At 42.1% G+C, this 288,358-nt stretch overlaps 1 protein-coding gene, 1 long non-coding RNA gene and 1 pseudogene across 4 annotated transcripts; 1 reads left to right on the forward strand and 2 right to left on the reverse strand.

Annotated features, from left to right (window-relative positions):
- Positions 1-33,236: 33,236 nt before the first annotated feature.
- On the reverse strand, positions 33,237-213,775 carry LOC148032093 (glutathione gamma-glutamylcysteinyltransferase 1-like). 3 transcript variants are annotated; one of them, XM_087682719.1, is made up of 8 exons: positions 213,211-213,476; positions 188,681-188,837; positions 188,437-188,606; positions 130,468-130,631; positions 130,308-130,359; positions 94,168-94,395; positions 34,290-34,787; positions 33,237-34,119 (listed from the first exon to the last, which is right to left on the reverse strand). In XM_087682719.1, exons 1-8 carry the CDS (start codon positions 213,340-213,342, stop codon positions 34,063-34,065), a joined length of 1,458 nt encoding a protein of 485 aa, XP_087538845.1. In that variant the 5' UTR covers positions 213,343-213,476; the 3' UTR covers positions 33,237-34,062. The 3 variants fall into 3 exon arrangements, with proteins under 3 accessions (XP_087538845.1, XP_087538842.1, XP_087538843.1); XM_087682716.1 differs by having other exon boundaries at positions 33,239-34,119; positions 188,368-188,606; positions 213,211-213,473; XM_087682717.1 differs by lacking the exon at positions 213,211-213,476 and adding an exon at positions 213,518-213,775 and having other exon boundaries at positions 33,240-34,119; positions 188,368-188,606.
- LOC148032094 (uncharacterized) lies at positions 55,120-68,609 on the reverse strand (annotated as a pseudogene).
- LOC148032095 (uncharacterized) lies at positions 112,372-130,140 on the forward strand. Its single transcript, XR_015691567.1, has 4 exons — positions 112,372-112,454; positions 129,471-129,628; positions 129,714-129,804; positions 129,902-130,140. It is a non-coding gene; the product is annotated as an uncharacterized LOC148032095 (long non-coding RNA).
- Positions 213,776-288,358: the final 74,583 nt, after the last annotated feature.

The following is a 288,358-nucleotide window of genomic DNA, read 5'->3' on the forward strand; positions in this document are numbered from 1 at the left end:
TCCGGTACCACGCTAGACGAGCATTCACCACTCGGGCTTCATTCTTCTTCACACGTAGGAACTGCCCCTTGCAGGAGAGAGAGGGAGGAGAGAGAAAGACTAAAAAATGAGATTTTTAAATCCTCCATTAAAACGGGCAAGTTTACAACCATCTTGTTCCTCTCTCTGCCCTGATCAAGAATCTCCCTCTCTCTCTCGAAAACAGGTTTTAATCAGAGAGGCAACGAGCAAGAATGAGGAGGCGCATTGAGGCTTCCCTCTGTTTGACAGTTTTTGCATTAGTTTCAAGGCTTTCATTAAGCCTAAGGTTTAAAACATTAAAATAACTGGTTCATCTTTTTGTGTTCACACTGTCCTGCAAGTGGATTTTTCAAATTTGAAGACCCAAACGAGCTCTGATTAGCAATCCGATTGGACAGGCGGCTTCGTGGCGTCGAACTCCATCAACCTGGCCTCTCCCATGCACTTTATGGCTTCCCGATCCGATAGTTGCTTTATAATGCTGAACCTTGTGGGGATTAAATGGAGGGTCAAACGACCTCCGATTGACAAATCGAGACTTGTTTTGGATTCCTGATGTTGAAATGCATCCAGGAAAACTCTAGCTTGGCCATCCGCCACCGTTTGATTTTTCATGAAAATTGGCTCTTTAACACCTCTCGGGCACTTTCCGGCTCCAAAACGAGCTTCAAAGCTTCAAGAATGGGTCCAGATCGGGTCCTAAAATCCAGCTCTCATTGGCGACCACGGCCTAGGGCAACTCAGCCCGTCGAATCCCACGAACGAATCTGCACATAAACACAACCACAAAGAGCATCAAGCTGATACAAAATAGATACACAACAAAACATATCACAGCTCTCACCCTACCCCCTTGTCAAAACCAAGGCATGAAATCCATGAGGAGTAGGCCTAGCATAATCTGACAGAAAGTCGAAAGCTAGTCACTAACCAACTACGCCAACACATCCAAGCTTACAAGATCTATCAAAGAGGTCATCCTCAGTGGTGGTCTGAACTACCTACCTAATTAAGGACAACTCAACTAGGAGCTCCTACTAGGTAAGGAATCCTATAGCCGGATCAACAAATATTATCTTTTAGCACAGTGGGTCTTTAGCCTCTTATTTTCCATACTCGGGTGTGTAAAAAGGAGGGAGCTGAGCATAGTGACCCAAGGAGAACGAGGCATCAGCCTTAGGTCCTGTCTGGGTACCCAAGAACCTACCAAGCCCTCACAAGGCGACACTTAATCCTTTTCTAACGCTCAATTTTATTTTCTCTCCAACCTTATTTTATTCTTATTTTTCTACTAGAAGCCACCCTAGGAAGACAAAGCATCGGCCTTGGGTCTTGTCTCGTCCCCAGGCACCTACCAGGCCTTCGCAAGGCGATAAACAACAGCTCAAGGATTTTCTTTCTTTCCATTTCTATTTTTATAGGGGTTGGAACCCCTTTTTACACACCTCTGTATATTTTTATCTTTCAGACATTCATGGTTCTTTTCCTTTTGGTTATTTTTAGCAGGCTTCTCTAACTGCCTCACAACTAACAAAAACTCCTAGAACGGCTGCCTAGCAGGTCAGTAGAACAGGGTCACTAGAATTTCCATCTAAAACAGTTCTTACAATGCCTGACAATTTCTTGCAGGAGGCAATGACTACTCAGACCTCCCCCAGACATACATAGCATAATCCTGGGACTTCATGCCTCGATTGCCGGTCCCCACCAAACTAAAGAAAGTAACCCTTACACGCACATATATCATTAATTGCTTAAGGAAAATGACTTGAAAAAAGGGACAAAACCACCTGGAATGGCCACAAGAAGCTCCTTCGCAGCAAAGGTTCCCTCCAGTGACTTCGTTAACCTGTATGATGCAATCACTACAACAAAAAACCATTAACTGTACCTGCACCAAACAAACTAGCTGGCCCTCTTGGCCTAAAGAAATAGCATATTTCACTGCAAACTAGCTGGCCCTCTTGGCCTAAAATGGATAGTTCATTCTAATCCATGCAATACATGGTCTCCTTGGCATATACAACACATCCTATCAAACTAATCAGGATACTAAGGATAGCATAAAATAGGAGGACTAGCCTCATGCTACTCATGCGAGTCAGCTAAAAGCTTGAGCTACGCTCTTTGTAGATCCACTAGCCCAAGCCTTTCTACTGATATCTCAGTAATAATGGCCATCTCTTCTTGGGTACTATGAGCTGAATGAATGACATTATTAGGTTGATATATCTCATCCCCTTGGTCGTCATTCAAATGGATCGCTTGTCCCAACTTTCCAGTAACTCCTCCTACAGGGAGAATCATGGATTTATGATCATTCAATTATCTAGTTGGACCATTACATATGTCAATGATATGATCCAAACTAGACAGAGCTTCAAGCCTAGACCCATTACATAGATGCATCTTAGGGCGGCAGTCCCTATTGTCGATGTTGCATTATGGCCTTTAGTTGCATCCTCTTGGGAATCCATCAAAGCATGTCCACATGCAATTCTTGGCCCTTCATTTGACACACCAACAATATTTTTAGGGGTTTTGGGCCTCCAAACCCATCTCATATTCCTTTTCATATTCTTAGATTGCCTCATCTGCCCACATTGGTCCAATGGACTCACTATGGATTTATCACCATTACCAGATGGCCTCATAGCCTTATGGCTTCTATTTAGTACAGGTGGACCTTTGGCATGCCGCATCTTCTCTACACGAGATGTCTTTACTTGCCTTTGTCCACTCTGCAACAATTGCTTAGCCATAGAAACCATGCTTTTACTAAAAGGAATAACATCTACTCGAAAGCATGATTCATCTATAAATTGGAAAGGTCTCTCAAGAGCCAAACTAGGAGCACAACTAGAACCACTCATAGAACACTCATATAAGCTTGTAGACCTAATGGTTCTATCAATTCCACCATCACAACTGCCTCTCATGGAAGTGTTGCAAGCCTTGATGGGACTTACCGGGCTTGGAATCTTTTTATCCCTAGGGGGTATATTATCCCTAATATTGCCATTTTCTGCTTGGAGATTTTGGCTACCAAGGTTCCTCTCATAGGCTGCCTTGGTATCAACAAGTGAGCTGTCCCCTTGTAGAAATGGTCGGAAGCTAGGATGCACTTGTACTGAGCGGGGAAAACTCCAAATGTTTTCCCAACATCTCTAAATATGTCCCTCATAATCAATGGTATGCATCTTTGCTTCCCTTAACAACTTAGGATTCCGCAGTCCCACTTGGATTTGCATGTTAATCTCTAAGCCACTCAAAAAGAGCTCACATAGCACATCACCTGGCAATGAAGTAGCTCTTCTTGGCCAAAGCCTCAGAATATCATCAAAGGCTCTAGCGTATTCTTTAACAAAAGGATAGGACTCTTGCCTAATTTGTATCAGCTGCCCTAAAACTTGGGTCATAGGCACCTTCTTCTCATATTCATCTAAAAATCCATCACTCAACTCCTCAAAGGATTTAATACATCCCCTTGGGAGGCTCCAATACCATTTTCTAGCCTCTCCCTTTAGGGTACTTGAGAATACAAGCATCCGATGAATATCATTGAACCCACTTGCAAGGCAAGTTAGGCCATATTCTCGTAAATGCACCATCAGATCCTCATAACCAGCCCATGAAACACTGGGAGATCCCTACAAAGAGGAGGGCATTTAGTCCTTTCCTTCGGGATCAGCACTGGGCCATTAAAATACTCATAATCATGGCCTAACCCTAGTGTCTTAGGGTCTCCAACCTTTTCCATTTCCACCTTTATTAGTGTAGGAAGGTTAATATTATCCTTAAAGTCCCTTTCTGCCAACTCATAAAGTGGTCTAGGGAGACCTATAGCTCTTAGCATGTCAATCCGATCCTTTCTTAGAGGATCTTCCATATCTTGCCCCTTCCTAGGCAGTTCCATGATGGGTTTATCTAGGAGCTTCTTCCCCTCATCAAAAGCAAACTTATCCTTAGCACTTAGGACTTGGGGACCGTGTCTTTTAACCAACGGTTTTCCCTTTACATCTAGGGCTTCTAACATCCTTGTGATACTTAAAATTTTGGCACGATGCCCCACCACATGGGATGTTTTAGCCATAACTGCACTCCACTGTGTGTCGAGTTTTTCCCATGGCACTATGGCTTTAGCATAATCACTTGTTGATGCCATGACTGCCATAGCCTCCAATATACTTATTCCATGCCCTCTAGGTTGATGGATGGTTATACATGATTTCTCTTGGGTAGAGACCACACCAAGGCAAACCTCAGCCCATGCCATCACATTAGAGGATAGGGTAACCACTAATTGGTTACTCTTCTCATCACCTAAATTATCTTCTGTAGAGGACTCATGCTCTACATAACTCACTAAGTCCGTCAGTAAGTTTTGTATAGGGAAAGCCAAGGTTTTCCATCCTTGAACAAACCCCATTTTATGGTTAGCTTAGCACACTCCTAATGGAAATTCTAAACTTAGGTCCCTTTACAACCTAGATTCACAGATCGCCACTTATAGGCAGCTCTCAGTAAATGCACCATTGGTGGGACCTAAAATGGACCGGCACTAGCTAAGGCACTAGCCAGACCTCATGCCCTCAACATACAACCCCACCTCACAGCCTCGCGGACCAGGAGCGTCTCTTGAGGGATAGACTATCCTAAACACTAATTACTTTGCGTTTATAGTTTGTAGTCCAACGAATGTCTCCCTTCCCCCGTTTCCTCAGAGGGAGATTATACATATATCGGCAATAAATGCCACATATTACACACACAAGGCACCCCACTGGCTGATTGCCGTGGCCTTACTGCAGCTCTCCTACATCTTGGAGATTGGCCCCTCGATGCGCTGCTTTCACACATAGATGCATTCGAAACAAACTCCCCTCTTAGTGCCAATATATTTAACGTTCCAAGAATGCACTTATCCTCACTTATGCGTCCCCTTTGACCCGCCATCTAAACCTATAGCTAGGTTGCTCACACTCTTCACGTGGGTCAAGTCCTAGAGAAACTAAGCGCTATGCATCTAGGAGCTTGTAATTGATACCATTTAACGATGCTTGATGTAAATGTGTGTATGATTAAGTGCTCAAACAATTGAAAAATAGCCTCGTGTATTGTGCAAATCCATTCTTTTCATGGTTCCATACACTAATGCCTAATTGCTGCGATGAGAGAAGACACTGAGCCTTACACTCGTGCTGTACTTCCCTTTATTTAACTTAACGTCATCCTATATGAATAATGCAGCAAATACATCAAATTTTGTATTATATTTCAACACTCAAACTTCCCTCCTCCCCCTACCATTTAAGGTTTTGTCTTGTTGCATAGGTAAAGGGGTGGTTTCATGTGTATTTCGCACGAAATAAGTAGTAAATACTCACAAAAATATATAAATGGGGATAACCTGAGGCAAACCCTCATACTTTATCCTCATCATATACTCACAGACACATCCATAATTTTCCATAATTTTCCTCATCCGTTCCCTATTTTTACCCCTTTTAAAAAATATTTTTCCTATTTTTTCTTATTTATCATCAATAAAAATGAAAGAAAATTAGAATTATTTCAGATCTGTGGCTCTTAATCTTTAAATAGCAACCATGTAGATTTTACTCGTGTTTTGTTTCATACTTTTCCGATTTTAAGCCTAAAAACCCAAATTTTACTCTAAAAACTATGCTTTTCGGGTTCTTTCCATATATTTCCCACACTTTAAGTGTATATTTTCTGAGTTCTTTATTATGAAAGACTAAAACCAATAGCAAACAACATGTCCATCAATTTGCAGCCCATATGAACATTGCTAACCTCATCAAATGCGAAAAAGAGCCATTTTCTTTGTAAAAATGTCATTACCGTGTATTTTTTATTATTTCGAGTTTTGCAACTTGTTGCGGGTCTGCAAACTAGGCCGCGTATGATGTTCAGCCCACCTTCACACTGCAATCTTCAGACCATCTTCAACTTGGAAGCAATCCGGTACCACGCTAGACGAGCATTCACCAGTCGGGCTTCATTCTTCTTCACACGTAGGAATTGCCCCCTGTAGGAGAGAGAGGGAGGAGAGAGAAATGCTAAAAAAATGAGTTTTTAAAATCCTCCATTAAAATGGGCAATCTTGTAGCCATCTTGTTCCTCTCTCTGCCCTGATCAAGAATCTCCCTCTCTCTCTCCAAAACGGGTTTTAATCGGAGAGGCAACGAGCAAAAATGAGGAGGCGTATTGATGCTTCCCTCAGTTCAACAATTTTTGCATTAGTTTCAAGGCTTTTATTAAGCCTAAGGTTTAAAACATTAAAATAACCGTTTTATCTTTTTGTGTTCACACTGTCCCGTAAGTGGATTTTTCAATTTTGAAGGCCCAAACAGATTTGCAATCCGATTGGATAGGCGGCTTTGTGGCTTCGAAATCCATCAAGTTGGCCTCTCTCATGCACTTTACGGCTCCGATAGCTGCTTTATAATGCCGAACCTTGTGGGGATTAAATGGAGGGTCAAACGACCTTCGATTGACAAACCGAGACTTGTGTTGGATTCCTGATGTTGAAATGCATCTAGGAAAACTCTAGCTCGGCCATCCGCCACCGTTTGATTTTTCATGAAAATTGGTTCTTTAACACCTCTTGGGCGCTTTCCGACTCCAAAACGAGTTTCAACGCTTCAAGAATGGGTCCAAGTCGTGTCCTAAAATCCAGCTCTCTCAAGAACTCTTGCAAGTACTTGCCATGTGGCTCCTTATATGGTGTCCAAGATTTAATGGTGGAAAATTGGAAAAAATATGTTTGAAATGAGAAAATCAAATGGATCAAAAGCCTATGCTTTGATATCACTTGTCAAGGAGAGAACTAAGAGATGAGAGAAAGAAGAGTAGAGAAGAGAGAAAGAAGTGATAAGGAGAGAGAAATACAAAAAAGTTAGGAAAGGAGAGAGAGAAGCCAAAGAAGCTATGAACAAGAAGGTGAGGTAAGAGACATAAATGTATTAATGTTCAAAAGATGTAAAAATTTACATGTCTCACCCCTTTTATACCTATGTTAGTGTGACAAGGTATTATTAATAATTCCAAACTAAACATATCTTCTTCCCAACTTCTTATACTCGTCCCTCTTCATTGATAATACTTTTTATTTTTTATTTGCAATTTAAACAACACAAGCATTTGGAAGGCTGTAAAATTTTCCTTCACCTGATCTCAATGGACTGACAAATTGGGATAAATCTGATGATGCAACCATCAAGAGCTTCAAGTTAAAGATAATCAAAGACATTAAAAGTTCAATGAAGATTGCAAGAATATCAAGAAGAGTTAGTTTATCTTGATTAATTTCAAATCATGTTTTTTTGATCTTTCAAGACACAGGTTTGAAAAGAATAAAAATAATGTGATTGGGTAGAAAAATCTCCTCCAATACATTAGTTAAACCTTTGAAGTAGATTGGAAGTCAATGGAGAACACACACTAGGGTGATCACTTTCTCTATAAAATTTTTGAGGATCTCATTACCTTGTCATGCAAGATTCCAAGGCAAACACTACATCTTGGTTTCCAGTATAGAAGATGTAAGGGTGCTTGGGTACCTTGGGACCATGGGGAATGCGACAACCACTTTCCTATGACTAACTACTTGGAGGATGAGGAGCCAAAGTGTTTATCATCATTGAACAAAAATTGAACTTTGGTAGATTTAAGGGAAGCTCTTAAAGTTCTCTCTATACAACCATGAATATGAGATCTCGATTCATGAATAATAGTGAATTGATTGGAAGAAGGGTAGAAAAAGCTTATACATGTAGTAAGATGCCCCAAGAGGGCATTCTAAGATTTTCAAAGGATTGGACTTACCATTTTTGCCAAAATTTTTCCATGTGCCTTGTTTTCAACTTCAATTCATTGAAAATTAGAATACTTGGAATGAAACATTCAATCATGCATCAATAAACTCATATTCTAAAAGATAAATGCAAATTCTCAAGATAACAAATGAATAAATTACAAAAAATCATTAAGCTTGTATTAATGTTTATTACAATATAAGATGTACAAATATAATGGCCTTCTTGCAAATTTTCCCTTAAACATTCCTAGCTGGGATGTTCTTGGTTGTTGTAGGAGATGATGCCCCAACCTATGCCTCCTTCCTTGGTGTCCTCCTAGGAGTCATTATAAGGGACACACGAAGCAAACTCTCCTTCTATGGGATCTTTTGTGGTGCCTTATGTGGGGTCTTTTTAGTTGTTCTGGAGTCTTATTTGGGGCCTCATGTGGTGTTTTATTTGGGGCTTGTTGTGGTGACCTCTAGGTGCTTTCTTAGCCCCTCTAATGGGTCTTCCTTGGGATCTTCCTTGGGCTTCTCCTTTGGGCTTCCTGCTTTAGAGTTTTCTATCCTTCCTTGTCTTATGCACCTTTTGAGCCAATTTTCTCATGGTGGTGGTTTTGTTTTTTATTGGCTTTTTCTTGATTGGTACCCCCATCTCATTAATGGCCCTGTTCCACATGTCTTTTGGAGCTATCATGCCTCCATTTGGCTTCTTGCTTGTAGAACATGCTTTTTTCTTGTGCTTGGCTTCTTACCTATACTAGCCTTTTTAGGTGCAATTGGATTATTGGTTGCAGGTGGCTTCTTAGTGGTACTAGGCTTCTTAGGTGCAATTAGCTTATTGGTTTTGTAGGTGGCTTTTGGGTTACAACAAGCTTCTCAGCTATAGCTAGTTTCTTAGTTGCAATAGCTCTTTACGTCTCTATTGAGGGACTTGAACACTAAAGACAACAATTTCCTTTTCCCTTTTCAATGAGGAAAAATTCTCCTCAAGAGTTGCTTAAGCTCTCTTTGAAAATTTGTTAAATCTATAAATGTCCATCATTGCTCTAGTTACGTAAAACTTCAAAATCATATAGGGCTGTTCCAAAATCACTGCGTATGAGGAATTATCTTGCACAAAGAAGTGTTGCTCTTCCTGTACATCACCAATTGTCACTTTTACATTAGGACATGCAGCATAGAGCTTCCCTGAAGAATTATTTACAGCCCTCATATGCCAACCATGATCAGTATCCACAGGCCATGCACCATTTTCATACAATCCCCGCTCAATGACATTTATCTTAGACCCATGGTCAAGTAAAGCAACACAAGGAGTTTCACGCTCCCCTATTTTCACTACCGTTTCAGTGGTAGCTCTAGTCCAATGATTTCTTGTGTAGTGACTTTGAGGAATAAATCCTAGAGTCTCTTCTCCATATTGTTGCATTTGCCTTACTCCACCATGCATATTGCTACAAGACAATGCATTTTCAGCCACTTTCTTCTCTTTTCCACATGCTGTCCATTGATTAGTAGCATCCTGCATAGACAATCCTGTACTTACTTCATGCTCATATTCAGCCCGAATACCCAACAAACCAGTTTCCTCTTCAAATTGCAGCAATGCACTAGTGGTATCACCAAGAAACTGATGCTTCCTTTCAAATATGTCAATGATCTCATCATGAAATTCTCACTTGGCAATGTCAAGCACCTCTCCCAATGTAAATTCCACCCGACTGTTTAAGATCCGTTCTTCAAGAACCTTCTTAAGATTTGTGGCTATCTCAATGTCAGATTGCAAATTATATCCTGGCTACTTGCCCTTCTTTTTGCCTTCTTGTTTGTTATCCTGTTTTTGCTTCTGACTGACCTCTTCCATAACATGCTTGGGAGGTGGCTAATTTGCAGCTTTAGGCTGATCCACACTTCTTATTGTCATTTTTTTAGATGTCCTTGCAATATCTTCATCTCTTTTTCGTTTTTCTTCCACAAGTACATCTGTGTTTTGTACCTTTGCTAAATATGCATACACTGAATATGCATCTACTGGTGATTCCCAACCAGTTATGCCACGAATGTCTTGCCCTGCATGAGACATTTCACTATCAGTGACCTTTGTCTTTTCAGCTGCATGTAAAGCATGTGTCCATATTTCAGCCTTGGGACCAACCATCACTTGGCCATGCATTCTATCCAATTGTAGACCAAAAGTAGAAGCACGTACCGCCGCATAAGCATTTCTGACAGTCAAGTCTTCCAACAATTTTTGCATACATCCCTTTCCAAAATTCAAAGCAAGAGGCAATCCCGTTTCTTGTGCATGGATCTTGCCATCTTTCGAAAAGATAAGCTGCCGTGCCAAGGCCTCCTGATAGGCAACACAATCCTTTCTCTCGTGCTGCAAACTGTCACACCATATACATCTTTTCCCAGGCTTAGGGGCTTGTAATATTTCAGATATTATTTTTTTCCTTTTCTCAGTGGCGCGTCGTGCTGGAAGGAGGGAAGGGGATAGAGGAGCCAGCAAGCTCCTCGCTGGAGCTTGCTCGGCTCCACGGGCATGCATAATGACACATAGGAGGGGGAGGATGAGGATTCCCTCCCCTCCCCTATATAAATGAGGGAGAGCCGCAGACTGACGGGATGATGGAGGAGGAAGGACAGAAGACGAATGCTGCCATCGGACTGAGGGATCTGCCATCGTTCTACCGTCGTGGAGTGGAGGAAGTTGCGCCAGCTGTGGCCGCCCGAAGCCAAAGTATGCCGCCAGCCAATGTGGAGGTGTCGAACCCCCCCTGCCACGTCAGAGAAGCTTCTTCTTAAGGGGGAGCTAATTAAGCCCCCTTTCACCCCCTCATACTCCTTTTTAACACCCCCCCCAATCCCCTTTTTATCCCCCCCGGCCCCATGTTTAACTTATCACCCCCTTCTTGTGTTTTTTACCCCCTTTCACCCTTCACCTTTCCCCTTGGGTTGGAACTTACCCTCGTGTGTCCAGAAAGCCCTTCAAGATCCCCTTTTTTTTTCCCCTTTCAAGGCCCTTCATATGTTTTTTTGAAACCACACTCACACACACCATTTCCCTCCCTTCCCCCCCGTGTATAAATCCCTATAGGGCTTTTTCTTTTAGGCTTTATAAACCTTTCCCTCTCTGAAGAAGCTAAGACCTAAAAGGTCTTATTACTCCCTTCTCGTGGTCAATCCCTTAACAGCTTCTTGCCTCGAAAGAGAGAAGAAGAGTATTGAAGCGGCGGTGGAATTTCGAAAAGGAGTGTAAAGCTGCCTTCACGTTTGAAGGATTACAACTGCGATGCCGCCTAAGAAAGTCCAAGGAGTAGCTACGGGAGGGTCATCTCCCGGTATCCATGTGGATATCTCACCCCAAAACCAGGTTTTTCCTTCTTGGTTTTATATCGGTTTTAATTCAATCATGCAAGATGAATTGTTAGGGACAAGATATATTTTGTCCTAGTTATTTACGATGAAGAAATTTAGTTTAATTGAACTTGCAAAATGGATAAAGTATAAAACATAGTTTTCCTTCAAATAGCATTATGCATTAAAGCGAATTACGAGCAAGATTATCTACCACTATAGTAGTATATTTCAGTTAAATCTTGAAGGCATAAAAACTGCATCTTGCACCATTAACCCCTATTTTTTTTTTACAACGAATCATCATAGAAGATGAAATTCATGAAAGGTTTCTTACGTTGCTTAAACTCTAGGAAGTTATCGTTGCTAACTGCAAGGAAAAGATTGTTTATTTGGCATGAGTTTCATTCGCAAGGAAAAAGGAAGATTAATTGAATTTATCTAACCTCAAAGCAATAAAGTTTAGGACTGAAAAATCAATTATCACAAAGATAACAAATAGTGCCGAGGTGATCTCAATATTACCTTCTAAAAGTTAACCAAATTAATATAAACTTAGAAATACCTATGCTGCGAAATATGCATTGGGAATGATTTAAATCCAAGAAACGTTTATACCTTAAATACTTGCCCACCTTTCCTGATTGTAGGGTCAATAAATCGTTAACGTAAAAGAACTAGGGTTTGTCCCTGGGGTTCTTAAAGAAAATAATAAAAGGAGACCCTAGGTCTGACAAACATCAGCTTAAAGAAACTGAAACGGATTGTTTCATCGCATATTATGATGCAGGACTTGTGCAGCAAGTACGAAGTCATACGGTCTTGTGATTGATTCACAAGAAGAAAGGTTAAATACCTCAACAAGGATGGCGGATCCTTATGCAAGTTATCTTGCAAAAGGATGTATTCTTTGATATCCTTCTAAGTAAGGAAGGTTAAAAATTGGAAACTAAAGTATCCAATGAGCTTTAGGGTTGACCAAGTTGGGTTAATAGGGTATGCCCTAATCCAGAATATAAAGGATCTTACCCCAGATCGAATGTTAAATATATTCAAAAGGAAATATTCCTTGCTTAGCAGTTTGCCAACAACAAGATTGGTTAATGGAAATGTTTGTGCTTGCTAGAGATTTTAGAGCATTGTTTGATTTATAAATTTCAAATTAAATGAATATCTATACTTCAGGTTGAAGACCTGAAGGGAGAGGCAGTTTCAGTTACCCCCGACTGCCTGCCTGACCCTAACCAAGGGGATTGTTGACCGCGCCGGGAACATGGACCGAACCCGCCGCGAGAGGTCTCTCTGTTGAGCTCTACTTGGAGCAAGAGGACACTTGGGTGCCGGGGGGGCTCTGGCCGTAAATCCCTTGCCTTCCGGGTCCTGCACAAGAGGCTAACGTGACTCGGGATTGGATCCCGAGGCCCGCATACTAGTCTACGGGCGGAAGCTTGGAATAGTGATCCCTGTGGATTACTGGATAGCCTTCGGGCGGATTATGGACAAGCCTACGGGCGGAACTCCTTGTATTTCAAAGATAAATATGATGATATGTTAATAAAGAACTTGTTTGATATTGTTTTTCTATGTCACGTGATAAGATTACGTGAAGGAACTAGTGCTTAACGGTTTAATTAAAGAAGTTGATTGTTACATGTCCAACTAACGTGTTAGATAATTACCTAACTAAAACAAACCGAGGAAAGTGGAGAGGATGGGCCATGGGTCCGTCCTACGGTTGGGTGGTCCCGGTTGGCCGTCGAGAACTTTTCTCAAATCTCGAAGAACAGCGGGATGATCGTCAAAGGACACGAACAATGAAAGCGATGACCTAGAGTTATGTCTTACCCGATTTACGCTGTTTTAGGGGAACGGAATGGGACTATGCCTTATGGCAGAGAGGTTGAGCTTTGCATCCCTCTCGTTTCCCATTCTCCTTGAACCAAGTACAGCGTGAATCCGCTTCGGACCTGGCGTTTCTGCGTAAAGTAGTTCGCTTAGGTCCGACGCTAGTTGCTGTTAGGTAATGACCCATCAGGAAAACCCTAATTCCAGTTGATCCTAAGTGGGAACGGCCAGAATACTTCCACTACGTGGCAGACGTGGGAAGGCCTAGATCGCAAATCCCATAACATTCCATGGGAGTGCCGGGCGGAGCTTTCTAGACATCCTTTCCGATGGAGTGCTAAGATGTGTCCTGGATGATGCTAGTGAACACATTATAGGGCTGCTGCCTGTCCCCTTTCCTCTTGTCCTTTTTCATCCAATTTTGCAACCTTCAATTGAAGATCCCGCATCCCTTTGACCAATTCATCTAAGACATTTTCCTTAACAGAGGGAACAATAGCAGGTACAGCCATAGGGTTAGCCACAAAAGTAGGTGGCTTACTGGATACATCAACTGTCTTGCCTGTAACAGTGGGCAAGCTAAAGACATGCAATCTTTCTCTTCTTCTATGCTTCTTCACAAGCGCAGTAACAACTTCTTTGACATGTCTCCACTCTGTTTTCAAACCTGTCTCTATAGTCTGATCCTCTAGCAAATCATCAAGCTTCTCTTGAAGCTCAAGATCAACTACATGTAGAAATAATTCAATTTTTTGACTTGCAAGAGCTTGTTGTTCTACAAGATCCAACTGCTCAAATCGACTTTCAAATTCTCTTAACAATTCCATAGCTACAAGACCCTTATTGGGTTGTATAATCCACTCCTGAAAAGTCTTGTGCGTAATCAAATTGGTGTCCTCAATGTAAAATTCTTCCCTGAGTGTCTTCTTGCATGCGGATTGAGCCACTCCAAAGAATTCCATCTTTTGAGCATAGGTATGTACATATGCAGATACATTCCTGCCATTGAATAACTTCACCTCACGCTCAACTGCTTGCAAAGCATTCATCACAACACTTTCTGTTTGAGCTGAAGCTTGCATCACCTGTTGATGTTGTTGTACCTACATAAGCATATTCATATTTTGCACCAACTGTTGCAAAACATCACTGGAGATTGTATTCAAAGGTTTTCCCATATTATCTTTCCTTCTTTTGTGATGACCTTTCACGTCGGATTCACCAATGTCGAAGGGGTTTTTGTCGAAAGGTCGAATCCACCGGGGATCAGAAGTAGAGATATGAGATGGAAGAGAAGATAGAGAATATCCAAGTGGTAAACATGACAAAAACAAATCACAATGAATTGATTCAATATGTATTGAAAGAACCTAGAATCTTTGCACTACTCAGAAGCAATCTCCAGGCATTAGTTCTCCTGGAGCTCCTTCGTAGACCAAAAACGTGGATCAGAAAAATCAGCTCTTTCTCTGCTACCCGAAGAAATCCAAATCTGATGGCTCCATTGGCTCCCAAAGGGGGGTAAAACTGCAGGACACCTGCTCACGGATCTCCCAGATCACTCCTTCTTCTTCTTTCAGTTCAATTTGCAGTTTTTAGCCTGTTTACAGCGATTGCGACGCGCGCGATTTCGTCAATCTGTCTTTTTTTATGAAAAATCTCCTAATTGGCTGAAAAAGCAACTAGCTTTTTGCATGCCATCCTAATCTAGAAGCTTTTTCTAACTTTTTCGGATTTTTACAATAAATAATATAAAAAATAGACTAAAATTATCCAAAAATCTAGTATTTTTGGATAATCCATGCAACTCACACTAGTACTAATGGCTCAGATCACATTGACTCTCTTGATTAATAAGAAGTCGGATGATGATGCATTCCATACTTTTTCACACTATGTCCTCATAACATCACGATAACGTCCTCTTGTAAGGGGCTCTTTCTCTTCATCTTGTTTCTTCCTACACTCCTCTTCAAGTCTCTTAGATTCTTCTTCCACCCTTTGCAGATCTCTATTTTCTTATGTGGTGGACTGGGTTCTCCTAATAGGGATTTTTGGTGCGATCTTTGTTCTTCCTCCTTGGCTTGACGGCTCTAATCCCTATTGTTTGTTGATGACTATCCTTTCACTTGTTGAGGCTTCTTGTTGTTGAGTGGTGTGGCTAGCTTCTTTCTCATTAGCAACTCATTATGCTTTCTCCCCCACTGATCTTTGTTGAATTCTTCCTCCCCCTCCTCTTCTATTGAGAATGAAATAGGAGGGCTCACTAGAGTGGGGGAGCGATGCTTCTCTTGGATTGGTGATGGTTTCCTCTACTACTTCTCTTTTCACCTCCTCCATGGCTTCTTCGATTATAGCTATTAGTACCCCTCCAAACCCTACGGTTGATGCCTTGGGATGCTAGTTTTTTCCTTTCTGACTCTATTGTTATATCCAGAGACTCTCCCCCTACTACCCTTGGTGTTGTTGCTAGCAGCTTTGTTGACACTTGGATTGTTGTTCAGATGTAGATATTCTAGTTCACCTCGTCCAATGTGTTTGGTGCAAGGCTCTCAAGCAATGGCACTCCTATTCTGTTCATGAGGGCATTGTATCTTTGGCTTGAGAAGAGGGTGTGGACCATCTTTGCTTGCAGTCTAATGGTAGGTTCAGGGATATCACCCAAGTTGATTTTGTCGTTCATGTAGAATTTTTTATTGTCCATTCCCAACATCCCATAAACATCTCTCTTTGGTCTCTTTTCTAGCTTGTCCACTAGTCCCAAGGCCTTCTCCACAATTTCTGGGCCAAGTTTAACTTCCACCCTTCTGGTGGCATCTCCTTGTCTAACTTTTACCGTGTCACTATTCTTTTGGGCATCAAAGGTCCTTAGGAACTTAGTGTATTTTCTATGGTCGATGTCCTGCCCCACCTTCTCCATGTACTTGGTAAGATAGGATTGTTCTACTATTTGCATGACTGCGTCTTCAGATGTCACTAGCCCCCCCAAGTTGTGGATGCTGTGGTAATTTAGTTAGTTGAATGCACGTATCTCCATGGCTAAGTTGTATTTTCTATGTTTCTCCTCAAAGATTGGGAGCCTATTAGCTTTATCTTATTGCCTTGCCATTTGGGTTCCTGTTATTGCATGACAACCCACAATTAGTTATCCTTAAAGGACATTTCTTGCATGGAATGTAAAGTGATTAGAAAAAACATTATCAAACAATGAAATATATAACTCAAAATGAGAATTTCCACATCAATTAATCAAGACATTTCACACAAGAACTTCATGGAGCATCTTTACTAAACAAAGGAAAAAATTCCATTCATTCTTTTCTTTGAAGTTCAACTCCTATTTCGAATTTTGTTTTCATTCACCTTCCACTTTACTCTCTTCCCATTGGAAATGATGAAAATCCTTCCTAGGATTGTGAAAGTCAAGGTGTAAGGCCTTCAGTGCATATATGGTGTGTCTTACTTTCTCAAGAGCTAATCGTAAAATGTTGGGTTATAGTCTAGTCTAGCATGATAGTCCATATCCTATGGACGAATAGCCACTTGTGTGATATGAGTCAATACATTAATCAAGAGATCACTTGAGTTAATATGGCTTGTAATGTGGAGTTCCTCCTCTATTAGAATCCTATCCAAGTATGGATGTAGCATGATATTGTCTTGTAATAGATTTCTTGTCAACTAATACTCTAAATGAAGTTGGGACCATATATATCAAGTCATACTCGAAAGTCTTGATGGCATGGTGTTGCTCTACATTGGTCATGATCCAATAACCTTATTGTATCCATTTAATGTGCATAGTATACCACTTGCGTAAGAAAGACTCAGACTCAACTAATCATTGAAGTTCATCAAGTTTGTGTGCTGGCATGGGAAATTTTCTTTTCTTGAAGGATGTGATTAGTCATTGAATTAAGGCTTGTTCTCTCAAAATCTCATTGGCAATCATCCCTTCTGCAATGATGGAGGCCTTAATGAAGATGAATTCGTATTCTTCCTAAGAACATGGCAAGGAACATACCTCGTTTGCTATGGGTTTGTCAAGCAGGCCTAGGCCTAAACTTTCATAACTTCTAGCAAACAATGTGAATCGGATGCATATTACTAAGTCATCCCCTATGTCCATGGCCATGTTCAAAGTCACTTCAAGAATGGATCGTCATTGCTGTTGCGATAGCGTAAGGCCCGTTGTTGGTAGCTTTGGTCTATTTGGACTGGACAAGTTGATATGTGGTATTTCCACTTTGGGATTCTCATTGGGTGTGGTAAGCCTAGTTTGAGAAGTTTGGAGTTTGGTTGACACTTTGTCATTAGATTTTGCAGTGGTGATCACATTAGGTGGGAGTCATTAATGAGTGGTCGCACATTGACAATTGGTCGACTTTTGGTCGATAAACCATTGGATCATTCATGGATTGAGCACCCTTCCTCTTGGTTTTTCTTCTCCCCTATTTTGATTTACGTTTTTGGGCCTTAGTTTTTTGAGCATGAGATTGAGGGTCATACATGCCACTTAAGAGTTTAGGCAGCCACACCAAGGTGTTACCTTCGTAGTAACCTTGCGCACGCAATAGGTTATTGGGAACCTAGTGCCTCTTAGCCACTTGTGAGTTATAGGAGTGCGAACTCCTTCGTTAGGTCTAGAGTGTGAGGCATGGAAAATATGAGTCCCGAAAGATCAACCTTTGTGAGGCTATGGCCTATGCTTAGGGACACACTTGATTGTTTGGATTGTATCCTTGGTTGTGATCTTTAGATGCTGGTGGAACTTCACCATGGATGTACGTTGTGGTGCACTATCCCCTTCCTTAGGGTTGACACTAGGTTTAACTACTGGTGGCACTACAGGCTCTTGGATGGCCATGGCACCCTTGTTGAAAGTTGTTACTATTCTAATATTTTCGATGGCAAGATGGATGCACCGTGACTCGTAGTCAACATTATAGTGAACTTGTTTTTTGAACATGCAACCCAACAATGATTCCTCATCAACACTTTGCTTGTTAGGTAGCACATAGAAAATGATGGGTAGGCTCTCAGGTCTCGATAGAAACATTAGTTTGCATTTTTTCAAGAGTGCATAGGACTGCCCCCCAAATGGGCTAAGTTTTGCATTGGTTGGTTGCAATTGGCTTGTCCCATAACAACCCAATGATCATATGTTAAGATATTAGAGTCAACTCCCTCATCAATTAGCACATCAAAGGTATATGCCTTTCAAGTGGTCATGGTTATTCACAGGTAGGCTAGTGCTATTGCTTCCTCATCCTCATCCTCTACTTTAGTGATGGTTGCAACACTCACATTCATTGGTGGTTGTATTAGTGGAGGTTCATGGAGTGGATGTGATGGAGGGTAATACTTTTTTATGTGACTTCTATTGAAAAAGCCTATGCCCTCCCCCTCTAGGGTTTCGAACTTGGCATTGCATATTTTGTTGATATTGCGATCCTTGAAAGGTCCCAATCCTCCTCTCAAGTTTTGAGTTCAGCATGGCCTATTCTACTGATATTGCAAACCTTGAAAGGTTCCAATCCCTTGAATTTCATCCTCTACTTGTGTCCTTTAACACAGTACAGTAAGACTAGGTTTCCTTGCTCGCAGTCTCATTGCTTGATGTATTTGTCAAACCAACAACTCTTGTGTCATGTCTTTTCACAGATTAGAGCATGGATTGCAATGAGATGAGTCTAAGATAGGCATTCTAGCTTTACCAACAACTAATTTATCTATGCTTCCTTGCTCTCCCATCTCTCCTGGGATGCTATTCTTAAGCTTGAAACAAAGAATTCTGCTGGTAGAATCGCTTCAGTCCCGTAGGTTAATTTGAATGGGGTCTGTCCTATTGGTCATTTTGTAGGCTGCCCTATATGACCGTAAAGCTACCATGAGCTTGTTATCCCAGTCAATGTGGAAAGTAAAGACTACATTTTTTAGGACATTTGCCAAGATCTTGTTTGTGGATTCATCTTGATAGTTAGCTTGAGGATAATATGGTGAGGACTTCCTGTGGATTATCAAGAAGGTGGATAACAAGTGAGCAATCACTTCATTGATGAAGTGTATGCCTTGGTCACTAACCAACTCTATGGGACAACCGAACTATGAGATTACTTGCTCCTAAAGGAACTTGGCGATGGTCCTAGCATCATTTTTGCGAGTCATTGAACTTACACCCACTTGGTGAGATAGTCTATGGGGGCAATAATGATATACTTGGCTTGTGAGTACTATGACATAGGACTAATTGGACCAATGAAGTCAATTTTCCATTTCTCAAATGGTTGGCATGTGATCATTGGGGTTAACTCCATTTTTTCCTTATAGATAGGGACATTGGTCCGTGGCACTCATCATAATGCTTCACAAACTTAGCTGCATCACGGAATAGTGTTGGCCACCATAATTGAGATTGGAGTACCTTGCATGCTGTGGTGTCTCTACTAAAATGTCCTCCACTAATCCCACCATGTGCTTCCATGAGCATATCGTGCATTTCATGTTTGCAGGCACATCTCTTGAAGAGTCCATCCTATCTTAATCGATACAATTGACCGATGATCAACTAATAGGGTTGGTTCTTCAAGACCAATCTTTTTAACTGAGCTTTTTCTATGGGTCATTCAAGCAATCCATTCCCTAGAATGTAGACAATATCATTTACCCAATATGGCACGAAGTCTGATCTAAACAAGTCTCATTCATTGGACATTCTAAAAAGATGTGCGTCCGATAGGTCATCCATGATGTCATGTCCAACTACTGTACCTGTGGTATGTGACATGTGATTTGCCATATAGTGCACCTTTGCACACTACCATAGAGAAGTAAAATTCAAAAAGTTGAAGTAACCACCATCAAGCAATACATCTTGTTACACATGATTTTTTCACAAGATAGAGCAATGCTTGATGATCCACGAAGAAGGTAAAGGGTGTCGCTCTAGAAGATACTATTACTATGGGTGATACCCGGTTCATGTGCTCTATCTCACAAATGAATCTTGCATTTAATAGTTTATTAATCTCTTCCTTTACTACATGTGCATGGTTAGGATTCATTGCATATTGTCATTGCTTAAGTGGTACTGCATTAGGGTCATAGGAATATTATGAGTCATGATACTCGAATCTATTCCTTTTAGCTCATCTTAGGACCATGCAAACATGTTGGAGAATTCCCTCAAGAGATTTATGAGGTCATTCTCCTCCTCCTTAGTTAGATTATTTGCTATATACATGTGTCAAGGCTTGTCCCCTTGCCTTGCCAAGTTGACTTCCTTAACTTTGGCTGCCCTTTTTATTTGGCTCGATGGGTTCACTTGCCTACCCTTTTTGTTTGGCTCCTACTAACATCACTATTCAATCACGCTTCTTGAACTTCGTGAAGCTCTTGGGAAAATCCTAGGGTTTCTTTTGTCACAATAAGCTTTTGTAGACTACTATCTCTAGGCATTCTAGCCAAGTTCAATTGCAATCTACCTTGATAACTCCTTTGTTCACTCTAAAAGTGTTGATCTCTTAGGGTTTTGAATATGCTATGATTGCTCAATCACTCTTCCATTTGTGTCATATTCTATGGTTTCCACTTCTTTTTCACTTTCCTCATTGATAAAATGACAGTCTTTGTATTCATCCTTGGAATCCTCATACTCAGACTTTGCATTGTTTTCAAGATTCCTGTTCTTAAGCTTTTTCTCACTTGTCAAGAGAGTCATTGTATGTGACATGTTTAAGTCATGTACCTTAGTCCATCACCACTCCTTACTCTCCATGATATCCTTAAGAGGATTTAGGTTTGCAGTTGGGTTGTCAGCTAGATCACTTGATAGGCACTCAAAGATCCTATAGAGTTCCAATTTGTTAGTTGGGACATGATAGGTGATTGGTGTTAGTCAGTTGATGGAACTCTTGGCCATCATGCATCGGGGCACTGTGGTGGGTAGGTTTGAGGTTGTGGCTTTGTTGGGTTTACTAGGTGAATCTACAACTTGCCTATATTCACTCTCATCCTCCAAGAATATGAGATCAATGGTTGCCAACACATGCATCTAGTCACGCTTATCCTCAAGGCAAGGAATGTACTTTGTTATAGGTCCATAATCGCTTTTGGCATTTGAGTCACAATTTAACATGGGAGAAATGGTATCTAGGTCCACAGGTGAGGTTTTCCAAGTGTCTATCTCTACTCAGACTACTTTTCATCTATTGCCTCTAAGAATATCAGAGGCCATTACCCAATCTTCTATCACTCAGGTATTCCTCATCCAAGGTTTGCCTACAAGGATATCGTAATCCACTCCCTTCATGACTATGAAGTTCATGGAGAATTCGATTCCCGCTATCTTTAAAGGCCAATACTTCAAGACTCTTAAGGGTCTAACCTTCATTCCATTCGGTAGAGTGACATTGAATTGTGAAGTTTCTATCATCGGGTTTCCCCAAGCTTACCATTTTTCCATTTTTCCCATGTGAACACGTCCTATCTCGGTCAAAACTGTGTTTTGACGTGATAGGGTTGTTGGAAGACTGCATGGCTAAGTATACTAACTCTTGCTCTTGTGTCTACTATCCCCTTTTGTGTACTATCTCTTAGGGAAATGATAAGTAAGACTGCATGCATCTTAGTGCCTTTCCAAAAGGCATTCACTTATGCAAACTTAGACATTGGATTCAACATTAGGCTTGGTATGTGCATCACAATGTCATGCTGGGCAAGTCTCGAGGTTCATATCTATCGGTTCATTCTACCCATTACTTCAACCCTTGCCACAGTGCGGGTTTTGCCTAAGCAATTCTCCCAATGGCAACATTACAGGAGTTGATATAAGTGTATTTAGCAAGTTGCCAACTATCTTTCCCTCCTCGGCTTCATGGATTTCCTACCAGTCCATGCTTTATCCATGCGGCTGTACATGTGGTGATGTTACCTCCCTTGCTCTCAAGTATGTGGGAGAGACTGGTGGGCTCATGCTTGAGAGTTCATTGATTTCATCCCTTAATGATAGGTTTAGCATCTCGCAAGTGAGCTCGTGCTTCTTTCATCCATTCCTCAATCTTATCCATAGGATTTAGTTGTTGGTTGGGGTCAGGGTACTCTCCAGCCTTTGCACTTTCCTTCTCCCTTGCCTTAGGGGCATATGTTTCTGCTTCTGCATCAGTAACCTGCTTTCCCTTTGTTAAAGTGTTCTCAATCTCTATCTTGAGTGTTATTTTTGCTTCACTCCTCTTTCTTTACCTTCACTAGCTCTTCTTTCCCATAGAGGATGCATCTAGGTTGCTAGGTCTAAGTAATGAGATATCGGGCTGCTTTTTTTGGCTCATGTCATGACATTTATGGAAATGGGTGTGGCATCATTGTTGGGTGACTTGACACAAAAGAGTCCGAGTGGCACAAACGATACAATTTCTGAGCTAGTGGAAGATTTCTGCGTAGGGAAAATTATGAAAAGATGTGTAACTTTGCATCCGGGACATCAAGTCGGCCTTCTCCCTATTTGCTTGCTCCTTTTCAGGGTAGTGGGATGAGATATGCCCTAGATGACCACAGATCCAACATGCTATGAACTCATGGTTCTGTCCTCCTTCTAGGTCTCTACCTCTTCCTTTGCCTAAAGCCATGACTGGCATAGGCCTAAAGTCCATTAACATGGGATTACTCTCCTCATTATAAGACTTGTAAGGGTTCACATATGAGTCTTCATCTAGTGGTTCCTCTACAAAGTGCATTGGAGCATTGCTTGGTGGATGGGTCACTATAGGCCCTGGTGGTCTAGGGATTCCTATTGGATTGATGTTGAGATCTTTGGAGTGACTACCTTTGAATCGTTAGGTGTGGATAGAGCCAAAGGGGCTCCTCTTCTGAAGTAAGGCAGCCTAACTCTTGTTGCTAGTATGGCAGTTGTCTTGGCAATCGGTAGTGCATAGCATCAAATGGCAAGCTATGGTTTCCAGCATTTCTTGTTAATTCAACATTTTCTATTAGTTCTGTGTTAATTTCCATTTAAGTGGAAATCTTCATTTCAAGCATGAACTGAGATGTCTCCCTACTCTTGCAAGCACCCAATGATAATATTTCCATCTTTACACATACATACTCACTCAATTAAGGAGGGTGGCAGGTTGTATCACAGCTGGGACTCAAAATCTACATAGGCATACCATGCAACCCATAAACTCATCCCACTTGTTTGGCTGAATATTAGGCCTTAGTGGGAAGAAAGTGAGTTGATTTAGTAAGGCAGTCAACAATAACAAAGATTACATCCCAACCATACTTTGCAGTTGGAAGTTCCATGGTAAAATCCTTTGATATGTCCATCCATGTGCCATATAGAATAGACAATGGCTACAACAATCCATCAAGCAAAAGAGAAGAATCTTTGTTTTGTGAAACAAAATCTTTCACATCTTTCCATAGCCCTTTCCAATAAAAGCTCATGTGAATGTTGTGTAAAGTCTTGAAAATACCCAAATGACTACCATTGGAGAATAATGCATCTCTTGAAGAATTTTCTGCTTGAAATTAGATAAAGGTGTCAAGTAAAATCAACCTTTGAACCATAAGAGACTATTATACCACTTATAATTTGGAAGTTTTGTATCATGGTCTTGTTGTAATTTTTGCAGAATCATAGTGGCATGTCGGTCCAACAAGTACCCTTCTTGGTTGTCATTGATCTAATCCTTATACATAGTGGATATGATTGATACTGTACATGCCCATATTAATGAAAGCACATCAACCACAACATTATCCCTACTCCAGCTATGTAAGAAATCTCGAAATCATAATTTTAAAGTGTGGTTAACCATCTTCTTTGCTTTGGAGAGAGTGTGGTCTATGAGAGGATCCATTGTAATACCTTGTTCACTAAATATAGAACCTAGGTACTCCATCTTTTTTGTCATGAAGATACGCTTTGACTCTTTTACAAACAATCTATGCTACCTCAAGAGCTCAAACACTCCTTTGACATGCTACAAATGGTCCTCTTTATTCTTACTATAGATCAAGATGTCATAAAAAAATACTAGGATGTTTTGTAGAGGAAAGGCTAAATATGTGATATATTAAAGCTTAGAGAGTGGCAAGAGCATTGGATAACCCAAAGGGCATCACTAAGAAAAGATAGAGGCATCTTTTCATGCAAAGGGTTGTTTTGTATTCATCCCCTTCTTTTATTCAAATTTGATGATACCCTAAAGGAAAAAATATATTGAGAAAGTCTTTGGTGTATTTAAGTTCATCCAAAAGGTTATCTTTGTAAGGGATGGGATATCACTCCTTGATCTTGCACTTATTGAGTTCTCTATAATCAACACATATATAGAAGGATCCATCTTTCTTCTTGACTAGAAGAATTGGTGAACTGAAAGGGGATTGACTTGGCTAAATAAACCCCATTTCTAGCTCTTGCACTATTGATAGGCTTAGTATCAAGAGCTAAGTCAATTGGGTGATCCAGTTCATGCTTTGGTGGTAGGGAAGGAGGAGGCTGAAAAACATCTCTATATTCTTCCAACAGTTTACAAAGACAAGGGTCCTTTGGAGGAGCTAGAATGCTATTTTTCATCCACTTTTAGCAATATAAGTGTGAAAATACATGATTTAGCATTTATATCCTTCTAAATCTTCTTTGGGCTAATTAGCTCCATGCTTTTCTTCTCAACACCATGCAATACTACTTGTTGTCCTCTCCACATAAATTTCATTTGCTACTTTTCTAAGTCCATTAAATACTTTCCAAGGTGTTTATGCTAATCATAGCCAAGCACTATATCAATAGGGCCCATTTGCAAAGCAATAAGGTTGACTTGAGTGGTACATGTTGACGATGACACAATGGGAATATTTGGACAAAAAATTTGTTTGTTGATTTTATAAGCCCCATTAGCTACTTGGACACACACGAAAACTCCATTTCATGAGGAAACAACTTTAGCCCTTCAAGAGATTTATAATTCACAAAGCTATGAGTGCTCCTCATATCTATGAGAATGTGAGTGACTCTTCCATTAATTAATCCCTTGAGTTCAAGTGTCTTGTCCCCTTTAGATCCTGTCCATAAATCGTGGAAAATTGAGCACAACCTTGGAGAATAGTGATCAACCTAAAGATCATCATAAAAAAGAAATCCATCCATGGAATCATAATACTCATCATGACTATCTACTTCATTACATCCCCTTCTTTACAAATTGTGCTATCCTCAATTTGAGTTGCATTGTCATGTGTCTCTTCTTCCCATTCCTCTTCAATGATCATACTTACTCTAGTGTTCTTTGCCTTGTATTTTGATTTATGATTGGAAGTCCACTTCTTTCCACATTTGAAGCACACCCATTTAGAAAACATTTTCTTCAACTTGTCATTTATAACATGCTTTCCTTGGGCATGGTAAAACTTTGGTGCCAAAATATGTCAATTTTTGCTCTACTTTTCCATCAACATTAGGTTTGAAATGTGGATCCTATTTTGATGCATATGCTGTAGGGAATGTGGATATTCTACTATATTTGTTTGGTGGCCTTCCATCATGCCTAGCTTCATTTTTTAGCTATCCAAATGGTGATACACTCCTTGTAAACTAATTAGGCTAATTTATACCCCTTATTTTGGGTTGAAAACTCATGTATGTCTGGCTATACCTCTTTGCATATTGAATCGCAACATTCACTGAAGTGGGTTGCATAGCTCCAACTTTCAATGAGAGGGAAGGATCAAGTCCGAATATATATTTGTTGAGTTTCACCACATGTGAAATACCATCAACATATATGGATTAAGAAATTGGTTAGAGTAGTCTCTAAGTAATAGTTCTCTTCGTTGAAGAGAGTACCAGTGTCTTTCCAAATTCTCTTTTTCCAATGGTGAAATGAAAACTTCAATTCTAGCTTTCTTCAATGCCTCCCAATTCAAGAAAACTTGTCCTATCTTTGCCATATACTGCCACCATATATACGCATACCCCTCCAAATGAAGGGCTACATAACAAACTTTTGCCTCCTCTTCATGTGGATACAAAGTAAAGTACATCTCCAACTTGTCAAACCACTCCTTTAAATCAATTGGTGAGGGATCATTACCCTTAAAATTAAGGATGTTGCTTACCAACTTGATCTACCTCCTAGCACACGCATTCACAATGTTTTTCATGTGTCTCAACTTAAGAAATATATTGGGCCTAACATACAAGTTCTTGAAGAATTACCTCCTCTTGATGAAGATGGTTTAATCATCTATGAGCCCAAAATAATTGTTGGCAAGAGAGAGAAGGTTCTAAGGAACCGTATTGTTATGGAATACCTTGTCGAGTGGAAGGGATTGCCTACGGAAGAATCATCTTGGCAACATGCTATTTATTTGGATCAGTTTCCATGGCTTCTTCAAGAAGATGGTTAGTTCATTGTATAGTGGACAACTTGCTATATTCATTTTCTGTCATGAAAATAATTGACCTATTAACATCAGAATTGGATTTTGATGATATGGATGGATACCTTATGAAGTATACTTCATTTTTATATCTCATATGTGACAATATGACATTTCTGTCCAAAGTTATGGGTCATTTACTATCACTACCCTGTTCAAGACAACATTCCAAATTTCCATTGTTTTGAGCTTACTTTGGGGATTTTTTTCAATGGAAGATTACCTTCTTCAATGGACAATTTCAACAAGGATATTCAACATTGGCCTCTCATTTCTTCACACTTATCATTCATATATCCTTTCACTCTTCAAAGTTTTGAGGACAAAACTTTTGGGCAAGGATGGATTCTAATAAAGCAATTTTCATGTTGCTTTAATTAAGAAATTAGTCTATTTTGGACTAGAGTACAAAAGGCAAGAGGGTGCCAATGTAAATCATCTTTGAATCATTTTAGATATCTCCACTTCTTGGAGCTTGAAGGTATTTCCTTCCCCACCATGGTAAGGGGTGAGTTCCTTGCAGCAGCCTTCATCAATTGATTCTCAAGCTTCCATGGCTTCAACATTTCTTGTAGTTCTTGGTTGTGAGACATCTTGAATTAAGAAATGGCAAGCTATGGTTTCCAGCATTTCTTGTTAATTCAACATTTCCTATTAGTCCTGTGTTAATTTCCATTTAAGTGGCAATCTTCATTTCAAGCATGAACTAAGATGTCTCCCTACTCTTGCAAGCACCCAATGATAATATTTCCATCTTTACACATACATACTCACTCAATTAGAGTGGCAGGTTGTACCACAGCTGAAACTCAAAATCTTTGCAAAGTATCTAGACCACCTATCCAACATACATTGTCAGTCAGCTGTTGATGAGCAAGAATATTAACTTCTAGTTTATCAATTCTTGGAACTAGTTCAATTGACTTTCTTTATTTAGGTGTCCCTACTACAAGCTAAAATCTTTTCAAAGGAGGAACTTCACTGTGTGGTGTTGAGAAAAATGAAAAAAGACTGATGCTTGGTTTGAATGGTATCCCTCACATGAGGTATATGATACCATCTAAGATGTGAATTGGTAGAGACTTACGTGCTTTGCCAATGCTTATGTAAGAAGAGGTGAGATCCCTAGCATCACTCATAAAAGAAGAATTAAACTACTCCCCAAGTCTTGGATTCAAGATAAACCAACACATGAAGGCCCCTCACATTCTAAATGTTATCTTTGTGCCTATAAGCAACAAGGGAGGATGGTACAATGTGCTAGGGGAGATTCCCCACATGATTAGATTAGAGGATAGAGTACAATGCACTTGCAGATATGGGGGAGGTGCATAATGCACAACTGCCATTCCCAACAACAAAGCACCAGGGTGCAAAGTGGTACATCTCGAAGTGTTGAATGATGGCCTAAAGCCTAAATGTGCATCAGAGACAATGTGTGCTAAGACTAGATAACCTATGGTAGGTCTAAAGTACGGTTCTAGAGTTAATGTAAATAAATGTATATGTTCATTGTGAAAGTGGGAGGAAAGATGAGAAAATGTGAGGATAAATCTAAAGTACCAAACTCATGCTCAAATGAAACAAAAGATAAAGGATTACCTTGTGGAACATCTATGTGATCAGAGAGTGTTCTTCAAATCCATATTAGTACCAAATTGGGTCTCCTAGATGACTTACAATTAGTCCCTACATAATTAAAGAAGCAGTATACATAATTAGATATGGGATAATCAAAGTACGTGCAGTGTGTCCTTAAACTCTAATGTGATTTGGGATAATCAAAGTAAGTGCAATAAACTTATATATGTGAGAAAATAAAAAAAGCCTAACCTTAACCAAGATGGAATGCCACATCATTCTCTATAAGTTTTATATGTTTCTTAGGAGGCTAGTTATGTTGAAGTTTTTCATATAGGTAGACAAGTATGTTGGTGCTTATTTTAGGACATTACCCTTATGGAAAAGAGGATCACCACCCCATAAAGCACATTCTGCGCCTACGGGCCACTAAAATTATCCAATAGAAGGTAACATTTCTTTTTTTTGTTTGTTTCTGGCATGCTCTAGTTCCTTGAGTCTTTCGACGCCAAACGCTTTAAGCATTGCGTCTGCTACGCGCCAATCGCTTGCCATCGCTGCATATTGCTTTGCCAGGCCAGACAATGCAGGTTCGTATCACAAATTAGAAGCTGATCCCAGATTTTTACTTTGCCTAGTATTGAGGAATATTCATAATGAGAACAGGGATTCTCCGAGAGGTATTGGAAGGGTTCTGCCAGAGGAAGGTTTTGTAAAAAGCATAGCGGAACACAAAGAAAATCAACAATATTTTTTAGATATAGGTCTTAAATACAGAGGTAGGAAGAGAAAAGCTTATATAACAGCTATCGAAACTTTTTCCGTATCGCAATCGATGTCTTCGTGTCGCACAACACCAACCGGGTAACCATAAGCTCTGACCAGCTTTTAATGCTGGGCTATCTTTTTATCACTTTTTGCAATGCAGATGCACTAGAAATGTGTGGAAGAAGATGCACAAATGGCACATAAAATATGTTCCTAATTTTCATAAGTATTGAGCTAGGTCACATAGTGCTCAATATTAAGTGTTGATCAATATAGTTACCTTCAATGGGCTTGCTCCACCACCAAATAATCTTTAGAGTAAGTAGAGGAGTTTTGCTAAATTTTGTAAAAAGGGATGAGAAGAAATGTTGTATTATTGAGTAACCACTTAATTTAAGTATAATTTGTTGGATGACCACTTTCCACAAATTATGTCTTGGTATGACTATTCGCAATCTCCCATAAAGTACATATTCTTGATGTGGATATTTCAAATTCCCTAGTATGAAATGCATGGAACTAAACTCCCTAGTTTTGGGGCCTACAATTCCCTATTATGCTAGGTGGGAAATGGATTCCCTATTTATATGACCTAGGAATACCTAGTTTAAGATGTGGGGAATAAAATTCCCTAGTTATAGATAAGGAAATCATAGGTGCATGCCTAGGATTCCCTATCATGAGATGTGGGGAATGTAATTCCCTATTTATACATAGGGAATCCATGTATACATACCCAGGAAAAACGAGAGAATTTCCTACATTTCATGAGTTTTCCTACATAGGAATTGTTCAAAAGCTCCTTGTCGATGAAGGAAAAGAACCTGGAGCTGTGAAGGACGATGATCCAAAGTTGTGGCGGGAGGAGAAACAACGGTCGATGCTTATTCACAGTTTGCTAATGTTTTTTTTGTTAGAAACCTTAGGTTCAATAGGGTTCAGTAACCCTACTAGGTGAGGGTTTAGGGTTTTAACCTTACTTGTCAAGGTCTCTTGTATGCCATGGAGAAACCAATCTATGGAGAGAGGTGATCAAATGCATTCCCCCCCTTCTTTTTCCCTCTATCCCTTCCTTAAATTTAAGTTCAATATAGGAAATTAAAAGGGGTCTACCTCTAATGTATACGCTTAAGTGTCCCCTTCCCAAAACCCCCCTCCCTTACACTCATGTGATACCATACAACATCTATAGTGAACCCCCCCGAAAATGGCCATCTATTGCTCACTTGCATGTGTTTAATTGCTTGGCATATGCATTGATGTAAGTGCAACAATACAAGAAATTGGATGACAAGGATGTGAAACACTCTTCAGCTTATACCCTCTGCCCTCATCTTAACGGGACTTCAAGGGTCACTATTCACTTTGCATGGCGTGTTTGATGCATTGAGCATCATGCATATTCACTCATTCACTATTCCTCTTTAATGTTCATTTTCTATGAGTTACCCTAACCCTAACTATGTTCTTTATCAATTTGTGCTTTGTCATACAATTGTGTTTGTTATCTATATACAAGTATTTCTTTACATGGTATTAGAGCTAGTTACTCACTAAATCTAGGCCCTGGATTGATAAGCTTGTCCTTAGAAATAGGAACTATAAAAGGGAAGATGACTTCAAACAGTTTGACACTTCTTCAATCTCTAGAAGGTCTTACATCGAGAACCAAGCAGGACATATTTATTGGTTACCATATTGAAAGCAAAGATTGTAAGTTATACCATCCACAAACTCAGTGTATTTTTGCCAGTTGTGATATCTTTGTGGAAGATGCTATTTAGCATTTACTTGAATCAAAGAGATAAATGTATGCCCAAGAGATATCTATAACACTTTATTGCCTATTTTCAATGGTGAATAACCACATATAGCACTAAATGAGATAGTTTTGAAGCGTATGTAAGTTTCTTGTGATTCTACAAATCAACCTATTTTGACATAGATGTGAATGATGCGCTTCTTGATAAGAAAGTAGAAATTGAGTAATCCAAGTCTATGTTGAAATGGATGGTGTAAATATAGATGATAATAAAATGGATGTACCTTTGTCTAGTTATATTTGTTTTGGTTCTCATATTACGTATTATGCACTGAATTGTTATGCATTTACTATTTCTAATCCATACGATGAGAATGGTTTTTTCATTTTTTTGTTTTTGAAAATGTGCAAAATTCAAAAAAATAGAATTGAGTTTTTAAGCTAATGTAAGTCACAATTCCACAAATGAGTTTATTTTGATGCAAATGTGAATGATGCTCTTCATCATGAGAGAGTAGAGATTGAGTTATCCAAGACTATGCCAAAACGGATGATGCAAACATGTGTGATAATATAATGGATGCACCTTTGTTTAGTAACACTTTATGCTTTCATGGTGCCTCTTATGCATCAAATTGTTATGCACTAGTTGTTTCTAGTCTATGTGATGAGGATGAACCCCCCCGCTCTTTTTTGAAATGTGAAAAATTAAGAAAAATTGAATGGCTACTATGCAATCACAATATAATGCTATTATTAAATAATAATACTTGGTTTTTATGTGACTTGTCTCTTCACCAAAAGGCCATTTGTACTAAGTGGATTTATAAGTAGAAGTGTAAGCTAGATGGTAGTGTTGATTGCTATTAGGCTAGACTTGTAACTAAGGGTTATTCTTAACACAAAAAGCCAAAATAAGTATAGATTGAAAAAGGTAATGAATGATCTAAAGTAAGTATTTGAGGCTTGGTATGTAAAACTATATATATACTAGAGTGCACATGGTTTTAAAAATAGTCCAACTAAGAGCATCTTATTTGTAAGACATAAGGGTGATGTACCTCTATTTCATGTTGTTTATATCAATGAAATGATATTTATTGGTCTGAGACACATATTGCTAATTTTAAGACTGACTTGTATTTAGCTTTGAGTAGATTTAGACCTATTGCATCATTATTTGGACAACGAGATCGAGCCATGTGATGAATGTATAACTTTGTGTTAAACAAAGTATACTGAGACATTATTTCAACGATTTGGTCTTAAGGATTGCAAGCCTATTCCTATTCTTGTGGAGACATGTTTCAAATCGAGCCTTCATGATGATAGATACTACTTTGATGCCTTTCTCTATGACCAAGCTATTGAATACTTGATTTATGTATGCATTAAAAGGCTTGACATTTAATTTGCAATATCATAGATAAGCAGGTTTACATATAGCCTAGGCATGAATAATTGGTAGGACAATAAAGTGTATCTTTTGCTATTTGATTAGTATTTAACACCTTGGATTATGTTATCCCAAGGGAAGATCATTATTGCAAAATTTACATCCTTTTTTGAATTCTAATTGGGCTAATTATTATAACATTTATATATACACAAGTGGTTTTTGCTTCATGCATGATAACTCATGCAAATCATGGTTGAGCAAGAAGCAATCCACTATGATCACTTTTTCTTTGTGAAGCTTAGTACAACATAGCTTTCATAGCTACGATTGAGTGTGTTTGGCTTAGACACCTCTTGACTGATTTATATGTTGACTAATCATATAGTATCATCATCTTCACTGATCAATGCATTGGCAGTTGCATGGAACCCAATGTTCCATGCTCATACTAAGTATATTACGGTGCATTATCATTATCCTAAAGAGAGATTCTCTACAAAAAAGACTAGATATGTGCCAAGATAGGACAACCTTGCAAATCTTTTCACAAAGGTCATCTCATGAGAAGTTTGAACCTTGCAAAGATTTGGACTTAGTTTCCTTTGTTGTGAATCGATCTTGCTTGGCAAATTTTCTATACACGAGTGCTAGCTCTTGTTCATCACATTACTCTCAAGGAAGATTTATTACCATATTTCACTAGTGACGTGTGCTATTACACTTACAATCACATTTTTTGCTTTGGGAGGTTTTTAAAACCATGGTCTTGTATACATATCTATTTACATTGGAGTATACTCAATCTTAAAAATATTTTTTATTGACATCACTCAATATAATGTGTTGTGTGCTCTCAAGCTACATCTTCAAGTTATGTACATCCCTATAATACTAAATCCAACATGTTTTCTAGTCTACCCAAAATCTTTAGCATAATAGATTTCATAAATATATGATTGAGTCAAGACATTGTACTAGGATATCAATTGATTTTTAGAATGCTTCTTATGGTATATCAACTTGTAAAAGATTTCTACTTACTAAAAGGTTTCAACTAATTACTTTTAGAATGCTAATTATGGAGTATTGTCTTGCAACATACTTTGTTTTGGCCTCATAAAGAAGTATATCAAGTAGATTCCAAAATGCTTGTTGTGAAGTATCAGTATATTGAAATATGCTTTAAGACTCTTGATTGATTCACAAAATGTATCCCACATTTGTCCAAGTGTTCAATTGGTCTAACATAACAAAGGTAGATCATGCCTTTTATGTAATCATTAGTGTTTACACCTTTTCTTTTATGTTCTTCATATACACATGTCACAAATATGGGGTGGCTCAGACCTTTACACATGGAAGCCCTATCTAGCCATGCATATACTTAAAAGTAGTTCAATTAACTTTTACAAACTTTCATTTAGGGTAGTACTTTATTATTATCAACGATCTAGGTCGAATATTGTTGTTGAGAGGTTTGTTTTAGTTTCTTGAGAGGGTGTTTGTTAAAAAGATGAAGCAAAAGCAATATTATAGAAGGCCAAGCACAAATAAAAGATGGAGCAAGTAAGAGAAGGTGTTGTAGTACAACTTGTGCATGGTGAAGATGCCTTATCACATAAATTAGAATGCCTTGAGGAGTCTTTAACGTGCTATTCTGATGCTTTGTTATCATGCAAATAAATCACATGACCACAATGCCTTGAAGAGCATATTGAGGGTGTTTGGGAGCTCCTCTCTGTCTCTGTCTCTGTCTGTCTGTCTGTCTGTGTTTTTGGTCACGTCCTTCACATTGTTAATGAAACTTGTGTCAACCTCTTTCCCAATTCATGTATATTCCCACATTTTTTGCTTGCATAAGCTGTATAACCACCACCATTCTGCTTGCAGAGGTTGCATAATCACGTGGACCTGACTGCAATTCATGAATGAATGCTTGCAATTTATGAATTAATGTCGAATGCATGCAGTACAGGTGAGAAGGATCTTCATGGCTGGTATACAGACATCAACTTGTGACGTTGCTTTGTAGCCAAGCTCATAACTATCGCTTTGCCCTCAATCCTCCTCCGCATCAGTGCAGACAACAGTTATCTGGTCAGAAAGGTGAGCTACCTATTCAAAACGAGTAACACTGTCGTTAGGAGAACTAATACCACTTTGCAAGTCTGTTAGATTGTGATAGATTCAAAGATCACATGCATGTAACGCAATTATGGCTGATTGAGTCTGAAACCCTTCAACAAAATGAGTTGCAGTTACTATGGTTATATGGTTGTTCTCACCTCCTCCTGCAAAATGTTCTGATGCTTATCAATGGAGAAGTGGTTGCATATATCCCACCGTAGATCCGAGTTAGGTATGTCTTCCCATATTGATTTCGGGAGAGCTAAGAGTAAAACTGTGAGTAAATCTTTACAGGAAGGATGAAGTGTATCTTGTTCTGGTTCCGTGCATTGACAAGATCTTTCAGCTGTTTCTGATACAGTTGGGACAAGGGCATCAATGGTTTGCTCACCTCCATTGATCGATACATTACTTGAGAGCAATGCAGCCCCCCCACTTGCACCAGAGCCGACATGAATTTTAGCAAAGTCTTTAGTACATGTGACTTCGGAGAGACATCGCGCTCCACAAAAAGAAGCAAGCCCTTGGCAGCACGCTTGCATGACCACATGAGGAAGGTTTTCAGTTTCCAAGGAACCTGCAGGACACATAGAACTCATGCACTTTGCCACTAGTGCATATGCTCTTGTGCTGCGTAGCTGCTGAAGAACGTTTCTCTGTTGACAATATATGTTAGCACGCCTCTCTCTCTCTCTCTCTCTCTCTCTCTCATGTGCGCAGTAGTTGAATAAGAAATTTGTTGATACCTTCTCACCAAAAAATCAACCAAAAAGACAGCCAGTAAACTACCCAACAATCCCAAAAGCTGCTAGCAAAAGGGAGGCACATCATGAATGTGGCCCAATAGGAGTGGAATGGTTAATGTCCAGCCATGGAGCAGCAACCTATCAAAGGAAAATAAAGGCAGAAACCAAACAACCTACTTGTTACAGCAACGATCCCATACCCAAGCAATATGACCATGGATGCCTGGAGCTGAATCAAATGTAAATACGTTTCAAGTCCCCCATGGGTTATGCCATGTTCTTCATGCTGTTTGAGATTCTTACTGAAAATAAGAATATCATCAACATATATTATACAAAAAGAAGAAATCTTTTCGTATACTCTATCAACCCATTGTTGGAATTCTTGTGGAGAATTCTTTAGGCCAAAGGCTAGAATTAGCCATTCATAATGACATTGTGGAGTTGAGAAGGCAATATATTCTATACTGTTTTCTTCCAGCTTGATCTGCCAGAAGCCACTCTTGCAGTCAAATTTAGAAAATATGTTCTTATTCTTGATTCTATCAATTGTTTATTAGGAAGATAATAACCATTAAACTTTTTATATTTATTCAAAGTCTTATAGTTAACTACCATCCTTGCTTTTGCTCTCTTTTGCTCACTATGATTTCTAACCATGAAAGCTGGAGAATTATGAGGACTTTTAGAGTGTCTTACCAAACCCATTTCTAATAATTCTACTAGCTGGATCTTGAATTCTTCTTGATCTACTTGTGAATAGATCATTGGTTTATTTCTTATTATTTTATCTTCTTTCAATTCAATTTTTGCATACGTTTTATGCTTATCCCAGAAAGCTAATGGATTGTCAGAATAACATTCTGCAAATTTAGCTTCCCATTCTTTGAATTGAAACTCAAATTGTGATCGAACAAATTCAACCTTTTCATTGAAGAATATTCGATTAATTCCATAATCAAGTCTTTTTGTCTCTATTATTGTATCACATTTGGTGACAAATGCTATAGTATTCTGTGTTTGTTTATATTCTTTGAAAAGATTTATGAAATCATTTTCAAGAATTATATCTACTCCAGTATTGTTATTTTGATACAATCTGGGTACATTTTTGTTATTCCATTATCAACAAACATAGTAAGATCAATTACTTGATTATCAATAATTATACGAACTTCTGCGGTCTCATCTACTATCCAATCAACATTAGTCCAATAATGTTTATAATGATGAACCTGATGAAGTTTTGTTTTAGCTAGATGTTCTACAACATCAGAGCTTATATAATTATAATGTGCTCCTGTGTCTATAAGGAATGTTGTTTCTTTCCAATGTTGGCCGTTGAAAAGTTGTCCTTTGATTTTAAAATGTGCTATTTTTTGTTGTTCTTGGGATTGGGTATTGTAGAAAACTACTAGCCTCCCCATTTTTTCTTTGATAGTCGGATTTCTGACAAGAATTCCAAACTCATCAATATGAAGTTTAGACTTTTGTTTTGTATCTTGGGCCACAGGTTTTGGATTAAGATCCAAATTCCAATTATCATTATCCAATAATAGAGATCGTTCTATTGTTGGCAATTCTATTTCTTCAAATGAAGAATAGATTTCATCAATCGCAATAATATCATGATCTTTGAATTTTAATGAATGTACACTATTAGTCAATGCATAACTAATAGCATAGTGTATATTAAAAGGCTTAGTACCTTCATTGAAGATATCATACTTATCAAAGTGGCAAGTTTATACTTCCTATTGCATTTGCGACATCAATAGATTGTTCTTTGGTTTTCAATCCATCGTATATCACATTCTGTCTATTGAACAATTTTGTCCAATTTTTAAGAATTTGTTTGTCAAAATCTTTATCAGAGGTACCTCTGATTTGATCTTTAGAAATTCTTTTGAACAAATTTTTATCAAAGATCAAATATCTTTCAAATTTATTTTGATCTTCTATTTCCTCTACTTCTAGAGGTTCTAGTTGATTTATTTCATTCATCACTAGAAAGTGATTCTTCTTCAACGATGACATAAACATCTATATCTTCTTCTGAAGAATAGTCTCTCACGTGTTCTTGATAGATTTGATTTAAATTTGTCCCTTTTTTCCTTTTAGGACATTCGTTGGCATAGTGCCCAATTTCTTGGCATAACCAACATCTACAAGTTTTTGGTTTTTTAGACCGTTTTCCTCTTTTGAGGATTCTCTTGTTTGTGTTTTTATATTTTTGAATATTTTATTTATTTATTCTTTTGGGATCAAACCTTCTTTTCCCAAAATATTTTCTTTTTCCTTTCCTCTGGAAGGAGTTTGATTTTTTATTTCTTCTTATATTTGAAGTAATGTCCCCAATTATAAGTTGAGAGCTATTTCTAGGACAACAGAGTCCATACTTAACATCTCATGTTATTATTATTTCTTGTTGTGCATTTCTATACCAAGTATTTACACTTTTTCTGGCAAATCTGATTCTTGCACCTAAAGTATCTGTTTTATCTTTTAACCATGCCCTATATCCTAAAGACAATCTAGGACCATAAGGATAAGGTATTTTTGAGAAATATAATTCTTTTGCATTGCTTAATCTTTCATCTCCTAAACCATCATAATAGTTTTGAAAGAATGAACATGTATATTCTTTAAATCCACACATGGATTTTAGTTTTATAGCTTGTAAGTTTTGATATGCTTCATCTCGAAGTAACTTTTGTTCTTCTTCTTTATGTGTATCCCATTCTTCTCCTAATAATTCTGTTCTTATGGCATTTTCAAATCTTCCTAGTATTTGTTTATGATTTACTGTTGAAATGATTGTGGATACACTTGGGTTTCCTGTTTTTATTTTATTTTTTATGGCATCAGTTTGTATTGACCACCATTGGGCTACATTTCCTTGAAAGGATGTTATTATAAAAGATGGAACATCTTCTATTTCTATTTTCTTGGTTACTAAAGCATGGTTCATGCTTTTCACCCATGTTTCTATAGCTTTATCGATATTCTTTTTGCAATCTAAATTTAACCATGTACTACTACTTGGCATCTCGGTCAAATTTTCGTAGCTATATTTCCAAGCTTCTCTTGGATCTCTTTATCTTGATCTATATGAAGCAACGCTTTCTAATCTACTTGTTCTATTTGGAATATATCATTGCAATCTGTTTGGATATATATCACTTAATTGTTCTATTGCTGAAAAAGTATCATTGGGATCCATTGATGTTAATATTGTAATTAGATCAGCTGGTGCAGCTGATGGTCTTGGTTTGCTAGACCCTATTCCCTCGTTCATCAAGGCTTTTTGTTTTTTATTATATTGAATTGAACTTTCACTTGTATATTCATCTTTATCGAGGTCTATCCCCCCGATTCCAATTGAAAGTTGTTCAATATATTTATTTGTATCGCTATCAGAAGTCCAATTCATTTATATAAATAATCTGGACCACCCTGGCATAAACAGATTTTTATAATTCATATATCTTGTTTTATATATTTCGTCATTGAATGCGACTTGTTTTATACGATTCAATGTTGATGGATCAATAAAATCTTGATTTCTCTAGAAATTGAGCCAAATAATGAATCATTCCAATATCATGTAATATATAAAACATGAGTTCTGTAGGAGGATCCCACGTGGTTATTACATCATTTCCGTATCTTTCAGATGCATAGATGAATGGATTGCCAATGAAAATTATCTTTTTGGAGAAGGGCATATAGTTCTTTGGAAGAATAAGCATGATTAGGAGTTGATGAATTAATCCAATTTAAGCATCCTAAGAGCTGTTGGAGCTGCTTAACATTGGTCAAAACTTTTGGCATATCAAGGATCTTGGTTAGCACATGGTCTTGTAGCTTGATTTGTCCTTGATAAATCTCTATTCCCAAAAATTCTATTGTTGTTTGGAACATTATGGATTTTGTTGGTGACAAAACCATTCCTGCATCTTCAACGGCTTTTGCAAATAGGGAGAGATATTTCAAGTGTTCTTGGATAGTTTCGGAGAACACCAATATGTCATCAACGTGGGTTAGATAGAAAGGAAATTTGCCAAAAATTGAGTCTCTCCATTCCTGAAGCTTAGTTGGAGCAATTTTGATTCCAAAGGACAAGACTGTCCATTGGTAGTGTCCTTGAGGCACACAAAAAGCTTGGTAGAGTTAGCTTGATCTTTTCCTTTCTTTGGACATTTGTTAGCCAAGTGTGAAGGACTTCCACATATGAAACATTTCAAGTCCTTGTTTTTTGAGTTTTTTTCATACTCTATTTTTGTCAAATTTATAATGAGATTTTCCTTTTCTGTTTCTATGTGAGTGTCTTAAAGGTCTATGTCCATGATTTTGTCTATTGAAGTAAGACCTTTGATTTGAGGGATGTCGATGTTGATGGTTATTGTGACTTCTTCTGTAGCAAGAAGGTTCACAATTGCATTTCTCACATCCGGAATCTGCATCAAACTTTGAGGCACGCTTACAGACAGATTGTGGGAATTTTTGGTTCAACTGTGTCATCTTTTGATGGTGCCACACTTCCTTGATTGTTTGCTTGATGGTCTGGATGATTTGGCCAACACTATCTGTGAAATCTCTGTTTTCATTTTTCATTCTTTGCTTACAATAAAATGGGATTGGTTCTAGGAAGGAACAATTTAAGTGTTCTTTCATAGAGTTATCATGTGCTCCCAATCCTTCATATAGAAAATCTCTCATATAAATTAAATATTCTTTGTACATTCTCGGATCACAAAATTTGGCTTTGAAGAAAACTTCACGTGCTTCTAGTACATCATCTAGCTTATTACCTACTAATTCACCTAGTAGTAGCTCAAAGAATATCTGTATGGGATTTGCATGTTGGGCTATGGCCATTTTGACTTGTGGGTGTATTGAAACACACCATTGTTTCAAATCACCTACAAAGCCATGTGTCATGCATTAAGGATGTCTACCTTGTTTGTCTGTGGTTTTTCCACCATTTTTTGGCCGACATAGGTTTACATCATATATATTAGGAGCTTGATCTCCTCTGGCGCTTTTCCATCAATAGACCAAAGTAGAAAAGAACCTACTCTTTCTCGGATTCCTATTTTCTTGTAGAAGCTATTGTAGGAAGGTTTAGATGTAGAGGCACTGGATGTGGCATTTACTGGCATGGCCATATTAATAGGAGATATTTCAAAAGATTTTTGAGATGACTTCTTACTTGAATGATGACGATGCTGATGATGGGAATTCATCTGTACTCGTAGTGTAGAAGTTAGTGATCTGCGGGATCTGTGAGGATTAATGGGAACAAATTCTTCCTCAATCACGCTTTCTCCGTCCTCATCTGATGAAGTGATGGCATAGGCTCGATTTTGCTTAAAGTAGGCCTGGTCATGGTAATACCATGCACGTAATTCCATGGGAGGATGATGAGGTGGATTTGTTCAATTTCACCCATGATTCTGGAATCCAGTCTCTTGTGAACATGTCTAGTTAGTTCATCATTATCTTTTTCATTTGGGTCAATCCTGAGAGGCATTTGATCTAGCACTTTGTTTTCTGCTCTCTGTCTCTGAATATGAGCAAGATCTCTATCATCAATTCGATCAAAGACTGTTTGATAGTCCTTCTCTGACCAGTCAGGAAACATGAGTTCTAAATACTTAGCTAATTCAGTAGCTATGTGACCTCGTTGTAGAGGTTTCTGGAAAAGACTGAGAGTTGTTTGATTGTCAATATCTGCTAGTATGCGGCAATAAATATACTGCATTTGTTGAAGCAGGTCTTTTGTATCTTCTTCATCTGTAAGATCCTCATAACAGTAAAGATCTTTTTGAGGAAGTGATGTAGTTGCAGAACTTGAACATCCTTCACCTATGGGTATGATTTCCTTGCCTTTACCCTTAGAAGAAACCATATGGTGTACATTCAATGTTCTTGAAGAAGGAGAAGTGAAATGTGAATTCCAACCCTTTTGAAGTCTTTTGTTTGAGAAGGTAGACTAGTCTGTGACAATACTTGTTGTAGGCACTAGAGAAGTATTTGCAGATAAAATAGGGACTCATCTTGTCATTGTAGACTTTTGGATCCATTGGCATAAGACAAGAAGTTGATCTGATATTTGTTGAAGTGACTCCATTTTCTCTATCAGCCCTGTTAGGGCGAGATGAGTCCAATTCATGGCTTGGATCTCTGCTGTCCATGAAGCATTATCTTCGGGATGTAGATATGGATCTGCTTTGTACTGATTGTGCTCATATTCAAAATCTTGAATTACATTCAGTACAGAAGAGGAAGAGGAAGCTTTTTCAATAAGCTTTTTACAGTGCTGGCACACTCCATGCACAACTTGTTGATGTGAGCAAGACTGTGTATGAAACTTTAGCCCTTTAGCCTTTGTGAAGGAGAAATCCTTAGTTGCAGCTATTCTGGTATTTTCTGTATTGCTTGTTCTGGTTTAGCAATATCTTTTAGCCAATTTTGGGGAAGAAACAAAGTTTTTCCTTTGATATTTTGGACTTTATGACCTTGGGAGATAGTAGTTCTTTTTCCTTTATGAAAGATATATCTAGCTGCCATTTATGAGGCATATCTATCTCTGACCAATTTACACAATGATGTAGAAACCTTTATGTAACCTCATCAGATTTCATTATGATGGTTTGTCCCTTATCCTGTGAAGAATTTACACCTTCTACTACTCTAGGAATGGCTAATGACATGCATCGGAATACCATTCTATACTGTATAGCTAGATGGGCGGAGGACACCTTCATCTGCAAACCCTTTGTCCTAATATGGAGCATAAGTAATTCAGGCAAATAGGGATCATCTATTGCTATTACATAATTTGGGCGTAGTTCGAAGAAGATTGGACCATTTGACAGGGGTGATACAGCAACACCTACTATCATATCATGTAGATTGAGATGGTGGGTATCTAAGATAGCAGCCATGCAAGATGCATTCAAGCCTTGGCGAGAGAGAGGAATGATACCTATAGCTATGTAGCCTAGATGGATATAAGGGTAATCATTTTTACTTTGATGTTTTTTTATTTTTGGGTACACAAGGGAAAGTAAGTTAACATGCTGATTTGCGGAGAGTGAGTCTCCTATAGTTAGTATACCTTGGTCTTCAATGTAAACAGTTGAAGCTTTGAACTTGAAGATTTGGTTCTCACCATAGATGTGGGATGCACCAATTTCGGGTAGAATCCATTTTGAACTGGGCTGAGCTTCTCGTCTACGATGATTGTCAAATTCCCAGGTGATTTGTAGCGTTCAGATAAAGTCTTGAGTGCAGAGGAAAACACGTTTCCACCTTGCTTGGAGGAAGCCATAGGGATTACTGGACTGAAGAGGATTGAAATGCTCAATCATGGCAAACACGGCACACACAAGCCTCACTGCCTAACACGAGCTGAACCTCTAAGCATCATTGACTACCTTGCTTCTCTCAAGCTGGTAAGTGTATTGGCTCTAATACCAGACACAGAGTGAACGCAACGGAAGTAGGAAAAACAGACGATAGATGCACATAGATATGGGAGTAAATGATCAAACAGAGTGAAGGTGCTGAACAAAGTGATGTGGATGCAGAGTGCTGAGTGAGAACAAGTAAGAAAGCTTCAATGAAGACAAGTAGTGGAGATGAAAACTCTCTCTGGAGTGAGTTGTATTAACTGTTCTTGGTTGCTCCTCCTGAATGATACAATATGGGGAGTATTCATGGCTTCTGCCATGGGAGATCTTGCAATAATGCAGCATATTCCTTGTGGGAGACAACCTATCAGAACCATCCAGATAAAGACCTTCCCTTGGTATGCAAGGTAGTCAGGTATGACTCGTCCAACATGTTCAGTTTGCAAATAACGTAAGTTTCTTACACAAACAAATTGCAAATACAATATGTCGATTTATACATTCATTAAAACTTATATAAGATTAACTTTGATTAGTACAATACATTAGAGATACCTAAAACATGTAACTCAAAAGATAAAAAGTTTGAACATTATGAGCTAGAAAATAGTTACAAGGTTAAAGTATAAAGACTCAAATCCCAAGAGCCATGTTCTATTTCAAAACGTGTCGTATTAAAAGACTCCAAAAAAGGCAAATTTCAACTTGCCATTGAGTCACAAACTCATCAGACTATGAAAAGACTCCAGAGTTCAAAAACATCACATCATGTAGAACTCGTTACTCATCTGCCTCAGGTTCAAATGTATAAGTAGGAAATGAGTTGGACTCCGTAAAAAAAGCCTCGAAAGGCTCAGCAAAACCATGATCACTGATGACATTCTCATCATAATCATACTCTGGTGACCAGAGCATGCTCTTGAACAAGAGCCATTGCACTAGGTGAGCTCCAAGACCCATGCCTCACATAGGTCCTAATGGCCGGTGTGGTGCTTGCAACTCAAGCAACAACTTAGTGTTCCTTACAAACATCAGACCGAGCAGTTTCTCTCTTTCAACTCCACATAGAACTTCCTGAAGTTCAGAAACATGACAACATATGGAATCCTCAGCCTTAGGCTTAGATAATTTAGTAGGAAACGGACTCACTAGAAGGAGCCTCACTAGCCACTGATGACATTTGTGTAATCGTTATACTCAGGTCACTAGAGCATCCTCTTGAATAAAAGCTGCTACAGCCTACATGTACTAGAGGAGCTGGTACGCAATACCCATCAATCTCTCTCTTCCAAATCCATATAGAGGTCCTTGAAGATGGCCTCTTGCTCCTCATTGCATTCTTTGATTACACTTTTTAGAGTTGCCTCAGACAACTTTAGTGTTTAAGGCAACTCTGAAAAGTGAACCAGAATACCTTGAAAAGGCATTCTTGTTCCTTGAAGAGGCCTCTTACTTCTCAATGGCTTCCTTCATGAAGTGAGTAAGAAGCCCCAAGGTGACACCCTACATAATTGTCATGTGCAACAACCTATACAAGGGGGTAATAACGAACAAAATGGGTCTTAGAGAGCTTCCTTAACTCCATATGATTGTATGCAAGGAAGATGACTGACACCTTACCTTCTTTGTGATGGTGTTAATACCAAGGCAAGCACCCCAACTATTTTCTTAACCCAATCTCACTTGACAACGTCTTCTAGAGCAAACCAATATGGTGAGAGACACATGGATCCATACAATGGACAGAAATTTGGCTTCTAGCAAGTGCCCCATCCTCCAACATTCAGAGGTGACACTTGCACCACAATGGCCACACCATCCTAGGTGGATAAAATAGAAGAGGTATAAGTAGACTCAAGATTAACAAGTATTATGAAATATGGAATAAACTCACCTTAATGATTGATCACCTTAGCAGCTCCTATTATTCTTTTTCTCCTTTAAATTTCCCTAAATCCATGCATGCAAGAAGAATATGCAAAAGAGGAGAAGAGACAAGGATATTGGTGATACTTCGTTTCTTCTGATCACTCTATCCATTGAAAAGTATAGAGCATCCATACTTTACCAATCTAGTGCACATGGGTTCAAGGGACATGTAGGCCTAAAGTTAACACCTAGCCTTCTCCAAAAGTGTAACAGAAATGATCTAAAATGTTCTATTTGTGCCAATGGGAAGTGGCTGCTGGCTGTGCTCTGATCCTAGTCATCTAAATCATCCTCCCTAGTCCAATAATGTAGCCAAAGAATGCTGTATATTGCATAGCCTATGAAGGAATGGATCCCTCCAAGCCCAATATCTAGGATCCCATTGTAATCTCTGACGGATCCTCCTCTAATAAGCCTACTGTCTCCATCCATCTGTCAAGTAGGTGGCTGGGTCCAGATTGATGTACCACTTCCTCTCAAAGTGTGCCACTACTTTGATCCTCTACCTGGAGCATCTTTTGAACTCTGTCTGATTCAAGTCCTCTCTTTGAAGGCATCCATTATCCTCCACCATGAAAGTTAGGTTCTATCTCTGCTAGTCACAATGATCCCAAGGATGATGTCTCCTCTAAAGAAGAGACCAATCCACGTTTCAGAAGTGGCTATATCTATCCTTTGCTTGGAGGGTACTCCCTCTATCATGCTCTCATATAGCTCTTGTATCCCTAAGGCCTTGTAGTCTCTACCTTTAGATCTCTTATGATAACTCCTATGATGCTAATCAGTCTTCAACTGAGGCAACAATCAATGTATAGAACCTCCATTAGGATAGGTAATGCCTCTGTCCAAGAGTATGGCTCGACTCTAATCACAAAAAGTGAATGAAGAGAAAAGGTTGTCTCCTCTTCTCTTCAACTATGGTCAGTGGTAGCTAGTGGAGGCCGGATGAAACACATCTCCACTCTGACGATAGTAGTTGAGAATCTAATCTCAAAACTCCTCTCTAAGTCTTTGGTCTTGATGTTTGAAAGATCCAGTGAAATACTAGGGTGCCATGGTTCTCTATAGGTGTTATAGACTGAAATCTCCACGAGAAGTTTCTTTCAATCTCTTCATCTGGAATGAGACATAGGACAATGAGCTTTAACCAATTAGGCTTTGCTTTGGCTAGCTAGGTCTATGATCTCCAAGCCTCCACAAGATCTAGTTTGCACTTTCACTTTGGCCCAGCTCTCGATTCCTAACCAAATAAAGTTCTTGATAAAGCATTTCACCTAGCCAATGCATGGTCTAGCACATGCCCAACAAGAAGAAGTGATGTACCACATGGATCCAAGAAGAACCTAGTTGGCAACCACCACTCTCCTTGCTAATGAAAGCCTCGTAGAGCTCCAATAAAGAAGCTTTTCTCTAATGCTCAAAAGAAGAAGTGCCAGCTCTTGCTTTGAAGTAATGCCAACCTCCACATGGTATCCAAGATATCTTGCTATGGGTCTCATGAGGTACCCCTGTGAAATCGTCACGTGATCACCACTTGGGCTGCCAAGTGTCACATAACCAAAATCCATGTGACTTGTGGCAACTCTACTTATTTTTATATTAAGGCACCCAATGCTTTGGAAAATAACTTGCATGGCTGCTACCAAGGCCCTAACATTGCTCTCATCCCTATCTAGAAAAATTGTTGTATCATCTATAAACTCCACATCAAGGAGCTCCTCAAGCTCAAGGATGGGCAACTGAACATATCTAATATGAGTGGATTTGTTTGCTAAGAAAGAACTCATGGCCTCTACTACAAACAGAAATAGGATGGGGGCTAGTGGGCATCCGTGTCTCATTGATCTCTAGATACTCAATGGTCCTTGGTGCCCTCCAAAAGCTTCCAATTCAAAGTTATATATTTTTAATTTCTATTCATGTAAGCATAAGAGACCTACAAAACATGTAGATTTATGGGCAAGTCCATCTGTTGTTTCAAATCTAGAAAGGTACGGATATGCAAGAGAGATAATTGGACACACACACACACACACACACACACACACACACACACACACACACACACACACACATATATATATATATATATATAGAGAGAGAGAGAGAGAGAGAGAGAGAGAGAGAGAGAGCATCCGCTTGCTTCGGCTCTTTCCAAGCGACGAATCTCCAATGGCACCTGTTTCTTTTGCACCACTACTATGGAATCTGCCCGCCACCGATTTATTTCTTGCCCCGTCGCTAAGAAAGTCTGGTTGTTTTTGTCGGCCGTTTGGCGAGGGGTGGTTGGGATCACACTGCGCCCCTTTGATTGGGTTTTGGGCCAGCCCAAATACCCTACTCCCGCACAGCCACATATGAAGCTCATGTACCACTTTCTTCGATACTGGGGCTGTTGGCATAACTGGACCATTCGGAATGCTTTTCTGTTTGACTCCGCCCATAATGTTCAGGGGCATATTGTGAGGCTTAAGGGCCTCTTGTATTGGCAGTTAGCTCTTCTCCATCGTTCTGATTTGCTCTCTACGGAGGACTTCCGTCCTTGGCATATGGCAATTTCCTCCGCATCTTTGCCATGAAATTGTAACTCGTAGTACTTAGCACCTCTTCACATGATGGCCTGGCTTGTCATCATGTATCTTGTAATCAAGTAATATTGTATTTTTTTCGTAATTAATACAATTACCTTTTACGAAAAAAAAAAGAAAAAAGAGAGAGAGAGAGCTTGCTTCTTGTTACATCCTTGGACATAAGGATGGGCGCTAGTAGTATTGGTCATAGTGGCAATGAAGTAAATTAGTGTGAATGCGTAAGGACACTTCAAGGTTAGGGAAGCCAAGTTCTATTCATAGGACTCAAGGCCCTATTTTGCACATGATTGTGTCATCACCACTCTTAGACTCTTGGCCCATAGGTGGATGTGTTTGTACATTGGAACAGTGTGGACTAGTGATACATGATACCGGCTCTTCAAATGTGGTCGTGACTCAATTTGCTGCTAACTTCTAGGCTCACGGGTGAGACGATTTGGCTCTATGACTGGGAGGTGAGTGTCACCATGTGGTGATACTTTTTATAGTTGCTTTTCTCATTTACTTACATAAATATTTTATTTTTCTTTTCTTTTGTTGCTGTTGCTTCTTACCCCCAGAGTTCTCTTGGAATAAGCCGGGATCTTTGTATGGCCAGAAGAGGCAGTCATTGGGACAAATTGGACTAATGGTTTGTCTGAGCCTTAGGACCAGTTCCATATTGAATGGGCACTAAAAAATAGAATGTCAGTGGTTTGGGATTGTGTGCTTAGCCATTGGAGATGGTACAGGACAATGAGCCTGACCAAGACAGAAGATGCACATGTAAGAATGCTCACGGAATAAAAGTCATCGTAATTGAGTCACATTACACTTTTTGATGTGGTCACAATGATAAAAGTTGCTCAGAACAACTTGAGGAATGCAAGGGTCACCATTCCTAAAATTTAGGGAGTTACTATTTTTGGACCCTAGAATTTGTTCACGTCATTATCTTCATTTTTGCATGAGGATTAATTCTCTGGTCTGTGCCGAGGTCAAATTTTGCACCGATCATAGAGAATTTCAGACTAGAAGGTTTAAACGGGAAAATTGTTACATGTATGCCATGTGGCACAAATTCCCGAGAGAGAGAGAGAGAGAGAGAGAGAGAGAGAGAGAGAGAGAGAGACATTAAAAAAAACGTAATAGGTATAAGGGGCAGATGGGAGAATGAAGTTTTGAGGAGTTGAGGGCAGATTGCTGTAAGAAAATCAGCCATGGAGAGTACTTCTATGTCTCTGACTCAAGTACGGAGGTAGAGCTTGCTCGCTTTGATCAACTCTCTCTCTATTCTCACAAGAAATGCTACGCATGATGGGCTGATTCCATCGAAGGTACAATTCCGTGTTTTCTCTGAAATTATGCACATGAATCATTGAGTATTGGTCACAGAAAATGCAGGACATGCTGAATAGTAAGAACAGTGAATTCTGCACATGCTGGATAGTAAGAAGAGTGAACTCTGGACATGTTGGACAGTAAGAACAGCGAATTCAAGACATGCTGGACAGTAAGAACAGTGAATTCAGAGATCTGCATACTGCAATTTATCACAGGAATCATTGAGTTTTGGTCACTGAAAATGCTTTCCTAAAAGGGATGTTGATCTGGACATGCTGTACTATTCTTATGTAGCAGGGTTTTACTCAGAAGAGATGAAAACCAACTGTTCACAGGTTATGTATTTTGGAACATTATCGTTTTTGTAAATTTCCATCTTTTAATTCATAAAGAAATACCGAGAGGGGCGCCGGTCTTTGGGGCCAATCTGGTGTTGAGTGAGGGAGTGAGGTCTCTGCTTATGTGTGTGTGTGTAAAGACCAGGTGTTAATTGAAGGAACTGCCGCTTTATGTGAGTCATAGACCGGATTCATGGTTCCATCCCCGGGATTTGAATTCTTTTCTGTAAGAATTTAAGCTCAGACAGGTTTGGGTGAAGAGGCCATACACAGGTTTTACAAAGATTACAGGACTAGAGAGATGGCAGACATGGATAAAGGCAAAGGAAAACTCCCTCATAAAGAAGAGAGTTCTTCTGCTTGTAGACACCGAAGAGAGAGTATTGGTGCACAGGTGTCAGCACCTTCTAGAACCGACATTGAACCACAGGATGAGGAGCAAGAACAGGAGGACTTGTTTATGGCACAACTCCTCAGTATGGCTGGCTCTTTCGAACAACTTGTAAAGAATCCTCGGATGCAAAAAATTTTGAAGTCGCATAATGAGGATTCTCAGGTTGAGTCATCACATTATACCATACAGCACTCAAAAAGGCAAACTTCTAATGTGCGTGAGCATGTGGAAAAGACACCAAACATGGAGACATGTCCAATGCAACAAGAAGCACGAGCATAGGACCAGGGAGTGAATGGTCAAGGCAGTAGTGCACAGGTGGCATAGCAGACTATTCCTTCTCAGTTTGCTACCTATCCTGGGTTTTTTTTTCCGATAAATGTGGCTGATTATATTACTCAAAAAAACTGATTACAACAGAGTGCTCATGCTCAATAAACTAGCTAAAGCTGATGCAAAGTCACAAATACATCATGAATACAAGCCTCTCAAGGCGGTCTGGGGGGGATGGGGGCAAGAAGCCATGGAGGGGGGGTGTATCACCATCTGGGGCTGCCTCCCTGCATCACGAAATACAGGTCTTGGCCACCCCAGGTATGCATGAAATGACTACGGAGTTCTTGACGAGCCCTGGACTTGCCGTGCACCTGATTCCAACGGCTGTGGAGGGAGTGGATGATGGAGGTCCAGAGCTTTGCTAAGATCACCTGTGCTGAAAGTCTCTCTCCGCCAAAAGTCTCCTGATACCACGCCTTCCAGATATGCCATCCAATAAGACTCTAAATGATCTCCCATACCTCGGAGCGGTTTGCTGTGGGCTCCAATATTACTTGGCGGATGGGTAGAGTCTCAAAGCTGAATACTGCGCATGACCCTGCCTCGATGATGAATATCGTGTCCTGCATCCCGGCCTCATACAGAAGGTGACGACCGTGGCTGACTGCCTGCCAGCAAAAAGCTCCTCATGAGATATATCCAAGGCTAGGTGCTCTACGGTGAAGGATGCGGCATGCTCCTCTCCACATGAGCTGTGCCTCCTTACATGACCAAAGGCAGTGCTTTGGGTTTTCAAGAGGCTGCTGCGTGTAGCGCTTACAACCTCCCTCCTTCTGCATCTAGACAAGCCAACTTCCCACCGCCAAGCCTCCATGTGCTACCAGCCATAAGAAATACGATACCCTCCTCGGCCTCCAACTATCCCATAGGCGGTGCCAGAAAGTCCGTCAGAACGGCTCCGTGATGCTGTGCTCCGCCCATTGTCTGCTACGCGACGACGCCCAATCCATGTCCTCCTGCATCAGTACGTGTTTGCCAATCCTAGCAATATACTCCAGGAACCTCGGTGGCTTATTGGCGACTGCAGTGGCCGGCCATAGCCACTCTCCTGGATTCCACTCCAGCTCATCAAGTCGTCTGTCCTCCCAAATCCAAAGGCGCCACTCCTTGAGCTCCCAGAAAACATAGGGGTCCAGTCGCCATGTCTTCCCCTGAAGGCCCACCACCCGAATCCTCCTCCACGAAAGAGCAACTATCCCCTCATTCTGCTGCCCTCTGTCAAGGGCCAGATGCCCCCCCCTCTTGGACGGTGAAGAAAGTTCCTTGCGGGGTGCCGCCCACTCTACCTACCACTTGTAGGGGGGTGCCTGCTGGTGAGAACCTAGCGGCCCATACCTCCCCGGGCTCTATCGGCACTCGTATCAGGGGAGCAAGCCACTCCAGAGGTATTGTTGCGCCTATCTCTCTTCACCTCAACTCCACTCCTCTTTGGCAGCCTAATACTCGCCGCAACAGCTCCTCGTCCGCCATCTTGTACACCTCTCGCCATGTCTTGATGCTCTGAGCTGGGCTGGCCTCCCAACCAGCCCACTGGATGTGGGGGCGCTTGCCAATCTGTGCCCCTTCCTGATCTTTGATTTGGGGGTTCTAGATCACCCACTGACGGTCTATCTCCTCCTAGCAGCCTGGGGGGCTTTGGATTAGGGCCTTACAGAGGCCCTGCCACATGCGGAGTAAGCTGCATAGGAAAGGTGATCTGGGGGGGGGGGGGGGTGATCTGGGATGACGTGAAGATCCATCTTAGGGACGGCCTCCACTCACTGCCAAGCCTCGGTCTACAATCCTGAAGACCCTCCTCCAGTAGGACCTTCCAGGTCTACCCTCTTGGTGTGAGGCCGCGGACAATTAGCTTGCCCAAGAGGGCCATACTCTGAAACTCTGGGTCTATGATCCCCAAACCTCCCTCTGACCGATGCTGTATGATGGTCGCCCATGCCACCTTGGCCCGGAATCCCTGGAGCTGTCAGACCTGGACCAAAGGAAGTTCCGCACTAGGCGACGAAGCTGCACTACGCAAGATGAGGAGAAGCACCGACACGAGGCGATGTACCAGGCCGTCGCTAGGAGGACCTGGTTAACCGCCAGGGCTTAGCCGGCTAGTGAGAGGCAAGCCGTGCTCCAGTAGGTCAGCTTCTTCCAAATAGAATCGAGGGCTGGAAGAAATTGTTGGGCTGGAGTGATGCCGAGTCCCACTTGGAATTCTAGGTACCGAACGGTCTATCTTCTGCTTAACCATCTAAATCCAAGATGGACACCTCACTCTGTGCTAGAGTTCGGGTCTGTGAGGAAACCAACCGACTTTCGCTAGTTGATTTTCGCTCCCGCCTACTGAATAGAACACCTCAAGAGCCAGCCTCACTCTCTCCAACATCAAATCATCGTCCTTTATGTAGAGTGCTGTATTGTCTACATACTCTGAGTCTAGCAACTTAGTCTCCTATCTCACTGGAAGTCAGAGGCCGCGTAATCCGCTCACACGGGACCTGAGGAAGTGAGACATCGCCTTTGCAAAGAGTAGGAACAAGTACGGGGCCAGGGGGCAGCCTTGCCGGATTGATCTCTCTAGCCGGAACTCCTCCCCATGCCTACCACCTATGAGAACCTTGTTGGTGGGCGATCTGTAAAGTGCGGAGACCTCGCGAATCCAAGCCTGGGGGAAACCCAACCTCGCCATGGTGCCCTCTAGGAAATCCCAATCCACCCTGTCATAAGCTTTCTTGAAATTCAAGAGAAGTATGACTAGTCTCTGCCCACTGTGTTGAGCCCACTCTGTCGCCTCAAAGAAGGTAAATACATTGTCTAGGATACTCCTATCCTGGACAAAGCTTGTCTGTGTGTCATGGATGATGTCTGGTAGCACGGGGCGTAGTCGCCTACCAATCATCTTTGCCAGTGCCTAATAGTCGATCTCCCCCTTTGAGAAGAAGATTGATAAGGCCTGCCAAAAGGCTCCCTGGCATCTGTCCTGAAGTGAAAATCTCCTAGAAGGCCATCAATAGGGGGGCCTTCACCACTTCCCAGTAGGTAGTAAAGAAGGCCTTAGAGAGGCCATCCTCTCCCAGGCATTTCTGCCCGCCGTTTTGTGTATGGAAAGCCTCTTCTAGTTCCTTCTCTGTGAAGGGGGCTAGGAGGGAGCGTCCCATCTCCTTTGTGACGAGGGACGGGATGTGATCCCAGACCTACTACCTACGTCGTTGTCCTCTAGCCGAGGCTGTCTCCTGCTAGAAAAGGCGACCGTAGTAGTTAGTAGCAATCTCCATCACCTCATCTGGGCTAGAACGAGTCCTCCCATACTAATCTCGAAGGCTGCGTATCTTCTCTCCTGAGGTGCGAGGCTTGTGCACTTGGAAAAACTCCTTGCACATCGTATCCCCCTTCTGCGCCTAGAAAGTTGTTAAGGTGGGGAAAGAGAACTTTGAGCGCCTGTCCTCTAGGCTCGCAATGGCTATTCACACTCGCACCTCCTGTGCGTGGAGGGTGGGATCCCCTGGTGCCTCCTGTAGTAATCTCTGCGTAGTTGCAAGGTCCCGTTGGAGGAATCCCCTGGTGCCTCCTGTAATAGTCTCTGCGTAGATGCAAGGTTCCGTCGAAGTGCTCTCTCCTCTTCCCAGCTCAACTACCTGGCCTGTATGACTGCCTCTTGGCACATTCTGCTCGATTCGGCAAGGACCTCTGTAACCTCCTTTGCGATCCGGTCCTTGCTCCACTCCCTAGTCCAAAGCTGCTCTATCTGTCTCGTCACCTCTTCCCTCCTATAGATCGAGTCAGGGATCCCACAGGATTGTGTGTCTAGAGCAGATGCTGGGGGATCTAGTGTTAGGAGAACCGGGTAATGATCGAGAACAATGTGGTGCCTGCCAACTACCCAATCTATCCGCCACGAGAGCCTCCCCACTCTCCCACATAAAACCTGTCCAACCGCTCCAGCAGGACTCCAGCTAGCCGCCTGTATCCCCAAGAGAAGTCCAACGACCTCTCCCTCCGGTGGAAGGCAGGGTCTCTCCAAGCATCGCATGCACCTACTGCCAGTAGAAATACCCCCCATGCCTCCTGCTCCTCCTCGGCCATGCCCTGGTAGTTTTTGCCTCTGCCCTGTTGGTCCTCCAGCGCCTTCATGTTGCTGAAGTCTCCTCCAACGATCCAGGAGTCTACCTCTGGGAGTCCATCTACGATCTCCACGCAGAACCTGCTGCGTGCCCTAACCTCCGTAGGGGCATAGACATTGAGGACTCCTAGGTACGAATCCCCAATGTCCAGTTTGATCCATAGAACCCTCCCTGCCACTATCGTCCCGTGGTCTCATACACAGGCGGTGAGACTGGGACCGATAGAGGTGCATACACCTCCACTCCTGCCATGGGCACCTATGGCGTGCTCCCAGTAAATGCGGGAGCTGCCCGGGAGTACCTTTCCTATCCGCTGGGCCTGGGTGGGCGCGAGCTTGTGCTCCAGTAGAAGTAGGATGTCAATCTGTCCGACAAGGGTAGACGGTAGCTCCTACCAAACAATCAACTTTCTAGAACCACGTGCCCCACTGTAGTGGAGACAGTTCACATTCCATGATGCAAGGTGTAAGCTCATGGGGAAACCTTGACTGACCGAATAGGCATCTATTCGGTGTGGAAGCTGCTGATGAGGAGGAGAAACTATGAGACATGCAAGTGCGCTTTGTTGCAGGTCTCGATGGTGAATTTCAATCCCCCTTGGTGGCCCTCGGCTGGCGGACCATAGGGGTAATAGATGCTCCAGGTGGTACTATCAATGCATCTATTAGCCATGCTGAGAGTCATGACTCTGTATACTGGTAGAAACGGGCCGCTTGTGCTAGGGGCCACTCGATCACATCTCGCAGAGCTCTTCACTGTGGAGGGGCTCGAAAGATGATGCTCACATACGGGACCTTAGCACCAGCCCACCAGTTAATGTCCATCATGCAACCATGCCATTGTTGCGCGAACAACGCTAGTCCTTCATCTCCCATTCACTGGGAGATGTGGTCCTCCACCTGACTCTTCAACTCCTCCTCTATCTATGTTGTCGTCCAAACCCCTCAGTGAGAGGACTGAAAGAAAAAGGCGTAGTTTGGTCCATCCGGTGGTGCTAGTAGATGGACCTTGCCCTTCCTTGACTTGCAAACCACGAAAATCCCCACCTCTAGAGGTAGTGGGAACTCTTCGCGCTCTGAAAATCTCAGGTAGAACCATGGGCCACTACGGAAGAAATCCTATGGCAACAGCTGTGCCTGTCTCAGGAAAGTGTGACGGGTGGCAGGGGCAGATGAGCTAGTGGCTGTGTGGGAGGGGGAGAACTGTTGGTGTGAGGAGGATGTAGACGTGTGTGGCTCATCGCCTCCTGTGGGAGGAGGGGGGGTGGTTTTGGGGGGGATCACTAGAACTGGGGGGCGGCGGATCGGGGTCGGGGGAGGGGGGTGCTTGATAAGGGAGGTGGTGGGGGGGAAGAAGATTGAGGGATGGTGGGATGGTCGGAGGTACATGGCGGGTGTGGGGGGGGGGGGGGGGGGGGGCGCTGGTGGCCCTAGAGGGGGGGGCATGGGCCCGGGTCTAGTGGGGGTTATGGGAGGTGAGGTGGGTGTGGGGGGTGTGGGCTCTCAGGTGAGGTAGTCTGTGGCGCGGGTGGTGGATGTGGGGGGCTGCGGCCCTGCCAGGTGGGGTGGGTGGGGGGGGGCTGTGGAGTGCTCTGCTAAGGTGGCGTCACTTGCCCTCTTGCTCCCTGCTGTTGAGGCTGTGTCTGTGGAGCTGGTTGTAGCCCCCCTTGCTTTCTTTCTCTCTATCATCTTAGGACCCGTGTGAAGCCGTCAGCATCCATCTATGGGCCTGTCGACGGAGCTGCCTTGGCTCCGAAGCGCGTACAGTCTGCTGCCTGATGCCCAAAGTCATGGCAATGCAAGCACTACCCTGGTTGCCCGGTCACAGTGACCTGTTGCCTAAAGGAGTAACCTCCTGTCTCTATCTCCAAGAACTTGGGTATACTCTTTGTGTCCTTCACGGCCACTTGTACCTTGGGGACTCCTGCAGCTATCACAGCATCCGTGAAGGAGGCAGGAAGAACTGTGCCGAAGAGCCGACTAAAGTCCTCCACTAACTGGAGGTACTCTACCGCCAATCTGGGAAAAAGTAAAGTGACTGGGTGTCTGAGAAGCCGTTTTACCAGGGAACCATGTGAATTACCCCCTTTGTGGAGGCATAGGGCGAGCTCTCCACTAACTCCCGAGCTGCGTCCGCAGAGGTGAGACGAACTATGAAGATTCCACGGCCCATGAGGACTACCTCCACGATCTGCATTGTGCTGATGCACAGCATGGAGTGGAGCCAATCCCGAAGCTGGGCCCTCGTTGGAGAATGTTCTAGCTCTGTGGCGTGAACGGCCAAGAGCTGTTCCTCAGAGAAGACAACGCGCAAGGTGTTTGACTAGGGGACACTCGCAGGATCCACCGGCATCTAACCAAAGGTTTCCATTGCACTTCCCTACTGAGAACCTACCAAACACATTGCTGTACTACCAGAGGGGGGGGAGCGAGGGCGATGGTGAGGGGGAGGGGGGGGGATTCTGTTTTCTGATGCTGATAGAGGCGCCGGGCGCCATGGATGACCGTGTGGGAGGCATGTAGGTAGGTGGCCGTAGGGTGGAGGAGATGGGAGAGAACGCGGGAGAGGTATTAGGGCGGGGGAGGGGGGCCAGGCATGTGGCCGGTACCAGGGCATGGAAGGTGATCAGGGCAGGGGGGAGGTGCCAGAGCAGGGGGGAGGTACTAGGCCGGGGGGGGAGGGGGCAGCTTTATGGCAGGAGCCACAGGGCGGGGGGGTGCACAGGTGGGGGGGGGGGGGGGGGCACAGCGTGATGGTGGGAGTCAGAGGGCGGGGGGCAGCGTGATGGCGATGGCGAGGAGGGGGAAGCGCAATGTGGTGGCAAGGAGGGGAGGCGCAGCGTTGATGACGAGCAAGGAGGGGGGGGGTCAGCATGATGGCAAGGAGGCAGGCGAGAGGGACGGGGGAGGTGCAATGGCCAGTCGCGGTGGGGGGAAATTCGACGAGGCACGGGGGCGAGGGCAGCGGCACGTTGGTAGGGAGCCGTTTTTTGACTACCTACCTATCCTGGTTACTTTGGTGGTGGGTCATATTTTCAAGCAATGGCTGGATTACCCACAGGTTATCAGGGATACTTGCTTAGAGGGCCACCAGGAATGATGCCTATTGAGGCAGTGAACCCACTTCATGCTAATATTGGCGGTTATCAAACTCTGCAGAGTTCTTATTTGATGCTTGGAGTACAAAATGCAGCCCCTGGTTTTTTCAGCCTAGTGGACATATGGCAGCTAAGACAGGTGAAATGAATGCTGATAATGCATGTAAGGGACTTCCCTTTTTACAGCCACCTGTCTATGACAACCTGACACCAAAAAGTGCAAAGCCTAAAGACTATAAAGAGGGTGGTCAGGCAATAAAGTTTGAAACCTTTAGTGGTATGTAAGATAAGCTGAAAGCTTTGACATTTATATAGCAGTTTGATGCAGCTTACATAGGAGGGAATTTTACTGAGGTTTCTAAGGTGCGGAAGGCTGCAACTTTTTTGAAAGGTAATGCTTTGCAGTGGTGGAACATATTATTGATGCAAGGATATGCACCTGCCACTTGGGTCCATTTTAAACAGTTGTTTGCAATCTCATGGTTAACTACCTTTGAAGTAGATGTCATGACTACATGGCATAAATTGGACGTAGCAAATTGTATAGATTTAGAAGAGTATAATAATAAAAATTTGGGAAGCACGTTTTCCCGTGAGTTCTTACAGGACAGTGCCTCTGTCATAACAAATTGAAAAGTACTGCTGCAGCTTGCCCGAAGCCATCAAGGATTATTGTACCAAGACTAGGGTTACAAATATGGTATAGTTAATTGAAAATGTTGGTGTGGCAAATGCATTGTTGAAAGGAAAAGTTGACAGCTTTAAAGGCACTGAAAAGAAGGATTCTCAGTTTAAGCAGGATTCTGGCAAGAAGAAGAAGCAATTTCCAGAAAAGACCAGCTTTACAAAGAAGTCTTTTTGGAAGAAAAGATTTCAGCAGCAACCTCAGACTTCTTTTAAATAGGGTAAAGGACAGAAGAGGCGACTTTTTGGAAAATCATTTGAAGAAAGAAAGGCTTTAATGATGGCTGGTAAATGCTTTATATGTGAACAGAAAGGCCATATTGCTTCCAAGTGCCCACAGCAATCTTCTAAAGATGCGGAGGATAAAGATGCGCCAAGTAAAAAGAAGCCCAGCATTGGCTTAGTGCCTGATATGGTGGGAGATCAATCAGCAAATGATGCTACAGAATTGTGCAGAGCTTGGGGAAACATAAGAGATTTCACAATGCTTATTTTCTTTGATCCTGGAGCTCGTGCAAACTTTATCTCACCGGCATTGGCAAGCTAAGCTGGGTATACGTCCTGAGGAAACGGGACCAGTTGGACAGGCTGATTTGGCATGCCCAGGACATACTGAACTTGTCACCCCCATTCTTCGCAAACTTCGTATGCATATATAGAGCTATGTGGACACAGAGGAGTTTCATATTATGCCTTTAGAGGGCTGTGATGTTCTGTTGGGTATCCCATGGTGCCATAGGAAGCACGCTATCTTGGATACTTACAATAGAACGATTACTCTTGTACATAGGGGCAAGACTCATGTGTTGGATGTGAAGCTTAAAGAGATTCTGTCCCAGTTGTTTCTACTTCTGCAATTACTTCTGTAATGAAAAATCATATTTTTGCGTACTTGGTTTTTGCAAAGCAAGTTAATGAAGTTGACAGTAATGTGTCTGTACTAGATGAAAGTAGAAGGGCTTTCTTGGATAAATTCAGTGACTATTACTCAGATTCGTTACTAGGAGAGTTACCCCCTAAGAGGCTTGAAGATTGTACCATAGATCTTATTCCAGGGACTAGTCTGCCCAATAGGCCACTGTATAGGGTTAGTGCGGTGGCGCAGCAAAAAGAGATTATGACACAAGTTAATGAGGTTTTAGAGAAGGGACTTATTTAGCCCAGTAGTTCTCCGTTTTGTTCACTTGTGTTGTTAGTTTAGAAAAAGGACGGCTCTTGGCAAATGTGTATTGACTATAGAGACTTGAATAAAACCACGATCAAGAATAGATTTGCGATTCCGAGGATAGATGACATTCTTGATCGATTACAGGAAGCACGAATGTTTGTCAGGATAGATTTGAAAAGTGGGTACCATCAAATCAAAATCAAGCCAGAGGATATCCATAAGACTGCTTTTAGAACGACATTTGGTCTCTATGAATTTTTAGTCATGCCGTTTGGATTGACCAATGCTTTTGCTACGTTTAACAGGATGATGGATAGAATTTTCCGCCCTTATCGAAGTTTCGTTGGCGCATTCTTTGATGATATGATTATCTTTTCAAAGAATGAAGAGGAGCATAGAAAACACCTAGTTGCAGTCTTTAATGAGCTTAAGCGTAATAGATTGCTCATTAATGGTAAGAAGAGTGAATTCTTTTTGGAAGAGATTCACTTCCTTGGGCACATAGTTTCTAAAGATTGTGTGAAGATGGATCCTGCAAAGATAGAAGCAATTGTCTCTTGGCCAGACTTGAAAACCGTTCATGATGTCCGCAGTTTTCTTGGCCTATGCTCTTACTACAGAAGATTTGTAAGACACTTTGCAGAGATTGCTTCTCCTTTACATGCACTTGAAGAAGCATATCAAATGGCAATGGACTGACAAAGAGAAATCAACATTTAGATGTTTGAAGGGGAAAATTACTATAGATCTAGTACTTATTTTGCCAGATCTGTCTAAGCCATTCGTAATGCAGTGTGATGCATGTGGAAACAACATTGGTGCTGTATTAATGCAAAATGGCCGAGTTGTGGCATACGAGAGTAGAGTACCTTCTGTCATTGAAAGGACTTACCAAATTTATGAGAAAGAATTATTGGCTATGATCCATGCACTCTCTAGTTGGAAGCACTATTTACTTGGTGCTGATTTTATAGTGCAAACAGATCATCAAACACTTAGATACTTTCTCACACAGGCTAAATTGTCAGAGAAACACGTGTTGGGCAAATTTCCTATCTATGTTTCATTTTCAGATAGTGCATGTGGAAGGCAAGAAGAATGTAGTTACAGGTGCTTTATCTCACAAACCACAGGTGTCAGTTGTTTCAATTCCTTATCACCAGGAATTGGATGATATGAATGAGCAGTATGCTGATGACGAAGATTTCTCTGAAATCTATGAATAGTTGATCAATGTCCAACATCATGATCATTATGTATTCAAAGAAGGCTTTATCATGATGCATGGAAGACTATGCATTACAAAACAATTAAGGCCAAAAGTTTTATTGGAAAGTCATGCTCCACTGTATGCAGGACATCGTGGTATTGATGCTACAGTCAAAGCGGTAGAGACTTTCTTCTATTGGCCAGCCTTGAGATCTAATGTTGATGCATATGCCAGATCTTGCCTTGTATGCCAAAAGGTCAAATTTGATAGACAGAAGGCACCAGGGTTATTGCAACCACTACCTATTCCAGAAAGGCCATGGGAAAGTATTGCCATGGATTTCATTTTTAATCTTCCAAGAACTTCTTCAGAGAATGATGGAATGGACTATCATTTGCAGATTCAACAAACAGGCACATTTCATTCTTGTAAGGAAAAAGATTAAGTCAGAACACCTGGTAAATATATTTATGCAAAATATCTTCAAGTACCATTGAAAGCCACGATCAATTGTGAGTGATAGAGACCCAAGAATGACTAGCTTGTTTTGGAAAGCATTGTTTGAAAACATTGGCACTACGCTGAAATTTTCATCTTCTTTCCATCCACAAATTGATGGACAGTCTGAAGAGCAAATTTGACTGTACTGAAGTGTTATGTTTCAGATCATAAGACTTCTTGGGAACACTACTTGCCTTTTCAAATTGTGGAAGATGGAAAGAAATTGCCTCCCATTTTGCAAACAAAAGATAATATCTTTGAAGCAGATAGTTATGTAAAAGATCGGGAAGAAGCGTATAAAAAGGTCAAGTATGCCCTAGAAAAGTCACAAGCTATATAGAAAAGAGTTGCTGATAGTCATCGTTGGGAGCTTTTGTTCAAAAAGGATGATTGGGTCTTATTGCGTTTTGAAAATGCACATTTGAGAAAATAGAAGGGCAAGGAACGTTTGTTTCCAAAGCTGAGTATGCGTTACTATGGCCCTTTTCAAGTCTCAGAGAAGATCAATGACGTAGCATATAGGCCGAAATTGCCAGAGAATTGGAAAATTCATAATGTATTCCATGTGAGCCTATTGAGGCCTTTTATTGGTGGAGTGCCAGAAGATATGGTTTAAGAGGAACAGCCTGAAGTAGAGGAATTAGATGAGATTCTAGCTCCTGAGCAGATCCTGGCACATAAGGATAGGAAAGTGAAAGGTAGAGTCATAAGAACATTTGGTGAAGTTCAAGAACTATTCACCAATGGATGCCAAATGGATGGAAGAGGCTGAATTGACAGATTCGCCTCAGTTATTGCAACTTTACCGAGAAGCTTTCTTACTGGAATCTACAATGACTTAGAATACTTTTTGAAGCAATGTACATTCTCTATTGTATAGTTGAATACTGCATCTCATTGAATAATGCGCAATGTATGGTTTACATTTAGCATTAACATGTGTATCATTGAATGAAATTGCAGTGCTTTGAAGTTGTATTTGTTACACTTCAGTTGAATGAATATGCATGTTGTGACACTAATAAATCGCACATACGTGCTATCGCCCTATGTTGTATATGAAAACATGTATATTAGAAAGGCTCCTAGTAATCATAGTTGGATACAAGATGTAATCCGTCACCTATGTGAGACTTGAACTTGCAATGACACAAATGGTAGTGGAAAAACTCCTACCATCGCCCCGTGTCATCTATTAGCAAGTGATACATGCAATGGCACTAATAATATGGAGAATCTTGTTATCGCCTTGTGTCATCCGTTAGCATGTATCGCATGCAATCGAGGTCGCTTGCTTCTTTCAAGAGGGGGGTATGTCACCAGGTGGTGATACTTTTTACAGTTGCTTTTCTTATTTACTAATATAAATATTTTAGTTTTCTTTTCTTTTGTTGCTGTTGCTTCTTACCCCCAAAGTTCTCTTAGAATAAGGCGGGATCTTTGCATGGCCAGAAGAGGCAGCCATTTGGACAAATTGGACTAATGGTTTGTCTAAGCCTTAGGATTGGTTCCATATTGAATGGGCATTGAAGAATAGAATGCCAATGGTTTGGGACTGTGTGCTTAGCGATTGGAGATGCTGCAGGACAATGAGCCTGGCCAAGACAGAAGATATGTGAGATGCTCACGGAATAAAACTCACCGTAACTGAGCCACATTACACTTTTTGATATGGTCACAATGATAAAAGTTGCTCAAAACAACTTGAGGAATGCAGGGGTCACCATCCCTAAAATTTAGGGAGTTACTATTTTTGGACCCCAGAATTTGTTCGCGTCATTATCTTCATTTTTGCACGAGAATTAATTGTCTGGTCTGTGCCGAGGTCAAATTTTGCACCGATCATGGAGAATTTTAGACCAGAAGGTTTAAATGGGAAAATTGTTACATGTATGCCATGTGGCACAAATTCCCAAAAGAGAGAGAGAGAGAGAGAGCATTAAAAAAAACGTAATAGGCATAAGGGGCAGATGGGAGAATGAAGTTTTGAGGAGCTGAGGGCAGATTGCTGCAAGAAAATCAACCATGGAGAGTGCTTCTACGTCTCTGACTCAAGTACGGAGGTAGAGCTTGCTCCCTCTGATCAACTCTCTCTCTATTCTCAGAGGAAATGCTTTGCATGTTGGGCTGATTCCATCGAAGGTACAATTCTGTGTTTTCTCTGAAATTATGCACATGAATCATTGAGTATTGGTCACAGAAAATGTAGGACATGCTGAACAGTAAGAACAATGAATTCTGCACATGCTGGACAGTAAGAACAGTGAACTCTGGACATGCTGGACAGTAAGAATAGTGAATTCAAGACATGCTGGATAGTAAGAACAATGAATTCGGAGATCTGCATACTACAATTCTGCACAAGAATCATTGAGTTTTGGTCACTAAAAATGCTTTCCTAAAAGGGATGTTGATCTGGACGTGCTGTACTGTTCTTATGCAGCTGGGATTTACTCAGAAGAGAGGAAAACCAACTATTCACAGGTTATGTATTTTGGAACATTATCATTTTTGTAATTTTCCATCTTTTAATTGATAAAGAAATACCGAGAGGGGCGCCAGTCTTCGGGGCCAATCTGGTGTTGAGCGAGGGAGTGAGGTCTCTGCTTATGTGTGTATGTGTAAAGACCAGGTGTTAATTGAAGGAACTACCGCTTTATGTGAGTCATAGATCCGTTTCAGTGAGTCCGATATCCATTCCTCTTATGTTTGTGGATACGGCTTGTGTTGTATCTCTTGTTTAGGTTGGATCCTAGGTCGATGTTTCACTTCTCTTATGTTCCTAGGTGGACGTTTCACTTCTCTTTTGTTCTTGTTCATGTTCTTCCTCTCATTCCCAAGTGATGTGTTTGGCTCCATTGCTTGCTTGAGAGAGAAAGAGAGTGAGGGAGGGAGGGACGGAGAGAGTGAGCCACCAAAAAGAAGCCGCCTCTTCTTCTCTATTGCTCTTCTTCTTCCTTGGCAGCATTGGAGAGACAAGATTAATGCAGATCAAGAATTGGCGAGCTTGAGGAAGCTATGTTTGAATTGTGAGACCATCAAGCTTCTTTTAGCAACAAGACTACAAATGAGAGGTGAGTTTAGTAAGTCTACTACAACCTTTGGATCTTTTATGCTTGCAATCATGGGGATTGAGTGGAGAGGCATAGGTGATTCGGAGCTCAAGTAAATGTAAGAGGCGGCCTAAAACCTTTTGCAGAAGGAAACTCTTGAAAGAATAAGAGTCTATGAAAGTCCCATCTAGTGTGCATAATCCCAACATGTAGGTAGTTTCAATCAAGGTGGGTTGGCCTCCATTGAGTGATCTCCAATCTATCCCTACTACCCTTGAGAATGAGATGGATTTATCCCTTAGATAGTCTCTCTGGCTACATCTCTTTGGCACCCACATCTACTATCCAAAAAGCATAGCTCTACCTTAGCAATAGCTTCCCATAGCATCACAATATCCTCTTTGCTCAAAGGTGATGCTTTTATAGCATGAGAAAATCTATTAACTATCCCATCGTGCTCTATGCATGTCCTATCTCATGAGGCTTCAATCTTTCCTTAAAAGTTGTCCTGCAAAACCTAGTAAATTTTATGCAAGGATCCTCACGAGGAGCAACTGAATCTCTAAGACTAGCATGGCTCTGTACTCTATGCCTATCTCTGCTATCCCCTAGAGTACACCTATCGCAAGCTTTCTATTTGCTACTTATGATGCCTTAGGCAAAGGGGGAAAATCCACAGAGTATGCATCTGAGTCATCCGTATGCTGCTCACTTTCTTATGGGGTAGACACACTCCCCACCAGCTAGGTGTTAGGGACTTGTGATGGAATTGAATCTAAGAACTAAGCCTGGTGACTAGAGGGTGTTGGAGATGCTATTGCAATAATAGCTTGTGGTATCTCCATTTCTTGGAGAGTTGCTTGTGTTTGGGCAGCCTTTGAGTCATTGCACTGTACCACCTTTGTCTGATGGGCTACTAGTACACCCTCTCCACGTCAAGCTTTTTTACTTGCATGAGTATTGTAGGTGACCCTATACCACCCCGCACATGGGCCAACTACACCTATGGCTTTGATAATCTTTTGCCACTAATCTACTTGAAACAAATGAAATGCAAGTTTGCAATCAATGATAGTGCATGTAATCTCTATTTCTACGTGCTTTTTTTGCCTCTCTTTGAGGAAAGACAAAGGATCAAAAATGCCTCCTAAAGCTTCTTATAGAGTGGATTGCCACTTGGGCCTACTGTTCCCAATGTTGGTGGTAGAGACCAAGGTCACTGAGGAAGAGGGACTAGGAGATTTGGGAGCATGTACTTCCACATTGAGGATAATAGCCTCCTCTTGAGCCTAAGCCATTCTTAGAGATACATTGTTGCATTGATTGGAGATGGGAGAGAGTACTACTTTGTTATCTCATTGGCTAAGGCTTGATGGGCCAGATTGTCCACCCATCTTGGACAAATCAATGAGAAGCCTAGTCACCCTACTTTTGTCGGACAATCCATAAAACTTGCGAGTCCATAGGCAACAATTAGACTTCCTTGCAAACTTCTCAAGGTTGGTGATGCACAATCCAAAAAATTCATGAAGAGGCTTGGGCGTTGTGGTAGCACGCTCACGAGAGAGAGAGAGAGAGAGAGAGAGAGAGAGAGAGAGAGAGAGAGAGAGAGAGAGAGAGAGAGAGAGAGTATATTAACGTCTCTAAAAGGCCAATGTGGCCTATGAGACCAAAGCAGTACATACAATGATGGTGTGTTTCTCATCTAGAACGAGAAAAAAGATGAAAAACATGCCTATAAGACTGAAAAGGAAATGAAATAGTGTCCCATAAAAGGGAAACATGTCACTGATCTGAAAGTGAGAGTAGAGAAAGGAAAACTCTCCATCAATGATATGTCTGTTCTCTAGGGAGGTGTATCTTTGCATAGCTGAGGCGTCTTGGCATCTGTCTCCTGTGGCGCTCAATGATGGCTTTAATTTGTTTGTGGTGTGGATGTCTAGGCCTTCGTCCGGGTGGACGTGGGCGCCTAGACCGGCTAAGTGCCACTGCTCTATCCAAAGGGACACCTACAGAAGATGAGGTCCAATGATGATGTACTCCTGTAGGCTGTGTGGCAGTAGTAGTGGTATTTGCCATACTTTGTCGTGTATCCATGAAAAAGTCAGTGACTGCTCTCTGTCTATGTGAGCCGAGCTGTGGGGGCCTCCTACTCCGTAGAATTGTTGCTCTGCCCCCTCTGGAGCTCCAAGAGGAAAAATCCCAAGCATCTCTGATCCTCATACTGCATGATCCGTCTCAGGGGTCCAAAACCCTCTCGAAACAGACAGTGGTATCTACCTCGTATGTCGTAATATACAGTGCATCGGCAAATGTAGTGTTCCTCTGTCTCTGGCTCTCTGTCGCATAGTGGGCATATGCGTTCTTCTGTCTGTATACCCTCCCATCTGCCTGTCTCAATCCTCAGGTGGTGGGATGAGGTGCGGATCTGACCAATAACTGTGCGTAGTCCATGAGGCAGTTGTGTGTCCATGTAATTGGGTCGGGTGATGAAACCATCCTCAGATACCTGGAGGAAGTGGGTCTGGTAGTGTGCCATCCTCGTGCCATGGGGCGAGGGGGGTCGGATCCAGGTCTTCTCCGTATCTAACTTCAGTATGTCTGCTCTGATCACATGGTTTAGCTCTGATCGGCTTAGGTCAAGTGTAGGGCAATCCAGGCTATAGTCAAAGGGGGGTAGTCTGTCAATCTGCAGACCATGTAGACGCATCCATGTACTCATTTGAGCATACCAACAGTGTCTGTCACCGTCTGCTGCTAGTTGTCTAGAAGAGGCCAGGGCTAGCCGTGGGTATCTATCTTGGGGGAGCTCCCATAGTCTATGTATGAAAGTCACTGCCTGAACCAAGGCCTCAGCCACCATGGGTGATGCCCCCAACTCAGCTCTGATAATCTCATGTGGGGTCGAGCTCTTCGCTCGTATCATGCGTGAGATCATCATGACCAGTGGTCTTTCCATATGCTCCCATCCATCATAGTATTCCTTCTCTGGTCCATCCTGGTCTCCCAAAGGCTGTCTCCTCGTGTGAAACAGACTCGGACCCCAAATAGCTGCCCCATATAGGAGTGTGGGTGTAACCAAGGTGTCAAAAAGCCACAGTTTGGTGCGCGGCTCATGAAATTGTATGTGAGCACATTGCCTCTCCAATGCCCCTAAGGCTGCATATGCTTTTGCCAAATGAGCCTCTGATGTCTCTCTCCAAGAGAACTGTGGTCCCTTCAATGTGACCCCCAAATAAACATACTGCCTAACCATCTCCACTGGCTCTCCGTCAAAAGTAAATTGGTGCTCAGCTCTTGTCACCCAAGCAGCTGAAGTGTTAAATACCATAACTTTAGTTTTCCCAAGGTTCACCTTAAGATCTCTATCTCTGCAAAAAGCTGATAATGCATCCAAGTGTCTATTTAGTCCCTCAGGTAAGTCAAATATAAGTACAATATCATCGGCATAAAGCAGTAATGGTATCTGCACTCCAGCTAGGCTGGCTCCGGCCCCACCCGTCCTATCCACATATTCTGAAATTTCATCTATATACAGCCCAAAAAGTGTCAGTGAAAGTGGACAGCCTTGTTTCACCCCAATGGTGCTATTGACTGTATCTGAGATGCCCTCAGGTGTTCGTACTCTGCCTGTCACTGTCTCATAGAGGGCATAGATAATCCACTGTATCTCTACGGGCACATCAATGTTTTGCATTCTTTTCATGAGTCTAGCACGTGGCACTGTGTCAAAGGCCTTGCGAAAGTCCACAAAACAGCAATAGATCTTTTTCTTGAATGCCTTGCCTTCTTCAATGATTGCCCTCAACGTAAAGATATGGTCTAGAGTTGTATATCCCCTCCTGAAGCCAGCCTGGCCTTTTGACCTCAGGCCATGCATCTCGGCCCATTCACTCAACGCTTGTTCCACGATAGAGCCATATATCTTGGCCAGCATGTGTCCAATCATGATAGTTCGGTAGTTACTAGGTAGCGCGGGGTCTCCACTCTTAAAGAGCGGCACAATAATATGGTCTGACCAATAGGTTGGAAATCCCTCACAAACTGCCCTATTAAAGATGTGAGCCAGCGTTGGTGCCAGAATATCATAGGCATGCGTGAAGTGTTCAGCCACTAAACCCTCATGGTCTTGGGCTCTTCCATTTTTCAGCTTCCATATGGCATTCCTCACTTTTTTTTCTGTGAAAAATCTGCAATTTGCTGGTCTTGAGGTTGAGGGGAGTGGCATAGGCTCTTGGCCAGGGATATCATAGAGTGTGCAAGCATATCCATGCCAATCATCCGGTCTAGTAATTTGTAGGGGTGGCTGGCTCTCATGCATCTTTTTCCATGCTCTCTTGCTGTCCTGCCCCAAGAACATGGAATACATTTCTGTTTCTAGTCTGCTCAGGTATTCCTGCTTCTTTTTGCGTACCAACCGTCTGAAGAGTGTTCGAGCATGCTTATGGGTGCATATACCAAGTGCCAGCTCTCGCTGGAAACGTGCTCGTGTCTCTCTGCACTCATCATCATACCAGCCATTCTGTGGAGCATTACCTCGTGGAGGTTTATCTGACGGTGTAGTGTGTGGGAAAGCGTATGCTGCTGAAGTGTGTATTATCTCGGCCAACTGTCCTGTAAACTCATCCAGAGAGGCCTGTGTGTCTAGCTCCCTCAATGCATCTCGCACAGTAATGCTGTATATGTGTGAGGTCGCTTCCACAAAATCATAGCGTGGTAATTTTGGTATATGTGACTATGCTTCCTGTATATGCCCATATTGCATTGTGAAAGCTAGAATAGCATGGTCTGCTACTAATCCAATTGGTCTGTTTGAGATTTCAAAACTTTTTATGTCAGGTAGCAAGTTGGGTGATCCAATCAAATAGTCCACTGTGCTTGACCCCTTCTTGTTATTCCAACATGTGAAGCCATTAGATCTTGGCCACTGTGGTAGCCCGTTAAGGATGGCCAAACCATGTGCACTTCCCAGTGCCAGTAGGTGTGTTCCATATTCTGTTATCTCTCTATCTTGGGCTGATCTAACTAATCCCACTTCATCTAATGCAATATCTCTGAACATCTCATCACTAGTGTCAAAGAAAGCAGATTGGTTGTTTCCTGTGCGTGCATTAAAGTCTCCTGCTAGTAGAACATCCCCAATTCTCATGTATCCCATTATGTCCTCATATAGTGGTGTATACGTGGATGCCTCTTTAGGGGCAAACTTAGAGTATGCAGGGGGAAAATAGCATATGGCAATATACATGTCGCGAGTTCTGCTTGTACGTAACCTGATCCACATGTATCTTGCCTCTACATCTCTATGTACCACTTGGACTGTATCTCGGAGCTCTTCTCTAAATAGAATTGCCACACCTCTTGATCCCCTCGTCCCTCCAGGCCGTCTAGGCTGAGGGTGATATACACTTTCCCATCTATATCCATATACATCAGGTAAACTGCTGTCTTTACATTGATGTGTCTCAGTATACATAGCAATGTCTATACCTTTGAAAGTATCCTCAAAATAACCTACATCTGTCTTAAGGGAGCCATTGCAATTCCACAGTGTGAACTTCAGGGTCTCATAGGCCGCGCACCGTCATGCCATCCTTTTCTTTGTGATGATGACTCTTCCATCTCTGTATATAGCCCATTTACCTGCTTTCCGTGCCTCTAGAACACGTGGCATATTTTCCCTCCTGTGGGCTAACTGGGCTGGGGTGAGGTCTTCATCTAGGTAGATCTTTTCTCCTTTGAGAGCGATCCTCTTAGAGAGGAAGGCTCTCTTCTTTTCCAGGTCTCCAAACTTCAAGATGAGGACTTTTGTTTTTGTGTCAGCCTTCCCGACTCGCCAAGCCCCAATGATGGGTACATTTGTAGCTCCAATTTTGGTGGCAAGAGCTGTAGCATCTTCAATTGGGGAGCTTTTCTCGTCTAGTCCAACCACTCTTACGTGGAGTGCGCGTACCCGCCTTTTTGCCTCTTCTTCCAAGGTGGCATTCATGACTTCCACTTTGTTGCCATGCATTCCTTTGTTCTTTTTTGCCACATCTATCCATTCTGCATTTTCTTTGACGGTATTCTCAACATTCTCCATTTTCTTTTGGGTGCCTTCCACCACACTTGCATAGGTGTGCATGTCCTTTTTTAAAACATCCATTTCTTTTTGTAGTTCCGGTGTGGTTTGTGGTTCCTTTTGTGTGTCCAGTTTCTTTTTGCATTCGTCTAGTTCTTCTTATAGATTAGAGATCAATGAGTCTTTCTCTGCCATGCGTGCATCCAAAGTTTGTTGCATCTCCTTTTTTAGTTCTTCCATCATTTCAGCTCGAACCTGCTCTTGTATGTCCTTTTCCATTTCCTTCCTCATGGTACGTATTTCAGCATGGAGTATGGTCAACATCTCCTCATATAGTGTTTCATTAATTTTGCGGGATGTCTTCCCATATCTACTCGACCCTGGAGAGACATTCCAATCTCGGGTTTTACGCCCATAGGTTTTGTATCTCGTGTTCTTTGGCGGTGTATGAAACATTGTCTCCATGGTTGGTTTTGTGATTCCTTCATTGTCAGTTTCTTCCATCGTAATTATAGTATGCGCTATAGCATAAAACTGTTTACAGTCTGGGTAGAGTAGTAAACCAGTGACATAAACTATCACTCTAGCATGAACTAGAGACAGTATATCATAGACCGTCAATGTGACTGCATCATAAGATATGACTGTAACATGAAATGTTAATGTGCGTCAGTCTGAGATCACGTAGGTTTCCAGTCCACACAGCATGCAAGGTTCACATCAGTCTGAGTACATCTGCAATCTCAGTGCATTCACAGCATCTGCATTCATGTCAGTCTAAGAGAGTGTCTGCAATCTGGGAGAGTGTATGCATACGTCACTGCTGCCACGATACATTCACAGTGTCTGCATTCATGTCAGTCTGAGAGAGTGTCTGCAATCTGGGAGAGTGTCTGCATTCGTCACTGCTGCCACAGTACATTCACAGTGCCTGCATTTATGTCAGTCTGAGAGAGTAAGTGCAATCTGAGAGTGTCTGCATTCGTCACTGCTGCCACAGTACATTCACCCAGGACACAGCAGACAAGCCAGCATTCATGTCATTCTAAGTACATTCGTGTCCTGCAGGACAGTGGTTGTCTCCCTGTGCAGAGACGTGACCTTGCAGAGCAGCTCCTTCGGGTCAGCACTCACGACAGTCCCGCCAGACTATTGTCACTACCCGTCACGTTAGAGCATACCCGTCACGTTAGAGCATCACACAGCAGCCATCACGTCAGCATCACACGTCACGCCAGGCACACGTCCTTCATGTCAGCATCACACGTCCTTCATGTCAGCGGTGAGAGAGAGAGAGAGAGAGAGTTAACAAAACAAAAAAAGAGAGAGTCAATGAGAGAGAGAGAGAGAGAGAGAGAGAGAGAGAGAGAGAGAGAGAGAGAGAGAAGGGTGTTCAACATAATCAGGAAGTCTTTTCTGACTCTGCACCTGACAATGTTTTGGAAGCCACCGTGGACCCAAAAACTGTCCTACGCTCCTTTTCGGTGTTTTATGATCGCGCTGTGATACTCTTCTTCACTGGTCGAATCCCGCTGCTTTCCCGCATTCGCCAATGGCTGCAGAGTCTGCTACAAGGGAAATGTGTTAAAGAGATTTTTGTTGGGTCCCGAGGTTTTTTTGAGGTCCTGTTGAAATCTGAGACGCACCGTGCTGCTCTCCTGTCTAAACTGCCTTTGTTTTTTGATCGCCGATTGGTTCATGTGGTTCCATGGAGCCCGATGGCAGATTTTCAGCGCCTGCTGCAACGTGAATGCCCTGTGTGGGTAGAAGTGGAAAATTGTCCGGCTGTTTATTGGCCACTATTGAAGGATGCTATGGCCGCTATGGGCACGGTTCTGGTCCCTCCCAGTCTCAGGGCTGTGAATCGCAACCGCTTGTGTATGTTATGGGACACTGCAAGGAAAAGGCCTGCTTGGTTACGCCTCAATTGCTCTGGCATGCATCCGTTACACTTTCGTTTGAAATGGGGCAATTTTGCAGGACATTGCTTTTCCTGTGGACAGTTGGGGCATTTTATGGCCGAATGCTCGGAGTAGCAACACACTTCAGATGTTGGCCATGTTGCGCCGCCCATGGAAGATATGGTGTGTGATGCTTCGTCGCTGGATACTATCCACCCGCCCCAAGTTCTGGCCACAGGTAAACAACAGGTTTCGGGTCTGGATTCCCGTGCCACTGATTGGGTTGAAGTACGTGCAAAAAAAGGCAACAGGGTTGTTGCTGACATGGAGAATACTGTGCCTACTACCTCACAAGATTCCATGCGTACATATATGCGCAGGAAGGAAATGTTGTCTTCGGAGCGCTCTGCTCCTGCTATGGTTTCCTCTGCCCCCCGTCCTCAGCCCGCCAGGAAAATGTATTCGGATCGTCCAAAGGGTCCACCTGCTAAGCTGGCTTTTGATACTAGAGGCAACGTCATTACCCCGTGGGACCGTCGTTATCCCCGTTCCAACCCCAAGCCAGCAGCTATTTCGTCTACTTCCAAATCTGGTCCTCAGAACTCTTTTGCGGTCTTGGCGGATTTCTTGGACGAGGGAGTCCTGGACATTCTCGCCGACAAAGTCAAATCGAAGGGAAAGAGAAAGAAACGGAGGTAGATTTCTGCACAAAGGGGAGAAAGTAGAGGGAGAGGAAGAAGGAGAGGGAGATAAAGTAGCACTAGAGAGAAGAGGTAGGCGTACATGTAGATGAAAGTGGAAGAGGGAGAGAGAGTAGGAGAGGAAGTGGTAGAGGTAGACTCAATAATCAAGAGGTGGATGAAGAGAAGTGTGAGGTCAAATGAAAGGAGACCCCCTTTTACAAGGGCTAAGCAAGGAGTTCAAACTTTAGAGTGGGCTGTTGCATTCAAAAGCCCCCAACAATGGGAACAAATTGGGCTAACAACTAATTTTTCAAATAGGGAATCAATGGTCACTCTTTAGGAGTTGGACAAGATAATCGTACTCAAACCATATGGAATGTGTAGGAATGTTCATATGGTAAAGATCCATTTTATTCATGCACCCACATGCAACACTTTTTTTCAAGAAAATAAAAATTTATTAATAACATAGGACCTTTGTAAAGAGTAGCCAAGTACATAAAAAATACAATGGTTGCATGAATAACCAATCCAGCGGGCTATAATGCCAAACCATCTGAGGGGTGGCATTGAAAAAAGTGCATGAGTCACACATCTGTAAGGAGGCCTCCCTTCTTCTCCTTGTCCTCTCAAAGCTGTCCTGCATCCTCTACCTTCTCCCATGGAGAGTATGGATGATCTCTTTCCAAATCCTCGATACAATCTCTACTATTGGTATGAAATCTCCCATTTCCATAAATTAAGCAATTTGTCTTGCCATTTAGCTTTACTCTCCCAAGAGGACTAAACCTTGTTCACTTTTTCCAATCTTTCATTTCTTATCCTCCATTTTCTGATAGACCTCATTAGCAAAGCATGTCAAAAAGTTCTTGCCATGCATGAAAGCTCCCTCCAACTAGGGGAATGAAATGAATCCTCTAATCTTGACAATAGAAAATTCTACTGAAAATTTTCCCCAATTTGATCCCAATCAATTTAATTCCTAAGAATTTGGAAGTACCGCTCAATATGGCAAAAGGAATCCTCGACTAACAAGGAACCACAACATTTTATATGGTCCTCAAACCCAACCTTGCCATCCTATTTACTTTATGAAGGAACAACCACCTTTTAGGCCAATCAAAAAATCTGAAGAAGACCAAAATTTTAGCACGGGGAGAATTTATACCTTGTCTAGCTAAAGAAGATGCCAAGAAGTGAAACACAAAATCTCTTGCAAAATGATGGTCAAGTGGAGGAGCAAAAGACAAAGTGGAGTGTTTGATTGCTTGTGCCAACTTTGGATATGCCACATGACACGTAAATTGGTAAAAAGCCATGAAAAGGCCCAACCTCCTCAATAAAATGTCCCACCCAAGGGTGTTGCCCCAACACATACTCTCTTTTTTTTTCGTGAAGATAATTGAATTAAGTAGCAATATTTACATCAAACCATCTGGTCAGCTAAGGAAAACAAACACAAATGAAAGGTTACCAAGACTCTAACACACAAATATCACACAGAAAGGACAGCTGGTGTAGAGCGAACAATATCCAACCAGGGAGCAGCAATGTCAGGAAGAACCAGATTAGCTGAAACCATAGAGGAGATCTGCCATAACACAAAACCACAAACACTGGCCACATGACCATGGATGCCCGCAACTGAATAAAAAATAAAGGCATTTCGAGTACGCCAAATATGCCACAGAGTTGTCCATCTAAGGAATGAAAGAGGCACGAATAATCTGATTGCAAAGTAGACATAGAAGTCATCCTTCCCATAAGCCATGAATGAGCTGATATCCGTTGCTTAGTCACCGAGGACCACACACGGGAAACAAAACTCCAAATCTATTGAGCAACAGGGCAAGAGACAAAGAGATGAAGCAATGCCTCATCACATGTAGTTGCAAAATACACAGCGACCACTGGAGATCTTGTGAGCACGCAACATGTCCCCAGTTGGAAGACCCACAATAAGCAACCTCCACATGAACACTTTACCTTGATAAGGAACCTTAGACTTCCAGAGTTGGATAAATCTTTCCTACCACTTCTTTTTGCTATCCCGAATATGCCATAATGTATTAGCCTTTTCAGTGACCCATCTCTTGGCCTTGACCATCTGATGATAGATTTGATTGGTTGACATTTTCTCAAAACCATCAAGAAAAAGCACAAACATCCAATCTTGCCAAGGAGATAATGGCTGTAAGGAACACAAAGAAGAGAACCTCAGAAGCATGTCCTGTATGGATGAACAAATATCATGATAGCCTTGAGGCACCCGAAAGTGCTAACAGATATGCTAGAAAGAATAAAGACGAGGCTGCCCAAGAATGACACCATCATGAATTGTTTGCAACCCCAAATGAGCCATCTGATTAAACTTACCTCGCTACAAATCCTTATCAAGCCAATCCAACAACCTAGAGGTAGCTAGCACTTCTCTTTGCAGCGAATTCTTCTTCTTACGAAGATCAAGAGGGTGCCAAACTGCAAAATGTAACATCTCCTACCAAGATGCAATCAAATGAGAAAGGAGAAAAGACTGGGAGACCTTAATAGGCCTTGTGGAATTAAGCACATGCCACCAAGAGACTTGAATAATTGTGCTACCATGAGAGATGCCGGTCTTTTCTATGAAAAATTTTGCAATATTTGACTAAGGATGACTCTCTACACATAGTGCTTGTAAAAGTACTAGTCTCAAAGCAGCCATATGCAAATTAACATCCAATAAAGCTGCTCTCTCCATCCTTGTAGGAGTAGTCACATGCTGCCACGAAATCCACACATGGCCCAAACGATTCTCTTTCTTTTCCCACAACATGAATCTGATAGGCTGAACCAATTCCAAAAGAGACTTCTTAGTCCAGGGAAGTAATGGGAGAAAAAACAAGATCATACTGATCATGATGCATTGAGCAACTTTAAGTCTCACATGAAGAGGCTAGCCTTGAGATTTCCAGTACATGAACCGATCATGAATACGGAATGACATCCAATCAAGCAAGGCATGGGGGGCTACATCCACACCAATAGGATAACCCAAGTGTCGAGTAATATCTCCTTTAGAAATCAAAACTCCATGCCAACCCAACAATTGCAAATCATTCTCCGTACAAGAGAAAAGTACAGATTTCTGAGCATCAATATGAAGTCTTGATGCTAAAGCAAAGAGATTCCACGTAACCATTGTCTGATTAGCATTAGTGCGATCAGCCTTAAGAAACATAAAGGAATTATTAGCCAAAGATTGGCCCAAAAGTTGGGCACCATTGGGAAGAGACAAACCAACAATCTCACCTTGATTAGCCAACTTATCCAACAATGAGAGCATCGAGTGAGTGACGAAAGCAAATAGCAAAGGGTTGAGAGAGCAACCTTGCTGAAGAGACCAAGACAAGGCAATTTCATCTGTGATCCCTCCATTAAGTGCAATATGAGCCACAACACCCTGACTAATGGTATCAACAAGAGAAATCATGTGAGGACCAAATCCCATGGTGGACATCAGTTGCCGCAAGAAAGACTAGCTGACATGATCAGATGCATTTTCAAGATCCAGCTGAAGCATAACAACCTAATGTCCTGAAGCTTTGGCATAATCAATCCCCAGTTGAGCATTCAAAATGTTATGTGTTATATTTTGTCCCTTAATGAAACCATATTGACGTGGATGAACCAAGTGCGGGAATACCTTTTGCAATCTGTTGGCAATGATTTTAGAGAAGATTTTATACAAAGAATTGTTGGGTATCTCACACGCCTTACTTACGCCTACGCTCATATGGGAGTGTGCGGGTGATCACTAGGACACTGGGGCACTTTTTACTCTCGGTAGGAGAGGTTTTTTCCCCCAGATTATGTGTACTATTTTGTATGTGCTTGTGGTGCACACTTACGGGCACTTACTGTGTTCGGGTGTGAACAACCCCTTATAACCCTAAGGTATAAGGGTTATCATTTGTACTTTCAGCTGACACTCTATTCAGTACTATTGCATTGGGTATCGTGCTCAACTCTGTCTCTCACTCTCACACTGTCTACTGCACTTCAGCTGCACCTCGATCCTCTCCCATCTGACATTTGGTATCAGAGCTCAGCTCAGAGCAGTCTTCAGTCTGCAGTCTGCAGCCCCCGCCAGTTCTGCCCCAGCCGCCTGTTCCTGCCCAGTCCTGCCTGCGCCTGTCAGTCCGTCAGCGCGCAGCACCAGACGACTCCTCTGCCCAGCGTGCAGCTCCAACAATCAGCGCGCAGCACCACCCTGCCCAGCGCGCCACCTGTACCTGCGTGCTGCCACCTCTGCCCAGTGTGTCCTCTGCCCTGTGTCTGCCCAGCGTGCCCCTTCGCCTGTCAGTCTGCCTGCGCAGCCTCCCTGCGCTGAGCTAGCCTGTGCCGTCAGCTCCAGCTGCCAGCGCGCCACCTGTCTCCACCAGCCAGTCCTGGGTGCCGCCTCCTCTGCCCAGCGCGCGCCCAGTCCTGCCTGCGCGTGTCACTGGACCTGCACGCCTGTACCTGTGCGTCAGTCCGACTGTACCCAGCAGTCATTACCTCGGGAATCGTGCCCGTCGTCAACACGCAGAGGTAACATTCTGCACTTTTCTTTTACACAGGAGTTCCTGCAACAGGTTCAGGTTCAGCATTGGGAAACGTGCTGAACAGCAGGTTCAGTTTTCAGCATTGGGAAACGTGCTGTGTCTGTCTGTGACACATTGAATGCACATTTTGGGGCTTTTGTAACAGACATTTGTGACATAAATTTTGGGCAGAAAATTTTGGGGCTTTTGATGTTTTAGTGCTGCTGAGCACTAATTGCACCTTGGGAAGCGTGCATCAGTGACAGTTTTTTGACAGAGTACCCTTTGCACATTAATTGCAGACTTGTGTTTGCTGCAATTTCTAGAAATTTGCAGATTTCCAGCCCGTACTGCATTGACATTGCTCTATTGCCTTTTGGGAAATAATGGCAAATCAGGGAGGAGATGTATTCACCTATGTGTCCAAGGAAGACCGATTGGATGGGAACAATTATTCCCTTTGGTCTTTCATGATGAAGAATGTATTAGTGGCCAAAAATTTGTGGGATTATGTCAGTGGAGAGGAAGCACGACCGGGAGTTGTGGCTCCCGCTACTCCTCCAGGAGGACGTGCAAGAGGGCAACCTCAGCCCCCTCCACCTCAGCCCGCTCAGCCACTTCCCCCAAGAACTGCAGCTCAGAAAGCTTGGGATACACGGGATGCACAGGCTATGTCGCTGATTGCATTGGCAGTTCAGCGTTCTATCATTCCTCATATTCGTTCAGCAGCTTCTTCACAAGAAGCTTGGTTGACATTGGAGCAGATGTTTGCAGGAAAGAATGAGACTCGCATCTCTTTCTTGAAGAAAGAGCTAGAGACTCTAAAGATGAATGAGGGTGATTCTATGCAGGATCATCTCAACAAAATTCAGGACTTGCGGGAGCAACTCATGAATGTGGATGAGTACTACTCAGATGCGCAGCTGATTTCTACGACATTGAATTCACTGCCTCCCTCTTACTTGGCTTTTCATACTGCCTTGAACCTCACTATGAGGATTTCGAAAGAGCCCATCACTTTCATTCAGCTTGTCAGTTTGCTTCTAGAGGAGGAGCAAACTAGACGGAACAGTGGTGTGGATGGTATAGCCTCTGAGCAGGCTTTTATGTCAAGGCAGAAGGGTAAAAACAGCCAAGGGAAAAATGCTTCGCAGAGTTCTAGTAGTAGTAGCACTTCACAGACAAGTCAGAAACAGGGGGGCACGCAAGCCAAAAAAGGAAAATGCCATTACTGCAAGAAGCCTGGCCACTATATCACTGAGTGCAGGAAGCGCATCGCCAAAGAGAAGAAGAAGGAGTCAGGGATGTCTGTTTCTGCAGCTCCTTCCACTGCTAGTGAGTCCGCGTCCTTTGTTGCAGACAGGGACTATTGTTTTTACACTTGCAGTTATGATGTCTCTTGGGCTGATAGAGCATTTAGCTCTACAGAAGATGCTGACACTTGGTTCTTTGACAGTGGTGCTTCACGGCATATCACATCTCGTAGAGATTTGTTTGCTTCTCTTGGTGCACCTCCCGTTGGGAAGTCTGTTCAGTGTGCTAATAATGCATCATACCCTGTTCGTGGTATTGGGGAGATTCAGCTTACAGCCATTGATGGCTCTATTCTCCGCCTACAGGATGCTTTGTATGTGCCTGGCATTAAGAAGAATCTGCTTTCCATTTCTTCTATGGCACGTTGTGGTTTGCAGGTCACCTTTGATGATGACCGTTGCATGGTCCGTGACAAGGAACACATGACATTGGTCTTGACAGGTTCTCTGTGTCATGGGTTATATGAGTTGGATGCTCTTTCGGTAGATCAGTCTGCATATTTGACATCCACTCTTACTCCTGCTATGTTAGAGGCAGAGTTATGGCATGCTCGTTTGGGGCATGTAAACTATGGCAGCTTGATGCTATTACAGCGTACTAAGATGTTGGATGGATTACCTCTCTTGGAGAGACCTCCTGAGCATTTATGCGAGGGTTGCATTTTGGGGAAAATGCATCGTTTCTCTTTTCCCCGTGATGTTGCTTTTAGAGCAACAGCCAGATTGCAGCTTGTGCATTCGGATGTTTGTGGGCCCATGCAGACACAGTCATTGGGTGGTTGTTACTATTTTGTAACATTTATTGATGACTTTACACGTTTTTGCTGGGTCTACTGCTTGAAAAAGAAGTCAGAAGTGTATGATGCATTTTTGGCTTTCAGTGCACTTGTGGAAACTCAGTCTGGTTGCAAGATTAAGACTCTCCGTTCGGACCGAGGGGGGGAATACATGTCCTCTATGCTGAATTCTTATTTGCAGCAGAAGGGCATTATCCATCAGTACACTACTGCATATACTCCACAGCAGAATGGGGTAGCAGAGAGGAAAAATCGGTCACTCATGGAGATGGCCAGATGTATGCTGAAGGCAAAGAGTTTGCCTCATAGTTTTTGGATGGAAGCCGTCATGAGCGCTTGCCACATTTTGAACAGATGCCCTACCAAGGCCTTGAAAACCGTCACACCTTTTGAGGCTTGGCACAGCCGCAAACCTTCTGTTGGCCACTTCCGTACTTTTGGGTGTCTTGCATATGCCCATATTCCACAGGTACTTCGAAAGAAGTTGGACAACAAGGCTGTAAAATGCATCTTTATGGGATATAGCAGCAAAAGCAAAGGCTACAGACTCTATGATCCCGTGACCAAGAAGGTTTTTGTCAGCAGGGATGTTGTATTTGATGAAAAATCAGAATTATCCTTGGCTGGTTTTGATACATATCAGGCTGCCCGTGATGTCTTTGAAGGGCTGCTGCCCATCACATTTGGTGATTCAGCTGGTACTTCAGCAAATGAACCTAATGTTCAGCCAGCTGCTCCTATGGAACATGCAGTAAATCAGCACATTGCTGAAACTGAAATTCAGCAGGAACTTGTACACAGTCAGGAAGCAAGACAGGTGCCTAGATGGTACACGCAGACTATGAGAGATAGTCATTTGGAAACACCCTTGGCTGGTCGTACTCGAAGGCAAACTCGACTGCATGATTCAGCACATTCCATGGAGTTTGTTATGGCAGCATGTACTCATGATAATGAGGAGCCTGAATGTTTTGAGGATGCACGACATAGTGTGCATTGGATGGCAGCCATGCAAGCTGAATTGGATTCTATTCATAAGAATCATACTTGGGATTTGGTGTCTTTGCCAGTTGGCAAGCGTGCCATTGGTACGAAATGGGTCTACAAATTGAAAAGGAATGCAGATGGATCCATAGATAAGTACAAGGCACGGCTGGTAGCTAAAGGCTACACACAGAAAAAGGGCATTGACTATGAGGAGACCTTTGCTCCTACCTCCCGTATGACGACCATTCGGTCTATGATTGCCTTGGCTGCACATTTTGGTTGGAAAGTGCATCAACTGGATATAAAGACTGCATTCTTACATGGGGAACTTCAGGAAGAAGTGTATGTACAGCAGCCCATTGGTTTTGCAGTTGAAGGCTCAGAAAATTTAGTATGCAAGCTGAAAAAAGCTCTATATGGTTTGAAACAAGCTCCACGAGCTTGGTACGCAAAGATAGATGCTTTCTTGCTTAGTCAGGGGTTTGTAAACAGCCCATCTGAGTCTACCCTTTATGTACATAAAGAAGGGGGATCCATGCTGATTTTGTGTCTATATGTAGATGACCTTTTGCTCACTGGAACACATGCTGATCAGATTTCAGCATTCAAAAATAATTTACAGCAAACTTTTGACATGTCTGACTTGGGTATTTTGCATTATTACTTGGGCATCCAGTTTGTACATGATGCTAGAGGCATTGGATTATGTCAGTCAAGGTACATTGGGCAACTTCTTGAGAAGTTTGGCTTACAGGATTGCAAGCCAGTTTGTACACCCATGGAACCTGGGCTCAAACTGTCATTACATGATGACAGTGATTTGTTTGATATCCATACTTATGCTCCAGCAGTGGGATGTCTCATCTATCTATGCCACACTCGGCCAGACATACAGTTTGCCGTTTCAGTTTTGAGCAGGTACATGCATCAGCCTCGTATGTCGCATTGGCAAGCTGTGAAGCGTGTGTTTCGTTACTTGCAGGGTACTAGAGCTCTTGGATTGCTTTATGCCAAGGGGGGACCACTGCAGTTACATGCTTACAGTGACTCTGATTGGGCTGGTGATTTTGATACTCGTCACTCCACTAGTGGCAATTGTTTCTTTCTTGGCTCGTCATGCATTTCTTGGGTTAGCAAGAAACAATCCACAGTTGCCACGTCGTCATGTGAAGCTGAGTACAAGGCAGCCTTCACTACTGCAGTTGAGTGCGTATGGCTTAGACGCTTACTTGCTGATTTGGATGTATCTGTTACGGAGCCTACTCCTTTATATACTGACAGTCAGAGTGCCATTGCAGTGGCACGGAACCCTGTGTTTCATGCTCGCACGAAACACATAGAGATTCACTACCACTTTGTCAGAGAGAGGCTACATGCAGGTGATATCAGCCTTGTCTACTGTCCTACCACCAGCAATGTGGCAGACATCTTCACCAAAGCTCTTCCACGAGACAAATTTGAAGCATTTCGCGATGCTTTGAATTTGACGCCCTTTGGTGGCGGATGATCCTTGTACACTTGATCACTCTTCACTCCAGGGGGGTTTGTTGGGTATCTCACACGCCTTACTTACGCCTACGCTCATATGGGAGTGTGCGGGTGATCACTAGGATACTGGGGCACTTTTTACTCTCGGTAGGAGAGGTTTTTTCCCCCAGATTATGTGTACTATTTTGTATGTGCTTGTGGTGCACACTTACGGGCACTTACTGTGTTCGGGTGTGAACAACCCCTTATAACCCTAAGGTATAAGGGTTATCATTTGTACTTTCAGCTGACACTCTATTCAGTACTATTGCATTGGGTATCGTGCTCAACTCTGTCTCTCACTCTCACACTGTCTACTGCACTTCAGCTGCACCTCGATCCTCTCCCATCTGACAAGAATCCATAACAGAAATGGGTCTCCATTGTTTCAAAGAGGTTGGAGAGGGAACCTTAGGCAATAACCGAATCACAGCAATCTTCCAGTCTAAAGGCATCCTATCAAAATTCCACACTTGTTGACATAGGCAAGTTAATGGGTCCTTAAATTGCTAAAACATGAGTTGAGAATAGCTCATTAGGAAGCCCATCCTAGCCAGGGCTTTTCCTTCATGGTAAATGGGACAGCACATCCTCCACTTCATCCTCTGAGATATCAGCCTCCATCAAATCAACCCATTCAAGCTTAACCTGATTACTAACCAAATTGCAAATGTATCGACGAGCAAAGTGAACAGCATAAAAAAGAATCTCCTGTGGATCCAACAAAGATTTATAAAATTCAACGCACATTTGAATGATGGAAGCAGGATTAGTCACCATAACATCTTGCTCATCTAACAAATGCATAATATTTTTCCGAGTGTATTTCTAGTGTAAACGAACAGCAATTTGTATTTACCATATTCCTCCTCTTGAAGAGATTGAACTCTGCATTTCAACCATTCAATGCATGTGACCAGGTCATCAGTAGTATCTTCTGATTGATACAGAGACAAGAAGTGGGCCAACAAAGATTGCGAATGTTGTAGTTCGGTAGTATCCCCTGATTGATACAGAGACAACAAGTGGGCCAACAAAGATTGCGAATGCTGCAATTCAGCTGAAAAGAAGAAGCATGCTGAATACCATACTGTTGAGACAACACTCATGCATTATCCCTAAAAACAGCCCATGCTTCCATCCCTCCAGATAGGACCCTCCAGCTAAAAGAAGCAATCAATTGTTGAATACATTACAAAAACTGATTTTGTAGCAAAAAAGACTGGTTGAAATGTAGAGGCAAACAAGCAAGGAGAGCCTTAAAGGCATGAACAGGCATGTGGGTCAAATCCAAAACCAAAGGATAGTGATTTGACAAGACATGTTGTTGCTCCACCCACACATCAATGATTGTAGGAAGAAAAGAATCACTTTGACAAATATAGATCCTATCAAGTTTGTCCCAAGTATTTGGATGCTGAAAAGAACAATAAGTATATCACAACTGTGAAGGATGCATCCAAGACCACATGTCCTATTTCAAAGACACAGCTGCCACAGCATCCCAAGCCTGCAGCTCAAGACCATCCATGAGTGAGTGTGGTGAAGTCGCCTGATCCGTAGATACACATGCATTAAAATCTCCCATAACAAAACCTTGACGAGCCATGGAAAGGCAATATAAGTCATCCCAAAGCTCACGGCGTTCCTGAGCAGTAGAAGAAGCAACATATATGATTTCCAGCATTAGAAACTTGCTGCGAGGGTCCTGAGAAACCAAGGATGGTAGCAGGGAAGATCTAACAGCCAACATAACTCCAGATTTATGTGGAACCCGACTACTAAAAAAAACTGTATAATCCTTATATACATATGAAGATCCTGCCAAAGCATGCTGTTTGTGCTTTAAAGCACAAAAAAATCCCAATTACTAGCTAACACAACTTTCCACAACCAATACTGCTTGTTGCCTGAAGAAATGCCTTTAACATTCCATAAAGCAAGTCTCATGACTAACCACAGGAGAGAAAACTAATGAATCACCACTTTCCCTTTCCCTTTAACATCAGTAGCTTTAGCTTCCTGAAATCTCTCCATCTCACTACAGATCACATCAACAAGACCCACCGTCTGCAAACTAGCAATCAAAGCACGAGAAGGGAATTGTTGTTGCTAAGAACGGAAAACATCCCAAGGAGGCACAAGCCTCCCACGTGCGTCAAAGTGCGAAGCAGAATCAGAAGCCCTTTTATCATCCACTTCACCCTCTACATTGAAAAGTCTGAGTAATAGGGTGTGAAGAGTCGGAACGAGGTTCCTATCTAGCATTACATCTAACCATAGTGACCCAAGAATCATCCTAAGGAGGCAAATTCCGACTAGCCCAAAGATGCACGCTCAATACCAACTTGGGAGACATCCTTCTTTCCATCATCATGTCCATGCAGGATGAGGCACAGGATCAACATCTTGTTGCTGAGCCCTCGGCTGGGGATCATGATCTTGCATATCCATGTCAGGATCCAAAGAACATTGCAATATCTCAGGGCTTCTATCACATTCTAAAATAAAATGGCCCACTTGGCCACATCTAAAACATTGTCCAAAAAATGTGCCCCCTCGAAGACCAACGTTTGCAACCCAAGGACCTCAAAAAGAATTTTGGTTGGGCAAGGTTTCCCTGTGTCCCAAAGCTTACAAGCCCTGTTCTTATTGCGAGAGGCCAATTGGGGCTCCACCAACACCACACCAAGGATTCTCAAAACCAAAGGAAAAAGTCGCCAAAGACGTGTCGGAAAATCAACCACCTCCACCCAAATTGGGAAAGCATGGCCTACAGCCAAGTACGAATCCTAGTAATCAAAGGAATCCTTCCCGTAAAGTAAAAGATGGCTGTTCTCTCATGGAAAGCAACAATCTGTTGTAAAACTAGGTCAATTCCCATGACAGCAACCACTTGATCCCCTTCCGGTAAAGAGCTCGCTTTACCCTCATTGGCATGAACATAATCAAACAAAAGATTGTTGGTAGTGGCAAGCATAAACTGAAAAGACCCATCAGTCTGTGAGTAGGAAGCATGAACATCTTGCTGAGGAAAATTCGGAGCACATAAAGCCGGTTCAGCAACTGACATCTTACGACGTTTTCCCATCTCATCCCCATCCATCAATAGCCCAGAATCCTCACCCAACAAGTCCCCATCCGATTCCACCAAATCTTTATCATCCCCATGCCCTATATGCTGGTCGAGAAAAGCCACATCAATACCATTTGACACCTTCTACATGTTCCGTTCCATAGCAAAAATACTTAGGTGGCACACAAACAACCGGGAATGAGGGCTGACAATATGCGGGAGGCTTCAGCAAGCTGCACGCTAGGAGCCCAGCAGTCATGAGCAACAGGACAGATGGCCTTCAAGCCGTGAAGCACGTTGCCAATTGCAAGGTCACAGGCCAGCTCCCTGTGCAGAAGGTGCAGATACCCAACACAACTTGAAGATGGAAGGGGCAAGGGCTATCACGCACAGGCCAGTTAGGCGACAAGGCTTAGGCACAGGGTGGGCAGTCGAAAGGGCGCATGGTGGCTAGTCCACGATAGCTGAAAACCCTTCTCTCTCTCTCTCTCTCTCTCCCTACAAGCTGTGTGGAGCTATGTGGACTACAGAGTGTAGAATCAGAGAAGCACATGATTATGACATGCCCAGCATATGCATACATATGAGCTGACTTCGATATCCCTTTGTAGGGGCCACTTCACCACTTTCTGACCACTACTCCTATATCGAAGTTAGGGTCTCTCATCACCCGTATGCTACATTTTTGGGAGAAACAACCCTACATAGATCGTTCTTTCACCGTAGCTACCCCTTTCCTACCATGGGGGAGGAGAGTCGTTGTATATCTGGAAAGGTCCCATGGGTCATAATCCAAGCCCCCCCCCCTCTCTCTCTCTCATTGCGAGTATTTGTTGAACAATTGATGTAGGTTTGAGACGTTTTGGGCTAACCCTTGGGGATGAATGCCTTATCCAAGAAGTTGCTTCAAAGGAGCTCTACATGTATTGCTAACTAGTTTTTATATTGGAAATCATAGGCATGGCTATTTCATGTATGCCTTAGTGGTCCAGAAAATCATGATGCCAATGATTTCCTATTATTTGCCATCACGACCTTGGTTTAAGTCCTATTTGCAAGAGGTCACTCACTCTATTCACTTCATGCTTTGGAAGGACTCCATGAACTTGGGCATCTCTTGGATCTCTTGGAGTCATATATGCACTTTGAAAACAATGGGGACTGGTGCTATTTTAGATGTTGAGACACCTGATTGCCCTTCATTGGACTTTGTTTCAGGCTACATGTGTTGGACAGCAGCCTTGGGTTTCTATTGCAAGATTCTTTCTTGAAGATCAGAGCATCTTGCATGGAAATACTTGGATCCAAGCTTCTCATGGCATGCTATTGATGCCAATCGGCCTGTCCATCTCAAGTCTTTTGTATATTGACTCACTTGGCCCATTCTTGGAGAGTGGTGCTTACAAAGTCTTCTTGGAATCCTCCTACTGACTGCTTACAGACTAATTCTTTACGAGTTAAATTACGGGCTTTTTCAAGGCTTGTTTCGTAGGAAGGCAAACAGCAAACAAGGGCCATGTTGAATAGAATGGAAAGGCTTGGGATGATTATTATTTCTGATATGCTTTTGTCTGCACATCCCATTGTCATGCCCCTCCAGTTAGTTCCAAGATTTTTTTCATGTTCCTAGAGTCTATTGTCACTTATGGGGAACCATTTCAGCTTCCTTACAAATTTTGCGGCCTTTCCCCTCCTTAAACTGGAATAACCCCTAGCAAGATTGGATAATTAACCATTGATTGCTATTAGAATGGGCTTTAATAATTCAGATATATCATTTTCTTACTAGAGATCATGATTGGCTGGTACTGAAGGGTAATCACACTGGGGTACTTCACAAGAGAAAGGCTTGGTGGGAATGTATGGTGATGGTGGGATGGCTTAATAAAACTCCTTTCAAATACAAAGTATTTATTTGGAGAATGCTAGTGAGTGGTTTTCCCCTTGCTTCTTCGTTGTCAAGCTGTAATATTTCCAAAAGTCACTTTTTTTGCACAAGTCAAGAAACCTCTCATCATTGGTTTCTTCTTGCCTAGTGGCAAGAAAGGTTTGGTCTCTCCTGCCTGCTATTTGGAACCATGTGGTTGGATCCTCCATGTTTCCAAGGGGGACTAGGTTTTTGGAAAGCCGAAATTGACAGACTCTATGCAGCCACATACGAAGGTTGTTTTCACTTTCTATGTTACTGGGGATAAATTGCTCATCTCAAAGGTCTTCTTCATTGCCAGCTGAACGCCATTCAGCTAGCAGACATTCTTACCAAGGCTGATTTGCTTTCTTGACATATTCCCATTCCCTTGGTCCCCTTGTTAGCCATTTAGTTCATTTGTAACTACTGTCATATTGTCCACTTGTATTTTGTGTTTCTGGTAATTAATATGATTACCCTTTATGAAAAGAAAAAGGAGAGGGATTCCTTGGATATAGAAGTCATTGCAGGAATTGGTGCAACGGCCAGCTCATCTGTTTTATGCTATGGAAAAAGCAAGGAGATTAGTTGAATTGGGTAAGGGTCTCTTGGCAACATGTTACCATGCCAAAGCATTTGGGTAAAGTTGCCTTTGTAGGTGCCAAGATTCATATGACAACTCTGTAGATGGCCCTGTTACAGTCTTTTATGTGAGCAACATCCATGTTGGGTAGACATTGCCATGCCTTCTATTGAGGAAATTGGCATCTTACATGGTCACAATAGAATCCAGGCTTCATAATGGCATGTTTTGGATTCGACCCATGTAGTCAAACGCTACAATATTTATCGCGCTTGATTGCTTCCTAGCATAAGATCCTTCACTTCACTACTTGGCATCCCCTTGACTCTAGAAAGAAGGCTAACTCATCAGAACCTGAGGATTTGGCCACATCCAAGTTGCTTGATTGGCCTAATAAGCACATGGAATATAATATGTTTTATAGGATGGCACAACTGGGTTCGAGCACCGTATGAGATATTATCATTCCTAGTCAATCTCGGGTTTATTTCTTTTTCCATATCCATCTTTTTTTCTAAAATTTGAAAAATGTGGTTAATTACATTACTTGGAAGAATTTTACAAGGAAGTACATGTGGAGCTGACTCAAAATCTCAACACAATCATATATTCAAGGCTCTCAAGGGGGTTTTGGGGTTATGGGGGAAAGAAGCCATGGAGGAGTATGCTGGCACCCAGGGCTGCTGGCCTGCATTGTGAAAAACAGGTCGCGGCTGCCCCAAGTGAGCAATAAATGCTGTCAGAGCTCTTGATAGGCTCAGGAATCACCCTCCACTTAGTCTAAGCGGTACTAGAGTGAATGGGTGATGGATATACAAAGCTCTACCAAGGTCATGTATATAGAAAGGCACTTGCTGCAAAAAATCAGCTGATAGTGTGCCTTTCAAATGTGCCATCCTGTAAGGCTCTCAATAATATTCCATAGCTGTGATCGCGACACCGTGGGCTCCAATAGTTGACAGATGGATGAGGCATCTAGGTCAACCAGAGTATAGGAACTTGCCTCGATGATGTAGATCATGTCATGCATCTCAGCCTCCTACAAGAAGTGGTGTCCCTAGCTAATTTCCTGCTAACATAAGCCCCCCAAAGGAAATGCACCTTAGGCTAGGTACCAAATGGAGAATATGGCAAACTCCTCTCCACACCAACTAGGTTGCCTCACATGACCAAACGCAATGCTTCCAAGCTCTGTTGTGGTCACAACCCTTGTAGAATCCATCTTGTTGCATCTAAGGCAACCACCTCTGGATTGCCAAGACCCCATGTGCGAGAAGCTAGATGAAGTAATACACCCTCCATGGCTACAAGCTATCCCACAAGCACCACTAGAAATTTCGATGGAAAGCATCCGTGATGATGTGCTTAGCCTAGTGCCTACTGGAAGAGGGTGCCAAATCCATCTTCTCCTCCATCAGAACATCTCTTGATCCTAGCTATGTGGGCTTAAGAAGCATTGCAACATCTTGGCGATTTCCATGGCCAATCAAAGCCACCATTCATGGTCCTACTGCAACTCATCAAGATGCCAATCTCCCAAATCTAGAGGCACCCCTCCTAGAACTCAACTTAGGTTATGTACAAATCCATAACTCCTAGATCTTCCCTTGAAGGTCGATAATGTGGATCCTCCTCCAAGGGATGGCTAATAGGTCTTCATCCTATTGTCTTGTATCAATGTCTAGCTGACCACCATCTTGAATTGTGAAGAGAATATCATGGGGAGCATTGCCCACTTTGCTTGCCACTTGCAAGAGGATACTTGTTGACAAGAACCAAGCAGCCCATACCCCCCAGGTTGGTATAGGCTCTTTGGCGGGAGGGTCTTTGCCACTCTTGTGAAATGGCTGGATCAATCTCCCTCCTCTTGGTCTCAATGCCTCTCCAACATCATGCCACCTACTGTAGAACCTCCCGATCCACCATCTTGTAAACATCTCACCACACCCTAAAAATGGGAGCAAGGCCAGCCTCCTAGCCAACTGACTAGATGTGAGGGCACTCTCCAATCTACATCCTGTCACGGTCTTGAACTTGAGGGTTCCAAATCACATGTTGTCAATTAAACTTCTCCTAACAAACTGGGGACCTCTATATGAGGGCCTTATGCAAGCTCTGCCAAACACATATTAGGCTATGAAGGAAAGAGAATCAAGGTGGTTTGATCAATATTGTAGTACAGATCCACCTCAGTGATGATCTCCACACCCAACCCACCTAGCCAAGGTCTTCATTGTTGAAAGCCCTCCTGGAGGATGTCCCATGTCTCTCCACTTGAGGCTATACTCTGGATCAATGATCCCTAGCTTCCCCCTCTGAATGATGGTCTCCCAAGCCATCTTGGCACAAACATCCTTGGACACATTTGAACCGGCCCAAAGGAAGTTACATACAAGGCGGCATAGTTGAACCACACATATTGAGTAGAAACACTAGCAAGACACAATGTACCAAGTCACCAAGAGAACTTGGTTGACCACTAGGACCCTGCCCACCAAGGAGAGGTGGGCTATACTCTAGCTAGTCAACTTCTGTCCTATGGAGTCAAGAACTGGGATGAACTCCTAGGTTGGAGTAATGTTAAGCCAAAGTTGGAGCCCAAGGTATCTAGTTGTCTAATCCCTACTTACCCATTTGAAATTAAAGTGAATGCCCCACTTGGTGCTAGAATTCGGGTTTGTAAGAAACTTGATTGACTTTTGCCAGTTGATTTTCACACCTGTAGCTATGCAGAACACCTTTAGAGCCAGTTTCACTCTCTCCAGCATCACTCATCATCCTTGACATAGAGAGCTAAATCATCAATATACTTTAAGTCCACCAACTCTATCTCTGTCCTCATAGGGAACCAAAGACATTGCAAACCACTTGCTCTTGCTCTCGAACGAAGGAAGTAGGACATCACCTCCATAAAGAGTAAGAAGAGATATGGGGCTAGCGGACAGCTTAATGGACGGACCTCTCCAACTGGAACTCTTCCCCTCTCCGCCCTCGAATGATAACCACTCTATTGCTTGCGAAAGTGTATAACGCAAACATGCTTCTGATCCACTTTTGAGGAAAGCCTAGCCATGCCATGATACCCTCCAAGAAGTCTCAAACAATCCTATCATAAGTCTTATCAAAGTCCAGAAGGAGTACAACCATTCGTTGGCTGCTATGTTGTTTCCACTTTGTGCAAATGTGAGGTACACATGTGATGCACAAGCTAGTTATTTCACAATGACAAGCCAAGGACCTTGAGAAGTTCGCGAATGCAAAAGGAAAAAGTTGTGATAAGTTATCCTTGACACGTACTAGGTGGTCCTTGGTGTCTAATTTTGGCCTAGAAGACTTTATGTTAGTGGCAACATTAGGACTAGGAATTAATTGATTAATTAATGCCAGTTCAAGCAGCTAATAAATGCTCAAGTTTGCTTGGATGACAAATTGACCTAGCCCTTTAATTCTTGGATAGTAAAGTTAGTTTTCTGAGCAAGAATTAATACTTAAATCATTTTCAAAATTAATATTCTGAACATTGATTCAATTGGGCTGAAAATTACTGAAAATGCATTTAGAAGGTTTCCACTTGACAAAACTTGCCCATGCACGTGAGAGGAAGGCTACTAAAAGCTGGTGGAGCCTCATTCTAGCATTTTGGAGGTTGCAAGAGGAGGAGAGAGAGTTGCTGCTATAATCTTCTAGCAATTCGTAGCCAGCCCAGCCATTGGAGGCTGTCAAAGAGCTGGCCCTAGCTGATCAAGAGGCCATTAGAGGCAAGTGACAGCCCTTATAGGCTGCCTACATGCAGGTGACAGAAATTTTGGAGCCCACAAGGGCAGGCAATTGCATGTCAAGCCCCTATTGATGGTGGGTTGCAATAAATCAACCATCCACAGCAGGGCAACATTAAAATTAAGCCAATTTTGGCAATGAAACTTTGCGATTTCTCTCTCATGAAACAACTTCCATGCACTCTTGCTATCCAGTCCCAAAAGTAGCTGATATGTCTTTTGATTTTGCCAAGTAGTCTCCTTTCTTTTGCACAAGGCATTTAAAGAGCATACTACCTTGACGATATGTTTGAGTACCTAGCTCCATTTCTCTTTGTAAGCAAGACTGAGTGACTACACTCGTCATCATACTAGCTATTTTGGGGATTAGTAGAGCGTGTGGGTCTCCATCGGACCAAGGTGTGTGAGAATGCATACATGACTAATCTATGTATGGCCTCTCCCAAGTCCCTTGTACATTTCTCCAACAATCTGCTCAAGTCCAATGTATGTAAACTAGTCTATAGAGAGCCACTATAGATATGTGAGGTGTCTTCTGCAAAGTAGTATGTGGGATATTTGGTGTTCCATGTTTCATAGGTCCACAAGAGATTCCAAAATTCAGAATAGAATGATTTGCTGCTATGCTCATTGGTCTCTTAGATACCTGAATGTTTTGGATGTTTGGTATCAATGTTGGTGAGCCTATCAAGTAGTCCATAGTACTTGCCCCTCCTTTGTGATTCCAACATGTCAAAGTATCAAAGCTTGGCCACTATGGTAGGCCATTAAAGATGGCTAGTCTATGTGTACATTCAAAGCCAATAGATGTGTCCCATAGGTGTTCAGTTCTTTGTCCTAGGCTCTCCTGTGTAGGTCTACTTCATTTATATCAATCTCCTTGAACATAAAATTATCATGCTTGTACAAGTTACTTTGTCTATCTCTAGTACGTGTGTTGGAATCCCCCACTAATAATGTCCCCAATGCTAGCATACCTCATAATATCCTCATAAAGTACATCAAAGGGAAATCCATCTCATGTGGCATAGGTCAAGTTTGCAAGAGAGAAGTAGCATATTGCAATTAATATATCCTTAGTCATATTCTCTATATCCTAATCCATAGATATCGTGTATCATAATCTCTCTTCATTACCTATACCATTTGATGACACCAAAAGAAACACAAAAATAGAGCATAAAAATGTCCATGCATATATCACACTTTCATCTTTTGTGAAGGGAATAATATTTACATTGTTACAAAATCACCAAAAAGAGATAGAGATATGAGGGGGCCACATCCACATCCATCATAAATAAATGGTATATACAAAAGTGTTACGTACATGCATTTGTAAAGGGTAGGAATACTCAAAATTAAAGGCCAAAGGCCTTATAATATCAAATGTATCAAAGTTTCAAAGAAATAATAAAATACAAAGGGGTGTGCTTTTTGGGAAAGACGTGGGGTGGAGTGCACGAGTGGTTATGTGCCTCTTTCCCTTCCCTCTCTCTTTTCCAATCGCATATTCTCCTTTTGGATGGTGCCAAAAATTTGTTCTCTCTCCTCTCTCCTCTGTCTTTTGTTCATAAATTTCTTTTTTCCCTTTTGTTCTTGCATAATAATTGAAGCTATGGATGGAGATGATGAAGATGACGAATTTGTTTATTAATAAAAGAGAAATTTATGGTTTCTTTTCAGTTTTGAGATTAATGGCAGAGCCATACACAGATTTTGTGTGCTTTGTCCCTGGTTTTGTGGTTGATTATGTTTGTGGGAGGGTTGCTGTCACCATTCCTTTGAGGTCTTCCCCATATAGTATGGCTACACCTCCAAAATCCTTGGAGCTTTTTGGCTGTCTAGCTATTGGACAAAATGCACTTTTCCACAATTCCTACACGTCTAGTAGTCCACTACCTTTATATTGGTTTGTTTCTGTTTGCATGGCTATATGAAGGTTTTGAAAGCTATCTTCAAAGTAACTAGCATCCAAGAGTGGGGCTCCATTACAATTCCGTACTAACATCCTAAGTATCTCATAGGCTTCATACTGCCATGCGGACCTTCTATCAATGATGATGACCCATCCATCCCTGTAAATAACCCATTTTCCCTCTTTCCAAGCCTCCAATACTTTGGGCATATGTTCTCTGCTATGTGCTATCATACTAGGGTAAGATCCTCATCCAAATAAATATTCTCACCCTTGAGGGCTCTCCTCTTAGAGAGGAAGGCCATTTTTTTCTGTATGTCCACAAAGCAAAGGATTAAAGCCTTGGACTTAGAGTCCTCTTCCCCCATCCTCCAAGCACTAACTATAGGTTCTTCTAAAGCACCAATTTTGTCTGCAAGAGTCTTAGCATCTTCCTATGGGCTGTCGTTCTCCTTCCCATCCTACTATCTATACATGTGATAACCTAGCTCGCGTCTCCTAGTCTCTTCTTCCAAAGTAGCATTCATTTTATGTGTGTGCACGCGTGTGTGTGTACGGACACCATTTGTGCCCACAATTCACTCTTAATATTTATATGCACATCATGCATTTGTGCCTTCTGGTTTGTCAATAATTTGGCATCGACTAGCTGTTGTATTTCTTTTTCCGATTCCTGCCTCATAATTCGTAGTTCAAGGTGAATGATGAGATGAATTTCTTCATACTTTCTTTCCTTCATGGTGCATGAGGTCTTCCCAAGCCTGTCAAATACTAGGGAGACTATCCAATCATGGACCCTTCGGCCATAGGTATTGTACAGTGTGTTCTTAGAAGGGGTGTAGTACACCGCTTCCATGGACAGTTGTGTCAGTTCTCAATCAGATTTGCCTCCCAAAGTTGCATGTTCCACGGTTTGATGTTTACATTTGTCTACATCATCCATCCCCATAGTTAATTGTAATCACACACCATATGCAAACCACAAACCACATGCAGTTACAGAACAAATCAGATCACGCTTGCCATCTCTGCCTGTATAAACCTGATCTCTGCTCCCTCTCTCACTGCATTCACTTATTACCAGCACAACCTGAGCATTCCTGCATGAGCCTAAGAGCAGCAACTCTCTCTCACTGCATAAAACCTGATCACTTCAGTCGCTGTTCAATGCCTGCAATATCACATCAGCCACTGCCTAAACATCAAGTCGGTCACTGCATAAGGACAATCTCACACCTGCAATATTGCATCAGTCACTGCCCAAACATCATGCAGTCACTGCATAAGGACAATCTTGTGCCTGCATGAGGTCAAGAGCATTCACTGCAGCACTGGCAACAATCACTATTCTAATAGCAATTGCATCACTCCTGTAGCAGTCATGTCACACCCCTGTAGCAGTTGTGTCGCACCTATAGTATGCACTGTATTATAGGTGGGAGAGAGGATATGACAAACAAGCCAAAGGGAAACAATCACCTAACGTTTTGTTAGGTGGAAAACTGAACTCAGGCAAAACAACTTTTGCCATTTCATCCTGTTTCACCAAAAGTGTTCCATGCACAGCTGAACCGTTTTGGCCGTCTCAGATGTTCCATGTTTCAGATCACTGAAACATGTTTCATAGTTATGCTGCTCCACACTCCTTTGACATAAAGCCTTCTAATATATGTGCTCAGAACACATGGTTAAATGACACGGTATTTACACCTAGCAAAGTGTTTGGAGTTCATTTCTTACATTGATTTACTTATTGAGCTGATAGAGCAGTGATTGGCAACATTCTAGTTCTGTTGTTGGGACACGGAACCTTCATATCTTAGATTTGAGCTCTTCAGTGGGAATACCTTCGTAATTAAAATTAACGTCTGGATCACTTTGGCAATATTTTGGGTACTGTACCAGATGTTTTAATAGTTTAACAAGCAATCATCAATGTCAAACATGGAACTTATCAGCTGTGTAAAAAAATTAGAAGCTCAAGAAGTGTGTGCTTAACAAGTTTTCAATGAAAGCTAATATTACCAAGTACACAAAACTGACCTTGCATTCAAGTCTTTCTATTTCCTCTTTGCTTAGATTTTCCATTGGTGTGTCAACAAGTTTAACCTCAACTATCCACTTTACAAAAGAAGCAACATTAGCAGGTAGAGAATCAATAACAGTATGCACAATTTGCTCTGCTGTGCTCAAGTCTTTGGTCCTCAAGAGATTTGGAACTTCCTTAAGCAAGTATGCTGAAGTTGCTCTCCAGCGATCATCCCTGCATGACTGAAAATGCAAAATAGAAGATAGGTACTCAATAATTTCTTTGCATGACTGAAAATGAAAAACAAAAGATAAGTTCTTCATAATGTCTAATACAAAAATAAAACATAAAGTGCTTTTAGTGCCTAGAAAGAGAATCATGAAATAGAAATGCAGATTCTGTAATTGGTAACCAATATCCTAAAATGAGTGTTTTCAAAATACACTAGTTTCTGTTAGATTTTTTGCAATATAAATCCTTTTCTTGGAAAGTGCTTATAGATATAGTCAGGAATAATCTAAAATGACAAAGCTTAGATGAAACTTTCTTTTTTAGACAGCCCAGGCCCCCGGTGGTGCGGGGGCAGGGGCAGGGGCACGCAGGGCCTGCCTATATAGAAACAACGGGGGGGCTTATATAGAAACAACGTGAAGGAGTATAGTGCCATCAAGGGCGGCTATTCTGTAAAGTGAAGGACAGGCCATGACCACCTTTAGTGTGAAGACATTGTTAGCAAAGCTCCCTTCTATGTCCAAAGTCTCCCTATAGCTGCTCCCAACGACCTCAAAGGGAGTGGCTGATGGAAAACCAGAGCTCTGCCAAGGTGAAATACACTAAGAGGCACTCACCACCAAAAGTCATCTAGCAATGTGCCTTCTAGATATGCCACCCCATGAGACTCCCGATGAGCTCACACACCTCCGATTGCGACATAACAGGCTGTAGTACATGGCGGTTGGGCCAAGCCTCCAAGCCCACTGTAACACATGGACTAGCCTCAATGATAAAGATCATGTCTTGCATCTCTGCCTATAAAGTAGGTGGCAGCCCTAGCTAAGTGACTGCCAACTGTGCTCCCCATGAGATCCACCCTAGGCTAGGCACTCCTCAACCAAGTAGACAGTAAACACCTCTCCAAACTACCCACACCACCCCACATGACCAAAGGCAATGCTTTCAAATCTCCAAGCATTGCTGCAATGGGTAGCACTTGTAGACTTTGTCCTCCTACACTTGACCAGCCAACTGCCGAAAGCCAACTGCCGACTCCCAAATCTCGTGTGCCACAAGCCATAGAAAGTAGGAGACCTTCCTCAGCCACCCACTATCCTAGAAGTGTTGCCAGAAGGTCTTCTAGAAGGCGTCTGTGATGCTATGCTCTGCCCATGTTTGTTGCATGACGAGTCCCAATCCATGTCATCCTACATTAAGATGTTTGCAAATTTGGGTTTTGTGAGCAAAGCTCACTAGCTTTTGGGCGCTCGGTCCACCTCGTCCAAGGGCCTACTATCCCTGATCTAGACTCACCACTCTTGAATGTCAAACCATGTTGTGTGGATCCAGGTGCCACAACTTCCCTTGAAGGCCTATGATTCAAATCCTCCTCCAAGTGCTGTTGAGGAAGGTAAGACCCTATTGCCATATTTCTAGAGGAAATCTGCTGGAGGGGTGGCCAACCTCACAGACATCTCCTCATTTTTCATGAAGTCAAGAAGAGGAGAAGAAAGTGAAGGTCAAGGTGAAGCATCAGCATCTTCATGGAGTCCATAATGCCTCCTAAGGGCCTCCAATGATGGAGAAGCCTAAACACATAGTAGGTTCCCAAGGAGGAGGGGTCTGAGACATTGTGAAATGGTTATGTGTCATTCATGTATCTCACACAAAACCAAGCCCTTAGCTGGTCAAAATGTGCCCAAAATCTAATTAGGATGGCTAGCTTCTTGAAATCTCTGGCAATTCCTCAAATTCCTGCACGCAACCCAAGATGGCTGTTAAATCCTAATTTCTACTGTAAATTAGGATTTACAGCAGTAAAAACACAGCTGCTCTTCACTAGGGCCTGAAAATTGCTGCTGAACGCTCTTCACCAAAGAGAAAACTGAGGAGAAAGAAATCTCTGATTTCTATCGCGAAAAAGTACTCAATTTTGTTGCTGCCTTGTAGAAAATGGCTGAATGACTGCAGCCCGCCATCGACAGGATCCCCACATGCAGTTGCTAGCCCTTGTGGACCCCAAAATTGCTGTCCCCTGCCTATAGACAGCCTATAAGGGTTGTTGCTTGCCTCCAATGGCCTCCTAATCGAGTGGAGGCAACTCTTTGAGAGTCTCCAATGGTTGGGATGATCACTAATGGATGGGAAATTGCAATAGCATCTCTCTCTCTTTGACGTCTCTCTCTGAGGGTGACAGGATGCTGTAACGTGACACGATGCTGTGACGTCTCTCTCTCTGACATGACGGGATGCTATGACGTGGCGTGTTCGTGTGATCACATGATGGCATGATGGCATGAGGACAACTGCCTGCCCGACTGGACACTCGTGTGGACGATTGCTTGCCAGACTGGACGCTAGTGTGGATGACTGCCTTCGGTGCTGATGTGTTTGATGTGAGCTTCGATGGCACTGACGTGAGTGCTGACGCGAAGACGTTGTTCTGCAGGGGCACGTCTCTATGTAGAGAGACAATCATTGTCTTGAAGAGTCATGTCTTTGCACAGGGAGACTCTGGCTGTTGTGGAAGTTGCAGAGGTATTGGCAGGAAGGATCTACAGGGTCAATGCAAGCACACTGAGTGGCTGTCCTAAACTACGAGATGGTAGAGACTACTGACAAAGAAAAGCCAGTGGACATGAGACCGAACTTGATACACAACTAATCGGTGCAACCATAGGAGGCACTGCATCAGAAGGGCGGTACAAGACCCCCACTAAGGACGAAAAGTTCTACTATAGAAAAAACACAAGGAGAGCTCGTGAAAATGCCACTCCCACAAGTGCCAAGCGATGGACAAAGATGCAAAGGCTGATTGCAACAAATGGTTTGGATGACATGAAAGCCCTCATAAGAGCTGAGATTGCAGCAATATGTATGCCAATGTTTAACAAGGTGACAAGTGACATGAATGCGATGCATGAAACATGGGGAAAGGAATTGAATGCTAAAATGGATGCAAACCTGAAAGCGTGCATGAGGGTGTGTGGCAACATGCAACAAAAAAGTCATGAATGACATGGATGCAAAGCAAAAAGATATATATGGAAAATTGCAAGAGACATTCAGGGAAGAACTCAGTGATGTTGTAGAAGCAAATAGGAAATCATGCTCTAACGGCTGGGATGATGCAAAATATAAAGAAATCAAGGTTGACTTGCAAATGGATATGATAGATAACTTGAACAAGGTAAGGGATGCTTGGAAAACAGATTATGGATGCATTGAAATCTAAAAAAAAAAGGCAATTAGAGTCATGTAAGAATGAATTAGTGACATACAAGTCAATGACGAATGCACAAACAACAATGCCAAATGCACCAGAATTAAAGAAAGAGGTGGAAAGTAAAAAAAAAAACATGCACACATGGGTGAATGTGGTAGAGGGAGCTCAAAAGAAAGTAGAAAATGCTCAACAAACAGTGAACAAAAATGCACAATGGATCGAGGTAGTCAGAAGAAACAAAGGGGTGCCTCAGAACAAAGTAGAAATGATGAATACAACACTAGAGGAGGAAACGAAGAGGAAACTCCATGCATTGCATGTACGTGTGGTAGGGTGGGCTAAAAAAGGAAACCCCCAGGAGGACACTAAAACACTTTGTGCTAAGATGGGAGTAGACAAGACATGCATTATGGATGCTTGGAGGATAGGTAATCCAAATGACCAAAGAGGTCCGATCCTCATGCTGAAATTTGGGGACATGGATACCAAAAGGGCCTTCTTATAAAACAGAAAAGCTTTGAAGGGTGAAAAGATTTACCTCGATGAGGATCTCACACCTGCACAGTTAGATCACAAAAGAGCTTGCATGCCAAAAGTGCTGGAGGCACGTAAAGAAGGCAAGTATGCTGTGTATAGAGATGGTAGAGTAATCATAGCAGAACGGAGGTTACAACGACGATACAAGGCCTATGAGATGTTAAAGATGTCCTTTTGGAATTGTAATGGTTCAATGAGATTGAATGCAGGTTATCTTGAGGACACTTTTCGTGGGATAGATATGGCTATGTATACAAAGACACATCAGTGTACATATTCTAGATTACCGGATGTTGTGGGATACAAATGGAAGAGCGTATACACACAACCCCATAGAACAGGAGGAACCACAAGGTCAAGAGGGGTGGCTATTCTTTATCGTAAGAGCCTCCAAGACATGATTCACGTGGTGTCACGAGATGCGCATGCTAGATACATGTGGATAAGGCTAAGGATAGGGCACCCGAGTGTTGAGCTAAAATATGCATTACTTGCTGATAAGCCTCTTAAACAGCCCCAAAATACACTTAAAATGCTCTTTTAGAGTAAAGCCCTAAAACGGGGAGCCGTTCGAGAGAGTTCAATGGAAACCCTAAACCGGGGAGTGGTTCGAGAGAGTTTAGTGGAAACCATAGAAACAGGGAACGCCCGTTCCGGGCCTTAGGAACGGATTAACGCGTTCCGGCATGTGTCTACCAGCGAAACGCCCATGGAACGTTCCTGCCCGTTCCCAGCCCCGTTCCTGCCCGTTCCGCACCGTTCCGGGCCGTTCCAGCAGCCGTTCCCTGTTTGGAACGGCCGTTCCCTGGAACTGCAGCAAGTGTGGATAGACGACTGGAGGCAACTGCTCTTCCACCATGCAACACCATGTTTGGAACTGCACCAAGTGTGGACAGACGACCGGAGGCGATTGCTGTGCGATACGTAACAGGCAACAGCTGCACGTGACGGGGCGACTGCACGGCGGGCACGCGACGGGGCGACTGCACGGCGGGCACAGCGACCAGCGCGTAACGGCGAAAGGCGGGCTTCACAGCGCATGATTGACGGGTCCGTTGACCCATAGATTTTTTCAAAAATTCAATCTTTTTTTTTTTAATCTCCACCCATTGACGGGGTTTCGCACGCGTGAGCACAAGATCTCTTATCTGTTCAAAATCGGCTCAGAAATTTGGGGCTTTTCTCGAATCTAGGGATCTCAACACAGAATTGGACAATTTGACTCAGAAATTGCAAAGTCGGTGCACATCTACCCGGGAATTTTGGGGCTTTTCACATTTTATTGAAATTCTTTCAATTTCATTGAAATTGGTGCACGCAGGACTTGGAAAATTTGGGGATTTGTCCAAATTTGGTGCGAGCAAGATGCAACAGTGATATCATGCCACCCTTCTCACTTCCACCATGCAATCTTCCAACTAACTTAATCTATGAGCTCTCTCTCTCTCTCTCTCTCTCTCTCTATATATATATATATATATATATATATATATATATATATATATATATATATATATATATATATATATATATGCCGTTCCCTCCGTTCCCGTTCCCTAACTTTAGGCGTTCCCCCCGTTCCGGGGGGTCCCGTTCCCGTTCCCGTTCCCGTTCCCCGTTCCTGGTAACTATGGTGGAAACCCTAATTTTTAGGGCATCCTTCCACATCTATAAATAGACAGGCTGCCCCCATTCAGCCATCATCCTTGTTTGCAGGTTACACCAGCCCACACATCCTCTGCTGCTGTTGGCACCCAGTTTCCAGCCTGTAGCCCGCCTCCATCTACTGTCCAGCCATCATCGACTGCAGCCACATTATCTTCAGCCTGTCCATTGCTGTAGGCGACATCTCTCAGCTGCTAGCAACTGCTTCAGACTGTCCTAGACGGCTGTTCAGCCTGCTGTCCATCATCTCCAAGGTCAGCCAGCCTGTGTTTTCAGCATTGCAGGCCCTGACACTCTTAGACACTGTTTCAGCCTGCTGTTTACAGCAGACTGTGCACAGTTGCCAGCCTCCGATAGGTGGTACACTGCTGCGTTTACCAGTTTCCAGCCTCCAGACTGCTGCGTTTTGGTGAGCAGACTATTGCCATTCGCTATTCAGCACTTCTACACTCCGACTGGTGGTCACAGACTTGGGATCCATCTTCGGTGGATGTCACACTCCGACATTGCTCTGCCCTTGAGCACACTATACACTCTTACATTCATTTACAGCATTCATTCACTTCAGAGTTGTGTTCTCTCTCTCCCTTCTTCTGTTTGTAGAGTTGTGTTTGGGTTTTGAGTTTTGAGTTTAGGGTTTGAGTTTTTAAGTTTTTTGTTTAGGTTTTGAGTTTTTCCCTCTTTGTCTATCTTTGTGTTTCTGTCGTGGTCGTACACTCTATGTGTCCTCAGTGCAAACCCTAGCAGTTTCCTTCACATGGTATTAGAGCCAGTGCTCTTGTAAAGAGTATCCTACGGATATTGTGGAGAGCTAGTCTTTGTGCGAGGCACACAATACGGCTCATAAACGAATCACAATGTCCCGGACACCTTCTTCTCCAGTTCCTATGATGTCTTATCAAGCTTCTCCATTATTGGAGGCCCTGAGACGGCATTATGGACTCGGTGAGGAGGATGAGACTCCACCTTCATCAGATTTCACTAACATGACAGAGGAGGACTATCACAACAAGTATGGTGATGTTTACACCCCTCCTACCAATTTTTCTACCACATCCGGACCGGTTGGTGAGGCTGGCCACCGCTCTGTGATCATGGAGGACATACGGCATTTGGAACGTCTGGCGATCCATCTTCATCATCTCAGCCAAGTCCAATGTCAGGTTTGTACAATTCTTTTGTTTTGCATGAATCAAAACCCTCACCTGTTTCTTCTTTTGAGGTACAGGATCCGGATGGCTTTGCGTATGTGAACTTCAATAGAGGGGGCTCACGAAGTAGACGAAATTCAGGTACATCTACAGCTTTTGTTTCATTTGAGCATATCACACACACTTCTCACCCTAAAATGGGGAGCGGTTCGAGAGAGTTCAGTGGAAACCCTAAAATGGGGAGTGGTTCAAGAGAGTTTAGTGGAAACCCTAATTTTTGGGGCACCCCTCCACATCTATAAATAGACAGGCTGCCCCCATTCAGCCATCGTCCTTGTTTGCAGGTTACACCAGCCCACACACCCTCTGTTGTTGTTGGCGCCAAATTTCCAGCCTGCAGCCTGTCTCCATTTGCTGTCCAGCCATCATCGACTGCAGCCACATTATCTTCAACCTGTCCATTGCTATAGGCAACAACTCTCAGCTGTTGGCGACTGCTCCAGACTATCCCAGACTACTGTACAGCCTGTTGTCCATCATGTCCAGGGTCAGCCAATCTGCGTTTTCAGCATTGCAGGCCCTGACACTCTCAGACAGTGTTTCATCTTGCTGTTTACAGCAGACTGTGCACAGTTTCCAGCCTCCAATCGGTGGTACACTGCTACGCTTACCAATTTCTAGCCTCTAGACAACTGCGTTTTGGTGACCCACTTGCTACCATTCACTATTCAGCACTCCTACACTCTGACTAGTGGTCACATACTTGGGATCCGTCTTCGGTGGATGTCATACTCCAACATTGCTCTGCCCTTGAGCACACTATACACTCTTACATTCATTTACAGCATTCATTCACTTTAGAGTTGTGTTCTCTCTCTCCCTTCTTCTGTTTGTGTTTGAGTTTTTGTGTTTGAGTTTTGAGTTTTTGAGTTTTGCATTTAGGGTTTGAGTTTTGTTCTCTATGTCTGTGTCTGTCTCTTTGTGTTTCTGTCATGGTTGTACACTCTGTGTCCTCAGTGCAAACCCTAGCAGTTTCCTTCACACTGAGGGATCTATATGTTGTGGTATGCTACTTCCCACCTGTCTCTTCGACATTTTCTACTGGGGAGGGATCACCATTTGAAGTACTACATGAAGATATTATGAGATATGCAAGTACTGGGAACATGCTACTAGTGGGAGACTTTAATGCTCGAACAGGAAGTGATAAGCAGTCCGCCTTTTATGATGCTGAACATGAAATGTTTAAGGAATTGGCATTGGATGAACTAGGGCTTGCCACGACATCTCATGATAACTAGGGCTTGCTAGGACATCTCATGATAAGGAGGTGACAACATATAGATCCCAACTGCTAGCTTTGGGAAGTGCTCATGGATTGGCTATATTCAATGGTCTATTAAGATGACCGGGAGTGGATACTTTCACTTGTTGGAATAGCAAAAAAGGGACCAGTGTGGTGGACTATGTAATGGACTCACCTGCACTAATTCCAGAAATTAAGGATTTTGAGATATCTGATAAGCTGATCTGGATAGCGGCCGACCATGCGATCCTAAAATTTACTCTAGCATATAGTCAAAGACAAGAAACATGCACACAATCACACACATTCCCACATTATGAATTTCTAGAGCAAACATCACATATCTATAGTGATGTACAAGATGGCTTAAGTCAACTAGACCAACATGAACCATTGGAAGATGTCACTAGATCTCTAGCGAAGGTTTTACATGCTACAGCTTCAAAGGCATTCCCATGTAAGATGTGCCCTATTGCAATACGCAATTGTATTGCCCCTCAAAATGCTTTGTATGATGATAAGTGCAGACAGACTAGGACTCACCTATAGAGGGATATTACACTAGGGACATGCACACATAAGCAGGCACGGAATGTCTTTCATCGTCTTGTGTGAAAAAAGAAGAGAGATTATTTAGCCAAACTAGAGTCAGAGATGTATCAAGACATGGAGGAAATTTCATGGGAGACAACCCCCAATTCAGTTGACATCACCTATGGTTTGGCATGAACATGCTAGGCTACTATACGATGCTCCATCAACAAGAGTAGATACCCTATCCATCAAATGCTAGGCCAACACAGTGTGGTTTCTTTACGGAAAAGATGGTGAGATATGCCATTTGGAGGTTGAAGAATGGGAGAGCACATGATCAAGATGGCCTTGTGGCAGAGCATTTTTCACATGCATGGTATGCACTCGCCTCTATCTTGGCGAATCTCCTCAATAGAGCCGTACGTGAGGGGTTTCCAGTAAGTTGGTGTGACCACACAATAGAGCCAATTTTTAAGAGTGGAGATCCATTGGTCGCTAACAATTACTGCACTATTATGATTGGCCATATGCTAGCAAAGATATATGCCTCTATTGTGGAGCATGAGTTGAGTTGGTGGGCTGACACAAAGAAAATATGGTCTACAGGACAAGCTAGTTTCCGCCACACCGATACAATACGCTAGACCATATATTCACACTAAGGGCCTTGATTGAGGAGGGACGATCGCGGAGGCAAAAAATCTATTGTGTTTTTGTAGACCTCCACAATGCCTTTGATACTTTGCCACGTGCAAGACTCATGCAAAGGTTGTGAGCCATTGGGGTCCCAAAGGATATGCAGTGGTGTATTTATGCATTGTATGAAACTATGACAAGGAGAGTGCGAGTGCCACAACAGACTCAGTCTCTAGCACGGTGGGCATAAAGGAAGGCTGTCCACTCTTTTGAAGATGTGAGGAGGCCTTTTGCAAAACTTCAAGAGCTCTTATTAATTGGCACAAATCCTATGGATTTTGTATTTGTGACACTCAGCAACTAGAGTGGAAGAAGGCACATGAGAATTTCACTTGGGTCCCTCTCAGCAATTCTGTGAGATACTTGGGCTACCATGTAGGCATTGATATTTCTTTAGAGTGGTAGCTGGCACCTCTACTACTTAGCATTAAGAAAAAGCTATTATATTGGAGCACAACAAGAGTATCACTAGCAAGCAGGGTGGTAGTGCAAAATAGGTTTTGTTGGCCACCATCTGGTATATAACTTCCTCTTGGGCCTTCTCTAGGTCATCTATTGGCCAGGTGAAGTGACTCATCAAGAACTTCATTTGGTGAGGTGCAAATAGTAGCCTTGCAAGGGCTAAGGTAGCTTGGGTTGCTATCATCCAACCTAGATCTAGGAGTGCTTTGGGGATTATTCACCCAGATAGTTAGAGCAGAGCATTAATGGCAAGGCTCATTGTGAGGGGCCTTCTTTTAGGTGAGGAGCCATAAAAGAAGCTTCTATTATGGAGATTAGAGACCATTGCTCTTGCTCCTAGAGGAACATGGCAGTCTAGCACACGCTGGATATTTTAGTACATTCCGAGCTGCAGGGCTTGGGAGGTTAGATTTGATGCATCTATTATATGGGCATCAAGAGTAATATCTGCAAGACTTCATCAAATTGACCCAATCACTATTGAAGAGAAGTTGAGGTAGCCAGTTCTCTTCAATCAACTACTTAGGATAGAGAGATGCCACACCATTGGAGAGAGGACCCTCCTATCTTGGGGGAGGTTCCCTTCACATGTAGCTTCTACAGTGTGGGAGCGGTTTTCCTTTCTTGAGCTGATGGCTCATATACAAAGACAAAAACTTCAAGTTATCAAGGGGGCTAGAGCCATAACCAAGAGTATCACAGAGATGGTACCCCAAAAATGGACTAACATAGTGACTGATTAGACATGGATTGGGCTCTTTACCAGAGGAGAGATCCCTCTTGCAACAGTAACCATCAGCGAAGAGAGTGTGTTTACTTTCTTAGTCGAGATGGAAGGCAAACTTAGGCGAGAGGATCTGGATCAGCCAGAGTTCACAGGATGCTCTTGACAGAGGATTAGAGTTGTGACTCATTGTTGTGATAGGACTTAGTACTTAGACCCAGACCCTCAGACTTGTATGGTAGATGGATAGAAGCATTGGGCATACAAGAGAAGGCTGCTAGAGAGATTTTTGTGGGATCTTAGGAACTGAGTACGGAGACATTCATTTGTAGAGACGCCTTGGGATATGCCCTTCTTTGGTATCTCACAACATTTCCTTGCAAACTTCTTAAGGCATTGTATATCGGATTTCCCAGGGGCTCAAGAGGTCTAGAAGAGAGCCCTTAGGAAGGTGTTTCATGACACTTCACAATCTTATGACTGCTACATGGGCAAGAATAGCTTGGGTCACAAACACAGGCCTAGCTTGTGGATATGAGGATGTACATGGATGTCATCCCTATCTTGTTTCGGGGCAGCTTGTGAACAAGATTATCATGCTAGCTTTCTCACCAACTATGGAAGCTCATAGGTAGCATTATTGCTGGGTACATATGGACAGCCAGATGTAGCTAGGCTATTGAATTTTTGGGCAATGTCTACAGTAGAGACTCTCTCCAAGTTCTAGAAAGAGATTGTCCATACTCTCTCCAGGAGATGGGAGGGAATAGAGAGCAACTTGATGATACAAGGATGAGAGATGCTTTTGTCAAGATATGGGATTCTGGCACTTTTTTCTTTTCCAAACCCACATGGTCTAGCATTATAGTCTCGGCTGGCTATTTATTCAAGCTTTGTAATAGAGTTCTCCTTGTTACACATTGTCTGATATGGAAGTCCCTTACAGGGCTGTTTTGTAAATTTCTGCTTTTTGCCCTGGGATACCTTGTTCTGATGTATCCAATGAGTGTTAATAGAATTTCTACCTTTATTTGAAAAAACCAAAGTATCACCAAGGCATGAGGCAGTAAAGTGCTTCTTGCTAACTGACCACTCTATGATAATGCCACTCAACTGCTTGTAGCTCCAAGAAAAGTCTGGTCAGCCATCGCGCTTGTGGAAATCTAAGTCTCTCCAAATATCGTGGGCACCTACTGCGAAAATGAAAGCCTCCAACTCATCATTTGCTATACTTTAGAAGTCAATGGCTCTACCCTCCTGATCCTCTAAGGTATCCAGCATCCAGCATCCAGCAATCTAAGTGTCCACATCAAATATAGTCACTGTCTCTGTTCAAAAGCCAGAAGATGCTTGAACTCAAGAGAAGCGCAAACATTGAGGATTCCAATGCAAGAACCCCCAATATCTAGCCTCACCAATAAGGCTCTACCTGCAATAAAAGTGTCCCGTGATCCCACAAACAAGACAGTAAACTTTAGCCAATTGAGGTGCATACTCCTCCACTTGACCATGGGTGCCAAGAAAATACTCCCAAGGGGGGAGATCTTATGCTCCTAAGAAGGATGTTGATGCGTCCTGAAGGGCTGGCTACAACTCCTGCTAAACAATCAACTTCCCGAGACCCTATGCTTCACTAAAGTGGAGGATATTTGTGTTCAAGGATGCTAGGTCTATGCTCGTGGGGAAACTCTAGGATTTGCTGAACATAGAGAAGGAGAAACAGAGACAATGCAATGGTGCTTGGAGACTGGTTTAGAGAAGTGAATTCCACTCTCCCATGACGCCTCATGCATCTATAAGGGAGAGTTCTTTGCAACCTGAACCGCTGATTGTGAATGCATGTTCCAAGCTATTAGGTGAGCTTCTGAGAGACCCGATAGTATTAAGCAATCTGGGCTAGCAGCCACACGATCAGATCCAATGGGAGGCACCATTGCTATATGGTGCAATGAGAATGTCGAGGTGACAAAACTTTGAATCAGACCACCAAATTGATGTCCATCATGCATATAGGCCACTGATCTGAAAGCAACTCCAATCTTGCACGTCCCAACCACCTGAATACATGGTCGTACCTGGTCATGGATGACCTCTTCCACTTGAGCCTCAAACCATCCACCAGAGTGGGTAGTCTGGAGATAGGAGTAAGTTTGGACAATCCAGAGGAGACCACACTTGAGATGTCCTCTCTTGGCTGGGACTGCTAGGGACGATGGAGAGGGGGGCAAGGGAAGGAACAACGCTCTCATCGGGGGGAGGCTGCCACACTACAAGGGGCCATGCTAAGGGGAGACCACACTTGAGATATACTCTCTTGGCTGGGACTGCTAGGGACCATGTTTGCCCTTGCCTCAGTGACAATGGATTGTGATGAGCCTGCCCTTGTCCACAAACCGGTATGCCTTTATCTGGTGAGCAGGGTCCTGCTGAGTGGCCTTTACCCTGAATCTTGTGCACTCGATAGCTTGGTCTCCAAAGGCATGCCATCTGAGGGCACTGCCCACATTGCCTTGTGACTATGATCTACTAATTGATAACAAATTTTCCAGCCTCAATCTTGGGGGGTTTTGTCAAGTGCATCTTTGGTACTCCTCTTGTCATTGTGCTAGCAAAAGAAACACACGGTATCGTGCTGAAGAGTCACCTGAAGAGCCCTAGAAATAGGAGGGTGAGAGGAAGTCTAGGGAGCTTGTGAACATAGTTGTCGGTACAAAAGGTACAATACAGTACCAAAGTACCTCGACATGGTGTCTTGGACCTCTATTTCGGAAACAATGTCTTGGGAATGTTTCTGAAACTATGAAACGCATTTCAAGAACAATCGTTTTTCTGTTTGTTTTTGTTTGCTTGCTTTTTTTTCCTTGTTCTGTTTGGGCGGGGTGGGGGGGGGGCGGCGTTTTACCCATCCGTGTTTCAGTTTTTAGCCAACAAAAAATGTGTTTTAGCTCTCAGATTTCAATTCTGGCCTTCAAATTACACTTTTATTGCTTGTGTCTGCATGCATATTTCCCTTCAGTAAAGCCATCTATAGTGAGATGATGGAAACAATCACACAAAGATTTGCATAACTAAGAACGTACTACTAACTCTCAACTCTTGCGAACAACATGTACCTAATAAATAGTGACATGAAGGCTTGAAATACTCAACTTGTCATGGTTTGCTTGATATAAGAGATGGAGAGAAGATGAAGACAAGTTCGTGTGACACAAAGGCTTGGAGTTTTGTGTAAAATTTAAGTGGTGTTATGTGCATTGATGTATTAAAGTACCTATGTATGGACTTAATACTGAAATCCGAAACTCCTCCCCCTGTTCCAAAACTAACCGAAACTCCAATTGTTTCCCCCGTTTTTGAAACTCCCCTAGACTATGTATGGTACGATACAATAAAATATGGTAGGTACCTTTTATAAGGTATAGTATGATATTAATACCAAAAAAAAAAGTTTTAACTTATTTTTTTAAAACTACAAATGATAGAACACATGTTTAAAGTCAAAATAGCAACGCCATTAGAGTACAAGAAGAATGCATGAGGTTACAAGCCAAAACTGGCATATGCTAGGCCCTAGTAGTTGCATGCGCAACATGCACTACAACTTATAAGTTACATCATACATGGATAGATTATAGGAGCAGATACAAGAAAGAGATAGGCCTAGAATGAGATATCACTATCATCATCATCAGGACCATTTGCAAAATCAATGTGCTCATCAAAAGAGTTTGAAGATGACTCCTTGGGATCGGACGCTGAGACTCTCGCACTCATCCTCATTGATGAGGTTACCATTATCATCAAATGATGGCTCCCTAGGCAATAGCTATCTAAGCAAGGAGGGGGTGTCATCATGAGACATAGGATTCGAGCTACTAGAGCCTCCCCTCGCAGATGTCTCCAAACTAGTCGAACTGCCATCATCTATGTCGAAGGGTGCCGAATGGCCAAGCCCCTATGGTACCTTCTCAAATTCCTTACTCACGAGCACATTGACTACGAGTGTCACAAATGTTAGCTACCATTAGCTCTCTATAGAGCTCTATAAAGATCAGCTCCTCCTTATCAACCTGCTAATGCACACTCGAAAGATTGTCACCCGACAACTTGAAGGTATCAACATTCACCTACACAATCTGCATAAAGATTATAAATGCAAAATTGTAAAGCACGAAGTTGAAAACAACAACTTGAAACTTGACTTATCATTTATGGTTAAGTGTTTCCTTGTTTTGGATTATCCATACTAAGCATGGCCCTCATAATGCACAAGTTAGCACGCTAATAGACTAGCCGCTCTAACTATCGTGTGCTAAGTTGATAGTGATTCTTCGTGTGTATTGGAGAATAGACATCTAGTTTCCCTCGCATGAACCCGAAAAGCAAGACAAGGGCTAAAGAGTCTCCAATGCATAACAAAAATTCTACCACGACAAGAGAGGCTTCACAAGTAAATCTCTCCTTCAACAAGCTGAAGAAGCAAATGCCACATGACCTCTTTGATCCGCATAGCACCCAAGATCCTCTAGAATCGCATTGTGGTTATCCATGACGGTTGGATGTACCAAAGTTACAAAACCGTGGCTTATGCATCCATTTCCATCTCCTCTCTACTACGTCTACAAGGTGTACACGTTGTGTCTCTATAATCACTGTGCAAGACTGCACCTCCACCAATGCTACTCTGAAGAAGTGAATGAGAAGGCCCATGCTAGATCCCTCACAATTGCCCATGGCGTGAAGGAACTAGTGCCTAACAGGTTAACTAAAGAAGCTGGTTCTTACATGTCCAACTAATGTGTTAGGTAATTAAATAACTAAAACAACCCGAGGAAAGTGCGGAGGATGGGCCATAGATCCGTCCTACGCATGGGTGGTCCCGGTTGGTCGGGAACTTTTCTCAAATCTAAATGAGAAGTCATTACAATCACAATAGCACAGACCCTTTGCCAAAATTGTTCATTGAGGCACGAGCACTGCATGGCTTTAACCTCCTCTATCTCGTGCTCATCCCACTCATTCCATAGAGTGGACACCACTGTTTGATAAAGGGCCCGGACCACACCTCGTAAAGGTGCTCCAAAAGCAATCACATGAAAGTGAATTGAGTCAAAGAAGGCTTTTTCAACTCAAGCGTGCTATGCTCCTAATACGTTGCAAGCACCTTTACCTTTACCATGAAGAGGGTGACAACTAATGTAGATTTAAGCACCACGCTCTTCACCCACTTGAGTATCCCCATGTCCTCCATGAGTAAGTCCAAGCAATGAACATGGGCTTCATAATCATTTAATAATGGGAAACCTAAAAGCTTAAGAAAGTAACAACTTTAAAAAGACAATGTACATCTCAATGATGGCTTGTCGAATGTGACAGGACATAAACATTACCCGTGGATCTTCTCGCCCTCTTGCTAGTGTCTATTGCCTGCAAAAAGTATGTGCCAAGTTGAAATGACATGAGTATGTTGATGATGCCCCATTTCCTCCACTCACTCCATTCATTGGTGAGAATGGAGCAACCATACTTGGTCCATGCGGCTTGAATAGGATCAAGGACTCCGTCAATCCTCTCCTTTTCTCTATCAATTTTCTTGGCCGATATGTCATGATAGGTGATATTGGTCTATCCTTCGCATCGACCCACATTGGCAATGGCTTTCACCACCTTCTTCCACTGCTCTTTCTTTAGAACATTAAATGCGAGATTTTACTCAATGATAGTGTGCAATCTCAATGTCCGCAAGTTAGCGTCTTTGTCTAAGAAAGGCAACCAATGCACACACATGACTAGGGGCTTAGGAGAGAGTGAACTGCCTCTCTAATGCCACATGCGCCTCCATTCTCTCTCTCTTGTCGAAGCCAAACATGGATGTGGAGTTGTTACCACCAATAGTGGAGGCATCAATGCCTATGTTTAAGGCTTCATCATGAGTAGCCATAGGTGTTGGTTCCAATGTGCACCTTCTTCTCTAGTACATCCCCCTCTCATCTTGGCAAAAATCTTCTCTATGATGTTTTGAGGGATCTCCTTGCATGGAGCAACTTGCCCCCTATCTTGGAAAGATATTGAAGAAGTTGGGATCGTGCCACTTGTGTAGAGCTTCTTGTAATCCTTGCACCTCCAATGATGGGAGTTGAACTTCTTTGTATCCTTCTCCAAATGGATGGTATGCGAATTGAAGGCCTCATGCTTCTCCCACATCATGGTGCTCATGGAGGCTTTGGAAGTTCGGAGGTGAAGTGCACAACTAGAAAATGAGTTGGAGCAAGTGGCATCCAAGGCAAGTGGTCTCACAAAAAGTGACATGCATGTGGACACATGCAGGAACATGCAAGCGCACACCGATCAAAGGCAGAATGCACCTGCCAAACATGGTATCCAAAATGCAGCAGTTTTACCATAAGGAATCGTAGAAATTTGTACCGTAAGATACCATGCAGACTATATCATACAGACCAGTTTGTACGACATATGGAGACAAGTATGCTTGTGAAGAGACCCAAAGGAGGGGACTATTAAGCCGTTGTACCACAAAACCATGTACATAATCTCCTTTGCAAATGCCAATAGATAGCTGTCCACAAGCTCCTACACACCTTGTTGAAGTGAGGCGAACTATTAAAATGATTTGTCCTATCAACACCACCTTAACTATGCACAAGGTGCCAATGCACAAGATGGAATGAAGCTAGTCTCAGGGTTGTACTCTAGATGGGGAGTGACCCACAACTTGTCCAAAGACCGTGGTCTCATTGAGTTCCTTCCATGATAACCGTGAAACGCATTTCATTGGTGCTGAGACATGAAACTACTAAAGCATTTCATTGAAACATGAAACATCCTAAGTAAAACACTTGCCTGAAACTTTCTTTTTGAATGAAAATTCTTGAAAATTCTTACTTTTTTTAGGGTTTTTGCACGGACTACTTATAGGATATCATTCTTAATGATCTTGTGTACCCAAAAAAAAAAACATCATTGTTTGACATGAAAGAATTTGCATGGTATAGATGTGTAGATTGTAACTCATTATTTATAGAGAAAATTATTTGATATGTATTATTCAATCGTTTCACTTGGCATTTCGCTTGCAACTTGATCTAGGGTGAAATGCAATGTTTAAAATATGAAACATTTCGCAATTACTTGGTTGTTTCTCCTTGGTGTGGATTGTTTGAAGTTGTACCTAAGAGAGAACTACCACAAGGCATACGACTCAGAAGCATCCATAGGGTGGTGCATCAGAATTGGACCAAAGATTTCTACTGAATACATTCTCTAATGACCTTCCATATTTGCACTTCTCAGGATCAACAGGTGTAATATATCATACATCCTTGAAGACATGTATGGATAGCATGTAGCCTAGTCTCTCAGCGTTACAAAGTGCTACTTGTGGCAGTGGATATCCATGATCTCTCTTTGGCATGATCTCCGTGTCTAATATCCTTGCATCCATTGTCTGAGCAGAACTGGGGGCAGTGTCTATAGTCATCAAAATACTCTTCAAGGCAGTGACTTTTGGCACAAATTATGGGAGCTCCCGCATCATAGATACTCTAGATTGGCACTAAGCTCATCTAGACAACTAGCAAGCAACAAAGGGTGAGAAGCGTTGAGCTAAGATTCATTACATACTGATTAGTTCTTTAAAACAGACCCAAAACAGTAAATTACTAAAAGTTTCATTAAATAGGGAGCCTTCTAGAGAGTTTCTGTGTCCCACATGCAAAACACTGATTTGGGAGGATCCTTCACTCCGAGATCATCCGTAACAACTTAAGGTACATCAATGATCCTTCAATCAAATCAATAAATCTTGGTTTCATCTCCACTGTTACTTTGGATATTCCTTAAACGCCTAAGGCTAGTTCGATCTTGGTATTAGTGAGGGTATTAGTTTTTAATGTTTCACTATAGTAATGTATCTAGCAGAATGTTTAGATTAGCTTACAACCTAAAGATCCAAATACTTCTATTATTGCCAAACAATAAATATTAAGTATCTGTTGTCCAGCCATCATCGACAGCAGCTCATCAGCTACCAGCCCCAGGCGACCTGATTCAAGCCATCACCCTATTGTTTTGGAGGTTTCTACTGCTGCATTTACTGTTATTGATCAGTTAGCAGCAGTCCATGTCACCATTACCGTAGTCTGCTGCCCCAGCTGCCAAGCAACATGTTGTTGTTCACCTCTCTTGCTTCGAACAGACTCCACAACAGTCTTCAGTACCCACTCATCCATTTCCAGCTGCTGCCCTAATCAGCCAGGTGCCAGAACTGCTGCATTTTCCTGCCGCCCTGGTGGCCTAGCTGGTGCCACTACTCTAGAGGTCTCCATCATCACCAATACACTCTTACAGGCTGCTTTTTGCTGCCTGCCTCTCTCTGGCTGGTGGTTACAGCACTCTAGATCTATCTCCAGTGAATGTCACACTCCAATACTCAGTGCTCTGCCCTTGAGGATTCTATACACTCTTACATTCATTTCCTACATTGATTCAATCACGTCAGAGTTCTCTTCTTTCTCTGTCTGTGTTTGTGTTTTTGCATCTTGAGTTTTGAGCTTTGTGTTTTGTGTTTAGGGTTTGAGTTCTGCACGCCACTATCCCAGTCTTCGTGTTTCAATCGTGGTCATACTTTCTCTGTTTCCTCAGTGAAAACCCTAGCATATCTTCACAAGAACTTTCGGTTTTCACAAATGACTATTTGGATGAGTCTACACAGTTTGTATATTGACCGCCTTCCACCTTTCGACTACAGCCTTGACTGCCCTACACTTTCTCTCAGCCGATCAAAGCTGAACTAGGTGATTAGAGCTAATATCTTGAGAGCTTAGATATAGGAAGGACATAGTTCCACCCACCACTTTCTCTAGGATCAAGGATAGAGTTCTACCGAAGTCACTTCTTGTGTCTCTCTGTGGATTCACTATTTGGCCAGCATACATGGATACCCACCTCTCCCACAGCATATGAGCTGCTATTGGATAGATTCGCACCTCCTTACGTAGGCTACAGATGGAGACAAGCAGATGGATAGATAGTCCAACAGAGGATACAACTTGCAAGCTTTGTAGCCAAGAGCTTGAGATAGAGCAGCACTCCATATGCAAATGTACAATATACTATGGCATATGAGGACGGTACCACTGCCTCTTCCGTGATGGTTTTGGACCTCTTTGTCGTATTATAGAGTACGAGGACCAAAGATACCTAGGTCTTTTCCTCTTGGAGTTCTAGAGGCGTTGCACAATACTACTACAAGACAGGAGGCCAACTCACCTAGGATCCACACAGAAAGCAATGACAAATGCTTTTCATAGATTAGACCCTATTGACACTACTAGCCTAGCAGAGACAGAGCCACCCTGCCAGACACCTTCCATTCCACGCTGTGGAGTCACATTGGATAGAACCATTTCATGCTGTCGAGCACGATGACCCCATCTACCAGGTCCACATTCAAGAAGACCGCACCATAGCCACGAATCAGAGCCATTATCATGAGACACTGAAGACTCACCACCAGGAATATCAATGGAGCAATTAGAGACTCTCCCTAAGATCCAAACAAAGATTGTGCATATTCTTTGCAAGAGATGGGAGAGAAGAGAGGGCAATTTGAAGACTATGAAGAGAAACAAAGATACTTTTCATAGGACTTGGGATTCTAGCACTTTCTTTCTCTTCCAAACCCACATGGTTTGCCATTATAGACCTCCTGACTAACTATTTATTCAAGCTTTGTAATAGACTTCCCCTTGTTAAATATTTTTTGATACAAAAGTCCCTTATAGGGCTGCTTGTATTTTGCATTTTACCTCGGGATATTTTGTCCCAAGGAATCTTATTAATAGAATTATGCCTCTTGTTTTAAGAAAAGTAAAAGGTTATAATCACAGATGCTTGCGATAAACATCACCTCAACACAATCTTGAACATAAGTATCGGACAAGAGGCATACCTTGTCGTACCCACCACCTACAACATGGGTGGGGGGAGGACACACCCCTCTCACTAGTGGTGTCCCATACCACTCTATACCAGATGAAAGCATACCTATCAATGATGGACAATCATGGCCCCATCAATGAGCAATTGTTTTGTGCATGTGATTGAGTCTCACGCTAGATAGCAAGTTGACACTATGATTCCAATGAAACATTCACCATGGGATCCAACCTACACACAAGACATGACACAAGCTATATCCACACACATAAGAGGAATGGACATCAGACTCACCTTCTAGCCATAGAGCAAAACAAGCTCACCCCCCAGCCACCAACCCACATTGTCCCAACATACAGACAGGTCGGCCTACATCCCAGGAGTCCAAGAGTGGTGATCACACAATGATGTGTATAATAGCGCCTTGAGTCCTATAAATAAGAGTCAATTACCCTACCCCTAAAGTGACCCTAATACATTCACACTAAGTCACTTCATGACCACTATGACCAATGTTGCTAGCACCCCAGCCAAATGTCCAAGGATGTAACACATATGAGTTGATCAATTGACACCTTAGCAACAAGAGACCGTATGTTTGTGCCTCAAATCAGCAAGTGACCTACCCAATTTTGTGCTCAAAAGAGCTTTAAATCAAGGGGAAATCTTGGGGTTTTGCTATTGGTCACTTGTGATAGTCTTGTAGGAAAATTGGCTTTAGCAATAGAGGAAGTGGAGATTCAAGGGCGTATCTCTTGAGTTTGAGGCAAGGCCTACTATCTTTCCGAGTATTCAAGTCAAACCTCAATTGTACTATAAGATTGTGGAATACAACTTAAAGGAATACTACAAGGGCCACCAATTTTGGGACCAATCAAGAGTCAACTATCCACTTAAAGATAGTAAAATGTTTATTTCACTTTATGGTAATTCATTGCGTGCTATAAAATGTCGGATTATCACATATTCCACCACCCTTCCCAATAAGACTGGTTTCACATATATTATGTCCAAATAATAACCACTAATAGGAAAGGCCATGCTTATTGGTATGGTTCGAAGGCTCAACATAGACAAATACATACTTCTTTTTCAAAGAAAGAAGAATTTGCTAATGACATCTCGGAGAAAATTTCCTTCATGGTTGTGTGAACAACCAGTCTAGTGAGCTATAGTGCTAGACCATACAAGGGGCTAGGTGAAAGAAGGTACAAGAATCCCATGTCCGCATGAAAGCATCTATTCTTCTCATTGTCTCAAAAGTGCATTGGAGTCTCTCCTATCTTCTATGGAGAGTATAAATTATCTTTGTCCACATCCTAGAGGTCCGCCGCATGGCTACATCTTGCAGTCCAAATGTACCGACTATGATACTAGCAATCATCTCCCATCTATGACAATATCTTTACAGCCACTCTATCTACAAGTAATTTGGATATCTTGCTTAAATGCGAGCCAACGATAAGAAAAGAATGGCTCCCCTAAAACTCCTCAATTTGTATACTAGACCTCTCTTTGTGACCCAAGCTACAATTCCCCAAAGTCACAACCATAGCCACTATGAGGGCTCTACTAATCCATACCTCTTGATGAGCTCTATAAAAATCCCATAGACTTTACCTTTGAGTCTCCTCTACCTTATGACGTCTCACATATGCTAGCCTTGCCATACTCAAGCCATATAGCAACTATTACAAATCCTATGAGCTACTAGCCACACAACAATCTCCTTTGCTCCTTTGGCGTGACTTTGTATCTTTTTTTGTATGATGGCCTAGAGCCATCCTACATCTTGTAATCTTGCAATCTTGTACTTTTTGTAATTAATACAATCACCTATTACGAAAAAAAAGAAAAAGAAATATTTGTAGGCCTAGACCTATCATCCAACCTCCTCCAAAAGTCTAACAAGAAGAGATTTGAGATATGATGCATGTGCCAATGAGGAGAGGTAATTGGCTGTCACCAAAATGAGAAATGACCTTAATGATTTTAATTAAACTTCACGAAGATTTTTAATTAAAATGAACTTTAATTGTTGTATCCCTAGCTCTTGGCATGGTGACCATTGCACAAGTGGAAGGATTTCATACTCTGCATATAGTAGACAAGTGTATAGGCTATGTGATATAAGAGCAAGGCAAAAAGGATGCATTCACACAAACTACAACTCCTACCATCACGTCGCGTCTACTATCCCGTTCCCCCTAACTGATCCCTCGCACCAGCCCGCCGCCTGCACCCTCGCCATCGCCATCGCCATCGCCTGCTCCCCCTCGCACGCCCCACCTACTCCTAGCCGTTGCCAGCCCGCCCGTCGCCTACTCCGCTGCCGCTACCACCCCACTCGTCGCCTGCTCCTGCCCCACAGCATCCGCCCCACCTGCTCCTGACCGCTGCCAGCTCGCCCGTTGCTCGCTCTTACCCTACAATCCCCAACCACCGCCCCACCTGCCCTTGGCCACCGCCAGCCCCCCCGAGAGCCGCCCCACCTGCACATGGTTGCCACTACCCCCTGTCACTTGCTTCTGCCTTGCAGCCCCTGGCCCCGTCTGATAGACCCACCACCCGCGCCCCCACCCCCTCCCCAGTTGCTCCCTCCCCCCTGTAGCAACTCCCCCCTCCGATAGCACAGTAGCGTGATAGGTAGGTTCTCAACAGGGACGCGCAATGGAAACCCTTGGTCAGACGCCGGTGCATTTTGTGAGTGTCCCCTAGTCAAACACCTTGTGCATCACCCTCACTGAGGAACAGCTCTTAGCCGTCCATGCCATAGAGCTGGAGTTGAAAGAAACAACGATCTTTGATCAAGTCAGGTCATTGGTCAGGTCATTGGCACAACGCAGATCGCGGAGGCAGTCCTCATGGGTCAAGGGATCTTCATGGTTCGCAACTCACCTCTACGGATGCAGCTCGTGCGTTAGTGGAGAGCTCGCTCTATGCCTCCATGAGGGAGGTCATTTACACTATTCCCTGGTATAGCGGCTTCACAATGGAGACATTTGCACTCCATAACAAATTTCTCAAACATCTAGTCACTTTACTTTTCCCTGGACTGGCGGTAGAATACTGCCAATTAGTGGAGGACTTTGGACGGCTCTTCAGCATAGTTCTTCCTGTCTCCTTCGCGGATGCAGTGACAACTGCAGGAGTCCTAAAGGTACAAGTGACTGTGAAAGACACAAAGAGTATACCAAAGTTCCTGGAGATTGAGACAAGAGGTCACTCATTTAGGTAGCAGGTCATTGTGACTGGGCAACCAGGGTAGTGTCTGCACTGCCACGACTTTGGGCATTAGGCAAAAGATTGCACGCGTTTCGGAGCCAAGGCGGGTCCGCCGACAGGCCTGCAGGTGGACATTAACAGCTTCACACGGGTCCAAAGACGTCAGAGAGGGAGACGGCAAGGGGGGCCACAACCAGCTCCTCAAATGCAACCTCGACAGTAGGGAGCAGGAGGGCGAGCGACACCTCCTCGGCAGAGTACCCCCCTGCCCGCCCCACCAGGCAGGACTGCACCCCTCCACATCCACCACCCGCGCCACGGACCACCTCACCTGAGATCCCACAGCCCCCACACCCACATCCCCCCTTCCTCCCCACTGACCCTAGCCCACAACCCCCCCATTCTAGGGCCACTAGCCCCCCCACACCCGCCACGTACCTCCGTCCATCCCACCATCCCTCGATCCTTTCCCCCTCCATCACCTCTCCTGCCAAGCACCCCCCCCCCCCCCCGATCCACACCCGGTTCAGGTGATCCCCCCCAGACCCACCGCCCCTCCTCCCACAGGAGGTGATGAGCCACACACACCTACATCCTCCTCGCACCAGCAGTCTTTCCCCTCCCACATAGCCACCAGCTCATCTGTCCCTCTTGCCCATCACACTTTCCCGAGACAGGCACAACTGTTGCCACAGGAGTTCTTCCGCAATGGCCCATGGTCCTACCTGAGAGTTGCGGAGCGCAAAGTGTTCCCACTACCTCTAGAGGTGGGGATCTTAGTGGTTCGTAAGTCAAGGAGGGGCAAGGTCCATCTACTAGCACCACCACATGGACCAAACTATGCTTTTTCCTTTAGTCCTCTCAATCAAGGGATTGGACGACGACACAGATAGAGGAGGATTTGAAGAGTCAGGTAGCAGACCACACCTCCTAGTGGATGGGCAAAGGACTAGCACTGTTTGCACAGCAATGGCCTGGTTGCATAATGGACATTAACTAGTGAGCTGGTGCCAAGTTTCCACACTCGAGCATTACCTTTCGAGCCCCTCCATAGTGAAGAGCTCCAAGGGATGTGATCGAGTAGCCCTTGGCACAGACGGCCCGTTTCTACCAATATACAAAGTCACGACTCTCAGCATTGGCTGATAGATGCATTGATAGTATCACCTGGAGCATCTATCACCCCTATAGTCCTGGCCGAGGGCCACCATGGGGGACTGGAGTTCACCGTCCAGACCTGTGGCAAAGTGTACTTGCATGCCCCATAGTTTTTCCTCCTCATTAGCAGCCTCCACACTGAACAAATGCCTGTTCGGTCAGTCACAGGTTTACCCATGAGCTTACACCTTGCATCCTGGAATGTGAATAGTCTCCACTACAGTGGGGCACGTGGTTCCAGGAAGTTGATTGTTCGGCAGGAGCTGTAGCCTGCCCTTGCTGGACGGGGGATCGACATCTTACTTCTACATAAGCACAAGCTCACTCCCACCTTGGTCTAGCGGGTAGGGAAGGTACTCCCGAGCAGCTCGCACACTTACTAGGAATATGCCATAGGCGCCCACGGCAGGAGTGGAGGCTTATGCACCTCTATTGGGCCGAGTATCACCGCCTGTGTACAAGACCATGGGACGATAGTGGCAGGGAGGATTCTATGGATTAGATTGAATATTGGGGACTCATGCCTTGGAGTCCTCAATGTCTATGCCCCTACGGAAGTTAGGGCACACAACAAGTTCTGGGTGGAGATCGCGGATGGACTTCTAGAGGTGGACGCCTGGATCGTTGGAGGAGACTTCAATAACCTGGAGGCTTTGAGGGACCAACAGGGCAGAGGCAGAAACTATCATGGCATGGCTAGGGGAGGAGCAGGAGAGGCTTGGGAGATCTTTCTACTGGTAGTAGGAGCACGTGATGCCTGGAAAGACCCTACCTTCCACAGGAGGGAGAGGTCGGACTTCTCTTGGGGATACATGCAGCTAGGTGGAGTCCTGTTGGAGCGGTTGGATAGGTTTTATATTGGAGAGTCTGGAGGCTCTCGAGGAGGCCAAATTGGCGGGCACCAGGTTGTCCGATCACTGTGCAGTTCTCCTAACACTTGATCCCCCAGCATCTACCATAGACACGATCCTGTCGAATCCCTGACTCGATCCATAGGAGGGAGGAGATGACAAGACAGATAGAGCAGATTTAAACCAGGGAGTGGGGCAAAAGAGACCGGATCGCAAAGCAAGTTGCAAAGGTCCTAGCCGAGTTGAGCAGTATCTACCTAGAGGCAACCATACAAGCCAGGCAGCAGAGCTGGGAGGAGGAGAGAGCACTCCGGCGGGACCTTGCAGCCACACAGAGATTATTACAGGAGGCACAAGGGGATCCTACCCTCCACGCACAGGAGATGCGCGCACGAGCAGCCATTGCTGGCCTAGAGGACAGGTGCTTGGAGTTCTCTCTCTGCACCTCACTAGCTTTCTGGGCGCGGAAGGGGGACAGGATGTGCAGGGAGTTTTTCCAAGTTCACCAGTCTCGTACCTCAGAAGAGTAGATACACAGCCTTCGAGATTAGAGTGGGAGGACTCATTCTAGCCCAGACAAGGTGATGGAAATTGCCACCGACTACTACACACGCCTTTTCCAACAGGAGACAGCCTCAGCGAGAGGATAGCAATGTAGACAGCAGGTCTCGAATCACATCCTGTCCCTCATCACTGAGAAGATGGGACACTCCCTCCTAGCCCTCTTCACAGAGAAGGAATAGAGGAGGCTTTCCATACACAGGACGGGCAAAAATGCCTGGGAGGATGGCCTCTCTAAGGCCTTCTTCACTACCTACTGGGAAGTGGGGGACCCCCTACTAAGGGCCTTCCAGGAGATTATCACTTCAGGACTAGATGCTAGGTAGTCTTTCGGCAGGCCTTATCAATCTTCTCCTCAAAGGGGGAGACCGGTTTGAGCTTTCCCAATGGAGACCGATCACCTTATTGTTGTCAGTGGCCTATAAGGCATTGGCAAAGATGATTGGTAGGGGACTGCACCACGTGCTTCTAGACATCATCCATGACTCATAGACAGGCTTTTTCCAGGATAGGAGCATCCTAGACAATGTATTCACCTTCTTTGAGACAACAGAGTGGGCTCAGCACAGTGGGCAGAGACTGGCCGTACTTATCTTGGATTTTGAGAAAGCTTTTGATAGGGTGGATTGGGATTTCCTAGAGGGCACCATGGTGAGGTTGGGTTTTTCCCAGGATTGGATTCACGGGGTCTCCGCACTTTACAAATCGGCCAGCAGCAAGGTTCTCATAGAAGGTAGGCGAGGGTGGAGTTTTGGCTGGAGAGATCGGTTCGGCAGGGCTGGCCAGTGGTCCCGTACCTGTTCCTACTCTTTGCAGAGGCAATGTCTCACTTCCTCAGGTCACAAGTGAGCGGATTACGCAGCTCCAACTTCCAGTGAGAGAGGAGACTCGGTTGTTAGACTCAGAGTACGCAAATGATACAACACTCTACATAGAGGACAATGAGATGATGCTGGAGAGAGTGAGGCTGGCTCTTGAGGTGTTCTGTTCTACAATGGGAGCGAAAATCAACTGGCAAAATTCGGTTGGTTTTCTCACAGACCGAGACTCTAGCACAGAGTGGGGCATTCACCTAGAATTTAGATGTGTGAGCAGAGGGCAGACCATCCAATACTTAGGGTTCCAGGTGGGACTCGATATCACTCCCGCCCACCAGCAGTTTCTTCCAGTCCTTGATTCTATTCGGAGAAAGATGACCTACTGGAGCATGGCTCGTCTCTCACTAGTCGGGTCGAGCCCTGGTGGTTAACCAGGTCCTCCTAGCGACGGCCTGGTACATCACCTCGTGTTGGTGCTTCACTTCATCTTACATAGTGCAGCTTCGCCGCCTAGTGCGGAATTTCCTTTGGTCCGGGTTCAGACAGCTCTAGGGATTCCAAGGCCAAGGTGACGTGGGCGACCATTATATGGCATCAGTCAGAGGGAGGGATTGGGATCATAGACCCAGAGTATCAAAGTATGGCTCTCCTGGGCAAGCTAGTTACCCGCGGCCTCATGCCAAGAGTTCAGACTTGGAAGATCCTATTGCAGGAGAGTCTTCAAGATTGTAGACCGAGGCTTGGTAGTGAGTGAAGGCCATCCTTGAGATGGATCTTCACATCAGCTCAGATCACCCCCCTCGCCAGATCACCTTTCCTACGCAGCTTGCTCCGCGTGTGGCAAGGCCTCTGCAAGGCCCTAATCCAAAACCCCCCAGGCTGCCAGGAGGAGATACACCATCAGCCGGTGATTTGGAACTCTAAGTCAGAGATCGAGATGGGGCACAGATTGGCGAGCGCCCCCACATCCAGTGGGCTAGCTGGGAGGCTAGCCCGGCTCGTACCATTAGGACATGGCGGGAGGTATACAAGATGGTGGAGGAGGAGGTGCTGCAATGAGTATCAGGCTGCTAGAGAGGGGTGGAGTTAAGGAGAAGGGAGATAGATGCAGCAGTACCTCACGAGTGGCTTGCTCCCCCGATACGAGAGCTGATAGAGCCCGGAGAGGCGTGGGCCGCTAGGTTTTCACCGGCAGGCATCCCCCTACAGGTGGCAAGGAGAGTGGGCGGCGCTACACCTAGGACTTTCTTCACTATCCAGGAGGGGGGGCGTTTAGCTCTCGATAGAGGGCAGCAGGATGAGGGGATAGCGGTCCTGTCATGGAAGAGAATCCAGGTGATTAGCCTTCAGGGGAAGACATGGCAGCTGGACCCTTTTGTCTTTTGGCATAAGCTTAGGGAGTGGCGCCTCTGGATCTGGGAGGACAGGCCACTGGATGAGCTGGAGTGGGATCCGAGAGAGTGGCTATGGCCGGCCACTACAATCACCAAGAAGCCACCGAGGTTTCTGGAGTACAATGCCAAGATTGGTAGACACGTACTGATGCAGGAGGATATGAAGTGGGCGCCGTCACATAGCAGGCACTAGGCGGAGCACAGCATCATGGAGCCTTTCCAACTGACCTTCTGGCGCCGCCTATGGGATAGCTAGAAGCCAAGGAGGGTATCGTATTTTTTATGGTTGGTGGCACATGGAGACTTGGCAGTGGGAAGCTGGCTTACCCAGATGCAAAAGAAGGGAGGTTGTAAACGTTGCACACAACAGTCTCTGGAAACCCGAAAGCACTGCCTTTGGTTGTGTGAGGCGCCGCAGCTCGTGTGGAGAGGAGCACGCCGCATCCTTCACCGTATAGGACCCAGCCTTGGATGTATCTCACAAGGAGCTTTCTACTAGCAGGCCATTTTCCAAAGCCGTCACTTTCTGTATGAGGCCAGGATGTAGGACATGATATTCATTATCGAGGTAGGGCGGCGCGCAGTGGTCGGTTTGGAGGCTCTACCCATCCGCCAAGTACTAGATCCCACAGCAGACCGCTCTAAGGTATGGAAGATCATAGGGAGTCTTACTGGTTGGCATATCTAGAAGGCGCGGTGAGAGACTTTTAGTACAGGTCACCTTAACAGAGCTCTGGACCTCCATCATCCACTCCCTCCGCGGCTGATGGAATCAGGTGCAAGGTGAGTCCAGGGCTTGTCAAGAGCTCCGATGTCATTTCATGCGCACTTGGGGCAGCCATGACCTGTTTTTCATAATTCAAGCAGGCAACCCCAGATGGCGATACACCCCCCCTCCATAGCTTCTTGCCCCCATCCCCCCCAGACCGCCTTGAGAGGCTTGTATACATGATGTATTTGTGATTCAGCTCCAGCTTATTTGTTGAGCATGAGTATGCCGTTGTAATTATAAAAAAAAATTAGTAATATAATCAGTCATATTTTACTTGCAAAAAAAAATAAGAGCAAGGCAAAAGCAACAAGGTGCAATGTGAAACTTTCATTAATTTGAAAGTTTGCAGCTTAGAAATGAGGCACATTGAAAATTTTTCCCAGTAAGTAGCTCACTCATGGCACTTATGTTATTAAGTAGGCCTTGAGCTAAAGTTTTATCCAATGAGCAGCTCACTTATGATTAATGATGAAGTCATTAATTAGTGCTTAATTAGAAACATGATCTAACTAAGGAGCAACCAGTTCTTCATTTGGAAGCTTGACCTTCACTATTTTGGGACTCTCTTTCTCTCCTCTCTCACTTTTGGAGCAATCCAAGTTTGGGGAGTTATAGCAACAAAAGGAAATGCATGCTTGCTGATTTTTTGCGACGAACAACAAGAGGAGAGTGTTTTGCAGCCATGTTGAGGTGGACAGGTAGGAATCGATCTCTTTTTGTTTCCTTTCCCTCTCTTGGGCTGCGCAAGCTCTATTTTACAACAGTTCAAAATTAGGGTTTGCTATTTACAATAGATCAATGGCTAGGATTTGCAAAAAACAGTCATTTTGCATGTGGAATTGCTTGTTGAAGACATTCCAACCAAAACCCCCAATTTCCCCCTTGTTTTGGGTTGCCAAATCATGTGAAAAGTCGGGGCATACATAAAGGAAAATGTATTCAGAAATACAAGTCTGATTTTCCAGCCACTGAAAGCATTAAATTCAGCATCCAATCTAAGGGCAAATGCATGCCAAAGATTAGGTTTTATGGAAAGCACTTTTATAGATCTGAATTACTTCAATTTACTGCTGAGTTGAAGGTGCATTGGTTAGGGCAAAGCTTTAAGATTCTTGAACAATCAAAGCTAAGGCCTCATTTGACAAATCCGATTAGTCTAGGATTAAGATTCGTGTAAATTCCTCATTGATTGCAATGTGGCAACAATGAGAGACCATGGATACATTTCTCAATGTCATGTTGGTCAACATTGGAGTGACTATAGCTTTGTATGCTTGAAGACACACTAGCTTGAGTGTGTAATTTAGATAGATTCAAAGCTCATTGGTCAAGATTGGTGAGAGCAACTGAGAACATACTAGTTACAGAAAAATCTGGTCCATTGAAGAGCCAAATATGTGAGGAACCAATAGCAAAAAGAGTGTTGATCTGTGATAGTCGTGTTGTTCACACGAGCGGGTCACAAGTGGTTCATGTAAAAGGCTCATCTTCAACATTAAGAAATACTCTAAGGGGTGCTCAACTTGAGGGCCAATCTGGTGTCGTCTATTGTGCAAGAGTGCTCTAGCTCTCAAGTTCTTTGTGTCATTTATTTTCTTTGCTGAATTGAATAGTGTGTGTGTTGTAACTTTATATTCACTGCCCTATAGATCAGATCTATAGGCTGGTCTAGTTGGCTCTGCTTTGATCCTACTCATTTGAGTCTTCCTCCCCAAACCCTTGTGCTGTAGCTAAAGAATGCTACATCACTCCTAGATCCCACTATAATCTTTGAATAGGCCTCTTTTCATGAGCCTAATGTCTCCATCGATCAATCAAGCAAGTGACTGGGTTTGGTCAATATATTGTCTGTTCTCATAGTGTGCCACTACTTTTATCCTCTCGCTAGAGCAACAAGTGGACTCTACCTAGTCCAACACTTTGAAGGTCATCATTGTCCTCCACCATTTAAGTGAAGACCATGTCTCTTCTAGTTGCAATAACCCAAGAAGAATGTTCTCTTTGGAGAAGAGACCTATCTAGGTCTAAAAGTGGTGATATCCAACAGTGACTCCCTCTAACATGGTCTCTACATAACTCTAGCACTAGTAGTATCTGCCTCTAGATCTCTTGAGTAGCTCGTGAAAAGCAAACTAATCTCCCCCCCTGAGAAAGCAATCTACATGGAGAGCCTCCCCCAAGAAAGATAAGTCCTCTGTCCAAGAGTGTTGCTAGACTTTGACCTTAGGTAGTAATCAAAGATAAGAGGCTGCCTCCTCTTCTCTTCAATTGTGGTCAATCATAACTAATAAAGGCCAAATGAAAAAAATCTCTGGGATCTAATAATGGCATTGCAAATCTGATCTCAAAGCTCCTCCCTGGGTCAAAAACCCAATGAGCCCTAAGCTGCAATGGTCTTGCAACTGCACTGGATTATAGCCTCCATAGCAAAAGTTTTGTCCAAGGTTCCTTGCCTAGAAGCTGACTTGTAACAATGAGCTTAATCAATAAGGCTTTGTTCTAGCAATCTGGATCTAGGATCCCCAAGTATCCTTTACATCTAGGCTGAATAATAGCATCCCAAGCAACCTTTTCCCTACCTGGCCCCCATCTCCTCCTAACTAGATAAAATTATAGATGACCAATACTCACATTCTATGTACCAAGCATACAACACTATCAATGCCTTCAAAGGTCAGAAGTGATAGAAATGAGCAAAAGAGTGAGAGTGAGAGATGAGACAAGTGGGGAATTTTTCACCCTTGGATTAGCTTAGGGACAAAATGGGCTTGTCTACTCAAGATAGAGAGAGGCAGTCTTGGCTTCACTACTTGTTGATAAAAGGTTTGAACAGTTTGCAAGACTGGTCTTTGATGAGAATGATGGTTTTAGCCAAGACTTACAAGGATTGCAATATGATCTAAGGGCTAAAGCATAAACAATACACAATTTATATAATATCTCCTTGACTTTGAGAAATGAGAGGAGCCTTTTGCTTTCCCTTTTTTTGAATTCCATGATGAAACCTTCATGATTCTCTTCTTCTTCTTTTCTTGCTTCGTTTGACTTGCTTTATGATAAATGCCTTTTGAGCTCTTTTCCTATGGAAACAATCTTTGTCCTTTTCATTTGGTTTGTGACAATTAGTTTATTGTGATTGACCTTGTTCTTTCCTTTGAACTTGAACTTGTTATAGAGGTCTTCATGTTGAGGTGCCACATTGGATTCTTGCTTCGTCTTTGATCTCTTCTCATCTTCTAGAAGAGAAGCCTCAACTTCAGCCAACTTAGGAGAAGGCATGTTGATGAGGGTAGTAACCATATGGTCACCTCTTCAAGCAAACACTTGAGTAAGCCGCAAATGGCTATCTTCTTTCCATCAAAGTTCCATACCTACAATCTGGATTAGCAAAGTTTTCAATGTAGTTCAAATGAAATGCTAAAGAGGACTTATGTTTAATTTCAATCTTAAAAAACTCAATTAGCAATTGAAACTTGAAGGTTTTGAATTGAGCCCAAGTAGCTTGTTCAGTTGGTCCCATGTGCCCTTTGCAGTCTCACACCCATCTACATGATGGATGTAAGTGTCAGTCAGCTCAAGATTGATGATAGTTTAGGCCTTGCCATCTCTAACTTCCCAAGCAGCTACTAGCATGGCATCATGTGGCTTCTATTCTTTTCCATTTGCAATGTTCAACAGTACTTTTTCCTAAGCATTAACTTGATCCTTGTTTGTCAGGTATGGAGTGTATGACCCTTAAACTTAATGGTTTCACTTTCACTATTACTTGATGACATGCATGCTATTTAAAATGGCCACTTGCTTTGAGGAAATGTCAATAAATGATCCACCTAAGAGATGCAATAACTCATAGAGGAAGTACAAAATTATATGGCTAAGGATGCTAACTCATGCCTTTATATCAACAAACCCTTTTCTCACTCTTATCACCAAATGCTATGATAGGGAGGACTGTATGCATTTTCATTCCTTCATAGAATCCAGTCACCTATAGATCTCTTGACACAGAGTTGACAGCTTGGGTTTGCACCTATAAGAAATCATCTACATAAAGTGCATTCAAAGGATATTAAGAAATACCCTTTCTTTACATGCCGCCATAAAATGACCCCTTTTACTTTACTAAAATTATGGATTTTTTCCTAATTGTAATAAAAACCATTTTATAAATATAATATTGTAATTTTTTCAAAATAAAATACCCTTTCTTTTGAACGATTTGCCCATCCTCCTTGTGAGATAGGTCTTCTTGACAATGAACCTTTTCGAGATTACCTCCTGGTCTTTTTTAATCTTGAGCTTGTCCTGATTTGTTGACTCTTGATGTTGCATCTGGAGCAAGAAGCTTGTGTGCAAGCTACTGAGCTCTCTTCTGACATAGAACCTGACATACAGTTGCAATATGATGCCCCAAATAAAGCTTGAATTACCCCAGTGCCGGAACAGATGTTCTGAGCAACTGACATGTCTTGTTGAAGGAGACGAAGTCCTCCTTACTGCTGAAAGTAGAGTAGTAGTAGCAAACGGACAGGCAGCTGAGAGAAGTCAATATATTGCCTACTGAAGTGTACTTCTCAGTGGCTATAACAGTATCTAATTAGGGCAGACATCTTCAGTAATAGATGGCCCAGATTGAGAAGAAAACAGCGCTTTGACAGCAGCAGCAATTTCTGCAATATAACTGACTGTAGTGCTGTATATTATAGCAGCCCATCAATGAAGATATCTGGAGCAGCAATGAGTGATACGTCAGGGAAACACAAAGAGTCCTTTTACTGTGCTATCACAGCAGTAATGGCAGCCATTGAAGCATCAGCAGGATAGGAAAAAAGTCTGGTGGAAAGGAGCAGCTGAAGACATGCGTCATTCTGGGCAGTGGGAATCAGCAGTGTTGATGATACCATTTGTTGGAGCAGCCCATGTGGCCAGAGGGATTTCAGCAATAGAACTGACTATAGTGCTGTATATAGCAGCCCGTGAGTGATACTTCAGGGCAAGAGAGAATCCTTTTACTGTAGTGTAACAGCAGTAATGGCAGCCATTGAAGCATCAGCAGGATAGGGGAAAAACACGGCAGCAAGGAGCAGTTTAATACTGGCATAATTCTGGGCTGTGTGAATCAGCAGTTAATGAGACCATTTGTTGGAGCAGCCCACATGGCAACAGACAGCAGAAAATGGAGCATCTCAGCAGCTATCAGTGCTCTATAAGTAGCAGCACAGGAGCTCTCTTATTAGAGCTATGCCTTCAGCATAATTGTGGAAGCTGGAGCTCTTTTCTTCCAGCCCAGAACCAAAAGAGAGCAGCTGCAGCAGCTGAGATAGGGCAGCACCATGGATCTATACGTCAAGTGCTCTAAAATACCATGATAGAAATGGGCAGAAAAGTGAGAGTGAGAGAAGAGGCAAGTAGGGAGTACACAGTTCCAGCTGATAGCATGAACATCAAAAGCATTCTTTATTGAAAAGGGAATGTGCCTTTCAAAGGCATTACAGACAATGGTTTGTGAGAGTGGTTTAGTAGGTGCAATTTTACCTAAACAGTATTTAGGTGAATGTCCTAATCTAGTGGGAAGGTAGATACTGCAGTGCGTTCCTACTGTGCAATGTATGTGAGTGCGTGCAGGGGGGACTCTCCCTTTATTGATGAATACAAAACACAGAAAAAATTTAAATTATCCTAAGCTGGTGTGTCTCCTGCATGGCGCAAATAAATATCATGGGTTTGATATTTCAACAAATAAGGCCTATTGAGACAAAAAGTTGTACAAAGCTTATACACAACTCTGATAAAACAACAAAGCAAGAAAGAATGAAAAGTAGAAACATGTACAGACTCAAAACTAACCCAACTGATAACGTTTTTGTATGCATGTCCTGTATCCTCCTCTTCTCTATGTATAGGTAAGGCAAGTCCACTCGACTAGGCAGAGAATTTTGGTGCCTCTAAAGTATATCTTGAGTCTGTATCTGGCACTGGCTGAACTATAGTCTCTCAGAGGATCCTGTTTGACTGCACAATATATGCTGCATCCATGCAGTCACTGATCTACTACTGTGTATGCTAGGTCTCTCCAGTGGCTTTGCGTAGCCTTCCTATAAAACGTTTGATCTCTGCTAGAAGACTAAGGCAATTTCATCTGGAAAATCAAACAGCATGGATAGTGGCCAAAACCCTCTTTGAAGAGGCCATGGTATCACCGACCCGATACAAAATAATCACAAGGTTGGCCTCTTCAGACTTAAATTACAAGCCATGATCTGTGTTTTAGGGCTGCTAACTGTGGGCTGTTAGGCACAACTACTCACAGATTATGAGCATGAGACTAGCTGAGCAGAGATCAAAATCTATCACCAAAGCTTCTTAAGATATATTTTCTCATGTTCTGGTCGCATTTTCAGGTAAGAACTATTAATAGAAAGTTAGAAGAACTAGTCATCATGTACGAGTTTTTCATTGGCATGACTCTGAAATATTTGATATACTTCTTGAGAGCAGAGTACGACAGTGGATACAAGTCATTGGAAGAGTATGGATATTGCAGATTGGGTTGCTGTAGCATGTGGCAGAATTACTGCATTACGACAATAACAGATGCAAGACAGTCAATGATGAGATACATGACAGCATTAGCAACTCGTGGAGAAGAGATACAAGATAAGCTGGTTTTGCATTATTGGGAAAACAGAACTTTAAAAGTACCCCAGCAAAACAGTAACAAAACATATGATGTACAAAAAAAAAGGCTGAAGTGATCAGATCACTAATGACAAGGAAGCATAAATTTTGACTTGCATGTAGTAAAGCTTTCTTTGGTATTTTTCTAGTCACACTGAAAAGTCCAAAATATTTTATGATATTTAAATGCATAGTAGCAAAAACCTCTGCCATTTGTTCAGCTTACCAGTGTAAAAAGTAAGGAAGGTGGATTCACTCGCTTCCCTATCTCCATGAATCTAAACAGCACGATAAGACCTTTTCTAGTTAATTATATTGCTTAGAAGTGTACTTTCATACCATCAGAAATCTATTCTTTTGTAGCTTGAGGGTTACAAGTTCCATACCCTCGAAATTTGCCAGTTTCCTGGTCCATAGTATTGATAGCTTCCCATAAAAGAGCAATTGGCACCCAATGAGGTGGATATTTAAACCTTGCTACATCCAAAATCAATGCCATATCCCTTCTTTGATTGTATCCACCCAATGGAGAAAAATGCCCAGTCCCTGTCTGTCCCAACACTCAGACATGATCATCAAAGAATCACACATAAAAATGGATGCAAGTAATATACACATAAAGTTCTGTGATTAACACAACGTTCCAAGAACTTAGACAAACAACCTTTCAGATTTAATAACCTCCAAAACTTGTGCTCTAAACTGAATCACCCATTTTAAAGTTCATTAAAAAGCAGGGTTTTTGAAAAGCCAGAAAACTTTATACCACATGTAAGTTGTGAAATATGTGATCAGAAAGATTGAGCATGTTAAGAATTCTCAAACATTCTGACGTAACTAATTACAAATGCCTCAAATATTCCACTAATGCAAATTACTAATGCATCCATTCAACTAGGATTTCTAACATTGTTCAGCAACAGCAAGGCTATCCCCATGTGTCACTTGTTGTGCATAGATTGAACTAGTTGCAGCACAACTTGAGTTTTCTTAGTCCAAGGTGTAATGAGTGGGATACATAGGAACTAGGGGTTAGACACCCTTTCACATTGCCCGGGGTATATAAGGTGTAAGAGTCCCAGTTTAAGGCAATTAGTTATTATCAAGAACATACTCTTCACCTTCAACTTCAGCTTCCATGGCTTCCTCCTTCTTACTCCCTTCTTTTCTGTCTTTTTTTTTCGTAAAAGGTAATTGTATTAATTACGAAAAAAATACAAGATTACTGGATTACAAGATACATGATGACACAAAGCCATCATGTGAAGCGGTTTTCTCTTTCTCTCTCTCTCTCTCTTTTTTATCTGATTACAAGATACACGAGGGCCCTAGGCCAACGTGTGGGGAAGCCCCGTAGTGATGCACTGAAAAGATTACACCAATCATGGCAACGACCCAGAGGCAATTGCCATATGCCACGGATGCAAATCCTCCCGAGGGAGCAAGTCGGAGTGTCGGATGATATCTAGCTGCCAATGCAAGAGGCCTTTAAGCCTGGCAATATGTCGGGGTACATTAGAGGCCGAATCAAAGAGAAAAGCATTGCGCGTGGTCCAAATGTGCCAGCATCCCCAATATCTGAAAAAGTGAAATAAGAGCTTCTCATGCAACTGTGGCGGTGCGGGATACTTCGGACGCACAAAAACCCAGTCGAAAGAAGTTAGCGAGGACCCCACCACCGCGCGCCAAATGTGCGACAAGAGCGACCAGATATTCTTGGCGAGCGGGCAAGAGAGAAAACGATGTCGGGCCGATTCCGCCGATGTGATACAGAAGAAACAATTGCCATTCGAGATGCGACGCTTGGCAAGGGCCGAGGCCAGAGGAAGACCACCAATCATGACCCGCCAAAGAAAAACCTTGCATTTGAAAGGTGTCTTATTGAGCCAGCCTTCCATCACCGTTTTCTGCCACCATGACAGCGATTTCCGCAGTCCCCAAACAGTATTAGCTTTCTCTCCCAGCCATTGGTGATCTTGAACAAGAAGATGATACACCTGATTAGTAGAGGCCTTTTCCAGACTGAGGCGGCCTGCAAGGTCCCAGTCCTGCCAAGGGCGATCCACAGTCAAGGCAGGAAAGGGTTGCCGACCCTGAAGTCCCGACGAAAGCTGCTCCCATAAATCACGGTATCCATGCGGGATCTTGAAGAGTCGCCGAGCAATCCGAAATGATACGAGGACATTGCGAGTGGCAAGGGTAGCATCCGCAACCGACGTCATACCTAAACGGGCCATGCGATTGAATCTTGGTCTGAGTTGATGTTTATCTTCCCAGGAAAGGAGTCTCGATACCGCCAACAATTCCTGCTGAAAGGAGTTAGTCTGCAAGCGGTCCCCTACTGGGTGCCAACGGGCCTTTTGGAGCACCACTTTCCAAGAGCCGACCAAGTGCAGTAACAAAGAGGAAGAGGGACTGGAAATACGAGAGTCAGCATTAAGGACATGCCACCAGGAGGCCCGAAGCCGTGTGTTGCCATGGCGGAGCCCGCCGTCCTCAAGAAAATAACGGGCTATGATGGTCCATGGGTGATGGTCCACACACATGGCACGAAAAAGGGACCAACGGAGAGCTAACATGTGAGTGTGTGCATCCAAAATAGCTCCTCCACCCATGCGCTTAGGGGTACATGCGTGTGACCACGAAATCCAGGAAATGCCGGCCTGCAGTGAATCCTTCTTCCATAGCATGAAACGGATGGGATGAGTGAGGGCCTTCAAAGTAGTAGGCGTCCATGGCAACAAAGGCAGGAAATACGTTAGCATTGGAAGCATGATTGTCTGGGCCACTTTGAGGCGGACATAGAATGGCCACGCTTGTGACTTCCAATACATAAACTTCGCCGCCAGCTTTTGTGAAATCCACTCCAGCAGGTCTTTTGGCCGTACATCCACCCCCAATGGGTATCCAAGATGCCTGACAATGGATCCACGGGAAACACCTGGCCTTGCCAGCCTAAGGACTGTAAATCAGGCTCCGTGCAACTGAGAATGGCTGACTTGAGGGCATTGATGCGAAGCCCAGAGGCCTGACCAAAGAGTGTCCAAACATCTAATGCCCTGCGAATGTTGTCCCTGTCCGCCTGCAAAATCATAAAGGTGTCATCAGCCAAAGATTGGCTAACGAAGTGCTGACCCAACGGAAGAGACAGGCCGGCCAGCTGAGCAGAGGCTGCCATGGAGGATAACATTGAAAGGACCAGATGAGTCGCCAGGGCAAAGAAGAGAGGGCTCAAAGGACAACCCTGTCTGACCGAGCGTGCAAGGACAAATGGCTCTGTAACTCCACCATTAAGCATAACTCTGGACGAAGCCTCAGCACTAATGGTGTAGATCAATCGGGACATTCGGGTACCAAAGCCCATAGCCGACATGAGGTCTGCAATGAAAGACCAGTCCACATAATCAAACGCCTTTTCCAAGTCCAATTGGATCAATACCACTTCCTGGCCGGAGTGCCGCGCATAGTCAATAGCCATTTGCACATTTAAGATATTATGCAGAATGTTGCGGCCCTTAATGAAACCATATTGGAGAGGATGCACAATAGCTGGAAGGTGCTTGTGAAGCCGATTTGCCAGCACTTTGGAGTAGATTTTATACATGGAGCCCATCAAAGAGATTGGTCTCCAGTGTTGCAACTTTGACGGCGAAGGGACCTTTGGAATGAGTTTGATAAGAGCTTGTTTCCATGAGGAGGGCATGACTCCCGTTTCCCACACCTGCTGAAACATGGCCACCAATGGCTTCACCAACTGCGTGGCCGAGGTCTGAAAGAATTCATTAGTGAGACCATCCCAGCCAGGACTTTTATCATTCGACAGGTGCAACAAAACATCCATGACCTCTTCCTCGCAAATATCCGTCTCCAAAGCGGCTTGCATATCAGCTGGAACCTGCTGGCGGACCAGATGATAGAAGACCGAGCGGGCATGCGTAACCTGGCTAGAAGGCAAGGAAGAGGAACCAAGAAGGCCCATAAAATAGTTTCTGCACATAGTGACAATGGTCTGCGGATCCGTGACCATGCGACCTTCCGAATCCTGGAGTCTGATCATATTTTCGCGAGCCGGAGACGCATGCAAGGCGCGGAAGAACTTATGAGACTGGCAGGCGCTATCTTGCATTGTGTCCGTCAAGTTGTGCAGCTTGGCCTGTTGATAAGATTTCAACTAAAACACTTGACTAAGATGGGCCAACCGCCTCTCCAGAGACAGCAGAAAATCATCATCAGGGGAATCCAGGAGCAAGGAACGGACCAAAGCCAGTAAGTCTTCTGCTGCATGTCGACGTCGGCGGCAAAGCGAGGCATGATGAATCCCATACTGGCGAGCAACCCGCTGCACATTAGAGAGCAGCTGTGCAAATGAAGGCAAGCCCTCAGAGGCGAAGTCCAATAAGAACCTCTCAATCAGCTGCTGCATATAGCCCTGGAAAATTGAATGCTTCAAATAAGAGGAGTTGAAACGTAAAGGGAGCCTATCCAGGAATTGCACAAAAGGTGCAATAGAGTGTGCCCGCATCTCAAGCTGGAGGGGGAAGTGGTCCGACAACGCATATTGCCGCAAGACCTTCATTTCCAGCATCTCGGGGAGAAAATCATCGCCCTGCATGATATACATTCTGTCCAGTCGCGACCAGGTAGTTGCATATTGTGCGGAATGAAAAGTAAAGCCTGAAAAAGAAGGGTGAAGCCACGACCAAAGATCTTGCTTGAGCACGTGCAAAGCAAAGGAACTCCACACCCGGCTTTCCGGCGTATCCATTACCGAATGCCCTGAAGTGGATTGAGAAGAGTCAACACACATATTGAAGTCTCCCATCAAGAATCCCCTTCGGCCGAGTGACATGGAGCCCTGCAAAGTGGACCAAAGATCTCGTCGGGATGCAGGATCATTCGGAGCATAGAGGCCCAACAGCCATAAAATCTCTCCTTCAAATAAGACTTCAATCACCAGAAAGCGCCCGTGCACATCATTTTTAACAAGGACAGGCTGATATTTCTCATGGACAATCATCAGCACGCCCAAATAGTGCGTAGCATGGGTCCCTGCATAAAATAGACGGAATCCATGACAATCCATCACTTTTCCTGCTTCACCGTGACTTTTGTGCTCAACTGCACACAATACATCCCACTGGTTCTCGTGCAAGACGGTCCACATGGCATGTTGCTTATGGCGAGAGCAAATGCCTCGCACATTCCACGTGGCTATCTTCATGTATCCTCAAAGAAGGAAGTCAGGAACGAGGCGCTTGCTGCCTCGATTTCACCTTTTCTGCGAGAGCATCCAGGACACCCTCATCCAGAAAATCGGCCAATACTGCGAAAGAATTCTGGCGACCTGCTTTGGAGGTAGAAGGGAAATCCACTGCCTTGGGAGAGGGGCGGGGATAACGCCGATCCCAGGGTGTAATAACATTTCCTTTGGCATCGAACGCCATGCTATTGAAAGAAAAAGGTGCCTGAAGAAGGAACCGTGAAGCCAGCTACCATGCTGGGCGACTATCTCCATCGATGACTGTCCCACCATATGACGAATTCAAAAAATTAGGACGGATACAGCCTGAAACAAAGGGTCCTGAACCTATTTAGCAAAGTGTGACCTGATCCTTGAGGTAGACTCTAGAGTGAGGCAAGCCTGAACTGCCAACCTGCTAACCCACACAAGGTCTAGGGGATGAGTCATAGTAGAAATTCCCGGATATACAAGATATTATTGCCCAGCTAGAGCGAGGCCCTCTACATCACCATGAGATTGTATCAGCTACAACTCTTTATTTGCCAGGTAGATTTCTCCTCACTTATAGCTCTTAGTCTTCTTGTACTATTTATTACATTTTCCTATACTATTCTTTTTAGACAATTGTACCGTCAGAAAAATGATTGTAACTCATAGTCTCATAGATCATTTTGGCCTTTTTTGCAAACATTAATATATCATTTTATTTCATCTCTCTCTCTCTCTCTCTCTCTCTCTCTCTCTCTCTCTCTCTCTCTCTCTCTCTCTCTCTCTCTCTCTCTCTCTCTCTCTCTCTCTCTCTCTCTCTCTCTCTCTCTGTGTAATAGGTAATTATATTATTTACGAAAAGAGTACAAGATTACACGATTACAAGATGTAGGATGGCTCCACGCCATCGTGCATAAACTCACTTTATAAAAGATTAAATAACTAAAAGAGTACAAAAGTCACACCAAAGAAGTAGCAGAGATTGTTGTACGCCAAGGAACCAAGTCCTCCCTAGAAAGGAGATCACTATGCTAAAAAAGGTCAAGTTGCCAATGTAGAAGACATTTCAACTTGGTGAGGTGAGTTTGCACCCCAAATGCAAAATCAAAAACAAAAGCATTCCGAGTTGTCAAATTGTGCCAACAAACCCAAAGACAGAGGACACAAGCAGAATCTTCATATGTGGTTATGCCAGAGAAGGGTATTTGGGCCTAATTAAAGGGGCATAGTGGCGTGCCAACCACATCCCACTAAATAGTAAATAACAAGGACCAAATTTTCCATGCCAAAGGGCACCAAAGAAAATAGTGTTTGCAAGAACTTTTTGCAATGGTGAGGCAAAAAAAAGAAGCATCATTTGAAATGTGGCATTTTGCAACTATCCTGGCTAGAGGTAGCTCACCAACCATGACATGCCAAAGGAAGACTTTTACTTTTACACGGTATCTTATTAAATCAACCCTCCATGATAGTCATTTTCAACCAATGCCAAGATTTGTGCATGCTCCAGACATTATTGGCCTTAGTGACCAACCAATGATAGTCCTTAATCATAAGATGGTATATTTGATTAGCCGAAGCCTTTTCCAGCTAGAGTCGACCTATGGGGTCCCAATCCTACCAGGGTCGGATCAGGAACGAGGGCAACAAAGGGCTTTCTAGTCTACAATGTCATCAAAAGGTGGTCCCAAAAGTCCCTGTAACCTAGAGGGATGCAAAAAAGCCTCGTGATGGTGTGGAAAGACATCAATCCTTGACAAATCACCAAAGTGGCATCAAAACCAAAGATAAGCCTAGTCATATGTCACAGGGATAGGAAATTTTGAGATGCTCTAATCTTGCTGATAACATTTGATTAAGGTATTAATCAAATGTGCAAGGTTGTTTAGCACATGTGATGCACATAACAATTATTTCATGGTAACAAGCCAAGGACCCCGAGATACAATGGATGTCAAAGACAAAAAATACAATAAGTTATGCTTGACAAGTACTAGGTGGTACCTGTGTCAGATCTTGGCCTAGACCAATTTATTGGCCACTAATGTCAATGGTGACATTAATTAATTAATTAATGGCAGTCTAAGGATCAATAACTGCTCAGGGATACTTAAAATACAAATTGGCCTAGCCAATTTAATTGTTGGTTAGTGGGATTGATTTTTTGGGACACTAGAATAATTAAATTAATTTTCAGATTTAATATTCTACATTTTAATTTAATAAGTTGAGAAATGCCATGCAAGTGGAAAAAACGTTTTTAAGGGCTAGTGAAAGTCTATTCCAGTCATTGTGAGAGAGAAGGAGAGGTTGTTGATGTGATTTGCAGCCACCAGGGATCAGCCCTACAGCATGTGACAACACTTTGGAGCCCTCCAGGAGCAAGTGATAGTAGCCCAAGGTCCTTTTGGTACAAATGACAGTATATAGGATGGGGCAATAGTCTTTCTGGTGGTCCTAAGCTATAGGTGACAGCTTTGTTCTGCAAGGGTGATTTTCTCTTCCAGTAGTGAGGCTTCCATCATGGCTCTTTGTTCTTGGTATTTCTGTTGCTTTTTCTATAATGGCTCTTTGTGGGGTTGGTGGTCTTGTGGTAACTTGGACATTTGAACGCTTTCGTATTGAGACTTGTGTTGTCCTGTATCCACTTGACAATTCGTGAGAGTACATGCAAGTCACATGCTTCAACTATAATGAACAAGTGCAACGCAAAGAGACGCCACTTATCTAAATCCTATGGTGTTGACTTCGATACATATCACCTGCGCTTAATTAATTATCTTTTTTTGTTAAAGACATGAAATGTATTAGAAGTAGGCAAGGAAAGTTTGTACAGTTGGAGAGCCTACCCCTTTTAACCATCTAAAGACTAAAAGTCATGGCCAGATAGAACTTGGTGAGCATCTTATACAAAATAGGGGCTATTCTATTTGTATGAGGCGGGGTGAGTTTGGGTGACCAGATGACTGAGATACTGTATGCGAAGCATCGTCCTGATCCATCATGTGAGGGGCCAGAGTCTGAGCAGCCGGGGAGAGTTGCGCATCTTGATTCGGGCTAAGGGCAAAGGAGGCGTCGGTTGGAATCCAAATGGTGTAGTCCCTAGCTGTTGCTGTATTAATAATGCTCTAGAATAGTTCAACAATTTCATTCTTGACTTTTGCTTCTTTCTCCTCTTTCGAGCATCTAGTTTCCGAGTGTCTGTGGAAGGTTGACACGTCATGGGTCGCTACCCTCCGGGCATTCCTTTGAACCTTCCTCTTCTTGGTTTGGGGAGTTCTTACGTTCGACCTGCGTCCCGGGCGTTTCCGCTTGGGGCCTCGTCTCGGCAAATACCTCTTTAGAGTGGGCACATAGCGTTCCAGCAGCGATGCTTGCGCCATGTGCTCCCTTCTACGGAGGAGAGCTTCCTTGTAGGCCAGCGGCATGGGGTACTCCATGACTAGTGACTGTTGAGGAACCTGCAAAATGTGAACCAAGGGTTAGACCTTGAGGCGGGACAGAGCTACTCACATGAGAGGGATCAAATAGCAAGTTAACATGCGCATATGACGAGGAGGGGTGAAGCGAGGCATGCAGTATTTGCTGTAGAGGGGACAACCCATGTGATGATACTGGTCCTGCCTCAAGTGTGGAACGGATTCCAGCCGGTAGCAGATCTTTGCTCATGCCAAGTTGTATGGACTGGCTATGATTGAACAGAGCAGGGCTCGTCCCCAGAGGAATAGACCGAAAAGGGGGAAAGCCTGCAAGAAGGTACAGCGCCCAGTCCACACCCTTGAGGTATTGGCCAAGGCTTCCATTGGCGGCAATGAGGGATGCATGCCCTCCACCTGGAGGTGGGAACAGTCACACAACTTCTAGATGCATGGTGAGAGGAGGACCTGAGGAGCTCAACCTGTCAAGTCCAAAATTTTCGTCGTGCGCTTGATTATCATTGCTTGTGTGTATTGGTATTATCTATACATAGTCACAAAACTCATTGTTTATTTATGTACACATTTATAAATCCATGTCACTTCGTGAGGATAAAAACCAATTGTAAAACTTAGGATTGTACTCAAGTGTGGCACATGCATCTAGTACTCGTGGCAGCCTACTCAATAACAACAGATATTTTGCAACATCGAGTAGCATGGTACCTTGTCCGAGTCCAGTCGCAACATGTAGCTCCTCAATGAGAATCTTATCAACCAGAGAATTCTCTTGGCTAGTTTTGGCTAAGTCCATACCCCGAATGGCAGTCAGTACTTGAAAAGAAGTTGGCGCCACATAGGTTGGGTCTCTTTGAGACCGCCATTTAGCCAATCGCTTCTATGAGACCAGTTCGACCCTCTAATTGTTTCTTTAGTTGCTCTATCTCTAAGAGATTTGGTTGGCAAAGCACATCGTTGAATGTCACAGTTAAGCGTAGTTCATGGACTTCCTCGTCAGAGATGAGTTGCATGCGTTCATGTAGGAGCTTGCCATAGTGCTCGTTAAGATATTCTTACTCTTCCTAGGATAGAGGATATGGCAAATATTCCTCAAGCTACTTCCTAGGGAATGTGCCCATGTCTATAAAGACGTAGACACGTGCGAATATTTTGAGTTTAGCATCCAACTCAGCCAAGCACTCTATGACACTTCTATGTTCTATGAAGGCTTGCTCGGTTGCTATCTCATGCAAGGTTTTGGGGATTTCCCTAGGCTTTAGCATAGCTGGGGGCTCATGCCTAGATGAGTAAGATTGATCAATGCTAGGATTGCTTATGTCCTCGGGGTTTTCATGTTTCTCCTGAGGCTTTATTGCTCTTGCGTCATGGTTCTCCTTGAATGTAACTGGTATAGTTTTGTCACCCTACTATGACAGTATTGTATCCACTCTTGATTGGTCAATGCAAGTTCTGTTGTCGGTGGATTGAGTGTTGCAAGCAGCCATTGATGGTAATGTTTGCTTTGACTTATCAGAACACATAGATGCGTCTGAGGTTTCACTGTTGTTAGGAGAGATGGCAATGGGTTCATTGGTGGATGGACTCGATGTTTTATTCCTCAGCTCTTCAGTGCTCTTGGTCTCAATCTTCTTGGCGTCTACCACCACTTGCAACTGCTATCGTTTTCGTTGTTTTCTCCTCTTTTTCTTGGGCAATTGAGGTGTATCCTTTAAAGACTTAGGACCCTAAACTAGGTTAGCCGTTGATGTACTTGGTTGGGCCTCCGCATTCTCTTTTTCCGGTGTGTCCTCACGAGACATAGCCGTGGCCTGCTGAACAGCCTCGCTAGGTTGTGAGGCTATAACTGTCTCTCTTTGTGGAGAGTCTAGTTCTTTGGCCAATTCTCTTTCATTTAGCCCCTCATCCGATTGCATTGGCAGTTGCTCTTGGTCGGGGGGCGTTTGCTCTAGGCTCTTGCCCTTACCTATTGGAATATGCCTCCATTGCTTCTTATCAAAGCGGGTGTTGTATTTAGAGCTGTTTTTCTCTTGCTCTAGGGGTTTGGGTGACTCTAGTGTAGAGCCACAAAACGGTTTAGGGTTCCTACCATATAGACTTGGACGAAACCAGCTGAAGAAGTCGGGGTTGTATTGATGGAAAGCATAGAGATCTAGGATTGCACGGCCTTGAGCGAGGCAAAAGACATATGCACTAACATCAAGAACCATGCTCCCTACTCCTAGCCTACTAGCCACATGTAGATCTTCTTCTAGAAGCAGTTTATTATACAAGGGATGTTTTTGGATAGTGGCAGAAAGCTGGACCTCATGGACCGCTGCCAACACTTGTAATGAGGTTGGGGCAACGTATGTGGAATCATGTATTGATGTCCAAAGGGCTTTCCTTTGCTCTACGAGTGTCATTAGTTGGTGGCCAATTTTGGCTGCCAAACTTTGGTTGGAGTACCATTTCTGCGCAAAGTTACCTTGTCCTTTTCCTTTTCGTTTGATTGCTTCAAGCCTTTCCTTATTTGTCTCACATTGAGCAGTATTGAGAGGGTATCAAGCGCAATGCTCTAGCTGCATCTCTTCTGCATGTGAATTGCTAAGGACACATTCCACAAGGGGCATCGTCACAGCCAAAGGCTGTGACTGTTGTGATTCCTGATTGGAAGTAGTAGCGGCTAGTTCAGTGGACTGGCCATTGTTGGTAGACTGCAGTATCAAGTCCTTAGGCAGATTGGAAGTGGTTGTATCTCTTGTTGCCCTTTGCACATTCACTTATGCAGATCGAGCATCAGTTAAGCTAGTCATGATGGATTGAATAGGCATATCCTTAGGTTGAGAGCTAAGGGTGGTGTCATGTCGCACCTCTTGGACATTTGGAAGCTTAGATAGAGATAGAGATTGGGATTGAGCAGCTACACTTGACGACTGTTGTTGTGCAACCTACATCTGTTTAGGAAAAGAGGGTGTAGGAGATTTGGGACTCCTAGGTGGACTCGGCACTAGCTAAAAGATTTGCTCGTGGCTATTAGACGATTCTGCCATTTTGTTTGTTGAGCAATCAGCCTTATCATGAGCAGCACTGTACTTGTGGTACTTATTAACCTCTTGGGAAGTAAGAGGCTCCTTGGGCGCTAGTAGTTTTTGTGTACACTCGACGGTTGTATTTAACATCCGCTCCTTAAGCATGCTAGGCTAAGGATCTACCTTTTGAATAGTCCTGTTTGGTTTCTTGATTTCAATCATGAGGGGCTCAGTCACTCCAATGTTGTTGACCCAAGACTTGGATTTTCGTTTAGATTTCATCCTGCGCTTCTTTGCTTTTGATACAGTCTGGCCTTTAGCTGACAGAGATGGTTTAGCAGGGGGTTTTCGTACTGTAGCACAGAGGATACACTTCACACTACCAGGTGAGGATAATCACAACCTTTAGCAAGGGTGACCTCATCAAACCTCCAGGGAAAGATAAGGAACATTTTGACATATAAGACAAGCTTAGTAACAAGAGCAAGGATTTGTTGAAAGAGTTGATACAAGCGCATATTGAACAGAGAGAACTAGTAAGCAAGGCCATGCTTGAAACAAGGTTTGGAGACAATGCCAAGGATAGTAGGCTTTGGACTTACAAATATCATAGAAGACCACAAAATAAGCCTAAGCCTTATAGACGAAGGTATCAATGGAGAGCTAGCACAACGCCGCGATGGATATCCAAAGTGTTGCTACAGCACTATTTGGAGGGTCTTCCTAGGAGGGTGTCCTTTCCACAATTAGCACTATTTGGAGGAACATGGAATAGAATAGGCAAGCTTTCTGTTTCAATAGTTACAAGGATTTTGCACTTCCCTATAAATGCTTGTGAGTGTCCCCTGTAAGGATTCAGAGTTGCATTAGTTGGTGCGAGCTCTGGTTGGCCTAGTAGGGTCCATGCTTCATAGGTCAAGATATTAAAATTAGCTCCTTCATCGATGAGAGTATCGACACTATGCTCTCTTTTTGCCGTGAGTTTGACCCTAAGATAAGCAAGCGGTACTATGTCTTCATCTTCCGGGTCTTGGCTTATAGATTCAAGCCTTCTAATACATGCCCTTGAGTTCCCAACTATAGCTAGATTTGGATTCTCTACTGATATCTTGGGTCATCTGTGCAGTGTTGTCCAAGATGCATCCATCATCAAGACTGTCATGTCTAGTCATCCTCGTAGTTGTAGCTTGATGTTTTTCCATTTCGCTTTGACTAGATGCAGTCCTAATGCAACATATACATGTCTTTATGGTGTGGCCTTTTTGTCCTTGTTGGCTAGATTGGCCCATTGAGGTTCTAGGATCTATGTTTGTCTTTATTTGGATATGGGCTTTTGGTTGTTTTACAAGTGAGAATCTATGCTTGTGTAGAGCCATTACTACACTAGGATCTAATTTGGAGGACCTGTCACGGCATGTGTTTTCTCTCCAACCTACTTGCGGGAGGTGTAGCGAGAGTCCCCTCTATGAGGGTCTAGTGAGGGCAGTCCCCCTCGGCCCACAGGGCCGTTACGCTAAATACCATACGTGATTTGAAGGACTGTTCGTAGCCAAGCTTTGAAGTACTTGCTCTAGATTTCAACTCAGTGATAGATCTATGATGTGCTTTTGGCTCTATACGGGCTCTAGGTCGGTTTCAGGGCTTAGATGTGTCAAATTTGTATTCTGTTCACCTGTTCAATTTTGATATTTTTCTATCCGATTCTCAAAGATTCGATTCTCAAGAGTCCGATTATCAGAATCGGACGTCCAATTCTCGGTTGGTCTAATCAGCCGATCGGACAGTGAGTGGTCCGATTCAGGTGGTCCGAGTATGGGTTGGTCCGATTTTCATGCATCCGATTCTGGTAATCGTACGTCCGATTATGGGGCGTCCGATTCTGGGTAGTTCGATTTTAAGTGTCCGATTCTGGGTTTGTCCGATTTTGAAAATCGGAGCGGATATGTCCGATCGGACAAGGCTGTTGGTCCGATTCTGTGGTCCGAGTGTTGCGATCGGATGGGTTGAGCATCCGATTGGACAAGTTGTGTGCCTGATTATGGGTTGTCCGATTTTCAAAATCGGACAAGGTGTCCGATCGGACCAGGTAGGTTTATCCAAGTGATCCAATTCTGGAAATCGAATAGGTCGCTTGGTCCGACTCTGGGAATCGGACAGGTCGCTCGGTCCGATTCTGGAAATCAGACATTATGGGATGCATCCAATTCCGTCGGCCAAAATACGCATCGATCACTTATTTTCCCAAAAATCTAAAGATAAATATCGGTAATGGCTACCAGATCTTCCAAGAATCAAGGGGGAGTGTAGGCCAAGGGCGTTCCATACTTGAATCTCATTGAAAGTCCCGACACGCTCCGATCAATCCAATGTAGACCTGGACCTGCAAGCTCTCTCTCAAGCTCTCCTTAACCTTTCAAATGCAAAATAAGTTCTTCCTTGCCACTCCTGGCCTCTTATTGCCTGCCCAAGTCTGCATTCACCTTAGTCTTGCTCCTCTTACTAGCATTTAATCCAAAATTTCATTTTTTGCCCTTCTTTTTCCTATTTCAACCTGTTATACATCAGCAAAAACCCTACTGTGTGCTCGCACTGTTTTGCTCCTATCCTACCTAAATGTAAATGAAAATCATAAAGAAAACACCTATACTACTCCAACCTGCTTTTCCAAATCCAAAAAACCAAAAACCTACTTGCTAAGGAGATCGAATACCTCTTTAAAATCCCTCGCTTCCTACCTATCTACCTCAAGCACCGGTTCAGGAAAAATCCTACTTTAATGCTCGATTCGAAGCGTACAAGCGCTCAAGGCTTGAATCCGTTGGTCCCGGCAATGGAATCAAAATGTGGAGGCGATCAACCGCCGATACCCATGGATCGCTTATTGTTTCAGCGTTCCAAGCTGAGCACTAATAGCTACCTCTCACATAGCCAACGCGCTATCCATCTCTATGAGTGTAGTAAGCTTATCTCCACACCCGATCGAGTTGCCTCCTCTCCCGAGCACTTCAGTAGCTCCACCATCCAAGTGCGAGCTTCAAGCAAGCTCCATCCTTAAGCTCCATACTCCAAGCTCCATTGCCGAGAGCAAGACCAGAGAAAAGAAGAGAACAGAAGAAGATAGGAGAAGATGGAGAGCTTCTCCACCACGGTCCCTCACCCTCACACACTCACTCCCTCACACTCTCATACTCCCTCTCTTAAGCACAAGCTCAAGCAAGCAAGAAGAAAAAGAAGAAGAAGAAAAGGAGAGCTACTTTTGTCCACACATAAGAATGAGCTTCTCATTCACTTTGTAACTTTATATACAAAACCCTAAATACCTTTTGGGTGGTCATCCCCTTATCCCCTTTTTTACATGGCCGACCGTAGCCTAGGCCCTTTTTCCCATTGTCCTCCTATCTTCCTAGCTTCCTTCCTACCGTCCATCTATCTTTACAATTTGCACGGGGCGCTCTTATAATAAGTCATGATGCGCCTTGCGCTCTTTTACAAAAGTATTGACTTGCGTTTTTTCTTGCGCACCTTTCTCCTTGATTTAGGACTTTTCTGCACTTCTTGTGTTTCCAGATTCTTCTTGGCATACCTATGTCTTTTGTTTCACATTTACCTTGGCCTTGTCTTCTGCTTTAGATTTTCTGGATTCTCCACATTTTTCGTCTAAGGATTAACAAGTGGGTTCACATGGTTAGCTCAAGGATGTCCTATTAAGGGTGCGTTAGCATGGGGTGTGGATTCATATGGCATGAGCAAGAATTAATCCATACACTTGATCATGGCATGTCTGTGACATTACCCCCTTCTCTAGTGATGAGTTCCATGAGGAGCGGCTCGGTGGTTTGGTCCAAGTTTTGTTGGATTCCTCTTGTGAAATTCTTTAACTTTAAGAGTTGCTCTTTGGAGATATTCTGTAGGTTCCGAAGTGTGATCATTGATGTCATATCCTTTCTAGTGAACAAAATATTCCAATTGACCTCATGAGATCCTTGAGTCTAAGACATGCTTAATCTCAAATTCTTCATGATCTTCAATCTAGACAAGTGGTGGGGGATTAGATCTCTCCCCTCTCAGTGGTAAGCTATGGTATAGCTTCAGCGAGGAAACATGAAAGACTAGGTGGATATTCATGGTGCTGGGAAGTTTGAGTCGGTAAGCAACTAGGTTGATTTGGGCTACGATAGTGAGGGTCCAAATCTCTGGTGGCCTAGCTTGGTGAAGAGCCTTGTTGTCTGGAGGTTATGCCTGAGTAACCATACCTTATCACCGACTTTGTATGTTGGATGTTGGAGACAATGTTGGTCCACATAGTGCTTGTACTGTTCTAAGCCTTTTGGATTTGTTGCTTGAGTTCTTTGTGTATATTTGCTAGGTGTTGAGCTTTATCTCAGGGGGCAGGGTTCTTTACTTGATTGAAGAGATATACATCTATCCTTGGATGTTGGCCATAGTTTGCAAAGAAAGGAGTTTACTTGGTAGATGTATGGATAATATTACTATAAGCAAATTCTACAAAGGGCAAGAGCTTAAACCAATCATTCTAATGGTAGTTGATGGTGCAGCAAAGATATTGTTCCAAGACTTGATTTACTCATTTTGTTTGACCATCAATTTGTGGATGATTGGCTGTGGATAACTTAACTTGGACTCCAAGGAGGTTGCAAAGGCTCTTCCAAAAACTAGATATGAATTGGGGACCCCGATTGTGCTGATGATGTCATTTGGGAGTCCGTGTAATCTGAAAATGTATCTGAGGAAGTGTCTAGTGGTAGTTGTGCCTGTGATAGTCTTGGTGGTAGTAGGGATAAAATGTGTCATTTTTGTGAACCATCTACCACAACAAGAATAGAGTCATATTTTTTTTATTTGAAAAGATATGTTGTAAAATCCATGGACAAAGAAAACAAGGTCGCGTTGGAATGGGCAAGGGTTGCAGGAGGCCATATTGTTTGTGACGAGGTACCTTAGCCTTGTTAAAGTATCATATGATTTTATATATTCATTAACTTCTTTCCACATCTGGGGCCACCAAAAATCTCTTGAAGCTCTAAGGTCTTATTAACTCCAAAGTGTCCTACTGTCCCTGCTGAGATGTCATGGAGTTGTTGGAGTACTTGGAGTCTTGGCTTTCCTAGAGGGATGTAAAGTAGATCCTTATAGTATAACAATCCATTAGTTTCCTGAAACTCACAAACTTCATTTCTTTTTACCTCTTGAATTTTTCTCTTGACATTGTTGGCCAAATCATCATGCGGCAGGGCTTCATGGATTAATTGGATCAAGGTAAGGTCGTCTTAGTGACAACTAGAGATGGTTGCTAGCTAGAGGTGCTCTAGCTTGAGTAGTATTGCTCATTGTTGATCAAAAGCTTCTTCTCCCTTCTTAGGTGCCAGGTAGAATCTTCTTGATAAAGCATCTGATTGGTATTGTTGGCATCCTGGGCAATAGGTGATGACAAAGTCAAAACCTAGATAAGAAGTTGCTCCATCAAGATTGTCTTCAATTGAGGATGCAAGTTGTCACAAAGTATTCTAGATTTTTGTGATCTGTATAGATGATAACTTTATGGGCTGCACCCTCTAGATGATGACGCGAAGTATCAAAGGCATCTACAATGGCAAGGAGTTCTTTGTCATGGATGTCATAGTTTATCTCTGGAGGAGAGAACTTCCTTGAGTGGAATGCCATTGGATGCATGTGACCATAATCTCCATGCTGGGACAAGATGGCTCCTATGGCATAGTCTGATGTATCAGTCTCCAAGAAAAATGGCTTGGTAGGATCTAGATGGGCTAGAATTGGGATAGTGGTGAAAGCCGTTTTCAAGGTCTGAAAGGCATTCTCGGCTTCCGGGGTCCATGAGAACTTTGAGTTCCCAATGAGTCTGGTGAGTTATGTGACTATCTTTGCATAATCCTCGATAAATATCCTGTAGAAGTTGGCAAAACCAAGGAAACATTGGACATCACGGACACACGTGGATGTCTACCAGTCAAAAAGAGACTCAATCTTCTTGGGGTCCATGAAGATTTCTCTCTGGGAGATTGTACCCAAAGAATTCCACTTCTCTCTAATGGAAAAAACACTTCTCAAGTTTTGTATATAGTCCTTTCTCTCTAAGCTTTTCCAAAACTAATTTTTCATGGTACTCATGCTCCTTTGGATCTTTTGACAATGTCAAGATATCATCCAAGTATATAACTATAAAATAATCTATATAGCGGCTTTGATACCAAACACAGAGAGCGCGGTGTAAGTAGTGGAACAACGTATGAGAATGAGAATTAGAGCAAAAAGCACAGCACAACAGAAATACTTCAGGTGCAGAGAGTGGAGACCAGATATGTGATGTTTGAAGCTAGAAGGCTTTGTATTTCTTTCTTCGTATATCAAATGAATTACAATGGAGGAATTTTATAGAATTGGTGTTAAGACCAAGGTGGAAAATTTGGAAAATCTAAAGCAGAAGACAAGGCCAAGGCAAAAGTGAAATGGAAGACGAAGGCGTGCTGAGAAAAATATGGAAACACAAGAAGTGTAGAAAAGTCCTAAATCAAGGAGAAAGGTGCGCAAGAAAAAGCGCAAGTCAATACTTTTGTAAAAGAGCGCAAGACGCATCATGATTTATTTTAAGAGTGCCCCATGCAAATTGTAAAGGTAGGAAGGAAGCTAGGAAGATAGGAGGACAATGGGAAAAATGGCCTAGGCCATAGCCGGCCATGTTAAAAAGGGGATAACGGGATGGCTGCCCAAAAGGGATTTAGGGTTTTGTATATAAAGTTGAAAAGCGAATGAGGAGCTCATTCTTGTGTGTGGCCAAAAGTGGCTCTCCTCTTCTTCTTCTTCTTCTTCTTCTTCTTGCTTGCTTGCTTGAGCTTGTGCTTGAGAAAGGGAGTGTGAGAGTGCGAGGGAGCAAGTGTGTGAGGGTGAGGGACCATGGTGGAGAAGCTCTCCATGTTCTCCTCTCTTCTTCTCTTCTCTTCTTTTGCCCGCAACAATGGAGCTTGGAGCGTGGAGCTTGAGGATGGAGCTCGCTTGAAGCTTGCACTTGGATCGTAGAGCTACTGGAGTGCTCGGAAGAGGAGGCAACTCGATCGGACATGGAGGTAAGCTCACTACACTCGTAGAAATAGATAGCACGTCAGCTATGTGAGAGGTAACCATTACTGCTCGGCTTGAAGCACTTGAAACAATAAGCGGTCCGTGGGTCTTGGCGGTTGAGCTTGAGCGAAGCTTGAGCTCGCCTCTACACTTAGATAGTGGGAGCACTCATGAGAGTGGAAGGATAAGTGAGCATCTTTTTAGTGGATGCTAGCAGAGAGAGCATTGAATTGATTGTGCACTTGGAGTAAAGGCATATCTTAGTGCTGGAGGAATATTGTACAATCATTTTACATGTGTCAGGGTGGTTGACGTGACAAAAGGTCAACTATAGTATTTTGGATGCCTGGAATATGTTGAAAAGTAACATCAAGGGCATCAAAAAAGAGAGACCACTGTAATAGGCATTTATTTCCTATTTCATTGGGAGCCTTTTTTGTCAGGTAGCTAGATACATGTTTAAGATCTATTCGAATGGTGAAAGGAACAAACTCCACAAAAAGACGGAAAGCCTTTATGACTTTAATTATTGCTATAATTTCCCGCTGATATAATGGATAATTTTATTGTGTACTGTTGAAAATTCCTGATGCATATCGTCAAGGTTGGAGGGTGGATGGCGATGTAGCGGAATCTTCTTCACAGAGACAAGCACCCCAACCGGAGTCAAAAGCATCAGTGTAAAAAATTAGGGGTAAACCAGTAGGCAGGCAAAGAGGAGGGAGGTGCTTGATGAGATTCTTGATATTCTGTACAACCAGTGTGTGAAGGGGTTTCCAGTTGAATTGATTTTTCTGGAGAAGGGGATAAAGATCTTTGGAATATAAGGCGATATTAGGTATAAAAGAATTAACCCAATTTAAACACCCAATAAATTATTGTAACTATTTCACACTGGAGAATTCCTCTGGCATATCTAAGATCTTTGTCAAGACATGATCTTGCAGCTTAATGGTACCTTGTTGGATTTCCAGACCTAGAAATTCAACAGAAGTCTAGAACATTACTAACTTTGTTGGTGATAGTACCATTCCAGCATCTTCCACTGCTTTGGCAAATTGATGAAATGAAGAATATGCTCTTTAAGAGTTTCTGACAAAACTAATATGTCATCAATATATACCAAACAAAAGGGAAGTATGAAAAATACAGAATCAGTCCAGCCTTGAAACTGTGTAGGAGCAGTTTTGATACCAAAAGCTAATACTATCCACTGGTAATGTCCTTGGGAGACACAAAAACTTGTTTTATAGTGGTCTTCAGGTTTCAAAGGGAGTTGTCAAAATCCTAATTTAAGGTCAAAATTAATGAAGATATTGGCTTTTTAAAGCTTTTTTATCAACAATCCTTTAGTGGGATAGAGTGACCATGGCCTATAAGATATTTATTCAGTGGCTTATAGTTAATCACCATTCTCTTCTTTCCCCATTTTTGTTTAGAGTGTTTATTTACATAAAAAGCTTGACATACCTATGGGGAAGGAGTAGGTTCAATCAACCCTTTATCAAGAAGAGTTTGGATCTCTTCTTTACATAAAAGTAAGTCTTCTTCCTTCATGCCAGAATGAACTGCTTTAGTAGATATGGCATTAGGGTGTAAAGGAAGAGAAACAGCATATGAAACCCTTTTTTCCTTGTACATTAGAGAGTCTTCATGCATAAAAGATTTGAGATGGTCTGTAATCTTTTGAATTTCTGGGGCATGAGCTTGTAGTTCTCCATTGATCCAATTTTCTCTGGCAAGAGCCTTTTGTTGTGAAGGTAACTCTGTTATTGAATATATACTACGGACAATTTTGGGTAGTAGTAGCATGTCTGCCTTTTTCCCTAAATAGGAAATGGTAAAGTGTTCGGCCCAAAAAGTATATGGAACTAGATGTTTCAAGATACCTGTTCCAATCAACAGATCATAGCACATATGTTTCATCAATTGTATCACAATGTGAACTTTGATGTAGCCAAGCTGAAGGAAAGCTTGAGTTACATGGATCAATGTAACCTTTTTATTATTAGAGAGTTCCACAATAATAGGAGTAGTGGTTTTAATACAATTGGGAGGAAACAACTCAAAAGGGGCTATAGTTAGACTAGATTCAGTGTCTAAAAGAGCATCTATATATAATGAGAACTGTGGCAGAATTTTTAGTCGTACACAAATCATAGGAATAGGGCCGCCAGTGGTCAGGGCATTTACTTTATGTACCTGGGGATTAGTAACTCTTATTTGATTAACAGGTTTGGCTGGGATTTCTAGGGTAGAGCTATGAAGTTCTTGTAGAATAGTAGTTATTTCCTGTGCCAACTCTCTTTGTCCTTTGAGTATTCTCTTATGCACTTTTGCAGAGAGAGTGTAGCTCTTGTTGCATACAGGTAAAAGCTTGTAGCATATCTATACCTGCTTGTTGAATATTGGAGGTTATAGTAGACAGGGAGTAGTAATTGTGTTGTTGTATGAGGATGATGCATTTGATCAAGAGCATAAGGAACAAAAATTTTAGCTTGTCCTTTTGTTTCAAGGCTTAGGATACTTGGTTTAGGCATAGTTGCCTCCGTACGTCGTACGGTACTGTCCATACGGTACGATTCGTACAGTACCGTACGATACGTATCCATATGAATTCATATGTGTTTTTGGGCCCTTTCGGGCCACCTGGTCTACGCCACTTGGATCCCGCGTCCCGCGTTTCTTGCGCCCCCGCCTTTACTCCTGTGCGTTCTGCCTGCCTGCTGGCACTTTTTGGGGGGTACAAAGCCTTGGATACCTCATTCCACCCCCTTTTCCAACCATGCACTCCCTCCCCCCCCCACAAGCCCTCTTTGGATTCCTTTCAGCTGGCAGCCCTCTCTTTGACCGTTGACCCCTCTTTGACTGTTTGAACTTTGATCCTTCTCTCATCTACAAAAGGTGCTCCTCTCCTCCATGCTTCCACACCAATTTAGCGAGCACTTACCATTCTCATCTTCCTCTCTTGGATCTTGATTCTTAAATGGACTTGTGATTTGTCATTCTCGAATCTCACCTCCCATCCCCTCTTTCTCGCACCCTATCGAAGCATTTGCCATTCTCAAATCTCATCTCCCATCCCCTCTATCCCGCACCCTATCAAAGCATTTCCCATTCTCATCTCCCATCCCCTCTCTCTCACTCTTGCTCTTTCAACTTTACCCCAACCCTCCCGCCTCTCGAGTCTCCCTCCCTTTCAAGTTTCAAGAGTCAAGACTCAAGCCTCTCTCTCTCTCTCTCTCTCTCTCTCTCTCTCAGGCCTCTTTATCCATCATCGCCACCATGACTCATGAGAAGCACAAGGCCTTCAATTTGCATGCGATCCATGTGGAGAGGGACACAAAGAAGTCCAACTCCCACCATTGGACATCCAAGTATTGCGGGAAGCACTATACAAATGGTGCAACTCAGCTTCTCCAACATCTTTCCAAGATGGGGGGGAAAGTTGCTCCATGCAAGGAGATCCCTCAAAACATTTCGGAGGAGATTCTCACCAAGATGAAAGGGAGATCCACAAGAGGAGGAGGAAGTGGCTTATCGGCACCAACTCCTACGCCTACTAACGAGGAAGCATCCAATGTGGGTGTATCTTCAACCGATGCGGGAGAGGCCTCTACCATTGGTGGTGGGGGATCCACATCTGCATCTGGCTTCGGTAAAAGACAAAGAGTGGAGGCACATGTGGTGCCGGAGAGACAATCGTCTCTCTCAAGCTCCCAGTCATGTGCGTGGATCGGTTTCCTTTCTTAGAGAAAGGCAACAACTTGCGGACATTGAAATTGCACGCACAGTGATTGAGTGCAATCTTGCATTCATTATCCTAAAGCAAGAGCAATGGAAGAAGATGGTAAAAGCCATTGCCAATGTGGGTCCATTGAAGGATGGACCGGTGTCACATACAACAACATGCGGATGAGAAGGATTGATGAAGAGAAGGAGAGGATTGATAGAGCCCTTGATCCTATTCGGGGCGCATGGATAAAATATGGTTGCTCCATTCTCATCGACAGATGGAGTGATCATAAAAAACGGGGCATCATCAACATACTCTGCCACATTCAACAAGCTATCATTGAGGTATACATTGCAATTTGCGTTTTGAATTTGTTTCACTTTCTTTCATTATGATAATATCATGATTTATAATTGAAATTTGATTTATACATAACTTGTAATTTGTAAATTGTGGTTATAGGTGGGCCCCTCAAATGTGGTGCAAGTTGTTAGCGACAATGCATCGAATTATCAGCACATGGGCCATTTGCTTGAGACCGAGTTCCCTACGATTGTGTGGACTCCATGTGTAAATCATTGTTTGGACTTGCTCATGAAGGACATTGGGAAGCTCAAGTGGGTGAAGAAGGTGGTCCACAAAGCTACATCAATTGTCACATTCTTCATGGTAAAGGTAAAGGTGCTTGCGATGTATCGTGAGCATAGCACACTGGAGTTGAAGAAGCCTTCTTCAACTCGCTTTGCTTACATGTGGTTATTGTTGGAGCGCCTTTATGAGGTGTGGTCCGCCTAACAGTGGTGTCTACTCTATGGAATGAGTGGGATGAGCATGAGACAGAGAAAACCAAAGCTATGCAGCGCCTGTGGCTTAAAGAGCAGTTTTGGCAAAAAGTCTGTGTTGTTGTCATTGTCGTGACTCCCTTATATAGGGTATTGCATATGAGTGATTGCGAGGGATCCACCATGGGCCTTCTTGTTCACTTCTTTAGAGCGGCATTGGCGGAGGCACGTGCTTGTACAGTGATCACAGAGACACAGTGTGCACATGTTTTAGAGATAGCATAGAGGAGATAGGTGTGGATGTATAAGGCCATCCATGGTTTTTCCGCATTGGTACATCCGGCCTACAAGTCACCGGCAATCATGGATGATAGAGAATTTCATTTAGACCAACTTGCTTATTTGACTCGTGTGGTCCCTGTGGATGACCACAATGCCGTGTTAGAGGAGCTAAGATGCTATGCAAATCAAAGAGGGCATATGGCTTTTGCTTCTCCCACTTGTTGAAGGAAAGAGTCACTTGTGAAGCTTTGATTTTAGTGGCAAAACTTTGGATACACACTGGAGACCCTTCAGCCCTTAGCCATAAGGGTCCTTGCCCAGGATTACTCTTCGGGTGCATGTGAGAAAAAATGGAGTGCCTATTCTCTCATTCACACAAAGATTTGCAATCGGCTTAGCACACAACAGTTAGAGTAGCTAGTCTATTGCCGCACTAACTTACACATGATGAGGGCTATAATGAGCATGGGTAGTCCGAAGCACGTAAAGTTTAAACACTTAACCATAACATTTAAAATTTGTTGTTTTAACTTCTAAACTTTGAACTTTGAAGTTTATACTTTACAATTTAGACTTTAGTATTTACAATGATCAATCTTACGTGCATCACTGCATTGTGTAGGTGAATGTTGATACATTCAAGTTGACGGGTGACACTCTTCCGAGTATACATAAGAAGGTGGACGAGGAGGAGGAGATGATTTTTGCAGAGCTCTATAGAGAGCTTATAGCAGTAGATACTCATGACACTCACAATCAGCGTGCTCGTGGGCAAGGAGTTCGAGTAGGTAGTAGCAAGGGCATGGTCATTCGACACCCTCCATCATCGAGGAGGGTTTTGGTTCGAGTGGCTTACAAACATATGTAAGGCGGGGCTCTAGTAGCTCACATCTTGTGCCTCATGATGACATTTCCCCCTTGCCTACATAGCCGCCACCTAGGAAGCCATCATTTTATGATGATGGTAACCTCATCAGTGAGGATGAGTATGAGTGTGTCTCATCATCGGATGCCGAGGAGTCCTCTTCAGACTCTTTTGATGAGCACTCAGATGGTTCTAATGATGATGATGATGATGATAGTGATGCCTCATCATAGATTCATATGACATAGGTCTCTGTTTTTTTTTTATCAGATATACTAGACTGTAGTTGTATCGCATGTTTGCGTAGCCCATGCAACCGCGATGGTCACCCTCATGTATTCATCTTATTCTGTAATGAAATGGCTATTTCCACTTTAAACATATATTCTATGATCTATCATTTAATGATTTTTGGTTTTTGTTATTTAAAAAATCATCTTCTTTTTTTTCGTACCATACATTATAAAATCATAAGGTACCAATTAGTACCGTATTTTATCGTACCGTACTATATCGTACCTTTCGTACCTGACAACTATGGGTTTAGGTAAGTCATATGGATTAGTAAAGAATTCTTGACGTACCTTGTCTTTCTTTTTCTTTTCAGATGAACTAGTAGTAGTGTTAGAAGCATCAGAATCTGATGTGGATTGTTTTTGTTTGTCCTTTGTCTTCTAGAAGATTCACCTCGTGTAGTAGAAGTAGCTCCAAAAAACAATTTCTCCTTGCGTCTTGAGAAATAGACTATATGCGTTGACTAGCTCAAAAGTATCAAGATGAACTGTATAATCCTCAGAAACATCTGTATCTAAATCTATAGAAACATCTGTGGTTGTAGGACTTGTTTCATCTGTATCAGTTTTTGGGGTATTTGAGTCGGCACTATACCAAGAGGTATCACTGTTACTGTCACTTTTAGAGGAAGAGTGATTTTCAGAATCTAAAGAATAATCATCAAAGGAAGAAGAAGAAATATCACTAAGATAATGCAAGTTTATCTTAGCGGCATTTGTGTGTTGCTTATTTTTTTCCAGAGATTTGTTGGCGAAGTGTGAAGAACTCCCGCAAATATAGCATTTAAGCTGTTTCTTTGATTCCTGTTCATTCTTCTGAGAATGGGAAGAAGATTTAGAATGTCGATGGAACTTACCATGTCCATGTTTGTGAGAATATTGAGAATGTCGATGTGATTTTTTGGACTGGTAATTGTGATCCTGTCTGTTAAAATAGGATCTGTGGTCTTTATAATGGTGATAAGGGCGATGATACCAATTAAAACCATTATAGCTAGAAGTACCACAATTGCATTGTTTATATCCAAAATCGACATCATATTTTGTGGCAAATTCGCATACTGACTGTGGAAATTTTTGGTTGAGTTGGATCATTTTTTGATGATGACACAAACCTCCTTGATTGTCTGTTCAATAGTCTGAATAATTTGTCCCACACTGTCTGTAAAATCTCTTTTTTCTATCTTCATTCTATGTTTACAATAAAAAGAAATAGGCTCAGGAAAAGAACATACCAAATGTTCCTTCATACTGTTATCATGGGCATCTAAACCTTCATAAAGAAGATCTCTCATATAAATGAGGTATTCCTTGTACTGTCTTGGATCACAAAGTTTTGATTTGAAAAAAGCTTCATGAGCCTCCAAGACATCATCCAATTTGTTTCCTACTAATTCGCCAAGAAGTAGCTCAAAAAACAATTGAACTGAATCGGCATGCTGTGCAATGGCCAATTTCACTTAAGGATGGATAGAGATCCACCATTGTTTTAGTCCACCCATAAAACCATATGTCATGGCATTCAAAATATCAATTTTGTTGTTTTGGGGTTTTTCCACTATCTTTTGCCCAACACAAGCATACATCATATAGATAAGAAGTTTGATCTCTTCAAGAGATTTTCCATCTATAGACCATATTGGAAAAGAACCAACCTTTTCTGGGACACCAATTTTCTTATAGAAATTTGTATAAGAAAGTTTAGAATATAATGATGATACATTAAGGGGTACAATAGAGGGATTCACAGTATTTACTGGAAGAGAAGGTGGTTTACTTATAGTAGTTGCTATATGTGCATTTAAGAAAGCTTGCAGTACTGTATCTGGAGAAGTATTTACTCTATGAGGATTAATAGGGACAAAATCCTCATCTACTACACTATCACCATCTTCATCACAAGAGGAGAGTGTATATGCAGCTTGTCTTTGAAAAGCAGCTTGATCTCGGTAGTACCATGCAGAAAGCTCGTTAGGAGGAATATGAGGAGAATGTTGTTCAATACTTTTCCCCATCATTCGTGAATTAACACAAGCTTCAATATGGCGTTGAAGGTCTTCCTTGTGTTGATCTGCAGGGTCAATACATAAAGGCATCTGGTCGAGGACCTGATTTGCTTCTCTTTGTCTTTTGATTCTAGCAAGAGCATGCTCATCCATATAATCAAAAGCACTTTGATAGTCTTGATCACACCAGTCAGGAAACATAGCTCAAGAGATTCTGACAAAGCTTCAGCAGTGTCACCTGGTTGTAAAGGTGTCTGACACAAACTTGGTTGTTGAATAGTATTTTCACCGTTTAGAAAATCCATGATAGAAGGACAATAAATATGTTGAATTTCCTTCAAGATATCATCTGGATCTTCATCACAATAAAAATTTATCTCAGGCACAGAAGAGGAAGAAGTACTGGGTGCACTGAAAGTAGACAGTGCATTAGATGCACCTTATACTGAAATAATAACCATTTTGCCTTTGCCTTTAGCAGTTGTTGGGCAAACCTGGTGCATATTATGTGTTCTTGATGACGAGGAAGCAAAATATGAACTGCAGCCTTTTTGGAGTCGTTTTGTAGAGAAAGTAGCCCAGTCTCGTGTAGAAGACGTTGCAACCAATGAAGAGGTTGTAGGTGACTGTATTGTAGAATAGTTGCAGAAGTACTGGCAGAAGAGCTTGGTATTTGGGATTTAACCAATTGTTGACATAATACAACAATCTGATCACAGAGTTGTTGCAATGTATGAACCTTCTCAATTAAGCCAGTAAGGGCTAAATGAGTCCAATTAGCAGCCTGCAATTCTGCTGTCCAAGAATCAGCATCCTGTGGCCTTAAATATGGGGCAGCTTTATATTTATGATGCTCATACTCAAATTCTTGGATGACATTGATGATGGTAAAAGAAGAAGCTTGTTCAATGAGTTTCTTACAGTGTTGACAGATTCCATGTATAACCTGATCGTGTTGACAAGGATGTATATGGATTTTTAATGCATTAGCTCTTTGTGAAGGGGATACCTTCAGTTGTGGTTGGGCACAACTATATGTTCCAGAACTGGAAGTTGAGGGGCATTATGTTGTGGTAGATGGAGAGTCTTTCCTTTTATATTTTGTACTTTAATAATCCTGGGAGGTAAAAGTTCTTTTTTCTTCAAAGAAGTGATATCCATTTGCCACTCATGTGGAAGATCAATTTCAGACCAATTTACACAATCAGGAAGAAAGCATTGTGTGCTTTCATCTTATTTCATTATAATAGTTTGGCCTTTATCCTTAGAGGAATTGATTCCCTCAACCACTCTAGGAATAGCAAGGGACATACACCGAAAAACCATTCTATATTGTATAGCTAAATGTGCAGATGAGGCTTTCATTTGCAGACCCATAGTTCTAATATGTAACATTAGAAGTTCAGCTAAATAGGGATCATCCATAGCTATAAAATAATTGGGACGGAGTTCAAAGAAGATTGGACCATTTGACAAAGGGGATACAGCAGCTCCAACTATCATATCTTGTAATGTAAGATGTCTAGTATCAAATATAGCAGCCATACATGAAACATTGAGTCCTCTGCGGAAAAGAGGGATTATGCCTATGGCTATATAGCCTAAATGTACAGGGATACTCTTTTTTCTGTTGATGTTTTTGGATTTTGGGTAACACTAGAGCTGATAAATTAACTTGTTGATCTTCTGCTAATGTATGTCCAACAATTAATATTCCCTGGTCTTTTATATACACAATAGAAGCCTAAAACTTGAATAACTGGTTCTCACCATATATATGTGCAGCACCTATTTCAAGAAGTATCCACTTGGAACTAGGGTGTGCTTCATCCACAATGATCGTAGAATTTCCCAAAGACTTGTAGCGCTCAAAGAGAGTCTTGAATGCAGAATTGAACATATTGCAACCATGCTAAGAAGAAGCCATGAGGATTTACGGGACGTTGAGGGTGAAACGCTCAAACACGGAAAACGGACGGCACAGTAGCCTGACTACCTTACAACAAGCAAAACTTCACACATCATTGACTACCTTACTTCACTCAAGATGGTATATGTTAGTGGCTCTGATATCAAACACAGAGAGCGCGGCGGAAGTAGTGGAATAGCGTATGAGAATGAGAATTAGAGCAGAAAGCACAGCACAACAGAAATACTTCAGGTGCAGAGAGTGGAGACTAGATATGTGATGCTTGAAGCTAGAAGGCTTTGTATATGGTGAGAACCAGTTATTCAAGTTTAAGGCTTCTACTGTGTATATAGAAGACTAGGGAATATTAACTGTTGGAGATACATTAGAAGAAGATCAACATGTTAATTTATTTATTTTTTTGCAAATAAAGTGTAGCTAATTATATTATTTCAGAAAACAACCGAAATACAAGGAAGTGCTCATGCTCAAGAGACTAGCTGGAGCTGATGCAAAGTCACAGATATATCAAATATACAAGCCTCTCAGGGCAGTCTAGGGGGGGATGGGGGCAAGAAGCCATGGAGGGGGGTAGTGTCGCCATCTAGGGCTGCTTGCCTGCATCACAAAAAACAGGTCCTAGCCACCCCAAGTGCGCATGAAATGAAAACGGAGCTCCTGCCGAGCATATCAATATTGTAAAATGAGACCTTGGATGTCTAATTGTATGTGACATTAGCTCTAATACAAGAAAACCACCGAAACTCCTATCGACACGCCGCTACCCTCGCCCCCGTCATCGCAACCCCATCAATCCCCCCCCCCCCGCAGACTGGCGTCGTACCTCCCGTCCCTTTCGCCTACAGCGTGCCATCACGCTACTCCCCCCGTCTCAGCATCAAGCTGCGCCACCCATCCTCGCCACCATGTTGTCCCCCTGCGCCCTCCTAATCATTTCACTAGGCCGCCGCCCCCCCCCCCCCCCCCCCCGCCCTATGGCCCCCACCGCCTGCCTCCATTGCGCCGCCTCCTGCGCCCACCCACCCCCCGCTTGTACCCTGTTTGCGGCGTGACTCCACCCGCCTACAACCTTTCGCACTGCCCCCACCTTCTCCGCCTTGAGGCCTGGCCAGGCAAACACACCACCTGACTTGGAAAACAAAAACTTCCCCCCTCCCCCTCTCCTCACCATCGACTCCCCCTCCCCTCCAGTTGCTCCCTCCCCCTACAGCACCCCCCCCCCCCTCCGGTAGCACAACAATGTGATAGGTAGGTTCTCAGCGGGGACACACAATGAAAACCTCTGGTCAGACACCGACGCATTCTGCGAGTGCCCCCCAATCAAACACCTTGCGCATCATCCTCTCTGAGGAACAGCTCTTCGCCGTCCGTGCCACAGAGCTGGAGTTGAAAGAAACACTGATCTTTGGTCAGGTCCTTGGATACTCCCCATCGAGAGCCTACCAGCTGCGGGATTGGCTCCACTCCACGCTGCGCATGGACACAACACAATTTGAGGAGGCACTCCTCATGGGCCAAGGGATCTTCATGGTTCAACTCACCTCTCCGGACGTAGCTCGTGAGTTAGTGGAGAGCTCACCCTATGGCTCCACGAAGGGGATCATTTACATAGTTTCCTGGTATAGCGGCTTCACAGTGGAGACATTTGCGCTCCATAAACGATTCCTCAGACATTCAATCACCTTACTTTTTCCCGAACTGGCGGTAGAGTACCGCCAGTTAGTAGAGGACTTTGGACGGCTCTTCAGCACAGTCCTTCCTACCTCCTTTGCGGATGCAGTGACAGCTACAAAAGTCCCAAAGATACGAGTGGCCGTAAAAGACACAAAGAGTATACCAAAGTTCCTGGAGAATTAAGGCAAGAGGTCACTCCTTTAGGCAGCAGGTCATTATGACTGGGCAACCAAGGTAGTGCCTGCGCTGCCACGACTTTGGGCATCATGCAACAGATTGCACGTGTTTCATAGCCAAGGCGGCTCTGCCCACAGGCCCGCAAGTAGATGCCGACGGCTTCACACAGGTCCAGAGACTTCACACAGAGAGACAGCAGGGGAGGCTGCAGCCAACTCCTCAGACACAACCTCAACAACAGGGAGCAAGAGAGCAAGCGACGCCCCCCTCGGCAGAGCACTCCGCAACCCCCCCACCCGTCCCACCCGGCACGACTGTAGCCCACATCCACCACCCGTACCACAGACTATCCCACCTGAGATCCCACAACCCCCACACCCCCCCCCAGCTCACATGGATCCCCCATTGACCCTGGCCCATAGCGCCCCCCCCCCCCCCCCCCCACCCGCCACGTACCTCCGACCACCCCACCATCCCTCAATCTTTTTCCCCCCTACCACCTCCCCTGCCGAGCACCCCCCTTGATCCGCACTCGGTACAGGTGATCTCCGCCAGACCCACCCCCCCTCCTCCCATAGGAGATGAGCCACACACGCCTACATCCTCCTCGCACCAACAGTTTTGCCCTCCCCACACAACCACCAGCTCATCTACCTCTACCGCCCATCACACTTTCTCGAGACAGGTGCAGCTGTTACCACAGGAGTTCTTCCGCAGTGGCCCGTGGTCCTACCCGGAGAGTTGCGGAGCCCGGAGAGTTCCCACTACCTCTAGAGGTGGGGATCTTCGTGGTTCGTAAGTCTAGGAGGGGCAAGGTTCATCTACTAGCACCATCAGATGGACTAAACTATGCCTTCTTCCTTCAGTCCTCTCACTCAAGGGATTGGACGACGACACAGATAGAGGAGGAGGTGAAGAGTCACGTGGCGGACCACATCTCCCAGTGGATGGGAGAAGGTCTAGCATTGTTTGCACAGCAATGGCCAGGTTGCATGATGGACATTAACTGGTAGGCTGGTGTCGAGATCCCACACTTGAGCATTATCTTTCAAGCCCCGATGAATGTGATCGAGTGGCCCCTGGCACGAGCGGCCCATTTCTACCAGTGTACAGAGTCACGACTCTTAGCATAGCTGATAGATGCATTGATAGTACCACCTAAAGCATCTATCACCCCTGTGGTCCACCCAAGGGCCACAATGGGGGACTAGAGTTCATCGTCCAAGCCTACAGCAAAGCGTACTTGCACGCCCCATAGTTCTTTCTCCTCATCAGCAGCTTCCACACCAAACAGATGCCTATTTGGTCAGTCACAAGTGTTTCCATGAGCTTACACCTCGCATCCGGGAATGTGAATAGTCTCCACTACAGTGGGGCACATGGTTCCAAGAAGTTGATTGTTCGGCAGGAGTTGCAGCCGGCCCTTGCGGGACGGATAGACATCCTACTTCTGCAGGAGCACAAGCTCACCCCTGCCCAAGCCAATCGTGTAGGGAAGGTTCTCCCAAGCAGGTCACATACCTACTGGGAATACGCCATCGGTGCCTACGGCAGGAGTGGAGGCATATGCACCTCTATTGGCCCAAGCCTTACCACTTGTATACGGGATCATGGGGCGATTGTGGCAGGGAGGGTTCTATGGGCCAGGTTGGATATTGGGGATAAGGTCAGGGCACGCAGCAGGTTCTGGGCGGAGATCGCAACAGGACTCCTAGAGGTGGACTCCAAGAGGGAAAGGTTGGACTTCTCGTGGGAATATATGCGGCTAGGCGGAGACTTGCTAGAGCGGTTGGATAGGTTCTATGTGGGAGAGTGGGGATGCTCTCGCAGAGGCCAAATAGGGCAATTGGCTAGCACCACTCTGTTCGTCCGGTCCTCCTAACACTTGATCCCCCAACACCTTCCCTAGGTACACGATCATGTCAAATCCCTGACTGGATCTACGGGAGAGAAGAGGTGAAGAGATAGATTGAGCAGATTTGGACTAGGGAGTGGAGCGACAGGGACTAGATCGCAAAGGAGGTTGCAGAGTGTTGGGTATTTGACTCACGCCTCACTTACGCCTACGCTCATATGGGAGTGTCAGTGATCAATAGGACACTGGGGCACTTTTTACTCTCAGTAGGAGAGGTTTTTTCCCCCAGACTTATAGTCTTATTGTCGTATGTGCTTATGTGCTTATGTTACACACTTATGGGCACTTAGTGTGTGTCGGGTGTGAACACCTCCTACAACCCTAAGGTTTAAGGGTTGTACTTTGTACTTTCTGGACACACTATTTCAGTCTATTCTCTTGGGTGTCGTGCTTCACTCTGTCTCTCACTCTCACACTGTCTACTGAACTCACAGCTGCACCTCGATCCTTCCATCTCACATTTGGTATCAGAGCAGTCTGCAGTCTGCAGACTGAAGCTCCCACTGTCTACAGAGTTCAGCAGCTCGACCTGCAGCTTGTCTGCCCGCCAGCACCGCCTGATCCTGCTCGTCAGCTCCGTCAGCTCCACCTGCCTGCCTGTGGCCAAAGTGCCCCTGCGCCTGTTCGTCCGCCAGCGCGCAGATTCAGATGCCGCTTCCTGCCTCCAGCACGTTTGCCTGCAAACGTTTGTCTCCAGCGCCGCCTGCCTCCTGCACGTACGCCAGCTGCAGGCGCAGTCGCCACCAGACCTGGGCGACGCCTCAAAGCTGCTGCGCCGTCCTGTTCGTCAGCTCCAAACGGCCGCCCGACTGCCCCGTCAGACTGCGACCTGTCAGTCCACATCAGGTTTTTTTTTTTTTATATCACTTTATTCCAGAATAAATTTCTGGCAGAGGAGGTTCATACGTTGCAAGCACCGCAAACAGGATACAAGTGTGGGCTAAATTTGATGCAAATTTCTGAACTTGTTCATCAGAAATTTTGGGGCTTTTGTGTATTTTGAGGACAGTTGCATATAAGCTGCTGTTACAGTCACAGAAAGACTGTTTTGACAGAAATTTTGGCAAAAATTTTGGGGATTTTGATATAACAGTGTTGCTGAGCACTGTTTGCACCTTGGGAAGCGTGCATTAAAAGACAGTTTTTGACAGAGTACGCCCTTGCACATTAATTGCAGAAGTGTGTTTGCTGCAATTTCTGGAAATTTGCAGATTTCCAGTCCTTACTGCTTTGACATTGCAGGATCACTTGAATAAGATTCAGAACTTGAGGGAGCAGCTCATGAATGTAGATGAGTACTTTTCGGATGCACAGTTGATATCCACCACCTTGAATTCCTTACCTCCTTCGTACTTGTCTTTTCATACTGCATTGAACCTCACCATGAGGATTGCCGAGCACCCACTCACTTTTATTCAGCTGGTTAGTTTGCTTCTAGAGGAGGAGCAAACAAGAAAAAATAGTGGTGTGGATGCTATAGTCTCTGAGCAGGCTTTTGTGGCAAGGCAGAAAGGCAAAAACAGCAAGGTGAAAAATGCTCCACAGAGTTCTGGCACTTCGGGCACATCGCAAAATCAGACACAAGGGGGGATGCAAGCTAAAAAGGGAAAATGTCATTATTGTAAGAAGCCACGCCACTATATCACTGAGTGCAGGAAGCGCATTGCCAAAGAGAAGAAGAAGGAGTCAGGAATGTCTGTTTCTACTACTCCTTCCACTGCTAGTGAGTCCGCGTCCTTTGTTGTGGACAGGGACTATTGTTTTTACACTTGCAGTTATGACATCTCTTGGGCCGATAGAGCACTTAGCTCTACAGAGGATGCTAACACTTGGTTCTTTGACAGTGGTGCTTCTAGACATATTACATCTCGCAGAGATTTGTTTGCTTCAGTTAGTGCACCTCCCGTTGGGAAATCTGTACAGTGTGCCAATAATGCATCATACCCTGTTCGTGGTATTGGGGAGATTCAGCTCACAGCCATTGATGGCTCTATTCTCCGCCTGCAGGATGCTTTGTTTGTGCCTGGAATCAAGAAGAATTTGCTTTCTATTTCTTCTTTGGCACGTTGTGGTTTGCAGGTCACATTTGATGATGACCGTTGCATGGTTAGAGATAAAGAACGCATGACTTTGGTCTTGACAGGATCTTTGTGTCATGGTTTATATGAGTTGGATGCTCTTTCAGTAGATCAATCGGCATATTTGACATCCACTCTTACTCCTGCTATGATATAGGCGGAGTTATGGCATGCTCGTTTGGGGCATGTAAACTTTGGCAGCTTGATGCTTTTGCAGCGTACTCAGATGCTGGATGGCTTACCTCTCTTGGAGAGACCTCCTGAGCACTTATGCGAGGGATGCATTTTGGAAAAAATGCATCATTTCTCATTTCCCCGTGATGTTGCTTTCATAGCAACAACCAGAATGCAGTTGGTGCATTCAGATGTCTGTGGGCCTATACAAACCATGTCATTGGGTGGTTGTTATTATTTTGTGACATTCATTGATGACGTTACACGTTTTTGCTAGGTCTACTGTTTGAAAAAGAAGTCAGAAGTGTATGATGCATTTTTGGCTTTCAGTGCACTTGTTGAAAATCAATCTGGATGCAAAATTAAGACTCTCCGTTCAGACCGAGGGGGGGAATACATGTCCTCTATGCTGAATTCTTTTTTGCAGCAGAAAGGCATAGTCCATCAGTATACTACTGCCTATACTCCATAGCAGAATGGGTTAGCAGAGAGGAAGAATCGGTCACTCATGGAGATGGCCAGAAGTATGCTAAAGGCAAAGAGCTTGCCTCATAGTTTTTGGATGGAAGCAGTCATGTGTGCTTGCCATATTTTGAACAGATGCCCTACCAAAGCCTTGAAGACCATCACACCTTTTGAGGCTTGGAACAACCGTAAACCTTCTGTTGGTCACTTTCGTACCTTTGGGTGTCTTGCCTATGCCCATATTCCACAGGTACTTAGAAAAAAGTTGGACAACAAGGCTGTTAAGTGCATTTTTATGGGATATAGCAATGAGAGCAAAGGCTACAGACTCTATGATCTCGTTACAAAGAAGGTTTTTGTCAGCAAGGATGTTGTTTTTGATGAAAAATCAGAATTATCCTTGGCTGGTTTGGACACATATCAGGCTGCCCGTGATGTTTTTGAAGGGCTTCTGCCCATTACTTTTGGTGATTCAGCTGGAGCTTCAAAAAATGAACCTAATGTTCAGCCAGCTGCTCCTATGGAAAGTGCAGAAATTCAGCCATTGGCTGATCAGAATATTCAGCATAATGCTGAAACTGAAATTCAGCAAGAGCTTGCACACAGTCAGGAAGCTAGACAGTTACCTAGATGGTATTTGCAGACTATGCAAGATAGTCCTTTGGATGCACCCATAGCTGGCCGTACTAGAAGGCAAACTCGTTTGCATGATTCAGCACATACCATGGAGTTTGTTATGGCAGCAAGTACTTTTGATAATGAAGAGCCTGAATGTTATGAGGATGCACAACACAGTGTGCATTGGATGGCAGCAATGCAAGCTGAATTAGATTCTATTACTAAGAATCAAACTTGGGATTTGGTGTCCTTGCCATCTAGGAAGAAAGCCATTGGAACGAAATGGGTCTACAAACTGAAAAGGAAAGCAGATGGATCCATTGATAAATACAAGGCACGGCTTGTAGCTAAAGGCTACGCACAGAAAAAGGGCATTGACTATGAGGAGACATTTGCTCCTACTTCCCGTATGACGACCATCAGGTCTATGATTGCTTTGGCTGCACATTATGGTTGGATAGTGCATCAGCTAGATATCAAAACTGCATTTTTACATAGGGAACTTCAGGAGGAAGTTTATGTACAGCAGCCCATTGGTTTTGCAGTTGAAGGCTCAGAACATTTGGTATGCAAGCTCAAAAAGGCACTATATGGTTTGAAACAAGCTCTTAGAGCTTGGTATGCAAAAATAGATGCTTTCTTGCTTGGTCAGGGGTTTCTAAACAGCTCATCTGAGTCTACCCTTTACGTATGTAAAGAAGGGGGATCTATGGTGATTATATGTCTTTATGTTGATGACCTTTTGCTCACTGGAACACATGCTGATCAAATTTCAGCATTCAAACAAAATTTGCAGCAAACTTTTGACGTGTCTGACTTGGGAGTTTTGCATTACTACTTGGGCATCCAGTTCATACATGATGCTCGAGGTATTGGGCTATCACAGTCAAGGTATATTGGGCAGCTTCTTGAGAAGTTTGGCTTACAGGATTGCAAGCCAGTTTGTACCCCCGTGGAACTTGGACTGAAACTGTCATTACATGATGACAGTGATTTGTTTGATATACATACATATTGTTAGATGACGGAGAGTCAGAAAACTCAAAAACGATGGAAAGCACGAGTGTCGTTCTCCTCCCAGCCACGCCTAGATAAGTGCTGGCCCCCAAACCTGATCCCTTTGCCAGCCGTCAACTTCCTGGAGTCCTACTATTCCTGGACTCCCTTACTCTCTAGGCTCCCCTTAACCGCGTTCGGGCGCCCAAGAGCCCGGACGGTCATTCTCGTGCATGTTCCCCTAAATTTACCTTAATGTGACATTAAATATCACTTTTAATGTCACATTCCACATTTATGACCTTAATGTGACATTAAATATCACTTTTAATGTCACATTAATGTCACATTTCCTTCCCCTTAAGAATCGATTTCGTCCTCGAAAACGATACTTGGAAGGTCTAACTGTAAATCGGGAAACCTTTTCTTTAAAGTACTTACTCGCTCCCATGTTGAGCTTTCTTCTGAATAATCTTTCCACTTAACCAAGCATTCTTGATAAATAGTATTCCTCGTTCGCCTATTACGAACATTTAATATTTTTTCTGGTTCGTGTGGATCAGATTGGTCATAGAATAACTCCTCAATATCATCATTTAAGATTAGATTATCCAAATCACCCAGCTTCTTCCTTAATTTGCTTACATGAAAAACTGGATGTATTTTACTACCAGCAGGTAATTGGAGCTTGTAAGCCAATTCTCCCACCCTTTTAAGTATTATGAAAGGACCACAATACCTTGGTGAAAGCTTTGGACAATGTCCCTTTTTCATAGTTTTAGTTTGTTCAGGCACCTTAAGATAGACCAATTCTCCTTCTTCAAAGGAGATGTCTCTTCGGTGAGGATCTGCATATGCTCTAGCTCGATTTTGAGCTTTTTTAATATTTTCTTGAGCAAATTTTAACATACTATTCATATCCTCCAAAAAGTCTTTAGCTGCCTGAACCTTTTCCTTATGCAGTCCTACTGCAAAAGGAGCTCTGGGCTGAAACCCATACATCAACATAAATGGACTATATCCAGTGGAAGAGTGCTTGGCACTGTTATATGCAAACTCTGCTATCGGTAAATACTCTTCCCAATTAGTTTGCCTTTTACTTACATATGCCCTAAGCATATCTTCAAGAATTTGGTTAACCCTTTCAGTTTGCCCATCTGTTTGCGGGTGATCCGCCGTACTCATGCTAAGTTTAGTATCCAATTTCCTAAATACCACACGCCAAAAATGGCTATCAAATTTTCTATCCCGATCAGAAACTATATTTGCCGGAAGGCCATACAATCGGTATATGTTCTCTACGAACAATCTAGCCAATTCTGGTGTTTTAACATCAGTTGAAGTTGGAATAAACCTAGCCATTTTGGTTAACCTATCCACAATTACCCACACAGAGTCGTGCCCCCTCTGTGTTCTAGGTAGAGCAACAATAAAGTCCATGGAGATACTCTCCCATTTTCCAGAAGGAATTTCTAATGGATGGAGAAGTCCTCCCATTTTTAATTTTTCAGCTTTATTAACCTGGCATTTATTACATTTGACCACATAGTCAAGGACGTCCTTATTCATTCTAGGCCAATAGAACTGCCTTTTAATAACACTATAAGTCTTATTAACTCCTGGATGTCCCGCACTAGGGGTATCATGACACTCAAAGAGTATCTGGCGCCTTATTTCTATATCTTTCGGGACACATACCCTACCCTTGTAGAGTAAATAACCATTATCAATGGTAAAATTCTTCCACTTGAATCCAGTTTGAGCAACCCCTGATGCTCCATTTCCTTGTTGAACATCCTCAGATATTCCTTCCTCAGTAGAAGCACTTTCATTTGGATCCCCATTTTTTATTACTTCCCATATGTTGGAATATGCCGGATCAACCTGGCATTTCCCTTTTAAAGATTCAAGCAAGTTGGAAGTGAACTGAGTGAAACTCAATTCATTAATGATGGGCATTCTGCTGAGTGCATCAGCTACTATATTATACTTTCCTTTTCTATATCTTATCTCATAATCGAACTCTTGGAGGAGTTCGGCCCATCTGGCTTTACGCCCGTGTAAATCTGGTTGATCATTAAGCCACTTAATGCTTTCATGATCCGATAAAATCAAAAGTTTGGCACCATACTGTTAGCAGTGTATTTGTCAGCTCATGTGTGAGTTTGAGCTTGATCTGGGCTGGGCATTTTTTATTAGGTATTTTAGGTATTTTTCTGGTGTGGCATTTTATGCCAGTGGAGCATTTTATGCACCAGTCGGCCAGCTTTAATGCTGTCCGACCAGCATTATTGCTCCCCACTTTTTCAGCCTATTTATACTCAGTGGCTCCTCCTCAGTCAGTCACTTCATCTTCACCATCTGCAAACTCTGTGGAGAGAGGAGCCAGTGCCAATGCCCACGCAGCCAGTGACTCACTGTTGTATGCGACTGTCTCGTGTTCAGATATATGGATTCCATTTCCCGTGCATACATCTGCGTTCTCATCTGTATCGTGTTCTTTTATTTTCTCTTTTTGTGTCGTGTTTCAGCAGTTTATTTCAGCACATGTTTATGCTTCCACCGCTGCTCCACTTCTGACATGGTATCAGTTTTCAGGATTTGTGTTTGTGCTGTGTTTTCTTGCTGATTTCAGGACTGTTTTGTACCCCTGCTGATCAGACGACTGCTGTCGCAGCCAGGCGACCTGTTTTGGGGCTGTTTTCAGCCTGCGTTTTTTGCAGTTTTGCCATCGCCTGCTGCCTCCGCACCCTCTGCTGCCTGCGTTTTTCATCTGCAGCTGCTGACAACAATTTTCTACCTGTTTCTCTCCAGTTTACAGCCTGCATTTTGCTGATTCAGCATCTCTCGTGGCTGGGTGACTATTACTTCAGGCCGTTTTCTCTGTTTTTGGCAGTTTTTGACTGATTTTTTGACTTTCTGCAGCAACTTTTTTCTTCTATTGATCAGATTTTGGGTTCTATTGCATGTGAACTCTCATTTTCTGTAGTCTGTGCTTGTGTTTTGGCTGTGTTTCCTCTCTAAATTCCATCTCTTCTCTACTTCTCTTCTTATCCTCTCCATATGGCTCCTCCGTGCACTTCCACTGATGATAAGTTACATGGACCTGATTATCTCACATGGAGTGCTGTCATGAAAGCTTGGTTTGTGCAGAAGCGGCTATGGTACATCGTCTGTGGAGCTATTGCTCGACCTCTCCGTCCTTTTCCTCTTCCTGAAGATTTTGATGAGGACAACCATGAGGAAGCGGTGCTCACATGGGACTCGGACGATGCCCGTGCTTACTCGGCGTTGCTTCGGTGTATTTCTAAAGCGGTCTTACCGGCGGTTACCTCCTGTAGGACATCTCCTGAAGTATGGCAGAAGTTGCAACAGATGTACGAGGCACCTTCCACCATGCGGGCCGTCACACTTTATGGCCAGCTCCAGCAGATGAAGTTTGAGCCGAAAGATACTATTCAGTCTTTTCTTCTTCGTGTTACGCAGGTACAGGACCAGCTTCGGCACATGCAATCTGCTCTTCCCGAGGTGCATCTTGTCGGGACGGTCCTCTACAAGCTCCCCCCGGAGTTTGATGGAGTGGCCAATGCTTTGCGGGCGCAGACATCATCGACTCCTGTCAGTTTTACACATATGACCTCGATGCTTCTTGAGCATGAGGCATCCTTGAGATTACAGGGGCGGCTTCCGGCACATTATGGAGATGAGGCTTATGTAGCTTCAGAGAGGGGTGACGGGAAGAAGAAGTCGAAGGCCCAGTGTTACCACTGTGGCAAGAAGGGACATTTGCGGAAGGACTGCAAGAAGTTAGCGGCTTCCAGGAAGAAGGAGCAGAAGACGAAGCGGGATGCTGACTCTACCGATGAGTCCTCTCCTTCCTCAGACTCCAACTCTGATCCTCCGACCAAGGTGAAGTCCAAGGCGCGGAAGGGATCCTCTTCTTTGGATCGCGGGAAGGGCTTGGTGGCCCCTTCCTCGGCTGCTTTCTAGTGGTGGTGATGAGGTCATCCCTCACGACTCTCTTGTGCCAGAGAGGGAGTGTGAGCGGGTGTTCAGATGGGGCAGCCGCGCCTCATCTATACTTTTATACAGGTACACAGGTTCCAGACAGGGACGTCCCTGACGCATCGACTTTAGTCTGGCGGAATCAAATCCTGGAGCTGGGATTGACATCCAGGTTCATGATGAGCTGGTTATCTGACAGAGAGCGGGAGGCTTTCGTCTGGAGCTCACATGAGGGGACACTTTGGCGGTCTGGCCAAAGGCAGGGAATCCATGGTCACCTATGTTCAGGGGCATTTTTGACAGGATGGTCTTGTATGCTACTGCGAGACATTAGTGATGGACACAGAGACATTCTATGATCTTCTCTATTTTTCAGTGTTTGGTACGATCGACATTGACATCAGGTTCTCTCCGAGGCACCTTGGTGGTGGCTTGATCACCTACTGCTTGGGTATCCATGGTTCTACTTGGTGGTTCTATGTTGTATAGTTTCTGATCCCTTTTCATTGTACTATTGTATTATATCAGATCACTCATGATCTGAGAGAGGGTGTTAGCAGTGTATTTGTCAGCTCATGTGTGAGTTTGAGCTTGATCTGGGCTGGGCATTTTTTATTAGGTATTTTAGGTATTTTTCTGGTGTGGCATTTTATGCCAGTGGAGCATTTTATGCACCAGTCGGCCAGCTTTAATGCTGTTCGACCAGCATTATTGCTCCCCACTTTTTCAGCCTATTTATACTCAGTGGCTCCTCCTCAGTCAGTCACTTCATCTTCACCATCTGCAGACTCTGTGGAGAGAGGAGCCAGTGCCAGTGCCCATGCAGCCAGTGACTCACTGTTGTATGCGACTGTCTCGTGTTCAGATATATGGATTCCATTTCCCGTGCATACATCTGCGTTCTCATCTGTATCGTGTTCTTTTCTTTTCTCTTTTTGTGTCATGTTTCAGCAGTTTATTTCAGCACATGTTTATGCTTCCACCGCTGCTCCACTTCTGACACATACAAATAGTGCCTCCATTTCTTCATTGCATGTACTATTGCATACAGCTCCCTCTCATACACAGAATAATTCTGTTTTGCACGATCTAATTTCTTGCTTTCAAAAGCAACTGGTCGACCTTCTTGTAATAAGACCGCGCCTATTGCCTTATCACTGGCATCAGCTTCAACCACAAATGGTTTATTGGGATCCACTATTAATAATACTGGAGCTGTAGCAATAGCTACCTTAAGTTTTTGAAAACTTTCATTTTGGTCTGTTCCCCAATTAAAACTTTTCCCTTTCCCTTTAAGTTGGTTTGTCATTGGAACAAGTATTTTGGCATAATCTCGAATGAATCTACGATAAAATCCAGATAAACCTAGGAAGATCTGCAGCTCTTCCAGGTTCCGTGGAGGTGGCCATTCAATAATTGCCCTTATTTTTTCTGGATCCATGTTGATTCCCTCTTTTGAGATTATATGCCCTAAATATTTGACCTCTTGTGCAAAGAATTCACATTTAGTTTTCTTCGCATAAAGGGAATGTGTTCTTAGCAGTTGGAATACTAATTGTAAGTGTTCCAAATGTTCTTCTCTTGATTTACTAAAGATCAAGATATCATCCAAAAAGACTACTACAAAATGTCCTAGATAGGGCCGTAAAACACTATTCATCAGCTTCATAAAGGTAGCTGGTGCATTAGTGAGGCCAAAAGGCATCACCAAAAAATCATAATGCCCATATCTAGTACGAAATGCCATCTTGGAAACATCTTGTGCCTTAATTCTTATTTGGTGATAGCCTGATCTTAAGTCTATCTTTGTGAAGAATTTTGCCCCTTGCAATTGATCAAAAAGATCTTCCATTCTGGGCATAGGAAATTTATTCTTCACCGTTATTTTATTAAGTGCTCTATAGTCAACACAAAGTCGCATAGAATCATCTTTTTTCTTTACCAATAAAATTGGTGAAGCCCAAGGTGAATTACTGGGTTGAATAAACCCTTTATCCAGGTAATCCTTAATTTGTCTTTCAACTTCTTGATGCTGTGTTTCACTTAACCTATACGGTGGTTTTGAAATTGGGTGTGTATCCTTATTTATATCAATTGGGTGATTTATTTCACCCCTATCAGGTGGAAGTCCACTTGGTAAATCAGAAGGAAACACATCTTTAAAATCATCTAACAAACTGTTCAATTCATTATTAACATTCAACTCACAAACATAAGAAAATTGTTGCTTTATATTACAGAAAGTAAAAGTATTCTGTACAGGAAGAGACCATAACATATATACCTCACAAACTTCCTTCTTTATCAGCTTCTGAACTTCAGTAGAACACAGCAAAGGATTATCAGATACTTCATGTTCACCTTGAATGACAAAAGTCTTACCATCCCTTTCAAATTCCAGTGTATTATGGTGATAGCTACAAGGATGGTTCCAATCCCCATAGCCACTCCCTCCCTAGAGCAATATCAGCTCTTTCCATGTTCATTATTTGGAAATCAAGGTTATCTTTATATCCTTGAATCTCGATTTCCAAATTGGATACCATTGTATCCCATATTTTATTGTCTTGGCCTTGCATCATACGAACAACATATTGATGCTCACTGTTTTGTTGGGGAAGTTTTAATTTTTTGACAAGTGCATAATTTATAAAATTATGTGTGGCAGAGTCATCAATCATGACTCTAACCCGTTTTCCAGCTATCAATCCATGTACTCTAAGTAAATCATGTGGCCCAAAAGTAGGCTGCCACATAGAAGTTGACATACAACACTTATGTTGTACATCCATGTGCAAGACCTCTAAAGATTTATACTTTTCATGGCCCTTTAATTCTAAGGTCTGTACTACATGGATTTGTTTTTCTTTTCCCTTGCCCTTGTCCTTTCCTTTGTCTTTCCCCTTTTTCTTTTGAGGGCAATTCCAAGCAGCATGGTTAGGGGATAGGCAATTAAAACACAATTTTTCTTTTTTGGCCTTATCAAAGTCATCAGGACTTAACTTTGGCCTCATATATGGTTTCTTTTCAAAAGGTTGTTTTCTACCCTTGAAAAATGGCATTTTTCTTTTAAATTTGCCCACAAATTTTGAGGTTTCCAATTCCTTAGACTTGGGCTCCGTATCAGTGGGACTAGTGAGTGTACCTGGATGCGTACTATCTTCATAGATTAATGCAAATTTAATTGCCTCTTCAAGCGTCTTAGGTAAACTCCGTTTTACTTCCTTTTTACAGGCTTTATCCAGTCCCCTAATGAATCCTCTTGTTTTTTGGAATCCATCAATTCCTTCCAATTTGAGGATTATCTCACGATATTCCTCCAGATATGTCAGTAGGGGTCGTCCCTTTTGTCTGACATAATCCCAATCTTCCCAATTTCTTTCCATTTCATTTTCAGGAAGAAATTCTTTTAAAAAGACGGATTCAAATTGAGCCCAAGTTTCAGGTATTTTATTCGCCTCCTTTAAGGTTCGCCACCACTTATATGCTTTGGGCCCCAAAGTTAAACTGGCCTCCAGTGCTTGGAGATGTGGTGGGGTATTTTTTAATTTATGTAAATCTTCCCATTTTTGGAGGAAATTAAAGATTGTATCTTTATTCCTATCTTTTTCCTCCCCGTAAAATTGAGGTGGTTTCATATCCTTTAAAACCGGATTATCCCTCAATTTATGGTAAGTTTGGGGTTCTTTAGGATCTCGCATAGTCACATCTAAATCTTTCGATGAAGATGGGACATCTGAGATTTCTTTCTTATTTTTATCTTTTTCCAACAATAAAGTTAACTGAGATTTTATTTCAGTAAGTGTTTGAGTTAAAAATTCCATTTGAACCCCCTAAGTTTGCACACGAGCAGAAAGATCATCGAATTGCTCTCGCGTGGCAAAAAATTCTTCCCATTGTTCTTCTTGTATGTCTGGTTCATGGGGATCTACCATAGGTTGATCCCCGGAACTAGAACTTTCCATTACCCTTTCTTTCCCTTTTTCTGCCATTAATACACTGGAATTGGAAAGCAAAAATAAGAAATTTGTATACAAGTAAAGTACTTCCCTGATTTTTAATGGCAGGCTGTGGCTTCAGTTGTGTATGACATTCTTCTATCCCTCTCACAGCAGTCGCAGTCCTATCCGTCTCAGGAGCAGTCGGATTTACCCGTCAACAGCAATCATGACAGAATCACGTTTTTTCATGACCCACGTCTGATGCTGGCGGCTCCACGCCTGATCTGGTCCTTGCCTGGTCTGGTCCTCACGACCCTGGTCCTCACGTCCTTGCTTGGTCTGGTCCTCGCGACCCACGTTTTTTTTCTTTTTCTGCCCGTAACGTAAGATGTGTCACTTACGTGACGTGGCGCTGGACTTCTTTTTGTTTTCCTTCACGGCGCGTTCCGATGGCCCATTCCATCTCATTTTCAGCGATGTGACGTGGCGCTTCTCCTCCTCGTTTTTCTTCACGGCCCGTCGCCTGGTGCTCACGTGACGTTACAAAGACTGACGGCCTGACTGGCGACTGACAACTTGACAGATTTCTGACAGTTTAACGGATCTGATCGTTGAACCATAGGCTCTGATACCAATGTTAGATGACGGAGAGTCAGAAAACTCAAAAACGATGGAAAGCACGAGTGTCGTTCTCCTCCCAGCCACGCCTAGATAAGTGCTGGCCCCCAAACCTGATCCCTTTGCCAGCCGTCAACTTCCTGGAGTCTTACTATTCCTGGACTCCCTTACTCTCTAGGCTCCCCTTAACCCCGTTCGGGCGCCCAAGAGCCCGGACGGTCATTCTCGTGCATGTTCCCCTAAATTTACCTTAATGTGACATTAAATATCACTTTTAATGTCACATTCCACATTTATGACCTTAATGTGACATTAAATATCACTTTTAATGTCACATTAATGTCACACATATGCTCCTGCAGTTGGATGTCTTATCTATCTATGCAACACTGGGCCGGACATACAGTTTGCAGTTTCAGCTTTGAGCAGGTATATGCATCAGCCACGTATGTCACATTGGCAAGCTGTCAAGCGTGTTTTTCGTTACTTGCAGGGTACTCGATCTCTTGGGTTGCTTTATGCCAAGGGGGGACCACTGCAGTTACATGCTTACAGTGATTCTGATTGGGCTGGTGATTATGATACACGTTACTCCACTAGTGGCAATTGTTTCTTTCTTGGCTCTTCTTGCATTTCTTGGCTTAGCAAGAAACAATCCACTGTTGCCACATCGTCATGTGAAGCTGAATACAAGGCAGCTTTCACTACCACAGTTGAATGCGTATGGCTAAGACGCTTGCTAGCTAATCTGGATGTATCTGTTACGGAGCCTACTCCTTTGTTCACTGACAGTCAAAGTGCCATTGCAGTGGCACGGAACCCAGTGTTTCATGCCCGCACGAAACACATTGAGATCCATTATCACTTTGTCAGAGAGAGGCTACATGCAGGTGATATCAGCCTTGTCTATTGTCCTACCACCAGTAATGTGGTAGACATCTTCACCAAAGCTCTTCCTCGTGACAAATTTGAAGCATTTCGCAATGCTTTAAATTTGATATCCTTTGATGGCGGATGATCCTTGTACTCTTGATCACTCTTCACTCCAGGGGGGGTTTGTTGGGTATTTGACTCACGCCTCACTTACGTCTATGCTCATATGGAAGTGTCGGTGATCAGTAGGACACTGGGGCATTTTTTACTCTCGGTAGGAGAGGTTTTTTCCCCCAGACTTATAGTCTTATTGTCGTATGTGCTTATGTGCTTATGTTACACACTTATGGGCACTTAGTGTGTCGGGTGTGAACACCCCCTACAACCCTAAGATTTAATACTTTGTACTTTCTGGACACACTCTTTCAGTCTATTCTCTTGGGTGTCGTGCTTCACTCTGTCTCTCACTCTCACACTGTCTACTGAACTCACAGCTGCACCTCGATCCTTCCATCTCACACAGAGGTCCTAGCCGAGTCGAGCAGTATCTGCCAGGAGGCAACCTACAGGACAGGCAGCAATGTTGGGATAAAGAGAGAGCACTCCGGCAGGACCTAGCAGCCACACAGAGATTATTACAGGAGACACCAGGGGATCCTATCCTCCACGCACTGGAGGTGCACGCATGAGCAGCTCACCGGCCTAGAGGATATGCGCTCGGAGTTCTCATTCCGCACCTCAACAGCCTCCTGGGCACAGAAGGGGGACACGATGTGCAGGGAGTTCTTTCAAGCACATCAGCCCCGCACCTCAGGAGACCAGGTACGCAGCATTCGAGATCAGTATGAGAGGATTCGCTCTAGCCCAGATGAGGTGATGGAGATTGCTACCGACTATTACAGACGCCTTTTCAACAGCAAGAGTCAGCCTCAGCCAAAGGACAGCGTTGCAATCAATAGGTACTGGGATCACATCCCATCCCTTGTCACTGAGGAGATGCGATGCTCCCTCCTTGCCCCCTTCATAGAGAAGGAATTAGAGGAGGCTTTCCGCACACAGGACGGGCAGAAATGCCTGGGAGAGGATGGCCTCTCTGAGGCCTTCTGCACCACCCTCTGGGAGGTAATGAAGGACCCCTTACTACAGGCTTTTCAGGAGATTTTCAGTTCAAGTCGGATGCTAGGAAGTTTATCGGCAGGTCTTATCCGTCTCCTCCCCAAAGGGGCAGACCGGCTATCCCAATGGAGACCGATCACCCTGTTGCCAATTGCCTATAAGGCATTGGCAACGATGATTGGTAGGTGACTCTGCCCTGTGCTTCCAGACATCATTCATAGCACACACACAAGCTTTGTCCAGGATAGGAGCATCCTAGACAATGTCTTTACCTTCTTTGAGGCAACAAAGTGGGCCCAGCACAGTGGTCAGGGATTGACTGTACTACTCTTGGATTTTAAGAAAGCCTATGACAGGGTGGACTAGGACTTCTTGGAGAGCACCATGGAGAGGTTGGACTCTCCCCAAGCATGGATCCATGGGGTCTTTGCACTCTACAGATCAGCTACCAGCAAGGTTCTTATAGGTGGCAGGAAAGGGGAGGAGTTTCAACTAGAGAGATCCGTACGGTAAGACTGCCCACTGGCCCCGTATCTATTCCTACTCTTTGCAAAGGCGATGTCTCACTTCCTCAGATCATGTGTGAGTGGGTTACGTGGCCTCCGACTTCTTGTGAGAGAGGAGACTGAGATGTTAGACTCAGAGTACGTAGATGATATAGCACTTTACATAGAGGACGATGAGTTGATACTGGAGAGAATGAGACTAGCTCTCGAGGTGTTTTGTACTACTGTAGCAGGAGCAAAAATCAGCTGGTGGAAGTCAATTGGTTTCCTTACAAACCCGAACTCTAGTACAGAGTGGGGCATCCACTTGGGATTTAGATGGGTGTGCGAGGGCAGACCGTCCGCTACCTAGGGTTCCAATTGGAACTCGACATCACCCCCACCCAACAGTTTCTCCCAGTCCTCGACTCTATTCAGAGGAAGCTGACCTATTGGAGTACTGCTTGCCTCTCCCTAGCGGACAAAGCCCTGGTGATCAACCAAGTCCTCCTAGCAACAGCTTGGTACATCACCTCATGTTGGTGCTTCTCCTCGTCCTGTGTTGCTCAGCTTCGCCACCTTATGCGGAATTTCCTTTGGGCCAAGTCGGACAGTTCCGAGGACTCTCGAGCCTATTGGGAATAAAGGTCATTGTGTGTGTTCGGATGTAAACACACCTTTAACACTTGTACTTACACATATATATATATCTATCTAAAAACCTAAAGGTACTCTCATCATTGTACCTACAAACGTGCTCACTCTTTGCTATTTGCTCTCGCTCACTCTCTCTGTCTCTCCGCACCTAACGAACACCTACTGTCTCGATCTTCATGCCTAACCTGTCAGTACAAACTGGTATCAGAGCCATCAAGTTTTGCGTGCTTCTTGAGATGGCAGGCAGGTGAGGAGGCGACAGTTCCAGAACGCGAGCAAGTAGGCAAGACAAGTCGAAATCAGACTCGTGTGCAAGAGAGGCAGTCAACAGGTGCAAGAGAGTGCGACAAACTGGCAGTTGCTACAGGTCGACAAGGCAACAATCGTAACTTTTCCAGTTTGAGTGCTGTTTATGCAAAATTAAGGCATCTACATCTGAAATTGTAGATATTGTGCACAAACTGAGGATTTTGCCAAATGTATTGAAATTTTGCTCATTTGAGTGAAATTTCTCAACATTGAACCCATAAATTTTGGGGCTTTCACTTTATTGGTGAAATTTTGTTCAGCTGAGACAGTTTGGCTGACATTGGTACACATTTGGACCCAGAAAATTTAGGGCTTTTGCAAAATTTTGTGAAATTTTGCTAATTTTGCCTGTTTTATGCTGCAATTGGGACAGATTGGTCAGTGAAATTTGGGGGTTTTGCTGAAATTGCTCTATTTTGGCAAAATTGGCATGTTCTATGCATGACAGAGAAAATGCAGATGTGTAGTTGATGCTTTGAGCACAAAATTTTGGGGCTTTTGACCGTGCATGTCAAATTTTATGCCCATGGGTACATGTACAACAGAAATTGCAACTAAAATTTGGGATTTCTCATGCAATGTGATGTATATGCCCTTGGAACAGCTATAATCAGTTGTGGAATGCTATAGCACATGGTTTGGTGCTTCTGAAAAGTTAATTACAGATCTGAAATCTATGCTTCTACGTGGTCATTTATTGCTGATTGGTACTTGTTTGTACCTTGGTCACTTGGGTGACAGTTTGGGCCTACATTTGCTGATTTTTTTGTCACATTTGGGCTGAAAATCGCGGCTGGCAGCAGTGACAACAATAATCTCATGCACATAAAGAAGCTTGAAGGAGCACATAACTTTGCAATTTGGCAAAAGCAATGCTACAATATCCTGTTGCAAAAGAAGCAGGCAAAGCCGATCAAAACACAAGGGACAAAGCCCGCAAATATGGAACAGGACGATTGGGATGAGTTAAATGAGCTTGAACGCTCAACCATCGAGCTATCGATTTCTAATGCCTTGCTGTTTAACATTGAAGGTTTGGATTTCGCATATGCTATATGGACTCAACTGGAAGAACTATATGCACAGAAGAGTGCTGCAAGGAAAGTGTATTGGCTGAAAAAGCTTATGGATTTGTGTATAAAAGAGGGTATAGCAATGTCTACTCACTTGAGTGAGTTTAACTCCATTTTCAGCCAGCTGGTTGCCTTGAAGTTCATGATTGATGAGATGTAGAGAGTGCTCTACTCATGGAAGAAATGAATCGGCAGAACAATGCATCCAGTAAGTCTTCCAATGCTTTGCATACTAGGGGCAAATCACAGCAGAAAGGCAAATATGATAGCAAGGGACACAGTAAATCACATGGCAAAGATGTTGAATGCCATCATTGTGGCAAGAAGGGTCACTTTAAACGTGACAGTTACAGTTTCCGCAGCATGGCTCTGTCTTTACACTTCAGCATGTACGGCATGTACTTTAGCTCAAGAAGAGCTTGATTAGCACAGGGTAGCTAGATGATCATGGTTTTCATACCACCTTTGGTAATGGAAAATGGAAGATTTGTAAGGGATCTAGAGTGATTGCCAGAGGTTGCAAGAGTGATACTTTGTATCCACTTCATGTATCTAGTGTGCGTGACCATGTTGTTGCCATGACCGAGCAGCCAAGTGTTTCTTTGTGGCATAGCCGGTTGGGACACATGAGTCAAACAAGAATGAAAGTGCTTTCTCATTTGGGTTACTTGCCTTGTCTTCGTTATGCTGATTTTGAGCAGTGTGATCATTGTATTTATGGTAAACATGCACAGACATCTCACAAAAAGTCTATTTCTTTGAAATCTTCTCCTCTAGAGTTAGTATATTCAGAAGTATGTCAGATGCTAGGATTATCTTTAGGGGAAAAGAAATATTTTGCTACCTTTGTCGATGATGCTACACAGAAGGTATGGGTTTATCCTATTCGTAGCAAGGATGAAGTGCTTTGACAAGTTTAAAAATTTCTTGGCATTGGTTGAAAATCAAACGGATAAGACACTCAAGTGTCTTCGCTCTGACAATGGTAGGGAATATGTGTCCAAGGCCTTTCAGGCATTTTGTGACAACAAAGGGATAAAGAGGGAGCTCATTGCTCCTCATAATCCACCCCAAAATGGAGTTGCTCGTATGAATCAGACCATACAGGATAAGATCCGTACGATGCTGTCTCATGCTACATTATCCCATGGTTTTTGGACAAAGGTTGTTATGACAGTCGTTCACCTAATTAATCGGTCACCAAACAGGTCTTTGGGGGGGAGAGTTCCCCAAGAAGTGTGGTCGGGCAAGCAACCTTTAGATGCTCACCTGAAAGTGTTTGGCTGCGAGGCTTTTGTGCACATTCGTAAAGAAAAACGCAGCAAACTTGAGCCAAAGTCATGTAAATGCATTTTCCTAGAATATGGTGACGAGGGTGAAATGGGGTATAGATTATGGGATCCCGAGAAAAGGAAAGTAGTACGCAGCAATGATGTTATTTTCCGGGAAGATCACATGCATAAACAGCCTGAAAAGACTGAGAAGGTCCATAGGGTTGTGTTCCGGGAAGAAATACCTTTTGGACAGCAAAATGTGCCCGCTATACAGCAGCAAATACCTGCTGTAAATGAACCTATAAATGTAGAAAATGGTACTGGAAATGATCAACCAGCTATTGCCCATGATAATGAGCCACTACGTGTGCAAGAACAGCTAGGACAGCAAGCTGTTAATGCTGATTTGCAGGCTGAGATGCCAGGACAGCATGATGAAAATGGAAATTTGCAGGAACAGCCAGCAAACAATGATCATTGGGTTAGGAGATCGTCTAGGGCTACTAGACAACCTGACAGATTTGTTCCTGGTGCAAATAATGTGGCTGAATATGTCATGTTGACAAACTGTGGTGAACCTTCTTGCTTCAATGAAGCAATGGATAGATAGAACAGCAAGAAATGGTATAAAGCCATGCTGTCAGAAATGGAATCTCCTGAGAAAAATAGCACTTGGGACTTGGTGCAGTTGCCTAAAGGGCAGAAAACACTTCTATGCAAATGGGTTTACAAGATGAAGGTCACTTCTGATTCCTCACCAAAGTACAAAGCAAGATTGGTTGCAAAGGGGTACAAGCAAGAGCATGGAATTGACTTTGATGAGATTTTCTCTCCTATAGTCAAGATGACTACATTGAGAATCATTTTGGGCTTGGTTGCAGGTGAAGATATGGCGCTCATACAGATGGATGTAAAGACTACAGTTTTACATGGTGATCGGCATGAAGACATATATATGCAGCAGCTTGAAGGATTTGTGAAAAAAGGGAAAGAAAATATGATATGTAAACTCAAAAGGAGTTTGTATGGGCTGAAACAAGCACCAAGAGAATGGTATCATAAGTTTGATACATTCATGCAGTCTCAAGGTTTCCATAGAAGTCAAGTGGATCACTGCTTGTACACCAAGAAGGCAGCAGATGGCAGCCTGATTCTCTTGGTCTTGTATGTAGATGACATGTTGATTGCTGGCAGGGATACTCATGCCTTGAACTCACTGAAGCAAAGTTTTCATGGCAGCTTTGACATGAAGGATCTTGGTGATGCAAATCACATTCTTGGCATGCGAATACTCAGAGATAGATCAAAAGGCTTACTCTATCTATCTCAGCAAGAGTATATCTCCAAGGTTTTGCAGTGTTTCAATATGGAGGGGGGGGGAAACAATTGAGGTTCCATTGCCTCCATATGTGAAACTCAGTGCAGAGGACAGCCCTACATCTGATGATGAGAAGGCTGAAATGGCCAAGATACCATATGCTTCAGTTGTTGGCAGTTTGATGTATGCTATGGTTGCTACACGTCCTGGCATTGCCTTTGTAGTGCGAGTGGTTAGCAGATACATGGCAACCCTTGGCAAGAAGCATTGGGATATAGTGAAAGGTATTATGAGATACCTCAAAGGCACAAAGGAGTTGTGCATTTGCTTTGGGAAGCAGAAGGCATCTGTTGTTGGCTTTACAGATGCAGACTATGCTGGTCATACGGATTCCAGGAAGTCCACTTCTAGGTATGTGTTTACTTTCACAGGAGGAGCAGTCTCTTGGATCTCCACGCTACAAAAGTGTATTGCATTGTCTACTATTACAGAGGCAGAGTATGTGGCTGCCACTAAGGCATGCAAGGAGGCTTTATGGCTTTCACGTCTGGTGAGAGAGCTTGGCATCACAGAGTTACCTATTCTCCATTGTGATAGTCAAAGTGCTATCATGCTAGCACGGAATCCTGTCTTTCATACAAAGACAAAGCACATACAAGTGAAGTACCACTTCATTAGAGATGTACTTGATAGCAAGAGCATTGAGCTTGTCAAAGTGCATACAGATGATCCTGCAGACCTTCTCACGAAGGGTCTTCTAGCAGAGCGGTTTGCTCATTGCCAACAAATGATGGGAGTTGGATAGATATATGTATTTCAGCTTTGTACATACCTAGATTTGGCTGATTCTTTTCTCCTCTTAAGGCACATTGCCTTTAGGTGGGAGGTTGTTGGGAATAAAGGCCATCATGCATTTAAATGTGCTCGGGTGTGAACACACCCTTAGCACTTGTACTTACGCATATATATATCTATCTAAAAATCTAAAGGTACTCTCGTCATTGTACCTATAAACGTGCTCACTCTCTGCTATTTGCTCTCGCTCACTCTCTGTCTCTCCGCGCCTAACGAACACCTATTGTCTCGATCTTCGTGTCTGGCCCGTCACTACAGGGCCAAGGTGGCGTAGGCGGTCATCATCCGGCATCGGTCAGAGGAAGGGCTTGGGATCATTGACCCAGAGTATCAAAGTATGGACCTTTTGGTCAAGCTTGTAGTCTGCAGTCTCACACCAAGAGGGCAGACTTGAAAGGCCCTACTACAAGAGGATCTCCAGGAGTGCAGACCGAGGCTCGGCGGGGATTGGAAACCGTCCTTGAGATGGATCTTCACGACGGCCCAGATCATGCCCCCCAAATCCCCCTTCCTATGTAGCTTACTTCATGTGTGGCAAGGCATCCCTAAGGCCCTAATTCAGAGCCCCCCAGGTTGCAAGGAGGAGATAGACCGTCTACTAGTGATCTAGAACCCCTAGGTCAGAGATCAGGAGGGGGTACAGATCGGCAAGCGCCCCCACATCCAATGGGCTGGTTGGGAGGCCGGCCCGGCTCACACAATTAGGACCTGGCAGGAGGTGTCCAGGACCCAGGTTGATGGATAAGGAGGTGTTGCAGCGGATATTAGGTTGCTAGAGAGGAGTCGAGTTGAGAAGAAGGAAGATTGACGCAGCAACACCTCAGGAGTGACTTGGCCACAGGTATCCCCCTATAGGTGGCAAGTAGAGTGGGCGGCGCCCCGGAGGGGGGGCGTCTGGCCCTTGAAAGAGGCTAGCAGGATGAGGGGATAGCTGCCCCCTCATGGAGGAGAATTCGGGTGGTGGGCCTTCAGGGAAAGACATGGCGACTGGTCACTGGACCCCTAAGTTTTCTAGGTGAAGCTCCGGGAGTGGCGCCTCTGGATTTGGGAGACGGACCACTTGATGAGCTGGAGTGGGATCTAGTAGAGTGGCTATGGCTGGCCACTACGGTCACCAAGAAGCCACCAAGGTTTCTAGAGTACACAACCAGGATTGGCAAACACGTGCTGATGCAGGAGGACATGGACTAGGAGTCGTCACGTAGCAAGTACTGGGCGGAGCATAGCATCACGGATGCTTTCCGACGGACTTTCTGGCACCGCCTATGGGACAGCTAGAGGCCGAGGAGGGTATCATACTTCGTATGGCTAGTGGCACATGGAGGCTTGGCGGTAGTGAGCTGGTTACCCCAGATGCAAAAGGATGGAGGATGTAAACACTGCACACAACAGCTTCTGGAAACTCCAAAGCATTGCCTCTGGTCATGTGAGGTGGCGCAACTAGTGTGGAGAGGAGCATGCCGCATCCTCTGCCGCATAGCACCCAGCCTTGGATGTATCTCATGGGGAGTTTTCTGCTGGCAGACAATCAACCAGGGTCATCACCTTCTTCTATATGAGGTTGGGATGCAGGATATGATCTTCCTTATTGAGGCTGGGTTGTGCGCAGTATAGCCGGCTTGGAGGCTCTACCCCATCCACCAAGTATTGGAGCCCATATTAAACCGCTCTAAGGTATGGGAGATCATAGGAAGTCTCACTAGATGGCATATCTAGAAGGCGAGGTGTCAGGAGGTTTTCGGAGGAGAGAGACTTTCTGTACAGGAGACTTTGGCAGAGCTCTGGACCTCCATCGTCCACTCCCTTTGTGGCTGATGGGACCAGGTGCAGGGCGAGTCTCAAGCTCGTCAAGAGCTCCTTCTTCACTTCATGCGCACTTGGGGCTGTCAAGACTTGTTTTTCATGATGCAAGCAAGCAGCCCCAAATGGCGATACACCCCTCCTCCATGGCTTCTTGCCCCCATCCCTCCTAGACCGCCTTGAGAGGCCTGTATATTTGATATTTCTATGACTTTGTATCAGCTCCAGCTAGTCCGTTGAGCAGGAGCACTTCTTTGTATTCAAGGTTTTTTTTTAAGTAATATAATTAGCCACACTTTATTTGCAAAAATATATATATATATATATCCTTGAAGCATGCTTGTGCCTTAATCTAATTAGACCTAGCCTATACTATTGCAATTGCATTCCCATGTACACAACCCACACAACAATTGCAAATGTGACAAGTACAAATAAAATGTGCACAATAACAAGCTCGGCTCTCACAAAGTAATACAGCTATGATACTAACATGTCCATGAAGTAATATGAGTGCCCAAATAAAATACATTGAAGCTTTGAAAAATAATATCCTTCCAAAAATAATTCCAACACTTGCGCTTTGATTGTCTTTGACTTTCCTTGACTTTGCCTTTCACTGTAGCCTCCACATTTACTATTAATAGACCTTTACTAGTTGTATATATGGCATACATCAATTTCACCTCATCAGCCTCTTCCACTGAAGATGTCGTACTAAAGGGATCACTTTATGAGGACTAAAGGGGATGGCTTCATTGTGAGACCTAGATACCTAGATGCATAGATGCCACACGAGATGCGTCATTAGCCAGCTTAGAGTATCCTCTCCTCAACTTGAGATTGAGACTTGGAGGGCAGCCCACATCCCTAGACCTGAGTGGATCTGCAAACTATGCTAGAAGGTGGAAAGCGAGGAGCACTATATTTGCAGATGCAGAGCCTATAGTACAATTTGAGTTAGATAATCTATGCTATTTGGAGGAGACAACTCCCTCAAACTAGTCATGGAGTCCCCATATCGGGCTAGTTCTTAGTCAAGATTTAGAGACTCCGCACATCATTATTACAAGCAAACATCGTATAGAGAGGGGGACATCAATCACAACTTACCGATTTCTTCTAGACAATGACCCCACACACCAGCCACATGGAGAGGGGTGATAGTCCAAAGAGATGAAGAGATCAGAGCAGCACGCCGACCACGAGTACAAGGATACTACACATAGATGCTACACTAGAGAGACATGAGGGAGATCCGAGCCACCTACAACATGACCACCAAGTTGAGGGATCACTCCAAATGCTACCCCCATACTATTTCATCACTAGAATAGAATAGAGGATTCGATTGGCAATCTCAATTCGATTGTTGGCATTGGGTAATAGGGACTAGATTTTTGGTGCTTGATCTTGTATGCTTGTGCCAACTCACCACAATCCTATTGAGGAAGTGAGTGCCTCTATTAGTTATTATCAATTTGCAAGGGACTGAAATTGTTGATTATGTGTTCATACAAAAGAGGACAACACTCTTTCTATCATCCTTCTTCAAGTATTTGGTCTCACACAAATTTAGCGCACAGTCAATGCACAATCAGATATGCTTGTTCTCCTTCTAATTGTTGTTGGTACATAAACAGGTCCGATAAAAGCAGTGTCCCAATTCTGCACTAGCATAAGAGTAAGGATTGGTTGTAAGTGCATGGAGTTGCCTTCAATTTAGCATCCCTTCACATGAAAAGGCATCAGCAGGATGATAAAAACCCTTCGTATTTCCACACTAAAGGACACTATAGTCTTCACTTGGGCTTTCCAAGTGTCCTCAACATGAGCTAGATAGCACAAAAGAGTTCTGCATCCACCCTTTTCCAAAGCACAAAGCACCCCTGAGCTATACATCCCACATACAGGAATCACAAAATCTCATGCAAAAGCGCACAGTCATTTTCAAATGAATATAGATTACTAGTAAAACAGCTCGAAACATTGCAAAATCACAAAGCAAGCTTAAAAACCATAAAAGATTTCATAGCACACCCACAGCTCTATAAGACAAATACATTCCATACAAAACCAAGAAAAATCAACAGCCTCAACATTGCCACATAAAGCATACAGGAGACCAAAAAAGTATTGGCATAATTATTAAGGCAAAATAAGATCAAAAGAAGAAAGATAAACGCACCCAAGCATCCAAATAGAAGAACTGCACACATACCTATTTAAAAATGGCTAACAAGGCATTACAATATACACTTACAAGGCTTCCTAAAGACTTGAGCATAAAAACAAGCATTTTGTAAGATTCACAAGGAAACAACACCAAGGGACCTGTGTACCTTGAATATCAGGCTGAAAACTGAAATGCATTTCTTGTTGCATTCTCGCAAACATTTGCCCTTGTGTACCTTGCATCTCCGGCTGTAATGCTGCTGGTTTTCAGCCTGAACTCAAGTTAACTAGGGGCAAATGTTTGGGGGAGTGCAATGGTAATATTGGCATAGAGTTGCAAAGTGGAATGTTTGGACACATCTGAGACAAGGTAAAGGGACTGATCATGGAAACACTATTATAGTTGTCACAAATGCTAGTACCATCTGGGACACGAAATTTGTAGCTACTTGTGTATGATAATTTTATGCCTATGGTTAAGGAAAAAGATTATAAGGAAGGTGGGGTAGTAATCAAATTTGAGACATGCAATGGGCCACAACATGCAAGACAGGCTGAAAACTTTTGACTTCAACAATTTGATGTACCATTGAGGCTTCAAAGGTGTGGGAGGCAGCCATCTTCTTGAAGGATGATGCATTACAATGGTGGAAAACTCTTTTGTAACAAGGTGGGACACTATCTACTTGGGTAGATTTCAAGCAGGTTTTCTCTTCCTTTTCCCAGTGCTGATGAGTACTTCAGGCCATAGCTTTCCAAGACTGGTAGTGCTTTTGGCCACATCATACAGAGGGATAGGACTTTTGTCCACACAGTCTCAGAAGGCTCACACAGATACCCTTTGGTCTGAGTGACAGTATCCACTGATTCTTTCCACTCCCTTCCTTAAACCATCAGCATTCCCTCCATTCATAGGGGCTTCTAAAAAAGACATTCAATAATTTTTGCCAAACAAATATTATATGCACAAAGATGTTTCTCAAATAAACAACATGAAACAGACACACAATAAAGAATATTTCTGACCTGTTTAAATAGACGACGATCATAAGAAACCATGATGTGTCGGTTTTCTGAAGAAGAACACTTTTTTACCAGTTTTCGAAATGAATCAAGTGAACTTTGATTGGCACGAAAAGATTCCACAGCAGCCCCAGCACACTTCGCCAAGCATTTTAGCTTTCCAAATGTAATGCCCTCCTTTTTTACTTTCTCTAGAGGCTCACAACAGTCCAGCATAGACTCATCAAACCATCTCCAAGGGCCTGCATTTAGATAGTACATCCAGTTAAGCTCAATGTTATGACACTTAGTACAGAAAATTATATTCTCCGCATACCTTTCCACTTGCGGCCTGGATCAATTGAAAGGGCATTCAGCACCACTGAAAGCGATGTGAGTCCACAAAATGCTGGCTCGGCCTGTGTTTGAAATGTGCCAATTAGTCTAAAAAATCCATTCATCGTCCCATCTTCAAGGGCTTCAGCAAAGAGAATCTGGAGAACATCAAGCAAATTGTTATTACATTTCTTCAATAAGAATTGATCCAGCTAACATTCATGTTAATTGTTAGTACAACACTCCCATTAGACATGAACACAAATTGCACCATCAGATGAGTTGAGAAAGTTGGTATTCAGTTCACCTTTCAAATACCTCAACATTCAAGAGTGAAGATTCAAATCTTGCTGGTAAGAAATATGGAGTTACATAATTAACCAATCAACCTAGAACCCTATGGAGAGTGCAATTCACACAAATTGAGAGGGAGACCAATGTGATGGTGATCTTTAATCACTTTATATTTGGTAAGGGTTTTAGGATTGAGCAATGAAAATTTAGGCCAAGATTGTCAGTAATTAACTAAAGGATTATTGGCCAATACATTTGGCTTTAGAATAGCCCCGAAACAGAAAATTGACTTGAATGTCTTTTTGAGTTTGGGTAGGATGAATTCCTGCTCACACTAGAAAGGGACCAAGAGGGACAGACACATTCATCTCATCATTATTATACTTCAGTGTGTCCTCATCACTATCTTCTCCTTGCTGCCATGCGTTGATCTCCTCATCGTGCCTGCCTCCATCCTGCAACAACAGCCATCTCTGCTCAGCCACAACTGCTCCAACGTACCTCGACAGCCATATTGCTCCATCCACCAATACTTCTGCCATATCATTATCCCCAGTTGATTGGACCTGCCTGCTGAGAAAATGCAGCCCCTGCTGCAGTCACAATTGCAGCAGGCAATGTCTAATGCTGCCCCAGCCTTCGATGCTGCCATCAGCCCAGAATGCAGCTGCTCCACCTCAATCCACTTCTGCTGCCGATGCAGCTGCCTTAGCCAGCTTCCTTGCTGTTCCGGCCTGCCACACAAGCTTTTGCATCAGTAAATGCAACTTTGCACCCCCAAGCATACTTTGCACTGCTCAGCCTGCTTCCTATAACCAAAACATGTATGTTCCTTGCAGTTCTCCATCAAGTACTGCCTAGATACTCACAAAAAATCCATTTAAATGATCATTGTGCAGTTCAAGAACTCCAATCCTATACAGTGCACCTTATAACTACACTCAACTGGGTATTTGTGGTGCTTAGTTGCCACAAATGCATCTTATACCTACTCGCAAGCAATTATGTTTGGTGCTTTGTTGCCAAGAATTCCACTGATACACAATGCACCTTACATTCAACCTCAGGTAGCCATACCATAGAGGAATTACCACCTAGCCTCAAGCTGTCCCCTACTCTTTCTTATGTAGTGAGCACCCAGCTAAAAAATCCTCCTTTGCCCGTGGACATTTCGGATGGCCCCCAAAGTGTACCTTGCTTTTTTTATCTGTCTGCTGGTGCCTACAATTCACATTGCTATAGCAAAAATGCATTTGGCAATAAGAATCATTTTGATAGGTCCAATTTTATCATCTCAGCAAATTTGATGCAAGGAGTGCTTGCATCTCATGGTCTTTGGAATCTTAGACAAGTCTTAGAGCCATATCTTGATTCATGTATTTCCTACCATGAGCTTGTCTGTCAATGGGAAGTTCACAATACCATTGTCATTGTTGAGTTGACGAAATGTTTACTCCCTAAGTTTCACTCTTACTTGCACCATTTCCCACTCACTGTTGGAACTGGCTATGGAGGGAGAGGGAAATGAGAGACAATAGACAATGAAAGTGCAAGCAAAAGAGTGTGTGTACTCTCCAGTGAAAATGATTTAATAAAAGTACTGAAAGAAAGTACAACTAATGTCTAAGGTTGACCTATCCAACCTTCCACACACTAACTAGAATTTTTTTAACTGACTCTAGGGCCAAGTGTCACCACATTAAAGTCCTAAGACACAAGGTGCCCACACCATACTTTGACACTTAAATAAGTGTCCACACATCGCTCGAGAATTAGCAAATTCCAACATCCCTCTGCAATGCCAATCTAATGAAGTACAAGAATCATCAATCATCAAAGGGCAATAAGTTCAAGGACTTGCAGAAAGGCTTAAACTTGTCACATGGTAAACCCTTGGTGAAAATGTCTACAACATTTTCCTGTGTGGGAACATACATCAAGCTGGTCTCTCCTACATAAGATCTCTCTCTACCATAATGGTAATGAATCTCAATGTGCTTCGTGCAAGCATGAAACACAAGATTTTGTGCTATTGCAATAGCACACTTTGACTATTTGAGAGAATGGGTGTAGGACCCTCCAATAAAATTTGTAGCTCAACTAACAATTTGTGCAACCATACACATTCTATTGTTGTTGTGAAGGCTACCTTGTAGTCAGCCTGACAAGACAAGATAGCCATTGTAGGTTGTTTCTCGCTAAGCCATGAAAAACATAAAAGGCCCAACAAGAGAAAATATTCACTAGTAGATTGCCAGTATCTGAGTCTCTAGCCCGATCTGAATTGTTGCAAGCCTATAGCTACAAGTCTCCCCCTAGGAAATATCAAGGCATATGTCTAAAGTACCTTGCAAGTAATGGAAGATTTGCTTAACAGCTTACCAATGAACTGCCTGTGGGCTATGCATAAACCTCCTCATCTAAGATACTACAAATTGGTTACTGTATGTTAGGGCGTGTCTTGCAAAGATAAATAAGGCATCCAATGGCAGGTTGTAAATTGCAACATCAATCATCTCACTACCATCGTGAATAGAAAGCTTTATTCCTAGCTCCATCAGAATACTCATAGGCTTACAATCTTGCATGTTGAACCTATGTAGAAGCTTTTCCACATACTATGACTATGACATGATGATACCATGTTGATTTTGGGTGAACTAAATCCCCAAACAGTAATGTAAAAGGCCCATATCTAACATAGCAAATGTATTCTTCAATTCAGCTTCAAAAATCTAAAATTTTGTCCTTTTTAAGTTTGGTGAGCAGCATATTATCCACATAAAGAATGATGACCAACAAGTCTGCCCCTTCATTTTTAATGTGTAGAGTAGCAGCAGTTGGACTATTCTTGAACCCTTTGTTATTCTAATAAGCATCTATCTTTGAATATCATGCAAGAGGAGCTTTTTTCAAGCCATACAAAGCCTTGTTTAACTTGCAAACCAAGTGCTCTTTGCCTTAAACCACAAACCCTAAAGGTTGTGATACGTAGACATCCTCATGAAGGTCACCACTAAAAAATGCTATCTTAATGTCCAACGGATGTACTTTCCATCCATGATGGGTAGCCATAGCAATAACACATCTAATTGTACTCATGCAAGATGTAGAAACAAAAATATCCTCATAATCTATACCCTTTTTCTGAGTGCCTTCTACCTATCAATTGAACCATCAACTTTGCATTTGAGTCTAGAAACCCATTTAGCGCCAATAGCCTTTGTGCTAGTTGGTAACTCAACAAGATCCCAAGTGCCATTGGTAGCAATGGAGTCCGACTCCTCTTGCATGGCCTGCAACCAATATACATTTTGTTGTTCATCATCAAATAAACTAGGCTCATCTTCATCCAAAAGTGAGCTCACGAATGCATGCCCCTCACGAAGAGCATCTACTTCCAAACTTTCCACAAAATGTCCCCCCCTACATTATGAGCAACCTTTTTAGTATGTTGAGACGACAAAGAAGCATCAATCTTAAACTCTCCTACAGAGTATATAACAACCATCTTAGAACCGATTTTGCCACATTTACAGCAGCCCTTTCTTGCTTAACTGCTTAGTCCGCTACTAGAGACAACACATGATCTCAACCAAGGGCTGATCTGGGGCAGGTGGAGCAGCAAGCTTGTTGTAATACATCTGTTCCTGCATTTACAGCAAGCTCGAATCCATAGTTACCAAGGGTTTCTAAAAGGGAGGTATGAAACAAGTTTTGTACGAGTTTCCTAAGACATTAGAAACAAGTTTCATTCAAGATGAAACAAAACTATCATGAGACTATACACATATAAAGTATGACTTATATGATGTTATTTATCATAATTCATTATCCTATAGAATGCAAATGGAGATTCAACATAGCATCAACATATACATGCATCATGGTCCATTTTCCATGACAACATTAGCTTTAATTATTGAAGAAGCCATCAATATGTACATGCACCATAGACAACCAACTCAAGAAAATTTCTTGCAAACAATGTCAATGTCCATGTCAATGTGTCAAATGAGTCCATGACGAATGTTGATTACAAAAGTTCAAACACATTTTTTAGGGTAGGGCTTTGTTGGAAATCTAAAATTGGTGTTTCATAGGTTTCTGAAACGCTTGGGTATGAAACGAGTTTCCTAACCTTATGAAACGAGTTTCTCGGCAACTAGGCTTGAATCCCAGTACAAGTGGCAAAAAACCTTCAAAGACATCACCAAACTCATAGGTGGCTGGGATCTCAAACTAATCCTAAGAATAGGCTACATTTTCAGCAAAAATGACATCTCTACTAACAAAATCTTTTGAGTGTGAGGATCATACAAATAGTAGCCTTTGCTCTCCAAATTGTATGCAACAAAGATACATTCAAGTGGTTTATCATCTAGCTTCCCACGAATCTCTTTAGACACATGAGTGAATGCTATACATCTAAACACGCAAAAGTAATCAATCTTCAACTTTCTATCATGCCATGCCTCATAAGGAGTGATCGTCTTGAGTGCTTTAGTCGGAGCATGATTATGTACATGATTTGCACACTGATTGCCCTCAAGCTCAAACCTATGTGGCAACCCTTTGCTTTTCAGCTACATCTAGTCATTTCCATGCGTATGCAATTTTTCCTTTCAATCACTCAATTTTGTTGAGGTGTGATCCTCACAATATTTTGATGTGCAATGCCATGCTCAAGCAAAAATATCTCAAATGCACAAGACATGTACTCCCCCCTCAATCCATGCATAGTATTTGCACCTTAAAACCTGTTTCTACTTCTAATTTTACAACCAAATGTTTGAAGTGTATAAATACATCTGACTTTGCCTTTAGGCCATACACCCATGTGTAACAAGAGTAGCCATCTATAAAAGTGACAAATTACAAATGACCATTAAGAGCTCTAGTCTATCTGCATAGGACAACACACATCAAACTGTATTAGCTGCATTATCCAAATAGCATTCACTGCACCATCCTTCTTAAAAGCAAAGCGATGTATTTTTCCAAGTTTACACCCCTCACATACATTTGGAGGTATCAACTAGAGGGAAAGCATCCACCATCTAATAACGCTGAAGTGATCAAACTACCAAAGCTCACATGACTATGTCAAGCATGCCAACGCTCCACATTTGCATAGCGAGAGTAAATGTACTAACTATCAAAGCATGATGAGATCTCCTCTCATAAGTATCTGTAAGAGTGAAGTACAATAATGAAGCAGAAGTGAACACAACTAATAGATAGATGGAGAGAGTGGTCACAGCACGACAATTTGCATAATAGAATGTGAAGTGCAAAGTACTAAGTACAAAGTACAACCCCTAGACTTTAGGGTTTTAAAAGTGACTTAAAATGTATTCACACACAAATGTGTGTATTGTGCGGTAAGTAATCAAAATGTATAATGTAAGTACACAGATGAAAATAAAAGTGACTGGGGAAAAAAACCTCTCTTATGGAGAGCAAAAAGTGCCCCAACATGGAACATGCGGATCACTAACACTCCTGTGTGAACGTAGACGTGAGTAAAACCCAACAAACCCCCCTGGAGTGATAGGTAATCAACATACGAGGGTCATCCGCTAAAGGAGATCAAATTTAAAGCATTGCTAAATGCTTCAAATTTGTCACAAGGAAGAGCTTTCGTGAAGATGTCTGCCACATTCTTGTTGGTAGGACAGTAGACAACAGTAGACAAGATTGATATCCCTTGTATGTAGCCTCTCTCTAATAAAGTGATATTGTATCTCAATGTATTTCGTGCATGTATGAAACATTGGATTTCCTGCCCCTGCAATGGCACTCTGACTGTCAATAAACAAAGGAGTAGGCTCTGTGATAGATACATCAAGATCAGCCAACAAACATCTCAGCCATACACATTCAACTGTAGTAGTGAAAGCTACCCTGTACTCAGCTTCATAAGACAATGTGGCAACAATGGATTGTTTCTTGCTTTGTAGAGTAACGAGAATCAAAATCACCATCCCAATCTGAATCACTATAAGCATGTAATTGCAGCAACCCCGCCCTTGGCATAAAGCAATCCAAGAGTCTTGGCATCTTACAAATAACAAAAAACATGCTTTACAGCTTGCCAATGTGACATGCATGGGCTGTGCATCTATTTGCTCAAGGCTGAAACTGCAAACTGAATATCTCACCTTGTGTTGCATAAATAAATGAGGCAGCCAACCGTTAAAGCATATGTATGGATGTGTCAAACGTATCATTGTCATCATGCAAAGACAACTTCAGTCAAATCCCCATTGGTGTGCTTACTGGCTTGCAATCTTGGAAGCCAAATTTCTCAAGAAGTTTATCAATATGTCTAAATCCAATGCCTCTAGCACCATGAATAAACGGAATACCCAAATAGTAATGCAAAGGCCCCAAATCTGACATATCAAAAGTTTGCTGTGAATTTTTTGAAAATGCTGAAATTTGATCAACTAGTGTTCCTAGGAGCAAAAGATCGTCCACATAAACACAAATGACTAGCAAGGATCCTCCCTCTTTGCACATATAAAGAGTAGACTCTGATGGGCTGTTTATGAACCCTTGGTTAAGTAAGAAGGCATCAATTTTTGCATACCAAGCTCGTGGAGCTTGTTTTAAACCATACAATGCATTTTTCAGCTTGCATACCAAATGTTCGGATCCTTTAACTACAAAACCAATGGGCTGCTATACATATACTCCTTGATGTTCCCCATGTAAAAATGCAGCTTTAATGTCAAGCTGGTGCATAATCCAAGCATAATGAGCAACAAATGCAACTATACACCTAATAGTAGTCATACGAGATATAGGAGCAAATGTCTCCTCATAATCAATGCCTTTCTTTTGCGCATAGCCTTTTTCCACAAGCCTGGCTTTGTACTTATCAATGGATCCATCCGCTTTTCATTTTAGCTTATAAACCCATAGAGTACCAATGGCTTTCTTCCCGACAGGCAGTCCCATGTTTGATTCTTCATGATAGAATCATATTGAGCTCGCATTGCTGCCATCTAATGCCCTCTCTATTGTGCATCCTCAAAAGAATCAAGCTCATCATCATCATGTGTGTTTGTTGCCATAACAAACTCCATAGCATTAGCATAATCATGTAGACGTGTTTGTCTTCAAGTACAACCAGCGAGAGGAGCATTCAAATGACTATCTTACATAGTCTACACATACTATCTAGGTATGTGCCTAGCTTCCTGATTATGCACATGCTCTTGTTGAACCTGTTGTTCAACAACTTGCTGAATATTTGATCAGCCATAGGCAGAATTTCTGCATTATTTAATGGAGCAACTAGCTGAACATTTTGTTCATTTAATGGAGCTCTAGTTGTATCATCAAAAGAAATGGGCAGCAGCCCTTCCAACACATCTTTTGCAGCCTGATATGTGTCATAACCAACAAGAGATAATTTTGATTTTTCATCAAAAATCACATCTCTAATGACAAAAACTTTCTTGGAAAGAGAATCATACAATTTGCACCCTTTGCTTTCACTATTGCAACCCACAAAATATACATTTGACAACCTTACTGTCCAACTTTTTTCTCAACACTTTGGGAATATGAGCATATGCAAGACGCCCAAAGGTATGAAAGTGACCAACTGAAGATTTACACTTGTTCCAAGATATTTTTCAATGCTTTAGTAGGGCACCTATTCAAAACATGACAAGCACACATAACTACATCCATCCAAAAACATCTGACAATTTCTTAGCTTTCAGCATACATTTGGCCATCTCTACGAGTGACCGATTCTTCCTTTCTACAAACCCATTCTATTGTGGAGTATATGCAATAGTAAACTAATGTGCAATACCTTTTTGCTTTAGAAAGAAATTCAACAATGAAGACATATATTCCCTCTCCCCCTTAGTTTGGACTGAGAGTCTTAATCTTATAGCCAAATTGATTTTCCGCAAGGGCAGTGAAAGCCAAAAATGCATCATACACTTTTTGGCTTTTTAATCAATAAAAAACCTAACAAAAACATATAAAGTCATCAATGAAGGTAACAAAGTAAAAACATCCACCCAATGACTTTGTCTATATGGGTCCACATATATCTTAATGCACAAGCTGCAACTTAGCCTTAGCTTTGAAAGAAACATCACGAGGGAAAGAAGACCGATGCATTTTTTCCAAAATGCATCCCTCACAAATGTGCTCAAGAGGTCTCTCCAAGAGAGGTAAGCCTTCCAACATCTGAGTACGCTGCACAAACATCAAACTACCATTATTCACATGCCCCATACGAGCATGCCATAACTCTACCTGTGACATATCAGGAGTAAGAGTAGATGCCAAATAATTTAATTGATTAATAGAGTGAGCATCTAACTCATAAAGTCCATGACATAATGTGTCAGTGAGCACCAAAGTCAAGAATTCCTTATCCCTGATCATGCATTTGTTATTCAAAAGTGACATGCATTCCACATTTTGCTAAAGAAGAAATGAACAACAAATTCTTTTTTATCCCCAGCACATATGAAGCATCATGCAAACAAAGATTAGAGTCATCAATGGCTTTCTAAACAATCTCTCCAATGCCTCTAACAGTATAAGATGCATTGTTTGCACAGTGTATTGATTTACCAACAAGAGCTGCAACAACAGAGGTAAACAAATCCCTGCGGGGTGTAACGTGTTTAACAGTACCAGTGTCAAAAAACCAAGTACTAGCATCCTCAATAGAGTTGAATGCTCTATCTACCCAAAAATAATCATAATTGCAAGTATAGAAACAATAGTCACAGTCAATGACAAAAGACGTAAACTTTGTGGCAATAGAAATAGAAGGTGCATTTGAAACTGACATCCCAAACTCCTTTTTCTCCTTGGCAATGCGTTTCCTGTGTTTTGTGATATCATGACCTGGCTTTTTACAATAATGGCACTCGTCCTTCTTAGGTTGTGTGCCCCCCTGCATGTTATTCTATGAAGTTCCAGAACTTCCAGAACTCTGTGGAGTATTCTTGGGCTGATTGCTCTTACCTTTCTACTTTGCCACAAAAGCTTGTTCAGAAGCTACTACATTCGCACCATTATTCTTCTTTGTTTGCTCTTCTTCCAACAATAAGCTAACCAACAGAAGAAAAGTAAGTGGTTGTGAAAAAAACTGCATTGTAAGATTCAATGCAGTGTGGAAGGTCAAATAAGATAGTGGCAAAGAGTTTAAAGTAGTAGAAATCATCTGAGCATCAGAATAATACTTATCTACATTGATCAATTGCTCCGCAAGTCCTAAATTTTATTAAGGTATTCTTGCATAGCCTCACATTCTTCCATCTTCATATTTTCAAGCTCCTTCCTCAAAAAAGAAATGCGTGCCTCATTCTTACCAGCAAACATGTGCTCAAGTGTAAGACATGCTACTCGTGAAGTAGTAGCGAACAAATATCTGAGATTATCAACCACTGAATTGCCAATGAAATAAGTGACAATGTTTGGCCATCCCTAGTGTCCCGATCCCTCTAAGAAATTGTTCTTTGGGATGGTGGCTGTGCAACAACTTCTTGCCTTTGTCCATGTCATGCTGCTTGTTGAGAGGTTGTTGCTGCAGCCTCTTGCCTTTGTCCACGGCCTCCTGCTTGTGGAGGGTTTGCAAGAGCCAAGTCACCAGGACGTACTTCGTCGCCATTGACATAATCCCAAAGACCTTTTGCAACAAGCACAGTTTTCATCATAAAGGATCATAGAGAATAGTTGTTGCCATCCATTCTATCCTCTTTTGAAACATAAGTGAAGACATCATTCTGTCCATGAGCTGCCATGATAAATGTCAATCAATCAAATGCAAAAAGAGCAATTACAAAGGCTGGCTGACCTGGAAATCTTAAAATTCCTAGAAATTATATCAAATGCCAAGCTATAATCGACCAAATTTAGTCAAAAGGACCACCAAATCGTGTCACACTTAATCAATATTGCCTTAATGTGCTGAAATTTTCCAGATTTCAGCAAACAACACACTGTCCAAAACACCAAAGCCTCAAAATTTGACTATCCAATGTGCATAGTTTTAGTCAATTTCAGACTAAAAGCACATTACATGTGCCAATGTCTGCCAAAAATACAAAAACCCCAAATTTTCTGACCCAAATATCTGCAAATTTCTTCAATTCATGCACTGAATAAAAAATTGACCTGTTCTTGCAAAATCCCTTTACTTTGTTTCTGAAATTCTGATTAAAATAATAAAATATACCTATAGCAGCTGCACAGATCTGAAAATATGCTGATGTGGCAACTCAAGAGCAAGCAAAACCAGTTCTAAGCTGTGTGGCTGCTGATGTGGCAGGCTGCAACAGATCTGGAGCAGTTCTGGACTGTGCAAGTGCTGATGTGGCAATTCTGGACTGCACCTGCAAAATTAGGGTTTTCTGGACTGCCCCTATAAAATTAGGGTTTTCTGGATTGTTCTGAGCAGCCACGATAGATTGCAGACGTCAAGTAGAATAGAGAAGGCACGTCAGAAACACAGGTCGCCAATACAGCAATGGAGCAGAAGTGAACACGATTGATAGGTAGATGGAGAGAGTGGTCACAACACGATAGTTTGCATAATAGAATGTGAAGTGCAAAGTACAAAGTACAAAGTACGACGACTTTAGGGTTGTGAAAGTGACTTAAACTGCGTTCACACATAGATGTGTGTATTGTGCGGTAAGTGACCAAAATGTAACGTGAATACAAAGATGAAAATAAAAGTGACTGGGGGGAAAAACCTCTCTTACGTAGAGTAAAAAGTGCCCCAATGTCCTACATGCGGATCATAACAATCTGTGTGAGCGTAGGCGTGAGTAAAACCCAACAGTATCCAACAAAACAACAAATAGAGACCTTTGCATAAAGTTTCTAACAAACGAAGAGCGTAATGAAGCTCTCTATATCTGATAATACATTTGTCATCTTCAAAGATGACCTAAAAGCCTTGCTTATTAAAAGTTGAAACTTAAAGAAGATTTTAGTAATGCCAAGCATAAATAATACATCCATAAACCAAAAATCCAATCCATCTACAGCAACAGTGATCACAATTGTACCAATGCCACAAACATCATAACTAGAGCTGTTTGCACAAGACACTCTTTTCCCTACAAGGGCTAATTGCATGGATGTGAACAAACACTCCCAAGAAGTGATGTGCCTGGAGCCCCGCCTCAAAATACCATGTATGTTGTGTTTCAACAGTATTAAATGCTAAATCCGCCATAGAAGTATCATAACTGCAAGTAAGAAATGCATAATCCTCCTCAACAAAATTGGCTGAAACATCCCCATCCAAAGACCAAGTGGCTAATGTTTCTTGGACAACCAAGCTAGAGTCTTTTCCTCCTTTACTAACCTCTTTTTACATTCATCTATGTAGTGGTCGGGCTTGTTGCAGTAGTGCCACTTACCCTTCTTCTTTTCCTTGTCTGTATCTTAAGCAGCCTTGCCAAATGGCTATCCACATCAACCTTGGGTCAACTTTTCCCTTGTTGCTTGCCTTTGCCTTTGTCTTTATACCTAGAAAGCATAGCTACATCACCTCATCCCATAGCCATATTCTTTCGAGTCTGTTTCTCTTACAAAAAGAGGCCGATTAACTCCACGATTCATGTTGTGGCCCCATCAAAGAAAAATCCAATGGAGGATGGAAACTGAGATAAGACTTTGGAAGACAATTCAATGTAATGTTGACCACCTCTTCATTGGATATCCCCTCATCATAGAGATAGGGAACGCCCGTTCCGGCACATAGGAACAGATTAACGCATTCCGAGAGGTCGGAACCCAGGAAACGCTAGCGAAATGTTCCAGCCCATTCCCTGTCCCATTCCCTAGCCGTTCCAGGGCCGTTCCCTGTTTGGAACGGCCGTTCCAACAGCTAGCTTTTTTTAATGGTCGATTGACGTTGCAATTCCCTAGCCCGACGTCCCCTGTCACTAGCCCTACACTCTCCCGCCTCTCCCGTGCCTCTCGCCTCTATCGTTTGCCTATGCGATTGCCCCACCTACTCCCGCTGGTGTCACCTGCTCGCCTATGTCGCCCGCCTGCTCCCGCTTCTCCCGCTTGCCCTACCTGTGTCACCCGCCTGCTCCCGCTTCTCCCGCCTGCCACACCTACCTCATCTAGGCCCTATGGCCCACCTCTCCTGCCTGCTTGGCCTAACTCCCACCCGCGATTAGGTGAGGTCCAAGGAATCTCGTGTTGAAATTTTAGCTGAAATTTTTGCAATTTCATTGAACTTTGACACATGGATGTTGAAATTTTGGCTGCAAATTTCTGCAATTTCATTGAAGTTTGTTGATTATTTGTCACTTTTATATAGAGGGCAGCATTGACATCTATGGGATCTTCATCATCCTCAGCAGGTACTTCGTCAACAACTAGACAAAGTCGAAGCACTACTTGGTCATGGTGGGATGAGGTAGATGCACGGGTGAGAGGTGGAGAGCTCACCCTTGGAAATGCAAACTTTGCTCTTAGAGCAACTGGACAAGAGGCAAAAAGATGAAGCAATGTTTCATCACATGTAGTGCAGAATACACAACAACCAACAGAGATCTTCCGAGCACACAAAAAACCTCTCTAGTTGGAAGACCACCAATCAGCAGTCTCCACAAGAAGACTTTCAAATAGGGAACCTGAGACTTCCAAAGCTGAAGGAATCTTTCCTGCCACTTCTTTTTACCATCCCTAATACTCTCTCTCTCTCTCTCTCTCTCTCTCTCTCTCTCTCTCTCTCTCCTTTTTTTCGTAATGGATGTTATATTTATAAAGTACTAAACGACAAAAGAGTTACAAAAGTCATGGCAAAGACGCAGAGGAAATTGCCATATGCCAGGGGAGTAAGTCCTCCCGAGGGAGTAAGTTAGAGTGCCGAATGAGATCTATCTGCCAATGCAAGAGACCTTTAAGCCTAGCAATATGTCCCTGAACATTAGAGGCTGAATCAAAAAGAAAAGCGTTCCGAATGGTCCAATTGTGCCAGCAGCCCCAGTATCTAAGAAAGTGAAACAAGATCTTCATATGCGACTGTGCAGGTGTGGGATATTTGGGCCGCACAAAAACCCAATCAAAAGGGCTTAGCGAGAAACCAGCCACTGCTCGCCAAACCGCTGACAAGAGTGACCAGATTTTCTTAGCGAGAGCGCAATAAATAAATCGATGACGGGCTGATTCCACACTGGTGGTGCAAAAGAAACAATTGCCATTGGAGATTCGACGCTTGGAAAGGGCTGAAGCAAGAGGAAGACCACCAATCATCACCCTCCAAAGAAAGACCTTGCATTTGAAAGGTGTCTTGTTCAACCAACCCTCCATCATAGTTACCTTCCACCATGACTGAGATTTACGCAATCCCCATACAGTATTAGCTTTAGTAACCAGCCATTGACAATCTTTAATCAGAAGATGATACACCTGGTTAGCTGAGGTATTTTCCAAATTCAGCCGGCCTGAAAGGTCCCAGTCCTGCCAGGGACGATCTGAAGCAAGGGCAGGAAAGGGTTGTCTGCTTTGGAGCACCATCAAAAGCTGTCCCCATAAATCACGGTATCCACGAGGGATCCTGAAAAGCCTCCTGGCTGTACGAAACGATATCAACACATTGCGACTGGCAAGGGTGGCATCTGCAACTGAAGTCAAGCCCAAACGTGCCATGCGGTTAAATTTTGGTCCGAGCTCATATTTGCCTTCCCAAGAAAGTAATCGCGAGGCTGCCAACAATTCCAATTGAAAAGAGTTAGTAGCTAAGCGGTCCTCCGCTGGATACCACTGAGCCTTCTGGAGAACCAATTTCCAGGAACATACCAAATGAGCAAGCAGGGATGATGAAGGACTAGAAAACCGAGAGTCTGCATTAAGAACATGCCACCAAGAGCTCCAAATTTGGGTATTACCATGCACAAGCCTGTGATCCTCAAGAAAATAACGGGCTATAAAGACCCACGGGTGATGATCCAAGCATGTGGCACGAAAAAGAGACCAACGGAGTGCCAGCATATGAACCACCCATGCATTTGGGGGTACATGCATGCGACCAAGAAATCCATGAAATGCCTGCATGCAAGGAGTCCTTCTTCCATAACATGAAACGAATGTACTGAGTAAGAGCATTCAATGTAGTAGTAGTCCAAGGCAGCAACGGCAAGAAATATGTGAGCATTGGCAATATAATTGTCTGAGCCACTTTGAGGCGAACGTGGAAGGGCCAAGCCTGTGACTTCCAATACAAAAACTTAGCTACCAGTTTCTGTGAAATCCACTGTAGTAGTTGCTTTGGCCGAACATCAACACCCAAAGGGTACCCAAGATGCCTGACAATGGAACCACGGGAAACAACCATTCCCTGCTAGTCCAATGACTACAAATCTGACTCCGTGCAACTGAGAATGGCTGATTTCAAAGCATTGATATGAAGACCAGAAGCATGACCAAAGAGAGTCCAAACATCTAATGCTTTGCGAAGATTATCCTTGTCCGCACGCAAAATCATAAAGCTGTCATCAGCCAAGGATTGACTAATGAAGTGTTGTCCTAAAGGAAGAGACAATCCGGCCAACTGAGTAGAAGCTGCCATATGAGATAACATCGAAAGAACCGGATGAGTCGCAAGGGCAAAAAAGAGAGGACTCAAAGGACAACCCTGTCTCACAAAGCATGCAAGAACAAATGGCTCGGTAACACCACCATTCAGCATAACTCGCGAAGAAGCCGCAGCACTAATGGTGTAGATCAAACGAGACATCCGAGTACCAAAGCCCATAGTAGACATAAGTTTTGCAATGAAAGACCAGTCTTAATAATCAAAAGCCTTTTCCAGGTCCAATTGAATCAATACCACCTCCTAATTAGAGTGCCTTGCGTAGTCAATAGCCATTTGCACAATTAAGACATTATGCAGAATGTTTCGGCCCTTAATGAAACCATATTAAAGAGGATGCACAATGGCAGGAAGATGCTTATGGAGCCGATTCGCCATCACTTTGGAAAAGATTTTATACATAGAACCCATCAAAGAAATTGGTCGCCAATGTTTCAACATAGACGGCGAAGGAACTTTTGGAAGCAGTTTGATAAGTCCTTCTTTCCATGAGGAAGGCATGAACCCCATTTTCCAAACCTGCTGAAACATAGCCGTCAATGGTTTCACCAATCGGGTAGCAAAAACCTCAAAGAATTCATTGGTGAGACCATCCCAACAGGGACTTTTATCCTTGGGCAAGTGTAACAAAACATCCATAACCTCCGCCTCACGAATATCTGTCTCCAAAGTAGTTTGCACGTCATGTGGAATCTGATTGCGGACCAAATCATAGAAAACTGAGCGGGCATGAGTAATTTGATCAGAAGGTGAAGGAATAGAACCAAGAAGGTCTAGAAAATAATTCCTACACATATTCACAATAGTTTGAGGATCAATGACCATTTGACCTTCTGCATCCTGGAGTCTAGTCATATTCTCACGAGCAGGAGATGCATGGAGAGCTCGAAAGAACTTATGAGTCTGACAAGCACTGTCTTGCAAATTCTCAGTCAAATTTTGCAATTTGGCCTGCTAATAAGATTTCAACTGAAACTCTTTAATGAGATCAGTCAAACGCAGCAGAAATACATCATCTGGAGTCTCCACCAGTAGAGAATGAACCAAAGCCAGTAATTCCTCCACTGCTTGTCGACGCCGCCGACAAAGAGAGGCATGATGGATCCCATACTGCCGAACAACCCGGTGCACATTAGAGAGCAATCGTTCAAAAGAAGCATTGCCCTCAGAGGAGAAGTCCAATAAAAATCTATCAATCAATTGCTGCATATAACTCTGAAAGATTGAATGCTTCAAATAAGATGAGTTGAAACGCAAAGGGAGTCTATCCAGAAATTGCTTAAAAGGTGCAATGGATTGTACAAGCATCTCAAGTTGTAGAGTAAAATAGTCCGACAAGGCATATTGCTGCAACACTTTCATTTCCAGCATCTCAGGAAGAAAAGCATCATCCTGCATGATGTACATGCGGTCCAACCGCGACCATGTAGTTGTATATTGCGCAGAATGAAAAGTAAACCCTGTAGAAGAAGGGTGCAGCCATGACCAGAGATCTTGCTTAAGTACGGCAAGAGCAAACGCATTCCACACATGGCTTTCCGGAGCATCCATCACCGAATGCTCTGATGTGGACTGTGAAGGATCAACACACATATTAAAATCCCCCATCAAAAAACCTCGTCTGCCAAGTGACAAGAAGGTCTACAAAGTATTCCAAAGATCCTGGTGGGATAAAGGGTCATTTGGAGCATAGAGCCCAATTAACCATAAAATCTCTCCTTCAAATAAAACTTCAATCACCACAAAACGACCATGTACATCATTTTTAATAAGAACAGGCTGATATTTCTCATGTACAATCATAAGCACACCAGAATAATGCATGGCATGTGTCCCTGCATAAAACAAGCGAAACCCATGGCAATCCACAACTTTTCCTGCTTCACCGTGACTCTTGTGCTCAACAGCACACAAGGCATCCCACACACAAAAAACAATGCCCTGCAAAGTTACCCCATTTCAAATGAAAGTGCAAGGGATGCATGCCATAGCAATTAAGACGTAACCAAGCAGGCCTTTTCCAAGCAGTGTCCCATAACATACACAAACGGTTACGATTCGTGGCCCTTAGGCTCGGGGGAACCAAAACAGTGCTCACAACGGCCATGGCATCCTTTAACAATGGCTAATAGACAGCCGGACAATTTTCCACTTCAACCCACACTGGGCATTCGCATTGAAGCAAGTGTTGAAAATCTGCCATTGGGCGCCATGGCACAACATGAACCAAATGGCGATCAAAGAAAAATGGCAATTTAGTCAGCAGATCGGCACCATGCTTCTCAGATTTCAACAGTACCTCATAAAAGCCTCGAGGTCCAACAAAAATCTCTTCAACACACTCCCCTTGTTGTAGACTTTGCAGCCACTGGCGCATATAAGAAAGCACTGGGATCCTACCAATGAAGAAGAGTATAACAGCACGTTCATAAAATACTGAGAATGACCGCAAAACATTTTTAGGATCCACAGTGGCTTCCAGAACATCTTCAATTGTAGAGTCAAAAAACGCTTCATGATTATGTTGAACATAATCACCAAGCAGAGTGTTGGCAAACTCCAACAAATGCTCCCAGTCAACATCTTGAGAATCCACAGAATCAGAAGCAACCTTAGCATAAGAACATTCCTGATGATCCATTGTATCTTCCGAAGTATGCTTGGTACATTTGCCCACAGGCTAGAAGTCAGGACCAAGTGGCGTCTCCTCTGTGCAAGGAACCATATCCTCTGGTTCCTCTGATTCAGAATCCGGACCAAGGGCTTCCACCGTTTGGTCAATAAAGGCCATGTCCAGACCAGCCATGTTGTATCACCACTTTAACAAGAGATCTGAAGCTATTTATAGGGGGCTCTCTCTCTCTCTGCTGCCACAGTCTGCCCGAAAGCAAAGCAGGATGCCACGAACAGACCTTGCGTAGGTCAGATACAGAGCCACGATCCGTAAGTAAGACGACCTTCAAGCCTGTCAATAGTCGCAGAAACACAGGCGAGCTCCCACGACAGATAGGCACAGGAAGATTGGCGCAACGATGGCTAGTGCAGAGCAAAGTGTTGGGGCAAGAGAGCACAGCAGGGTGTCAGGGCGGGAAGGTTGGCAGGGCGAGATGTTGTCGTCAGGGCAGAACGAACCCCACGCTAGACTGAGGGGAGATCTCCCGTAGCGCACAGTATCCTGTTGAGGTGGAACGGCAGCAGCAAGGGACGAAGAGTACTGTCGAGCGTGGGTTGCAAGGAAGCGGAAAGGCAGGCACACGAAGAAAGGCAGGCGCAGACGACGCTGGGCTTTAACGTGGAGCCCCAAGGCGGCGACCTGCACGAACACGAACGAAATACGCAGGGGCGATAGACGGAAACCCTAGGCGGGGTCCCGTCGCATCCCCACTAGCACGCTTGCCATTGATCTCCTCTCAGTACTCTCTCTCTCTCTTTTTTTTCGTAAAACTCTCTCTCTCTCTCTCTCTCTCTCTCTCTCTCTCTCTCTCTCTCTCTCTCTCTCTCTATATATATATATATATATATATATATATATATATATATATATATGCCATTCCCTCCATCCCCGTTCCCTAACTTTGGGTGTTCCCCCCGTTCCTGGTAACTATGCCCCTCATCAATAGTCAGCCAACTGCTCTCTTAAATCATGTATGTAGGTAAGGTGATCTGTCATGCCATCACACTCACCTATGTGTGCATTTTCCAACTCTCTTCTCAAGTAAGAGATTCTAGCCTCATTCCTAGCTATAAACATGTGCTCAAGAACATCCCATGCTGCCTTCCAGATCTTGCAAGACCAAATATGAGGTATTATTGCTCTTTTGATTGATAGAGCAATTAAAGGCCAAGCATGTGCATCTTTGAAGTCCCATCTCCTCTATTCATCTATAGGAGGAATGGAGCAATAGCAGGAGCAGCTGGCTGTCCTCTAGCACCTCTTTGAGGTGTTCAAGGAGCAATCCTCCCTGGTCTAGCCAAATCATCAATCACATAATCCCAATGATCTTTAGCAACCAACAAATTGCGTACCATGAAAATCCATAAGGAGTATTTGGTGCCATCCAATTTTTCCTCTCAAGTAAGGATGCCCAAAATGTTGGTATGATCATGATGAACTTGTTGTGCCATTGCTGTGATAAAATACATAAAATCTGCACACAAACACTTCCATGTGAACTATACTCCCACGAGTACCAAAATCCCAACACGGGATAGAGAATGCAATCTCAAAACTGTCACAAAACAAATTCTGCAAAAAATGCCTCACAGCGCATGTCAAATCTGCACAAAACAGCAATGCACTGCTGTACTATGGAATGCATGCCCAAAAATTGAATTTCAAAAATTTAATGCTGTAAATCCCCAAATTTGCATAAATTTCTGTGCCCCAATTATACCAACCAGCAGACAAATGTTGTATTTGCACCTGTTTTCTGCCTTGGGATGCGTGCAATGCAAAGCCTCAAATTTTCTCGAAGAAATTTGTACTTCCTACCTTGAAATTCTATGAATTGTCACCCTGGCACAGTTGGCACAGCACGCAAGGCAAAGCTGGGCAGAGTGCAAGGCAGCGCAAGACAACAGGCAGCAGGGCAAAGCAGGGGATGGTGGGGCATGCAGGGCCGCATGCAACGGATTGTGCAGCAAGCGGGGCATAGTGAGCAGCAGGCAGTGGTGGCTCAAGTGATGCAAGGAGCGCAGGGCAGCAGGGCAGCAAGGTCCTCCCTCTCCTTCTCTTCCTTGGCTGTGACAAATCTCGCATGGGCAGCGGCATCAATGATTGCGATCAAGCCACTCTAATACCAAATGTTGGAACTGGTTATGGAGGAGAGAGAAACATGAGACATGGTGAGCTCCCTTAAAATCCCTTTGTTGTTACAAAAGTCCTGAAAGGCTTTGGACATATATATTCTCCACCATTGTCAGAGTGAAGACACTTTAATGCCTTGCTGGTTTGATTTTCAGCAAGTGCCTGAAATTTTTTAAAATTATGCGAGGTCTCGTCTTTATGACGGACTGGATAAACCCATATGGTGTTGCAAAGAGTATGAACAAGACCATTCTAGATAGGGTCTGTACAATGTTGTCACATGCTACTTTACCTCATGGATTTTGGGCAGAGGCTGTTATGACAGCCGTACACTTGATTAATCAGTCACCAAATAGATCTTTTGGGGAGGGGAGGGGGTCCCTCAAAAAGCGTGGTCGGGCAAGCCACCTTCGTATGCTCACTTGAGAGTGTTTGGCTATGAGACATTTCTGCACATTTGCAAGGAAGAACACAACAAACTTGAGCCAAAGTCCTATAAATGTATTTTCCTAGGATATAGTGATAAGGGTGAAATGGGATATAGCTTATGGGAGCCTAAAAAAAGGAAAATTGTATATAGCAATGATGTTATCTTCCGAGAAGATCGCATACACAAGCAGCCTGAAAAGATTGAGGAAGTCAGAAGGGTTGTATTCTAGGAAGATGTACAAATAGGACAACAAAGAATGCCCACTAGACAATAGCAAATATCTACCGTAAATGGCCCTGAAAATGCAAGGAATGATGTTGAAAATTGTCAGCAAGATATTGCCCATAATGTACCACAATTTCAGCAAGAACATATGCCTTTGAAACAACCAAAACCGGCTTTACAACATGCTGAACCTGCAAAACAACAAGCTGTTAATGCAAATTTGCAGGCCATGATATACCACGATTTCAGCAAAAACAAATGCTTTGGAACAACCAGAACCGGCTATACAGCATGTTAAACCTGCAAAACAGCAAGCTGATAATGCATATTTGCAGGCTGAACAGCCTGCAAATCTTGATCATTGGGTCCGTAGGTCAACCAGAATGCAAAGACAACCAGAAAGGTTTGTTCCTAGTATCAATTATGTGGCTGATTATGTCATGTTGACAGATTGTAGTAAGCCATCATACTACAAGAAAGCAATGCACATAAAAGATAGCAAGAAATGGCATAAGACTATGCTATCAGAGATGGAATCTCTCATGAAAAATGGCACTTAGGATTTGGTGCATTTGTCTAAAGGGTAGAAAGTGCTACCATGCAAATGGGTTTACAAAATGAAAGTCACTTCTGGTTCTTTGCCAAGATACAAAGCACGATTGGTTGCTAAAGAATACAAGCAGAAACATAGAATTGATTTGATGAAATTTTTCCTCTTGTTGTCAAAATGACTACTTTGCAAACCATTTTGGGCTTGGTTGCATCTGAAGATATGAAACTCATACAAATGGGTGTAAAAACAATTTTCTTACATGGTGATCTGCATGAGGAGATCTATATGCAGCAGCCCGACGGTTTTGTTGCAAAGGGGAAACAGCACATGGTATGTAAACTCAACAAGAGTTTGTATGGATTGAAACAAGCACCATGAGAATGGTATCATAAATTTGATACATTTATGCAATCTCAAGGATTCCATAGATCTCAAGTTGATCACTGCTTATACATCAAGAAGGCAGCGGATGGCAACCTTATTCTCTTGGTTTCGTATGTGGATGACATGTTGATTACAAGCAAGGATGTTCATGCTTTGGACTTCTTGAAACAAAGCCTACACAATAGCTTTGATATGAAGAATCCTAGTAAGGCTAATCATATTCTCGGCATACATATATTCACAGACAAATCGCAGGGTCTTCTCTATCTGTCACAGCAGGAGTATCTTACTAAGGTTTTGCAGTGTTTCAATATGGAGGGTGGGGAAGCCATTGGAGTACCGTTGCCTCCATATGTGAAACTTAGTACAGATGACAACCCTACGTCTAATGATGGAAAGGCTGAGATGACCAAGATTCCTTATGCTTGAGTTGTTGGTAGCTTGATGTATGATATGGTTGCTACATGGTCTGACATTGCATTTGTGATGGGAGTGGTTAGCAGATACATAGCATATCCTGGCAAAAAGCATTGGAAAGCAGTGAAGGGTATCATGAGATACCTTAAGCGCACAAAGGACTTGTGCATCTACTTTGAAAAGCTGAATTCATATGCAATAGACTTCACGAATGCAGACTATGCTGGTCATCCTAATTGTAGGAAGTCTACTTCAGGATATATGTTTATGTTCCAGAGGGAGCTGTCTCTTGGATATCCAAGCTGTAAAAGTGCATTGCATTGTCTACTGCAGAGGCAGAGTATGTGGTTGCCATTGAGGCATACAAGGAGGCTTTACAGCTTTCACGTCTAGTAACGGAGCTTGGGATCACACAGGTTCTTATCCTCCACTGTGATAGTCAAAGTGCTATTGTGCTAGCACAGAATCCTATCTTTCATGCAAAGACAAAACAGATACATGTAAAGTATTGTTTTATCAGGGATGTACTTGACAGCAAGAGCATTGAGCTTGTCAAGGTATATACCGATGATAACCCTACAGACCTTCTCACGAAGAGTCTTTCAACAGAGCAGTTTGCTCATTGCCGCCAGATGATGGGGGTTGGATAGTATATGTGTATTTCAGCTTTGTACATACATAGACTTAGCTGATTATTTCCTCTACCTTCAGGTACATTGCCTTTAGATGGGAGGTTGTTGGGAATAAAGACCCACTGTGTCTTTTACGCTGTTCGGGCGTGTACGCACCCTTACACATGTAATATATATATATATATATATATATATATATATATATATATATATATATATATATATATATATATATATATATATATATATATATATATATATATATATATTATCAATACCTAAAGTGATACACTTCGTGATTGTATCCACATTGAGTCTTGTGCTCTCTCTTCCTCACTCACTCACTCTCTCTCTCGTAACAAAAAGCATTGTGTATCTCGATTCTCGCGCACTTGCTAATAGCAAGAGCTATGGAGATTCAAGCAAAAGAGAAACCAAGATAGTATATAGTAACTCTAACAATCACAGTGTGTGGTCTACCTTCCCTTATTCTATTGTCATAGAAAGAATAAAAAATAAAGAATAAAGAATAAAGTGACAATGATAAGCACCCGCCACTTGCAGTGTATAAGTATACGGGGATAGTGTACAAAGTAAATATAGGCAGCTAGGCACAAGCAGTCTTTAACCCCCAACACTATTACCTAGCACTAAATATAGACGGCTAGTCGCAGGTGACCTTTAACCCCCAACTCTATTGCCTCGCACTAAATCAATAGCATGATTCTCAAGCCTTTCTGATGAAAGTTTCTCTAGTAGAGACTTGAAAAAGCAATCCCCAAAGTCTCTAAGAAAATCTATCTACTATTTAACCAACTTAAATATACATGAAATTTTGTTGTATAGCTCAACTCCCTTTGGCACAAGCAATAAAAAGGAATTGTTGGAATCTCTTTGAAAACCTTTACTTGCTAAAGTGACTAAAATTGGACAAAAGATACTCCCAAACCTCATTAAGGTTGCAAATTGGAGGACAGATCACAAAGCTTGAGATATCATGGTTTAGTAGATGATATTGTGCATCACATCTCGAGGATTAAGGATGTCAAGAAAGCTAGGGATGGGTTTGATGCACTTTAGTTATCAAGCCAAGAAATCTAAAACCAACCTCTTTATGTAGTTTTACAAGTTGAAAGTGATTGCACATAGGTCAAATCAATTGTGGTGCCTTTGTGCATTAGTTATTTCACCTAATGATCAAAGTTGACTATCCTTAGTATGAAAAGAGCCTTGCCAATGACAATGTTTGTCCACCACTCCATGCTCATGCTAGACTCCATTGCTTTGAAGGGGCTACCTACAAAGGTCAATTTGTCCATAAGGCTTAGACAGTAAATCAATAGCATGATTCTCGAGCCTTTCTAATGGAAGTTTCTCTAGCAAAGGCTCAAGAAAGCAATAGTCTCTAAGTGATGCAGTCTAGTTATCAAGCTAAGAAATATAAAACCAAGCTCTTTATGTAGTTTTACAAGTTGGAAGTCATCACACATAGATAAGACCAATTGTAGTGCCTTTGTGCATTAGTTGCTTCACCTAATGATGGATCAAAGTGGGTATCCTTAGTTTGAAAAGAGCCTTGCCAATGACAAGTGTATCTGTTAATCCATACTAGACTCCATGGCTTTGAGAGGGCTACCTACAAAGGCTAATTTGTCTATAAAGCTTGTGAATTGAGTATATTGCAAGTAGTTAACCTTTCCATTTTTGGACAATCCTTCCATCTATCTAAGATTCTTATCTAGACAAGTACAATGGACTCCTAGTTGTGGGCCCAAGGGTATTGGAAGCTATAGATAAGTATCTTCACACACTCATTGAAGATCACATTGGACCTTCTATCCCCAAGGCCACAAGGTTGAGCTCCTCTTAATTGAAAGACCTCTTGTGGACCCTCCTTTGCACGGCTGCAAGGATTTCAATGAGCTTAGGCAGATTAAGAGAACTTTTGCACAAAGGAATGATTTGGGTCCTTGTCAATCAATCTCGTGCATGAGAAGGACGAATCCATGGACCTTTCTATGGACAATCCTTCTTTAAGCAAGTTGACCATCGTCAAGAACATTACCACCTTAGACACCAACAAGCTCTCAGGAGTCCAAACAAAATCTGCTACCTTAGGTTACAAAGAGATATATGCATGTATATGTATGTATGTATGTTTGTACGTGTGCTTCTCACCAAAGCCATGTCTGTGACGAAGCGAACAACACTTTTCAGCCCAATATGCCCACTGATCATTATCCTTAGGAATGGCTGAATCAATGGTCTGTTCTCAGAGAAGCTTAACTGTGACGCTCTTCTTGCAAGCATAGCCTCGATTATGTTTTCAATGCCCGTGTTGATATAATTGGGTTAACATGTGCATTATCTGATGTACATGAATGAATGGTCTGTCCTCAGATGAGATTGATGATAATTGGGTTGCAGTGTGGATTATCTGATGCATATGCAGATGGATCTCGAGCTCGGCCAAGAGGCAGATCACCTTTCCTTCATCAGAGGCAAACTCGATGGCTGGCGGGCTTGGCAGGACGCGCTTGTAAAATCCAGCAACAGCCATTAACCTATCAAGACTCTTCAGTCCTGCACAGTCCAAAATTCAAATGCTTGGGCTCTCCAACATTCCTTTGTCTTCATTAGGCCTCATGTGTGGTGAGAAACCCGTCGCTGCTTGGCCTCTTTACCATTCCTTGTTCCTTGTCTTTCCGGTACACTTTAATTGGTTAGTCCAAACCCTTGCGCTACTCAACATTTCACCTTCATTCCCACTTGATGTTGATGATAACCCCACGCATCTTGCTTTTAGATAAAGCATAACCTTTAGTTTGATCTTGCCTTTATTCCCATTGCTTCCAATAGGGCTTACTCATAGATTTGCCCTTATTAATGGCACATTGTCATCACAGGTGCAACGCCCCAATGCTTCTTGATTAGATTACTTCATATTAAAAGTTTTATGTAAAGCATGGTCATTATTCCCATTGCTCCTAATACAGGCTACTAGGTTCTCCATGCCTAGGTAGCCCAAAGCACAAAGTTACAAATATGAAGTACACCTCATGCCCTATTACTTTACATGGCAAGAGTGTTGTTGGCTAGATATGCCCTATGCATAGGCATCATACTTTGTTGTCGCCATCCATACACTACTAAAAGACACTTTATACACTAGAGTTTACACTTTGTGGAAAAAATAGCCAAATATATCAGCTATATTTGACTCATTTTTATATATTGATCGTGTAATTAATGTCATTTTTAATATTAACATTTATAGTGATGTACTATTCTTAGTAAGTATATTAATACTCAATATCCATATTGAAATAAAGTTGCTAATATATATTGATAATACAAACTAATTAATATAGTTAAGGTTATTAATAACATAATGTAAAATAATTAATATTATTAGTTTTAATAGTATTTATATTTATGTAATTTAATACATAACCTATATCTGTTAAAGTGTTAATATTAATGTCTCTTAACTTGTGCATTGATCAATTAACATGTTAATACAATCTATAATGTGGGTAACGTATAAGTATTTATGTATTGATATTTTCAATATTAATGTATCAACATCAATTATGCATACTAATAACTACTACTACACATCACGTGGTTGGCACCAAAACATAAGCTCACAAGGCTACGACTTGCTTGCTTTGTTAGATATGCTCAATGCCCCACCCTCATAAGATGCCACCAATGATCCATGGTTCTCATAGTTATAAGGCCCCCATTATGAGGAGAAGCCATATGTGAGCCCGAATATTGGTTGAGTCTTGACTTGTATGTCAGATAAGGTCTATGTGAACGGCTAGCAAAAAGGTGATCGTTGTGGGTCTAATCTTTGGGTTAGATGGAGATCACCATCTAAGCTTCACAGTGGAAGCACATGGGTGGATGAAGCCAGATTTGTATTAGTTGTTTGGAGCTAAAGAATTTTTTTTCTCCTCTTATCAGTTGTGTACTCTCTATCTCTTTTTCAGATTCTGTTCATTGTGCTGTGTAATTTTTACATGCTTTGCAATCTATTTAGCCACTAATTTACATGTTGCATGTGTAAACAATCAACACACGTCAATGAAACATCATGATATTTCAATATATATAAAGCTTTCTCAAAACTTTAAATGGATTGCAAGGTAGATTTCATTGCAACTATGTCAGAAAACATAATCAAAACAACATGCTAGCACTTTCAAGAATACAAAGGAGAAGAATCAAGCCTTTGTATGTAAGGCAACATAGATGGATTGTAAACATAAAAAGCACAATGTTTAAGACCAATTCAAAAAACTTTTCTCTTTCATAGGCTAGTATTGTTAGAAAGCAAAGGAGCATCTGTGGCATTGTGCAATGGCAAAGTGTGCATGTTTCTCTTATAGGAACGGTCCCCAATACTAGTCCTCAAGAGCTTTCATTTACTTGGAAAAAACACTTTAAATCACTTATCAATAGGAGACGTGTTTAAAAAGAATTGTTAAAAAATAGAAAATCTAGCTACAATCACCTTAATTAGAGATAGGTGCATGAATCTCTGTTTCTTTAGTCACAATCACATCAAGGTGCAATTGGTGCACCCTAATTAAGCACAAAAGATCCATGAACTCATGATGCTCCCAATATCAAGGAATGCACAAAGAATGGGTTTTTTAAACCACAAATGGATCTAAAGGGGTAACTGCATAAAAGTATGGGATATATCCCCCATATTAAACCTCAACAAAAGTCAAATTAGAAGAATCCAAGTATGGAAGGATAGGCAGATGCTCCACAATGCGAGCACGACTCCAACGGATAGTTGGATCTATCAATATACCATAGTTGAGTTTTTGAAGTAGGATACTATGTATAGGTGAGGGTAGACATTTGAACAAGCTCTTAAAAAGAGAAGATATTGGCCACATTAAGAAAAGCAAAATAAAGCATGAATTCTTTAAATTTAAGAAAGAAATAAAATATTTGTATGTACAAAACATAACCTCGAAGTTATCACAAGCATTTTTAGAGGGAAATGCACAATGAACCTCTCAAAATGATTACTTTTTCAAAAAACATGCAAGGTATCTTAAACTTTTTTAATAATTTTACTTATTGAAATCAAAAACTAAAGAAGGATAATCCTAATGGTAAAAAGAGCAAATAATATATGACTTAACAACACCCTTTTACCAATACAGGGGTGGCAATATAGCTGCACGAAGGAAAATACCAAATCCACGATTTTAGTCTAACAAAAGAAAAAGGTCCAAATTTGTGTCTCAAGACATCTACAATGTGGATAAAGAGAAACAAAGATGCCAACCCATTTGTCTCAACAAACCATAGAACCTTGCAAACACTACAAGATATAGGCCTTATACCGACGTTAAAAGCGACGAAAATGTAAATAAAGAAATTTGCCCCCATCGTCACAAAAAGCGTCATTATTGGGCGACGTCATAGAACAGTCTGTATTAGTGTCGTTATCAGCGTCGGTATCAGCAACGTTGATAACGACGCTTTGTGACACTAATAACGACGCCAACAACGATGCGTGCAGGTAAATTTGCGATGCTAATAGCGATGGTAACAAGGGAAAAAAAATTGTGGTAGGGTAGTGCCCTACCACATATAGCACTATGTGCTTTATTTGGGCCATACAAAATAGTTTCTGCACTGTGTACATAGTACAATGCTTGTGTAAATAAAGACAAAGTGTACTTAAATCATAACACTGATACATGAAATAAATACATGATCGCATAATAAAAGCGAATGGTACAATCATGGCAAGATATCACTACTATATAGAAAATGTCTACACTGATCACGTGACCAAAAAAGAAGAGTGTGTGAGCTCCAGGGATCCAAGGGTGAGCTATAGATCCTCGCCACTCGAAAGCTCATCCCGCCACAAAGGAGTATCGAACGGACTCTGCAAAAAAAGAAACAACTACACATCAATCCACCATACAATAATACATTCTAATTAAACATGGTAACTCCGGACAAGAAAAATGAGTGACTTACAGGGCCTTTGCGTCCATACAATCTGTTGATCAATGCAGTGAGACTGTGTGTCTCTGCATATCGAGTCTCAAGGCCTGTTGAATCGCAATTTGTAATGGAGTGCTGCAAAGCAAACAAAATACTAACTGTTAGAAACACGATTGTCGGTACAAAGGATATTGCAAAAAAATAAGCAAGCAAAACAAAAGAAAAGCTTACAAAGTCCTCCAGATATGTCATATGGCCGCCACTCCCAAGATGATGGACCACTCCGGCCTCTAGTCGTGCCCTCGTCGCCTCACGCTGCTGACTCCAATGTCCTTGAGAATCTGTAACCTTCTCCCTCAGTCGGCGCCAGTCGTCCGTGTCTAGCCACTCGGGCTTTGCAGCCCCACTCTTGAGTGCCTTGCGTGCATCTGATCGTCTGTGTGACATATATGCACGCATGCACTCCATCATCCAGCCTGTAGAAAACCTATCTGCTATGGCTGGTACTGGAAACTCCTCATGCAAGGATGCTACTATGTAGTCATTCCTTCCCTTCGGTATGTTTTTCCAATGATCCAAGACGTTGTGCCGAAAAACTTGTTGGCACAACTCTCTCATATGAGCCATTATCCTTCTCCCCTCATCATTCATAATAATTGCTCTTGACCTACCATCTACAAGGTAGGCATACCCCTCTGGGGTATTCCTAAGATGGGTCCTCTCCCACTAGCGACCACGCTTCTGGGCATATCCAGGAGACCCCTGTACATCTAGTGTACCGATCGGGATAACATCTATTGGAGTAGCACCCATAGGGGTGCCACTTGCGGACGGCTGAGCAAAAGCCGGAGTGACTGGAGCAGATGTCCCCACAGGTGTGACAAATCCCAGAGGTGACGCAACTCCAGCAGAACGACGAGACGGAGACACTGCGTCCATGCCTCCACAGCAACCACCTGAGCCACGCTCTTTGGAACCGCCACGAGAGCAAGGAGTAGTACTTGTGTCTCGAGCCGACCACAGGCTCATTGCATATGTATCTCTGCAGCATCCCCCTGACCTTGAAGCACTCCCTCCATTTGGCCTAAGTTTGGAGCGTCGACCTTGTTTGCTCGAAGCTAAAGCATCTGATCGTGCCAAAGTAGATCTAATAGAGCGGCCTGCCGCCATGTCTCTGAATCTCGCCATCTGATCTGGAGACATGCACGTGAAGATATCTTACAACTCCTTATCGCTCATCCCTCAACTCATCCTGATGATCTAAGTATCCACAAAGGTCACCTGCACAGACAAAAAATGATGTTAGCAGAATCAATTTAAATCATACAAAGCACGGTAATATAAATCTTTAAAAAATAATCTTACTTAAAATGTATATCTTATGTATCCTTATAAGCAATTAGTCAATGAATTGAGTAAGTGAATGCTCCAAGTATGAAGTATCCTATGGTCCCATGTCAATCTCCTGACACAACTCGGTATAAACTGGAAGGTTGATAGACATGTCACCACAAAAGGATGAGTCCACCTCGTTCTCAAAGAATTCTTGGACTCTTGTATTTCCATCATTGTTACCCGATGCTGGCTTCTCTACATCACTTTGATTATATACTCTCACACTTTGGGGAGCTGAAGGTATAACATACCACCATCGAGGTTGTCAGAGATTTGGATAGAAGATTACATGTTCACAAACACGTACAAGAGAGATTTAACTATTGTCATATACCATGTTGTAATACAATTAACAAACAAATGAGTTCATGCACCTGTTCACAATGGGTCGTTAACACAAAGGTGTCGCACAAATCTATCCATTTTTAAAAAAAATCTATTTTGAGAAATCCAGATGGACCTCGTCGAAGTGTTGCTCCAACTCTTTCAAGTACCACTTTAAACCACTACACATCGAATAGTATCATGGAGAAGTTACGGTAATCCACCGTAACGATACTTTGCAAGTTTCCAAAATATTCCATCTCATCTATAATCATGTTTGGATCGGTTGCTCGTCGTTGGCTCTCTTGCTCAAACCTTGCCATGATACAACAGTCTGTTGTGGAGCGCATTTTGTCAATACGCTCCACGCGAAAATGTCGTCCTCGCGACCATGCTGCACTATATATTTTGTATTGTACATTGAAACACTCAATTAGTTGTCCCATATAAAATATAGATACGACAAATCCTAAACATATTATCACCTTTGGACTACATCTCCTCAAGAATTCCCACTCCTCGGTTGAGACCTTCATCCCTTCGCGAGACGTTGTAGTCAAAGCTCCATGCAACCATCGCGTTGACATAAACCACGGCATCTCCTCCATGCCCTCAGGATATCGAATCGGTCGATGGCGCAGATCGCGCTTTCTCTCGATCTTGCCTAGATTGCTGGTACCTGGCGAGCCACGTCTCCATAGAGGCATGGTGCAACATACAAAAGCAATTCACTTTCTCCTCCATTACAGCATCCATTCTTTTTTCTACCCCATTTCCAATCACCACACCTTCGGTTAGTCTATCATTGTCCTTGAGCAACCATAGCATACTGTTGTCTGGATCCACCATTGGTAGCCATTATGAAATATACACTAGTACCTCAGACACCGACCAACCTTCAACCATGCTACCTTCTAGCCGAGCTCGTTGTCACACAAAGCCTTTCCGGGTTTTCATGAAGTGCTCCAAGAAGAACATCCATCACGTATGGATAGGTCCAACAATCTCCACTTCATCTACAAGATGCACAAGAAGGTGGATTTGTATCTTGAGCATGCTGGTAGGCAGGTATTTCTCAAAGAGACAGACCGTCTCCACTGTTCCCCGCCTCGCAGATTCAATAGAGGACATCTTAATCTTCTTCTGTGAGATCTATTGTACTAAAGTTGACAACATGTAAATGGCCCTGCGTATTTCTGGAGTAAGGCATCCTGCGATCGCGATCGGTAGTACAAACTACCACAAATGAAAAAGCATTATGAACAATGACTACACTCCAAATAGCAAAATGCGCAGGCCACTTACGATCCATTCGTAGTATAAACCTGACATATCTTATGCCAATCATGGAATTAGTCGTCTTAAGAAAATGCGGACCTGAGAGAACACATCATACCCGTCGTAGACTTGACTATTTGCTTCACAATGCGCTCTTCTTTAGTGGACAAAACCCAAGGAGCGCGAGGTAGCTGCACGCAACCATCAGCACTCGACTGCGGCCAAAGTGCCTCCATCTTTCCTACCTCCTTCAAATCCATTCGTGCCTCTATAGTGTCTCTCTTTCCTATGATGTGGTCCCATAGCAAGCTGCCCACATTCTTGAAAATATGCATGGGATCCAACAAGTGGTTGATCTGTAAGTGGGTCCAATATGGCAACTCGTAGAAAACTGAGAACCGTCGCATTCCATTTGGATGTGACTCCGCGTGGACCATTTTTAGCTTGTACCAGCTTTGGGCATTCATACGTGTTGGAGGTCGTCCAAGAAAACCTTCCCTGAGTTCATGACCCTCTGGCAAGAAAGCGGCATGTCCTTGATATACCATCTTCTTCATGGTTCGTGACCTTCGAGAGTCTAACTGTGGCCCGCACAATAGATATGCATGATAACCTGAGGTAACCAGACCTGTCCCAACACCTCTATCCAGTGAATACAAACTTGAACGAGCTATGATAGATATTACCAACGAAAACGGAAGCCTATTTACCTGAGCACTCTCCGAATCCCAGAAAGTCATGCATCGTCCACATGAGAATGGCTTGAATATTGGCGGACTGTCGACCATCGCGCTTACTCATATCTTGCACGGTGACCCCCTCCTCCCACAAAATATTAAGCTCATCGACTAATGGATGAAGATACACATCCATATTTTTTACTTTGTAGCGGCCGGGGACGAGTAAGCTAAGGATGAGATGTTCTTTCTTCGTAGAAAGCCATGGAGGGATATTGTAGTTGACAAGGACTATAGGCCACACACTGTAAGAAGTTGAGCGCAGACCGAATGGGTTCACACTATCCATTGCAAAATGGAGCCGAAGATTCCTTGGCTCTTGGGCAAAGCCTGGGAAGGTAGAGCCAATGTGGCTCCATGTGTGTGAATCCGTTGATATTCATTGAACTCCATCTGTGGACCTATTCTGTGCATGCCATGTTGTCAAGCTCGCCATGCCGGACATACGAAATATGTGGTTTATGCAGAGGGATAAGCGAAAAGTGTCTAAGAACTTTTTGAGGGATGGTTTGCCCTTGCAAGTCTTGTCAATACCTGTGAGAACCACACTTTGGACATGTCTCCATAGTCTCGTATTCTCCTCGAAACAGTATGCAATCGTTGATACATGCATGGATGCTGTTGTAGTCTATGCCAAGCTTTCATAAAACATGTCGTGTATCATCACGAGACTTAGACATGGTATTTGTAAGTGGTAATATATGATACTTCAGTAACCTGAAAAAGAATCATAAAACACCTTGAAAAAGCACAAATGTTTTTAATGATAGTGCCGAAAAGAAATCAACGAAGCATACGTACAAGGTACTCGATCAACTCAGTCACACTCACATCACTCCATCCGTATTTTGCTTGCACACTTAGGAGTGCAAGCAGTGTCTTCAGGCGAGATACTCGGCACCCATCATATAATGGTATGGATGCTTATAGGTAAGTCTCGAAGGATGTTTATCTCCTCTGGTATTGACGATATAGATTGGGTAGTACCTTCCAAGTGGTGGATTGGCTTAGGCACTCCATCCATCGCACGCCCACGAACTCTTCTAATTGGCTGCAAAGGGTGCACTCCTCCTTGGGACGAGACTTTCTATCCCAAAGAGGAGTGCATCCTTTGCCAGCCACACCCAATCTTTTTGTATATGGTATTCAATTAGCTTGCAAGTAGAATGCATGTATTAACTTTTCTTACCGTTTGCTGAAAATCCAAGATCGCCTGATCAATGATCTCAGATTGAAACTTGCCGAAGCATCGTACATGTTCTATAGACAATTGACGTTTTCATCGAATTGCCAGCTTGCATTGAGAGCAAGGACATGGGACACGCTGATTAAGATATGCCTCGCGATCTTGAATATCAAAACCTTCATCATTTTCCATTTTGTCTATGTTACGACAAACAATTTGTTTTTGTTATCATTCTTTTTTTCTTTCTTAAATTGTTTGAGAAGGGATTTCTTCTCTTCCTCCCCCTCTCTCATTTTCTTTAACAAAACATATCTCTCTCTCTACAACAACAACAACAACTACAACTACTACTACTACAAATAAGAAAAGAAAAAAAAGCTACTAGTACTACCACTACAACAATAACAACAACAAATAAGAAAACTAGACAACAATAAACAAGAAAACAAAAAAAACCATTACTACAATAACAACAACAAATAAGAAAACCACTACTACTACTATTACAACCACGACCACGACCACGACTACGATGACGATGACGAAGATCATGACTACGATCACGACTACGACTATGATTACGATCACGACCACGACTACCACTACCACTATAATAAACAAGAAAAAAAGAAAAAACAATAACAACAACAACAACTACTACTACTACTACTACTACTACAATAACCACAACCACGACCACGACTACCACTACCACTACCACTATAATAAATAAGAAAAGAAGAAAAAAAAAACAACAACAACAACTACTACTACTACTACTACAGCAACGAAAAACAAGAAAACTAAACAACAATAAACAAGAAAAGAAAAGAAAACTACTACTACAACAAACAAGAAAACAACAACCTCTCCCTCCCTCTCCCTCTCCCTCTCTTTCTCTCTTTCCCTATTATGTTTAATGTTTTCTTCCTCTCTCTCTCGTTCTTTCTTTCCTTTTCTCTCTTCCTCTCCCTCTCTCATTTCCTCTCCCTCCCTCTTCCTCTCCCTCTCTTTCCCTATTATGTTTAATGTTTTTTCTCTCTCCTCTCCCTCTCTCATTTCCTTTTCTCTCTTCCTCTCCCTCCCTCACCGTCTCCCTTTCTTTCTCTCTTTCCCTATTATGTTTAATGTTTTTTTTCTTATCTCCTCTCCCTCTCTCATTTTCTTTTCTCTCTTCCTCTCTCCCTCTCTCATTTCCTCTCCCTCCCTCTCCCTCTCTTTCCCTATTATGTTTAATGTTTTTTCTCTCTCCTCTCCCTCCCTCTCCCTCTCTTTCTCTCTTTCATGTTTAATATTTTTTCTCTCTTCTCTCCCTCCCTCACCCACTCCCTCTCTCTCATTCCCTATTATGTTTAATGTTTTTTCTCTCTCCTCTCCCTCTCTCATTTCCTCTCCTTCCTTCACCCTCACCCTCTCTTTCTCTCTTTCCCTATTATGTTTAATGTTTTTTCTCTCTCCTCTCCCTCCCTCTCCCTCTCTTTCTCTCTTTTATGTTTAATATTTTTTCTCTCTTCTTCCCTCCCTCACCCTCTCCCTCTCTCTCTTTCCCTATTATGTTTAATATTTTTTCTCTCTTTTTGTCTCTCCTCCCTCTCTCATTTCCTTTTCTCTCTTCCTCTCCCTCTCTCATTTCCTCTCCCTCCCTCTCTCTCTCCCTCTCTTTCTCTCTTTCCCTATTTATGTTTAATGTTTTTCCTCTCATCTCCCTCTCTTTCTCTCTTTTCCTATTTATGTTTAATTTTTTTTCTCTCTCCTTTCCTCTCTCATTTTCTTTTCTCTCTTCCTCTCCCTCTCTCATTTCCTCTCCCTCCCTCACCCTCACCCTCTCTTTCTCTCTTTCTCTATTATGTTTAATGTTTTTTTTCTCTTCCTCTCCCTCTCTCTTTCCCTATTATGTTTAATGTTTCCCCCTCTTTCCTCTCCCTCCCTCACCCTCACCCTCTATTTCTCTCTTTTCCTATTATGTTTAATGTTTTTTCTCTCTTTCTCTCCCTCTCTCTTTCCCTATTATGTTTAATGTTTCCTCCTCTTTCTTCTCCCTCTCTTTCTCTCTTTCTCTCTTTCCCCATTATGTTTAATGTTTTTTTCTCTCTCCTCTCCCTCTCTCATTTCCTTTTCTCTCTTCCTCTCTGTCCCTCACCCTCTCACTCTCTTTCTCTCTTTTCCTATTATGTTTAATGTTTTTTCTCTCTTTCTCTCCCTCTCTCTTTCCCTATTATGTTTAATGTTTCTCTCTCTTTCCTCACCCTCCCTCTCCCTCTTCCTCTCCCTCTCATTTCCTCTTCCTCTCTTTCTCTTTTCCTATTATGTTTAATGTTTTTTCTCTCTCTTTTCTCTCTCTCATTTCCTTTTCTCTCTTCCTCTCCCTCTCTCATTTCCTCTCACTCTCTTTCTCTCTTTCCCTATTATGTTTTCTCTCTTTTCCTATTATGTTTAGTGTTTTTTCTCTCTTTCTCTCCCTCTCTCTTTCCCTATTATGTTTAATGTTTCTCTCTCTTTCCTTACCCTCCCTCTCCCTCTTCCTCTCCCTCTCTCATTTCCTCTTCCTCTTTTTCTCTTTTCCTATTATGTTTAATGTTTTTTCTCTCTTCCTCTCTCTTTCCCTATTATGTTTAATGTTTCTCTCTCTTTCCTCACCCTCCCTCTACCTCTTTCTCTCCCTCTCTCATTTCCTCTTCCTCTCTTTCTCTTTTCCTATTATGTTTAATGTTTTTTCTCTCTCCTCTCCCTCTCTCATTTCCTTTTCTCTCTTCCTGTCCCTGTCTCATTTCCTCTCGCTCCCTCTCCCTCTCCCTTTCTTTCTCTCTTTTCCTATTATGTTTAATGTTTTTTCTCTCTTTCTCTCTCTCTCTCTCTCTCTCTCTCTCTCTCTCTCTCTCTCCCTATTATGTTTAATGTTTCCCTCTCTTTCCTCTCCTTCCCAGTCTCTCTCTCTCTCCCTCTCTCATTTCCTCTCCCCCCTCCCTCTCCCTCTCCCTCTCTTTCTCTCTTTCCCTATTATGTTTAATGTTTTTTCTCTCTCCTCTCCCTCTCTCATTTCCTTTTCTCTCTTCCCCTCTTTCTCTCATTTCCTCTCCCTCCCTCACCCTCACCCTCTCTTTCTCTCTCCCTCTCCCTCTCTTTCTACCTTTCCCTATTATGTTGAATGTTTTTTCTCTCTTCCTCTCCCTCTCCCTGTCTTTCTCTCTTTCCCTATTATGTTTAATGTTTTCCTCTCTTCCTCTCCCTCCCTCTTCCTCTCCCTCTTCCTCTCTCATTTCCTCCCTCTCCCTCTCCCTCTCCCTCTCTTTCTCTTCCTCTCTCATTTCCTCTCCCTCTCTCAATACACATGAATTTTAACAAAAACAAGTAAAAGAGAAAGAGAAAACACAAAAACAAAGCAAGCACTCACTGTAAAGGCTCAAAGAAGGGTTTGGCGGCTCCTCTTCGCCCTCCGTACACTTCCTTCTCTTCTTCGCGAACGGCGGCGGCGAGAAGCTTTCATTCTCCCTCTTTCTCTCTTTCTCTCCCTCTCACTCTCAAATGCAAGATGTTCGCTCTCCCTTTCACTCTCTCTTTCATGTATGCGCGCAAAATAACGCGCTCAGATTTCGGCCCATGTTTTTTTCGTCAGAGTACTGTCGCTATTTGCGTCGCAAATAGTGACGCCGCTATTTTGCATCAGAAACCGCCGTCACTATACCTCCATATCCTTGTAGTGAAACTTAAATCTTTAGAGATAATACTTCTTTTTGCATAAATGACACTTGCTCTACAAACGTAGAAAGTCATCTTACAAATCTTCCTTGAGTCAATGAAATTGCTCCCATTTCCTATTCCCCAAGAAGGATATATTCCCTTAATTGCATTGTCTACCAAGCACCTTGTTTCATACACAACCTCTATAGCTTGCAACACAACTCATTTACAATATTGTAAAGGGCAAGACATGTAATCTTCAATTCTTGAGCAATATCATGGAGATATGTAGTATGAGTTCACATTTTCCTAGAAAAACTGTGAAAGCTATTTCCAACATGGATAATCAATCTTTCTAATTTATCTTCAATCTTACAAAAACTCCAAATTGTTGAACTCCTCATCATTTGTAATGAATATAGTAGAGGATGAAGGAGTCCACTATTAATTTGGAAAGAAGATAATAATTGGAGAAGAGAGTGTAAATGAGAGTATTATTTTAGAAGTATAAAAGGGAGCCTTGGTGCCAATGTAAATACTTTTTGACTCATTTTTTCATAAATCCGACAAGAACTTCGAGTTAACATTAGTATTACATCTTGTGCCTTCCTTGTATCACACAACACCTGAGGATTCATGGAGCTTGATCATCAATTTCCTATTCCATTCCATGTTTTCTAGAATTAAGTATTGGTTTAATTTAGTAGAGTAAGCCTTCTTTTCATTGGTATCAGAGCAGTAGTTTAGATCCAACTAGTAGGCCATTTTCAAGCTTTAGATATAGTGTCAGTGATTAGGACATGCAACTATATTCTCAAATTTTGGTTACTGTAACTACTCTTGTTATGGAATTTTGTTTATTACTGTATTTTATTGAAATTTATTGTGGATTTTGTTTATTTATTGCATAATATGTGACTTATAACACTAGGCGCACATGTGTGATGCTGGTCACATGGTACTTGGTAGATAGATGGAAGGATACTTATGTGTGTTTTATTGTGGTGAGCGGATAATTAGATGAAGTAAGTAGAATTATTATTTTTTGAGTGCACAATTTTGTACATGAAATTTATGTGCTCTATAACATGGAAAAATATTACCGAAAGCATTATATTTTGTGTGTGCCTATTAGCACAAGGACTTTGCATGTGCACATGTACAATAGATTTATTTTTTATATATTTATTAGAGAATAAAAAACACTAATTTTGTAAAGCTATTAGAAAAGAGCATGTTTTAATTTATATGCACAAAAACAAGTCGTGCAAAATGAGGAAAAGCGAGTGCTATTATTTAGCAAGCTCTTCATTTGGAGCTTTTTAAGTGCTTCTTGAAGCTTTTTGGTCATCACTTGGATTTTTTTGGTTATTTTATGGAGCTTTTTGTTTGATTATGTTATCGCTTTGAATTTAATATTTTGCAATTGCAAACTAATTAGATCAATTATATTAGGATGTTGAATTGCAAACTAATCGCAAACTATTGAATGCTTTTATCTCTAACAAAAAATAGGTATGCAACTACTTCTAAAGCATGAAGTTTTAGCATAATTTTATAAGTCTATGAAGTAATCCCAATTTAAGTGAGATCCAAAATCCATAGAGTCATACATAATTCTCGAGCATCATTAAGCCCCATGGCATGCACTACCAATACAAGGCATCATATTAAAAATAATACAACTACAAATCATGTGAAATCATCATCATCACTAGAATGAACAGATGGCGGTCCGCATGCCACATCAACCAAGCACTGGTTGTAGAGGCTGAAATCACCCTCAAGGCACATGCAAAAATGATGCATCTCTGTGCATGCTCTACCAAGGCCACCACAACCTGAAAAAATATCCAGCATATAGTCGAGATCCTCTGTGAACGTAGCAAGGAGCCACCTACAAAAGAAACCATTTAGTAACATCCATAACAAAAGCATGACATATCTCAATGCAAAGTATAAACCAGTCTAAGAGTGTATAACGCACCTATAAAAAACTAGTGATCTTTCTGCACCCCCTTGAACCTCTACACCATCCACATAAGTGTGCTCAAATGATGTGCCTTGGAGGTCTGTCTCGAAGAGGAAGCTACGAGAGCCAGGAAACCTGTATGGGCTAACCCTCTCGCCAGCCTCTCTATCATATGAAGGGACATGCATCCCTTGATAAAACAAGCCAATAATAAGGTCCATGACCTAGCAATGCAGAATCATCTTGTTAGCTACTTAAACTTTTATTTTAAAAAGTTACAAGTTTGTCTTCAACACACTTACCTCCTCTCGAGTATCAGGGTGTCTATATCCACCCTCACACACGAGAGTCCATGTGCGATGGAGCTTCAATCCAATGGCATGAGCTCCTCTAAGCACTTTTCCAAAGTGTTCTGCAAGTCCCAAAGTCACCAAGAACCCCTCATCTGCCAAGAATCTAAGGGCTAGGTCCATGACACCTTTGACAAGTGCACTAGAAAATGTATTCCATTCGGGAATCCCTTTCAAATGTAAAGATGTATAAGACCATGCAATATCACATGAGTTTATAAACTAAACTAATGCAAGCACATATACCTTCTGCCTCAAGGCCAACAACAAGCAAAGATGTAGGAAAATCTGCAAACAACAACTTAGAAACCTCATATGATGGGACACCATTACACTGGTAAGAGTTGATGGTATTTCCCTCCATGAAGCGCTTAATGCTAAAATTGAAAACACGATAACAAAGCATAAGTAACCATTACAATAGATGTGTATATAGAGAATGGTGATAAAATATACCCATCCAATGCAAAATCGTCGATCGATGTCACGTCTACCAATAGAGCATCTACGATAGTTTGGTATTGAAATCCTATCATCAAAATAAAGTTTACTTACAAATGTTGATGTTGGCTAAATGTTAAGACTCATAATGTAAATCTAGAAATCTACATACCTGTCTTGCGTATAGCGGGACGTCTACAAGACTCTTGTTGAACGACATAGCCCGAGAAGGTGTAGTATGTTGCAAAGATCCCTCAAAGTGACCCTTACTTTTTTCCTTTTCTTTCCAAATGCTATGCATGTCAAAACCATCTTTTTTGCCTAAAGTTGTAAAGAAAAATAGGAAGGAAAGCAAATTATTTAGTGTTTAATGTTTAGATTTTATATTATCTTCAAAAAAATATAAAAATGTACTTTTAACATGACTCCAATAATCCAAAAAATGATACTTAATTCACCTTCGAATTCTTCATCCAATGAAACAACTTTCTCTGTGTTTAGACCTTCGCTTTGTTGTACCAACCTCATTTGATTCACTTATATTACCTACGCAATGTAAAGACAACAAAATAATACTTTAATAAATTGGCTTGTCAAATGAAAATCCTAAACTCTATCATTCATGCAAATTGGATTACCCTTGCTATGCTTCAACGCATCATCTATCGTGGGGATATTCTTTCGTTTTCCCAAGGACTTTTTCTTCATTGTAGTATCAACAGTTGCATCACTAATGGCACCTAAGAAGTATGAAGTCAACACAATATAATATTATATTCATGCAAATTAGAAACAAGGCTACTTGGATCAAACTAAAAATTTGCATTCCATCCAATATACCCTTTGCCATGCTACCACCACAAGTCGCCTTTATCCCCACAACATGAGGGACCATGTCTATTGTATTGGACATTTCTAATTTGAAAAAACAACAAAGTTAAGAAAACACAAAAGTCTAAAAAGTTATGATAAGTTTCATGTTAAACAAATACATTTTTAGAAAGTACCATTTCCTTCATCCTCTTCTTTGTGCATAGAAATTACTCTATTTTGTTCCAGAAATCCTGCATATAAGGCAAGTATTACTAAAACAAATAGCTAAGAGCAAGAGTTACCACATATGTACTATGTTTGGCTCTCAAAGTACTTACTCTCTCTTAATTCAATCTCTTGCCGTGGAATGTCATCCAATGGATAGTCTATCCACCATGGACAAATACACATTTCCCATTCCGACAGACCCCTCTCAAGCAGTGCTTTTGAGAACATACAATTTTCACATCCCAAGTCCATCCACTCCTCCACTAGAGGAGGGAGGCTTTCTAGCACTCCACTTTCCTGTAGACTACGCAACCATCTTTTCCAAAAACATAAGAACAAACAACAAAAGCACTCTTAAGTTAGAATACATTTGTACATATGGTATTTAGAAAATATGGTTTCTTTATACTAGAAATACTTGTATACCACCCTCTTGCTTGATTGTGTGAGCTCTGGAACCTTCTCAGAGTTTCCAACATTCTTCATTTCACCAAAAATATTTGCAAATGCCTTTAAAATATGTAAACGTCTTTGGCCTTTTAAAAAAACATCAAAGCCTCCTGGAATCTCAGTGCCATCAACTTGTAAGCTTTTGATCAATAAGGAGCATTCTCCAATCATATGAAACCAATACACCTCTTGCTTCATGTAGCTACAAAATCTCCTTACATCCGCAAAGTGTGACATAGTGGAGTCCTTTGCCTTTGTGACAGTCATGAGAAGTAAAATCTCCCTTTTTCTAATATATTGGTTATTGAACAAAACATAACTTCAATATTGTTGAACCAAATTTTGTTCAATTCCAAAAAATAAGAGAACATTAGTCCATGAGGAAAACATACCTCTCCGCAGCAATATTAGCACTCTTTTCATCCCAATTCAATGCAAACAAAACAGAAAAGAAATCCTCTCCATGCATAGGATTAGCTATTCCAAGGTACTTGTATCCTTTGTCCCTCAATTTATCTTGCTCTTTGTTTATGAATTGTTTTCTTTTTGCCTCATAATTTGCCTCTGGCTCCTTGAGGCGGGCCTCCTCTTTGAGTATGGCAGAGTTATAGTTATCCTAAATAGAAAAACCAATACACTATTCTTAGTTATGGTTAAGTTCAAGATACCACAATTTGTTATGCTGAAAACTAAAATACTATACCAAACTTTTTACCTTCCACACCAAAAGCGATATTAGCAAACACAGGTTCTTGTACCATGGATCATTGCCATGGTTACTTTTTCCCTCAATTTCATACTCTATTTCAGCCCACCGTCTTTGAGAAGGGCTCATCCTTTCCAAAATGCTTTGTTTATCAGCGATTTCAAACTTTTGGAACATGAAAATTTCATGGCCTAGGTTGGGTTTGACATGTGTTCTTGTTGCACTACAACATTGAAAATTGTCTTTAAATTTTAAGATTCACACATAAATAAAACCTATTCACATTCACATAACTAATAAATGAAACCTATTGGCATTCACACTTAAATGAAACCTATTGGTATAAATAAAATATCTTGACATTCACACATAAATTATCTTTATATTTTGAGATTCACACATAAATAAAAACTATTGGCAATATTCACACACAATTGATGATCTATTAACCCATTTGAAAAAGTTAATAGTGATAAGTATACTTACGCATTTGATGTATCCAATGCTAACAATAGTTCTTCTTTCTTCTTCTCCACTTGAATGAATTGACATAGAACTCTAACATGTCGCGAAATATCTTCATTATACACTACATACATCAAATAATAAAATAAATAATTAGTCAAAGAAGGAAGTATCATCACAATAAACAAGAGAAAGCAAGACAATACATAGTTACCTTCCTTTATCCTCTTCATCCATGTCGTCAACCTATGATTATTGTCCCATACCAAAAACTTGCGCCCTCTTAAATCAGCCCACTCATCATCAGTCAATTCATCTTCAAACCTTTGGTTAACTTCTCTCCAAAGAAACATCCATTAGCTCACCAGTGGGCCTTCTCAAAGAAACCAAAAAATTTCCCCATTGTTTCCATATATGAAGCATTATCGAAAGATGAAATCAACCATGTAGCAGAACTAGATGCAAGCCTTATAGCCTCATAGGGCACAAGTCTACACAAAGGGATAGGAGGAGGAGAAGTAGACCTTGTTACAAAAAATGAGGCCAACACATTTGACATAAGCCCAAACTTGACATTCTCTCCAATGTGTCTATCATGCTCACTGACCTCTTTCTTTTCTTCATTAGCAACATCCTCATTCACCTCTTCATTTTCCTCATGTACAGTTTGCAAATCTAAAGACCTCCCCTGTGTTGTTTCACCACACTCCGTGGTGGTAGTGTGTGTGCTCATAGGATCAGCATGAATGTCATTGCTTACTTCATCCATGCTATCCTCAAGCGCTTCATCATCAATGAAAGGACATTTTTTCCTTGGTTTTCCACCCTTGTTATTTGGAGATTCAGAGAATGCACAGGAGGATGCTTCTTGATTGATACTTACTAGTCTATTGCATAGACCGGATCTTAACCTTGTAATTGGAGTATCTAAAAAAATAATTTGAAAATAGAATATAACATTTATATGGAACTTTAAAAGAGTTGCTTAGCCATTAAGAAAAGAATATGTAAATTTAAAAGAGTGATTGAATGACTTACTTGGACGGCCCCTTTTGCTTTGACCTCTCCTATCACCACCACACCGACCTCTAGCCATGCTCAGAAGCACTAAAACAAACCACAAATCATTTTAAAAATGAAGATAACTCAACTAAATCACATGTTCTATTAATTAATCTCCACCAAAATATGACCATTTGATGCAGACAACACACTTTAATATCATTTGTTATTTGGTTTTAATAAATGTATTAAATTTTCTTAATCATTTGAACCTCCTGACCAGATTTTCACCCCCGCACCCCCAAAGGGGGGATACTCCCAACCCCTTGTTCCTGTCTGCGTTGACGCAGACAATGCTGAGTGTTTGACAATTCCCAATCCAAAAAAATCAAATCATGTCACACTTATTTCTTTAGGATGATTTGCGTACTATTTAAAAATGGTTTAATTTTTCATGCCTTGGACTCGCGCGGTTTACACCCACTCTATATGGAGGGGGGGTGTAGGTGCCCCCGAAGCCAAAAATTGTAGGTAACTTGGCTATAGAAGATGTTTAAGGGGCGGTTTAGGAAGGAGCAGTGGTTTAAAGATGAGGGGTTGAGAGGGGAGTGGTTTAGGGAGCAGGGACTGAGAGGGGAGTGGTTTAAGGAGGAGGGGCTGAGAGGGGGGCGGCTGTGCACTACCCGCCCCATTTCATAAGGTACCCCGCCCCCCCACCAGGTCGTCTGCGTTGACGCAGACAACGGGCGGGTACTGAGGTTTCCCCCCTCCTTGCCTTCTCCCTCTCCTCCTCCTCCCTCCAAAGGGGGCTACGTCCAACCCCTGAGAGTTGTCTGCGTTGACGCAGACAGCCCCGGGTGTCCCAAAGGTCTCCTCCTCTCCCATTTTTTTAGTTTACCGTCTCCTTCTCTACCTCCCCTTTCCTTCTCTCCCCTCCCATTGTTGTCCTCTCATTGTCTACCTGCTTTTCCATTTCTTTCAGCCATGGAGAAAAAATGAAACTTGAAATATAGATTTTCAGCCATAAGGATGGAGTGTGGAGCTTACCCGGTGAGTTTGATGGAGAATGTTGATCTTGTTTGAGCTTGTTGCAGGGGCTGCTCTCCTTCTTGCTTCTTCTTTATGCCTTCCAACTTGCAATGGGAGAGAAGAAGAGGGAAACAAAAGAGAAAAGGAAGAAGAAGAAGAAGAAGAAGAAGAAGAAGAAGAAGAAGAAGAAGGAGGACAAATAAGAAGATATGTTTAAACCGTTACACACAACTTTCAATGGCAAGCAGTACGTGTATATTGAACATCCATCATGAGAGAATGTTTCTCTCGAACACCGAAAAATTATTTACTAAAAAATGTAAATGCTGACGGTGCCTGACATCTGATAAAATAAAACGTGCTTATAAAAATATGTGCTACAACACGACATGATTTTTGAAAAGACACGATTTATTTTTGAAAAGATATGTTTTTTTAAAAAAATTATTTAACTAAATCTTGTGATTTTTCAATATGTAGACTTTTTATAATGATTTGGTTCATTAATGGACTGATTCGCAACTTCAACCGTCACTAAGAACTTGCCCATGGAGTAAGAGCTCATTTAATCCATATTTGGTGGGGGTAACGGACTATTATTTCTACGTTCAAAGAAATTGATAAACAATAGACATGCTATTAGATATAATATTTCGCCTTCATAGCTCCATTGTTTGCTGAGTTTCAAATCGTCTTTTGTGAGAGACGATGGCAGAAGTTACTCTTCAATGGTCAATTGGCTCCGAATCACTGGAACGTGTTGTGCCCCTAAGGGATGGAAAGATTCTTGTGAGCTCTTATTTTCTTCAATCACTTCTACCCCCTGACCGGAAGCTGGTAGGTTTGTATGCTATTTTCCAACTTGATGCTTACAGTGAAGAGATCGCGGTTCATGGCCAATCGGATATCAATGGTGTGGAGCAATTTTTGCTCGATTCTTCCCTTTCATGTCAGTATAAAATAGTACATTGTGATACCACTTTCACCATGGATCAAGATGAAGGACTACACACTGTAGAAAATAGCAAACAAGCTCATTCACTTTCAAGACCTGTTGTAGACATTACATCCGATTCCTTCGCAGAGACGTCATCTCAAACTTATTCGCCACTTATAACAAATGCTTTTTGTGCACCCGTCTTAACTCCGACTATTGACTTAGAGTCGGATGATGGACTTGATAGTCCTCATTCATTTCCACAAATAAAGAAAGAGATTTTACCTTGGATTGCTAATAGCCCCAGAGGAAAGAAGTTGAAGGCTTTATTGCACATGAGTGAAGGCCCTTTTTTTGTTAGTGAGATTCCAAGAGAGTACAATGGTTCTGTTGCTTTCGTTCTTCTGCCGACATATGGCACATTTTCAAACATGGATGGGATGCAGCAACAATATGATGGTCATGTCTGGACAAGACCCCATCCAACTAATATCTTCCCTGATGCTACTTCGAGAATTAGCCATTGCCTTGGAGACTTACAATGCCATCGAGTCAATTGTCCTTAGTATGAGAGCAACAATCAATATAATAAAATGTATTTTCATGGTTACCTCAATAGCACAGTGAGCAAGGGGCTACTTGCAAGTGAAGAAAAACATTCAATCACGTGTCACTATTGTAGTAAAGTTGTCACTTGTTATGCAACTTGTGATTGCAAAGTTTATTACATTTTGCCAAAGGACACAAGCATGGAGAGATTGATGCTTCATGTAGGCACTCACACACACAATGTGCAACCAGGGACTTCAATGGCTGCAATTAAAAAAATTAGATCTCTAGTTCACTCAGTTTTGCAAGTGAATCGACATTGTGGTGCTAGGAAGATTCAAATGATTGTAGCAAAACAAATTATCACAGAATCTTTGACAACTAATGGTTTAATGGTGGAGGGAGAACAAGAGCTTACAAACTTTTTGGAGGAGTTGATGCCATTGGTTCAAAATCAGAGGTTAGTTTTGATTATTCAAGTCTGCAAACTACGGTTTGTAGCATTGTTATTAGTTTAACAAACTTTCGTTTGTTGAGGTTGCAGGTTCAATAGTATCGTGACATGCCAAAAAAAAAAGAAACATGTGTTGTTGGAGATGGCTTTGATAAAATCTTGGAGTTGAAAAAAATATACATGTTTCCTTTTTTTCATGGCAGATTTCCAGGGCAAGGAGGGGTGGGTGAAAAAAGTTACATTTTCAAGATGTCTACTAAAGGACCCAGCTCTGGAGTGGAATTGGTTAATCGAATGCGACGCTTAGGAAATGGAGACCTTTGCAAGTCTTGGGTTCACTTTGACTTTACACACAGAATAGATGACTGGGCAACAATGTCTTGTTCTGTGTACGATCCATGGTTTGTTCGGGAAACTTACTTGTTATCAATTTTCGTTGACATATTCTAGTTGCTAATCACTGTATTTCTTATTGCAGCTTGAAGGGGATCATGGTGATTGCTATTTGTGATACAAAGGAAGACAATACAGAAACACAAATTCTTTTTTGGAGATGCCTTAATAATGTGATGCTCGAGTGTGGACACCCTCCTGCAGACTTTGCAGGTTTTATGGCGGATGAAGCCGGTGCAAATTGGATGGCGATCCGCACTGTTTTCAATGCGGGACCTGACAATGTTTTGGAAGGAAGAGAGCGATCGTGTTTGTCTCACTGGGAACAAAGCTTACAAAAGCACACAACTAAATACGTGCCTTCAAACCTTCGGAAGTATCACTTGAATTTATGTGAGAGGTGGCGCCTTTCAAAATCCATTGAAGAGGGCAAGAGGAATGCCACAGCTATACAAAATTGGTGGCAGCAAGTAGGACTACCTCGAGATAGTACCGTACCATTGAAGAGATGGATCAGATGGTGGGAGAATAGGATAGACCATTGGGGTAGTACTACACATGTAATGTTTTTTTTTGTTTCTATTTGTTACATACACATGTACTAATATCATTGGGGTGGGAATACCCAAGTATGAGAATAAAATAGACATGTAAGAGGAATTGCTGAGTTTTTTATTGGGTTGCAGGCTTTCTTGAGTCCTTGGGAGAGGGCTTGTATTCCTAACACAAATCTTTCTGAGAGCATGCATGCAAGTTGGTTGGCAGGGGAGGATGGAAAGAAGAAAATTGGTTTGTATGATGCATGCGTCACTGACTTGATCAACTCATATATTCAATGTTCAAGGCAACTGGCCTTCACAACTGGAAGATACTCTGGAAGTGGTCATGACATGGATGCTCTTATTAATAGGGTGGTTGCAAGAAATACCCCTTCACCTGCATTCATAGCTTGAACAGTTCAAGGAGTAGTTCTTGGCACCCCCACGTATGGGGAGCCTTTCATTTCTGGAAAGTAAGAAACAATTCAAAGGAAAATAAGAACTCTAGATGGTTGTAGCTCTCATAAACCTGGCTATGTAATGGAGTCAAGGGATAGAAAACAAAAAGGATGACCACACAAGATAAATTTTCAAAATAGAAATGACCAACCTACAGAAGTGGGCTTGGACCATGAGGTGCGTGCAGTGCCGATTGAAATGGATCTCCCAACTAATATTGTCTCAGAGGAGGAAATGCATAGAAGTTTGTGGGCCATCCGGAGAATGCCTATTCATTGCAAACAAAAATGTTTTGGTATTATAAATAGAAAGAAGTGCTGCAACGTGATAGAAAGTAGATCACCTGGGTTACTATGCCCTTCATTTTGGTCAGAGAGGGAAATTCAAGGTAAGCCTATTGCACAATGGTTCTGGTTTTGTAGTCATGATGTGGAGCATACATGGGATGTTGATAAATAAGTTAAGCATGTGCCCTTGCGACCAAGGATTTCCTGGATTGGATGTAGTTTTCATGGAAGAGAAAGTAGTGATGGAAAATGAGAAAGTCATATTTTATGTTATGTCAGAGCATTTGTATGAGGTGCATGTCAATCCCGAGCCCTTCTGCACGTGTCCTGACTTTTAAAATAGAGAGTTGGAAAGTAAACCCTTCCTGGCCTGCAAGCACATGTATTATGTCTACATTTGTGTGCTTGGGATGGACAAAAATCAACATATGATGATGCATCAACCTTCCCTTAAGCAAACTGATTTAAATTTTATGCTTGCTCTTTCGCGACGCATAAAATGCAAATCAAAGACTTGAGAGTTTTATGTTGGCTGTTGTTCAATGAGATGGGGACCATGCAGTACTGAATGAAAGATTTAAAGGGCATATGAAGAAGTGGAGGTGGACGTTCATTTTGGATACATGATGTGAAGGGACCACATATTTGGTATTTTTCTTTTTGAGCATAATGAAAACTCTAGTAAAAGTAGACATTATTAATCATGGACTAGTTATCCATTTGTGGACATGATTGGATGAGGATCTAAAAGTGGAATTATTGATCATGCTTTTTTGATTCATTGAGGGGGCCATCTATTTATAGGTTAGGGATCTCTTTATAAACTATGCTTATTTAGTATGCAAAGTAATTTCATTTTTCCTTATTTGATGCTCCAACTTCATTTTTGTTGAGCCAATTTTTTTTCAAGGTAATCTAGATCTTGCTCCTCTTCTCCTATTATGAAAAGTATGCAAGTTTATTGTTTGCCTTTTGCTATGATGAATACATCCATAAAGCTTGGTATTCACTGAGGGGGGTACCTATTTGTAGGTGATGGATCTCATTATAAATCATGCTTATTTTGTGTGCAAAGAAATTTCATTTTTCTTAATTTTAATGCTCCAAGTTCATTTTTGCTAGTTGTGACAATTTTTTTCTCAAGGTAATCTCGATTTTGTTTCATAAAGCTTGTTGATCACTTCGTTTTAATTCCCCTCAGAGGATTGTCTATTTATATGTGAAATATCTCTTTATAAATCATTCTTGTTTTGTGTGCAAAGCATTTTCATTTTTCCTGGTATTGATGTTCCAAGTTCGTTTTTGTTGATTGTGATACTTTTTTCTTAAGGTAATCTTGATCTTTGTCCTTTACTCCTATTATGGAAAGCATGGTTACATAGAATCTAATCATGTATCATCTACTCTAGTCACATTTCTAATATATATTATGGTTGCTTCTCCTTCCCATGTTACACCTTCTCAATTGTTTGCTTCCCCTTATCACGTTATCAAGGTGTTTTTTATCTAAACCATGTTCTAATTTCTAATTTTCATTTGTTAATTGGGTATTTTTTATCTAAACCATGTTTCATCTAACCTTTGATTGGCAAGTCTGCTATTGATGTAAACCATGGCCAAGTTTGATGTTGAACCAAACCATAATATGGTTGCTTCCCGTCCTTATGCAACAACTCTACTTTTTGCTTCTCTTTTGCATATTGCTCTTCCTTCCACTTTCCATAGTCAATTCTACTAATTTTTATTTTTAGCACAAGGTTTTCTTTAAATTCTACATGAGTTAAATCATGCCTAAACCTACACAGGAGGAGCTAGACATGAGAAAGACCTTCAGAACCGCAAATGGTAAACTAGATTCGTTGTCAAAAGCTACAAACTATGATGAGAAGTGGTCAATAAATGATGCAACTTTCGCCATTGGAAAGGTTGAACAAATACTTGGCCAAATTTTTCAACAAGAGGATGAAAATGATATATCCCTTGTAGATATGTTAGAGTTAAAGCTCCCTACAACCATTGCATATATGAGAAGCTTTGGAGTGATTAGTAAAAAAGATGAGGAAGATATTGACATTTGTTGCTATCAAGTCCACATATCGATACTATATAATAGTTATATATAAGTAGCTTTCATAATTTGCCTAAATAGTTGCAAGAGAAATAATTATATTTTCCTATATTGAGTTCTTTTTGTGTTTTGTTTAGATTGACTCATAATTTTAGAGATTGGTTTGATTGATAATGATACTTTTTGAGATGTGTGGTAGAAACCCAATTTTGTTCATTTTTCTCTCTTCGGTATATTTTGAGAGTTTGAAAAAAATGGTCCCTTGAATAGCTTGTTTAATACAAATTTTCAATATGGGTAACAAGATTATCCCTTATAAAGTTACAAATTTTATGAAAAAACTCCAAATTTTGGCAAATACATTGAAAAACTCCAAGTTTTTGAAAATTTTGTGAAAAAACTTCAAATTGGGGGCTTTCTTTTTTAAATCCCCTAGGAAAAGTAAGGAATACAAAAAGGATGCTTTCGATGTATTTTGGGTAAAAAAGCTTATTCTAATATTATAAATACATGCATGGCAGAGGTGCTCACCCATGAATGGGGGAGATTGTGCCCAATATTGTGTTCATACAAGTTCTTGGCATTTTCTTCTCTTATGATATTTGTTCACTCTTATTTTATTCTCAATTATTTTTTATCTTATGGTGAAAGCAAGCAACATTAGTATTAGTGTGAGTTGATCGGTCTACACATCAATGTCAAAGAGAAGCCATCCTTCCATGCTTAGAGGTCATTATAAATGCATGCCTCATTATCCACTAGTTAAAGCCTTTACAAAGTGGTTATTCTCCTAAACCTTGAGATTTCCAAGGGCGTGGTCAATATCAAGAACCAAACGTTGAAAAAGACTTGTAAAAGCCTTCTCAAAGGTTTCTATCTCTCTTCTATTTCTCCAAAAAATGCAACTCTTCATCCAAATACTAACATCACTAGTGCTTTTCCATCCGTTAATGGTTTTATACAAGAGGAAGGGAGATAAAGATCAGGAACTACTAATCCACCCGCACCACCACAACACTTCCAAAATCACATTTGCCTTATTGAAAATCGGCCATTAAAGCCACTCGATTGGATGGATGACCATCATTGCTGTGTATCTAGTTCGATGGGAAACATTTATTTTGTTTCTTTCCTTTAAGCTTAAATCTTTTAAAGGCATCATAGATGGCAGCTTCAAATTCAAAGGGGAGGGGCCACTAACTAAGCCCCCCCCTTCACATTGATAACTACCTATCTCTCAAGAGCCATACTTATATGACCTTGTTTTTGTGCGGTGTTCTTTCTTTGAGGCCCATGGCTATATATTTTTTCATATCCTTGTTTTTGCACAGGAGGACTTCATATATACTTCTATTCATATGCAGGTGTTTACTTTGTAGATTCTATTAGAGGCTTTTCACTCACAGTGTATTTTATTTTATCTTGTGGAATCTTTAAAGATTTATTCCTATGCAAGGTGTCTCCTTCAAAGCTATTCCTTGCAAGTTTAATTATTTCCATCGTGTTGGGTCTTTCCAAGTCCAATGAAGTAAACATGGAAAATATGGATTCACCACTCCCAAAAATTACCTTGCAACAACAAATCAATCTTCTTCAACATAATTTAAATGCGGTCACGCAAGCACTTCAAGAGCATGAACATCAACCAAATCCTATGGCTCATGATGAAGATGATTGAATTGCTCAACACCTGAAGGTTGTTTTTGACACTCAACAAACCAAAAAGGACAAAAAAATAAACCATAAGTTTTTCCAAATTTTCAAATTTGATGAGAAAAAGAATGGAATTTTTGTTTATCTTGGTTAAGCTAGTTTGATGATTACTTTGATGAAGAAGCTTTTCCCAAGAAGGATAAAATCAAGTGTGTAACCAATTATTTAACAGATAAAGATAAAGCTTCACTTTGGTGGAACATCCTATGCCATAGCACCGGCCATTTGAGGACATGGGCCAATTTTCAACATAAAGTTAAAGCATCTTTTTTTCCACCCTAGTTTCATTTTCAAGTGAGGTACAATTGGTCCAACTTATCTTGGCAAGAAAATGATATTGTTTCTATTTATGTCGAAAGATTTTAACAAAGACTTTTGTTGTTGTGCATGCTTGAGGAAGTTCTCAAGAGCACTTTACAGCACAAATATGAAGATGGACTTCAATCTAGCATTCAATCTAAACTGAAATCTCTTAAGCCCACTTCTCTTTATGAAGCTATCCCTTATGCCCATGATACTGAGAAAACATTCCAATCTATTGATGAGATGCTTCGCACTCAACAATTCCATCTACCTCATTCCTTCAACAACAACCACAACTAGCAAAGACCCTTTGTACCTTATTGCCCTATTTCTTTTTCGTCTAACAGGTCTTCTAACTTTCAACCACAAAGTGGCAATGTGTTAAGGTGCCCAAACAACAATCTGAATGACAAGGTAAAGCCTCACACTGCAAATTTTAATGTTCAAAATAAAAATGCCAAATTTATTTGTTATCATTGTGGAAGATTTGGACACTATCAAGTGGATTTCCAAGTACATATACCACCCAACAACAACCAAAGCACCTCTCAATTGCACAACATTGAAGGACAACTTGATTATGCTCTTGACTGGACTATTGACACATTACAACAAGAAGCAACTATTGACAAAAAATTAGGCATGCCTATTTCCTTACATATTTTGTTGAAGATGAAAGGTTTTGTGCATAATTTGAATGTGACTATTTTGCATGATGATGGTAGTTCTCATGATTTTATTTCAAAAAATTTGGTACGGAGATTGCAATTAGAAACTAGTCCTTCCTTGTACGAGGTTAAATCTATGTTTCAAGGCATTATGTACAATGATAGAAATTAAGGAGTTAAAACTTTCTATTGAAAAGAATAAATAAAACTATCATTTCTAAGTTGCATCTCTTCAATCATCATATATTATCCTTGGTATGCCCTTCAAATATCAATTTAATCCTAATATTGATTATCAAACTCACACAATAATGTTTGAATTTCAAGGCTAGCTTATTTCTTTGACTATTGATCTTGAGATTGAATTGTTTCCACTGATTAATCATACATAGGCTAAACGAGCACTTATGAAGCGACATAAGGCATTCGTGATTTTTGAGATTGAAGTTGAAAAGTCTAACTCTTCTGCATTATCACCCACAAAGAAAAAGTTTGTAGATTCATATAAATATTGTTTTGTGGATGATTACCCACTTGAGTTGCCACCATCACAAGGAGAATTAGATTACAAAATTGAATTATTTCCTAGTGTTACTCCATCACACAAAGCTCCATATAGACCAGTCCTTTACATAAAAAAGAAATTCAAATACAAGTGACTAAATTATTAAAAAGATATCTAATTTTTCCTAGTTTTTTTCCTTTTGGTGCACCTATTTTATTGGTTGAAAAGAAGAATAAAACATACATGATGTGCATTGATTATCGAGCTTTAAAAATCAATATCGAATTCCTAGAGTTGATGGTCTCCTTGATAAACTTAAAGGAGCCAAATTTTTTAGCAAAATAGATCTTAAATAAAGATATCATTAAATTCACATGGATTCACCTAATGTATTTAAGACTACATTTAGGACACAGTTTGGTAACTATGAAGTTATTGTTATGCCTTTTGGTCTTACTATTGCACCAGCTACCTTTGCCTGAATGATGAATATAATTTTTCTAGATTATCAAGGTTTTATCATTGTTTTATTTGACCACATACTTATCTTCAATAAATCAGAAGAGGATTATAAGAGACATCTTTGCATTGTATTTGATTTATTGCATAAAAATCATTTATATGCTAATGGGAATAAAAGTTTATTCTTTCAATATCAAATTGAATATTTGGATCATATAGTTTCTGTTGAGGGTATCAATGCCGATTCTAAGAAAATTTAGACCATTAAAGATTCGCTTAATCCCAAGAGTGTTCCTAGGCTTAGCTGGGTTTTACAGAAAATTTGTTAGAACTTTTTCCACGATTTCTTTGCCTTTGACTATGTTGCTATGCAATAATATTGTCTTTCATTGGGGCCCTAGCTAGTAAAAATATTTTGACACTTTGAAATACATTTTGGCTCATGTATATATACTTCAGTTGCTTGACTTTTTCCATCCTTTCTTCTTTGTTGTCATCACTGATGATAGTGGTTCAAGCATAAGCATTATTTTAATGTAGAATGACCATCCCATCACATATGAAAGCTGTAAACTAAAACCTTCAGAACAAAACTATAGTATGCACGATAAATAATAATTAGTTGTAATTCATACTTTTGATATTTGGAAACATTATTTAATGGGGTTTGAAGTCCTTATGAAGACCACTCAACAAGCTATAAAACATTTACTAAGTCAATCCTTAATTTCTGACCAACATATCAAATGGGCTTCCTTCATTCAAAACTTTCACTCTATGATCCAATATCAGCTAGGTCATGTTAATGTTGTTGCAGATGCATTAAGTTGTAGGCCACATGAAACCTCAGCATGAAACTATTGCATCACATCATTTACTTGGATTTGATAAAATGAAAAGTGTGTATCTAAATCTCATCTAAATCATATTTCTATTGTTGACATTTAAACCTTTGATGCAATGATTCCTATCTATGTTACTAATCTAGTTTTTTCTTTTATTTGGAGATTTTTTTAGAATTCTAACATCAATGTGATTGGTAATTATTATTATGTAAATGATTTTTTATATTATCAATGAATTCTCTGTGTTATCATATCTTTTAGACATGTTGCTATGACTGAAATGCATCAATCTATATATATGGGACATAGATGTATCCAATCTACCATAGTTACATGCAAAGAGTTTTTTTTTAAAAGCTTGTTGTGAAGCATGACATATCTAAGTTTGTGTTTGGATGTATTGTTTGTCAACGAATTAAGCATCACCATGGGAAATCTATGGTTTGCTTATGCATTTGACAGTTCCTAATAGCCCATGGAAGCAAATCTCAATGGACTTTATCACTAGTCTTCCTACTACGTCTTCTCATCATGGCATGGTCTGGGCCATGGTTGATAGATTTAGTAAATAGGCTTATTTCATTCATCGTAAAAAATACTATGTCTGTTCCACAAGATGCTAAGTTGTTTATTAATGTAATATTTCCTCATCATGGGTTTCCTAAGGCTTTCCTATCTCATCGAGATGGCTAATTTTGCAATCACTTTTGGGTAGCTCTCTTTAAGAATCTAGGATATAAGATGGAATTTACTTCAACCTTTCATCTTGAGACTAATGGATAGACTGAAGTGACCAATAGTACGATTCTTGACTTTCTTAGAACTTACACAATTGAGTGACCTAGTAATTGGGATTAACATATGCATATTCTTCAATTTGGTTACAACAATACCCCACAATTTGTAGCCAGTAGAGCTCCTTTTGAAGTAGTTTATGGGAAGAAATTACTTGTTTTTAGGACCACTATTTACTAGTGATGTCCCAGCTCTATTAACACTTTAGCTCTTGACCATAGAAAAGTTTTAGAAGTTACTGATAAAATTAAGCAAGCTCAATTGAGATACATACCCCAAGCTAACAAAAGATTCAAGACTATTAAATTTCAGGAAAATAATCTAGCTTGGTTAAGAATTGAAAAGAGAAGGCTTCAATCCGTTCAAAAGTATTTGAAAATTAAGTTAGCACCCAAATATTATGGCCCATTCAAAATTGTTCACAAGATTAATGAGAATGCATTTAGATTGTTCATGCCTCCTCGTTGGCAAATACATAATTCTTTTCATATTAGTTTGTTGAAACCATTCAAGAGAACACCTCCAATTACTCATGTGGTTGATGATCCACCTTTGCTAAAAGCCGATAATGAAAATCTTAGTTCTTGAAATTATCATTCTTAGTTCTTGAAATTATCATTGACCATGACAATCTTAGTTCTTGAAATTATCATTGACCATGACCACACAACTACCAGAATAGGTAATCAATATCATAGATATTTAGTCAAATGTCAAAACCTTTATGTAGAAGAATCCCAATGGATTTAGAAATTAGTGCAAACTTTGCAATATGACAATGTAAATAATGCCCACCACTCATTATCATATTAAATATCCCATGGGCATAGATTCACTATAGTAGATAGTGTTCCATATAAAATCCATGGAATATAATGGTGCAGATTTGCTGCTACAATAGGCAGTACCTGCATATGGTTGGCCACCCTTGCATTTTTTTCTTTGAGTTATCAATTAGGAACAATTTTTTAAAGTCCCTTGAAAATGTTATGAAATTATGTTTATCATGGTATTTTACATTTATTATAGATTTTGTTTATTTGCCGCATGATCCATGATTTATCACATGCGATGCACACATGTGATACTAGTTAGATTATGCCCAATAGATAGATGGTAGGATACTAATGTGTGTTGTGTTGTAGTGAGTAGATAATTAAATGAAGTAAGAGAAATTATTATTTTTGGAGTTTGCAATTTTGTACATGGAATTTATGCAGTTTACAGTATGAAAAATTATTATCGAAAACATTATATTTTGTATGCACCTATTGAGTGCAAGAACTTTGCATGTTCATATGCACAAATAATAGAGTGTGTTTTGGTTTAATTGCACAACAACAAGTCATGAAAAGTGAGAAAAAGCAAGGAACAAAAAAAGGATACTTTCAAGGTATTTTGGGCATAAAAGTTTATTCTAATATTATAAATATATGCATGGGGGAGGTGCTCACCCATGCATAGGGGGAGATTGTACCCAATCTTGTGTTGTGCAAGTTTATGGTGTTTTATTCTCTCATGCTATTTGTTCACTTCTATTTTATTCTCAATTATTATTTATCTTAAGGTGAAGGCAAGTGACAAGTTTGGCTAGGGCAGGCTTTTACATGTAATTATCAAGGAGATAGCTAAGAGGTGAGAGAAAGAAGAGCACATGAGAGAGAAAAGAGTGACAAGGAGACAGAGAAAGACTAGAAAGTTAGGAAAGAAGAGAGAGAAAACATGGAAGCTATGAACAAGGATGTGAGATAATAATTGTATTATTGTCAAAAGATATCAAAATTTACATGTGTTATCCCTTTTATACCTATGTCAATGTGACAAGATATCATTAATAATTCTACATTAAAATATATCTTCTTCCTAGTTTTTTACAATCTATCCCTGCCCAAAGGTTTTTGTCCATAAAAATAAACTTACAATGGCTGGGAAGAATGGATGAAATAGAGTACTACTATGATTTTAGCTACACAAAGTATGGGAAACGAATGAAATATTGAAGATATCTTGATTGGAATGAAGACATAAAGATAAGCCTCAACTCTATACACGAAGATATATTGATTCGAATGAAGATATGAAGATAAGCCTAAACTCAATACATGATCCTGATGTCTTCAAAAGAGATTGGAGCCATTAAGTCTTTAAGAAACAAGCTCAAGAATGAATAGACAACTTGTAAGAACAAAATCTACCATAACTTCTAATAAAAGCATCCAAATGAAGCATGTCACATGTCAAGAATGAATAGACAACTTGTAAGAATAGACCCTACTAAACAAAATCTACCATAACTTCTTATAAAAGCATCCAAATGAAGCATGTCACATGTCAAAATGTAGCTATTGAAGAGTATTTTGATCTTATGTAGGTGGCATATTTCTAGAAATTTGGTAGAATAAAAGCTGTTCTAAAATAGACTACTATCTGAACCTTGTCTGCTCCATAATTGGCTCCACTATAGTTATACCTTAGTCATCACCAATGCATCCCGTAGCTAAGAAAACTCATCTAATATAGTTTTAGGCATCCAAGAAGCTTCTTTAGGTGGCAAACCTTTCTACCTAATCAAATACTTACAATGATAGAATGAGAGTGAAGCTTCTTCTCACACTAACGTATGATCTTTTTAGGGACATACTAAATAAGTCTTTCTTCATTTATAGGTGGTAGCTCATCAATTATATCCACATGAGTACCATAGAAGGGCTTGAGCTGACTAACATGGAACACATTATGAATCTTAGTAGAAGAGGGTAGTTCTAATCTATATGCCAAGTCTCCAATGCGCTTCAAAATCCTGCAGGGTCCATAAAACTTGTGAGCAAGCTTGTTACTCGATCTATACTTCAAGGTAGAGTAATAAGACTTGGATACTTTCAACAAAACTAATTCTCCTTCTTGGAACTCTAAAGGGTGTCTCTTCTCATCAGCATACATCTTCATTTGATATTAGGCCCTCTTAAGATTCATTTTACAATGCTGAAGAAGGGTATACATTCTTTCCCATTCTTCTTTCCCATGAGGATTGATTTTCTCATTGAAAATGAATATGGGTAGGGGCACCTTATAACCATACATAGTCTCAAAGAGTGAACTCCAATACTAGCATGAGTGGAGTTATTATAAGCAAACTCAACTAAATGCAACCAATAATCCCACGCATGCTACACATCATGATAGAAATGGCGAAGGTAAGTCTCAAACCACTTATTTACCCTTTCTGGCTTGCCATCAGTTTATGATGAATGATAAGCTGTAGAAGGAGCCACTTTAGTATCTGTCACGTAAAATCACTTGCAGTAATCTATATAATCTAAAAAATTTCTTCATAAACAGATTAGCCACCTATGAAGTAGTGAAATGTGTCTTGATAGAAATGAAATCGGCTACCTTCGTGAGTCTATACACTACCACATATAGATACTATTCCATCCCCTTTTGGTAGTAGGTAAGCTAGTAATGAAGTCCATGGTACTATGCATCCACTTGCCCTCAGGAATAAGTAGTGGCTGCAATGAACCACTTGGCTTATGGGTGCTATCCTTATTTTGTTGTGACAAGGCATACACTTCATAACAAAATCCTTAACATCTCTCTATACTCCTTTCCAATAAAAGCTTTTGTTGATCTTATCATAGGTTTTAAAGACTCCAAAATGTCCAACTAAAGATGAAAAATACAACTCCTCTATAATTTTCTACTTGAAAGAAGAAGAAGCAAACGGAATAAAAATATTTTTTTAAAGCTAGATTAGGCCATTTTTAAGCTGATAATGTGAGTTTTCCTCCATGAGACCTTACCGTAAATTTTGAAAAATATGCCCGAGCTTATCATCCAAAAGATAAGCCTCCTGTAATTCTTTAATCCAATCACTATGTAGCTTAGTCATAATTGAAACTTTACACACCCACATTCTGGAAAGAGAATCAAGTACCACATTGTCTTTGCTCCTCGTATGAGTGATGTCAAAATCATAATTTTGTAGAGTAGCTACCCACCTATGGTGCTTAGGAGTGAGATTTGACTAAGTGAGAAAATACTTTAGGACCCTGTGATCACTTTGAACTCTAAAGCAGTTGCCATACAAGTAATGGTGCCACTTCTTTATCACATGTAAAATAGCCAATATCTCTTTGTCATAGATATTCATAGCCATTTCCTTATCAGTAAGCTTACAAATTTCAAAGGCAATAACTCTATGCTCCTGTAACAAAATAGACCCTATGCCATAGCCATTAGCATCACATTGTATGGTAAACTCCTTTGAGAAATCCTAGCATACTAGAATAGGAGTAGAAGTAAGGAGCTCCTTTAATTGGTTGGAGATACTACTTGCAAGTGCTTTTCAAAAGAGAGCTTCCTTCTTCAACCTATCAGTCAAAGGAGCTACTATAGGTGCATAATGCCTAATGAATCTGCGAGATAGAATGACGATAGACCAAGAAATTCTCTGAGTGAAGTAGTGGTGGTTGGTGTTGGCTAATCTCTAACACACTGCATCTTCTTAGGATAAGCCTATATCCCTTTCTAACAAATAATATGGCCCAAGTACACCACTCAGTCTGCATAAAAGAATACTTCTTCTCCTTAGCAAAGAGTCCATGATGTCTCAATACATCAATAATCTTTCTTATATGTGATAGATGATCCTATAGTGTCTTGCTATAAATTAGTATGCCATTGAAGAAAACAAGGACAAATTGAAAGAGGAAAGGTTGTAAAATCTTATTTATCAGAATCTAGAAGGTAGCTGGAGCATTAGTAAGCCCAAATGGCATCACCAAGAAATGGTATAACCCACGAACAATCCTAAAAGCAGTTTTAACTTCATCCTCCTCTCGCATATGGACTTGATGATATCCTGATCTCAAGTCAATTTTGGTAAAGAACCTAGCCTTCTTGAGCTCATTAAGCAAATCATGTACTCTAGGGTTTGGATACATATTCTTCCCTGCAATCTTGTTTAGATTCCTATAACCAATACACATATTGAAGGATCCATATTTCTTTTTTACTAACGAGATAAAAAAAGCGTATGGGTGAAGAACTAGACTCAATGAATCCAAATCTCTAGAAACAAATTTATATGGTGATTCACTATTCTCTGAGGAGGTAATGAGGTAGACACTTTAAACAAATCCCTGTACTCCTCAAGAAGAGCTTTCAAAGTTGGATGATCAGTTGAACTCTTGGACTGATCTTCAACCTCTTTACTCAAGTGTAAAACAAAAATTTGAGAGCACCTCTTGTGCTCCTTGGGTTGTTTAATGGTGATAAGCTGAAAATTAGATTTACTAGAGATTCCCTATAAATGGATATGCTGCTCATCAATGACAAACTCCATATACAATTGTGAGAAATCCATAGTAATAAGATCATCAGCCAATCACACCCAAGTAAGGGTTGATTTCTTCTTCACGTTTGCTACTTGAACTCTTATGGACTGCTGTAAATTAGTGGAAAGACAATTCAATATGTTTACAACTGTCTTATTCACAAAACTATGCAGACTGCCACTATCTATCAAGACAAACACATCCTTTCCATGAATGGTACACTTATGGAGTGTATTAGGGCTCTTAGAATCTGTCCAAGCATAGAGATGGAACAAATAGTAATAGCATGTGTCTCATCAAGCATCCCACCTAGATTAAAAGGAAAAGTGTCAGCAGGATCATAAAATTGTTCTAGGCCAACTTCCTCCTCAACATCCTCATTTTTAGTGGTAGTCATAAATGCATTTGCCTCATCATTATCATCCTCTGAAACTTCAAAGACTAGAATTCTATGGACTTTGGATTTTGCATTCTTATATACACACTTTGTTGCATGGTAAACTATATACTCCTCTCCATATTTGAAACATAAGCCTTTTTCTTTCATTTCTTTGTATAGGTTACTTACATGTAATAATAAAAGCACATAAAAACTTGCTAATATGTAACTTTTGTATTTGGTTAATATAGATGTCTTTACTAAGGAAAAACATCAGTAACATACTTGCAATGGAGGTCTTCAACAGGAAAGATGGTAGCAGTAATTGGGTTTGTGATAAATACTATGAGTTGGATTGGATTTTGATGTATCCAAGTACTTGGGGAAGTTTCAAGGTCAAGCGTAAGGATGTTGCAGATCCTAGTAAAGATTGGAAAGGTAGAATTTTAGAGTTCAAAAAAGTGTTTAATGGGACAAGGACAGTAACAAAAGTGTTGGTCCAACATGTTTATACGCATAAACAAATCTGTGTGCATGACAAGAATCGTTAGTATAATAATATTTTCATGCACAAGCATCCCTTTGATATTTCACATATACAATTCTAATATTATGCAATGCTATGAGATTGTAGCACTGATGCTATCTCATGATATTCCATGGTTTTAAAATCTACATAAAATTATCCTAATGAGATTAAAAAATGATAAAATATTTTTTTATTTATAGCATTTTAATTATGGACTTCTAAATATAAAATTTATTAACGTTGCAAACTTAGGGTTCAAATCTATACTAGATATTTCTTCCCATCGATCCTAACTAGATGTCAACAATAATAATTCATAAAAAATACTTACAACTGAAACAAAATTTTACATTTAATCACTATAGGGAGCAATGCTTTTGAGAAACTTTGTAGCCCTCAATCCTAAGGCTGTTGAAAAAGAAGTTGATTTCTGGATAATAGGTGTATCTCATTGAGATGGAGGCCTAGGATACAATAGCAAAAGGTAATTTAACTCAAAATGTGCATAATTTGCAAATTTTTTCTCCAAATGCAATGATATTTAACCATGAAGCTGTTTTAAAAAATGACATTGTACCTATAATTCTTTTCATAAAGAAGCCCAGAGATGTTGAATAAGAAGTTGAGTTCTCTTTGTGGCTCTCTTTGCAGGAAGTTGAAGAAGTTGAGTTTTTAGAAAATCCTTATTCTTCACTGTGGGAGATTCTTGGAGTACAAAAGCAAAGGAAAGTTTAGTATGCATATAACTTGCATAGATTTTGTCCAAACAAGAGGAAATTTAACTATGGAGCAATAAAAAAACAAGACAACATATCTGTAACCTTGTTTACAGAGAAACCCAAAGATATTCAAGAAGGAGTTGAGTATTTAAAAGATCATTGTTCTTGACTATGAGAGACTCCTAGAGTACCAAAACAAAAGAAAGTTCATGTCAAAGCATGCACATAACTTACACAAGTTTTTTCCAAACAAGATAAAACCTTACCACAGATTATCCATGGAAGTGAATAATATACCTGTAAATTTTTGTTAAGAAAATATTAGGGCTTTTGTAGAATAAGCTCCGCTCTCATAAAACATGAGAAACTCTGTAAACGCCCCGAACGACGTAGTATGCTTAACAATTATGATATTCGCTTGTTTTCAAGATTTAATATAAAAGAGAATGAACACTTAAAGCTAAAAATGAAAATTACTCACAAAATTATAGCCATGAAAATGTAAAAGTAATGGAGACAAGATTGAGGGTTGAAGATGGGCAACCCCCCCCTGAAGGAATGTATTTCTGCTCAACCCAAGTCCCTTAGGGAAGAGCTCAGTTACAATCAATAGTATGAGAGAAGAAAAAGGGGAAATCAGCCTTTCTCCATCATTGATCAGCAGTACATGGATAGGGCTTGCTTCTTGTTGCTAAAATGGAAGAAAGAGCTCGAGGAGGAGGTGTTGTAATGAATTTATAGGCTTGCTGTCCTGTAAAACAACAGTGATAGAAGAGGGAATATGGAGGAATTTGATAATGGAGAAGTGGGGGATGATGATGGGGATGGATGGGGCAAGTTTCTGGCTATCTGTGGATGCTGTACATGAGTTTACAGCAAAGAAAAATGATGATCAATGAAGAAAAACGAGCTCTTATTTATAGGAGAGGGGAGAGCTAGTACAAAAGGGGAAAGTGGAGTAGCACAAGACAAGTGTCCAGCCACATGTCATGAGATGTGACAAGTGGTGGGACACTTGGAAACTTGTGTGACAAGTGTCTTGACACTTGTCTCTTCTCTATGGCCTTCCTTTTTGGGTTGAATACTGTCAAGAATAGAAACAACCAAATTTAGTAAGCACAGTCAGAGTACAGAACTTACTATTTTTAGAATGACATCCCTATTTTTTAGGACTAGCATTTTTAGGCTAATTCGAGGCTCCTAAAATTTAGGGACCTCCTAAAATTTAGGGATCTCCTAAAATTTAGGGACCCCCCCAATATGGGTGTCATATAAAAGCTTTTTCCGTGTACATCGCAAAAATGGTATCCGAATCTTCATGTGACTTTCCTATGCAAAGAAATGTGCATTTCAAGCTTTCAGCCCACACATGCACATTATACAAGCATTTCATGATCATGCCATCTTGTTAATTGTAACTGTCTGTTCTGGTGGATCTAGCCCACACTTCATTATGACATGGAATAAAATGTGATTGTTTGCTGAATCTATCAATTATGACCCAAATCATATCATGACCTTGAGGTGTTTTTGGAATACCTGAGATGAAATCCATTGTGATAGATTCCCATGGATCTTTGGGCACTAGAAGAGGTTGCAACAATCCTGGAATCTTCTGCCTATCATATTTGGATTTTTGGCATACCAGACAAGCCTCAATGAAGTTATGTGTATCTTTTCGTAATGTTGGCCAATAAAAGTAGCGCTCAATTGCACTTAGAGTGGCTGCCCTCCCTCTATGCCTTGCATAAGGGGGTTCATGACTTTCTTTAAGCACCTTTTGTCAAACAGGAAGAGTGACACAAAGGCGATTGTTCATGAGAAGGTAACCATCCTTGATGGAATAATCTGGATGAGAACCTCCTTGCTGTAAATTTGACCAAATTGCTGCAAAATCAGTATCTTCATCATAAGTATTCTACATCGTTTGAAAATCTTCATGATGAGCCACTGTAATAGTTGCAATGCGAGGCACTCTAGAAAGTGCATCAGCAACTACATTTTGTTTCCCTGGAGTGTACATAATTTGAAAATGAAACATAGACAAGAAATTTTTTCATCTTGCATGTTTCTCTTGCAAATGCTTTTGAGTCTTGAAATACTTCAAGCTTTGATGATCGGTTTTAATAAGGAATTCATTGCCTAAAAGATAATGTTTCCATATCTTTAAAGCATGAACCACTGCTAAGAGCTCCTTTTCATAAATGTTATACATTTTCTCTACATCATTTAGACGGCGGCTTTCAAAGGCTATGGCATGGCCTTCTTGATTTAGCACTGCACCAATACAATCACCGCAAGCATCTGCTTCCACCACAAATGGTTTTACCAAATCTGGAATGATAAGAACAGGTCCAGAAGTAAGAGCTGTTTTCAGCCTTGTGAAGGCTGCCTTCTCTTTTTCCTTCCATTGGAAAGAGATATTCTTCTTTGTAAGGTCATGAAGTGGAGAAGCCATATGTGCAAAATGCTTGATGAAGCGGCGGTAATAAGAACATAAGCCAAGAAACGATCGCACCTCATGTACATCACGAAGATGATGCCATTCTTGGATTATCCTGATCTTTTGAGGATCCATCTGAATCCCTTCAAAAGAGATGACATGCCCAAGGTAATTTATTTTATGCATGAAAAATTCACTCTTTTTACCATTTACCGAGAGTTGATTTTGTTGTAGTAATTGTAGAACAATTTTCAAGTGTTGATGATGCTCCTCTTCATTCTTGCTAAAGACAAGAATATCATCAAAGAAAGTACCGACATATTGTCGATGCTCTCTAAAGATGCGCTCCATCATTCGATTAAAGGTGGCTGGTGCATTGGTTAATCCAAAAGGAACCACCAAGAATTCATAAAGACCGTATGAAGTGCGGAAAGCAGTTTTGTGTACATCTTGTGGTATTACCCTAATTTGATGATAACCACTCTTTAGATCAATGCGGGTGAAAACCTTTGAGCCTCCTAGACGATCCAGAATGTCGTCAATTATGGGAATAGGAAACCGATTCTTCACAGTGATTTTGTTGAGGGCTCGATAATCAATGCACATCCTAAATGTGCCATCTTTCTTTTGAACAAGAAGAACCGGTGAACAAAATGGTGAGCTACTTGGCCTAATTAGCCCACGGTTGAGTAGGTCTTCGACTTGCTTTCTGATTTCTTCTTGTTGAGGACGGCTCACACGGTATGGTGCTATATTAGGAGGAGAACTGCCCGGAATAATATCAATATGATGGTCTTCTGGCCTTTCTGGGGGAAGCTGATAAGGAAGATCTTCCGAAAAACAATCTTTATACTTTTCCAAGAGCTGAAGTTGCTCTTGGTTTTCAGCATTCATATTATCTTTTACATCAGTGACATAAAGCAGACAACATTGAACACAATCCTTAATTGCTCTAGAGACTTGCATATGGCTTACCATAGGTATGGTGTCTCCAGAAACTCCAGCTTGGATCTCGTACTTCTTGCCTTTGTTGGTGAGTTCTACCTTCTTTTTCTGAGAGAAGATGGTTGAATCTACTCTATGATTCCAGGGCATGCCAAGAATCACATCGCAACCATCAAGGTCTCCGATACAGAAGGTATCTTCATCACTGTAGCCTTTGTAAACGCCCCGAACAACGTAGTATGCTTAACAATTATGATATTTGCTTGTTTTTGAGATTTAATATAAAAGAGAATGAACACTTAAAGCTGAAAATAAAAATTACTCACAAAATTACAGCCATGAAAATGTAAAAGTAATGGAGACAACATTGAGCGTTGAAGATGGGCAACCCCCCCCGAAGGAATGTATTTTTGCTCAACCCAAGTCCCTTAGGGAAGAGCTCAGTTACAATCAACCTGAGAGTGAGAAGAAGTAATTCTCACTCTCACAAGATCATGCAAAGATGTACAAACACACATGCATTATCTATTATGCAATGATAAGAACTGATTTCTTTACAGTATGAGAGAAGAAAAAGGGGAATTCAGCTTTTCTCCATCGTTGATCAGCAGTACATGGATAGGGCTTGCTTCTTGTAGCTAAAATGGAAGAAAGAGCTCGAGAAGGAGGTGCTGTAATGAATTTATAGGCTTGCTGTCTTGTAAAAAAAACAGTGATAGAAGAGGGAATATGGAGGAATTTGATAATGGAGAAGTGGGGGATGATGATGGGGATGGATGGGGCCAGTTTCTGGCTATCTGTGGGTGCTGTACATGAGTTTGCAGCAAAGAAAAATGATGATCAATGAAGAAAAACGAGCTCTTATTTATAGGAGAGGGGAGAGCTAGTACAAAAGGGGAAAGTGGAGTAGCACAAGACAAGTGTCCAGCCACATGTCATGAGATGTGACAAGTGGTGGGACACTTGGAAACTTGTGTGACAAGTGTCTTGACACTTGTCTCTTCTCTATGGCCTTCCTTTTTGGGTTGAATACTGTCAAGAATAGAAACAACCAAATTTAGTAAGCACAGTCAGAGTACAGAACTTACTATTTTTAGAATGACATCCCTATTTTTTAGGACTAGCATTTTTAGGCTAATTCGAGGCTCCTAAAATTTAGGGACCTCCTAAAATTTAGGGATCTCCTAGAATTTAGGGACCCCCCCAATATGGGTATCATATGAAAGCTTTTTCCGTGTACATCGCAAAAATGGTATCCGAATCTTCATGTGACTTTCCTATGCAAAGAAATGTGCATTTCAAGCTTTCAGCCCACACATGCACATTATACAAGCATTTCATGATCATGCCATCTTGTTGATTGTAACTGTCTGTTCTGGTGGATCTAGCCCACACTTCAAGGCATCAATCCTTTTTGTGTGTGAGTCTAACCCTGATATGCGTGAGTTCTAGTCACAGGCGCCCAATCAGGTCATATAGGTGGAAGTGTGAACTATCTTTTCTCTAACCCACCGTGTGGGTCCACCATAACCTGTGACCACTCATCAGTGGCCAGCTCCAATGCACTTTTCTTTATATCTAATTAATGCAAAGGAAATAAATTTAATAAATCATTATATAGACAAATTAATGAAAAAGGATACAAATTCTGTTTCGATAGAGTTGTGACATCCCTCTGGCTTTTATTCAGCTGTCCTCAGCTGAAAAGCTTCTTGATATTGCTGTAGAATATTTGGGTAATCCTTCATGAATTTTTCATCTACCCACTGTGCATCTGTTGTGGGTAGATTCTTGAATTTTAGCAAGAATTTTCGTGTCACAAGGCCACTTCTCGTGGTTCGATCCTTGAGAAACAAAATCTTTTCAGGTTCCAAGAGTTGCTCTGTTTCTTCAACTTCTGGGGGATCTTCAGTAATGGGTTCCTTTGGTTCTGGTCCTATGTAAGGTTTTAGCAAACTTACATGAAAAGCATTGTGTATTTTCCAATGAGCAGGAAGCTCAAGTCGATAAGAAACTTCATTTATTTTCTCAATCACTTTGAAGGGTCCAAAGTATCTACTGGAGAGCTTTGGAAAAGATGAATTTTGACCAGAACCTTGTTTGAGCCTGCTTTTATCAAACTTTAGCAAGACATATTGACCTTTTTCAAAAGCCAAAGGTCTTCTTCGTTTATCTGCTTGCTTCTTTTGTCGCTCTTGGGAAACTTTGATAGTGGCTCGAACTTGATCCATTGTGGTTTTTAAATCTGAAGCAAACTCATCAGCAACAAAAATCTTATCTTTAGTGCGAATAATTGGAGGAGGAATCACTTTACCCTGTACTATTTCATTTGGAGCTTTCCATGTGGATGAGTGCACTGTATTGTTGTAAGCAAACTCCAATAATGGAAGATATTTCTCCCATTGTGACTTATGTTCACTAACATAAGCTTTCAACATATCCAAAAGAGTGAGATTCATCACCTCTGTTTGGCCGTCAGTTTGAGGATGAAAAGCTGAGGAGAACTTTAAAGTGGTTTCCAAATTCTCAAATAAAGCACGCCAAAAGTTACTTGTGAATTTGGAGTCTCTATCTGAAATGATCTGAGAAGGCATACCATGTAATCTGAAGATATGTTGAATGAAAAGTCTTGCAGCTTGTGCGGATTTCAATGTTTTATGACATGGAATAAAATGTGATTGTTTGCTGAATCTATCAATTATGACCCAAATCATATCATGACCTTGAGGTGTTCTTGGAATACCTGAGATGAAATCCATTGTGATAGATTCCCATGGATCTTTGGGCACTGGAAGAGGTTGCAACAATCCTGGAATCTTCTGCCTATCATATTTGGATTTTTGGCATACTAGACAAGCCTCAATGAAGTTATGTGTATCTTTTCGTAATGTTGGCCAATAAAAGTAGCGCTCAATTGCACTTAGAGTGGCTGCCCTCCCTCTATGCCCTGCATAAGGGGGTTCATGGCTTTCTTTAAGCACCTTTAGGAAGAGTGACACAAAGGCGATTGTTCATGAGAAGGTAACCGTCTTTGATGGAATAATCTGGATGAGAATCTCCTTGCTGTAAATTTGACCAAATTGCTGCAAAATCAGTATCTTCATCATAAGTATTCTTCATCGTTTGAAAATTTTCATGATGAGCCACTGTAATAGTTGCAATGCGAGGCACTCTAGAAAGTGCATCAGCAACTACATTTTGTTTCCCTGGAGTGTACATAATTTGAAAATGAAACATAGACAAGAAATTTTCCCATCTCGCATGTTTCTCCTGCAAATGCTTTTGAGTCTTGAAATACTTCAAGCTTTGATGATCAGTTTTAATAAGGAATTCATTGCCTAAAAGATAATGTTTCCATATCTTTAAAGCATGAACCACTGCTAAGAGCTCCTTTTCATAAATGTAATACCTTTTCTCCACATCATTTAGATGGCGGCTTTCAAAGGCTACGGCATGGCCTTCTTGATTTAGCACTGCACCAATACAATCACCGCAAGCATCTGCTTCCACTACAAATGGTTTTACCAGATCTAGAATGATAAGAATAGGTCCAGAAGTAAGAGCTATTTTCAGCCTTGTGAAGGCTGCCTTCTCTTTTTCCTTCCATTGGAAAGAGATCTTCTTCTTTGTAAGGTCATGAAGTGGAGAAGCCATATGTGCAAAATGCTTGATGAAGCGGCGGTAATAAGAACATAAGCCAAGAAACGATCGCACCTCATGTACATCACGAAGATGATGCCATTCTTGGATTATCCTGATCTTTTGAGGATCCATCTGAATCCCTTCAAAAGAGATGACATGCCCAAGGTAATTTATTTTATGCATGAAAAATTCACTCTTTTTACCATTTACCGAGAGTTGATTTTGTTGTAGTAATTGTAGAACAATTTCCAAGTGTTGATGATGCTCCTCTTCATTCTTGCTAAAGACAAGAATATCATCAAAGAAAGTACCGACATATTGTCGATGCTCTCTAAAGATGCGCTCCATCATTCGATTAAAGGTGGCTGGTGCATTGGTTAATCCAAAAGGAACCACCAAGAATTCATAAAGACCGTATGAAGTGCGGAAAGCAGTTTTGTGTACATCTTGTGGTATTACCCTAATTTGATGATAACCACTCTTTAGATCAATGCGGGTGAAAACCTTTGAGCCTCCTAGACGATCCAGAATGTCGTCAATTATGGGAATAGGAAACCGATTCTTCACAGTGATTTTGTTGAGGGCTCGATAATCAATGCACATCCTAAATGTGCCATCTTTCTTTTGAACAAGAAGAACCGGTGAACAAAATGGTGAGCTACTTGGCCTAATTAGCCCACGGTTGAGTAGGTCTTCGACTTGCTTTTTGATTTCTTCTTGTTGAGGACGGCTCACACGGTATGGTGCTATATTAGGAGGAGAACTGCCCGGGATAATATCAATATGATGGTCTTCTGGCCTTTCTGGGGGAAGCTGATAAGGAAGATCTTCCGAAAAACAATCTTTATACTTTTCCAAGAGCATAGGTATGGTGTCTCCAGAAACTCCAGCTTGGATCTCGTACTTCTTGCCTTTGTTGGTGAGTTCTACCTTCTTTTTCTGAGAGAAGATGGTTGAATCTACTCTATGATTCCAGGGCATGCCAAGAATCACATCGCAACCATCAAGGTCTCCGATACAGAAGGTATCTTCGTCACTGTAGCCTTGATTTGAAACTTGAGCTTGCCAATGTAGGGTATCACAGTCTTCACTGTGTCACCTTCATCAGCATTTAAAGCTTGGCGAACTTCTGCCGGAGTGTCCATCTCTTCATTCTTTAATCCAAGCTCTTTAGCTAATTGCAAGGAAATAATATTTTCATTCGCCCCAAGATCTATCAAGAATAGTGCTTGCTTACCTTGCAACTGTCCCCAAGCTTTTAATAATTTGCGCGTCTCTGGAGTGTGAGTTGTGTTTGCAACTACATCACTGATAGCATTGATTTTCACTGGCGACTTAGGCTTGTTGTCAGAAACCTTGCTTTGTCCCTTGTTTGGACATTGCTTCGCTATGTGGCCTGTTTGTCCACATTTAAAGCACTTCCCTTCTTTCATGAAGCGTTGCTTTTCTTCTTCGGAAAATTGCTTTGCTTATGGGTATAGATTGGAGCGAAATTGAGGAGCATTAGGAGGTGCATAGGGCTTCATCTTCTTTTGATTTGATGGCTGCTTTTGCCACTGTTTGTGTCCTTCATTTGGGGCTGAATACTCCTCATCATCAACTACTCTCTTCTTATCATTCTTTTGGAATGATTTGTTGCCATTGTGCTCAATTTTCCATGTCTCAGCATGGTCAATGAGTTCCCTGAGACTAGAACAATGATAATGATTAAGAGCAGTACGAAGTTTAAAATCCAAACCTCCTTGAAACTTCCTAAGCTTTTCCGAACTGCTGATCTTCTTGAAATGTTGGACCTTCAAAAGTAGCTCCCAAAATCTCTTGGTATAGTCGCCAAGTGACTCATTTTTCCTTTGCCAAAGCCGATCCCATTCCATTTTTACATCTCTTTTGAAATGAACAGGAAGAAATTGGCTTTGTATCAGGCAAACAAAGGACCGCCATGATTTTGGGGCAGCATGATCATATTCCAACCCCGTCCACCAAGTATGGGCTAAGTCGGTTAAATGTAAAGCTGCAAACTTAATCTTTTCTTTTTCTTTATACTTGTCACGACCATACAAAATTTGAAATTGACGAATAAACTTCAGAAGAAGATCAGGATTTCGGGAACCATCATACATACTGAACTTGATCTTCTTTTCAAGTTGAGATAGTGACTTAGTCTTCTTCTTCTTCTTATGCCTTCGTCCATGCTCGGATATTGAGGTTGAAGATGATGAAGTGCTTGATGGGGATGAAGATGGAGACGAGGGTGAAGAATGTCGACGCCTTTGACGATGATGAGGTCTTCCACGAGAAGGGTGTGACTCTTTATTACTAGAAGAGGATCCATCAGAATAGGCGCCAGATGACTTTGAAGAAGAGGATGAGCTTCGACGCGATCTCTTTCTTTGTCTTGAAGTAGAATGGGACTGCCTCTTAGAAGTAGTTGGACTTCTTGATCGGCTCCTTTCATTGGTATGGCTTTGTCTCCTTGAAGTAGATGGGCTTCTTTCCTTGAATTCTTTGGGATTCTCAACTTTTTCTAGTTTGAGAAGTTGCTCACGAATTTGCTGATTCTCCTCTCTAAGACTTTGAATGGCTTGAAGGATAGCACTCGATTGATCCATTGAGACTAAAGAAAAAAAAATATGCTCACGCACTCAATGCAAGGGCTGAAAACAAACAAACTTATAGTTGTAAGCACTACCAGTGTTGGGGGTGAGGACCGAGCCAAAGCTCTGATACCACTGTAAACACCCCGAACAACGTAGTATGCTTAACAATTATGATATTTGCTTGTTTTTTAGATTTAATATAAAAGAGAATGAACACTTAAAGCTAAAAATGAAAATTACTCACAAAATTACAGCCATGAAAATGTAAAAGTAATGGAGACAAGATTGAGGGTTGAAGATGGGCAACCCCCCCCGAAGGAATGTATTTCTGCTCAACCCAAGTCCCTTAGGGAAGAGCTCAGTTACAATCAACCTGAGAGTGAGAAGAAGTAATTCTCACTCTCACAAGATCATGCAAAGATGTACAAACACACATGCATTATCTATTATGCAATGATAAGAACTGATTTCTTTACAGTATGAGAGAAGAAAAAGGGGAATTCAGCCTTTCTCCATCGTTGATCAGCAGTACATGGATAGGGCTTGCTTCTTGTAGCTAAAATGGAAGAAAGAGCTCGAGAAGGAGGTGCTGTAATGAATTTATAGGCTTGCTGTCTTGTAAAAAAAACAGTGATAGAAGAGGGAATATGGAGGAATTTGATAATGGAGAAGTGGGGGATGATGATGGGGATGGATGGGGCCAGTTTCTGGCTATCTGTGGGTGCTGTACATGAGTTTGCAGCAAAGAAAAATGATGATCAATGAAGAAAAACGAGCTCTTATTTATAGGAGAGGGGAGAGCTAGTACAAAAGGGGAAAGTGGAGTAGCACAAGACAAGTGTCCAGCCACATGTCATGAGATGTGACAAGTGGTGGGACACTTGGAAACTTGTGTGACAAGTGTCTTGACACTTGTCTCTTCTCTATGGCCTTCCTTTTTGGGTTGAATACTGTCAAGAATAGAAACAACCAAATTTAGTAAGCACAGTCAGAGTACAGAACTTACTATTTTTAGAATGACATCCCTATTTTTTAGGACTAGCATTTTTAGGCTAATTCGAGGCTCCTAAAATTTAGGGACCTCCTAAAATTTAGGGATCTCCTAGAATTTAGGGACCCCCCCAATATGGGTATCATATGAAAGCTTTTTCCGTGTACATCGCAAAAATGGTATCCGAATCTTCATGTGACTTTCCTATGCAAAGAAATGTGCATTTCAAGCTTTCAGCCCACACATGCACATTATACAAGCATTTCAAGATCATGCCATCTTGTTGATTGTAACTGTCTGTTCTGGTGGATCTAGCCCACACTTCAAGGCATCAATCCTTTTTGTGTGTGAGTCTAACCCTGATATGCGTGAGTTCTAGTCACAGGCGCCCAATCGGGTCATATAGGTGGAAGTGTGAACTATCTTTTCTCTAACCCACCGTGTGGGTCCACCATAACCTGTGACCACTCATCAGTGGCCAGCTCCAATGCACTTTTCTTTATATCTAATTAATGCAAAGGAAATAAATTTAATAAATCATTATATAGACAAATTAATGAAAAAGGATACAAATTCTGTTTCGATAGAGTTGTGACAGTCTTGAATTTGAAACTTGAGCTTGCCAATGTAGGGTATCACAGTCTTCACTGTGTCACCTTCGTCAGCATTTTAAGCTCGGCGAACTTCTGCCGGAGTGTCCATCTCTTCATTCTTTAATCCAAGCTCTTTAGCTAATTGCAAGGAAATAATATTTTCATTCGCCCCAAGATCTATCAAGAATAGTGCTTGCTTACCTTGCAACTGTCCCCAAGCTTTTAATAATTTGCGCGTCTCTGGAGTGTGAGTTGTGTTTGCAACTACATCACTAATAGCATTGATTTTCACTGGCGACTTAGGCTTGTTGTCAGAAACCTTGCTTTGTCCCTTGTTTGGACATTGCTTCGCTATGTGGCCTGTTTGTCCACATTTAAAGCACTTCCCTTCTTTCATGAAGCATTGCTTTTCTTCTTTGGAAAGCTGCTTTGCTTGTGGGTATAGATTGGAGCGAAATTGAGGAGCATTAGGAGGTGCATAGGGCTTCATCTTCTTTTGATTTGATGGCTGCTTTTGCCACTGTTTTTGTCCTTAATTTGGGGCTGAATACTCCTCATCATCAGCTACTCTCTTCTTATCATTCTTTTGGAATGATTTGTTGCCATTGTGCTCCATTTCCCATGTCTCAGCATGGTCAATGAGTTCCCTGAGACTAGAACAATGATAATGATTAAGAGCAGTACGAAGTTTAAAATGCAAACCTCCTTGAAACTTCCTAAGCTTTTTCGAACTGCTGATCTTCTTGAAATGTTGGACCTTCAAAAGTAGCTCCCAAAATCTCTTGGTATAGTCACCAAGTGACTCATTTTTCTTTTGCCAAAGCCGATCCCATTCCATTTTTACCTCTCTTTTGAAATGAACAGGAAGAAATTGGCTTTGTATCAGGCGAACAAAGGACCGCCATGATTTTGGGGCAGCATGATCATATTCCAACCCCGTCCACCAAGTATGGGCTAAGTTGGTTAAATGTAAAGCTGCAAACTTAATCTTTTCTTTTTCTTTATACGTGTCACGACCATACAAAATTTGAAATTGACGAATAAACTTCAGAAGAAGATCAGGATTTCGGGAACCATCATACATACTGAACTTGATCTTCTTTTCAAGTTGAGATAGTGACTTAGTCTTCTTCTTCTTCTTATGCCTTCGTCCATGCTCGGATCTTGAGGTTGAAGATGATGAAGTGCTTGATGGGGATAAAGATGGAGACGAGGGTGAAGAATGTCGACGCCTTTGACGATGATAAGGTCTTCCACGAGAAGGGTGAGACTCTTCATTACTAGAAGAGGATCCATCAGAATAGGCGCCAGATGACTTTGAAGAAGAGGATGAGCTTCGACGCGATCTCTTTCTTTGTCTTGAAGTAGAATGGGACTGCCTCTTAGAAGTAGCTGGACTTCTTGATCGGCTCCTTTCATTGGTATGGCTTTGTCTCCTTGAAGTAGATGGGCTTCTTTCCTTGAATTCTTTGGGATTCTCAACTTTTTCTAGTTTGAGAAGTTGCTCACGAATTTGCTGATTCTCCTCTCTAAGACTTTGAATGGCTTGAAGGATAGCACTCGATTGATCCATCGAGACTAAAGAAAAAAAATATGCTCAAGCACTCAATGCAAGGGCTGAAAACAAACAAACTTATAGTTGTAAGCACTACCAGTGTTGGGGGTGAGGACCGAGCCAAAGCTCTGATACCACTGTAAACGCCCCGAACGACGTAGTATGCTTAACAATTATGATATTCGCTTGTTTTCAAGATTTAATATAAAAGAGAATGAACACTTAAAGCTAAAAATGAAAATTACTCACAAAATTATAGCCATGAAAATGTAAAAGTAATGGAGACAAGATTGAGGGTTGAAGATGGGCAACCCCCCCCGAAGGAATGTATTTCTGCTCAACCCAAGTCCCTTAGGGAAGAGCTCAGTTACAATCAACAATATGAGAGAAGAAAAAGGGGAAATCAGCCTTTCTCCATCGTTGATCAGCAGTACATGGATAGGGCTTGCTTCTTGTTGCTAAAATGGAAGAAAGAGCTCAAGGAGGAGGTGTTGTAATGAATTTACAGGCTTGCTGTCCTGTAAAACAACAGTGATAGAAGAGGGAATATGGAGGAATTTGATAATGGAGAAGTGGGGGATGATGATGGGGATGGATGGGGCCAGTTTCTGGCTATCTGTGGGTGCTGTACATGAGTTTATAGCAAAGAAAAATGATGATCAATGAAGAAAAACGAGCTCTTATTTATAGGAGAGGGGAGAGCTAGTACAAAAGGGGAAAGTGGAGTAGCACAAGACAAGTGTCCAGCCACATGTCATGAGATGTGACAAGTGGTGGGACACTTGGAAACTTGTGTGACAAGTGTCTTGACACTTGTCTCTTCTCTATGGCCTTCCTTTTTGGGTTGAATACTGTCAAGAATAGAAACAACCAAATTTAGTAAGCACAGTCAGAGTACAGAACTTACTATTTTTAGAATGACATCCCTATTTTTTAGGACTAGCATTTTTAGGCTAATTCGAGGCTCCTAAATTTTAGGGACCTCCTAAAATTTAGGGATCTCCTAAAATTTAGGGACCCCCCCAATATGGGTGTCACATGAAAGCTTTTTCCGTGTACATCGCAAAAATGGTATCCGAATCTTCATGTAACTTTCCTATGCAAAGAAATGTGCATTTCAAGCTTTCAGCCCACACATGCACATTATACAAGCATTTCATGATCATGCCATCTTGTTGATTGTAATTGTCTGTTCTGGTGGATCTAGCCCACACTTCAAGGCATCAATCCTTTCTGTGTGCGAGTCTAACCCTGATATGCGTGAGTTCTAGTCACAGGCGCCCAATCGGGTCATATAGGTGGAAGTGTGAACTATCTTTTCTCTAACCCACCGCGTGGGTCCACCATAACCTGTGACCACTCATCAGTGGCTAGCTCCAATGCACTTTTCTTTATATCTAATTAATGCAAAGGAAATAAATTTAATAAATCATTACATAGACAAATTAATGAAAAAGGATACAAATTCTGTTTCTATAGAGTTGTGACAAACTCACTCTGTGTTTGTGCAGAGGCAATGGAATTTCAAAGGGCTACAGACATGACAAGCAACAATAAGGCTGTAAAATTTCATCAAGAAAGAAAAAGTGGGGAAAGAGAAATGATAAATTTGAGTTTCGCCTAAGAAAGAGGGGGAAGCTGAAAAGGGGAGATATGCAAAGTCAAACATTAAAAAATGAGAAAATGAAAATTTGAGAAAGAGGGGGAAATTGAAAAGGGGAGGTATGAAAAGTCAAACATTAAAAAATGAAAAAAGGAAAATTCGAGTCTCTAACTTTCAAGAAGTGATAGCCTTGTATTCCCCACATTTCCCCTTATTTTATTGTTGAGGAAAGATTTCGGGATATGGCTAAAAGATTCATGCTACATGAATCTTGAATCTCTGCTCTCTCATTGGTTAGGCCTATTTTGTTTATTCACTCCTTAAGGGGAAAAAAAGAGAGTCTATATTTCTCCTAATGCTAGTTACCTTTATCTTGGCGATCTCACCTAACCGTGCTTTGAGTTGTCAATGTGAGCTCATTTGTGATCCACGGTTTGGTCCCCTTGAAACATTATGATTTCTTTAGTACTTTTATTTTTATTTTGTACATCTCCAAATTTCAAGGTCTCTTGGTTATTCCCTTATTTAGTGATGCACCACAATGTCACCCACTTGAAACCTCAATTTTCTAATATTGGCCTTAGTTTGGTTCTAACCTATATGACTCTAAACATTATTGGTTGTCTTCATCCTCTAGTTCCTCCTGTGTTTCTTCATACCAACCATTAGGAAGTGCACAACTATGACTCTTTACATTCTTGGTTGTCTTCATCCTCTAGTTGCTCTTGTGTTTTTTCATACCACCCATTAGGAAGCCCTCCTCCTAGCCTTGCATGAGATTCAATCTTCGTTTGTAATGTAACTATAGAAAAAATAATGTTTTTCATACTTTGTTTCTTGTCGCCCTTGTGATCTCCATCTGTACCTCCTCTTGCACTTTTTTTATCATGTCCATGACTCCATCTTCAATTTTCTTATTGTTTGTAGTCACCTCCACAACTAACTTCTCCTCTCATATATGCATCTTGAAAAGTGAGTCCTTCAAGGCTACATTTTCTGTTTCTAAGTTGTGAACTCATTGATGTAGATATTTCTCCCATGGGCTTGGCTCTCAAGTTGGCGTGGATGTGTTTTTGCCAAGATGGTTGAGAAAGTCATCGAGTACATCTTGCTATCAAGGTGAGAGTTCAAGTCTTAGCCTTTCCCTTAGGTGTCACCCTTATATCGTAGGGGGAGGTTTCTCAAGTACAAACTACTATGTAGAGAAAAAAAACTTAGATGCTTCAACTCTTGATTAACCTTTTTTTAAAGGAGCTTCGACTCTTAAGCAATCTTTCATTATGATTCAACTAGATCAACCTTCAAAGTTCTTCATGCAAGGAAAATCATGGTTGGATGCTATATCTAAAGGTTTCTTTTTTTCTCATTAAGAAAAAGTGAAGCTTGAATTAGTGGAACACAAGTTTTCCTTCATGGATTTTAGGAAAAATATACTTTAAGCTTGTACTTAAGAAGATATGTAGTGCTAGCTCGCATTGGAGGCTAGTCTCTCTTACAAGCATTCTTTATAAGTTGTTTACTAAAATGTTGCTCTAAGGCTTAAAGTTATTCTACCAAGTATAGTTCGTACATGCAATATCAATTTCTATTAAGGGAATTCATGATGCAACTCGACATTACCTTCATTATTTAGTTAGCATGGAGAATTCATGATACAACTCTGAAGATCATCATCATTGTTCATACATGCAATATCAATTTCTATTAAGGGAATTTATGATGCAACTCCAAAGATAATCATCATCATTGTTTATTCAACTTCTAATCCTATAAGAATGTAAAGTTGGTACAACTAGACCTTTAAAAGGCTTCTGAATTATGTTATATGGGATTATATGTAAGTAGTGCTAGCTCTGGGTATTTGAAAACAAATGTTCTAACATCATATATATTTTATTGAGTTAGTTTCCTTGTAAATATTAAAGATAAATTATTCAGGGAAGTTTCACTTCATTAAGTGAAGCGAGTGAGCCCTGAAGTGGAAGCATGGAGCGGAAGCAAGAGCTATGGTGGAAGGAGCAAGAGCAAGAGAAAGAGACAAGATGTGCAAACTCCAATAGTCACAATGTGTGACCAGTCATCCCCTTATTCAAATTTCATCGAAAGAATAAAGAATGAAGTGGTAGTGATGGGCACCCACCACCTATAGAGTACAGGTGTGCGGGTACTATCAATGTAACTAATATAGAGGTAACTAGACACAAGTGCCTTTACCCCCAAAAACCTCGCACTTAAAGGAAAATGTGCCCCTGTAATATACTATTTCTCACAGCAAATCAAATAATTGGAAATTCATGAAATACACCATACTTGCAAAGAAATACAAGAAATTTACCATATTTGCAAGGAAGCCATAGCCAAGGTAGCTAGGAATCCAATCTTGGATTGTTTGCTGCCCTAAAATTGTGGTGAGACCTTAAAGTATTGAATGATGGATAAGTTGGCACTAAAGCTCCCACTTGGTACATGATTGCTACAATAAACATTGCCAACTTGTCCCTACTTTAAAACAATCCTTAACTATCCAAAAATAGAGCCAAAAATGCTCTCTTTGAGATGAGATTTAGCACATTATAACAAATTTAGAACAAAAAATTTTGTAACTCAATATCTAAGGTTGAACTATTTAGGCATGCACCCTATTTTAAGCAGTAATTGCCCTATTTCCACTTGTGAGAGAAAAATGGTTGTGTCCAAGGGCTTCCAAACACTATAGGAGCTGAACAGGTCCTCTGGGCAATCTGCAATACCTACACATGTACCCCAATGATGAGGATAGTACCTGTAATAATCCGTTTATATGTTGTAGTATCATGTAATGGCCTATTTAATAGTTCCCTCTGGGTCGATTGGTTGCATCCCTTTAGGGTCTTTAATAGTGGGGGAGAGTCACCTCTCTATTGTCCCACTATCTCCCCTAGCATCCACCTTTTTCCTCGATGGAAATCTCAACATAGAAAATACATGCTACTCTGATCAATCAGCATGATATGCATTACTGAAATATCCATTCAGCTCATTCCATGAGATGCAATAGGATTGGAATTGGTAAAATGAGTAGGGAGAGTGTCTTACCACGCAGTGACACTATATTGACCTGCCCTTTACAATGGATTATAATATATTTGCCATGAATCAAACAATCATCAGCAAGTCATTGGATTAGAGTGAACAATTCAACCAATCAATTCATTCTTTAACAAATAATATTAAATGCAATGCTAAAAGCTTGAGCAAAAGCTTCTAATTCGCTGTTTGAATTAAGAGAGCAATGCATTCGATAAACTTATCTCTCATTCAGCAATTTTCTCTCTCCTATCCTTTACATTCCAAGAAGACAGCAAGAAGAGAGAGAAAACTACTGAATGAGAGATAAGACATTCCAATAATTGTGCATTCCAATAATTGGAAGGTATACATACTCTACATTCCAATAATTGTGCATTCCTTTACCTTGCATTATCCCTACTTTGCTACATTAGTTTTTTGATTAACCATTTAGCCCTTACTTCTTATACTGATCTATTTCCAATCCAAGGAAGCTAGACACCCACTTGTGTTGGTCCTTGTTACTACAACACATGGTTGCGTCTCTTCAACCATTCCTAATGTCAACAATAACCTTGAATCCTCTTCAAGCGGGATCTTTTTCAAGAACCTCATCTTGCTCTTCTTCTCTTGTTGGTGGTGCCTATACAAGTATTGTCCATCATCTATACTAATATTAAGGAGGGGATGGGGGTGAATGCCACATGACAACCCCATTCTCCTCCCCACAAAAAAAAAGAAAAATGGAGGCAGGTGCCATGCGTTAGTCACTCGCCCCTAGCCGATTCTCTCTCTCTCTCTCTCTCTCTCTCTCTCTCTCTCTTTCTCTCTCTCCCCCCCACGCATTGAGCAGGTTGCATTGGATGATTCACACACACACACACACACACACACACACACTCTCTCTCTCTCTCTCTCTCTCTCTCTCTCTCTCTCTCCCCAACCCCTCAAGATACATCATCGAGCCTTGGCAAGCTAGAGCTAGTGTATGTAGGGTGAAAAGCAGGGCCAGATTGTTCGAATAAAGTGGAGTTAAAATATTTTAGTAAATGTGGGAACTCCCATGTAGCTCGGATCAGCTTCGACTAAGACCACCCACCTCGACTGCCCATGATGGGAAGAGAGAGAGAGAGAGAGAGAGAGAGAGAGAGAGAGAGAGAGAGAGAGAGAGAGAGAGAGAGAGAGAGAGAGAGAGAGAGAGAGAGAGAGTGTGTGTGTGTGTGTGTATGTATGTGTGCCATGAATCATATTGCCATGTAAGACATAGATCAAGAAGTGAAATGTGTTTGAAAGGTGAGAAGGATCGAAGCTTGCACTCGAGAGCTATGGTGGGAGAGCAAGAGCAAGAAAGAAAGAGACAAGAAATGGGAACTCCAACAGTCACGATGTGTGACCGGGCCTTCCTTTATTCAAATTGTCACTAAAAGAATAAAGAATAAAGTGATGGTGACGGGCGCCCATCACCTGCAGTGTGCAGTGGCGGTGATTGTCAGTGTAGTAATACACGAGCAGCTAGGCGAAGGCGCCTTTACCCCCAACAACCTCCCACTTAAAGGCGAATCTGCCCTAGTGAGGAGTGAAAAGAAAAAGAAAAAAGACAGTACAACATGTACACATGTACAACAGGATGAGGAAAGACGTCATCTCATCCCACGCCCATCAACCTCCTGAGGAAGGAAAAGTGCTCTGTAGAGAAGCTTTTTGTTAGCAGATCTGCAGGATTCTGGTCAGTGGAGATCTTGACAAGATCAATAGACTTGTCCTCAATGACCCCACGTATGAAGTGATACCTCACCTCAATGTGTTTCGTCTTCACATGGAAGACCTGATTCTTGGCTAACTGAATAGCACTCATAGAATCCAAATGCAGTGTAGGGGTAGCATCAATACCAAGGTCAGCAACCAAATGACCCAACTAAATGGCCTCCTTGAAAGCCTTAGTAGCTACAACATATTCGGCCTCTGTAGTAGAAAGGGCCTGCATTTTTGCACCTTGGACATCCAAGAAACAGCACCTCCAGCATAGGTGAATACATAGCCGGAAGTGGACTTCCTACTATCTGCATGTCCTGCATAATCAGAGTCAGTGTACCCCATGACTCCTGTAGCCTGGCTACCATAGCATATGCACATACCTGCATTGCCCTTCAGGTGCCTCATGATACCCTGCACGGCATCCCAATGCTTCTTGCCAAATGTAGCCATATAGCATGCCACAACACCAACTACAAAGGCAATATCTGGATGAGTGGCGATCATGGCATACATAAGATTGCCGACTGCGGATGCATAAGGAATCTTGGCCATCTCAGCCCTCTGCTCATCTGTCTGCGGACAATCAGCCTATGATACCTTCACATAAGAAGGCAATGGACAGCCAATAGGCTTTATGTCTTGCATGCGAAAGCGCTCAAGGACTTTATGAATGTACTCCCTCTGTGAGAAGTAGAGGAGTCCCTGATGCCTGTCGCGTCTAATGCGCATACCAAGTATGTGAGCGGCCTGTCCCAGATCTTTCATCTCAAAGCTCTTCTTGAGCTGAGCCTTAAGAGCATCTAGCTCATCATGAGCTTTCCCTACTATCAGCATATCATCCACATAGAGTACCAAAATCAATAAAGAACCATCACGGGATTTCTTCTTGTAAAGACACGGATCCATAGCACTCATGCTATAGCCCTGTGATTGCATAAAGGCATCAAACTTATGATACCACTCCCTAGGTACTTTCTTCAAGCCATAAAGACTTTTCTTCAATTTGTAGACTAGGTGCTCCCTGCCAGGTTCTGCAAAGCCCTTAGGATGCTCCATATAAATCTCATCATGCAAGTCCCCATGTAAGAAAGTCGTCTTGACATCCATCTAGCATACATCCAAGTCAAGCTGAGCAACCAAAGCCAAGACTAAGTGCAGGGTGGTCATCTTAACCACAGAAGAAAAGACCTCATCAAAGTCCACACCATGCTCCTGCTTAAAACCCTTTGCTACCAATCTAGCCTTGTATGCCACCTTGGGGTGTCCAGGGGTACTTTTCAGATTGTACACCTACTTGCATGGCAAAGCCTTCTTGCCTGTAGGTAAGGAAACCAAATCCCAAGTGTCATTCTTATGCAAGGAGTCTATCTCAGACTGCATAGCCCTCTCCCAGGAGTGACTGTCACCCCTGCGCATAGCCTCATCATAAGTGAAAGGCTCTCCTGCATCTGTAACCAAGACATAATGCATCGAGGGCTGAAATCTATTAGGTGGACGTCTGTCTCTAGTAGACCATCTCACGGCAGGCTCTGCTACCTGCCCAACTGCTTGTCCAACACCCTGATCATGAGCATCTGCTGCAGCTGTAGGTTGTCCAACTGGTTGTGCGGGAGCTCTCGGCTCCTCCTAAAATATGACCATGTGGATGTCAACAACTCTCTCAGGCTACCTATGCATCTTGTCTTCATCATGGAAGACTACATCATGACTACGAATGACTTTTCGCACCTGCGGATCCCAGAGACGGTAACCCATCTCGCCTGCATCCCCATAACCAAGGAAAATGCATTTGACACTCTTAGGATCCAGCTTACTTCTCTTGTCCTTGGGCACATGGCAAAATGCCTCACATCCAAAGACACGGACGTGCGCATAAGAGGGAGGCTTTCTAGTCCATACCTCCTCTACAATCTGGAAATCCAAACCACTAGAAGGTGATCTGTTTATGATATGCACAGCTGTACTAACTGCCTCAGAACATACATGAGGCATCCAAATTCTTGCGGTTAACCTCTTCCTCTGCAGAAGAGCACTCTCAACATCAGATAATTGCAAGGTAGAGGTAGAGGCACATAATGCAGTGCAGAATACATCCTATGACTCATTAAGAGTACCAAGCAAGAAAAGAGGAGTGACATCCTCTGCAAAAGTGATGTCCTGCGAAGTCAAGTTCTTGAGTATAGCATGAAACTGGCTCAAGTGAGCACACATAGTCACATTCTCCTTCATGCACAGATCCATAAGCTACTTCAGCCAATACATCTGACTCACTGGACTTTTCTTGTCATAGAGATTCTTGATTTTATCCCACAACTGCCATGCACTCTGTTCTTCCTCAAATAAATTGTAATGAACCTGTTCTGTGAGAGATAATACAATAGTGGACTTGCATAAATCATCAAGCTCAATCCATTCCTCATATGGCATAGTTGCAGGCGGATGCCCACTCAACCTCAAAGATTTGATATGCGATTTCTGCACCAACACCTGTCAAATCTGGCTCTTCCAATAAGAGTGATCCGTACCATCAAGCTTAGTGATGCTGAAAATAGCATGATCAGTGGATGAACTCGCCATAATGCAGGTTGGAAGATTGTAGACAATTTAAAACTGCTTGCTGTTTACTGTAGAAAATGACCAAAAAATCACCAAAATAGAGAGAAAAATGGCAAGAAAAGTGTAACCAAAGCTGCTACCCACCAAGTACTAGTGAAATACATCATTTCACAATATTTCAGCATGAAAAATCCATGTCAGTCCGGAGTTATATGCTTGCTATAATAAATGACAGCAGGGTACTGTGAGAGGCAATTACTGACCAAATCACTACACCAAGTCAAGAAATGAGAGCCAAGACATTACCAGCCATAAACGGGCATAAATTAGCACCAAACAGTCATCAAGACCGTGAGCAAACACCCAAACATGTCACCAAAGCATCCGTCAGTGATGAGTAGGCATACCCCCTGGACAATAGGGCAAAGTATACATAACATTGGCAAGACCTGACACCAGTAGATGTATGCTCACAAGAGTGCAAAGCCCAAGCCCAGGTCAAAAGCAACTCCAAGGTATCAGTGCATGAACCATGCAACATGTAAGTGTAAGAGATCCCAAAGTCTCAAGTATCTACAAAATGCTCAAATAGCATAAACCTCCTGCTCAATGTCGGTCAAGCATACAAGATGCTCCCACTAGCACAAAAGGTGGATAAACGAGCTTAACAGCTCAATCAAACCAAGTCAAAGTACCAAAGACAAGTAACCAAGACAATGCCTCAATAGCATCCAAGGTCGTAATGGAAAAAGCCAAGTCGCAACGGAAAAATTCAATTCAATGTCCAACTGCTCAAGGGAATACTCAAATGAATGTCGAAACGAGCTCAAACAATTGCCATCCCCACAGTCAAAGCATAAAGCATTCACCAAGACATCATAACCTGTACTACTGGGTAGCTTAGGCATAAACCATGTCATAGATGAAATGCCAACTGAAAAGAAGTGACAATCAAACCCAAATTGAGCTCTAATCTCAGCTCAAAAGCATTCCGGAGCATAAACAAGACATGTGGCATAGTCCAAATAAATCATGACATCATACCGAGTAGCCGGGAGCACCCTGTGAATAGGCATAACCTAACTGTAGCATAAATAGCTTCAGTCCTAAAGTTTCCAGCAGCATATAACCTCTGTAAACTGAGGAAATCAATGCTCAATCCAAGCTCAAATCTATAGGCAAACCATAGGCATACATTCTTGTATGTATAGGCACCAACCGGCATAATCGGGCATCAAATGCCAAGACCTGTAAGCATAAAATTGAAGTAACAAGTGGTTGCCCTATTTTGGACAGATCTGGAATTGTTCAAAATAGTCAATGGCTGAGCTAAATCAGCTCCAAATGCATCTCACATAAGAGGCATAACATCCACAAGTGATCCAGTATCAATAGACATCAGTAGAAGCATCACATAAGCCATAGGCATACAAATACATGTTGTCTCAGATCTGAAATCTATTGCAAAATATTCTGTCATCAGAATTTGGCAAATCTGACATCACCATTGCATTCGGAGTGTGCCAAAACCCCAATTTAGACTCTTACCTTGCCTGAATCGGGTTCCGAATGCCCGAGATATGACAAAAAGAGTGATTTTTGAGCCAGATTTTGAAATAGGCGCAAAAAAAACGTGAGCTAGCTGAGGGGGTCTACTGTCCCACGTGTCAACAATTGGGCCCAAAGGGGGCACAAATGGGGGCCAAAGAAGGCCTACACCAAGCCTCAGCAAGCCTTGATAGGCTAGAAGCAAGATCCAGGTGAAGGAAGCGGTGTGAGCTATGGCTGCCCACAACCTGTGAAAACCTTGTTTACCTAGACCTGTGGACTGAGATAAATCTCTGAAATAATGAAGCAATATCTCAATGTCAATGCCCTGATGGTGCCTCAATAGGCCGGGAAGAAGCTCGGGAAGTTGGGGAGTGACGGGAGCTCAAGAGAATGAGCTATGGCTACCGGGAAGGAGACCCAATGCGAGTGGGGAGTTGATGGGAAGCTGAGAATGAGCCAAGCTCAAGAGTCGGGAAGTCGTGCTTTGATACCAGTTGAAAGGTGAGAAGGATCGAAGCTTGCACTCGAGAGCTATGGCGGGAGAGGAAGAGCAAGAAAGAGAGAGACAAGAAATGGAAACTCCAACAGTCACGATGTGTGACCGGGCCTTTCTTTATTCAAACTATCACTAAAAGAATAAATAATAAAGTGACCATGACGGGCGCCCGCCACCTGCAGTGTGCAGTGGCAGTGACTGTCAGTGTAGTAATACACGGGCGGCTAGGCGGAGGCGCCTTTACCCCCAACAGTGTTAACCAATAGTAACAGTGGTGCTTCAAAGTTTGGCGTGAAAACTTAAGTTGGCATATAATGCTAGCAGTTATGCAAGGCTTCAAGAGGAAACTAGGTGTGGATTGCCTAGTTTTGATGATTCATATCTTGTTGATCTACCATGTTGATGGGCTATGTATACTCTATCGTACAAGCTAATATACAAAGGACATAATCATATGATAGTAGAAAAAGCTTTATGATATATAAGAACTTAGAAACACAAATTGAACCCTTAACTCGGTTACCAATTGTTAAGTGCAGATACTTATATGTAGCGACAAATTTAATGTGGCACTGGGCATGGTTGGACCATGCTTCTAGCATGTTTCTTGGCCAGGTGAATACACTGCAGATTATAATCTACCGTGCACTGTGCCTGTTTCTTAAAGGTGCATCCTAATAACGATTCTTGACCTGCACCCTTTGTGTTTGGAAATAATAGAAGATGATGGATAGGCTCTCAGACTCGATAGAGACTGCGCTCTTGTATTTCCCTAGGAGTGCACATGACCTACTCCCGAATGGGCTAAGTTTAGAGTTGGTGGGCTATAATTGTGGCTGACCAATGAGGGTCCAATGCATGTGAGTCATGACGTTACAATCAGCTCCCTCGTCAATCAAGACATCAAAAGTATGTGTGCGCCAAGCGATGGCCATGATGTGTAGGTATGCTAGTGCTACCACCTCTTCATTCTCGTCCTCTAGTTTGGTGATGGTGGCTACATAGACATTGGTAGGGGCTTCCAGCATGGGGGGGCTCATACAGTGGGTGTGCGGGAGGGTAGTACTTCTTTATGCGACTGCTGTTAAAGAAGCCTATGCCCTCACCTTCAAGGGTTTCAAGTTCCACATTGCTCCTTCTTCTAATGTGCGCGCTCGGAAAGGTCCCAACCCTCAAATTTTCATTTTTTTGCTTGTGGCCCTTTACCGAGTAGAGAAAAATAAGGTCTACCTGCTCAAAGTCGCGTTGTTTGACATGCTTGTCAAACCACATCCTTTGCCATGCTTTCTCACAAATTAGGGCATGGGTAGCTAGGAGCCGAGTCTTGGTGAGTAGTTCCAATTCCATGAGGCGGTTGATCCAAGCTTCCCTCCCCTCCCATCTCTCTTGCACTGCTATCCTCAGGCTAGGGACAAGGAATTCTAATGGCAAAATTGCCTCGGTCCCATAAGTCATCCTAAAGAGTGTTTATCCTAGAGCCATTTTATAAGCCATCCAATAAGCCCAGAATACTGCCATAAGTTTGTTGTCCCAGCCACTTCGCGAGGTAGAAACCACCTTCGTAAGGACATTGACTAAGATCTTGTTTGTGGATTCAGCTTAGCCATTAGCTTGAGGGTAGTAGGGTGAGGATTTCATGTGGATGACTAAGAAGGTTGAGAGCACGTGGGCAATCACCTAGTTGATGAAGTGTGTGCCTTAGTCACTTACGAGTCCAATAGGGCAACGAAATTGTGAGATGACTTGCTCTCATAAGAACTTCAAAGTGGTCTTAGCGTCATTCTTCTTGGTGGCTCGTGCCTCGGCCCATTTCATAAGATAGTCAGTTGCTACTATGATGTATCTAGCCTATGAATACTGCACTGCGGGGCTGATGGGTCCGATGAAGTTGACTCCCCATTTCTCAAAGGGTTGCCATGCAATGATAGGGGTTAACTCCATCTTATCCTTTCGGGCAGGGACTTTAGTCCTTTGGCACTCATCGCAATGTTTTATGAGCTTAGTAGCATCACGGAATAGGGTGGGCTACCACAACTGAGATTGCAGCACCTTGCTGGCTATCATATCCCCGCTAAAGTGCCCTCTAGTAATCCCTTCATGCGCTTCACTCAATACATCATGCATTTCGTGCTTGCACACACACCGCCGTAGCAGCCCGCTTTGCCCTAGCCTATAGAGTTGACCGACCATCAACTGGTAAGGTTGGATTCTTAGAACAAGTTATTGAAGCCTGGCATTCTCGATAGGTCTATTGGGTAGAGTGTGCTCTAGCACTTGGACTATATCGTCCGCCCAATATGGCATTAGATCGGATTTTAACAAATATTTCTTGTTAGACAGACTGAAAAGGTGAGCGTCTGGCAAATCGTCAGCTATGCCCTGCCCAAGAACTTCTCCTGTAGGTATTTGGGACATGTGATCAGCCATGTAGGGCTATTTGCCCTTGCATACCACAGATAAATCAGATTCTAGAAGGAGTAGCCATCTAGCAATGTGTCTAGTAGTGCATGGCTTATTTACAAGATAGAGCAATGCTTGATGGTCTACGAAGAAGGTGAAAGGCATGGCCATGAGGTAGTGTCGGAACTTCTTTACATCAAATACCATGGCCAACCCTTCCCTTTCTATGGTGGAGTAGTTCCTCTTTGTGTCGGCGAGTTGTCTACTGGCAAAGCTCATAGGGTAATCCAAATTATGCTCTCTTGGCTAGCACAAGATAGCTCCGATAGCACACTTAGACGCGTCTATATGCACGTGGAAGGTGATGTCCTAGTTTGGGGTGCATAAGATGGGTGCAATTGTAAGAGCCTTCTTCAACTCCTCATATGCTCATTGTGGCACTTATCAGTTCGCTCAAATATGATCAGTAGCTTATACAATGGTCTTGCAATCAATGCATAATTCAACACAAAGCATTGATAGTATCTTGCGTGACCCAAGAAGCACTGAACTCCCTTATAGTCTTTTGGTGGCGGCAGGTTGACAATGACCTTGACCTTCGAAGAGTCAGTGGCTATGCCATTCTTGGACACCATGTGCCCTAAGATGCATCCATTCTTGACCCAGAACTGGCATTTCAAGCGGTTCAATGACAGGTTGTAAAGTCAACAACGTTCAAAGATTGCTCGCAGCTTCTCTAAGTGTTCCGTCCAACTAGAATGCATGCATAGGTCATCTACAAACACCTCTAGCTCTCATCTAAGCATATATTTGAAGATGGTGCACATTAGCCATTGGAAGGTTGCAGGTGAGTTCATCAACCCAAAGGGCATTACAGTGTAAGCGAAAACACCCCACTCAGTAGCAAATGTGGTCTTGTGCCTATCGTCGGGGTGTACTTGCACCTAGTTGTATCCTGAGAAGCCGTCCAAAAAGCTATAGGCCTCTTTGCTTGCTACGCTTTCAAGCATGTGCTCTGTGTATGGTAATGGATAATGATCCCTTTTTGTCACAGCGTTAACCTTTTTATAATTCACACACATCGGTATCTTTCCATTCTTCTTCGTGACTATCACAATTGGTCATACCCAGTCCGCGTGCTCTATTTCATAGATGAATCCTACCCTCATTAACTTATCGATTTCCTCCTTGACGGCCTGGGCATGTTTTAGATTCATAGGGTATGGTCATTGTTTCACTGGCACTGCATCAGGGGCCGTTGGTATGTTATGTGTCACCACTCTAGGATCCATGCCTTTGAGTTCATCTAAGGACTAAGCAAACACATCCACATACTCCTACAAGAGCGTAACGAGACTAATCTCATCCTCCTCAACTAGGGCGTCAGCTATAAACATCGATCAAGGCTTCTCTCCTTCCTCTACCAAGTCGACTTCCTTGACCTTGGTGGGTCCCTCAATCACCTCACTTGTCTATCCTTGTCTCTTTGCTCCCAACATGACCACTACGCTGTCACCCTTCTTAAACTTCATAAAGCATCTCAATAGGTCTTGTGGTCTCTTTTGCTATTCCCCCTCCTCTGTCTTTTCCTGTTCTCTCCTTTTTTCCTTCAATCGCCGCCGGTGACTTTGGTGGATTGGCATGTCCCCCTTGGTACGTTTGGTCCTAGGGGGTCGAGGTATCTCCGAGTTGCTCTCTATGTTCACCTCTGATGCAGTATTAAACTCGCAATCCTCGCCTAGAGGAAGAAGCTTCCCCTAGTAGTTGGACCTTGGTGGTCCTAAGCAAGGATGTTCTCAGTGATTGGGCTATCCATGCTTGTTCGTAATCGATCACTCCCACATGCTCCAGCCAGGAGCGATCACATTCCATCCGCATGACTCCCCTCTTGATCCTGTGAGCACTCCCTTTTTGGGGCTTGGGGTCACCCTTGAGCTATTCTATCACCCTTCCTTCAGTGTTGTATTCTACGATGTCTATCCCGCCCCAGTCTCCTCACTACTAGAGTAGCAGTCCTTGTACTCATCATCAAAATCGGATCCTTTTGTTTGATTGTCATCCTCTAGATCTCATCTCTAGCCTATCCTTTGTCAGTAACTAAGGCCTAATTGTACATTAAGTTTAGGTCATGCACCTTAGTCCATCTCCACTTAGGAGCGTTCAGGAGGTCTCTAAGGGGCTTGAGATTAGCAGCGGGATTGCCAGTCAACCTGCCTGCCAGATACTTGAGGGTCTCGTGTAGTTCTAGCTTATTGCTAGGAACATGGGAAGGGCTAGGTCTAGGTCGACTGCTTGAGCTCCTGGCCATCATATAGAGTGGCACTACGAGCTCTCTCCTTGAGACACTTGTAGTTTGTGTAGCCTGTTTGTACGTCTCCTCCTTGTGTGAGAATGGGAGATCGATGGTTGCTAGTACGTGCATCCAATCTCGCTCCTTGTCAGGACAAGGGATGTATTTGGTCAGGGGTCCGTGAGACTTCCTTATTGGTATGTCACCCTTGAGTATGGCACAAACGACATCCAGGTCAATAGGGGTTGTCTTCCAAGTATCCATCTCAACCTTTCGTTTGGTTCCCTAGGAACATTAGACCATTGCTCCACTCTTCAATGACTCAATCCAAGGTCATCCTAGTAGAATGTCATAGTCCATTCCCTTCATGACAATGAAGTACACATAGAACTGGACACCCGCAATCTTCACAGGCCAATTTTTTAAGACTCCAAATGGCCTTACTTTCATTCCATTAGCTAGAGTAATGTTGAACCTAGCGGTTTCAAAGAGCGGGTTTCCCCAAGCCTGGAGCACAATATGGCTCAACACACTCACTCCCGCCCCGGTATCTACTACTCCTTTCCGTGTGATGTCTCCTAGGGTTAGGATAGGCAAGACTGTATGCATTTGAGTGCCTTTCCAAAAGGCATTAGTAGTGACTTTGGCATTGAGTGCAGTGTCAAGCTGGGGATCTACATGAGCGCATCATGATCTTGCAAGTCAGCGGCAACATGCTCCACCAATTCTTCCACCCAGTGTTTCAATTCCTGCCATAGTGTGGGGCGATGTTTAAGGAAGTCTCCCAAACTCAGGGTCACTGGGGTGGTCACTAATGTTGCGAGGAGGTTGCTGGTTGTTTGCCTCTCTCCTAGGTTTGTGCTCCTTGGCCATGGGTCTTGACTGACTGGCCAGCCTGTTGCATCTAAACTTGGCTTAGGTGGCACCACCTGGGGCATGGGTGCGTCTCTTGACCTTGGTCGTGCAGGTGAGATTGGCATGCTTACACTAGAGAGGTCCTCGATCTCGTCCTCCAAGATAGGTTTAGCATCCTTAAGGTGCTCTTGGGCTTCTTTTACCCACTCCTTGACTCTGGCTATTGCCTCGAGTTGGCGCCTAGGATGGGAATACTCCCGTACCTTGGCATTCCCTTTCTCTACCGTCTTTGAGTGGTAGTTTCTGCCTTTACATCTGCGACCTTCTGGCCGGTCACTAGCATTATCGCACCCTCAGTCTTAAGAATGACCCTGGCATTAGTCTTTTTTCTTCTCCATTGGCTCTTTTTTCCTATTGAGACTGCATCAACATTGTTGAGCCTTGGCAGTGATATTCCCACCTGCTTTTTTTGTGCTCTAGTCATGACATGCAACAGGATGGGTGTGTCCTCGCTGTCGAATGTCTCGACTCTCCAAACAGCCCCAAGGGCACTGAGGGCATGTTTGCCAAGTTAGGGGATGGCTTCCATCATCTAAGGGCAATCAACAAAGAGGTGAGTGATGTCGCACTCGACACATTTGAGGTCGGCTCTTTCCTTATTCAATTGTTCTCTCTCTAGACAATGTGATGATATGTGGCCCCAGTGATCACAAGTCCAACACGAGATTGGATCTTGGGTTAGCACTATGAATCCCCTTCCCCTACCTCTATCTAACGCCATACTGGTACTGGTCGATATTCCATTAGGACTGGGTTTCCCTCTTCGTCGTATGAGACATAAGGGCTTATGTAGGCTTTGTCTTTGTTAGGCTCCTCTACGTAATGGATTGGAGCATCACTTGGTGGATGGGTCACATAGGATCTTGGTGGCCAGGGTATGCCTGTCGAGTTGATCTCTATCTTAGGGACGATGGGCTTTGCATCATTTGGTGTTGGAAGTGCTAGCTAGGATCTCTTCCAAGGAAATTTGGCAACATGTTCCCTAAGTATGGCGGGTTGTACTGCTGGACATAGGGGAATCTCCTAGGCAACCTATAATGCATGGCATCGTGGCCGAATCTACCACAGTTTGTGCAAGGCCTAGATCTAGAATCCTGGCACCCGGCCACGAGGTGGTTGCCGCCATAATGCATGCATTGGACATGTGGTCATGTTGGTTTCCTCACCAATTCCTACAATCATGCCAACTCCATCCTCACCTCAACTAGCTCCTGGCCTTGGTCTGTGATCTTCCCCCTGTCCTATGTGCTAGGAGTTGATTCCTTGCTGGAGGAAGTGGTCCCCTCTAAGGTCCTCTGATTGGAGTTAATGTAGTTTGAATTTTGAGAGCTCTCCTCTCTCTGCTGGTCATCCACCCTAATTGCTTCGTTGAAGACCCTTGCCAGCAAGTCTTGCTTTGCAGGCTAGAGTTACCTGCTAAAGACTTGTACAACTCCTCATTGCAAATTCCGTTCATGAACACGGTGGAGACTACTCTTTCGTTTGGTTGCTCATTTGTGGGGATTCTCTTGAAGAGGCTGCACACATGAGTGACATATTCCCTTATGTCCTCCTTGTCCCTTTGACTAACATTCATCAGTTGGTCAGACTATGAGGTTATCAAAGTATCCCTCTTCTAAGAATCTCTTAATGAAGAGATCTTTTAGTCGAGCAAAGTTTGCCCGCTCTGCCGTGTCTAAGCTAGTGTACCATGTCCTACCCTTATCGCCTAAGCAGAGTCCGAAAGCTTGGGAGTGTTGTTCCAGGTCCGTGAAACCATTGGCCTCGCAAACTTGCTCAAACTGCTCAACAAAACTGTACGGGTCACTACTACGCCGATACTTGTTTAGCTGCCTAGCTATCATAGGGATTTTTGAGTGGCTCTTTGCCCCCTGAGTAATTCCTAGGCCTGAGAGTAGCGAGGTTGCTAATGCTGTCGCACTCTATTCAGCAGCCGTGTTGTCAATGAGGTGCTTGGTCACAAGCTCGCTCAGCGTGAGGTTTGCCTCCAGTGCTTTCTCTTTCTTCGCAGTTGGTCCTGCCTTGTTTTTTCTGGCTAAGGCTAGCTCGCGTCACGAGCCTCATGTACATCTATGTCTTGTTGCAGCTTCCTAGTTCTCTGCTCAGGGTTTTAGGTAGCTATGCCTTGCAGTGCTCTCCTAACCGCTTTCCTCTCTTCCTCCAGGCTTGCCACCACCTCCTCTACTAGCCTAGCATAGACTACTGTCTTGGTTAACATGTTGTATTTGTTAACCATGTCTTGGATTGCGATTGGGAATTCACCCAGGTCTAGCTGGTCCTCTCCCTGATCTGCATTTGTTCCTGACATCGTTCCTGCTTCTTGCTCCACGAGGTTGTCAATCAGTCCTAGCAGCTCTAGTAATGCATTGCCCTCAATCTTGTTGTCCATTTGGTCCCATTGCCATTCTCAAAGGTCCTATTGATGGGGCTCCAAAGCATCCGACTATGTTATGGGGTCTCCTCCTATTGGTATGTTCCTTGAGTTATTAAGTTTAACTACATTCCTTGTTATTGAAAACAATCTTTAACTTATGTACACTCAGTGTTGTGTGTTCTGTTGTGCACGGTGCAAAATCAAGCTTTCTATCCTTTTCCAGTGCACTTTTGTGAAAGAAATTACTGTGGTGGGTGCATCGATGAAATGATCATGTAATTCTAGCTATCCCCCCTTCATGTTTGTGACCTAGTATGGCTCTGCGTGCAGTCTCTAGTCATGCTTGAGGGTAGTACAGAAATTATGTTGCTCCCTCTACGCTCTATCAAGGTTGGGTCACAATTAAGAGGTCAATCCTTGGGCTACAAGCTTAGTCGGCTATGTGACCAGGCTCCTAGAGTCTACTTTTAAGTGACGTAGTCACAATTTCCTCTAATTCCTAGCTTTGGTGAGCCAGGGTGGGTTTCTTGAGGTGTTCGGGAATGTGTCCCAATAGGTCCTTCCCTGGGGGGTGGTCCTACTCCTAGTTCTTCTATCTTCTGCCCAATTGGTCAGATTCCCAGAATCAGACAGATTCTAGGTGGTCTGCCGACTCTTAGAGTTGGACAGTCCGACTGGTTTGGTCTGACCCCAAAAGGCTATTGTTCGTGTGGTTTGATTGTAGTTTTTGGTCCGATCGGATCACATAGTTCGACTGATAGGTGGTTTGGAGAAGGTTGTTCAATTGGACGACATGACTATTGGTTTGGTTGGGACAAAAGGAGTTGGTCCAACTGCCAAGTACGTCCAACTGGACAGACTAGTGGTCCGACTCCTAGCAGTTGCATGGTCTGATTCTTTCGGTCGGACGGTCTGACTACCCGAATCTGGGAATTAAACCAATCCAATTGCAACTCGATGGTGCAATGCGAGGCCGATTTCTCCTAACACTCTCACGGCTCCCTGTCATACCTTCTAGATCACATCATTGGCATGTAAAGAAGATCGCTACACACCTAAATCGATAAAAAACACCAGAATTAGTGTGCATGAGCTCCCTATGATCAGTAGCTCTCTCTCTCTCTCTGTAATGCGAAATGAGGTCTTTCTTGCCACTCCTGGCCTCTTATTGCCCTGCCCAGGTCTGCATTCACCTTAATCTTGCTCCTCTTACCAGTTTTAACCCAAGATTTTATTTTTTGTCCTTCTTTTCCGTGTTTCAGCCTATTATACAGTAGCAAATCTCTACTATGTGCTCACACTGTTTTAATATTGTCCTACCTAATGCAATCAAAAAGTCACCATATAGCATTCATGCTTCTTTAACCTACTCATCCACACATCCAAACCCAAAAATACTTACTTATTTCCGATGATTAACATGCCTAAATCTCCTATCTACCTCAAGCTCTGGTTTGAGGATGAAACTCTTACTTCAATGCTTGATTTGAAGTGTGCAAGCGCTCAAGCTTGAATCCATTGGTCCCAGCAAAACGGAACCAAAATGTAGAGGTAAGCACAAGCTCTACCGTCAAGACCCATGGACTGCTTATTGTTCAAGCATTTCAAGCGAGCAGTAATGGCTACCTCTCACATAGCCGACATGTCGTATCTCCCTCTCTACAAATGTAGTGAGCTTACCTTGATGCCCGATTGAGTTGCTTCCTCTCTCAAACACTCCGATAGCTCCATGATTCTTGATGCAAGCTCAAGCGTCCTCAAACCTCCACCTCCAAGCTCCATCCTCCATAGCTACACATGAGACAAGAGAAGAGAAGAAGAAGAGGAGATGGTGGAGAGCTTCACCTCCTTGATTCCTCACCCTCACACGCTCACTCCCTCACACTCACACTCTCTCCCTCAAGCACACACAAGCAAGCAAAGAGAAGAGAAGGAGAGGAGAAGATGAGTCCAATTTGCCACACACCAAAGAATGAGCTCTCATTCATCTTTTGAACTTTATATACAAAGCCCTAAATCCCATTTGGGCAGTCATCCCCTTTTTAAATGGCCGGTCATAGCCTAGGCCCTTTTTTCCATTGTCTTCCTATCTTCCTAGCTTCCTTTCTACCGCCCATCTACCTTTACAATTTGCACGGGTGGGAGCCCGGCACTCTTAAAATAAATCATGGTTCACCTTGCACTTTTTTACAAAATTATTGACTTGTGCTTTTTCTTGTGCGCCTTTCTCCTTGATCTAGGACTTTTCTGCACTTTTTGTGTTTCCATATTTTTCTTGGTGCGCCTTCATCTTCCGTTTCAATTTTTCCTTGGCCTTGTCCTCTACTTTAAAGTTTCCTGATGTTCCACCTTGTTTGTTTGAGGGTTAACAACCTTGCAAAGGATGGACCAATATCTAAGGTAGATGGAACTCCATAATATGTACACACACATGCATTCACACAGAGAGAGAGAGCTCTTGCAAGTGTACAAGCAAAAGTTAACTAATAAATTAAGTGATACTACAAAAGTAAAAGTTGATAGGCCTTCAATATATAAGGCAAGTGTTGCACTCCACGAGCTCAATGATGGGATGTTGGGGACACCCTCTTATTTTTTCAAGAGGCTCAATCCATGAAGTGAGATAGCTATCTCTCACTTGGTCTCTCACATGATACACAAACGCAATGATTTGCTTGCAATGACCTTGCTAGGCATTTCATCGAGTGCAACGATAACACATGGAAAACTCCACAATCCAAGTGAGTGCCCCTTAGTTCTCAATCCTCTACAGCCACCACATGCATGAGAGAAAGCATGGATATGGCAAAAGAGAGTATGGAGAGAAGATGAAGAGCTTCACTCATGTAGTCCCTCACTCTCACTCATCCACTCTCTCCCTCTCAAGCTCTCACTCTCTTCCTCACTCACTCTTTCTCACAATGAAAGCAAGAAAGCAAGTACACCAAGTTTGTACACACACTTTATCATTCTTAAATATGAGGTTTATCAAACCCCTTGGGCATCTTGCCCCTTTTATGGCTTTTTCCAGCTATTTGTAGCCTTGTTTACATGCAACTAGGCTTTAGTCTTATGTAATAATAAATTGGACATAAAAGTGTAGCTTTTAAGTATAATTTGCATTGGTGGGAGCTCAACTTTCATAAAATAATAGCACCAAGTGTTACAAAAACTAAGTGACATCTTCCAAAATTCGTATCCAAATTTAGATGGTTTAATCATTTTATCTTTCTTCTTGCTATCTTTCTATTGTTGACTTTCTATTAACATTTTTCCACTCTCCTAGATGAGTACTGGTCTCATGTCACTTGCAACTATTGGATGCAGAATGGGATACTTTGTTATCCTTTGTGGTTGAGATCGTAGGGTCTGGATCATGGCCATGTAGGCCCCTTGCTTTGCTTTGGGTCTTCCTCTTTAACTATTGGCTAGTCCTCTAACTCCCCTTTGTCAAATCCTAGTAAGTCTAGTAGGTCCATGGAGAATGTCATGACTATGGGTGGGTCTAAGGCAATGGGAGACGTTGGTTGGGGCTACTTAGGTTGTATCAATCTTGCTGTCTTGAGTTCATGTGCTTCATAATTCTTTTGCCTCAACTACTAGATTAGGCCCTTTTGATTTACCCCTTCTATACTTTTCTCTCTATGCTTTACAAGGTGTTAGAGGGCAATCCAAGTTAGGATTTTTTTTTTGGGTGGATTTTTAGATTGAGATATACAAGTTATCATCACAACTTCCCTAAATAGCTCTTGTTACTTTACCATGACCAACTTGTAGACCTCTAACTTAACTTGAGCTAGCTTTCACAGTGTAAGTGCTGCTTCTAGGTTGTTAGAGAGATTCATCAAGGTGGTTTCATAGAGTCTTTGTGTATCATTTTCTACCATCCTCATGGCCCCTAACAAGCTGGTGGAGATGGTCTCGTACAAGCCTACATATGAGGCACTCCATTAATCCTACATTTGTTGATGCTTTAGATGTCATCTCTCATGCAAATCTATCTTTGCTCTCTCCTAGGTCACATCAATTTTAGAATTGGTGAGCTGGTAGGCTGATTTCTATTATGTGTCAACTTAGCTCTACTATTTGAAAGCTTCAATAGTTGCATTGACAGAGCTTCAGTACTAAAATGGCAAATATAATTGAGACCTCCAACCCTTATGTAGACTAAGATTAGAGTTATGGTTAGATCTCTCCTCTAAGGGTGCCCTATTTCTATTTTAGGATTTCCACAACTATGAATTAGGTTTTTCACCCTCTCTTGGATGTCCTACCCACTTTGTAGGATCTACACTAGTCCTTCCATGAACAATACTTGTCTCTTAACCTAATTAGATATTGTAGTCATGGGAATGATGGTTCGATACTTATTGTTGTGACTGAGCCTAATCTACACTATTTTGAAGAACGTGACTTGTGAATCATTAGATTCATTTGGCTCTTTTTGCTAAAGTTTATGTTTGTTTGTGAGGGAGAAGCATGAGAAGCTTGTTCCTCAATAGGAGTAATAGGCATGGTTGCAATAAGTGAAGGCTATGTTCCACCACAAAATTGGAGGTAGAAACTTCTAATTTAGTGGATGGTTGATTATAATAGTTAAAGATGACTATGCTCTTGGATCCTTGGCCTCATTGGATCTTAGAATTTCTAGATTTATTTTTAACAATACTCTCAAAAGGAGGTTATTGATCATTTTACGCTTTCTTGACTATACCTTATGGATCTTTTTACTCCAATCGAGTAGCTACATCTGATTGTTGTTGTTGGATCTTTTGTTTGGGCTTGGATGATATCAACATGTTCTTTGTTTTGGGGAGACTTCAACCAAGTGGATGGACTAGCAATTGCCTCGAGCTATTACTTGTCAATACTAGAGGGCTCTATCATGTCCTTCCTTGTACTTTCTATTTTGGCTTGAGAAACATCACATGGATGTGGCTATAGGAGTGGTTTTAGTATGGTATTTCTCCTAGTGTGAAAGCTCTAGTGTGGGAGTGCTCATAGTGTGGAAGTAGAGGTATATATGAGAGTGTGACAAGTGGGGTGTCATTGAATTCAAAGAAAATAATAATGGCCAAAAGTAACCAACCAACTCAACATTTGGCAACAAGCAACGACCAACCAACCAAAGAAAACAATGGCAGTTTTGATTCTTGCATTTTGAGTTTTTTGTTTTATGATTTTTGATCACTTCCCTTCCCTCAATGCACATAAAACTAAACAACTATGATAAACATAATGTATTCTCAATTCAAAATGGTATCACACAAATTTTTCACATAAGATGAGTTTAAGTTTTAATTTTTGTATTTTTGCACTTTTTATTTTGTGTTTTTAAATATTTTGTCACTCTTCTTCAATCCTATTGAGATGGCAAGGTCAACACGTGCGTACATTGATGATGGACCGCCTGGCTAGATTGGTCTGCACATCTACACTTAGCACGTTGGTGGTCATTATGACATTCACATGGCCACTGAGTTATCACTTATTATATTTCGTTTGTTACACCTACCTACAGCTGACAAGGATATAGTGCCAGTCAATTAGTGTAGTCGGTTATGCATTGTTTGACTTAGAATGC

Source organism: Lygodium microphyllum, chromosome 8 (genome assembly GCF_053477565.2).
Source record: "Lygodium microphyllum isolate KBCC chromosome 8, Lygodium_microphyllum_v1.1.10, whole genome shotgun sequence".
In the NCBI taxonomy this organism is placed as follows: Eukaryota; Viridiplantae; Streptophyta; class Polypodiopsida; order Schizaeales; family Lygodiaceae; genus Lygodium; species Lygodium microphyllum.

What these genes read in the sequence shown, in the direction of transcription:
- LOC148032093 (XM_087682716.1), bottom strand. Translation starts at nt 213,342, where the DNA reads ATGCTTGCAAGAAGAGCGTCACAGTTAAGCTTCTCTGAGAACAGACCA. An exon ending in CTTCCTTACTTTTTACACTG is followed by an intron (nt 94,396 to 130,307) that starts GTAAGCTGAACA and finishes TTGCATTTTCAG; the next exon opens with TCATGCAGGGATGATCGCTG. An exon ending in AGAACATTTTGCAGGAGGAG is followed by an intron (nt 34,120 to 34,289) that starts GTGAGAACAACC and finishes CGTTTTGAATAG; the next exon opens with GTAGCTCACCTTTCTGACCA.